This window comes from Platalea leucorodia (assembly GCF_965183815.1).
Source record: "Platalea leucorodia genome assembly, chromosome: 2".
In the NCBI taxonomy this organism is placed as follows: domain Eukaryota; kingdom Metazoa; phylum Chordata; class Aves; order Pelecaniformes; family Threskiornithidae; genus Platalea; species Platalea leucorodia.
The window spans coordinates 71,325,735-71,561,479 of NC_138824.1; the positions used below are offsets into that span (position 1 = coordinate 71,325,735).

The 235,745-nt window shown below is 41.4% G+C and overlaps 10 protein-coding genes across 36 annotated transcripts; 7 read left to right on the plus strand and 3 right to left on the minus strand.

Moving 5' to 3' along the window:
* Window positions 1–1,104: 1,104 nt before the first annotated feature.
* REV1 (REV1 DNA directed polymerase) lies at window positions 1,105–65,186 on the plus strand. Of its 11 annotated transcripts, XM_082334603.1 has the most exons (25): window positions 1,105–1,330; window positions 15,876–15,942; window positions 16,754–16,886; window positions 18,684–18,852; window positions 24,866–25,015; window positions 27,137–27,849; window positions 29,712–29,819; window positions 31,333–31,449; window positions 36,194–36,326; window positions 37,330–37,458; window positions 38,130–38,284; window positions 40,749–40,868; window positions 43,575–43,795; window positions 44,805–44,977; window positions 49,331–49,433; window positions 51,628–51,784; window positions 52,158–52,360; window positions 54,941–55,174; window positions 59,347–59,455; window positions 60,536–60,747; window positions 60,917–61,073; window positions 61,953–62,055; window positions 63,502–63,568; window positions 63,962–64,700; window positions 65,127–65,186. In XM_082334603.1, the coding sequence occupies exons 2-24, from the start codon at window positions 15,886–15,888 to the stop codon at window positions 63,974–63,976; spliced, it is 3,738 nt and encodes a 1,245-aa protein (XP_082190729.1). In that variant the 5' UTR covers window positions 1,105–1,330; window positions 15,876–15,885; the 3' UTR covers window positions 63,977–64,700; window positions 65,127–65,186. The 11 variants fall into 11 exon arrangements, with proteins under 11 accessions (XP_082190729.1, XP_082190725.1, XP_082190728.1 ...); XM_082334599.1 differs by lacking the exons at window positions 63,962–64,700; window positions 65,127–65,186 and having other exon boundaries at window positions 63,502–63,914; XM_082334602.1 differs by lacking the exons at window positions 63,962–64,700; window positions 65,127–65,186 and having other exon boundaries at window positions 36,197–36,326; window positions 63,502–63,914.
* Window positions 65,187–66,337: 1,151 nt separating this feature from the next.
* EIF5B (eukaryotic translation initiation factor 5B) lies at window positions 66,338–105,413 on the minus strand. 5 transcript variants are annotated; one of them, XM_082334556.1, is made up of 25 exons: window positions 105,096–105,413; window positions 94,260–94,378; window positions 89,275–89,400; window positions 89,082–89,184; window positions 88,067–88,718; window positions 87,353–87,573; window positions 87,023–87,173; window positions 85,637–85,732; window positions 84,360–84,446; window positions 82,829–82,918; window positions 80,716–81,011; window positions 79,964–80,071; window positions 79,711–79,821; window positions 78,759–78,826; window positions 77,472–77,613; window positions 76,378–76,509; window positions 75,538–75,720; window positions 75,282–75,443; window positions 72,618–72,749; window positions 71,182–71,313; window positions 70,994–71,070; window positions 70,708–70,872; window positions 69,600–69,738; window positions 68,839–69,000; window positions 66,338–67,934 (listed from the first exon to the last, which is right to left on the minus strand). In XM_082334556.1, the coding sequence occupies exons 1-25, from the start codon at window positions 105,105–105,107 to the stop codon at window positions 67,827–67,829; spliced, it is 3,774 nt and encodes a 1,257-aa protein (XP_082190682.1). In that variant the 5' UTR covers window positions 105,108–105,413; the 3' UTR covers window positions 66,338–67,826. The 5 variants fall into 5 exon arrangements, with proteins under 5 accessions (XP_082190682.1, XP_082190683.1, XP_082190684.1 ...); XM_082334557.1 differs by having other exon boundaries at window positions 89,100–89,184; window positions 105,096–105,411; XM_082334558.1 differs by lacking the exons at window positions 94,260–94,378; window positions 105,096–105,413 and adding an exon at window positions 103,771–103,892.
* Window positions 105,414–105,890: 477 nt separating this feature from the next.
* Window positions 105,891–115,284, plus strand: TXNDC9 (thioredoxin domain containing 9). Of its 2 annotated transcripts, none has more exons than XM_082334704.1 (5): window positions 105,891–105,977; window positions 107,720–107,936; window positions 110,225–110,343; window positions 112,290–112,544; window positions 114,813–115,284. In XM_082334704.1, the coding sequence occupies exons 2-5, from the start codon at window positions 107,748–107,750 to the stop codon at window positions 114,928–114,930; spliced, it is 681 nt and encodes a 226-aa protein (XP_082190830.1). In that variant the 5' UTR covers window positions 105,891–105,977; window positions 107,720–107,747; the 3' UTR covers window positions 114,931–115,284. The 2 variants fall into 2 exon arrangements, with proteins under 2 accessions (XP_082190830.1, XP_082190831.1); XM_082334705.1 differs by lacking the exon at window positions 105,891–105,977 and adding an exon at window positions 106,938–107,405.
* Window positions 115,285–115,427: 143 nt separating this feature from the next.
* On the plus strand, window positions 115,428–131,765 carry LOC309601610 (lysozyme g-like). 4 transcript variants are annotated; one of them, XM_082334738.1, is made up of 8 exons: window positions 115,428–116,287; window positions 116,947–120,999; window positions 123,835–124,866; window positions 126,305–126,379; window positions 127,824–127,913; window positions 128,944–129,140; window positions 129,419–129,554; window positions 130,599–131,765. In XM_082334738.1, the coding sequence occupies exons 4-8, from the start codon at window positions 126,337–126,339 to the stop codon at window positions 130,727–130,729; spliced, it is 597 nt and encodes a 198-aa protein (XP_082190864.1). In that variant the 5' UTR covers window positions 115,428–116,287; window positions 116,947–120,999; window positions 123,835–124,866; window positions 126,305–126,336; the 3' UTR covers window positions 130,730–131,765. The 4 variants fall into 4 exon arrangements, with proteins under 4 accessions (XP_082190864.1, XP_082190865.1, XP_082190866.1 ...); XM_082334739.1 differs by having other exon boundaries at window positions 123,835–127,704; XM_082334740.1 differs by having other exon boundaries at window positions 123,835–126,583.
* A 10,155-nt stretch (window positions 131,766–141,920) lies between these two features.
* On the plus strand, window positions 141,921–144,307 carry LYG2 (lysozyme g2; the record flags this gene model as incomplete). Its single annotated transcript, XM_082337793.1, has 5 exons — window positions 141,921–141,963; window positions 142,346–142,447; window positions 142,709–142,905; window positions 143,030–143,168; window positions 144,174–144,307. The coding sequence occupies 5 exons, from the start codon at window positions 141,921–141,923 to the stop codon at window positions 144,305–144,307; spliced, it is 615 nt and encodes a 204-aa protein (XP_082193919.1).
* Window positions 144,308–147,451: 3,144 nt separating this feature from the next.
* On the plus strand, window positions 147,452–155,196 carry LOC309604432 (lysozyme g-like). The gene is made up of 5 exons (XM_082337792.1): window positions 147,452–147,539; window positions 148,205–148,294; window positions 148,915–149,111; window positions 149,904–150,042; window positions 150,826–155,196. The coding sequence occupies exons 1-5, from the start codon at window positions 147,533–147,535 to the stop codon at window positions 150,957–150,959; spliced, it is 567 nt and encodes a 188-aa protein (XP_082193918.1). The 5' UTR covers window positions 147,452–147,532; the 3' UTR covers window positions 150,960–155,196.
* On the minus strand, window positions 147,472–158,719 carry MRPL30 (mitochondrial ribosomal protein L30). 2 transcript variants are annotated; one of them, XM_082337791.1, is made up of 6 exons: window positions 158,641–158,719; window positions 158,123–158,203; window positions 156,319–156,465; window positions 155,419–155,492; window positions 155,202–155,330; window positions 147,472–147,659 (listed from the first exon to the last, which is right to left on the minus strand). In XM_082337791.1, the coding sequence occupies exons 1-6, from the start codon at window positions 158,689–158,691 to the stop codon at window positions 147,575–147,577; spliced, it is 567 nt and encodes a 188-aa protein (XP_082193917.1). In that variant the 5' UTR covers window positions 158,692–158,719; the 3' UTR covers window positions 147,472–147,574. The 2 variants fall into 2 exon arrangements, 1 of the variants encoding a protein (XP_082193917.1); XR_014230885.1 differs by having other exon boundaries at window positions 147,570–147,659; window positions 155,126–155,330.
* A 164-nt stretch (window positions 158,720–158,883) lies between these two features.
* Window positions 158,884–166,498, plus strand: MITD1 (microtubule interacting and trafficking domain containing 1). 8 transcript variants are annotated; one of them, XM_082304848.1, is made up of 8 exons: window positions 158,884–159,074; window positions 159,356–159,457; window positions 159,586–159,722; window positions 159,805–159,891; window positions 160,569–160,684; window positions 161,017–161,077; window positions 164,124–164,232; window positions 166,047–166,498. In XM_082304848.1, exons 1-8 carry the CDS (start codon window positions 158,921–158,923, stop codon window positions 166,373–166,375), a joined length of 1,095 nt encoding a protein of 364 aa, XP_082160974.1. In that variant the 5' UTR covers window positions 158,884–158,920; the 3' UTR covers window positions 166,376–166,498. The 8 variants fall into 8 exon arrangements, with proteins under 8 accessions (XP_082160974.1, XP_082160976.1, XP_082160979.1 ...); XM_082304850.1 differs by having other exon boundaries at window positions 165,812–166,181; XM_082304853.1 differs by lacking the exon at window positions 161,017–161,077 and having other exon boundaries at window positions 166,047–166,239.
* A 51-nt stretch (window positions 166,499–166,549) lies between these two features.
* Window positions 166,550–168,495, minus strand: LIPT1 (lipoyltransferase 1). The gene is made up of 2 exons (XM_082304847.1): window positions 168,450–168,495; window positions 166,550–168,030 (listed from the first exon to the last, which is right to left on the minus strand). Exon 2 carries the CDS (start codon window positions 167,757–167,759, stop codon window positions 166,641–166,643), a length of 1,119 nt encoding a protein of 372 aa, XP_082160973.1. The 5' UTR covers window positions 167,760–168,030; window positions 168,450–168,495; the 3' UTR covers window positions 166,550–166,640.
* A 3,733-nt stretch (window positions 168,496–172,228) lies between these two features.
* On the plus strand, window positions 172,229–201,661 carry TSGA10 (testis specific 10; the record flags this gene model as incomplete). Its single annotated transcript, XM_082336238.1, is given in 19 exon segments — window positions 172,229–172,672; window positions 176,472–176,681; window positions 177,392–177,457; window positions 178,873–179,070; window positions 180,075–180,248; window positions 180,422–180,499; window positions 183,108–183,259; window positions 184,682–184,797; window positions 189,867–190,021; window positions 191,247–191,302; window positions 191,531–191,699; window positions 193,913–193,972; window positions 193,976–194,023; window positions 194,580–194,765; window positions 196,453–196,539; window positions 196,542–196,655; window positions 199,247–199,449; window positions 199,772–199,876; window positions 201,523–201,661. Coding segments are annotated over 19 exon segments (2,760 nt in total).
* Between the last annotated feature and the right edge of the window lie 34,084 nt (window positions 201,662–235,745).

Genomic DNA, 235,745 nt, shown 5'->3' on the forward strand with positions numbered 1-235,745 from the left:
CACTGCACTTTTTAGAAACCTGCCTAATTAAAAATGCAGAATCACACGTGAGGAGCCAGCGGGTGTTATTCCCGTACCCAGCGAGTGGAACAAGCAGGCCCTCTTCCCGTGAGAGAAACCGCTTCTGGTACGAGCCTGGCGAGGCCTGCACCTGGCTCAGCCCCACTTCGGCCACAAGGACCCAGCCAGGGCAGGGACAGGGCTGGGCCGCGATCCCCCACCCGCCATCCCGGCCCACGCCGCGGTCGGGAGGGGGACGCCGCAGCGGGGGGCGGCCACAACCGACCTCGGGCCTTCCCCGCCCGCCTCTTCCCTGAACGGCGGCCCCGGGAGCGGCAACGGCCGGCGGGAAGGGGCGGGGGGGGTCGCTGCCCCCCGCCGGAGCAGAGGCTCCCCTCCGCTGCGGCGCCGCCCAGCCCCGGGCAAGCGGGCCGTGCCAGTGCCGGGGCAGCGGACCCGCCACCCCTCCGCGCAGGCCGCCCGCCCTCCCTCACCGGCTCCTGCCCGCCGCCGCCGCCCCGCTTACGGGGAGACGCGGCCGCACTGCGGGAGGACGTGCGCACCCTCGCCTCCGCCAGCCGGCCGGCCGCTGGCTCCCGGCGGCCGCTGGAAGCGGGAGGGCCGGGCCGGGCTGGGCTGGGCACAACGACCCGCCCCCTTCGCTCCGCTGCCCTGCCCGCCCGCCCGCCCCGTCCCGGTGCGAGGGGCCCGCCCGCGCCGCCGCTGCAGCAGCCCCCGCGCTTGCGGCGCGCCCCTCGGGCCGCCAGGGGGCGCCGCCGCCCCGCGCCCTCCGCAGCCCACTCGGGCGGGGGGGGGGGGAGCCGGCGAGGCGCGCGAGCCGCTCGCGCCCGCCCCGCCCCGCCGTCACGTGCCCGGTGTGAGCGCTCCCCAGCCCTCTCGGCGGCGCCGCACGCGACTTTCCGCGGGGCGCGAGCCGCTAGGGGGCGCCCCGGGGGCGGGCGGGCGGGCCGGCCGGCTGGCTGGCCTGCCCGGCGCGCGGCGCTTGTTGACCGAGCGGCGGTTGGTGGCGCGAGACTCTCTCGTGACGCGCTCGCAGGAAGGGCGGGGGGAGGAGGGGCTGCTGCTGGGGACACCGAGAGGGGGAGGAGAAGGGGGGGGGGAGAGGGAGGAAGGACGGAAGGAAGGAAGGAAGGAAGGGGGAGAGCGGGAGAGCGCGGCCGGGGCTGAGAGCTGGGGAGGAGGAGGAAGGCGGGCAGGAGGCGGTGGTTCCGTCCGTGCCGGGGGGAGCCGCGATGTGAAGCCCCCACAGGCCCCGGCAGGGCAGGCGGCGGCGGCGCCCCGGGAATGTGCGTCTGGGACGCGGCGAAAGGTGAGCGGCGGCGCGGGGCTGCCGGAGCGGGCGCCTTCCCTCTCGCGGCGCGGCGGCCCCGGCCCCCATGGCCGCTCGGCCCTCGCCAGCGCGCCCCCCCCCCCCCGTGCGCGCCTGCGGGTGGGCGGCTCGGGGAGGAGGGGGGAAGGAAGGGGGAGCCGGAGGCAGCCGCGGGGCCCGCAGCCCCTGCCCCGCCTCAGCCCCTCCCTGGGCCCGCGGCCTGGTCCTCCCCCTCCTCCCCGCCACGGCTTTTCCCCAGCGCCGGGCTCGGCGGGGCGGGGGGTGGCGGCGGCGGCGCGCGGGGTTATGTAACCGGCGCGGGGGCCTCGCTCAGCCCCGCTTGCCCGCGCGCGGGAGGGTGTGTGCGCGCGGGGGGCGGCCACGGACCCCCGGGTGCGCGCGCGCGGTGCAAGTTGCCGAGGGCGTGCCAGGTGTGTGCGTGCCCGGGTCAGCCCCCCCGCGCCTCGCCCCCCCCCCCCCCCCCGCGGCTACGGCACCTGTGCGTGCGCGGGTCTGTCACATGGGGCCTGCGCCCAGACACAACACAGAGCCCCAGCCGTGCTGCGGGCGTTTCGCCGGCCGCGGGGTCATTGCAGGGAAATGGGTTGGAGGAGGAGAAGGAAAGCCGGGGCCCTGCTGCAGCCTTGCCCTCCCGAGCGCCCCGCGCCCCCTGGCTCTCCGCTGTAGCGGCGCGTATCTGCCTGCGGTTTCCCGTCGTGTTTGTCACAAGTTGTATTTGCTGAGCAATAGCGCTGGGTATAACCGGTGTGCGGAAAGGAGGAGGACCTGTGCTTGATAAGTAAGGCTGTGCTTACAAACACCGAGGGACAAATGTGTTCAGTGATGCTTCTTCATCCCTTCCCCATCTAATGTTGACGCGTTTTGCCGTGTAGTTACCATTGACTTGACCTGTGATACCGGCCAGCAAGCCCCTGATGGGAGATGCGCGGTAATGGCACGTTAACCTTAAGAAGGGAGAGAAAGATAATACCACGAGCACGTGATTTTTTGGTAGCAAATCTGTATGTTGTATGCTGTAATATTCCATTCTTTCTGATGCTTTTAAGATTAATGTCAAAGTCTTCAAAATGACAGGGCTGCGAATACTCTGCTTGTGGTAATGAGAGATTTTCTTCATGAAACGACGAGTTGATGTTTCTTCTGCATTTCAATTTAAAATCCAGGTCCAATCTCAAATTTGATACTGTAGTCCAAAGAAGCAAAACCAGGGGATTGTAATTTTACAATACGAATTCTTTATTCATTTAGATGCTATTGTTGCTCAGCTAGAACTGTTTAAAACAGTTGCCTAATTATCATTAGTTGCAAGAGATCATAGTTAAAATTTATTTCTGGAACAGTTCTGTCTTACTAAGGTCTATGACATTTAACACAGAAATCCAGATCTCTTAACAAATTCTTTGCTGTCTTGTCTCAAGCGTGCAGTTATTACCCATTCCCACCATATTGGTCTTTCATTCAGTCCATTTCTTCCACTGGACAAGGTACCAAATCCCTGTTAGTAAATAATCCCAAGCTGTCAGGCTGGAGGTCGTTGGTAGGACAGTATTAGTAGAGGCACAGCGCAGACACCTGCCTTGTGACTCACTGATGTTTAACTACTTGAAGATAAATTGTTTTAAAAGTAAAGCTCTAATAGGAAAAATACATTAGCATGTTTCAAGCCTTGATAGTAAACTGATTCTACATTTTTCTGTGTACAGTATACGTGTCTTCAATAAATTATTCAGTAATTGGCCTTTCAAACATAGCACCAGTCCCTCTTTCTGGATAGAATGTACGTACTCTTCCCTTAGTCACAGCCTGTTCTGATGCAATGATAGTGTGTTGTAACTGAGTGCTGATTCTGAATAGTCTTTTCTGATCCCTTGACCCAGATGTCTCTTTTAAAGAAGCGTCATAGCAAATTCTTAATCTTTCTACCATCCCTTTCAGTTACTAGAGAGATTAAAAAAAAGTAAGAATGATTCAAACACAAAACCAGGTTTTGAGTAGGTAGAATAAATTAATATGATTACATAGACCTTTTAATAAATCAGTTGTTCAGGACAAGCAGGAAAAGAATAACTTGCCTCACCCTGCCATGTGCTTTCCCCATTTAATTTGTTAGCTATTGTTTATTTCATGAAGAATGAATTTTTTTTGTATTGAACATTTTTCTGTTTTAATTAAAGGTGTATATTATTATCGCTGAGATCTCTGTCAGCTCTTAGCAGCGTGTTTGCCTGGTATAGATACAACAAGGGAGCTAAATATCCAAATGTTGAAAACCTCCCTCAAGAATACAGCGTAGATTAATTTGGTGATAGTGCCATGTGTTTACCTAAGCAGAGCAAAATGAGGAAAAACTGGAAGCAAATAGAAGTGAGACTGGCCACGGAGTTAAAAAGAAAGTTGAAAGTAAGAGAGCGAATCGAAGTGGATGCAGAAAAGCGTGAGGAATTCTCAAATGTGTAATATAGTATACTTGTGGAAGCGTCTTTTTTTAAGAGCTAAATTTGTCTAGCGCTTCTCCCCGAGAGCAGCTTTCTGCTCTGTTGTGGAAACAGAGAGCATTTTAATTGGAGACACAAATGTTTTTAGGGAGGAGGGCCTGCCATATCTGTGGTCCCCCCACTTCTGTATTTCAATGTGGAGTAACTGGTGCTCGTAAGATAGAAGTCGGAATTAGGAAACCCTTCTTCTTTCTTGCTCTTCAGTGGAAGAGAGACAAGTGTGTAGAACAGCTTTGAATTCTGGGCTGTGATGATAACTTCTGTTTCCGTGGCTTGTATTTTCAAAACTATCTGAAGGACTGCTGCTGCTGTAGTTAAGGAGTCTGTGACCGTTAAATTCATCTAGGTGGTACTTTTAGTTTGGTATCCCCGTAGAAAGGATTGTTGTATCTTCTGTATTCTTTGCTGTAAATGCCTAAGCAGACCATGGTCCATGAATTTCAGTGTTAGCTTTTGGGGAAAGTAATATTTTATTAATCTTTGGGGGGGGGGGGGGGTGGAACTCCTTTCCTATCTCAAAGCTTCAGGTCTCCCAATTGGTATTCTACCTATTTAATAGTGCTGAAGCTGGTGGTTTGAAATTTAGTTGCTTGTATAAGTAAAGCTTAGCCATATTGCGGTTAAATCTTCTGTGTTGGTTTTGCTTTCTGTTCCCAGCTATCTGTAAATACTTTAACCGAATCCCAACATAAGGAAATTATCAGCTGTAACTTCCTTATTTGGTCTGCTTGAATTCAGGAAGACCTTTCCAGCTTCTTGGTTTATGAATGTAAATAATCCTGAAAAAGAGAAAGCTAATTTCGCTTAGGCGAAGACACTGCTTGGGTACCTTGCAGAGTCGTTCTTGCACAAATGCAGGTGGATTGGTTTGAATGCCAGAACATGAAAGCGGTGCTGAAGCTGCGCAGAACAGGGTTGAGAACTGCTCTAAGGATTTTCCGTATTGACTTAGAGGTTGGCAGTATTCTGTCAAGGTGAGGTATGCGGTGTATTTTGGCAGGATCCTGGGGACTGTTGCTGACATTTTTGGTCAGGTTCTAGTTGTCACTGAATAACCAAAGTAAAATAAAGTTCAGTCCAGCATGTTCATGACTTCATCTTTTTGAGGTGACTCAGATCAGCTGTTAGTCCAGGGCGTGATGAGTCGGCATCTTGGACAAATGGTTGTACTCCACTTAGATCATTTTGGAAACCTAGGAGCTGTTGGTATTTAAAGGAAGTCATGGAATTGCTGATAATTCTTACAAATAGGAAAGCCCGTGACCCCGTGGCACGTAAGGTAAATGATTAGTGCAGTTTCCCAAGTAGAATAAATGTATTTTACCATTTTGTGCTTTTGCATGCAACTCCCAGTTGAACTAAAGTAATAGTCTGTATTGAAAGGATACTGTTCCTGGTTTCTGAATCTGCCTGTTGTTTTCAGGAAACATTAAAGCATTGGGAAACTGGGAAGAGTGGCTTTTCAGTCACTATTTCCTAGATTTCCATGCTGAAATTGCATTATTTGGTAAGCAGTTCCAAGAATCCTCTTATAATGGGGGGAGGTAATGACTTTTCTCTCTAATTTGTGGCTGATCAGGAATTTGAAGTTGTAAGTGTTGCCCCTCCATAATGATTCCTGTAATTTCTACGCTGGTTTTTAACCTGGGTTCTACAAGCATCGTGTTTGCCTGGGGTAGGCCATTTTTCCTCTGTGGCCTTTTTGTATCGATCTGTCTCTACTACGCAGCAGTGTAACGCTGTTGTTTCAATGTCAGAGGTACTTAAAATACCAACTTAAAACCACTTCAGGCCAAGAATGCAATTCAGGTTTGAGTTTTATTTAGGGATCCTAAAGAATTAGAGCATTTTTGGTTTGTTCTGAGAACTTAGAACTATGTTTTTCCTGGAAAACAGAAACACTGTGCTCTATTTTCACTTTCCTCTGAATCTAGGAGGAAACTTGGGAATGTATTGGATCCGATCAAAAGTTCACCTAGGTAATAGTAAAGAAACGAACATACTGAGATACTTTGCCTTTATATTCTGAGTTCCTGTAGTTTGTTACCTTTTTTCAAAAATAAAAAATAAAAAATTTAATGGCACTTTATTCCATTCATTTGTTCAACCCATATGGACTTCTAGTGTCCTTGGTGCCCTGTGTCAGAGAATCCACAAATAAACTAGGCAATAGGAAAAAATGTTTCCATTTGTTTTGGTCTCTACTTATTAGTTTCATCTGATTCCTCCTAGTCTTGTTGGTCTGAGTTGATGATAAAAGTAATATCCATGGACTAACAAAAGACATAGAAAACTTGAGTAGAAACTTAAAACTTCAAGGCTAAGTGCAGAAGCCATATCTTGTGAATATTTTACTTCAAAAAAGATTTTGCAGCTTTGACAGTTTCAAAGGCAAATCCAGAAAAACATTTGGGAACCTGACTACGCAATGTCAGTTGGAATTAAGTAATGTCATTCAAAGGCTGCCATGAACAGAAAAATCTACTTATTTTAATACTCAATCAGTAGTCATCAATACTTTTGCTAGTAAAGTTACTTGAGTTCTTAGGCTTTTGCTGCTGAACGTGTTTAGTGCCTGTATATGTGAGTAGAGGGATGATCCTCTTTAGTATCTGACATCAGCTATCACTTGAGATTCACAAAGTGGATGTCTTATCTCCTCTCCCCCCCACAACTGCCCTGGGCACTTCTCCAAAAAAAAAAAACAAAAACAAAAACTTGTAGAGAAGTAGTTCCTTATCATTATGTTAGGTGGAACATTGGCCCAAAGAGCAGATTTGTTTCCACACCATTCTTTATTGCCAAAGTAGTTAATCTGGGTAGTGAGCAATCAAATTGGTCAGCAACAAAGATAAGTTTGTTGTGTGTATGTACATGCACTCGCATGTGCGCACACAAACACAAACACACACACACACACACACACACACACAGGTATATCCAAACGAATACATAAAATCAATCAAAAATACGTAGTCTCTTTTGACAAGATTTCACCAGTCTGCTGGCCTGAAGTCTAGGGAATCTGGGGAAGCTGAAGATAGTGTATGTCAGAGGTTTTCACCAGCACAGTTCCTCTGAATTCGATGTTAACAAATTCAGAGCATTCACAGGTTCCTTGCTTTGGTCATGTCATGAAAATTTTCCAGTTTTTTATTTTCGAATGATTATACCTCCACTTTTCCTGCCTTGTTAAGTTTTTCTTTAGCTTTACAAGGACACTTCCTTCAGTTGTGCTTAGGAAATCTTAGGAAGTCCTGAATCATTCAGGAGTAGCCGCTCTTCTCATCATTTGGGAGGAGGGACCGTGGCTTACTTAACCTACCTACTGACTGCTTCACTTACACCTCAGCGTAGGCTTCTTGTGTGAGACGCAAGGTGTGGGACTGGATTGTCATCAGACTGAGGAGTGCACAAACTAAAAATTTCCTAAGCAAGTTCTATTGATTTATTAGGTAGAAAAATGAACATCCCACTCTTCCTTTTCGAAGAAGAGAGTAACACAGTTCTCTGTTCTCAAATACTATAGACAGCTAAAAATAGGGGCTTGAAGGAAGAATACCCAACTTATATACTCATCTCACTCATTCAGATACTCGAGTCCAAGAAAGAAAGAGAATTTCCTTTTGGTGACTTACAGTCCATTCACTATGTTGCTATTGAGAGTCCTAATTCCACAGGCTATGCTTCTTATTCTGATTTTACTTAATGGATTTTTTTGGAATCTAGGCATTTAGAAGCTGGCATAAAGATTGTGAGTGTGCTAAGTCCTCTTGGGGTTGAAGCCCCGAAAGAATGTAAGTGCAGAAGAGCAATAATGAAGCCAATTGCTGAAGTCAGCTGAAACTTGCCAGTGTATTGTGGCAATAAGAACAGTTGTATCAAAGTGGTGATATTTGAACTAAAAAGTAAATTGAGCTACATGGTTAAATATAGCCATGAAAATTTATGAAGAAGAGCCGCTCATCACTGAGGAACTCTGAAGGAGGGGCGGGAAACTTTACCAAAGAATGGAGAAATGTTGAAACTGAAGCCAGAGTTTTCTGTGAACAGAAGAAAAATTCAACCAAGTTAAACCACTACTTGTGACAAGCTCTAAATGGACTGTAGCTGCTACTGAGTATTATTCCTAGAGGGGAATAAAACATTGACAGTTGGTCTCAAATTGAATCTGGCTTGCTATTTTTCAAAGAACTAACCATCTCAAATGCCATGTATAAAAGCAAAAAGAGTATCTTCTTGAAATCAGATTGCTCAAAGCTGGTGCAGACTGTGCAGTGATGCTTTTTTCTGTACCTTGTGCTCATGGTTCCTTAAGTTGTGACAATTAAAACAATCATCTGTCACGGACTCCAAGTCAGTTGTGAAAAGGTCTGAACGCTTTTGTCCTGTACAGCTCTTGTATAAATGGTTACCTGCTGTACAACTGCTTTAGGTCATTGTGATGATTTGCCAGCAAAAGAAGTGTATATTTCTTAGTTGTTACTTGTAAAGTATTTATTCCTTGATGTTAAGTAAACTGATCTGAAATAGAGACCATTTTGAGTTGCAAAAATAGTCAGTTTGGAAACTGGATTAGTTTAGCAACGAACGAGTTCCTGTGTCTCTTTCTGGAGCAGTGATTGAACTGAAGGTCAGAATATTTCTTTGCTGTCAAGCTCAAATGAAAGTATGCATGGAACACAGTTTTAGAATAGTCATCGACACATAAGGAGTTGATTCTGAAGGACTTGGGGTTTTCCACGCTTTATGTGGGTTGTATGGTATTTCACCTTTCTAGCAAATGCTATGGATGTTCATATTGTAGAAAAATACTATTTCTAAATTTCTCATACTCATTAACAGTTTTGTGTCTAATATTTAATTTGCCCAAGATTTTAATGATTGTTCTTTCCTAATTATACTCTTAAGTTTACTCACAGGAGATGGGAGTGGTGTTGGGTGTTTTGGGGAACAGATATTTTTCAAGTATCCTTCAGCTAATTTCATTTCTATTGCTTTAAAAGATCATCGAAGATTGAACTGCAGAACAGAACTTGCTGGTTGACCCTGTAACATCAGCTACTTGTAGTTAGAAGTGATTATCATATGGGCACATGTGGCTTAAGATGGAGAGCTGTTCAATGGTAACTCTCTTTGAAAACTCTTACCCTATGGAAAAGGTGAGGTAGCCTACCCCTCTGGTTTATTGGGGGGGATCATAAGCAGGGCTAGTTAGCAAAGAGTAGCTAGCTCATTGCAACGCCGTATCCACATTTACACCACAGTTAGTTGGTTATAGCCATGACCCTAAAAATCAGTTTCTAGAAATGGCTAAGATAATCTTAAGATCCAGCTGGCAATGAAAGTAACGGTCCTGTCCATTCCTCTTTTCTGGCCTGCCTGCTTTGGCTTTGATGCTTTTGTGAGTCATTTCAGCTTGCTGAACTGGCAGCAAACCAATCCCTAAAACTATATCAATTTTCTATTGATTTAGTGAGCTGAATTGCACATAGCACCAGTATGAACCAAGGGGTAATGTGAGTTTGGAGGTAGTGTAGAGGTTGGGAAGAAGGGATAAAGCCTGTTAGGCCAGCAGAGACTGGAGAGCAGAACTATCCCTTCTGGTGGCAGTCAGCCATCAAGTTGACTCAGCTATCTTATGAAACTTCACCCTGAGAGTTTATTTCCTGCCTAGAATAAAATTCAGTTGCTTTGCAACAGACTAATTAGTTTATTTTAATATGGAACAGTAGTGTTAAAACACTGAAGTGTCTAAAATCACGGGGATTTAAAAATACAGTATCTTAAAAAAAACTTTTCAACTATCTTTTTTTATTTTTAAGTTCTTTTGCTGGATTCTGAACTTTTCAATATGTGGTAGAAAACAGTTTTAGACCCTGTAGCAGCAGCAATTTTTCAGAAGACTCCGCCAAGAATAGGACTCTTGTGCTGAGAAATGTGTAAACACGTAAGACAGTTCTTTCCTCAAAGAGCTTGCAGACTAGTGCCAAGTAGAGTGGTGAGTTTGATGTGGTAGCTGGAATGTAGATGCATGAAACTCAAACAGGCCACAAAATACCCACTTGATGGAAACAGCTTTTAAGCCCTGCTGAGCTGGGATGGATTCAATCTACCGTTCAAGCAAAAGATTCTGATACTCATTAGCAGTGGCCTGAGATACCCATACTTCCGTTAGCAGTAGAGTTACACCTTCAAGAATAAGGCTTGTGGTGTTTGAATATGTTAATTAAATCAAGTTCTTTTGCATTAGAGGACATTGACAGGATGTTCACTCTGGTCAGAAATGCAAAATAGCTGTTACAATGTGTTATACTTTCACTCGGCTTTCAGTTACCTGAAATTGGATTATCTGGATTAGAAGTTACTTGTGCCATGTATTTAGACACAAGTTTGGCAGGGTTATTTGTTGAGCCACAGTGCAGCCTCATTTTGTCTTTGGAAATAGCTCTTATGCTTTCCTGTAGTGCGGAGCTATAAAGTGTATATTCTGCCAGGTTCAACTTGGCTACTTGAAGAGGCAGCAGAAATTTCTCTGCACCATATACCTGGAAAAGGGAATGCTGCAGAGTATGGCAGAGGCAACTCGAGTTTGGGCAGGACTAGTACTGACTTGGAATTGAAAAGCCCATGAGGATCCATGGTCACTTCTTATAGTGTCATTGAGATCTGTATTCAGTGCTCCCAAGCATTTTTCCCCATAATACCTGTGGTTTTGGTCTGGGTTTATTCATTATGTGTGTTATCCCAACTGCTCGAGATAATGGAAAGCTGCTTGTCTTGGAACCACACCATCCTGAATTTAAAGTATTTTAAAGAAATAACTTTCCTACCTCGGACTGTGTGTGCTACAGATGAGACTAAAACAAATATTAACTTAGCATCAACATTTACATCTACATTCCTTGTTTTGCAATCTAAAATCTCACAGTTGCTGTGTAACTCTTCTATACACACAGACATGTTTATAGAATTCATAAAATGCAGGCTTAACATTTCATTCCATTACCTGATCTGTAGGCTTTGATTAACAGTCTTTAATAATAGGATTAAGTGGTTGTGGATTGGGAAGTATAACGCTAGGCCTATGAAGCAGTGCGCAAAGGTATGTTACATATCTTTTCCTAGTGGGCTGTGTTGAGTATTTCTGAGCCGCCAGTCATGTACAACACATCAAAACTCTTAGTTTCTCTTCTAGCTTCAGTTTTGAAAAGGATCACCCAATAGAAATTTGAATTTTAGTTGAAAAACCCTATTTTGTAGAAGGGTAAGATTTTACCATTTGTATGTGGTCTAGAAAGAGATGCAGGGCTAAATTGTGTTAATTTTGATCATAGGAGCTCTTAATGACTTTTTTTTTTCTTGAAAGGTTGTTTCTCTTGCACTGAAAACTTGGATTCTACTCCTAGAAATGCTATTTCTACCTTTACAGGCTTTTGTGCAGTTTCAGAGTTTGTTGGGATTTTTTTTTTTTTTTATTGCTGAAGATTTCTGTGTGTTCACAAGTCCAGAATATGATAATTTTGATTTTATTTAAAAAGCTTTTTTCTGGGTGAAGGGTCACTTTATAGCTTGTCCTTCAGGCTCTAGAAATACCCTGAAGACTAGTAACTATGGTGGTTCACCATCACTGTGCATTTGTGCTCTTGAATTTGTGAAAACAGAGAAAACTGTTCTGAGACAAGTTAGATACTATAATCAGAAGAAAGATCAACTCTTGTCTGAAATTGGCCTGCTTGTGATGGGTGTTTAAGTCCCCTGTCTTGATTTTCTCCCCCTACCTCCACCCCCTTTTCAAGGGTTTTTTACAAAGCATTTCTCTTACTCATCCCTTCATGATGAAGGGAAATGATACTCCTCCTATAGAGGGAGCATCGTATCATCCTTACATTTCTTATTTCATGAACCAGCGAGCATGTTTCAAATCTTGCTTAACTTTTCCTCTGATTTAATATATCCTGTGCAAATGTCTCTCGCACTCATTTGTTCCTTAGGTTTCAGCAAGGCAGCTGTAGAGGTTATCTTAATTCTCAAGGAAAAATTCAGACTGTAAGCACAAGTCTTTAGCAGTGGGGATTCTCCTTAGTCCAGAAACCTTGGTTCATCATTCAGTTCCTGGAACTCCAAAGGGAGAAATTAGTCTCCCGTGTTTTCATATCAGCATTAAGAAAATAATCCACAACTCTCAAGACTTGAGCCAGAGGCATCTAGGAATCACTGTGAAGTGAACAAGGAATCACTGAAGTACCATGTTCCTAACTTGTGTGTTTAGAATTTAAGTAGACTGCCTGAGTCAAAAATCACATCTGCCATGGAAATCGTAAATCGTTATCAGATGTTGTAAGTAGGCATTACAGCCTAGCTTCTCTAGTTCTGCAGGCTCTAGGAAGAGAACTTCTGAGCAGTTGATATGTCAGGTTTTTAAAACAGTAACCTAAAGTAGTTTTGTTTTTCTTATTTCTAGTTTTAATCAAACTAGGCACGTACCCATGATTCTGACTTTGATTGACCCCACTGGTTGTGGTGGTCTGACCTAATGGCCTTTAGACTAGAGGTCTTTCTTCCTCACATCCCAGCGTCCTGAATAAAAATTAAATGTGTTTTGAGGTTTCAGAAAAGCTTACCCTCATGAAGGCAATTCTTCAGTTTATCAGGCATTAGATATTTTAGTTTAAGCAAGAGGTTGTCTATATAGGGGTCAGAGTAACTACCTATGAAATCCTATCTTCTCAAGAACTTGGTGATTGGAAGAAAGAACATCTTTGTTAGACTGATGTTGTAGTGACTTACAGTGTGTATTTCATACAGTCCTGAAGGTTCTTTGGTTTTTTTCAGAGTAAGATTTTCTTTTTGTATGAGATTTTCTTTTTCATAGACTTATGTTGTGGTTTAATCCCAGTCAGCGGCTAAGCACCACATAGCCACTCGCTCACCCTTCCCCCACCCCCCTGGTGGGATGGGGGAGAGAATTGGGGGGAGAAAAAAGTAAAACCCATGGGTTGAGATAGACAGTTTAATAGGACAGCAGAGGAAGAGAAAATAATAATAATAATAATAAAAAATGATAAAAGAACATACAAAACAAGTGATCCACAATGCAATTGCTCACCACCCGCTGACCGATGCCCAGTCCATCCCCAAGCAGCGATCGCTGCCCCCCCAGCCAGCTCCCCCAGCTTATATACTGAGCATGATGCCCTATGGTATGGAATGTCCCTTTGGCCAGTCGGGGCCAGCTGTCCTGGCTGTGCCCCCTCCCAGCTTCTTGTGCACCTGGCAGAGCAGGGGAAGCTGAAAAAGTCCATGATTAGTGTAAGCGCTACTTAGCAACAATTAAAACACCAGTGTGTTATCAACATTATTCTCATCCTAAATCCAAAACACAGCACTATACCAGCTGCTAGGAAGACAAGTAACTCTATCCCAGCCGAAACCAAGACAACTTAGAATCATAGAACAGCCCAGATTGGAAGGGACCTCAAAAGACTATCTAGTCCAACCTTTCATGGGTAGGGAAGCCTAAATGAGATTAGCTAGCACCCTGTCCAACTGCAGCTTGAAAACCTCCAGTGATGAGAACTCTACCATGTCCCTGGGGAGGTTGTTCCAGTGATTGATTGTTCTCACTGTAAAAAATGTCTTTCTTATATCAAGATGAAACCTCTCCTGGTGCAGCTTCTACCTGTTGCCTCTTGTCCTCTCCATGTGACTCCTTGTAGCCACCCTTTAAGACTTTGTCATCCTTTATTAAGAAGGAGAAAGGGTAATCAGTAGTTAAAATTCTGGTGTCTGTTACGAACTCATACACTGATACCTATGATATGTAAAAACACTAGATGACATTTTCATGAATAAATGGTGTTTTTTTCCTTGAATTTACACTTTTCTGTTTTCTTCAAGAACTTCTTAGCCAGAAGGCATAGATTTGAATTACAGTTGACTTCAGCTGATGGACAAATACAAATTTTCCATATGAAAGAAATCATCTAGCCATTTCCAGTATGTACTGTCCTCTACAGGAAAAAAGTCAATTTTGTATTTCATGTGGTCATCTAGCTCATCTCCTCTCATTTTTCTCACTGCTCCTTAAAAGTTCTGTGGTATCTATTAGATATAATCCAAACCACTAAAAATTAATTTCAGAAAGTCCAGTGTCTTGGAAATTGGTCTCTGGGTAAGAAACGCAGGTACCTAGAGAGAAAATACAACACACTGAGGAGGGGTTGCTTTGTTCTGGTTGTTAGTGTAGAGCTCATCTCCTTGACATGTGATTAATCTTTGTAATTATATACATGTGTGTAGGTTATGTATCAAATTACAGCAACTCTAAGAACAGAACCAGGTGCATGATGATTTTCCTGTGTTTGCAGAGGTCCTGAAACATACAACTGAAGGTTGTCTTTTCAAGGTAGTTATACCTGCTGTGACTATAATTCTATGGTTGCCTGATTTGGCATATTTGCAGTATTCCATGAAAGTGATCGTATTTATGGAAACTTTCCTGCAGCTGTGTCTTGTTCTGCAATCCAGGGTGGTTTAACTGGATTTCAGGGTATGACTGCTTGGTAGCTCTAGAACAAAAGGGGTTTAAGATTTAAGCTAGAATTCAACTTTAAGCCAGGTTCAGAGGAAACAAAATTTTAATGTGATAAATGAAGCAGTCTCCAGAACAGTGCAGTAGAAGGCCTGGATAGGAAGATGACCAAAATGCATTGTTATCTCCATCCAGAGCTGCATGTGCTTTCTGGTAGGGTGGAGATTGAGTGAAGCTTCTGTGCTCTGATACTGGACGATGCTATTAATAGTCCAGAGAATAGGTATCTACTCAAAAGCAGACAAAGATAAAAAAAAAACCAGTTGATTTCCTTCTGTGTATTAACTGTAGTTTTGTGCATTTTTATGGAGGATAAAGGAATAGGAATTAAATATTTAATAAAATAAAGGTGACTGGCTTAAATCTTCTTCCTTTTGGTTTCAGAGTCCTGTCCTCATGCTCTCTGAGCTGATAGCCCTAAAAGACAAAAATAGTGTTTTTATTTAGGGAACTGGATAGAGTAGAAAGTGAGAGATGTAATAGCAGGCAGTGACCTCATGATCTTACTACATCATTAATCAATATTTTAAAATCAGTGTTACAACAGATGTAGTTAATGTGAATCACTTGGGTGCAGTGAACAGTTGGCCACAGTCCAAAATGTTTCTTTTTCTCTCCACCAGTTCTGTTCTAGCCAAATAATAGCTCATCTGGGGACACTGCTGTGTACAGCTCACAGTACAGGGATAAGTGTCTTGCATAAAGGAAAACTTACATTTGGCTGGTTGGGTTTGTTTATTTATTTATTTATTATTAAGCAACCCAAACAAACAAACAAAAACCCAAAGAAACAAATCACAAACCTAGCTATAGATCATACTAGATCATTTAAACAACTGGCTTTTCATTGACCATAAGATGGCCTGTGTTTTTGCTTTTATGTGATGTATTGCATTGGAGAAAGAAGTGTTTTGACCTTTTATGATTACCTGTAAATTCATTGGTGAAATTAATCCAGTCTCTAGTACCAGCAGGTGTTTGCCTGCATCCCACCATGTAGATAGTATCAAATAGGAAATAGAAGATTGTTCCTGACTTGGGCAATATTTTGCATGAACAGTAGCAATTGTATTTAAGAACCTTTTATTCCTCCTTTTTTATAGATCTGTGATGAACAGGCAGAATTTAATAAATCATAATGGAAACTGAACATTGTAATGAGTTTTTTGTATTCTGGGTGAAGAGAACAAAATGTGTATGTGTGATTTTTGATACATAGCAGGAGCTACAGTATGCACTACTACAAAACTGAGTAACTAGGGGTTTATGCAATTTTTCATTTCTAGGTTAGCTGTAGAACTCATATACTTCAGTGGAGCCCATTGAAAAATGTAATCTTTGCGATAATCTGTAGGTGGCCTGTAATGAATCATTGAAACGCTACTGGTGATATTGCTAAACATCTAATTGATCAAGCATTTTTCTTCCTATGCAGAAGCTTCAGCATGAGGCGGGGTGGATGGCGGAAACGGGCTGCCGATGGCGACGGCTGGGGAATATGGGTATGTTCAAAACCAAGTGGCTTTTTTTCTTTTTTTTTTTTTTTAAAGAGGTAAATGGCACTGTGGTTAAAAAGGGTTTACAATTTTATTATATATGCTAAAGATGTGCTATAAATTAAACCCTTTTGCTTCACTTGAGAACACATAATTAAGTTCAAAAGAAGTTTTTTAAATTACCAGGTTTTGAAATCTTCATTCAAAATAATCCTAAATTGCATTATTAATAAGTGCAGACCCTTGAATTGCTTTAAGTCACCATTTAAAAACTAAACTAAATAATTTTAAAACTATTTATGGTTATCTCCACCACATTCTATATAGTTGAACAAACAATAACTGAGGCATCTAATTTACATAAATATTTATGATACTACTGTCTCATGTATATTTAAGAACTGAAAATAACATGAAGCTTAATGAATATTCTCTACATTGTTTCTTTAGGCAATGAGCCTCCCATTTAACATCCAAACTTGCATCATTCTGTTATTTCTTTTTTCTTCTTTCTTTTTATTCTATAAGAATTTTTATATAGGCAGAATCATTTTCTTATAGAGTAAGATAAAAGAAGTATGAAATAAATTCTGCTATGTTGGTAACAAGATGCAGTTATCTTGTAGATAAGAATTTAGGGTGGAGGATTTGCTATTTTTAATTTGGAAAAAGAATATGTCTTTCTTATGTCAACCAAAATGAATTTGAAGGAATGCTGCTTGCCTTTCCAGTCTTATAAGTGACCAGTTTCTGTCTGTAAACTTTAGAAAATAAGACTAGCATCATGGGGCTTGTTTTGTTCTGTTTTAAAAACTAGGGTGGGTACATGTCGGCAAAGGTTAAGAAACTGGAGGATCAATTCCGGTCAGATTCAGCCATACAGCACCAGAGGGATGGAAATTCATCAAGTATCTTTAGTGGAGTCGCCATCTATGTCAATGGCTTTACAGGTGAAGCTTTTATTTTTTTTAAGGACCTGTTCTATTTTGTTCTAGTGTCTGTTTACCATCCCGAGTGGAGTAAAGAACTGTAAAATATATGAGTTTGCAGCTAAGTAAATACATAACAATTACTGTATATGTTTTGTATATTATGTTCTTCTGTATTTCATGATCAAGCTTTTCAATATAAAATCAGATTTAGGTTCTGAATATAAATACTACTTTACTAAATCATTTACGTGAATGGTCACTGATAGAAATAGGAGTGAATTTTTCCACCTTTCTGCGGTCTTATTATTTGAAATGAAACCTTTTAACTTTCTCCATACTCCTACATATATTATATTTTTAATTTTCCATACTATTAATGGTTGCATTGGCCTTGGAGTGTATGCATTAAATTTATGTTTGGGTGGATACGTTGGGGTTTTCTTGCTCAGAGTGGGATAATGCTTGAGACAGGGATCCCATTAATAGTGGAAGGAGGAACAAGAGAAGAGGTAAGACACATATATGCATTGTCTGTGATAGACTGATAGTGCATGTTAACTGGAGTAAGATTTTTAATCTACCATACTTATGTTCATATTTCTCCTGGGTTCTGTAAAGCAGCTTAATAACCTTTTTGAAACTTCCCAGAAGCCTTTTTCAGGGACCTATGCCAGGAATGTTGTGACTATTACATAACTGATGCGTACAGCTTCTATGATATGGAGCAGTGCTGGTTTGAGCACAGGGCTCAAACAGACTGAAAAAGGTTAAGGTGGACATGTTAAACTATTAATACATCTGAATCAGTTATTTAATACAGGCAGTTTCTTTAGTGAAAATCTAACATTTGCATATTCTTCAAGGTACTAGTTCCTAAATAGAGCTCTACAAGATGGTCATCCAAAAGGCTGCTGTAGGAAAGCTAACACTTGGAGAAAATGTGTCCAATTTTTAGTTAAAAGTTAGAGGTACAATCAAGTGTTAGAAATATTTTGAGTGTTGACAGTAGGCCACTGGAAGGAATTGTAACTGTATTCTTTAAAAAAATTTTCTTCCTTCCTGTATTGATAAACTTTTTTTTTTTTAGTATCTTGAGCCGGATTTACTATTCAAAACATTCTGTTTGTGCTGAGCCCGACCTTCTGGTGCCAGTGTGACACAACCGCAAAGGTTTTCCGAAAGCTAAAACTTCTTTCTTTTTTTTTTTTTCCCCCACCTCTGCTTGCAAAATAAGTACTCTTTTTAAGATGATTGAGGGGATAAGAAGAAATTTTAGTTTTTAAGGTACACTCTGTTCCCTGTAACAACTCCAGAATAACCTGCTGAGGAAAGAGTGAGTTAACTGCTTCAGTAAATCAGAAATTGTATAGTAGGAGTTCTGTGCTGTTGCTAAACCCTTTTGATATTAATTCTTTTCTATTACTTTTGGGTATAAACTACTCTCCCAAACTCTGGTGAAAAGATAAGTGAGTTAATCTAATTTTGTGTTATGTTGATGTAAAGGGTTTTTTAATGTAGTTTAGCATTAAATCTACTTGAGTGTTTCCCCCCCCTCCATCATACATGTTGTGGAAAGATCCTCTATAACAAGTAGAATATTTACATTTTTAATCAGTCTCTTAAGAAACACAGTTTTCTACATTTCTTCAGAAATGCTTGTCTCATTTGTTCTTTGAAGAACTTTTAAGGTTTTTCAGGAGAAAAACAATGGTTTGCACTCTTTCTGATCATAGCATCATATTTCTCAATTAAAGTTGTTTTTCTTACTGTATTTGCTGACACAAAACAGGAATATTTCTGGTTTTAATTTTATAGATCCCTCAGCTGATGAATTAAGAAGGCTAATGATGTTGCATGGAGGCCAATACCATGTGTATTATTCCAGATCAAAAACAACTCACATCATTGCCACAAATCTTCCAAATGCCAAAATAAAAGAATTGAAAGGAGAAAAAGTAGTTCGGCCGGAGTGGATCATGGAAAGGTAAGTTTAAGTCTACTGCGTTTAGAGATTTCTCCTTTTGGAGAAAAAAAAAAAAAAAAAAAGAAGAAAAATCTGGAAAAGCAGCATTATAGAAAACTGCATTTTGAGATTATGGCTTAGTTTAAAATAAATCTATCCTTGCAATAGCTGAATAAAAATACCACTGTTACATTGAAGATATGCCTCTTAGTGATTGTTCCTAGAACAATTCAGAAAGTCTCAGGCATATCAGGAAATTGAACGTTATCTTGTTGATGCCATTTAGTATCCAATCAGTTGACCAGCCTTCATCTCAGTATGTTTAAATAAGTACCAGGTGATTGTTTTTTAAACCTCTTGCCTTATGCATTGCATAAGTTTCATTTCATCTGTAAATAAAAAAGAATGTCAATTGAAAAGCATTTTCATAAAATTGAAATTAATCCATCTAAACATTTATTATGTTGTGACTGTAACAAAACAAAAACAAAATTAAAAAAAAAAAACCACAAGTTTTATTTGCAAAGAATTTATGTACTTTGGTTCTTCCGTGCATTGGAATGTATAGGATAAACTAAAGTTGTCCTCAGGTCCTTGAAAAAGATGATAGCCAGGCTCGGAGCAGTTAATCTGGCTTGCATCTGGCTGCTTCTGTCTGAGGAGCCCATGGGAAATAGAACAGGCAGCAATATGTTCTGGAAATAACTTTGTCAGTGTCATGCTGTTCTTAACTAGCCTCTTTCCTAGACAACCAGCAGAAACAGGCAAGGAACTGTTCCACATACATACTTGTAGAATTCTATTTGCAGTTCCTCTTTTCAGTTTGCTGATTTTCAGTCCTTTGGATTCAGCTGTTTCATACCATGTATCTTTAAGGTAAATTTTTTAAACTTGAGTCAGAAATGATATGTTCCTCAGTTTGCAAAAGACTTTGTGTTTTTATTTGAAAGATGTGGCTGTTTTCATTGATGCCATTAAAGCTCGTTATGATTTTAACCAAGTTGGAAAAATAAATTTGTATACATTCAGTAGAGACTTGCTAGAACCTAATGTATGACATCTCCTAAAATTTTCCTTATGATGTCTTCTAGTCAGGTTCTGCATCTCCTGGTTCTGGGACATTGTACTGTAGAATAAGTCAGAAGAACTGAGTATAGACAGATACATGGGGTTGGGCACGAGGAGACAGGGAACTCACTGTCTCAGTAGAACAGGGTTCATGTCAGAATCTGGAATAAAAGCTAATTTCACAACAACCTCTTATTTTTTCCCTTCCTCTAAACAGTATTGAAGAACACTCATTGGTTAAATACTCCATCTCTGTGTATGGAATACCAAATGATGTTCTCCTCAGTAGATCAGTTGGTGAAAATCAGTGCATGGGATGTAGAGGTTCCAAATTTGTTGAATTTTCATGTACACATCATGTTAGTGCAGTATGATGAGTTTGGGTTTTTTTAGTGTGGTTAAGAATCAACCCTAAAATGTTGCTGTCACAAATTGCTGGTAAAGCAGTGTTGTTAGATCTTCAGTCTTGTCATCCAGGGTTGCAAAATGAAAAGGTCGTTTGTCTGTGGAGCTTTTATTTGTTTCTTTGTGTGTACACATTATGATCTAGTCCTTAATTACATGATCACATGCCATCTTTTTTCACTATGGTACCTGCCACATTCTCTTCACAGAAAAGACTGAATTCAGGTTGCAAATTGCTAATTCAGTGTCTTGTTTTTTGCTTCGTGTCTCTGTAACCCTGTTCTGACTTACTGTATGTGACTCGAATTCTTTGCTGATAATGGCATGAATAATTAATTCCTGTCTTTTATTGGTGCTTATCACTGTAGCATCTGTCTGCTTTCCAAAGATTAATGAATTTACCACGGCACTTATTACAGTGGCTATTATTTTCATTTTTTTGTTTGAGAGCCACCAGAAAGGCATTAAGGTAAAACACCAAAAATGTCAATAATTTGGAATATGCCATGTGAACTATGTAAGATAGTTAGAGAGTTACTTATACAAGGATGGTAAGGCATACGTTGAAGTTTATTGCTGCATTAAAAGCTTTGCATATTCTGAACTGTGAACATTCTGAACTGTGGTTCAGGCTCTCATAAACTTGTTGTTAAATGCAGGTAGCTCTGGAATTTTGGTTTAATTAGTATCACATAGAGACCCTGTGGTAACAGTAGTTGCAAAATCCAGTATTGCAGAGTAATGTGTGGTTGCTTTAGAGACAAAATCATTCTTTTTGCGCTGGCCTTGTTGCATGTTTTTGCTACCTCTCCATTTCTGCAACAAACGAAGGAAGAGACTTGCAGACAGACCTCCTTTCTGAATCTTTCTTCCTTTTTTTGAAAAATACACGATGAAATTATGCAGCTTGGAAAGGTTGTTGTGCAGTGTCCAATGGAAGCCAAATGAAGATGATCTGAGAGCTTGACTTTCAAATTTGAATATTCTTTTAAGAAACATTCTTTGACATTTATAATAAAATCACTTTTCCGAGATTGAGGATAACTAACCACTAAAATGAGCTACCAGTAGAATTTGCGGATTCCTTATTTTAGTTTTCAGATTGAGTGTTTTTCTTAAAGATCTGTGTTAATCTAACACAAATGTGAAGAAAATAGTTTAAAATAATTTCCCCAGAAAAAACCAAAAAATTAGCCTGCTACAGCACACTTCATTTCCTTTTTCTGAGGATTCAGAATGCAAAATATTTGAATAAATAAAAGTTACCAGTCTTAAAACAGTACAGCTTTCAGAAGAGATGCTACGTTACTTTAATACAGTAACTTTCTCTGGAAACTAGCAAAGCATTGAAGGGGAAGGACATGGCTTTTATAGGTATACTGGAAGCAAATTGAGCAGGCCTGCTGTTGAATGGTGGGGCAACCTCATGACAAAGGATATGGAAGAAGTTGAGGTACTCCATACTGCTTTTTCTTCAGTGTTTAGTGGTAAGGTCTACCTTCATGCCTTGAAGGCCTGTGTGCCTAGTGGCAGAGTTGGGAGAAAAGAAATGCTACCAGAAGTATAGGAAGCATAAATGATGGTTCACTTACGGAAACATGACATATACAGCTCTACAGTACCAGACAGAATGCATCCAAGGGAGCTGAAGAAGCTGGCTGATATCAGCGCTACACCACTCTCTGTCACGTTTGAAAATTTGTGGCAATTGGATGAGGTTTTCCAGAAGACTGGATAAAAGTCAAATGTCGTGCCTGTCTTCAGAAAGGGAAAGAAGGATCCAGGGAACTGCACTGTGATCAGCTTCACCACAGTCACTGAAGGCTATGGAAGATACGTTCCTGGAAGCTCTATCTAGGGTAGCAAATCATGCCTGACCAGCCTGGTTGTCTTCTGTGGTGAGAAGACTGGATGATGGGAGAGCAGTAGATACCATTTGCTTTGACTACAGTAGGGCTTTTGACACAGTCCCCCGTTGCATTCTTTTAATCAAATTGGGGAGATATGGATTGGATTGTGGGCTGCTAGCTGGGTGAAGAACTGGCTCAACTGCCTGGCTCAGACAGTAGTGGTCAACAGTTCAGAGTCGAACTAGCAAATGGTTACAAGTGGCATTTCTCAAGGGTTGATACTGGGGCAGATGCAGTTTAATGTCTTTGTTAACAATGTGGACATTTGTGATGCAATGGAAAGTACCTTCAGCAAGTTTGTGGATGACAGCAAATAGAAGGGAGCAGTTGAAATACTGGAGAGCAGGGGTGTCCTTTGGAGAGTCTCAACAAAGTGGAGGAATGGGATGACAGAAACTTCATTAAATTCAACAAAGTCAAATGCAGCGTCTTGCACATGGGACAGAATTAATTCCATGCAACCAGACAGGCTAGGACACACCCTCGTGGGGAAGGACTTGAGTACAAGAAAGATACTGACAAACTGGAGTGAGTTCAGAGGAGAACCACCAACACAAAGAGGGGCCTGGAACATGCAATACGTGATGAGAGGCTGAGAAAGCTGGTTTTGTTCTGCTTGGAGGGAAGACTAGAAGGGGATCTAATTGTTGTCTTTCGTTACCTATATGGAGGTTACAGAGAGCGTGGAGCCAGATTTTTCTTCAAGATGTACAGCAAGAGGACGAAAGGCAATAGTTGTAAGTTGCAGCAAAGAAAATTTTCACTGAATATAAGGAAAAGATTTTTCACAGTGAAAGAGAGTAAGTAGTGGAACAGGTGTCTAGAGAGGTTGTGGAATCTCTGGCCTTGGAGGTATTAAAAATTTGGGTGGACTCAGCCCTGGTGAACCTGATCTAACTTTAAAGGTAGCCCTGCTTTGAGCAGTGTTCGGACTAGAGACCTCCAGAGGTCCTTTCCAGCCTAATTTTTGTGGTGATTATGAATTCTGTGATCCAGGGAGTGTGGAATGGGAAAAGATGTTGAATGATGCATCTAAAATAGGATTCCTATTGCTGCGTCTTAATACAGTTTAAAAAAAAAAATAAACCAACTGTGTATTGATCTAGTAATGCAGCTACTCCAGTAGCTAAAATCTTAGCATGAACAAGTTCTTAAATAAATGTGGGGGTTTTTATCATCTTGAAATTGCAGTAATGATTTTGAAATACTACCTGGGTGGTTATGCACCCAGGTTCACATGGTGGTATGAGAAACAGTCTAACCAGGCATTGTAAAAGCTTAGTTGCTGCATCACCACTTTCTGTACAAGGAAGCTTTGGAACTCTATTGTATTTTTAACTCTGGCAGTGTTTAATATAAATTATTTTCCTTTATGAATACTATATATTCATATATCAAACAGTATTTAATTGATGTATTTTTAGGGCTGTTTTTACTATCCCATTCCCATAGAAACCTTACCAGGTCTGTATGTATAAGCCTAACTAGTTTTAATTTATCTAATTGGGAAATGCGATCTCCCACTGTATTCTTCTCTAATTGCAGCAAGAAAGCTCCTAAGGGCTTTTGTTCCACTGTCCAGCTCCCTTGACAGTAGTACAGATTTGAGCTAGTTAAAAAGCACATCTCTAAGAGAAAGCATTCAGGTGTTGAAGAACAGAAAAACAGTATCTGTCACTGAGTTAAATTATCTTTAAAAATTTCAATCCAATTACATCTTCAAAACTGAACGCTCATATTAAGCTGCTTTGGTATGAGAGAGGTTCCTCTGCTATAAGAAGTTTCAGCATCTCTGACCCAGTGTTCAATGTGAAGAGTTGTATATGAAGAAGACATGAAGTATAGGCTGGGAAGGCTGTTATTTCTACTGCCAGCAACAGGTGTTGGGGTGAAGAGATGAAATCATGCTGTGGTGTATTTTTGAGAGGATTCCACTACAAAGTCCGTGACTTCCCTGAGGAATTTAGCAGTTATTGAAGTATAATTGCAGTTTCAGTGGAAGAAGAAGAAGAAGAGGACGATACAGTGGAACACATAGGACAGAACTGGAATGATTGTGGTAGATATTTATGGAAGGTCTATTTGGAAATTATTCTTCTGTCTAGCTTTCTTCAGTGAATTTTGTCACAAGAAGGGGTAATTACCCTTTCAGAATGGAAAAAAGTAGTTCCTCTTTGATAGTGAACCACATCCTAGCTCGCCTCCTTCAATTAGGCCCAAATTTGCTTGGAACACATGCATTTGCATTGTTCCAAGTTAGAGAGCTCAAGTCAGCATTGTTCAGTTAGAATAACCTGGACCACTCACCACGTTTTTTTGACTGGACATTTTTTATTTTGTTTTTGAAATTAAATATTTGGGGTTTGTATGTGTCAATTGGAGAAGAGAAATGGATGTAGACAACTGACCAACACAACTGCGCAAATGTCTTTTGTAGTAGCAGTCACCACAGCACAAATTACTTTTCTATTCAATCCAATTAGTAGTGGGAAAGGAGTTGTGGAAGGGACTGCAAGTACACATAGCAGAACAGCAAAAGGTAATGACCAAAGTAATAGTTTCTTGTATATGAGGTATTTTTTAGCATAGAAGGTTGGGGTTTTTTAAAATGTCTTAAGTAGTAACCTGTTCCTTTTTTTTTTTTGTTTCAGCATTAAAGCTGGACGTCTCCTCTCGCACATTCCGTATCAGCTTTATACCAAGCAGTCAAGTCTTCAAAAAGGTCTCAACTTTAATAGCATATGCAAACCTGAAGATGCCATGCCAGGTCCAAGCAATATAGCTAAAGATCTCAACAGGGTGTAAGTATTTCTGATCTTGTAATGCAGATGCCAATCATTCACCCGTAATGGGTTTGTATTTATAACCATATAACATTTTTAACATTCATTTCAGCTTTGTAAGAGGGAAGCTCCGAGGCACTGAAATTTAAAAATAAGGTATGGCTATATAAATAGTCAAGGACAGAACTACAGTTACCTTGACTCCAAGCCTTGTCTCTAGTCTTTGGACCACACTTTGCTTGATAACGTGACCTAGGAGTCCTAGGATGTAGCATATCTGTATGGAAGCAACAGGCATACATTAAAGGATTGTGACTAGTGACACTGAAAAGTAGGTCTTTATTTCAAAAACAGAAAGCTGGTATGATTTGATTACTTTTGCTAAAGGTGCCTAGGAACAAATGTAAATGCATACTAGTTGTTAAGTTCTTTCTTTAGCTTCTTTTAAAAAAAAAGTTACAGCGTACCTTATGTATGCTAACACCATGATTTAAGTCACGCTTGAGAGAGAAGATGGATTAAAAAATCCAATTACAATATAAAAAAGTCTCCTAAAAGACCTTGAGAACGGAATAGAAAAGAAAGCACCAGCAAAACTCTTAACTGGCAGAGGAACTGGAATTTGGAAAGAAACTTTCCACTCGAACAGACTGTTCTGTAGATTTTTTTAAGAGGGTTCTTCTTTTTCAGAAGCACATGTTTGTTGTTTAGAGGCAAGAATCATAAAATTATAGAATGGTTGAGGTTGGAAAAAACCTCTGGAGGTCATCTGGTCCAACACTGCTGCTCAAAGAGGGCCAAGGATACGGTACAAGATACTGTACTTTCTGATTTGTAATGGTGAACTGTGTTCTTCCACAGTCTGCTGATTTATTTAAAATCCATTTCTGCATAATGCTGAGGAGACTTGACCACATGAGTGGGATTTGTCTGTATTTAAGAAAAATAAAACCAGTGCCACAAAATGAATATTCTAAGCAGTATTTCTTGCCCATATTTTAAACAACGAGTGATACAATCACCATCACCTGTTATTATTGCATTGTTAATGTTTTTTAAATGAGAAGAATATTCAGACTTCCAAAAACATCAATTTAATCTGAAAAGCATGAGTTTAAAAGCTTGCCCTATCCACTGATACTAAATATATACCACTGGATATACCACTTTCAACCATGCAACTCCTTAAAAATATTATGTTTAATGTAATTTATGATTGTGATAATCTTAAGCAAATTGTTGTCACAGTTAATTGGCTTTCTGCTTTCACTGGTATACTGGATAGCTAATTATTTCCCACCTTTATTTTTGTGTACTTAAATTGCTAGCTTTGGGAGTTGGGAGTGATGGTTTGTTTTTTTTCAGCAGGTCAAGAGTATGCACAACTCTTGAAGGCTTTGGTTTTAATTCCACTTAGGGTTTGTTACAGAGTTAATTTTTTGAATGAAAGCTTTGCCTCTGCACTGTCAGAGTAAATGTAAAGCGCCAGTGCACTTCTGGCAGAATACTTTCTTTTATGTGCTTAAAAGATGAAAAGTAGTTTATTTGGTTTTTGTCAAAAGCTAAGAATATGCTCGATTTATAGAGCTTGAACAGATTTTTCCTTGAGAGAAGATAAAAGAAATCTAACACATTAAAATAATTATCTAAAAAAATTAAAGTCTTCTATATATGCTTTCTTTTTTTGTTTGTAATTAGATAAGGAAAATCACATCTCTTGATAAAAAGATAACTCCCTCTGGTTTGCATATTCCTGCACCATTCGTGCTGTCCATGGTAGTACAGTTCTGTTAACAAATAAATAATTATTGCAATTCAGTTGGAGACTGCTGGTCAAATTAAAGGCCTTGGAAATAGCTTTTCTAATGTGAGCATGATTTTGGTCACTCCCATGGAAACTCTTGGTAGTGCTGCATTAATAATACACCAACTCCGTGAAATCTTTTGTACAGCAATACAGTATTTTGTGACATTGAGAGGACATGGCTCAGAGTTTGAGATAATTGTCTTGAGAATGTAAAAACTACTCAAGTATATACTGATAACAATTAGGAAGATAAATACTTAGCACTTGAAATGACCTGTAAATGTGCCTTTTTTAATAAAAGATACAGTATTAAATAATCATATCTGTTTCAGAAATCATATTAAAAAGTGTGAGATGGAAAACGATGTCACACCCAATGGAATAAATAGCTGGAATGAAGAAGAGGAAGAAGAAAGTACTGATTTTGGATTTACGGAGCTGGAGCAGATCCTTCCTGGACGGAAACAAAATGGGATTCAGTCTCACAAAGACAGCACTGCCATTTTTAACGGACACACACACACTTCTACCAGTGCCTTAAAGACACAGGATTGCTTGGTGCCCTCCAGCAACAGCGTTGCAAGTAGGTTCTCTCCAGGCCCTGTGCAGGAGGAGGGGAAGACTGAAAAAGGCATGGTTGACTTTAGAGACTGCACAACGCAGCAGTTGCAGCAAAGCAACAAAAACACAGACTTTTCATGGAATCCACATAGGACTATGAGTAATTCATCCTCATCTTCATCTTTGCACAGTAATGCTAAAATAAATGGTGCTCACCACTCCACTGTTCAGGGGCCTTCAAGCACAAAAAGCACTTCTGTACCTGCTCCTAGCAAGGCAGCTTCCTTACCTGTGTCCAAACCTTCAGATTGTAGTTTTATTTCTGACTTTTATTCACGTTCAAGACTGCATCATATATCAACATGGAAGTGTGAACTGACAGAGTTTGTCAACAGCCTGCAGAGAAAAAACAGCGGTGTCTTTCCAGGAAGGGAAAAATTAAAAAAATGGAAAGCAGGCAGGTCTGCACTTAAAACTGACACAGGTAGATACTTGTTTAAGAAGGTTTACGTTGAGAAGGTGCCTTATATCTTTGTTGTACATTAAATGTCTAACTGAGACTAAGCAGGTTGGTATTCAATATTCACATTACAGTCAGCCTATCTGGAAAAGCTTGGCGACTTTGATGCACTGAAAACTAAAGGATCCAACTGCTTTTGGTTTTGTTTGTTTGGGTTTTTTTAACTTAAAACGTGACTTAATGTGATACTCTGGTCTATATTCAGTTCCTCTTTGTAGAAGTAATATTCCTGCTTCACCAAGATATGTGGATTGATCAAGGGGAAAAAATACTATATATCTAAATACACAAGTCTGTAGTTGCTGTGTGAAAATCTAGAGGGGAAAAAAAAGAAGAAAAAAACCTTGCTGCTTATAGTTCAGTGTGAAAATTTAAAAGATGAGTAACATTTGGAAGTGAACTAAAATCTAAATTTTTTTTTGTTACTAAGAGTTTTATATACCTCTGGGTCTGTTCAAATGGGTAGAAGTGTCATATGAGACTTCTGAACCTGGCTTGTGACAGAAGAGAAATGCTTTATGTCATTACATCAAGGGCCAAAATGAAAAAATATGTGTAATTCATGAGAGGCAAAGTGTTACAAGTATAAAGTATTTTGCATCTTTAGAATCTCTCATTTACAGTCTTATTCAATTAAAAGGCTAGCTCTGTGCCATCAAAGAGAATCTGACTCTGTGGTGCTGTAAAAATATTCACTTGTAATCGTATGAAAATATGCCTGACAATAAATTACCACATCCTAAAAAATTATTGTTAGATAAATAAATTAACTGATTCTGTGTTTGTGCTAGGACACCCCAGTTATAAAACTTTAGCTTACGAACTACCTTAATGTGTATTTTTTCCATCAAAATGTGGTATAAGCTAATACATTTTTATTTTCTCTTTGAATTGGCCTAGAGCATTCAAATAGTTAATGACTGTTTCAGTTGACAAGTAGCAGCTTCTTAAGCATTAACTTGATCATTTGATTTGTAAATATGCTCTTTATAAGACAGTTCTTATTTTTCAAAGAATGAGTTCAAATGGTAAATTATTAAAAACAGGAAAACATTTTTCTGATTACTCAGTAATTAACTCAGATATTAAGCAGAACAATTCACTTGATGTATTGGAAGTATTTTTTCACTGTTACACTTTATGCATTGTTCAAATTAAGATTGTTTTCTTTTGTTTTGTTAGATATAGCCTCCTCTGGTAGGTCAGTAACATAGACATGCAGAGTTGAACTTCTAGAATACTTGACACAAGTATTTCTAGTGCTTTAGGCGTATAAGTTTGTCAGTCTGGAGCTATCTTGCTCATCTTCGCTGAATGTTTGCATGAGTGTAGGTACAGCAGTGACAAAATCCAATTGCATGGGAAGTTTAAAACTAATTTGGGTGTGTTTCATGAAGAATTAATAGTAGCTCTTAGTGCAGCTAAACTTTTTTTTATCTTCTGGAACATTCTTCTGATTGATGAACAAAAAGGCGAGAAGTTCTCTGTTCCAGATTCAGTGTTAACATAGCGAAATTAAGATCCAGTTCCCACAACATGCATTAATCTCCTTGGGCTAGGGGAACTTGTTAGGTAGAAGGTGTTAATTATGAGAAAATAAATAGAAACTTTAAGCTGATGCATTGTTTAGACTGTTTGTCTACTTGTTTATGTTTACATTTCTCTGAGAATTTTGTAAATGTAAATATCTTTTTGGTGAGAAGAAACAAAAATCTTTATAATTTAAGGTGGTAAAAACTTGATAATAGTCCTTGATGACTACTGTGAGTAGTGCCAAAGTGTATAAACTAGGGTTCAAGTTTTCTATTGGTGTATCTTCATACTAGGTAATGTGTCTGTTGCGAGCTCAGCCAAGCCACAGAGCTGTATAATGCACGTGGATATGGATTGCTTCTTTGTGTCTGTGGCTATCCGAAATAGACCAGATCTCAAAGGTCAGTATTTAATTCTACATGTTACAGTTTACTCAGTTAAGCCTTTAAAAACAAAACCAAACTTGCACAGTAACAAAGTGAACTTTGTATGTTAATCTTTTTTTCTGGCATCTTTGATAGTCAGACCATGCGACTTTCATATTCCTCCTTACTTTGTCACAATCCAAAAGCAAGTGGAAGAGAGAACTGGAATTCTCCTTGCTGTCTCCTTTCAGTATCTGAAGTAAGAAGAAAGAAGTAAAATCTGGAGTAACCATTCTCTATAACATTGCACATATCTTATTTAGGCTTAAATCTACCATATTAGAAATCAGCAATAAAATTCTAGTTGTACCAAAAGTGGGTTTTGGTCACTCTCTGTTAAAAAAAAACAAAACAAAACAAAAGAATGGGATACCCTAATAATTTTCCCAATGTAAGGAGCTTTGTTTAATTAGAGAAGTGGAAAGGTCAAGTCTGAGAATTAATTGTCTCTTTGCCCAATTAATCTTTTTCAAGGGAAATTTGCTTCTTCCCTTTTCTATCTAAGCTCTTACACATGAAGTATTATAAGACCTGGAGGGTGAACAATTCTAGTTGACATTGTCCGGGTTGTGTGATCATCCTTAGGGCACGGGAAGAGTTAGTGGAGCTCCTTAGCAAGTTTTGGTGGTTTTTTTTGCAAGTGTACCATTCAGAAATGGAGATACTAGTTGTTCTGTGCAAACACTGAACTTTGGTGATGCACAAGTCTGCAGACTTGGTGCAGTGGTGACCCTCTGACACCCAGCTATCACAGACCTGGGGAAAGAAGAGTAAGCTGTATATACAATTCCTTTGCTCTCATCTGTCCAAAGGCAGGAGCAACTGCATCAAAGATACTCCTGGTATGTTTGGGTCTTTAAAACTTTATTTCCTGCAAAGTTTCAAATTCCATTACTGGAATATAAAGAACCTAGGACTCTTCTGCAAATATTTTTCTGTTCCACGGAAGTCTGCCAGAACTTTCAGTGCATAAATTAGCTTTCTGTAGAAAAATTGTGGAGGTGTTGATATTACTAAAAAGTCAAAAGTTTAGTAAAGATTTGATTTGGTACAATTAATTAAACAAGTGGAACTGAGTGGGTTGATATGTGTATACTCTTCTAGTTTGCTTAAGCTAATAAACATGATAAAGTATTTAAAATCAGTACAGTGTTTGCTGTGTCTTAAACTAATGAATCATTAGGGTGTTGGTGAAGTTTCACAGCTTCCATTTATACTTGTTATTAAAGACACACTAGTATGGCTGTATTTTCACTCTTTAAAAGCTTTTCTTCTTTACATGTGACTGCAATTAAGACAGCAAATTCATAGTCACAATGCAGTCACTTTCATAGCTGTTTCCTCCTTAATGCTGTAAGACAGTATAAGCTTGAAAGAAATTGTAAAAAAAAAAGCAGACATCTTTATGATCTTACCCTAGCTGTGCTATTATTAAAATGTAAGCTATTATAGATCTTGATTTATAAGTACATGCATTTCTTCTCCACAGGAAAACCAGTAGCTGTTACTAGTAACAGAGGTGCCGGAAAGGCACCACTGCGCCCTGGTGCAAACCCCCAGCTTGAACAGCAATATTACCAGAAGAAGCTATTGAATGGCAAAGCAGGTACAGATAAGTCTGTTTGTTTGTTTGTTTGTCTATGTTTTTAACTTTTGTTATTGAATATTTTTTCCTTAAAGTTAATAAAGTGCACAGTGGATAAATTTGGTTTCTTCATGAGGGGGTTTCAGAAAAGAAATATCTTTGCACAAGACAGTGCTCTGGGGCCTCAATGGTAACATGCCACTGTGACTTCTTGTTAGTTAGCTTTGCTCAGTATGGGTGAATTATTTTACAGTAATTTTAGGTTTTAGTCACTTTCATTGAGGTTGAGTATAAGAGATAATGCTAAGTAATTATTTAAAATAAGAAATAAATACAGATTGTCCAGGATCACTTATTTCTGAGTAAGTCTATTATAGAGAAGAAGGTACAAAATAAATTTTAAAAGGCTACTAAAATTTTTTTGCTATAAAAGTAGAAATGACAGCACATGGCCAGTGAGAAATTGATTGTTTGAAGTTGGCTTTTGCATTGCATGTGTACAGTATCTGTGTACAATGCATTAATTTGGGTGGTCCTTAGAGCACTTTAGGTTTCTGGAAAGTCTGTGCAATTTCCGTGAGTTCTGTCTCTAGTACTTTGTTTCCTCAAAACCAGGGCATCTGCCATAGTTTGAGAATTCCTTACTTACGTGCAGTAATTTAGAAATTTGTTACTTTCTGTGTCCTCAAGTAGTAGTGTACCAATGTAAAGAAAACATACTTTTATTAACAAGTTTTATTATTATTATTACTATTATTATACTGTCTGAACTGCATTTAGTATGAGAAAGTATATTGCTAAACATTGGCAACTTGTTTCTCTTTTTTTTTCTCCCAGCAGTCTGCTTAATCAGGTTGAAACTTAGCTTTTACCACAAGATTGGTAAAAAGTGCATGTACAGGGGGCAGCTGGTATTTAATTTCAATTTCAATTTGGAAGTCAAGTTTTTCCTTTGCCCCTTGTACATGCACTTTTTACCAACCTTGTGGCAGGAAGTACTATTGTTACAAAGTTTGCACCTCAGTGAGTTATTTTGATGATACGGGAGGTGGAAAAAGGCAGGTGGTTCTTCCATGGTTGTTTCTGAAATGTTAGTACTTTAGGAAAAAAAAAACCAAACACTAATAAATTCCGCCAATTTTCAAAGACGTTTGGAAACAAGGGATTACAGGAAGTGATGCCATTTTATTGGTCTTTTTGCTGTAGTTTAAGAACACTTCAAAACTGAGGTAGAATATATGTTTGTGGAGCCCACTGGCCTTTAACTTTGTAAGGGCTTTTCAGGATGCTCCAGACTTCGCTTCTGCTCTGTTGTTTGCAATGCCATGTAGAAGTGCGTTACAAAGACGGCTATGGTTTTTATAGAGTTGGATTTTCTGTAGTATAGCTTATGTATGAACTATTTATTGGTAGTTCAGTTTTACACAGTGACTTGGTAACTTTTGTTAGCATCTTACACTGGATAAGGGTGTGACTTCATACAATCAAGTGATGTTTGGAGAGTGAGGCGGTTAAATTACAGAAGTTTAGCTGATATCTAGCATGTTCTTTGTGATTCACAAATTCAGTAGTATCTCTTCTACTATAGTTATTGCTTAAGTGTATAGCAGATTTCAGCCTTGTGTAACAAACTCAGTTTCTTACTGCAGCTGCTTTTTCTGGATATCCACACATTCATTTCTTTAACTTCAGCATCCAATCTCACTGGCTTGCACACAGGGAGGCAGCTAGCTCTTTCTTTCTTGATACTTAGTCAGATTGTGCAACCTATTGTTTTGGTGAAAGGATTTTTTCCTAACACTCTTTTTATAGTCTCTATCTCATTAGCTGCAGTTCGTAATATTTTTTAGTCTCTTCATTAATTTTTATCTCCATGTACAATGTTTTTATCAACAAAAAATACACCCTGTTGTATCTACTTGCATTCTCATAAGTACATGGCTTGTCTTCCTTTTGGGGAAAAGAAATTACAGTTAGTTACGGTCTTAGATGAAAAGATGAAATTGCAGGATAGGCTTTTCTAACATCACAGTATCTTAGAAAGTGTATGTGAAACACTTCACAGTGTGTGTTTAATTGTGCCATGCCAGAGGTAAATACGGCCCAGGAGGCACATGTATCACATGGAAAAGTACTTTTTCTAAAATATCAAAAATACAGAATGCTAAATTACGCTGTTAAATATACACAATTCTGTTTGGGGACATGTTATATAAGTGAAATAAAAAGGTAGTTGGGACCAACTTTGAACATGAGCGTATTTTTACATCCATGCTTCAACATGGAACCCACTTCATTTTTTGATGCTTCATGCTTTCCAGGCTGTTCTCTGATTTTGCCTTCTCCAGGTCTTGCTTATTAGAAAAAATGTTCCAAATTAAAAAACAAACAAACAAACAAACAAATAAGCAAACAAAAACAAACCCTTATGAATCACTTTTGACCAAATACTGAATTCTGCTGCTTCAGCTACTTCTTTTTTTGCAAATTACTTCTTTAGTGATACTGGTTCCTGCCTTTGATCTGCATTGCTGGACAAATATCTAGTATCAATAGAATCTTGAATCTTTTATTGAATACTTTCTTTTTCTTGTTCGAATTCATCCAAAAATGTATAACTTTTAAATTTAAAAACTTGCTGTCATTCTCACCCTAAATCTCCAAACTGGAGATAGCCTTTCTGGGTAGTAGAAATTACTTCTCTGCATACGTGTCATCTTTAACATTCCTGTTCTAAAGATAGAAGATTAACATATGTTAATCAGGATTCATAGTTTGGGGTCTCTTTTCCATGGCCAGGATGCCCAAGATGTGAATGTTTTCTAGGCTTCCTTTCCCTCAACCCTAGTATCTCTTTTTTTCATTCTAAAGAGCAGCAGATTTTAACCATCATATTAGTCACAGATTTATTCTCAGCGATTTCTTTTTCACAGACTTGGGTCCTGGCCTCTGATTTCTCCATCCGTTGCTCCACATTCACCATGTGCCTGTCTAGTTTCCCAGCTTTTGATGAGAGGTTCTCTACCTTGCCTTCCATTGAGGACAATGTGTTCTGCATTGCCCTGAATTTCACATGAAGTGACTCCATCAGCTCATGGGGGGATCTGCTCTGCTGCGATGTGGAAAAAGTCGACGAGTCCAGTGAAGATAGACAAGATGACAGCATCATCTCAGGCCAGGGCACAGGAAGGCATGGACTAAAGAAATTGTTCTTGTCATTCTTATCTTTATTTGGGGCATAATTTTGCTCTAATTTTCAGTTCCAGACATCTTAGGTAACTTACTGAGCTCATCATACATTAAAATATTTAAGACATAAAAAGGTGCACAAATTTAGCAGAAATTCTGAGTAAAAGCAGTTTTTCACATGAGTCAGGCTCTACCCCTGCTGTCTCCACTCACTCATTACGGCACTTTCTCTGGTCTGGTAACTACTTGTATGTGCACATAACTCCATGTTTCCTTTCAGTCAAATTGTCAATGTGTAAGTTGTTAGTACCATGAAATATAATTAGGCATTGTGGCACTCTGAAGAAAACTCCCTGTTTATTATGTTACAAAGGTGTATGGTATTAAACAGACTACAGTAATGAAAAAGAACTATAACATACGTATTTGATTTCATTTTAAGTAAATAGGAGCTTTTTGTCTGTATGACACCTTGTTGTTTTGATTCTGATGGGGAGTTTGGGAGGGCACAGTCGGTTTTGCATCTAGCCATTTTTTCAGGCTGATCTATATTTAGAGTATAGGCATATATCTTTCAAGGTTTACATACTGTGAAAACCCAAAATGGAAAGGAATAGAAAGTGCTTTACTTGATTCCAGTGTTCAGTGTCCTGGAATTCTGTTCTAGTACCTAGTGTGCAGTGGGCCTGGAGGACTCTTTAAAATTTATCTAAGAGCATGCAGTAAAGTTTTATAGAAGCAGGGATGGTCTGTCTCATTTTAAGTTTAGGGTTGCAGTATTTGTAATTGTATCATTTTGATCCAAGATAAGTTTATGGTGATACGTGAAAGAAGTTGACATATCCTAATAAGAGAATTATTAGGAAGTTACAGGAGAAATTTTGTCAATTAATATCCCCACAAGAGTGTTAAAGAAAATATAAGTTTCTAGCTAGTCTTTTTCAATTTGAGCTAATTAGCATTCTGGTTATTTCACTTCTTAAAAATGACTTTATGGTATCTAGGTAATTAGAAAAATAGTTTTAAGTAAAACGTAAGTATGATAAAAAGTGAGTTTGTATTCTGAATTTAATTTCTGTGTTCTGGTGGTAGTTGTGCTTTTTGTGAAAAGGAATGTAGCAAGTGTCTTCTTGTTCAGCCAAGCAGTTGGTAAATTTTTGAGTGTCTTGTATTTCTTTACAGGATATGGTTGTAGCAGTTAGCCTCAAGTGTTTGATCATTTTTATTGTCATTAAAGCTAACTGAGATCAGTCTTATTTTACAGTATGGTGTATGTAGTCACCAACAAGCTGCTGTCTAGTAATTTGGGGGAAAACAGAAACAGAATTTTTTTGCAGCTTAATATTCTTCTCAGTAATATGTACTGACCTATCTACAGAGAGATATTACTATGTGGTGGGGTCTGTTTTTTTTTTTCTGGACCATGATATGAGTCAATATAGTATTAAGAACCTCTTCACCAACAGGTAGCAGTATAGAAATTGTAAAAAATAAAATCCGTAATTTTTATTTTATTCATTCTGTTGAACTCTTAAGAAACATAACATAAAAACAAATACAAATATTATTTTCCAAGCAGAAATTAGAGTACCTGATAAGCTGGACTCATCAGTCTGGGAGCATCCGGATTCCACACATGTGAATGGAGCTGACTTCAATCTCACTGTTTTGTCCATGGCTGAAATAGCTTCTTGTAGTTATGAAGCCAGGTAGGTAAAAGTTACCTATGAGGTTGCTTGAAAATCTCATACAAATAGGCATGAAATGTCCAAAAATAGCAGTTGTCAAGTCAATTCCTTTAAATTTATCTAGAGAGGAGTTTTTTTTTAATGTTTTCAAAAATTGTAGTTATATAGGTTGTTAGAATTTAACATAAGGTCTTCCCTATGGATGCTGCTGCTTTTTAAACACTGCTTAATAACTCTCAACCTAACCTACATGTTACTTGAAACAAAGCCTATTAAGGAAAACCTTATGCCATTCACTGTGATACTGTTGATTTCATAATGTTATCTTCACTTCTTTGTATCAAAATTGCATTCTTTTATGGAATTAAGAACACTTCGTTACTGAAGGTTTTAGTTAAAATCAGACACTAAGTGTGATTGCTAAACTTAAAACCATTTCTTGCACGGATTATGTTGAGCAATCCCCAGTAACATAGCTTATAAATGTTCAGAATATGAAACAACTTGTTATAAATATAAGCACAGTGTTGGAAATACAATTTTCTTCCCTGATGGAAATAATACTCCAGAAATTATTCCTTCATTGGAACCTTTTTCAAGCATGCCAGGATAAGCAGGCTTATATTTGTATCTCAAAAAGTTAGAGTTTGTTTATTACAGGAGCATAATCTTGTAATCTTGCACAGTGGAAAATAAGATCCAGTTACCTTAGTCACTGTAGCATATGTGTGGTTTTAATTTGAAACAGAAGACAGCAAGTAGTGCTTTCTGGAGACTTTGTCTTAAGCATGTTCCCAAAGGCAGGCTGTCTATGCTGCGTGGCTGAATACTATACAGCTAATTCAAATACTCTATTTTCAGTTATTTTGCTTATTAAATTGCTAGCAGTTGGACTAAATTCCTTTCTATTGATAATTCATTTTTGTCAGAAAAGACGAATACTTTGTTTGGAAATACCCCATATTAATTTGTGGAAAAGTTGGTACTGTGTTTATTTGTGGTTTTTTGTATTAATTAATTTTAGACAAGTCGGCATAAAGAATGGAATGTTTTTTGGCCAAGCAAAAAAGTTGTGTCCAAATCTTCAAGCAGTTTCATATGATTTTGATGCGTACAAAGAAGTTGCACGGACAGTGTACGAAATATTAGCAAGGTAACATATGCTGTTTGTTTACATGATCTTTCATGGTAAGGTTACCAAGCATATTTTATTTGCCACTGCTGAATGCCATTGTTCAATTTAGTATTTTCATCTCCATGTTACTCCTCAGCTTCAATAAAGCCATTCCTATTTGAGATCTTCCTTTTGTAGTATTTTTGTTATTTTGAGCACTGTGCTGCTTCTGAGCATTCTTTTACCTTGAAGCCAAATCCTGTAAACAGTCAATATCTGACTTCCAAAGGAGTCATTGTTAAATTTTTTATCGATTACACTATGAGAAGCAGATCCCTGCTTAGTAGTGAGATTTTTCCAAGAGATTTTTTAGCGTAACTTCAGAATGGGTTATTGGAGTAACATCTATTAGAAACTACTTTCTAGTTTAAAATGCACTTGAACAAAACTGGAAATTCGTTACCGTCAATGAAAAATAAGTATTCAACTCCTTCTCCCGCTGTTCCTTTAAATCATGATGCATGTTGAAATTAGTCCTACATTAATAGTGTTACTGTAATTTGCTGTTTTAGCATTTTTAATAAGCGATGTGTAATACAAAATAAGCAGGGAAATGCCACCACAAAAGGAAGACTTTATTTGCTACATATTTGTTTTAACAGATGGTGAGCTGTTGCTGGTGTTTCACCTCCTTTACTTTGTGTTGATAGCTATACTCATAACATCGAAGCAGTCAGTTGTGATGAAGCACTAGTAGATATCACTGAAATCATTACAGAGACCAGATTGACTCCTGATGAACTTGCAAATGCTATCCGCACCGAAATCAAAGCCCAAACTAAATGCACTGCTTCTGTTGGGATGGGTAAGTACCTTATTTCATTTCTGTTTACAAGCAGTGCCTTCTATTGTTAGGTGTATCAAAGCTATGTAAGATTGCTGAAACTCTTAAGTGTTTGTGTGATATGGAATATATTGCCATTTACATTAAATTAGTGTAAATAAAAATGCAAGAAAATTTTCACAAGAGGAAAGTTTTAAGCAAAAATTTATAAAATTGCTATCACTTCTCCTTTGTTATCTGAACAGTATTCTAAAATTCCATCTGTATTATATTCTTACATTCATTTTTATGAAATGCTACTCTGTTTTTCCAGTAAAGAGAAAAATGAGCACAGATTCTGTTCCTTATCAAAGATAGCAGTAGGAGTTTATAGGGTGGCATGATTTAGCATAATTATTATAAGGTATTGAAAGCAACGATTTGTGTGATTTGTAGTCAGTATCGTATATGAAATCACACATCTTAAAAGACTTCCTTGATTTCTTTTCACTTGGCCCCTTCCTTTCTCCTTTGTTTTTGTCCCTAATTAATACCAGAGTTGAGTATCTGTAAATAAATGCACTGAGTGTATATAAGTGTATGAAATCCACTTGTGAGACAATCTGAAATTCATTAGTGTAAGCAGAATTCTTCCTTTGTTTCTTATGATATCATAGTACAGGGACTGTAATTCCCTGGATTCCTGTTTGTGTCTTGTTCTGAATTGAAACACATTTGTAATCTCTCTTATATGCTTATTTAGTATGTTTGCTTTTTCTCTAGAAAGAGCAGGATTAGTTTTTAAAGCGTTATTTTCTAATCTGGTATCATAGTTCTCTTACTGTTGTTACATACTTACATACATACTTACTTACTTGCATACTTACTTACATAGTTCTCTTACTGATTGACAAATACCTATGAGCGATTTTTTTTTTTTTTTTTTTTTTTAATAATCAATTTGTGTGAGATATGGGAAAATTATTCTGGTATCCTTTCTAGAAATTCGTATGGTAGGTACACTACCAGGACTTTGTCTCTTCACTCGTAATTCATCATTAAGTAAATAAATAAGAGGAAACAATGGTACTATTACATGAATGTAGAGACCTTATTTCAAAAACATAGTCTGCCAGAAACATGCATCTTGTGTAAGTGATTTATATGTTGCCCAATGGGAAAGTTGTACCAATATAATAAAATGTAAATCTGAACAGATACTGTTACACTATTGAGATCTCCTCTGAACACTGTTGTCTGATTAGAGATAAATTAAAAAGGACGTGCTTATGCCAGTTGAATAAATTTAATTTTTACCCTAGATATTTTAGTGGCTAAACTAAACTGATTTAAACAATACTAGTGAAAGATTAAACACTCATTTATAAACGTCCTGTATCTTGGTTTCTCATTTGCTAAGTGAGGTATTAGTTTTTTCCTACTTTACTTCAATGTTGTGAGAATAATACATTGCAGAAGGTAAATCACTGAGATTCCATGGTATTAGAGGCTATGTTGGTATATTTGATAAATAAGAGGATCAGAAATATTCAGTACTCCATAGACAAAACATGCATCTCCAAAGTTAAATAGGAAATTGAATGAGGAGTCTGTCATTAATTGTTTCATCAATTTAACCTCTCAGGAGAAATAGTTCATGTAAAACTGTTACTGTTCTTATTGACTGAAATTTTAGAATTGACAAAAAGAAAGTGAACGTAGGTGGGAGGAGAAGAGCAATAGTAACACACAGTGCTGAGAGTGGTGAATTCCCCATACCTTTTATTAGTTTGCTTTATCTTAGAACAGGGTTTAACTTAGAACAGAGTGGCGATAATGAATCTGTTCGGGTATCAGTTCAGAGATCTTATTGGCTGGGCATGAATAAGCCTGTAAACAGGGAAGACAAAATGCTGAAATAGGTCTTGTTCCCACCACACTTTATGAGTGCATATAATCATTTAATAAAGTCACTGGATTTTTTTAGTGAACACTCAGGCCCAAATATTAGCTTAATTCCAGTATTTCACATATACTTGATAGAATTGTCACCTAAGTATTATTTACGTTGACCACAATGGATTTTTTTTTTTAAGTTCTGCAGTGTTAAAATATTACACTTCTAAATTTTTGGCCATTTGCACTTAACTGTTTATTTGTACCTCTACATGTGTGAAACATAACCAAGACAAATAAATTCAGTGTTCTTAGTGAAGTGTCCTGCGCTTATTTGTTGGTCATTTTGGGGTTTTTTTTTTGGTGAGTTTTTCTTTAGTTGGTTTTAGCTTTGCAATTGCAGCTACCACTACCGTTTCACTGCTGTAATCACAAATACTGCTAGTTGCTATTTTGGAAATAGATACTGCAAATATAAATGAATAGATTTTGTTAAATTCTTTGTAAAAGATTATACTTTCTGCATTTTTGCCTTGACTGTTGAACTGCGACATTCTACTTGAGAAGACAGAAGTTACCACAGACGTACTTTAATTTGTTGTTTTTACAGGTTCCAATATTCTGCTGGCCAGAATGGCAACTCGTAAAGCAAAACCAGATGGACAGTATCACTTAAAACCTGAGGAAGTGGATGATTTTATCAGAGGGCAACTTGTCACCAGTCTTCCAGGTACTCCTTTCTTTTACAGGATGTTTTGCCTCCTGATGTTAAAACACTTTCAGCTATAAATCTGTGTTCTGGATCAGACAAGATTAGATGCTATTCTGTGGTTATGATCTGAAAAAAGAAGATACATTGATTTCTGAAAATTTCTGAAATTCCTGAAAAGAATCTCTGTGACCTTTTTGTATCTTTGAGAAGCAAAGAATTTTACAGCTCGCACAGCATGATCTGTGGCAGAAGCTCAGAGTTTAGTATGTTTTGCAACCTTATATTCTGTAATAAAATTCTTTAGATGAGTCATTTCAAGTGAGTGCTAGCTTGCTGTATCATAATGAATGTAATAAAATAGTAACATCAGGTACTTATCACTGAGAGAGGTAGGGTTTGCTTAGAACTGAGAACTAGCCCATGACAGTATTCTTTCTAAAAAGGAGTGTATGAGGTCAGGAGTTGGAAAAAATAGCACAGATGCCTTAATAAAACAGAGAGTATATGAAGGAAAAAAGAAGAGAGAGGAAAGAGAAGTTTATTTAATCTCTGCTGCATCTAAGAAACTCTGAGAGATTTAGAAGAGCATAAGGACAGAAAGAAAATTAAGAAATAAAATTTGGCGGAGAAGAATGTTACCAAACTACAGAAATGTTTTTTGCTTGCAGCATGAGCTGTATTAGAATGGCTGATAAATAGAGAGGAAGGTGGAAAGTAGGGCTGTGGGATTATTACTGCTGTTATGCTCTGCATCCAGCTATAGGCAGTTTTTGGTTCAGGTAGCCTTAGAATACACATTAGGCATTTGCTACACAGGTAATTATTTTTTTGTGTAAGGATATTTAGTCAATGGTATACTGCAAACTGTGACAGAATGTGTTGATTCTTTTAAATAAAAACAACAAGTTTGTCAAATTCCGACTGGTTTTTGCCTAGTTGTCTGAAGAAATGATTGTGACAGATGATTTATAATTTGCAAGTATGACAGTACTAATAATTTTATGAACTGTTTGGCAGTTTCAGCCAAATCTTACTGAGAGATAAAAGTTCTAATGACATAATGTTTCCACAAGTTTTGTGAAAAATGACAGCTTGACAGAGGAGAGTGATCCAAATGAGTACCTCCTTTGAGGGACAGGCAGGCAAAATTCAACTATTGTACATTTTGGCAGTAGTTCCCAGTCATCATATGTATAGCAGAGTACATGATTTCTGTCCTTCATTCCTTGATCAGATAGGAGAGAGAAGGATATTTCAGTAAGGGAGAACTGGAGCGATTGAGTGGGATGCTTGTGGACATAAAGAAGACGAAGGAGAAAGCTGGAGGGGAGGAAAGAAGCATTTCTGCCCCACGGGTTTTAGGGAGGTTCTCCAAGGCATAGCAGGATTCACAGAGAGATGACAGGGAACTGGAGTTACTGTGCTGGGAGAGTGATAAACAGTAAGGACATACGGAATACACCTGTATGAAAACAGGCTTTATTATATTTTTTTATTGTTACAGGAAAATACTTGAAAGAGTTGTAAGCTAAAGTGTTTCCTGGCATGTAATTCTGTATTTTATTGTTATTCAATACTTCAGTAGTATAATGTGACACAGACATAGTGCAAAAAGTGCTGAGTAAGCACTCATTTATGTAGTGATCAGCTGAGCTCAGCCTGCATGTGTACACACATATTTAGTGTTAAATGTTCAAAACAGTGGTTTTCTCTGTTTAAGGAAAAAAGAAGAGAAGGGAAACAAAAAATAGGCAGCAGTAGACACTGAAATGGAAAAGAATAGCATGCATAGACAGGTGCAGGTTTACCAGAAATTCTCTTTGTGTATCCCCTTCCATGGCCAAACATAATTTACAGCACAGCACCATTTCTCTTTGGCATAACTTTTAGGAGATATTTTTCCTCCAGAAAATTATATAGTACTGTGCTTTGACTTGAGTATTTTAAAGTTTTCAGAATTCACTTGCATGTTCATAGTAAAAACTTCTTAGTATTTGTGTCAGTAATGCCACCTAGACAAAGATACAGATAATGAAAGACAGAAGCTGATTACCTGAGATTTCTAACTTTCACTGACTTTGGTAGTGTAAACTCATAGGAGTAATATTTTTCGGAAGTAACAGGCCACCTCTCCAAAACCCAGAAATATACTTAAGTTTATCACACTTACATATGTGCCGTTGCCATGGATACCTACAATTTCCAGTGCTTGGTAATTCAAAGCACAAGTGATACAGGTATGCTATCACTTCTACTTGAAATATTATTTTTCTACCTAGGAAGCAGTGGAAGTAGTAAAAATATTTGTTGGTTTTCTTTTAGATTAAATCTCTTGTATGTGATGGGAAAACATATTACATGTTGGACATTCTCCTTGGACTGAGTGTTGTGGTGTTCAGAGCTATATACTCTGTAACAGACAGTACTTTGTCAAGAAGATTTGCAAGCAGGAGTCATTCACATTTTACCCAGAAATAAAGAAACACACTGCAGTATGACATCTTACACTAAATATATAAAACAGATTAAAGAAATACAGGTGAAGACAGCAAAAGTTTCCATTTGAACCATGTTTTATCAAGTGGAATTTATTTTTTATGGTGTATATTTATTTATTAATTTGATATGACCTAGTGTAGGTTTAAAAAGACAGATTTTATTTGTTCAAAACCTGACTCGCTCTGAATTGTGTGGAGTTAACAGAACTAATTGCTTTGTTGTTAGGAGTTGGCAGGACAATGGAATCTAAGCTGGCTTCTTTGGGAATTAAAACCTGTGGAGATCTGCAGTGTGCTTCAATGTCAAAACTGCAAAAAGAATTTGGTCCTAAAACAGGACAAATGCTCTATAGATTTTGTCGTGGTTTGGATGATCGACCTGTTCGTACAGAAAAAGAAAGAAAATCTGTTTCAGCAGAAATCAACTATGGAATAAGGTTTACACAGGTAAATTTGAACTTTCTTTTCTGCAGTGACTTCTTTCAGCTGTAGAAAAATCTTCTCATATTCTGATTATTTTCACTTACACTTTGATCTGTTAGAGCACCATCTTAGCCACCAAATAGAAATGAGGAAAATGAAGAAGTAGGAGACCAAACGATAAAATGGGAGGAGAGACTGCAAAAGTATTGGACTGAAAAGAAGCTTGCACAAAATTAGCTGGCTATTCTGCATTCGTTATACAAGTCTGGTACAGAAAAAGAGAACTGCAGTAGGTTTGTCAGCACCTAGCATTCTCTTTTATTTAAATGCTGATTATTAAAAGATGCCAGTGTCTGAAACCATCACTAGCTGCTCCAGTACAACATTTTTATTAGACTTTTTACAAATATTGTAGTGGGGGGAGTGTTGTTGACAGAATTGTGCTAAAAAATAACTCAGCTCTTTGTTGAGAACTTAAGCATTTATAGAAATTACAGAATAAATCAGGTTGGGAGAGACCTCATGACGTTGTGTAGTCCAGCCTTTTGCTCAAAGCAGGGGAAGCTATGAGATCAGACCAGTTGCTCAGGACTTTATCCAGTCTGGTGTTGGAAAACTCCAAGAATGAAGACTGCACAGCTTCTCTGAGCAACATGTTCCGCTGCTTGACTTTCCTCATGGTGAAAAAGATTTTTCTTATAAGCCCTACGCTCTTCATCTTCTAGGTGTGTGCTTAAAGTTACACTTGCAATTCTGTGTTGGGGTTTCTAAGTACATTTTTTTTAAAGACTTATTTCCAAAAGGACTTAGTATGTCCTACTTATTTCAGCATTAGGATAGGAATCTACCATCTCACCTAACTTTAGCAACCTACAATGTCAACAAAACACTTCAAGTTAAATAAGACAGTTGCTTGTGAGTCAGCTTGCTCTTTTGAGTTTACATAATCTGGATTGCATTAACCCTTAATGATTTAACTTCAATATTTGAAAACTAGTAATTATCTAAACATTTTGTTGTTTTTCCCCTTCAGCCTAAGGAAGCAGAAGCTTTCCTTCTGAGCCTCTCAGAAGAAATCCAACGTAGACTTGAAGCTGCTGGTATGAAGGGTAAACGATTGACCCTTAAAATTATGGTCAGAAAGGCTGGGGCACCAGTGGAGCCTGCAAAATATGGAGGTCATGGAATCTGTGATAATATCGCCAGGTAACTACACATGGAAAAAAGTGGTCGGTAGTAGACATGAGCACACTTCTGCAGGGTGTTGAGCACCAAAACTTACAGGAAGACAGGACAGACATTTTAAAGTGCTTGGTACCTTTGTCTACGTATCAAACCCGCACCAAAATCAGAAGTAGAATATCATTATCAAAAGTCCTCTGTGTTTGGGTTGTACATATGTGGTCTTTTGGACATCAGCATGGAATGTAAATCCCCCAATGATAAAAAACACAGCATATTGGGAGGAGAAAGAAGGAAGAGACTAAGGTGCCCGAATCAGAAAGAGAGAACAATTTTAACAGTCATCTTTTGCCTTTAAGTTTCTTCAAAGAGAAAAATGGGGAAAAAAGAACACATATCAGAAGTTGAAAAGTTTTTGGGCATAGAAGAAACAATTCGTGGTTTTGAGAGGAAGCAGGAATGGGAAAGAAGGGATCTGACTCCACAAGTGCATTCTTTGTGGTTTGACATTGCTTTCTTGAGAGAATGTACTCTTGTGTGTCTGTGGATGCTACTTCATAATTAAAGTGATTTAGTGAAATATTTTCAATGAATTATTGTGACTATCCATTTCTCTTGGTAGGTACATTTTTTTTCTCTTCTTCCTTTTTGACTTTAATAATCTGTAGTTAAAGGTTGCTCTTAATTTGATAATAGTGTCATGAAATACTAGCTAATAAAGGCATTTGATCTTTCAAACAATAATACATATGTACATGTATATTGTTGGTGTACATTTCTCCAGCTTGCTCAATATTGGAGCTGATTTTCCTTTTGCAGTACTTGTAGAAGATATATTTTTATGTCTTTATGATCCTGCACTATGGTACACATGCAGCAGCATTTCTGTTTCTTTCAGTGACCAGCTGAGTTGAAATTTTCTGCTGCTGCAAACTGTTTCCTCTCCCTGAGCTGTGCGGTGTTTGGTAGAATCATAGAATGTCCTGAGTTGGAAGGGACCCACAAGGATCATCGAGTCCAACTCCTGTCCTGGCATAGGACAACCCCAAAATTCACACCATATGTCTGAGGATGTTGTCCAAATGCTTCTTGAATATTGTCAGGCTTGGTGCCATGACTGCCTCCCTGGGGAGCCTGTTCCAGTGCTCCACCACCCTCTCGGTGAATAACCTTTTCCTCATATCCAACCTACACCTCCCCTGGCATATCTTTCTGCCGTTCCCTCGGGTTCTATCATTGGTCGTCAGGGAGAAGAGATCAGTGCCTGCCCCTCCACTTCCCCTTGTGAGGAAGCTGGAGACCAATGAGGAAGCTGTGGACCGTGGGTACTTTCCTTTTTCTTGAGGGGCTTTCCACTGTTCCTTGGTAGGTTGTTGGTCACATGCCAATTGTGACAGCTGGAGTCAGTTCTCAAAGCAAATTGCCTTTGTACTTGTCAAGAAGAATGTCTGATCAGTACCGTTCTCCTTCAAGTCTAGAGCGTGTGGGGACTAGGGCGGTATTTGCAGAATTACTTGCTGCAGAAGACTGAGAGGCCACTTTGGATTCTGAAGACTGGAGCTGGCATCAGACACCTTGGACTGCCTTTGTCCGTCTTGGTACAGACAAGTTTCTTTGTGTCGAATCTGTCTTTCCTGTTGTTTCCCCAATAAGTCTGCAGAGATTTTTTTTGGTCCTAGAAGAGAAAAGACAATGAAGATCCAAAGTGGAGCTGAGAAAGTTGAATCGCAAAATCTCAAGGTCAGAGACTGTGCCCCATGTTTCAGCTGTTCAAGAAGGCAACTTGTTCATGTCTCTTGATCCTCACAGTTATGTTTTTTCATATAGTTTTAAGTTCCTCATTAGAAGTGCCTTTGTTTTCTTGTGGATCATTATCAACGTGATAAAGTCTGTTTCTACTTGGTCTCACTGCAGCACTGTTGATCTCATTGAGATGCTGCCTGTGGTGGCTGCCCATCGCCAGTGAAATGGGATAACCCAGTAACTCTGCCTCGGTAGTCAGTTGATAGGTCACTGTCAAAGGAGTAGAACCTTCAGCTTCCACAAGCAGTGCTGTTACTCTTAGCCATTATTTATTTCTGATTCTTCTTTGTTCAATTGGATGATATTGACTAAAGATTTTTTAATCTCAAATTTATTTATGTGCTTGCATACTGAAAACAGAAGAATGAAATCTAGGCATAGAGCATCATGTAGTTATATGCTGCTTCATACAAGATTGTCTCAGAACCTTTTGAATACACATTTATTCTTCAGGCAGACACTTCTGTATCAAAGCAGTTGTTCTTAGGTAAAGGGATGATCCTGGCTTTTGTGTGAGGGTGCATTTGGCATCTTCAAAGAGAGGACTTTTCTACTTTTCCCTATGTACAGCCTAGTTCCAACAGTTTTGGATTATTTACTGGAGCTAAAAGTGACTAGTTTCTCTCTTCACTTTAAGATTTTCTCTGTAGCTATAGCTCATGACCCATTTCTTGCCCCCTCACCTCACAGGTCAATGAGTTGCTATGTTTTCTCATTCTACAGGTCAGGATTCCCTAGAATGATAATCATAGTCCTACAAAGGATTCAGACTCACAGACGTGCTTAAAATCAAATTCAACTTCTGAGATGTTAATGGTATTTTTACTGCATCATTGATATCAAGTCCTGATAGTACAGCATAGACCTTTGTAAAATATTCTTCTGAAATGGTGTGTACCTTTAGACCCATCCTGCGTTTCTTCCTAATATTTTGCATAGTTGCATCTTAATGGTGATACTGATCTCCTTTTTCTTACAAAAATGTTAACATGTTGTCCTGGTTTCAGCTGGGATAGAGTTAATTTTCTTCCTAGTAACTGGTATAGTGCTGTGTTTTGGATTTAGTATGAGAATAATGTTGATAACATACTGATGTTTTGGTTGTTGCTGAGCAGTGCTTACACCAGTCAAGGACTTTTCAGCTTCCCATGCTCTGCCCGGTGCACAAGAAGCTGGGAGGGGGCACAGCCAGGACAGCTGACCCCGACTGGCAAAAGGGCTATTCCATACCATATGACATCATGCTCAGTATATAAGCTGGGGGAAGAAGAAGGAAGGGGGGGATGTTCGGCATGATGGCGTTTGTCTTCCCCAGTAACCATTATGCATGATGGAGCCCTGCTTTCCTGGGGATGGCTGAACATCTGCCTGTCAACAGGAAGCAGTGAATGAATTCCTTGCTTTGCTTTGCTTGTGCGTGCGGCTTTTGCTTTACCTATTAAACTGCCTTTATCTCAACCCACGAGTTTTCTCACTTTTACTCTTCCAGTTCTCTCCCCCATCCCACTGGGGGGGAGTGAGCGAGCGGCTGGGTGGGGCTTAGTTGCTGGCTGGGGTTAAACCATGACACATGTGAGGCTCAGGGAGGTCTTCATATCATTCACAGCAGGAAGGTTTTTCCTTTTCATATTGGCAGGACCAGACCTTTCTGGAGATCAGTTGGCTGTTCATGGTGGTTTCTGACAGATTCAAAAGTACAGTAAAATTTAAGGAGGCACTATCAAAGTGTTTAGTAAGTTGTCAGGATGGCACCCTGTCAAAACACCAAGGTGGAACTTTCTTTTGACCATAGAGCCTACTCCATCAGAGTTAAAACTGCATCAGTTACCTCAGTGAGAAGACTTTACATCACTCACATACATTTGATTAGCCACCTGAAATTCTGTCCTTATCTGTCTCAAACGTTAGGCCATTAGAGAATCCAGAACTACCAAGCAGTACTACTGCCCTGCCAAGCTCTCAGGTGGCAATTTGTGAAACTCACAACCAGGTAATTTTGTGAGAGTTGTTGCAGAAAATCGCCCACAGTGTAAGATGTGTATTTGGAATGTTGTTTAAAGTCACTTACCATTAATCCGAGTTCTTTGTTATTTGTAATCCACATGCACATGCCTATGTCTGCTTCTCCCTCAGAGTTCCTTCTGGAACTCTTGCTTTAGACATTTGACAATTGACAACTGAAATAAGACCGAGCAAACTCTTCATGAACCAGGCTTGAGTGAAGGATAGTGCATGAGTGCATTTCTATGAGTACTGTAAAGTGAAACATTTTTGTCTGGCTTCAATAGGTAACGTATATAAATATATACAATATTTGACAATTTAGTGTGTGGACTGCACACTGAGAATGTTCAATTAGTAAGTAATCTGCTTTTTTTTCTGTGGAACATGTTTAGTTCTAATTACCTTTAAAAAGAAACCACAGAACAAAAAAACAGTGTTCTGTTTCTATATGCCAAGAAATTATGATCTGTCTTTCTTTGAGGTCCTCTCTGGAATAAATACAGAGTAGTTGTTGTCTTTAGGGTTTGTGAAACAGTTTCCTTTTTAACCATACTTTTTTATTCTTTGTAGGACTGTGACTCTAGACCATGCAACAGACAGCGCAAAAGTAATTGGGAAAGAAACTCTAAACATGTTTCACACAATGAAACTGAACATATCAGATATGCGAGGGGTGAGTTAATGGGAAAACTGAAATTTATTCTATTTATCAACCTTCTTTGTTGTCTTTAATAAATTTTCAGTTCTCCAGGGTAGACGATAACCAAACTTAAGCAAAAGTGTAGCTAATACAAAACTTACATAAGTTAGGCTGTGCAATCATATTATGTTTTGTATGTTTACCTTTGAAAAACATGGTTACAAAGCCATAAATATAAAAAGAAAATTTTATTCTGGTGTGGATTAATCCACAACTTAAAACAGCCTGAGGCAACAAAGTTAGACTGTATCTTCTACAGTTCTATTAGCACATGTAAATTTTATTTTGTCTTAGAATTTTCTGTAAACTTTCACACAGTTATTAGTTAAGTAATATAAATACTGCTTGTAATGCCAATCAAAGATACAGATCAGAGGAGTTTTTGCTCTAGACTGCAAATCTTAGAACCAGAAAAGTTACCAACATATCGTTTGGCCTTTGCTTGAAGGTGAATTGCTGACTCTTTTGAATCATGGTTTATTTTAGAACACTCTCGCTCATCTCAGTGGTTTTGTCATAGCAGTGTGAACCCATGATAAGACTATTTTGGCATCAGCCATTTGTTAGAACAGAGCACAGAGGCTTTCTAAAACAAACCTGCATTTGTTGGTCATCTAGATGTTGAAGTAGGGTTTTGATTCACAATGTGGCCTTGCAAAGTCAGCTCCATGGCTTGGGTTTTTTCTTGGAGTTGAGGAAATATTTATCATCCTCTCCCTGTCTTTTTCTAGTTTCTTGTCTGTCTCCTTCGCTGTCTTTCCTGGCTTCTTACATCGTTCCATTTCACTTGATTTCTTTAGCCCTTGTTTTAGAGGATTCTTCTTTAAAGTTAGTATCCCGTGGGTGTTGCACACGTTGTTTTGCAAAGCCATGTACTACTTCTGACCACGTGGCTCTGTTCAGTTCTGGAGGGGCCATTCAGTTCTAGATTATATAATAAAGTGCAGATATATCCAAGGTCCCTCAGTAGTATTCCTTTCAACTGACTTTAGATACATCCCATGTCTATGTCTATATTGGAGCTAATGCCCTTGAGTTTTGCTTATACATGAGGTGAGTCATGCTTTAAAGTGTCCTTTTTCTCACAATATCTAGAAAAGGTCCCAAAGTGATACCCTTAGCTGTTCGTGCCCACACGTGGGCACATGAATCCACTCACTTGTCCCATAGACTTAACACCTGAACTCAAACACTTGTCCTAAAAGGCCAAAGAACCCAAGGCAAAGTTGTTGTACAGCACAGCCAGCATAGTATTCCAAAGGCTTCTTGTAAGTTCTAGAACTCAAATCTAGAAATATTTCAAAGCAGAAAGATAGAAGTGCAAAGAAAAACTTTTTACAATTATTTGTTTAATACCTCATTAATTGCAACTAAGAAACTGTTAAACAAAATCCTTGCTATGCAATTACAGAAGACGACCTGGTGGAAGTACATACACTAGCTCCTTCATGCTTTCTGAGTCCTATGTACAATTTTTTTTAAGTGTTGGGTTTTTTCCTAATAATTATGGAGGATTAGCAGTAAACTTGCACAATGTACCAGTGCATTCTTAGTTGGACACAGTTTTTGAACCCCTGTTGATTTGGTGTTTACAACTTAATGAAAAGTGAGGATGTCTTTGAAAATGAGGGACACCTCATCTGATAAAGACTACTTTCACCAAAGTACTTTCATCCATTGAGCCTTTGCAAGAACCATGTCTAGAATTGAAACAACATTATTTTTCTCATTTGTAGACTGAAGTGATCATTTTAGTATAGATTGTCCTCAGGAAAAACATTCCTTTCTTGTGCAGGTAGCCAGATTTAATACTAATCATTTCCTGATCAGTACTTTTATATTTGTTAGTGTCTAAGAAATTTCATAATAAACACATTGTTTCATGATCCTGTTGACAGCACTTTTCTATATCAGAGAAGTTAAGATGGTATTATCTTTGTAATTTCTTAGTCGTTGGATTGTGGTGGATAATCCTGGGATTTGTTTGGGATGTTTTTAGTGGCTGTTTATGTGTATTTCAGCATACTTTTATTTGTTCTCTCCCCCATGCACAACAGGCAGCCAACTTCAGAGAAGGCAGTGCTATTATGAAAGAATTACAGATTTATTTTTTTTTTATTTTTTTTTTTTACTTCATAAAATGAATGTATTAATGTTTTGGATTTAGGTTGGAATTCAGGTACAGCAGTTAGTTCCCATCAGTAAAACCACTTCAGCTTGCTCAACAGTACAATCTGGACACTTACCTGGTGGATCGCATTCAGTTATTGATCTTTTTCATGTTCAGAAAGCAAAAAAGTGCTCAGAAGAAGAACATAAGGAAGGTTAGTAAGCTTTCTACTTCACATGTGTGATAATGATCAGTTCTGAAGGGCTCCAACATAGATTACCTTTTGGAATACTTATTCAATATTATACCAGTACAAATTATTTAACATAAACTCTTTGAGAGCACATTTTGCTGCTGCAAATGAAAATGCTACAAACAAAACTTTGTATAGGATTATTCCAGTCATTTTTAAAAGTTAATAGTAACAAAGGATACTTTAAAATAGAAAGTGTTATAATTATGGTATATATTGTAAAAACTATTTAGCAAAGAAAACTGGAAATCAGCTTCACTATCTTGTATCTTGAATCTTCAGAGTATTTTTAACTATTAGATGATCATTCTGTATTTTGTTTTCATATGTATAGTATTTGTGGCTGCTATGGACCTTGAGATATCTTCTGATTCAAGAACTTGCACTTTTCTTCCATCTCGCGGTACCCATCTCACATCCGGTCTCAATTCTAATGTTAACAACACTGAGTCTACTGTCAAATGGAATGGCGTACATTCTCCTATCAGCGTAAAATCCAGGCTTAATTTGAGTATTGAGGTTCCATCTGCTTCCCAGGTAAAAATCTGAGAATATAAAACATCTGTAATATATTGTAATACCTTGGGATTGTTTGTCTTATTTGGATAGAGCAAAAAAAGTTACATTACACTTTTTTAACATAAAAAGAGCTCTAATGGAGTACGATGCACAGTAAGAAACTGTTATTGATGCAGAGCAATTTTGCTTTAATAAAAGGATTTTTACAGAGCAGTCATTTGTAGACTAACTCAAAAAATTATATTTTTTCAAGGGAAAGAAATGTAATTTTCCAGTTACTTTTTCCCTTCCCATCACTTGCCAAAGGATTGGAATGGAACAGGAATGGAAAAGATGCTGAGGACGAAATATTAAAAAACATTACCTTCCACCTTTCACAAGCAAAGCCCAGAGCCAAATTATAAAACCCACGAAATTAACTTTAGGAAAACTTCCATCAGAGAAATTAGACACATTCTACAGTTAATGCTCAGTGTTTATATGACTATGATACGCTGCAGATTTGTAAATTCCCTTTCCTTATGTTAGCTCTTAAAATTTTTTTCTGATTAGCTTAATCACTGATGAGTGGCTCAAGAAGAATTTTAAGTACTTTGTATCATTTTCATGAAGACAGAACTTCTAAATGTTTTCCATCCCTTTTTATGGCAACAATATTCTTTGTCACAGATGCCAATAAATGATAATCAGGTAGTTTTCTCCACATAATTTCTTAAAGTCATGTATTCTATACCAGTCTTGAAATTACACTATAAATCTGTCTCCAAGCTTTAGTCAGTGAGAAGGAACTGAATGGCAACTAATCTTAGACTACCTCATATACTTTTACAGTGGCTGTACTCTAACTTTCTGTCTAAAAGAATATCAAACTTGTATTTAGATTTAATTATTCATCTTCCTGTGTTTTTTCAAATTTTCTTCAAATAATATTGAAGCTAAGATGCACACTTAACATTTGTACAGAATATCACCTTTTAGATGAGAGGAGGACAATTTATTTAAGTAAAATATTTCTGTGGGGTTTGGGGGTTTCTTTGTGTATGTTTTAACAAAGGAAGAGCCTCCTTATTTCCACCCCACGTGTTATTCAAGCAGACATCTGTTAAAAGGATCTGCTACGAGCAAGGTGCACTAAATTCTGTAGGTATCTTAGGTATAAGCAAATTTACATGCTTTTCTGTAAAAATCTGTAATTTTAATTTCTGTAATTTAAATCTGTAAAAGCATTTTTCAGTGTTCTGTTAACAGCTTTACCAAATACTTACACATTTTTGGAAGCCAGTTATGCTTTTGGCAGAAAACTGTTTTTTCCCTAATGCAATACCCAAGCTAACTCAGGAGCTAAAAGCAACATGACTGAACAGTGTGAAGCTCCATATACTCAGATTCTCCTATAGGAGGAGTATGTATGATCAAGCGAAAAATGCACTAGCTGTGTGCTACAGTACCCTAAAGCTTTGGTGGCCTTATGGCACAATATGCTTATCTTTCCTTCTGCTTTATAACCATATTATAATATGGAATATAGTATGGAATTCAGTACAGAGAAGGAGTGGTGAGATTTAGTCCCATACTGCTCTTTGTGTCCTGTGTGCTAGGAAAGCAACAGCAAGATATTTTACACCCAGGATTTCCAGAAAATGTTTATGGAGGCATATGTGTAGCAAATTTGGAATGAGGGAACACAAAGAGAATGTAGAATGAATAACTGAAGAGATTAATACTACAGACAGCTTTCATCAAAACCTCTCAGTTACCATAAGCCAAGTATCTTTTCATAGGTAATTTGTAGCTCTCTGTAAATCCAGAATCTGATCATAAACTCCAAATTTTCTTCTTAAAGGTAAACAATGAAGTTTTCTAACACTGCTATGGAGTCTCACTTAGCAGAACTTACAGGCAAACATTGGCATTTATCTACGTAGTTTTACTCAAATTTTACTTGTGAGAAAAACAATGCTGTAAATCTGCTTGTCAGTTACATTCAGTCAGTTGTGCAGCTGTCATTGTATACAGCAACTTCTAGGTACTGAGGGGTCATTTCAGTTGTTTCAAGTCGATAATTGATGGTAAGTACCAATTAAGGCAAGCAAACGTTTGAATCTAAAGTTTGTTTCATTATCGAAATCTATGACAAGAGTCTTGACGGTATGGAAACATACATGATACCATTAAAGTAAATTACTAACGTGTATCCTAGAACTATATAAAGAAAGAAATTACTTGCTTACTGCTTTGTACCAGACACCAATTTAGTATTCAACTCAACATGTTGCCTATATAATTTGAACTCAGAATTTGGGTTTCCTTATCACTAGGTAGTTGTAGAGGAAACCTTATATATGATTCATGATGAGAACACTGAACATTGTGAAGAGATAAAACTGCACATTCATATTTACTGAACTACTTAGTCTTAAACAATATTTTTATGTTTTGCTGCTACAGAGTGTAATTGTCAGGTTCCTAAGTATGTTTGCGTTCACAGATTAAAATGGATTTTTTTTTCTAAAATTCAAGAACTGTAGAACTAATTTTTGAGTAAAATTAACTGTATCTGTCCCTCAGAAAAATCTAAAAGCTTTTATATATTTGCAGCTAGATAAGTCTGTGCTAGAAGCTCTGCCGCCTGATCTCCGAGAACAAGTAGAGCAAATATACACCATTCAGCAAGGAGAGAATTATGGAGATAGCAAAAAAGAGCCAATAAATGGATGTAACACTGCACTTCTGTCACAACCAGTTGGAACAGTGCTTTTACAAATACCAGAGCTGCAAGAACCAAATACCAATATGGGAATTAATGTGATAGCCTTGCCAGCTTTCTCACAGGTAGGATGTTTGCAGAGTATCAATAAACATCAACTTTCCACTTATAGGAAGAGTTAACAGCTTTTTCTTGAGACAGCATTACTATAATCTGTGACTTACCAAAATTATTTATGGTCCTTTAATATCTTAAAAAGTCTGTGCTTTTAAATGTAACTTGATCTATCACAAACATAGCATGATAGTATTTATTAAAGATTTATAGTCATCAGCGTGCCTAGGTTTTTGCTGTTGTTCAATGTAAAAGCTCCTCATTTACACTTGGCTTTGCAATCCAGTGTGTAAATAGCCTTTTTTCTGCATTGCAGCTGAGTTACACTGCACCACCAGTCTGAAGCGGTCCTAAAATCTGCTTAGCTAGTCACAGGAGACTCACTCTGTTTAAGTGGATGTTTTGATGGTGTAAAGCCAAGTTCTACTAGCTTCTGTAGATGTGATTGTTTATATCACATTCCTGGGAGAAGGGCAGGCATGGCTAAAGATCATGCATATGTACAAAATTTTTAAATGAGCTCATATTCAGCATGTCCAGGATGAGGAAAGTGCAAAGTTGTTTCTCAAAAGAGGGGCCTGAACGGGGAGCAGTAATGAGGCTTCTAGTTATATTCCACCCTTCAGTCCAAGATGGTGCTGAACAAATGCAGTGTAAAAAAAAAAAAAAAAAAAAATCAAAGATTGGGTTACCCAGAGATATAATACCTTGCATATGCATCATTTAAAATAGAGCAGTGTTTTTATTTTTCTATTTGCTGTGCCTTTGCTCCACTGCTGTTCTCAAATGAAGTGATATCGCCTAGACAGATTTATAGAGAGATATTTGTTGCTCTAATGCGTAATGCTGCTTAGCTGACAGAAAATCCAGAGAAAATTAGATAGAAATTCCTGACCTGTTTTCAGTAAATAGTAGTTAATGCATAATTGTTATTTAGAAGATATGGAGTCTGTTTTACTGCTAAAAGTTCTTCACCTTGATTCAAGTTCATTGGTTCAAAACCACTGATGTCAGTTTTTATTCATGAACTGCACAGTTAGGTTTCCCCTGTGAAGATATTGTGCAAATAGTATATGAACTCTCCATACCCCAGCTGTTTTAAATTAGGTAGTTACATTCAGTCATAGGCAAGAGTTTATCTTGGACTTGTGTGTTAAATTATGCTATGCTTTAAAGTACGCCCCTCCACACTTGTTTTACCACTCGGTACTCTTTTTCAGGGTAAATTTTAACTGCATATGGCTTTCTATAAAAATTACATTTAGTTTTATGTTTATGCTTTATCTATCTATTAATTAGGTAATTGAGAATTGACTCTTGTTTCTTTATAACAGCATCACTTCTTGAAATTGTCTTAGAAATACCTAATTTACACACCCAAATGCACTGGTTTTCCTGTCTCTTGTCTCCTAATGCATTTTGTGACTCTCTTACTTGATCCAAAAATGTTGGCTTAACAGACCAGCCTTTTTGTTTGAAGATATAGTCCAAGATGAACTGGCTCATTTCTATTTATTTGTCAGGGATACCCATACTATCTATTTTAGAATGCCTTATGCTTGTACTCCAAATTTTCTCCTGAAAACCATTCAGCTTTTTTTATTGGCAAAACGAGACCTAAGATTTACAGTTTTCATTTTCTGAGTTAGGTCCAAGTTTAATACCTAGAATAATATGGCTGAATAGCTTCCTTAGGCTTGGACAAAAAAATGCCAAAACCAGTTAATTAATACAGGAGGATTTTTTTCTGTGTTAAAATCAAATGTGAACTTCATTAGAAAATATCATCTTTGTCTATTAAATACAGTTTGACACCATTTTTTTATTGTTAAAGTCTTTGTGGGAGTGTATATTGTGTGAGTGCGAACAAACATTTAATATTAGTTTCTTTCAAATGATGCAGTGAGCTAAGTAGTAATATGTTTCAGGTATAGAAATATAGCAAGCCACTCCAGACTGAGAGTATACTTTAGCTACATCAACTCAGCAAATGTAAATGATGTCCTGCCATCTTTTTATAGCTTAATTAGGTTTGTTTTTCAAGCCTTCATTCCTTTTGTCTGAACTGTGTTTTTATGACCACGTGCCAAGTTAATTGGCTGATAGTGATTTATTCATTAGAAAACATGTGGAAAATGTCTGTTGTTGGGTAAGGTTCTCCCATAGAAAGAATCCAGATAGGTTGCGTTCATTTCCGTCAGCTGCTGAAGTAATGTTAAAATTTAGAAGAGCTGTATATCTCTGTAGCAGCTGAATCCTGTAAAAGCATAGGATGCAAGAAGTAAAGATTACAGATGCTTAGAAATGAATGACATTTGTAGTAGTGGAGTTAATTATTGGTGGCAAATTTGCACCTCGTCCTTACATTGTCTTAACATGATGTAGATTCCTTCTAAGGAAATTTATACAGCACATCAAAAATACTGATAGCTATATGCTGAGGTAATACATGAATTTATACAATCAAGGTTCTCCATAATGTGAATGTGGTACAGCTATGTGAAAGCTATGTTAGGACACTCTGGCTGTACAGTAAGTTACCCAAAACTCCAATTAATTAGTGTAGAATTCGTATGAACTTGACTGATGGCTTTTCTAACTGGATTTTTACATGTTACAGTTTCAGAGGGCAATGATAAGGGGAATAACAAAAACACGTCCAGTTCCCAGTACTGCATCATTACTGCATGAATTATTAAGTGGTGTACGCAAAAATAGTGTTAATTCACTAATTCCTCCCAAATTCCTGACTCTCAAATGCTTAACCAGAGAACACTAATCTTCTTTAAATAGTTTTATTAAATAAAATTTATATTTAAAAAATAACTTAAGCCTCTGGACTTAATTGGCTGCATTCCACTACAGTGCTTTGTTTTGCACAATGTATGCAGTAATTGCGGTCAGAGTTGTTCCCATTTCTTCCTTTAATTAGCGCATATTTTGTGTAGTGAAAAATTTGTGTTGGCACATGGAGTTCTAAAACTGGAAAAAATGCTGTGCTAAGTTGATGAGTTTTACCTGTGGGAGCACGTTCATGTTTATTATCTTTATAATTTAGACATCATATGTGTGAATACCTTCCTGACATAACATACATATTTTGGTTTAAAAAAAAAGATCAAATCTCTATTGAAAATAAGAGGTAACTTTTAATATATATGCATACTGACATATAATAAATACAGTGTCTCAGATAATGGTAGAAATTGTATTGTGCCCTTAGAATAATAATAGTAGTTTGGAATAAATTTTTTTTTGTCTGTGCACATCTCTGAATTTTACCACTGAAATGAAGGGCACTCTCCCACTGGGCAGATTTAATCCTCTAAATGATAGGTTTGCTTTTATGAAATAGATTTTGCAGATTATGAGCTGAAAAGACTGACCAATAATATTGGGAAACTGAGAATACAAGACTAGTCTGTCACTAATTTGCTACTTCAGACAGACAGTGAGGGAAGATAACCGATAATACATGAAATTTTATTTTGACCATGTGAGCGTGTATGGCAGTGGGCAACAAATGATTTCCAGTCTAGAATTCAAGCCCCTAGGACAGCTGGAAGGGACTGCGTTTTTATCAGTCGGAACAAGGGGTGGACAACTGTGGGAGAAAGAAGTGATGAAACCCTTTTATGCTAGTTCAAAATATGAGGTAGCTGGATTTGCGTTTCCTGTCCTTAAAGAAGTGAGACTATTTCCAAGGATATTTTGCTTGAGGAGTGTAGCAGCTTCCAGGAAATAGAAGTATCAAAACAAAAGGAGGAACAAAAGTCTGATTGTTGCAGTGTTTGAGTTTGGAAATTTGAAGGGAGTGTTCTCACTTTGAAGGGAGTTAGATTTAATTGTGCTGTTAATATAGCTGTACTGTATATCAGTAGGTGAATAAAGATAGTGGTGAATAAAGTAGGTGAATAAAGATGGTTAGTGTATTATAGGCCCATAAATAGTAATTTTATAAAATAATAAATGTAGAGTAATATTAAAAGGAAAATTTTATGGTTTTTACAAGCTAAAGTACATGCAGAAAATGTACAACATATTTTACAGTGTTTCAGTTATATCTCATTTATTTTTGCTTGGCATAGAATGTAAATACCTTTCTCATGTGAGTGATCTAGAGGAAAGCAAGCAGTGTTGCTTGCTGGTAAAGTAATCAAACAAATCTTCTGTTACTGTTCAGGTGGACCCTGAGGTTTTTGCTGCGCTCCCTGCTGAGTTGCAAGCAGAGCTGAAAGATGCATATGATCAAAGGCAAAAGCAATCAGAGCAGCAACCTGCTAACACTTTTGGTGAGTATATATAGTTGTACAATAGTTTTGTATAGCAGTTGTTTACTATTTGAAGAGATTTATGCAACCCTAAGTAACAAACTGGAAAATATAACTAAAGCTTCTATGAAGATGCTGTGTTAAATCAAATTTCCGTATTTATTTTTGACAGACTGTCCGTTAACAACCAGCTGTGGTCTCATTTTGCAAACAGATGCCTAGCTTTACTTAAATGGGTAATTAATTCAATTCATTGGGACTGTGGCACTAAACTTACCCGTGTCCATATGTTTGCAGAATGGAATCTAAACTTGATATGTCTTGTGATTTAAAGTATTCCATCTTCAGTACCTGAGTTAGTTCAACTATGTTCAGATAGCATTCTCCTGGTTCCTTGAAACCCGTAGCACTGGTATGGGCTTCAGGCAACTAGAGATATGATACATCTCACCATATGCCTGATAGTTAGATGGTTTTACTCTGAACTGATCACCCAGGTCTCCTTTTTATAATCAGTAGAAAGAAATAAGATGAATTCCCTGTGCACGTCCTTTGTCATAAATAGGTTGGAAATGTCATTGGGTCATTGCTAGTTAAATACTGCATTATTATAATCAAACCTTGATTTCATAGCCAGTGGACTAATGCAGATATGTTAGTATGATAGAATGAGAGCGACTTCCTTGGTAACCTATGATAAAAGCAGTTTGGGTGGCTTTTTGCTGCTGGTTTTGCTGATAACCACTGGTGGGAAGTCTTAGCGGGTATCTAGGTGGGACAGTGCTCTGACCGAGGCGAAGCAATTTGTCCAGTAGGCTTCAGATTTCACCAGCTGCTCATATTCAAGCACTGAAGTGCTTGATATTAAAAGGCTTATGAATAGTTGAGTATCCTCTGAGTACAGTAATGTCTAGTAGTGCTTTTCAAATACTTAAAACATTGCCCGTATCTGGAACGGCATGTGAGTGTTAAGTCGCTTTATCTAGGTTACGTTCTCCCAGTTGATCCGTGGATTTTTGTGGAAGATAGAGAGTCCCCCTTTCAATGGAAAAGTACTAAATTTTAAATGTATCGACCACTGACTATTCCTGTGTCTTTCAGTGTCAAAAAATCCTTTCCTACACCTGAAGCATGCAACAATGAAAAATAAGAAAAAAATCAGGAAAAAAAATCCAGTCAGTCCTGTAAAAAAGATTCGGAGTCCTTTGAAAAACAAACTCATTGGTAGCCCTGCAAAAAACACGCTGGCTACATCTGGAAGCCCACAGAAGCTAATAGATGGTTTCTTGAAACAAGAAGGAACAGCTGCTCAGGTAATTGTAACACTAACAGCTTTTGGTAAAGCTATGTGTTTCTTTAGACTTAGTCCATGGTCACAAATGCAGCTTGTTTTCTTTACATTGCTAGATGCTTATCTGTGTAGATATATGGTGTTGCCATATTTGTCTGGCTGAGCATTATCAACTTTTATGTTTGGAACAGCCGGAAGCAGTTCCATCAACTTCAGCTTCTTCAGGTCCATCAGCTCTGCAGACTGAACAGCCTGGTTCATTTAGGCCGCAAGCACCCAACCTAGCTGGAGCTGTTGAATTCAATGATGTGAAGACGTTGTTGAAAGAATGGATTACAACTATTTCAGGTACAGGATGTCATGCTAGTGATGATCTTGAATGCATCACAAGGAAAGCTATTTTTTTAGTAGGCTTTTTGTACTTTCTTCCTTCACTCTTCCTTTCACTCGTTATTTTTCACAGTAATCTTGAAGTCTTACTTTACTGCCTTGCAATCTTGGAGTAACTTGATTCTTCCTATTCGGTTGTTACTCTGTGGTTTTGCCAGCTCCTGTTTCTTGCTTAACATCATGAAGATCTACCTGCTCTCTCTTCAGCCCATTTGTTAGGCCCTGGTCTTCTGCCTTGGTGTTACTTGTGTGGGAGATTTTCCTTATTTTGCTCAACATGTGACAACCAGTAGGATGAAAGCTATTAAAAGGGAATTCCTCTTTTATGAAGATGTCATTTTAGAGGCAAAGTAACGCAGTTCTTTTCAAAATAACTGCTGGAAAGAATTCTAGAATAAAGTGCAAAAGTGTAGCACCATTGCTAAACTGTGATTTGAATTTTAACCCTACGTCAGACAATTAGCAATGCCTTAGTATCGTGGGAAATCTCACCTGTGAGATCCTTCATACCCTGGACATGCCTATTCTAAGAGTTTCAAAACAGCCATTCCATTCTAAATCCCTGTGTCTTTTCCCTTTGGTTAATGCTAGCTTGGCTGTCATTTGTTCTTACTGAAGAAAAAACAGAAGAGTTCTACGAGACAGATATTTCAGGACCTTGCAGTCCTTTAATGTACACCACTTGTGCTGTTGGGGGGAGGTATGGGAATACAGCAATTGTCAGATCAGCCCCTGAGTGCTAACACTGCAGAATTTCTTTCTATTATATTCCAGTTATTCTATGATCATATTCTAAGTATACTTAGAGAAAAGTTCTCTCTTTTTTTTTTATTACAGATCCTATGGAAGAAGACATTCTACAGGTTGTGAAGTATTGTACTGATCTAATAGAAGAAAAAGATTTGGAAAAGTTAGATCTGGTTGTCAAGTACATGAAAAGGTAGCTTATTTGCTAGTACTTGTGACGTTTAGACTGGTTTTGTTAGCACTTATGCGCTAGATGCTTCAGTGTGAGGCCACAAGCCTATTAGACATTCCATCAATGAGTGTAAATATTTTTCCCCCAAAACTGGGGGGGGGGGGGGGGGTTGGAGTTGGGCAGATAAAATAGGTAATTTGTGAAAAATTAATAGTAGCATTTAATAGTATTTGCTACGAAGTCTTTTGTTTCCAGACAAAGGATATCGTTTTTGTCATCATTGTCCCTTTTCTTCATCCTGTTTGCATTCGTTTTCCATGTCTCCTTAGATCTTTCCTTTGTTTCATCTGATTTCAGTTATCCTGCTGTATCCAGATCCTGTCTCACCTCTCCAAACTGTTAAATCCATTTTTATTACTTAGTTATTCTGCTCCTGTTACTCTTCCCATGAGTCAGGAGGCCCAAGTTCCATTTATGACTTGCTTACTAACTGATAAGACACAGCTTTCTGTGTCTTAGATCTGGAAAATATTTATTAACGGAATTAATCAACACTCAAAAAACTACAGCAATGTAAATACTTTGCTATGCTTTTGTATTATGGGATGTCTTTAGGCCTCAGAAAATGCAAAACGCACAGTGCAGTTAACTGTTCTGTAGAACGCTGTATAGTAAATTCCTTATAAAACTCTTCAGAAAGCACCATGTCCCATTCCTGGTCCCTGCACGTGAGATTTGCGCTGAAGGCAGCGTGTCTCTCCGAAGCCTGGTAACAAGCGTAGGACAAGGAATTGGGAGTTGGATGATAGGCAGTTGTCCATATGATACTGCTGTTAGGTCTTCCAAAGCTGTAAGTGTAGGAACCCTCTGCTCTCCTGTAATAGTGATCTAGAAGGGGATTTTGAGAGTACAGAGCTGCCTTGTTTTCCTTGGGCGTTGCCTTAATTTGCATTTAGTAGCAGCTGAATGATAGAGGTAACTCATAGCTCTCTGTGGGCCTCCATTATTTGCTTCTATTTTTAGCAATAAACACAATATAGTGCCCCCAAAACCTATTATTGAAATGCCTTAGTCGCCCTTGGCTAAGAAAAAAAGAGCATGTATGTCTTGGGATGAGGAAGGGAAGATCAGGATTCAGAAGCTTGCCATTTCTGATTCTTCAATATGAGGTTAGTAGAAGGTCACCGCTTTAATCGCAGGGTTACAACCACTGCAAAATGCTAACATTTACAAGTTGATGTGACACCGTTCAAATCAGAAATTTCACCACTGAACGGCAGAGGAATCTGTGGCATTAAATAAGGCTTGGTATATTTGAAGAGAGAGTGCTTTACCAAGGTCGAATCAAAATACCGTTCATCGTCAACTGTTGTGATCTTGTTTTCCAGTATGAGGACCAAAACTTACTGTAAAAAGGACTGGTTCTGTAATGGTAATTTTCTCCCTCTTCTTCCTTTTCCCCTTCAGGTTAATGCAGTCATCTGTGGAATCAGTTTGGAATATGGCATTTGACTTCATTCTTGACAATGTTCAGGTAGTTTTGCAACAAACTTACGGAAGCACATTAAAAGTTACCTGAACTTGTAGTGAAGAAAGAGCTTGATGGGAGCCTGGAGCTCTCTGCTAGCTGTGCCATAAGTGCTTGTGAGGTATTTGCAAAGTGCATGATAGTAATGCCCTGAGTTTTTATAATTTCAAATTTCTTTTTAAACAACAAAGTGTTTTGTACATTTCTTTTCAGAAAGTGCCAAATTTGTCAGTATTGCATGTAAATAATTGTGTTAAAATTCTTTTATTGTAGTATAGAATCTATTTACAAAATGTTTGTTTATAAAGTTTTATGGATTTTTACAGTGAAGTGTTTACAGTTGTTTAATAAAGAACTGTATGTATATTTTTGTACTGATTCTATTTTGTGATGCTTCAGTTTGAATACAGCTAACCCCTTCTACTAAAGCCACAGTTTTGAGTCGGTTCACAAAGCCTTACACAGCGACACTGCCTCAACGCGCGCAGGAGACGGCTGGACATTCGCCTGGCTGCTTTTTGTTTCGTCGCCACTGACTTTATTACGGACTTTAAGCCGAGGGAAGAACATTAGTTTATTTTCCATTTCATCCTTCAAAGACAGAAACCAGTGCGGCCCAGCCACTCCCAGAGCACGCACAGTGTTAGCTGAAGCGTAACTGCTCTCTGAGCCCTGTGTGTTCAGGTGTACCGTTACCTCTAGAGACGCGTGCTCGTGGAGGAGAACAAATGGCGATCTTTAAACAGCTACCCAGAAGCAGCACCGTGAAGGAGCTCGGGCGTAGCTAAGATGGAGCACTGCTGAAGCCTGTATCACCCCTCTGCATTGCTCCTGCTCAGGGCAGAGCCACGTTCCACTCTTAAAACACCATAGTTCTCCCCAGCCTGTGACCTGCGTTTCCTTTATGCAGCGTAACAAAATGGGTTGTCGTGCGTAGCAGAAGTGAGATAAGTAGCCCTGTCTGTTTGTGTCTGTGGTAGGGCGGGGTATGCTTGCATCGCTGCGGTGTGCGTTTGGGGCAAGTCTGCTTTTTCCAGATGTACACCAGCCTCCTATAGTCACATTTGGCCCAGTAGGGTGAAGCAAGGCTGTTGAGGTGCCTGGAAAGAACGAAGACCACTTGAAGAAAACCAAGGTGGTAAGAAAAATCTTTTCATGTTTGGAAGAAATGATGGGGGGGGGGGCAGGTAGGGAAGTGAAATCAGAAGTACCCCACGTGACACTGGGTGGCACTGCACAATTGAAAGCTGGAACGCACACTGGAGCCAGCCCTGGAGCAGGAGTTGCACCACCAGCTTAACTGGAAGCATCTCCACTGCCATAGGGCAGGAGCTGCTGCAGTCAGATTAGCTGCAGCTAACAGGGGAACGCTCTGCAGTCACTTCCCTGGCTGCAGCGCAGGTTACAGCATTTTTTACGGCATTTTTTAGCTTCAGGTTGTGCCCTAGGCTTCCCTTGTAAGGCACCCTGGGAGAGGTACCAACGGTGCGGCCTTCTACAGCAAGGTGGTGGATGAGGGAAGGGCAGGAGGTGTTTCCCTTGACCTTAGTCAGGTTTTTCATAGCGCCTCCTGTGAAGTCCCCATCGCCAAGCTGATGAAGCATGGGCTAGAGCCAGGGACGCGGATTGAAAATGACCTGGGCAGGCCGGCCCTGGGCATGGTGATCGGTGGCACAAGGTCCTGCTGGAGGCCAGGCCCAAGTGGTGCAACCCCGCTGTCACTACCAGGGCCAGTCCTGTTCCGCATCTTCCTGCGTGACCTGGGTGACGGGGAGAGCGCTGGTGACGCAGGATGGGCGGTGCTGCATCTAGAGACCAACAGGCTGGAGAAACGGGCTGGTGGGGGCCTCCTGAAGTTCAACAAGGAGCAGCGCAAAGCTCTGCACCCCGGGAGGAGCCACCCCCGCTGGCTGGAGAGCAGCGCTGCAGCAAGGCCCTGGGCTTGCTGGGGCCTGCAACACTCGCTCATAGCAAAGGCAGCCAGCAGAGCTGTGGCTACAGGGAGAGGGACCGCACCTGGCTCGAGCTGTCCAGGCTCGCACTAGCGTGGAGCTCGGGGCTTTCAGAGCCCCTGTAGCTGCTGCTTTTGAAGCTGCCTTTTTCTTTTTTCCCCATTTAAGAAAACTGGCATCATGCTAACTTCAGAGGAAGATGTTTGCTGAAATTCAAGCATTTTACCAATTACCAATCCAGGTACACAGCTCGGCTTGTGCGAGTGCTGCTCAAGACATACTTGAAACCAGCATCTTTTTTTATTTTAAATGAAAAAGGACTCAAAGCATTACTTAGCTGAGTAAGGCTATTTATAATTACATTTCCATTCTCCCTTAGCGATCCCTGCTTTGAGCCCTTAAATATTATGTTCAACAGTTACCTGCTTCCTTAAAGCCTTTTAGCGAAGGTATTCTATGAGTAAGTTCCACAACAGCAACCTGCAAGAGCAGCACGATCCTTTCCCAGAGCTTTCACCTGTGGGCAGCACACCCTTCCACCTTCGGGGAAACAATCAAGAATACATCAAGACCACAACGTTTGACATCTGGGTTCTTAAGTTAAGAACTTCTTTTATTAGTGTAGTTTTCATGATTGCATAGTTTGCAAAAGAAAATTATAACAATTAAATGCAGTCTCCTCGCTGCGATCATTGTATTCTAAACCACCGACACACCCAGTGATGTGAATTTGCACCACGCACCAACCATACTGAAAAGGTCCTTCTCAACTGCAAGTTTGAAGTCTAACAAACAAACAAACAAAAAAATCTGGTAATTTAAATTCCATTGCCAAAGGATACCTCCTTTAAAGTTATTAAATGGTCCTTTGTAATGGAGTCCGCACAATCCCAATTATAAAATTCAGATTTTTCTAACCAAAAAAGTAATCTAAGTGACAGAAGAAATCTGATCAAACTGCATATCACAAGTGAAATTCTTGTAAATATTTTAAATGCTAAAAATCTCAGCTACATGAAAGATGAGTATCGATTTTGTTTCAGCTTGAAGTGTGTGTTCAGCTCCTCTCACCAGGGGCTGTAAGTTACCAGGAGCGCACCTGATGAGAGGCAGGTCAAGCTGTCCTCCTAAGCAGGGAGCCACGGGGAGGGAAGGGCAGGAGAACGCTGGGATTTCAGGCTGGCTCCTGGTCATGACAAGCGGCATTAACCAGCCGCCTTCTGAACCGGGTCAGTCCCGTGGCGTCGGATGACTCAAGCGGCTCTGATGCAGCATCCAGGCACCGCTGGCTTGCGGACAATCGCGTTGCAGGCGCTTACCGCCACTCGGAGCAGCAGCTGCAGAAGAGGTGCCGCATCTAAACTCCTCCCAGCAGAGCCCCTCCGGGGACTGTGACTTGCTAAACACCTGGCCTGCAACTCCGGTAAGAGACACCAGCCACCGCGATGGCCACCGCGCCCAACGCGCGCTCCGCAAGGGGAACTGAAGCCAGAGGAAGAAACACTGTTGCTGGAATGTGCCTCCATTGCTTTGCCCAGCACAGAGGCAAGCCTCCGCCCGGCACCTCCATGTCTGTCACAGCCCATGAGGTGGAATTTTGTTTATTGAAGCAAACTGTAAAACAACTGGGCTTCTACGTCCATCTCCTTTATTTGCGGCTCTGCGTTATAATGATTACAGGTCGACTTTCATGAACTGTACAAGCAGTAAAAGGCGGCCAACTATGCTTTACATCATTGTTTCACACAAAGCAAATACAGAAATATCCAATTGCCTAATTTTCTATTTAAAAAATTTCTATAGGCACAAAGCAGAAGAATGTTGGAAAAGAAGTCAAGGGAAGAGGTATGCATAAATAAAGAAGTACTTCTTACATCAAAAATGTCCCAAGAATCACAAAGTCTGCAGAAGCTTGGTTAATCAAATACTGCAGTACTGATCTCATCAGTATAAAAGTGAAAGAGCTTTAGTTCTGTAATAAAAATTCAATTTATTTTATTTTATTTTGGAGAGAGGGAGGGAAAGAGGGCGGAAGGAAGGTGTAAGAGAAGGAAGGGCAAACTTTAAAACAGCAGCCAGTATTAGGAAGGGCAGTAGGAGAGGTGAACAGGCACATTGGAACCATGGGAACATGTAAATTGACCACTGTCAAACCAGTGTAAATTTCTTGGTTTCTCATGGAAAACATTTTATCCACATATTTTCCTCCCAAACACATATCCAACACTGTCTTCAATATATGACTTTGTTGGTAACTTTTAGAACAGGAAGAGTGCGTTTATTCCTGCCTCCCCATTGCTGTAAAAAGTTATCTAGATGATTTCAAACACTTTCTTCAGCTCTACTATAAGCTGCCAGTCAGACTTCTGCATTTCATCCCTGAACCAGTCCTTCAGAGCATCGATGGACTGACGGCTGATCTGTAACACACAAGACAAACCCATCAGAAACGCACACGTGCGTATTGGTAACAGCAGCTTTCAGCGCCGCGGAAGCAATTCAGCTGAAGAAAGGGCGCCCGTTTGCACAGCAGGAAAGCTCAGTTCAGTTTGCTGCTGCTCTGCTGCGTGACCCGTCCCATTTGTTCCCCTTCTTTTCCCCTCACATCCCTTACCTGTTCTTCGGAGACGGCGGAAGCGCAGACCCTCTCACGCCTTGCGCCGTAAGGCGCGAGCCTGGGGCCGGAGAGGATCGCCCGCTGCCCCAGCGCCACCTCCCAGCCCCTGCACCTCCACCTGGGAAGCCCCCGCGGCTGCTCGCCCCCCATTTGTGGGTACCCGCCCCCAGCGCGTGTGGCGGGGGTGCCTTGCGACGTGGTATCTAAAGCAGTTGGGGACGTGGAGCACTGCAGCTTTGCCTCTGACAGCAGAAAACTGAGCAAGGGATCAGCTCCTCATCCAAGCCCAGCGTTCCGGACTGGGAGCAACTGAATTATTGCTGTTTAGCACACTGTTTCAAAACTAGGCAAACACAATCACGCTGTAGCGCCACGGGGGACTGCTAAGCTGCTCTGAGCACCAGCTACACACAACCGTACGCAAACAGCTCATTTCGCATTTTACCCTCTCAGGTGCAGTAAGCTGCAAGGTACTGTTAACTGCAGCGCCTCATTCCTTCGGCCCTCTGAGAGGCACCTCTACGAACCTCAAAACAAGGCTACAGAGAAGCTCTGCTGAACAGTGCCACACGCGAACCATTTCAAGTGTCTGTCAGCCTCCGATGGGAGGTTTCTAGTCTGTTTTTCAGGCTTCATGCAACATTTCCGCTTCACGCAAGCTACCGCTAACGTCATAAGCCCTCTCCAAAAACGCAGATCGCTTTTACCTTACTGACGAGGATATCTGTTGCTTCAAAATGTCGTCCGTACATTTTAGGTGATTCACCAGGAATAGGTTCTATTTTAACACATACTTCTTGGCCTTTTTTTGCCACCTCCACTGGCTTGTGGTTTATTTCAATACTTGTAACTATTCCAATTTCAACAAACTGTAATACAATGAAGAAGCTGTAATGCACATCCACGAACCCTCTGTGCGCACACGCTTCTCTGAATGCCTGTTTATACGTACAGACTTGCTCGCATGAAGTACTGCACTATTGGAGCAGCACTGGCAAAGCAACGCCTGCTGCACCATAAGCACATCGTACTGAAAAGGGCAGCGACATCAAACCAAACCATCCATAGTTCCATCCGTATCCATCTGGGATATCAATTTATCATCCCTTAAAATGTCAGGAGTTGATTTCCCCCCTTATCAGCTACCAGGAGTGACAATTTTGCTCGTTACTTTATATCACAATACAGGAATTGCCGCGGGGGAGGGAGGCTGACTGACACACACCCTGCAGCCGTGCCTCCCGGCAGGGCCCCACAGCACTCAGGAGGCTGCGCCCCGCTACAGGACTCAACTCCGTTCCAGCAGAGAAGAGCAAGGCCACCAGGATGGAGACTCGACCCAAGAGCCGGAATCCCACCCCCTACCAGAGCTCTGTACGCCAGGGAAAGGCACGGAGCGTCTCCTGGGGCATCCTCCCAGGAACTACCAGCTGGATCCAACGTCCGCTGGGACGAGGCGCTTACTTACATTTTTGCTAGGTACACACATGGGAGTCCCCTGCTTCACCTGGCCGGCCTCCACAACTACACCCATCACAATTGGGTCACGAGAGTTGAAAATGAACTGAGGGAGTATTTTCATCTTGCAAGGAAATACCGCTATATGCCTGGAAGGTGACAAAGAAAAGGCATTTTGAAACAGATACGGGAACAGCGTACGCAACATTAACAGTTCTGCCCTCTCCCACGCTTCTTGGGCATCTATTCTGGGAGCGTCACTCGGGCAGAAATCAAGCCGGAGAAAGGCCTCTTCCAATCTTGCGAGCTCTAGTCAATACTTGACCTTCAAGAACTGTAGGGGACAATAATCAAGCATGGCTGGCATGGGTGTTATTTTGACTGCCTTGGGCAGTCAACTAAGACCAAGCCCAACGGAACAGTAATTTTACAGTATAATTATAGTCTCAGAAGAACACAGAAATAGAAATATTATTCCCTCAACCCATCACAGGGACTCCAAAAATTAAAAATTTCTGTTTGTAAAGTGAACAAATACGTCTGAATGCTGAGGTATAGAAACTCAAATTGGGATCAGTATGAAATGAAATACATTTTCATTCATTTTGTCTATCCTTACTTTACTGAGGATCAGCCAATGACACAGATTCCAAAAACTAATTTTGGGTCCCTATAAATTCTTAAACGGTTGCATATTCGTGTTACTGCAGTCAGAATTAAGCCCTGTACACTGGAATTCCATAAATATGAAACAACAGAATCCAAATCCCTTTAGTTTTGTTTCTTAACTCGGCAAGACTAACCCATCTGTCACAAGCTAGGAACAGAAGCCAAGTATACAAAACAAACCTTAATAACACCACCCTACATTACATGATAGTTTTAGCTAAATCTTATAACTGCTTCACAGCTCTCACCCTATTAAGCCTAATCCCAGATGTAAACAATTATCCTGGAGTAACTGTCCTATCCTCTTCCTCCTTTCCTTCCTTCCCATCAGAGCTACATGCTAAGTAAGAACGTGGGAACAAGAAGTTAAACACAATGTCATTTCTAATAAAACAATTCAGAGACACTGTTATTTGGGAAGCATCCAGAAGAGGATTGCTCTAACTTACTTGAATTCCTCTTGTTTCTGTTTTTTGTAGTCTTGTCTATATTTTGTGAAGGCATCAAATAAGTGATAAATTATTTCAGCACTAAAAATTCGAACTCCTAAACTGTCGGCCATTTCCTGTGCATCCCGTTCAATCCTCACATCGAATGCCAGAATGACTGCATATCTGTAAGTAAAAATACGTCGAACAGTTTACTAGACGGACTGTAGAACCGGAGCGAAGGAGGGGGCCTTCCTGAAACACCACTGCGCATTTATCAGCATAGTAAAGCAAAGAAGTTACTTACTGTGGGTCGTGCTCCAACATAACCGATGCCTTCATAACGTCTTTTTTATGGACAGGACCTATATTAATTCCTGAATACTGATGAAGAGGAAAGCCACACAAATCAGTCACTAATCTTTCTGAGTCGAAAGGAAACAGTTATCAACTAAAATGTAGAAACAACATCAGGCACAGCATCGAAGTACTTACTGGCACTTCTGATGTTTTAAGAAATTCAAGTAATGCTTCTAAAGAGCCTAAAGTAGAAGCCTGGACATAAACACCTTTCTCTTCTAATTTGATTGCATTCAGTGTTTGCTTCAGTTCATGTATTAGTTCATCCTTCAGAAAAAAAAAGAAGAAAAAAAAAAAGCAAGTTTTAGCTCTATTGCTATTATGCCTCGGGGTACGAAGTCTTTCTGTTCATGAGCTGCTGAAAGCATGCGACAGCCGTACTCATAGATACCAACTTAGAGGCTTGCAGTATAGGTCACGCACAGCCCTGTGACAGACTGCTGCTTGTTTCTGGCATTGGGAAAGCCTGTACTGAGCTAGCCTGGAGGATTTTGCAAGAAGGTGATCACGTAACACAAAGCAGATGCCCATCTTGGGAGCCAGTAACACTTCGCTGCAGACCGCGCCTTGCTCTCCCCAGCACTGTAAGTTTCCCCTGGCCAGGCTGCGTCCCCGCACGCCCCGCAGCGTGTGGCAACGCCACTGGTTGCCTAACGGAAGATCAACAATAGAAGCAGGCACTCCTAAAACCCTGAGCTGGAAAGGATTCGGAACGCTCTTTGGGCCCAGGTACAAAACAGAGGATACAACAGCAGCAAGGCCATTTTGCTGCTTTCAGAGAAGTTAAACATTTTTTAAGAGCCCACGCCTTTTGAACCCACTCAGTCTTTTCCTCTGCCAGATGAATGGGTGCTGCCATTTACTTTAAGCCCTCGTGTATCTATGACTAGCGCACTTTACGTACATACTCATATGTACCCAGAAACGGGGTCTGTATTTGGAGGACCTGAAAAATTAACCTCCTTTCAGAGGCAAGATAAGTAGGCAAAAGGCTAAAGTAAAACTATGGTTAAAAGTGAACTATCAACATGTGAGTTTCCTTTTTAAACTAACTTCCTCGCTTTGGAGAACAGGAGCATCTTGTCTCAATTTTGGTTTTAAGATAGCTACATTCTTTCCTCTGCCATTTTTAAAGTGTAAGTTCCCGAAGAAACTTACTACAGAAGTCTTAAATCAGCTTTGCAATTATGATAGTTTGAAGAACTCCACTAGCAGATATTTGCCTATATAATGTAATGGAAATCTATGCGTAAATTACTACAAATACCAAATCAGTAATTAACATATAGTCAACTACACTATGATACTTGTTTTCAAACCTTATTCTACCAGCAGAGACACCCCAGCAACATACCAGGGAAAAGCTAAGGGTCAAGATACTAAAAACGTAACCACACTAACGCTTCACATGGACACAAGGCTACAGCACGTTATTGTGACAGTTTTTAAAACGCAACCAAAAAAAAGCAAGTTACTTGCACGCTGAGCTCTCAACATTTGAATGAGGTTCATCACCAGAGAACTCAGTTGCCCTCAGTTTAAGCATCTTATTTCAACATCAGCCATCTCACCTTGAGCACTGGGACTTCATCCTCTTTATAAGCCACAAGCAACGGCAAACCAGCCAATGTTTTTTCCAAATCTTTCCCAAGAATCTTCACACCTTGAGCAGCAACGACCTCTTTGTGCTTTTCATACTGGTTCTGAAAAGGAGAATACACAATAGCAAAGAGTTCAGGTAGATGCTGCACAGCAACACAAAGTAGTGCTGAGCAGCTGAAGAACTTGCCACCAGCAAGCACAGCACATAGCATGACAGTGAAGTCCAGCAGCTCCCATCTGTCATCCATGATTTTTCCCTACTTCACATTCCTGGCATGCGTGTTTCAGCCTGCATGCTCCTCTCCCACCAGACACCTTCCCAACCCCTCCTGCGCCCCCCTCCAAGACTAAAAACAGAGAAGGCAGCCAAAAAGGAATACATACTAGAAAAGAGCAAGCAGTGATAGGCAGCTGCTTGCTAATAAAAAAAAAAAAAAAAAAAAACAAAAAAAACCAAAAACAACAGCAAACCACCAAACAAAAAAACCCCACCACACAAATGCAGCCCCAAAGGGAAGTGAGGGGAAGATGCTGACAGCCCAACCAACGCACTAAAGCTTAGCTGATAGAGCCCAAGGCCCTGCGCAGGAAGAGCTGTCTCGTTCTCCCACTGGAGGCCGCCCACCCAGCCTTCTCATGTACACAGCTCCATGCCCCACTTCCCAGATGCTCCTCCCTGCCCAGGGGAACCTCGAAGATCTCTCCCCACTCAGGGGCATCACAGAAGCAGTTATTTCTGTTTAAATCAACGTTAGAGGGATTTTCCAGTTTGTTTCCTCATTTCTTTTGTTTAGGAGATGTCCCGTCCTTTTCTTGAAACTGCAAGGCAGCTTCCTTCCTCAGTAAGCACTTGGCTCCTGCAAGCCTCTATTCTTTAGCCCTCCACCCCAAAATTTGGGTCTTATTTCAAGGGTGACAATTCCCCATGGACAGGCTGAATTGGAATGTACCCTCATTGCCTGCTTCAAAAAAAAACGCAGCTCCCCTAGATCCACTTCCCCAGCTAAAGGTTCCCAAATCCAGCGCTCTTCATCTCGGTGCTGGTACCCTATATCCATCTCCCACCAAAGTGCAGAAACTCATCCGAAGATCTTGTTGATGGGAACCTCTGATCTGTTACGGTGCTATTTGGTCCCACAAAAAAAAAAAAAACAACAAACAAACAAACAAAAAACAAACAAAAAAAAAACCACACAACACCACTCCTGTCTCCTAAGAGTTTCACACACCAGTTTATCTTCTGCTTTAAATAAAGGGAAGCAAATAGACAGAAATGCTTTCAATTCATTCCTCACAGTACCAGAATACATTCAACAGCTTCCAACAAAGCAAAGAACATAACCTAGGCATAAACATCAATCTTCCTTTTGCCGCTCTCTAGCCATTATCGAGTTATTACTGTAAAGCTGTGCTCCAGCGCGGGAAGCCTGACTTGGATTCCCCCAGGCAGCTGTCCTACCCCACAGGCGTAGGACTGCCATACACACAAGTGGAAACGGTGCCTCTTGTCTTCCTATTTAAAACAGGCCAAGAAGCTCTTGCTCAGATTCCACCTCGGCGTCAGCGCTGCATCCTTCAGCACCTCCGAGGCCACGATGGTCTCGCGACAGAGGATCACCACGGCAGAGAGGGAACGCCGACGTCGGCCCAGGCCCCAGCAATTATTAGTACTACTTTACAAGAGTATCTAAGTTTGCAGGAAGGAACTAGATTAAACACTATGGACTACAGCGGCCTGCAGCTACACAGTTCTCCAATGAAATGAAGCACACCAAAATTGTCACGGCCTTAGATTAGGACCCCGACACCAGTTTTCCACCACTAAACCAAACCTTTAAGGCCTGTCCCGTTACATTCACCTAGGTCATCTGTATGGTTTTCTTTGCCTTAAGCAAAATCTGTGCAGACACTTATTCCTTCCCTTTTAAACAGGAAAAATCAGAGCAGCTCTCTTCATCATCTTTGAATTGTATGTATTAATGCATGTATTAATGTATTTATAGCCTTTAGTTTCTGTGGCTCTCCTCCTCATTTCATGGAAAGCAATACAGGCAGGATCTCAAATTCAGTGTCTCTCCCCAGTCTAACACCAAGAGAGCAAAACCTCCAACAACTCTTGAAAACGACAAAAGGCTGCAGATTCTGCAGAGGTCCTGGTCATCGCCACTCACCAGCTACTCCTAGAAACTCACTTGCTCGCTTTTCTCAAATTTAGCTGTATATGATTTTTGTTAGTAAAAGTGTTTTTTTACTAATAATATATACTTTAGCTCAGAAGTCACTGCACCAGTACACTCCAATTTCCATCTAAGATGGGTATCTCCCTCTCACACGTAGCCCACGTGCTTGCATCTCTCATTAAAGCATGCACATCTTACCCCTCACTGCAAGGGAGCTCCCTGATCCTTTTCTTTGCCCCTGTTCTAACAGACACACCAACAGGTGTACATACAAGTACATTCACAAGAACGCTGGATGTGCACTATCTTCCCCTTTAAGTCATCCCTAGATACTGCCAATAAATACAACTGCACTCTACTACATTCTCATTTTTTTTAATAAAACTTGATTATTTTTTTTTTCCCTGATTCTAAATCTTCTCTAAATGTCAATACACTAACCAGTTTCCATACCTTAACTCGTAGCTCCTTCATAGGAGGAGGTAGCAGAAGACCTCTAATCTGAGTTACTATAGGACCTTCTACCCCAGGAACAATAATGGTGTCTCCTTCTTTCAGGCGTCCATTAATCAAAATAACATCTATGGTAGTGCCCATGCCTGGCAGTGCTTTAACCTGAATGAAAGGGAAAAAAAGTTACTCCTTATTTAAGCACTTCAAAGAATTGAATGAAATTCTTTAGAATTTCAAAGAACAGCTGCTGAATTACCTCCATGACTTGAGCTCTCAGCTCCTGACACTCAGCCAGTCTCTTGGTCAGCATAGTTTGCGTTAGCTCAACGAGAAGAGCTATCAGACTTCCCATGCCATCCCCTGTGTGAGCAGAGGTAGGTACAAGAGAAACAAAAGTGCGGGGATCCTTATTCTCATAAAACAAGGCAGCGTTCAAGCCCTGGAATCAGGATTAATAGTTATATAGGGAAAAACATATATACACATCAGTATTAACAGTAACATTCAACCCCAGTCAATTACGATTGCATTTTTTAAATCCTAATTTTAAGAAAAACATTGTTATTGACAGCATGCTATGGAACATGAAGCCTCAACCCACACTTGGAAGCAGTATGGGATAACTCTACAAAGCTAACTACCACATCTAGCTTCTAGACAGCATTGTATGTTGCCAACAGAAGTTCCCACAACCGATGCAATTCATGCCCTGCCAGCATTCAAGGGAACCAGAGGCAGATGGAATTCTCCCGGGCGATTCCCAAAGAGAGAAAGAATAGGGGCAGAAAACAATCTGCTATTCATGACTCCACTGGCCACGCACAGTGGTTAGCTGCTACTTTTCTCCAAACTAGCACTCTAAAGATGGAGCAGTTAAGAGAGATTAATTTAGCAACAACAAAGTTTGGTTTATGAGAGGTAAACACTGATGTCTCAGAAGAGATGCAACAGTTTTCTTGATATTCCAAGTTGTTTTGTGGAAAGAAAGAAAAAAAAAACCCACAAAACAAAAAACCCCAGACACAAACCACACCACCCACCCACCATCTTTACTATCGCTTTGGTTAACCAAAGAACCTTGACTAATCCAACCTACCTGTTTCGCAAATTCCACTATGATAGCTTTTGCACGTTCTTCAAATTCATCTTTCGTATTCTTTTTCTGCTTCTTTAAGGTGACAGCTACATCTGTATCTGGACTTTTTTTCCAGTCATATAACCTATCAATCTTAAAAATACAGTAATATGTCATCTTATGCAGCTTACTAAATGCTTATGCTTATGCCACATCTTCTGTGAGAAATACTTTACCAGCCAACATAGCTAGCCACTTATTTGCTCCAGTAAGCAAATTAAATCTTATTTCCTTTAGCTGCTATATTTGTCTCTGTTTATATATTTACCCAATGTCGGGCAGTATTTCATGATAGCAATACTACTTCAGGTTTTAAAAATTCAAGCTATAATAATCTAGGTTCATATAGGAAAAGTTTATATACATTAATTATATCAACTTTAAGGTAAAACATTCAGAAGAAAGAGAGCCATATGCAGCTTCACATACACCAAAAGAAAGAAGCTTGGGGTTTTTTTCCCTAAAAGAGACTGTACTACTTTTACAAAGAACTTACAACATTTACTGGTGAATTTGGACCCTTTCCCATGTTGGTACAGAGAAGGGATCACAGGGGGATTGTTCAGAAGACACAACTGCATACTTCAGAAATACTTCCTTAAGTAAGTTTTCAAAGCAGGATGGACTTAGTCCAAGAAACTATTACATTTGCTGTACAAATCAAAATCATGCCTTTAGAAAATGAATTATAACCTGGTCAAATGATAGAACTATAACCTGAAATGCAAGAACTCTTGGCTATTTAATCTCAGGCTCACTGTAGGCTTTAACACCTCTCCATCCAATTGTTTTTTTTAAAAAAGCAGCTGTTTTGAGCAATGAGATAACGGCCTCTTCAGTTCCAACAACCTTCAATCTTAATGCTCATTCTGCAAAGCTCCTGTAAAGCCACTGGGGTATCAAGGACATGAAAAATGCAAGAGAGGATCTAAGAACCACTGCTTCAGACTTTACACAAACAATTCAAGTTCATGGAAGAAAACAGAACACTGTCAAATGCCAAATACAGTATTAAGAGTAGAAAAACACGCTGTTAGAGTAAAAAGCTATCTTACCTTGTTGAGAGCTACTATAAAGGGGCATTTCTTTGATTTCAACAGATTTATTGATTCAATTGTCTGTGGCTCCAAACCATGCATGATGTCAACTACAAGTATAGCAATATCACAAAGTGAGCTTCCTCTATTTCTTAGATTGCTGTGGCATTAGGGGGGGGGGGAATAAAAAAAAATCAGCCATTTAGCAACAGAACTTTAATAAAAACATCAAATACAATGTCAAACTTACATTGACCAACAAAATGCTAAAGCTGATCAAGTAGTTATTTTTCCCTCAAAAATGTAACTATATCAAAAAATATTCAAATCACACTGTGTAAATTCCATTTAACAGAATATATTAGAGTATGTGTAAGCAAAAATAAGAAACTATTATTCTCCCAAGAGTTTTCCTATTATTATATATTTTTACAAGTTATGTTCTGATTTTTTCTGAGTGAGAATTTAGACCATTACAGTGAAATACAGGAGTGCAAAACCTGAACAAGACTGTTTATTACACAATACTACGTAAACACTAAGATTATCAGACATCTTTGGTGTCAAACAAAACCTGGCTAGAAGGTGAAGAGCTGTAAGTGGTATGATGCCGAGGAACTGATCAGAACATTACCAAGTGCCCCAAGACATGGCATTTCAATGCTTGCAGAGGTTTATGTTTAAGAACATCACATGAAAGTTTTAATCCTTCTGTTTGGAGATTTCACCCGAGCACTACCTCAGTGAGTACAGTTACACATATCATGTTTTAAACTTGAAAGTTGATTTAGTGCCTCGCCTGCATGCCACTGGTGTTCCTAGACAGCACGTGATCTCTGCTAAGACTCAGCTGACTTGTGCAATTGGTTACTTCCAGTCTTATGAACTCAGTTACCGTAACCAGGACACTATGAACTGGAGGCTAGGACAGAAGTTTTAATTTTTCATAGCAGAATACTTAGGTCACCTGAAATCCTCACCTTTTCTTCTCCAGCTAGCTTCCTGCTTCCGTCTTTCCTCTTATACTAACTATTAAGAAAAAAGTTACTTCCATGCTTTTTCAGATATTCATGGCTCAACTGGTATGAAGACAAAATTAATCAATATGAAAGGCCACCAATTAATCAGATATAAAAAGCACCTGCAAACTAAGCAAATCCACTTATTCCTCTACTTCAGGTTGTTTGTTTTGTTTTTAAAGTGAGAACACAATGGATTAGGCAAAGACCTAGCACTTTGTTAAAAATATGCCCAGATGCTTTAGCCATCACTTCTGGGAAGTACTATATTGTGAGAAAACATTACCTGAAAGACTCATGTCCTGGAGTGTCGATTATCAGCATGCCTGGAATTTTTATGTTCTCTCTGTCAAACTAACATTTCAAAATATTAGCCATCTTGCAAAGATTACACAAGAAGAAAAAACCCTGAACAGCTGGCAGCATTACTGACAGCCTTCACTTCAAAAATCCAGATACATATTTTAAGAAAGGCCAGCACCCTCTGTAAACCAAATCAGCCAAAGTTCATTTTGATAAAAAAATATGATGCAGCACATTCCCCTAGGTATCGAGTGGCCGTAAGTTCAGCTAAAATTTGTAAGACAAGGCAGCCTACAGAGGGAAAAATAGTTCGGGCTAGTGAGATTTATCATCCTCGTCTTGAACATTTCCTCCTCTCCACTGACTTTACATTTTTAATAAATTGAGTAAAATCTTGGAAAAAGCCATCACTACCAAGGTTTTTCAGTCAGCTGCTGCTGCAAGCAAAACAAGCAATACAGAACAGTTACTATTTCTGTAACACAATAAAATTCATCACCCAGGAATTGGCCCAATTTCAGCACACACAGTAAAAGGTAAGTTTTTAACAGAAAATATACTCAATAAGTTTCAAAAGTCTCAATTTACAATCAAAATATTGACAAATAAGCAGTCTAGGTACATATGTGTACTGTCCAGAACAAAGTAAGCAGTATTTGTGTATTTTTCTGAAGAAGTGGCAATGCATTAACTGCAACCAAATGTATCAACCAGAATAAAAAAAATGAGACAGCCTCCCCTTGTGGGGTGGGGTCAGGGGGGAGGATAGGAATTAAAAAAACCAATGAACCCCAATATTAGAGATAGGGGGAAAGTACATCTGCCCATGTCAGGAAATCTCACAAGGCCTTAACTAGTTTACATTTCATATTTAAAAAAAAAAAAAACGAACAAACAAAACAAAAAAAACCAGTTTTTGAAGTGCTATAACTTACATTTTTCACCATCTTAGTTTGCTCATTAATAGCTTCAAGGGGAACATTAGTCGCACCAATCTGCTGAGTGATACCACCAGCTTCACTGTCCTGTACATGAGTATGGCGGAGCTAAAGACAAAAAAGACCAGAAATTCTTACATGTAAGAGACTAAAGTCATCTCCGAGTACAATTTAATTATTTCTATTTTCAACCAAAAAACTACATGCATAAACAAGATGCACAGGCAGTACCTTCATATTCACATCTTACCTTATCCAAAATTTTCGTCTTGCCTGTGTCTACATGCCCCAGGACACAGATAACCGGTGCTCTGAGCTTTTCAGTGTTCATATTTTTGCTGTTTTCAGCTCGTCGCTTCTATGTAAAAGACACATAAAAATTGGTAAGTATAAACCAAAACCCACAGCTCACCTCTTGACTTGATTACATACCTACATAAAACAGAGTTTACTGTGAGACTTGAATTTTCAAGGCAATTCAAGGTCTGTCATCCCTCTTTTGGCAAATCAAAAATTTACCACTAACAGTTACGTTTTTGTTCTTTTGTTTTCAGTTACAGTCTAGTAGTCTAAGTAGTTATATCCACTAAAACGTAGCTTTGTCGATGGTGCATTCTGAGGAAGCATCTTGTGTAAGGAAATAGAGGACATTAGCAGCCACAAAAATGCTGAGAAGTTTAGAAATACATCTTTTAAAACTCTGAAATATCTATCTGTAAAGGATACGAGCCTCTTTCTCCAGGAGGGGAAGAGGTGGAGGGGAATGACACTGAAGTACACATTCTTTGTGATCAAGTTGTCTAAAATCAAATACTTGAGCTTCAGGCAAAAACAGGTCTTTTTTCCTAATTAATCCCATTTCTGGACCTGCCTAAATATTAGTCATGACACAGCCATCATTTTAACAAATATGGTTAAAAGGCCTTTCAATGAACTGAAGATTAACTTGTTTCTTACACAACACAAGAGCCCAGCTGTTCAAATAAAGCTGTATCTCAATACCTCAATTCTCCGTTTAGCTTTGTCATAAGCACGCTCTTCCTTAGTGCGGTCATCATCAGAGTCGTACTCAGAATCAGAGCTAATCTCCTTGCTGGGCTTTTTTTCCACAGATTGTTTTCCAATAGCTTGGGAGTCTGCCTCTCTCTCATCTGAAGTCTTTTCATCCTCATCTTCACTCCCTTCACTATCTTCAGATTCGTCACTCTCTTCTTCCTCTTCCTCCTCATCTTCCTCCTCCTCCTCTTCCTCATCCACTTCATTTTGTTCTTTGACTTCAATGTGGACAGGTTTGCTCTCTGTCAGAAAAACACAAAATTTAAAGTAAAAATTCTGTATTAAATTCACACTTGTGGGGGAGAGGGCAACAACAAAAAAAAAAAAGAGAGACTACTATAGAAGAGTGAGGACTGAGAGTAGGTTCCATTCAAGAAGTGCTAGTCAAGATCATTTTTCAACTTTCAATATAAAAAAGCGTTTCATGTTCAGAGCTGCTGACTTGCGTTTAGAATCTGTGCAAGCAGAGTGAGTTTGGGGTGGGGGAAGTAATTATGTTATCAGCACACTTACGCTTGACATCATTTGCAAATATTCAGATAAAGTGACGTTCTTTAAAGCTGTGAGCACTTCATAAAGGAACGAATGCACTCACACCTTTGAACAGAAAGCCAAAATACTCCAAATTCAAGACAAGATGGGTTCTGTGTATTACTGATCAGGAATGCCCACTTAAGCAGAAGTAACAATCAGAACCAATGGTCTCTTCTACATCTTTAAAAGTCTCATCTCAAGGCTTTCCTAGACTGTTCAGAGAAAATTATTTTTCAGAGGAATTCTTCAGTAAACAAACAAAAAGAACTATCAAAAAGTAATTTTCTTTCTTTGAAAGCTTCCCATTTATCATACTTGCAAAATCGTAAGAGACAATCTAATGACCACTTTAAAGCCATGCATTCTCTTCCTTACAGAGCTGCTAGGAGGCTCACTGCTCTCAGAGATTAGTTATGTTTTCTTGCTATGCTGAAAGTCCATCAGCTTAGTAAAACACTAAATCTAATTCCTAGGAAGGCTCTTCTTCTGGATCACATTGGCAGATCCTTCAAATCCAAGCAGCAAGAAGTGGGATGTGACATTCTCCCCGGGACAGTGGTGACAGACTAAAACAGACTTTCAAGGAGGTGAGCAGCCCTCACTACTCCAATTAGAACAGTCCAGCACCACAGGTATACACACCTGTGCTGAAATAAAATCCATACTGCTGTACATATACGTACATAAAGCATTACACTTGAAAGCACAGGTGCCAGAAGTATAGGGCTGACCAAGCCAAAAAATACTTGATGAACAGTCATCTTCAGAAGCAATGAAGACACATCATGGAAGCGCTAAGAACAGTAATCAACTCCTGTTCAGGAAGACTCGCAGCAATACGGCTTTCTCCACCACTGGAAGAAAGGACCTGAGAAGTTATCCCCAAGTTCTTGCGCAGCTCTAACTTCCCCATAAACATTGCTGTTGGCCACAGACAGAATATGGGCTTTGGCACATATGTGCAAGAATATGAGTGTTCTGGCAATACTTCCTTTTCTTCCTCAAAGGAGCAGATGAGAGAAGGTATCTAGAACTCACTATAATGCATGCATACTAACCTTCACACTGTCTTAGTCCCCCGCTTCTTTCAGAACTTGTCTCAAAGGTACTCTCCTAGATGTTGCCAAGTAAAAGCTGTTATAGCTTTGGAATGGTTACTAGAGAAATACAGTACCAGGTAAAAGGCCTTCCTAAACTCCCAGAGGTGGTTTAAGCACATATTAAGAGGAGAGGATTTTTACTCCCATAAAAACGAACAAAAAATTCCAACTAATTTATTTTAGGCGATAACGGCACATATGAGTATTTCCAAAGGGTCTTCTTGAGCAGTATTTGTGCAGTTTCTGAAAGCTCTGCCTTTAAGAAGAGGATCTTGTATTTATTTATCATCACACTTGCCTCACAATTTACCTAATAGGGCAGGGAGAGAATCTAAATACACTATTGTTTTCTATGGAAACAAAAAACTCAGCCCAAAGAAACCTCTTAATCAGAAGAAGCATTCGTTTGGTATTTACATGCCCACCTTTCTCTTCATCTTCATCACTAACCATAGCTTCCCAGTCATCCAAACCCGCATCTTCCGTTTCTTCTTCTTCCTCCTTTTCTTCTGAAACTAAGAAACCCAACATCAGAGGAAAAGAAACAGCCCAGCAACATACATTTTTAGATGCCCTTTGACATACTGGCAACTGCAACTTACAAGTTTGCTGCTGTCATAATTCTACCAAATTATCTCCATGTTCCCCAAACAGAAAATGCTGCACACTTAAGAAATAATCTTCCATTCTCTCCACAAAATCTTATAGTGCTAGCATCTTTTCCTAGCAAAGCGTATTTTTGGAAGACATCACTAACCTACTTGTCTAGTTCCTGACTGCATATCATGCAAGTGCCTGCATAATGCATGCCACACAAACCTCTACCATAACCATGTTCCTTGAAAGGAGCTGCCTGATTAACAGTTAGCCATGTGTAACCAAGTGACAGAGAAACAAGAAAACAAGTTGGGTTACAGTATTAATTTTAATTAGTGGGAAAATAACAAATTGTCTATAAAAAGTTCTATTTTAGGACTCGAGGTGCCTTAACATAATTGTACCATGGATTCCAGAAGCATTAAATATATTAATTCCAGCAGGAATTCAGTCAGATATTAAGAGCTGCAGTCTCTTGATATAACAGACAAATGGAAAAACGCAAACTTTTAACCCTCTCCAAAAGAGGCATTAAACAATATATATGTTGCAGCACATGGAGTGTCATGAAATTTTATCTCTTTGAAATGAAGTGCAAGTTCCCCGCTGCCAGAACATTAACTGGGAACTACTGTTCTGCCAGTGAGCCCTTCTCTTTTATGGCAATAGAATTGCTCTTTCAAGAGATAAGTCAAGCCAGAATTAGAGTACACATTCAGTTTTGTTTTCAAAAAGCTGGAAATTTTGTCAGTATTTGCCTGACTTAAGAATAAGGGTAAAAATTGGAACAGTCTCCTTGCTGAGGAAAAAGTCCAGTACAATGTGATTTTGCCAAAACAAGTACTGTGTGTAGGCAAAAATGAGGGCAACAATTACTTGCTATGCTGATACTCAGTTTCACAGGCTAACCCACGTCCACTGTATTCAGCACTTGTGAAAGCAAAACATTTGGAATTGAGAATACAATCACTGTGAATATTGCAGTATCAATACTTGAAGCAGCATATCCCCTCTGTACCCCCACCTAACCACTAACAAAACAGCCTTTTAGAAAGCGAAAGAAAAGTCAAGGGAGCTAATCATAAGGCACTGAATGTGCTTATTTGAGATAGTTGCCTAAGCCAATGGAACACTGGAGCTCACCCAGAATAAGGGACATTTACAGCCTCATTCTGAAGCCTCATGCGTTTTTATTCCATAAAATTCCATCAGTTCCTCCTTTAGGAAAAGAAAAAAAACCCAGCAACTACCTAAAGAAAGGATGAACACTCAGCACCCATCCAACAAGGTACAATACCTACCATGCAGTACTGCCACAGTCATCTTATGTGTTTTAAGTTTATTAGCTTTACTACTAACCTGGCTCTACCGGAAGAGGAGTCTCTTCTTTTACTGGTGTTTCCAGTTCTACAGCATCTTCAGCTGGGGAAGTTACCTCCACACTTTCTGAAATTGCAAGAAAGCAAATTGGATGCTACATTCTTCCAAAGCGCAAACCAACTTAGTTAGAGACATAACTTCACATTTAAGTTCCGTTTTTAAGTTGTGCTGTTACAAGTAAATGAAATCTGAATTTATTTAACACCAAACTAACTGAACTCCCACTTACTGAGCTGAAACAAAAGTTAGAGCATGTGGCTGATTCGAAAAACATTTGGCTTTCTAAGCAGTTAAACAGATTTATGTGATAGGTCAGTTATTGGCTAAGAGGACTACCATTGCTTTTGAACACTAAAAAAAAAAAACTTGTTTTCTTTAAAAGACGAGAAAAATTAAGTAATACTAATGAACTACCCATTCTTGCTCTACTGTTCCATATTAAAAAAAAAAAAATCACTGATACAATTCAGATAAGCAGTGTTCTTAATTCTTTACACACACTCCTTCTTAAGTGGTAAGTAGCCACATAACTCTCATGTCGAATGTAAAATAAAACCCAGCTACATAACAAAAACACTGATGCAAGGGGGTTTGTTTTTGTTTAAACTAAGGAACAGCCTTGAGAAGAGCCACAGCAATACCCCCACAGGAAAACCACGAAGCACAAAAGTAAAAAATTCTGACACATTCACACTATGTCTAACTAGTGCAATAAGTTCTAAGCTTTCAAAAATGCAAGCTCTCTGAACTACTCATGCCCTGAAAACTCTTTTTATATACAAGAAAACAAACAAACAAAACTGTCTCCAACTTAAAAGAAAAGTACTAAAACTAGGATCAATCCCCTTTCATCCTGGGACATCAACTTAGACTTAATTACAAGTCATTATTGCTTACACTACATTGTATTTAACCTACACATGCACACAAAGCATCCAACCTCACATTCGTAAAAGGCCTTTACCTTCTGTACATCTCCAACATTTAGAAATTCTAAAGAAAATACCCAGGTTTAGAAAAAAAAAAAAAAAAAAAACAAACCAGTCAAGTAGATTGTAAAACAAAAGGATTAAGTGAGCAGTCTTCAAAACAACTTTAGGATCCTAATACATTAACACTTGCATGTGGGGGTAGGGGTGTCAAAAGAACCTCACAGGCACCCTGAAGTGCAATTAGTTTAGAATTAGCTGATTTACTCCACAAACACTTCCGGAACTGTGACTGATCTATTAAGTATCCCTATATGCAAACCACACCTTCTTTATTTTCTGGCTGCTGCTGCTTCTTTTTCTTTCTGTCTTCATATATTGGCCTCTTCTTTGGCACAGAGTCTTTGGATGGCACTTCAACACCTGCAAAAAAAAATTGTTAGAAAGAAAATCCAGGCTATTAAGTACTAAACATAAGCTTTGATTTAAATGAGAACACGTTTTCCAGAATTGCAAGGTGGAGGAAGGAAGAGAATGGAAAGTAAGTTCAATGCATATTTTGTCTTTTTAAAAAGTCTGATTTTCAAAAGCTGCAAAACTTGAGAAAAGTATAGTTCTTCAGATACTCTGAATGCTCTCAAAAAGAAGTTAGATTACTAATGGGAAAAAAAAATCTGATCCTAAGACTCCAGGTTTGAAGCTATCACATACTTACCTAGGATTTCATGAACCTCAATACCTCAAGTTTAGCAAGCATATGCCAATTTAAAGTCTGCTATGCTAAAACTAACTCAAAATCAGTCTGCCAGTCATCCTAGTTTCAGAGAGTCTGGAGCAGTTAAGAGGCACAGCTTTTCTTAAAAGCTTAAGGTTGTTCAGTAGACAGTATTTTCCCTATTGCTCAGTGTTGGGGGTTTTTGTTGTTTTTTTGGTTTTGTTTTGGTTTGGGGGGTTTTTGGGGGGGTTTTTTGGTTGGTTTGTGTTGTTTTTTTTTTTTCCCCACACAACATAGACCTTTTTAGGTATTAAAATAATGCCAGGTTCAATTCATCAGCTTCATCTTCACCTCACCAGAAAGACAGCACTGTAATGTTGGAAGGGATTAAATTAAAAACAGAAGTTTGGTGCAAAGACAAATTAATTACTGCTGCACCTTCTGAAACACTCAATATTCCTTCAGGTACTGTGTGATTTACAGTGCAGATTTGACAAAAGTCCAGTTGTGGCAGCACACAAATAGAAGGATTCTAATACCTACAGAACAAACAAGTTACTAGGAACAAATTAGGACACGGGATTACAATACATTGGATACATTTACTTCATTGCAATGGAAATAGATTATATTTGACTGAAAAGCAGGAAAGCTCCTACATACCCTTTTCTTGAAGGAAACGCAAGAGGATAATATACTGTTCCCATGCACTAGCTAACTTGAGGCAAAACAACGCACTTGCTTAGGCAAGCACATGAATTAATCCAAGAGGATCGAGACTGCCGGTCTTACAAGACCTGCAGCACAGCCCATCTGCTTATCCTGGCCTTCGGGCCAAGCAATGGAAAGAAGCGATTTTTCCCAGAGCACCTTTACATGGAATTACTCAGTATTTGCCCTCCTAGCTCCAGATAGAAAAAACAAACACAGAGCAGTAAGGGGTATGAAATTGGGGGGTGGGGGCGGGTAGTAGTAGTATTTAAAACTTTACTGCTTACCCTGAGCTTGGAGTAGTTTAAGAGTAGCCTCCGCTCTGGCTCTGGCTTCTCGTTGAGCTTTTGTTAAAAGTTTTCCCTCCTTCTTCAAACGCTCCTTCCTCTCTTTTTCCTTCTGTTTCTTTCTTTCTTTCCTCTCTTGCTCTAATCGTTCCTAGAAAAAGGTTAAAAAACATGCAGAAATTTTAAAGCACGCTTTACACAAAAGCTGACCAAGTGCATATTCTCTTGATGAGAAACATATTAAGGACTAATCCACCAACTGCACCAGCAAGGGTACAGGTTAAGATTACCCTCTCTCGTACTCTGTCCTCAGAGTAAGATACACTGTACCTCCTCTTTGCGCTTCGCTTCTAGTTCTTCCAGTCGTCTTATGCGTTCTTCCTCCTCTCTTTTTGCCCTTTCCTCCTCCTCTTTCATTTTAGCCAAGGCTTCTTGCATAGCTTTAACCGTGGCTTTACTGGGACCCTTTTTCTTCTCTTTCTCTTTTTCTTCTTTCTCACCTTTCTTTTTTTTCTTGTCTTTTTTCTTTTTGTCCCCCTCATTGTCATCAGCTACAGAAAGAAAAAACATACATTCAAAGATCCCAGAAATTTTAAAGATACTCTAAATTCAATTAATGTTTCAAATATGATAAACAACAGCAAATGAGGAACATTTTGACTGGCTACTACAGAAGTACTTCATAATGAAAAAAAAAAAAAAAACAAACAAACTGTCTCTTAAATTACAAAGTCAGGGCCTGAAGTCTTAAAGTAACAGAATAACTGGGAAGTGAAAAACTATGTTTGCAATACAGAACTGTAAGTATATGTTGTAATGAGAACTCGCCATCTGGCTTTTGTTTTCCCATGTACCTGACCAAACTACAGGCCAGAAAAAACAGCCACATGTGAGTCAACACAAAGAGGCAGACAAGGCTACCAAACATCTAGTATTCCTGATTCTGAATAAAGCAACAAATCATCTTTGCTGCCTGCCAACTCTTTGGCCGTCTTATAAAAGCTACAGTGTTTAAATTACAGTTTTAGAAACCACGTTACAAACCCTCTGTTCCTGCAGGAGTCTCTCCTTTTTCCCCAGGGCCAGGGGTTGCCATGACTTCAGGAGAAGCCTTCTCTTCAGCTTTTTTTGGAGCTTCCTTCAGCTTTGCAGGTTCTTTACCACCTTCTAACTCTTCCTTCTCTTTCTGCTTCCTCAGTTTCGCTTTTTCTTCCTCACGTTTTTTCCTCTCACGTTCTTTTTTTTCTGCCTTCTTCTGAGCCACTGTTTTTACTTTGAATGAAGGTTCTTCATCATCATCTCCACTTTCAGCAGCAGGAGCAGACTTTAGTTTTTGGTTTTTCTTTTGTCCTTTTCTAGACTGGGAGACCTCATCTGATTCATCACCGCTCTCACCTGTAGACACTGCCCCCACACGCTCTTTGCTTTTCTTAATGTTAGTTTCATCTTCTTCTGACAGATCGTGCTTTTTATTTGACTTCTGAGTTTTCCCTTTGCCTTTCTTAAGCTGTGTCTCATGATCATCATCATCACTGCCAGAAAGCATGTCTTGTTTAGCTTTCTGAGTTTTTTTAGATTTTTTATCTTTATCTTCCACTTCCTCACTGTCATAGTCATTTTCCAGATTGGCTTTTTTACTCTTTCCTTTCCTTTTTTTATCTTGTTTTGATAAGCTTTCTTCATTGTCATTTTCAACCTGGTAATTAAACAATTAAATAATCAGCCATGAAAAATTACTTGCTATTGTGAGCTAAGTAGCAGCATTGAGAGATGTCAAGAAAAACTTCTCTTATTGAAGACAAAGTCTGAAAGCAATAACTATTCCTCAGCCCACAATTAAAATTTATTCTGATTGGCTTTGAATAATTATCAGCATGAAAACATGGCTTCTGGTAAAATCTTCCACACTTGACTTTACTATGAAAATATGATCAAGTATAATTAAAAATACATGCTAGCTGCCAAGTTTCACATAGGATCTCCAACTACAGTGCAACACTAGAACTTTTCTGGGACAGAGGTGTCTCGTATTGCAACTATTTTCTATTAAATAGCCCACCTCCCTCTCAGTGTTCACCTTTCCTGCAGAAGGTTCCCTGTCAACTTTCCCTCCTTGCGCCTCTATTGACAGTTCTTCCAGCTCCTTCAGGATATCATCTTCACTAAAATAAGAAAGAAGTTATGGTACTTAAGTAACTGATTTTTTGTATAATGGAATAAAATAAGACAGATAGGAAAAAAACCAAACTTACTCAAAATCCTGTTTCTTCTTCTCTTTTTTCTTTTTGCCTTTGGATTTCTGTGGCTCTTGCTCCTTTGCAGCTCCTGCACCTTCTATCTCAGCAGCAAGGGCATCAATATCAATATCATCTTTTGCACTGAAATGCAAAAGGAAAGCAGGATTATCAAGAGTTCAAACATTAAGTTTACATAAGTAGAAACCATCTGCATAAAACAAACAAAAGCTTCAAAAAAATCAATCACAAAACATAAGCAACAGAAGGGCAAAAACCACATTTAACAAACCATTATGCGCTAATACCTTATTCCACCCAGTAGGATGAAAAGGAAAAAGCTTCACACGTTATCTGCTTGAAGGGAGGTGGAACAGTAAAACATCTTCAGTTCTTACAACGCTGACTTTAAAATTAGTTTAGATGTGAGATTTGATAAAACTTCTTGGAAGAATGTAACTAGGCTGTTTCATTTTGATCCTCCAAAAGATGAATTGTACAGCCCTTCAAATCACAGTAAGCGTCATTGCCAGAAAAGCAGCCCCCACGATGAAGGTTCAAATATGAAGCACAAATAGAAGAAATCTTGCAATTTAGTAACCAGGAAATTCTATTAAGAAGCACTTATCTGCTCCTTTAAAGACCCTTTAGTAAACAACAAAAGCTACTGTATTTTTATTTAGCACGTAAGTGGAAGTTCTTCACAGCTTCCAACTTATAACAGTTACCTATGCTTTGCCATCAGACTGAAAAGTTTTATTCTTATCATTCAAGAGAAGTCACATGGAGGAACACAGTTCAGACCTGAGCTAGACTCTAAAGCCAATCATAAAAAATACCAATGCAGTTGGCAAGCAATCATTTCCACCACTTGCCTTAGTATTACCTCTCCCAGGCCTAAAGAAAGCCAAAAGAAGTTTCACTAAGCATCTGAAATATGCATCCTTCCTCATTAGATCTCATTATATCGAGTTTCTCTTTGAAAAGCATTTTCTTTTCTTGCTGTAAGTAACCTCTCATCTTCAATTAAGCAGAAGTGGCTTTTTTCCTGTCCTTTATCAACAGTTGTAGTTCAGATGCACTTTTTTCTTGACTCATACCATAAGAACTGAGCAAAGGCTAAGTCTAGTGTCCAGAGGTTTTTCCACCTAATCACGCTCACAATACAATTGTAAGAAGATTACTTTCCTGTTCCCTGCTTCACACACAGAACTTCAGTACTCAGACCAAAACTGGTCTATTAAAGTAGCAAATATTAGGGTGCTCCTTTTATTGCAGCTTGCGGTTTCAAAAACTTTTTAATCAATATGCTATTAATACCTCATCTAACTCCCTCTTAAATACATGGGCAGAAAACTGTTCTTTATTTCACAATTTCACTGTCTTAATTATTACCACCCACTTAGGACAACTCAGTCAGGCAAAGGCTGACCGACCAAATACCTGAATCTATACCCAGAAAATAAGGGAAATGCATTTCTTCCAAATTCAGGACCTCCGAGATATCAGCAAATTCTGAACTACCAGAGCTTCAGCCTTGCGAATTTACAAACCCAGAAGTCGAGTATTAATAAAGAAATCAAGTACTTACTGAATTTCAGAATCTTTAAAGGAATAATTAAGTCTAAGTTGTATTTCCCTTTGCAAAAGGGGAGGGCTGAGAGAATCATTTTACAAGTTTAAGTGAATGCTGACATTCACAAACCCGTTTTATCCCAAAAATCGGGCATAAGCAAGTCACCAAACACTGTCTATATGTGACAATAGCACAAGTAAGCAACAATGCACTTTTTTTTTTTAAAGGCCAAGATTGATTATTTTATTTTCAAGATCTTAAATTTTCTTCTATATAGACTGAACAAGCCAAATAAAAGCACCACAATGAAGCACTTCACTGTACAACATCTTTATTACCAGAGATACTTACTGTTAGTATCTAGAGAACAAAAAAATACGCCTTGACTATACCTAGTAGTACTTCTTATGTGCTGACATGATAAGGAATACATTTCTCAAAGAAATGTAACTCTCAAATGGTTAATGCAAGATTTCTAAACCAACCCCCACCTCCCCCAAGAGGAAAGCACAAACTTTTTTGGCCATTTCCACCTTAAGAACAGCTGACTTGATGTTTCAGCAATTTAAGAGCTGTTTTTATAAGCAGTTTAACTGGCTGTGCACCAGGGGTAGCATAGACAGCTGAAATAAAAATGTCAACAATCATCTCGACACCTACAGTTAAAGCCCGAATATCAGGCTTACTATATTACATCTAGGCCCACACATAGGCCGTCATGTTTCTTTTTGCATTAAGTGCAGCATATCAGTTTATTAAGCACACTTGCTTACCTCCTTCTACTCTAGGAGTTAGTGGAGGAGACCAAGTCAAATCCAAGCCTGAAATAGTTTGAAGAGACCAAAATACAAGCTCCACTACTACTTCATCCATGGCTGTACTGCTCCCACTACTACAGGATCTTAACAATGGGTTTGTACAGATGTTAAGGAGCCAAGCCTTTAAACAGCTTATATTTTACATGGATATTCTCAAGGCTGACTTTTCACACTGCAACTTTGCAGAAAGTTATGTCCAAACATAAAACACATGGTTTTTATGCAGAGGATGCTTATGGTACCTTATGTTTTCCAGGATACAGGCTTTAAGGGGATGGGGGTTTGTTTGTTTTTAAATCAACTCACTTAAACTGAACCTTGAAGAAGAAAACCTGGGGGGGGGGGGGGTGGGGTGGTGGAATCTCTCAAATCAAAAACTGAAAAAAACAATTCACAGACATTAAGCTTTAACACCCACCAGCAAGAACACTTTAGGAATAATAACGAAGACTGTTCAGCTGTCACAATAGTGGCATAAATATAGTATGAGAGCCTTTCCAACCTTGGCTTCCACTGCTCAACAGTCAGTGGTTTCCAAGAAATCTATACTTTCCACTACATTTCCATTTACTAAGTGACACAGCAGGCTTCAAACATTTGAGCCTGGATGAAGTAAAAAGTAAAATTAAGGCTGCATGCATTTATATATACAGCAATACATACAGTTATAATTCTTAAGAACTGTAAAGCAAGCATATTATTAGAAAGCCAGGGAATTCAAATATTGGCTTCCATTACTAAGAGTTTGTTCCCATACTGACCTTGAATTCCTTCCCTTTTAAAATTCTAATAATATTCCACTAGGATCTCATAATAAGAGAAAGTTGTAAAGAAGATTGAGAAGGTGCCCTTCCTCTTTTCCTGGGAGATTCTTATGTCGTAAGGAATTCACTGCCTTTAGATACATAACAGGAGAGTTTCTTTCATAGATTCATAGAATGGTTTGGGTTGGAATGGACCTTAAAGATCATCTGGTTCCAACACCCCCTGCCACACGCAGGGGCACCTTCCACAAGACCAGGTTCCTCAAAGCCCCATCCAACCTGCCCTTGGAAGATACACCTAGGAAACTTTTTCCTGTAAGCTTTTTTAAGCAGTCCCCAAACACATTTCAGAAACCCAAACACTCTTGCCAGGAACCTCCTCCTCCAACTCCTCCAAAAGGTCTCCACCCATCCTCTCTTGCCCCTCCACTCAGCCTTTACAAGGGTCCTAACCCCAGCTTTAAGAGTGCCTGATACAGGAACCTGAAAGCACCAGTATGCTCAAACAGTTTTCAATTCTGACCTCAAATTCCTTTCGCATGAAGACTTTACATATAGACTTCACAGCCTCACTACCTTAGGCCATTCAAGCTCATAATGCTTTGGGCTCAAAGGAGGCTTGCTGTTGATCCAGTTCACACAGCGAGATAACCCCATGTTTCCCCAGCAGAAGAGGCTCAAGGAGGTCTGGAAAGAGTGAAACAAAGCAAAGTGCTGCTGCACTGCTGAGAAGGGGTTATATCCCTGGTTTTCTTTTATCTCTGTTTCAGAAGTGAAGCCTGAGCCACTTTCCTTATTCCCACACTTTTGATTCCAGCCTCTATTTTTGCTGCCAGATACGAAAAGTTCTGATATTGCTAAATCAGCATTTCAATGCAGTAAATTACAGCAAGAGTTAGGTGCGTGTACTTCACTCACAAATGTAAACAAGCAATTTTCAAAACATTAAATGGCTGCAGACATTCCTCCACAGAGGTCTGTGCCTAATACAAGGCAAAACTATGCCGTGGGAGAAGACACAGCAGTCAGGCTAATTAAACAAGACGGCAGTAATCCATAACAAGTATGCAGAGATCACCACATTTCAGATACCAAGCAAAACTATTTTTCTTTAGAACCACATAATTGATCAAAAAAAGCATTCTACATTTCCCCTATGCAATTTCACTGCCTTTTGCCATTTAAGCAGGTTTAGAGCAATATAAGACTTCAAAATATTCCAAAGCATTTTAAAAGTTGCATATAGAAACATTCACATACTTTATACTTAAAAATATTGACCTTACTGCCCTAGAAACGACATTAAGAAACCATCTGTTGCCGAAAAGGGTTCCCGTACAAGTTGTCCACATAGACTACTGAAAACTTGCATTACATAGGGAAAGCCACTTATGAACAGATTCCTGAATATTCACTAATTAAATGCTGTGCCAGCACACCATTCTGTACCAAACCGGGATCAAATGTGCTCAGATCATCCCAAGTAAATGTTTAGAGATTTTTAAGACAGGCATGGGCAACAACGGAAATTCAACAACATCTCTCATGCAATCAAAGAATCAAATCAGGCCAGTACCAGAAAGCGACACTCCCAAAATCCAACCTAAACTACTTGTTTTACACATTAAACAAAACCAGTGACAAATAGAGCTACGATCCCAAATCCTGCCAGTACCAGAAAGCGACACTCCCAAAATCCAACCTAAACTACTTGTTTTACACATTAAACAAAACCAGTGACAAATAGAGCTACGATCCCAAATCCTGCCTATGAGAGAAAGTATGAAATGTTTTCAGTGTGGAGATTAAAGCAGAGTTAGGAAATAAAGAAGAGCTGTCACCTACCGCTGCTCAGTCAGATGTAAAAAAGACAGCCAGTAGCTCTCATACTTACAAGATCCCACCCAGTTGCAAGCTATTGAGTCAGAAAAGTGGAAAAACCTCGTGACTGATAAATGCACGGTCTGTAATAAAAAAAAAAAAAAAAAAAAACATCGCAGTGTTTCTCTTGCCAGTACAGCAAGGAAACAATATTTAAGACTAGAACCCCAGTAAAAAAGAAAAAAAACCCAAAACCCTCAGCTATTACATAGCATCTGCTGAAAAAATACTAAAATAGCACATACCTTAAGGCGTTGGGCATTGGGGGGGGGGCAGGCAGGACAGACAGACACACAGACAGTTTAAAACATGAGAAACAAGCATAGTTTTGGAGCAAGTTCTTTTTCTGATGCAACAGCCTGCAACAGCCAGAACCCAGAAATTCCCAGTGGAAGCCATCATGAGGCCAGAGATCACCCTAACACAAGCTTTGATTTACAGATGTTCAAGCTTATGTTAATACTAGTTTCCACATACTAGGGTTTGCTTTAGTCTTTTAAGGCCATGCTTTGCCATTTTACTTACAAACACCTAAATTGTAAAGTTTCATAATTTCTAACACTTGTACACAATTAGAGAGATGCATTTTTGAAGTCCGAAGTTTTACCTTTTCTTTTGTAGTCTAGGATATTACAGGGGTTAATTAGTGCACATCTCACCAGAACAGAAGCTGTCAGGCTCCAAATCAAGATTTAAACTCACAACTCTGAAATAAGATAAAAACCATCAGAACTTCCTAACAAAGTATTTCAGAACAGTTGCAAGTACATTTTAATTATCTATCACTTCTCTTTTTCATGAAAGGCTAAAAAAATGACTCCAAGTACTGGCATACTTAATATACTCACCACTAAGGATAGTGTGAAGCTTCTATACTCAGGACAGATACTGCATGGAATATAATTTCTGTAACAGACAGATCTAGGCATAGAAACTTGAAAGACTTCCTGGGCATTGCCCCAGAAAACAAGGCCACATGTGGAGAAGACAGGACTACAGCTATCGAAATAAGAGCCAATAGACTTTTAGGATTTTTCTTCGCTCAGTGAACTTCTGCAGCCAAAATGCGTAACTGCCTTTCCTTGCCAAACAAGCTCCTCCAGCTTTCCATGCAGGTTCTAGCGAAGGATAGCCTTGCAAGCCAGCTGACACCAACAGCATTTCACAGACACTCTGGTTACAGACAAGTGTTATTATATTAGCAAGACCACCAGCACACATGCATGTTTTCCTCATGCTCTTTTGTAAGATCATACACAATAATGACTTTGAGTACACTTACTATAGTACCTACAACACATATCCCCAAACACAGGGCAAAACTTCATTTTAAATAGGCACCGTGCATCTACGTGTGACAGAGATGGCAACCTGACTAGGCAGCAGTAAGATAAACAGCGAAGGAAACTATTAATCCATACATGAATTGAAAGTGCAGGATTAATTAACAGTGTGCAAAGAAGCAGAGCTACCCTCATTTATATCATTTTGACTCTATTGAGTCTTAGTTAAATGAAACTGCAGAAATAAAATGGAAGAAGTCAGCCTAAAATGAGAACAAGCCCTTAACTACTGGAAAAGCAACATCCAGCTTTGCAAACAAAGTCAACAGGATAACACTATCCCATTGAAATGAAAACTAAAGGGTACGTGCAGACTCAAAGATTACAAGTACGTTTTGACCCACAATTAAAAACAGACTAAAAAAAAAAAAAAACACATTCATGTGCATGGGGCAGAAGAGTCAGTAAGTCCACATAGCAAGAAAGTTGCATCACTACCGTGAACTCACTGTCCACATTCCTGCATAATCAGAAAACTCATTTTTGCTGAGGCAACTTTGGAGATATTTCATCATTTACATGACACCAGCTCTTCTAACCACCTTCAAAGGAACATCACTGTCATTAAGTCATTTTCTTCTGCTTAAAAAAAAAACCCTTGAACTTCAAAAAGACTGAAAAGAAGCTGAACCATCTGTTTCCATGTGTACAGTTTTGCAACAGTTTTAGACGAAGCAAAACTAATACTTTTAGACAGGTCTTTACCATTACTCCCCTAGAGCACCTTACCCATCCTCTGTATATGTGGGTTGTAAGCCCAGTACCAAGGATGCATTTCTAAATACAAGTTTATTCAAAATTAGCAAGTTACCAGTGCTGCATGGCATATTTTAGTTGTTTTTACTTGTAGGTATTAAGATACACTGGCATTCTCTCTTCCAAAAAAAGTTTTTAGAGCAACTGGTTTAAAATGCTACAGAACATAAAAACACTTTGGAAGTAATTATTTAATTGCTCAAAACCATGCACCACCAACTTGTTCTTTAAGTGGGTTATGAAATTGAAAATGCAAGCATCTGCTGGCTCAGCAAGGCTACTCAAAACATGAAAACAAAGCTGTGGCCTTTTTCTCATTCTTACCTATCAACGAATGTGAACTCCACAAACTTCTCTTTTAGAAGTAGAATTCACCTTGCTTTTCCTTAATTACATATGCCTGAGACAGTCTGAAATTCAGGAAAGAACGAACCACACTCCTTCCTCAGCCCAAGAAGTGAAGGAGTGTCCACATGAGCACCAGCTACACAGCCCACTACTGCAGCTAACAGCACTTAAAAAAAAGAAATCACAGCCCCAGAAAAAGCCCCCCCCTTCCCTTGCCTTTTCCTCAAACTATGGGGCAGGGGAGGGGAGAAGTGACTTCCTTCCCCATCCCGAGCTGGGCTTTCCCCTCTCATCAGCTCAGGCAATCCTGCAGCCACAAGCCCTTGCAGAAAACACTTTTTTGGCTGGCAGATCAAATCACACACCTGAGTTGTACTGTGGGCACATAAGCACTGGATCCAATGCAATGGAAGCAGTTACAGCATACAGCTGGGGACAGTAAGAGTAAGACCACAAGGTGTGAAACATCTGACAGATCAACTGAATTAAGTGTGAGGTGAAACTACGCCTTAGCTATTCTTCCCTAGTAAGATGAAGGAAGCCGATGAAGCTACCTAATTACATGAGACAGCAAGGAAGTAAAATTTGACTACAAGGGTAATTGCTTTTTATTCAGGCTCCCAAGACAATGATTCCATTTTTAATATTAAAGAGTCATGCCTTCTCTTTCAAGTTTGGCTGGGGAAAAAGAAGAGTGGAATAACTATAAGGTAAAAAAAAAAACTTCTGAAAAAGACATAGAAAATGTAACTTTTAACCCCAACAGATTCTAGAAAAACAGAAAGTCTCCTTTATACAACCCTAATTAAAAAAAGAAAAAAAAAAAAAAAAAGAGAGGGCAAAAAGAAAAAAGCTCACCAGTACCTAAAAATTCCCATTTAAACAAAGATATAGCAAAACTTCAAGATAAAAAGCTTCTGTTGTGGCTAATAGTTGGCAACATAGAGCTCTGGAAGAAAGCAGTTCTTCAAGGTTCAGTTTAAGTGTTTACATCCCAAGAGAACAAGATGACTAAACGCATGGGATATGAAACACTAAGTAAAGAACTAGCATTCGGTCTTCCCTGAACTAGTTCTTTGGGGGTTTGTTTGTTTAGAAAAAGTGCAAAGATGACAAAAATTACCTCGAAGTCCAGTGTTTCACAACTTCCATATCCTATATATCTCTCATTGTATAAAATCAAAATACATCACAAAAATACCATGTAGAACACTTCATGAAATACACTTTAGATTATCTATAATCCCGAAGAGCAAAGGATGCCCACCTACATTAACTATAATTAAAACCCATACTTCATCTAACAGCATGTATCTGAAGAAATATATTTCAGAGATAAGATAGCAGATTCGTGTTTAAAATCTCCACTAGACTATTGTAAAAGAAAAAAAAAAAATTGACATGTGGGAAGAGTAAGTCATCAGTGCTGCAAACACCAGAATCATGAAAACACACATCTTCTGTAAGATACCAACTGCTTTCAGACCAGAACACCCACCAGACTGCACTGCACTTTTTTAGCAAGCCAAACTTAATGACTGAATTATGCACACACATAATTTTTCTGCAAACTATTTCCTCTACCAGTCTAGGGGACTATTTTTGCGGAGCGAGTCAGAGGGAGGAGGAAAAGGAATATTATGCAAGCATTAAAAGTTACTAAACTGGAGGTTTTGTCCAGAACTGTAACCTTGACTCCTAGGCAGCTTTTAAGCAATGAACAGCACAGAACAAATGTACAGCGATGCACATGAGCCCAGAGTCAGAAAAACATGACAGTACAAATGCAATTAAAACCAGCAAAGGTATGTAGAGCTGTCAGCTTGTCTGGCTTGATATTATGAGTGTCAACAACAGCAACATTTAACTTACCATAAACCTCTCTATTCTGAGATCTTCAGAGAACTGAAAGAACAGTTTCTGCAATTCCTGCTGGCTTGCAATGTACCATTTTCATCCTTTTCATAAACAGCAGTTATACATAAGGTTTAGATGCCTTCATGAAGGTAACAGATGACAAGAATCAAGATTTCAACAAGAAGAGCTGCTTCTAACAATCTGCTTACTGTACTGTAGTGCTTTTTGGTTTATGTTGCCATTACCACAAATATTTCAAGATCCTTACAGTCTCTTTACAATGATGCTTTGCTTAAAAAAAAAATATCAAACAAAATGTATAAAAATAGTTTTCTTATAAATATGAAATGCCTGTGTTAAAAACTGTAATTTTGTGGCATACAGAAATATACATTTGCAGAGAAGAGGCCAACACATTTCTGTAATGAAGAAATTATTTTGCATTATTTTACTCCATCTTTCAGCACGAAATCCTGGCATCTTCCAGATGAGGTTTGCAAAACAAGGATTTCAAGGGTTTATCAGCTGTTCTCCTTGATGGAGCTGCAGAAAGCTTCGCTTGTGGAAATATTTTTGAGAAGCAGATAGAGACAGTTATTGTAAATTTTCTCGTGTACAGAATGTTTCCGAACTACAGGTGTTTGTAGGCTTTCTCGCCTTCACAGAACTTTCCTACACAACATTAAGAAGATTTCACTTAACACACCAACAAAAAAGAGTCAAATAGGATGACTAGTAGACAATGCCAGCAATTTAATTTGCAGAAGAGAAAGCAATATATAGCATCAGCAACAGCACTGTAAGTCTTATTTTAGCAGCAGTGTTCACTCTTGGCTGCAGAATCACCGCTGGCACCTGTAACTTCTAAAGCAATATGCATGAATGATCAGAGTGGTATGCCTACGCAACAGTTCACAAATATTAAAGGGCACAAGAATAAACACACCTAAAGACTGCCTACTGAAAGCTAAGGAAAACTACTAAGAGAAGAAGATTACTTAAAGCTGGGAGAAGACGAAAAACACATGAAAAGCTAACACCATCAGGTGAAAGATCCATATTCCAGGCAGGAAATAATTCGTAACATACAGCATATAGCACACTTACTTGGAAATCTACAGCAGCAGTTTGAGGCTTGAATTCAAAGTATGGTTCTGCAGTTTACAACAGCCTTTCTGCCCACACATTTAAAAAAAAGTCCTATACTAAATTCACAAAGACAGCAGGGGAGAACCTTGACATACCTTCTGCCACCTTACAGCTCTATCCAAGAATCAAAGCATAACTCATCACTCCCAGGAGGAGCCAGACTACATATCAGAACACCCACTCTTCCATTAGGGAAGCCAGGAAATTCAGACACCTCATATTTTTATTGAAAGGCTTGCTATTAAGTTTCATTTGAAAAGGAGCAAATCAACACTACCATAAAAATTCCAAAGAAGAAACAATTAAAGTAACTTCCACATGGCTTAGGAGTTACTTATGACCCAAGACACTCTCCACCTTTACAAAGCACCTCTCTAACACACCACACTGAGTTTTTCCTACAGAGACCATGTATCCGATCATTCTACCCAAATATGTTCTCCATGGACAGATGCACAGCAATCAAGTGGCAGGAGTCAGTAAGAGAGTTTCAAAGGAATATAACTCAGATGCTGGTATAGTAGAAACAGATTTGTAGGTATATTTGTTCAAGTAGCAATCTGCATTCGTAACAGGCTACGGTCCTGCATTCCCGTTCTTTCCCTGCTCACCATAGCTATCATCTCACTCGTGGTCTTGTCCCTGTGTACTGATACCCTGTTCCCATGACAAAATTCATCCTCACCCTCATTTACCAGCACACTTCCCGGCTATATACCAATACTCATCAGTATGACCTCTACTGTACTCAACAGAAACAAGGGAAGGAGAAACTACACAACAGAAGTCAAAGCTATGGGGGTGAGGGGAGAAAAGCAGGGTAAAGATGACTTGTACCTTCTGTAACTTGTCTCACTATGTCAGAAGACAAGCAAAAAACCTCCTTCCTGTCACATCAATTCTCAAACCAATATTCACAACACAGACATACCACCTGCATCTTCCCACGTGCTTCCTCTGCACTGCAAATTATGCCCTTGAGCTGCTGCAAAAGGGATGTAAGGGATTGTATCTACAACATAGTTGTTGGGGAAGGAAAGAGAGGAAAAGAAAGAGGAAATTAATAACACTGCAGAGCACAGAATTGAAGATGCAGGAGACAAAACCGACTGGAAGCCTTTGATTCCACGGTAGCATTCTTCTCTCCCTGTGCTGGGAACAGAAGGGGGACTGATGGGAGATGTTGAAGCCCACCTTCAAGCTGCAGATTCAAACATGTGATGTAGTCTCTCCCTCAAGGGAACCTGACATTGACAGGGGTGTCAGCTAGAACCAATAGTACCAGATGATGGGGGCAGCTCTGCAGACAGAACCTATTCCAAAACATCACTGGCCTTCCACGTCCCTCCTCACTCCCATCCCCTCAGACTCCCTGCTATAAAATATACCCAGTCTAACTGTCCTGTCCTACTTCTCAAACACGTATCTGTTTGAATTCTTCTTCCACATCATCCCTCCCATTGTCATACATCCATGTGGCCCTGTAACACAGTATTGCCACTGCTAGTAGCAGTCCATTAGCTCTGTACTGCATTTGCAAGGCCTTAGGACTAAAGCCTGCCAGGCTTACTTTGGCTGAACTTTTCTTGACCAGCCTGCAACTTTTACTTGATTTAGCTGTGATAGCAATTTCTCTAATTGACCAGGTGCCTATGCCTAATCGGTTCTACTTTCATTTACCCGGACATGTTGCAACCATAGGTTCACATAAATCGCAGTAGCAAGCAGTTATTCTGTATAGAATGAGATATTCACAACTCTACAGCAATGATGGACTGTAGAGAAGTACAGGCCTGGTACGGTAGCAGAGCCTTGACAAGTGGAGACACAGGATGCAGCAGAGAGGAGCACAGGCATGGGATAAACAGAGATGGCTTGTACTGCACTCGGCACTGAACACCCCACAACTCGCCAGCAGTTGGCTAAGAGAAATGCAGACCTGGACAAAACTGTTTCTAGGGCTAACAAACAAGAAGAAAACAGTATCTAATATATAGTGCCTTTTACGTATTTGGATGCAACACAGAGTTGCAAACCAATGAAGAGCAAAGGCATATAAGCATGTTAGCAAGCTAAGATGAAACCATGAACATGAACGATCGTATCGCTCCTCGTGAAGGACACCTGATGCTGACAACTCACTGTAACAGCTCACCACCACCAGGATGAAACCACTGACCTCAGGACTCAGAGCAGCAGTGAGATGGTAAGCGTAACTACTTTAACTGCATTATTGCTCTTTCTGTTTTTGAAACAATTAAATCTAGGCTAATAATCATTAGGCTCCTAAGATTTCAATTATTCTAACAATAACTTCTTGGCCTCTGTTTTAAGGTATGCTTCCATTTTTTAGACATAAATGAGACTGCGCACAGCACCCAACAGAGGCCCTTGCTCCGTAATTTACAGACACACAAAGAGAACAAGGTATCCAGTAGGCACCCAGACTCTCAAAGCGTCCCCAGCACACCAGCCACTGTCACTGGAAGGGCCCCGAGCAGCAGCACTTCAGTACCCGAAGGCTTCTGCATGATTCTGGCATCTACCACACCAGGTACAAAGACGAGCACTAGACCTTCTTTCCTTCAAAGCACAAAGATCCAACCCTTCCTCCTTCTTTCTCAAATCACACTTGACTCATCTCCTCGCCAGAGCTGCTCCCAAGATATACCTGTGAAATACAGCCCGTGAAATAAGCTGATAACAACCGACACTACAAAGCGGCATTCATGGTATGGCAAAAGGTGCAAGGAAAAATAGTCAGAAGAGCAAAATACCTCACTAGGAAAATACTCATTACCCAGAAAGGACCAGAGAAACTAAAACAGTTTACACCCTAACCTTGTAAAAGGTAACAGCCTTAAGTCACTAACATCAACATCTTAACGCAATGCACATCTAAGGAGTAAAAAATGCCTAGAAAGAAAGTAGTATTTTGTGAAATAGCCTTCATAGGGAGTACTTTCATAAAAGAAACACTTAATGTCTCAAAAAGGATATACCAAATGAGCATTCCAGGTAAGGAAAAAGAGCTGTACTGTTTCTAGTTCATAGACATTTTAAGACATCAGTTTTCATTTAACTCCTTGTCAGTATTAACAACTAAAAACACTCTCCAAATTGGTTGTGTCTTTGTATTTATTATTTTATAGTGGCAAGTAACAAAATGTTCTCTCCTGCTAGCATACATATACACAACATTACCCACTCAGTGTTCCTTATGGTTAATACAACCACCGTTCTAAGAATCTCTTACAAAAAAGAAAGTTCGCTGACAGTACAGACTCCAAGATGATATGCGCATAACCGTAGAAGGGATCCTCTTATCCTGCAACCACTAAAATATCTAACACCTGCATTTATTAAACGTGCACAAATCACTAAGTTATAGCAGGATCCATAGCACTGTCTCCCATTAAAAAAAAAAAAAAAAAAAAAAAAAAACACAACATTTTAGGCGCTGCACTTGAACGAAGACACTGTTTTTGGCCGACAGCCGAGATGTGCGCTCAGAACCAGCGGCACTCTGCCGCTGCCCGCTCCCGGACAGGCTCCCCGAGAACCCGGGCGAGGCTCCGGGCTGCGCCTTTCAGCGGGAGCGCACAGACGGCGGGGCAGCGCAGCCGCTCCAGCGCCAACGGCCAAGCTTCCCCCGCCGACGCCGGCCTCGGCGGCCGCCAGCCTCCTCCTCCGCGCCGCCGCCCGCGGGACACCCAGCCGTCCGTCCCCTCGGGCCTCCGCCGCCGGCCGGGCCCGCACGCACAGCCGGTGGTGCCGCTCCCCGCGGCGAGGAACACGGCCGGGCCTTCCGCCCCGCCGCCGCCCGGCCAACGACCGCCGGGCCGGGCCGGGCCAGACCAGACCGGGCCGGGCCGGGCCGGGCCTAGCCAGCCCCGCCTGCCCGCCGCCGCCTCCGACGAGGCCGCGAGCCCCGGCAGGGCCTGACTCAGCGCCGCGGCACCGGCGCTGGCCGCGGCTGTCAGCAGCCCGGGGAGAAGAGAGGGGGGCCGCCGGCGCCCTACCTGTCCTCGCTCTTGTTCTTCTGCTTCTTGCCCATGGCGGCGGCCCCGGCGCTCGTCCCCCGCCTCAGCGCTGCCCGCCCGCCCGCGCGCAGCCCCGTGCATATGGTACGCCGCCCCCACCAGCCCGCCCCGCCGCGCGCCGCGCACGCGCCCGCCCCGCCCCCGCCCTCCCGGCCTGCCCCGCGCCGGCACGCCACGAGCGGCGGCCGCGGCGCCGGTCGGGCAGCGCCTCCGCGCGATGGCGCCCCCTGCCGGCCGGAGGGGGGAGCAGGCGGCGCCGCTTGGCCCAGGCCCGGGGCGGGGCGGGCCAGCGCCCCCCCGGCCGGGGACGCGGCCGCTGTCGGGGGTCGCAGCGACCGGCTTCTCGAAATCGGCTGTGTTCCATCAGCTTGGTCCTCAGGCGGGCCTGGAAAATGACTAAGCGATGCCCCAAGGCTGTAGTTTCCCTCCGGTCCTCCTGCCTGCCCGGAGGGCTGCGCGGGGAGGCCCGGAGCCCCCGGCAGCACCGTAGCCCGCTCGGCCACGAAAACCGACCAAATCGCCGAAATAAAGGACACGCGTTTGGAAAGCTTTTATCTGGAGGCAAGCGGGACAGCTAGGTCAAAGCGGGGGGACGGAGAGGTTAAGGGTGAAGGTCGTAGGGCGCGCGGCGGCCATCGGCTCGGGCGCGGGGCGCGTTGGCCAGCGCGGCCCGGGACGCCTCGCCGTTCTTCTCTCCGCGGTCCCCCGGCCCTTCGCTCTGCTGGCCTTTCGTCCCCACAGCTCAGGCGTTGACAACAAAGGTCCGCCACCCGGCGCTGCAGCAGCTGGCCTCCGGCAGCAACGGGGGAGCGAGAGGCGGCAGGGCTGGGTTCGCTGCTCGGCGCAGAGGCAGCGATCAAACCCAGCACCGGGGACGGAGGTCCCCCTGCAGGGAGTTTGGCTGCCAGGCAGCGACGTTAAAAGTACGGCATTTCCTTCCCTCCTCGCCAGATTTCCTCAGCGTACAAAGCTTCTCCTCCCTCTCCCCTCCCAGAAGCCTTGCAGCTGAAGGGGTGCTGCGCTCTCTCGCAGGAAAGCCTGGACACCGCTGCTGCGGGGCAGGAGAAGGTGGCCTAAGTTCATAGGAACGCGGCACGGGAGTCAGGCAGCAAACACCACGTGTTATGGCAGAGGTGCGACCCCATCTCCTCCTGGCCACGTTTCTCAAGAGCAAAGCAAGATGGAGCAGAAAAAGCAGTGGTGACAGGCATGACTCTGTTTAATATGCTTTGGGAGCTGCACGTTTTCTGTTGTGGTCACCACCCCGTTACAGGAATTCCTTTTGCAGACAGAGCAAGCCTCACCGTTCCCTTCATCTTTCAGCCTCCATCTTCCTTCACTCCCTGAAGCCCTCGCCTCCTGCTTCTCTCTGCCTTCATACAGCTGCGACTCCTTATCAGCCTCTGCCACCCAGGCTCCCAGCAGGCTGCCGATAACGCCACGAGTTTATCTCCCCGCCCCACCGTCCTCATCAGCACACTTCGGGTCGGGGGAGTCAGATTTCCAGGAAACAAGGAAGCACAACACTTGTTTTGTTTTTTTTTTAAAAAACACACTTTAATATCCCTTTACTTAAATCTGTGGATCTTCCAGCGCGCTTGCAAGAAGAGCAAAGAGACGACAATGCCCCGGCTGCGCCAGCACGGCCGGCTTCCCAGCCAGGCTGCCGGAGGGCTCCCGCCGCGCCGCGCCGCGCCGCCGCCGGGCCCCGGCCCCCGCCCCCCGCCAGCCCCGCCCGCCCTCGCCCAGGCGCCTCGCGGGCCGCCCTTACCTCACGGCGTCGCCCGAGGGGCCCGGCCCCGCCGCTCCCGGCCGTTACGCCCCCGCCGCGCCCCGACTCTCTGCGGGGGTTCGGCCTCGGACGCCCAACCCCGAGAAGGAGCCCCCCAGAAGCGGGGCGGCGGCGGGCCCTCCAGCACACCGCCCTGAGGGGCGGGGCGGGGCGGTCCCGGCCGCCGCCCGCAGGTGCCGCACCCACGGCGGCGCGGCGCACGCGCGCTGGGCGCCGGCCGCCGCCGGGACGCGCCCGCCGCCCCGGCCAATGAACGCGCCGGGGGGCCCTGCGTGCGCGGCAGCGGCCCCGCCCCGGCTCTCGCGAGAGGCTGGCGGGGCGCGGCCGGCGGGGCGGGGCGGGGAGAGGCGCGGGCGGGCGGGCGCGGCGCGGCGCGGCGGTGGGCGGCGGTGGGGTGAGTGCCGGTCTGTGCCGGGGCTTCGGCTGTCTGTGGCGGGGGGCACCGTGGCCGGGGGAGGGTGAGCCTCTCCCCGGAGAGCCCGTCGGGAGCTGGGTGGATTGGGCGCGCGCGCGGGCGGGCGGCCGGCCGTTGTCTGTAACGGCCCCGCGGAGGCGCGCGGCGCCTGCGCCGTGTCCCGCCGTGTGTCGGCCCCCCTCGGCCCCGCTGCGGGCGGTGCCGGCGGGCGGTGCCGGCGCGGGCCCCCAGCGGCCCTCCCTGGCGGAGCGGGCAGGGCCGCGGCCCCGCAGCGGTGCCGAGTCCCCCGGGAGCGGGCCTTGGGCGCAGGCCCCCCGCGGCGGAGGAGACGCCTGTTGGCACCGAGGCTTCCGCGGCTCGGGGAGCCGGCAGCCCTCTGGGGACCGCAGGCCGTAGTGGAGTCTGGCTGGGGTTGATGTTCCGTTTTCCTCCCGGTTTGCTTGGAGGACAAGCCTCCCTTTGCCCCAGCTGAGCAGGGTTCCCTCCCTCTCCTTAAGACCTAATGGTCTCTGGTCTGCGCCAGCAAGGTTCTCATCTCCTCTGGAATTACAGGAAAGGGGGACAGAAAACACCAACGGAGAGACTCGGTAGTTAGCAGCTTCGGGGAGAGGGACTCAAGACAAGGTGCTGCAGGTCAGAGCAAGCGTGGCAGCAGGCTTAGCGCTGCCGGTGTTGCATTGCACTTGGAGCGCTGCCGTGATGTTGATACTTTGCCCGTCGCTTCTTAAAATGCTTTCTCGCCTCTGTGTGCAAGGTGTTTGCAAAGCCAGGGGCACTGGTAGTTTGGCTATCTTGAAATACAGCCAAGAGTACTCTGGAACCCGAATTCAACACATCAAATCCGTGGCCTGCAGGTTGAGAATCTGATGAGGGTGACTGTGCACTGTCCCTGTTTCAAAACTGTCACTCATTACAGTGATAGTTTTTTGTAGTGTAAGTTTATCGGGGAGAGCAATCAATTACATTGCCCCAGCTCTTCATGCACCCCAGTCTTAGTATTTTGTGCCTTTGAAGTGTTTGGGCAGGGAGAACTTTACAGAGAATGATTTTAGCTGTGTTTCTTCACACAGCAATTAGGTAGTGGTTGTTGGGGTTTTTTAAATCCTTTCACTGGCTGCCATAGGGTGGTGTTTGCAATAGCAGTTTTCTTGTACTAATTGAAGCAGTGTATTGGCCTAAAGCGTTTGCTGCTGAGCGCCTTGTCTTTCTTTTAGCTGAGGAGAGGAGTGTTAATTCAGTTTTAAATATGTTAATATGCATCAGGTACTTAAAGTAATTCCATTTAAACTACTGGCAGAAATTTATACACTGAGCATTGCTTAGACTTATTCTGAGACATCTTACACCTCCTCCCAGCAGCTCGGAGCTTTCCAATTGTATCTTCTAGTTTCGGAATACTTAGTAAAGGTATGTGGATCCGGCTCAGGATGAGCGTTCCTTTGAAACTGGTGAATTTTACTTCTTTATATTGACCAAGTAATTTAAGGTTCCTGTGCACTTTCAGCAGCTGTCTTTGGGATTGAGAGAATAGGACTTGACTGGTATCTGCATTGTGAAAGTATTCTCCAAAGGGGGTTGCAATATAGAAAAGAACTATCTACTGTTATCTTAAAATAGCATAGCATTTTGTTTCTTTACAGTGTGAACTGCAAGTAAGAGAGGTCAGGTTTTTGATTAAGTGGTTGTATAAATGTTAATTCCATGTATCACTATTTCCACAGCTCTGAAGAGATCACTTTCTAGTTAAAGATGGCTGCCGATACCTCTGTTGAAATACTTCAGAAAGTTCTGGAGAATGAAATACTTCAGACTACCAAGGTTGTGGAAGAACATCTGGATGCTGAAATGCAGAAGCTGGACCAAATGGATGAAGATGAATTGGAACGCCTTAAACAAAGGAGGCTTGAGGCACTAAAAAAGGCCCAACAGCAGAAACAAGTAATTCTTGTAGTAATATCAACTCTTGATGTGTACAGTGTAACAGACTTTTTGAAAATTCTAGGGCAACTGTATATGTGAACTAAGTGTTTTGGGGTTGAATGTTTTTTTGTTTTTTTTTTCTTCTTCCTCACCTTTCTCTACTTATTAATTTTAAATTATCCAGGAAAGCAAGTGTCTGTCCATATGTGCATGCTTTGTATGTTTTAGCAGGAGGAGAGAAGAACCTCTGTGATTGTTTATAATAAAGATAGGATAAAGAGTCTCGTACAAAGATTTGAGTATGTCCGTATTCACTGAACGTTGCTATCTGGAAGCATAAGCTTTGTAGGCAACCTAATCATTAGGAGCCTTTAGGCTCCTAAAGCTTCTGAATTCTAGAGATTGTTTGTTATGGCATGTAAGTGACGCGTGCTCTTAAGTTATTTTGTAGAAAAACGATACAGGGTCTTTTCCTGTTCCTAGGGTGGAATCGTTTATCCCACTCCTTCTAACCCAATGAAATGTTGTCTTTGTATGGCTGCTCATTTCTTTTTGCAGGAAAGAAATTCTGCTTCAGACCCTGATACCTCATGCTAGATTGTGGTCTTTATGCTCCCCAGAAAGTCTCTTTGAACATAGTTCTCACCAAAGTTTTGGTAGCATATGGTATGAGACCTGAATTGTAAATAGGGAAGCCATAGGTTTCTTAGCTTACTCCATCTAAGCGAACCTAAACAAAGAAGTAGACTGGGTTGGGGGGGAGGTGACTGGGTTGAAAGGAGATACTCTGGCTGTGGTGGAACCCATAAAAGCTAATGCCATGCTTTGAAATGGGAATGCAGTAAAATGTCATGGCATGGTTGGGATGCTGGAGGACAGGCAGTGTTAGTGGCTTTGATTCTCTAAAAACTGAAGTCGAGAAAGTGGCACGCTATTTGCTTGTCTTCAGAAGTTCAGTTTATATTTGATTCTAGCGTTTTCCTTTTTCAGAAGTCATAACACTTGGATGGTCTTGGATGTGAACATGTGCTAGTTCTCATGCGAAAACTTGTTTACGTCATTTGATCTTAAGTCACTGTTCTCATGCATTTTCAAACGCAAATCTGAAGTAGGATACTACTCAGTAAAAGGAGTAAGCTGCCACACTATTCTGGAATAGGATTGTGCAGAGGGGAACTAATGCATTACCCACTGTTGAAGGATAAGTCAGTTCTTGATTTGCATCATGATGACTTCTTCACATGCTCATACTTCTATGAATTGTTAATGTGTACAATGTTCAGGAAATTCTTTGTTCTATCTTCATATAGGTTGCAGGATATTTTCAGTTTGGTTGGAAACCTTCTCTCCCCACCCCCGCTAAGACAAAACTGCAAGATCAAGAACAGTGATTTATCTTCCCCCCCCAACCCCCCCCCACTGGAAACTAAAGTTTTTCGTCAAGTTCTGTCATACTGCACTACTTCTAATCATTTAGCTTAGTCTGTACTTCTTTCAATACACTACAATTAACTGTCAGTATTGTAGAAGCTGGGGTTTTTTCTTAAGTGCATTTGTTGAAAATCTAGATTAGCTTTTTCAAAACTGTATTTGCACACTTAATCAGGCAGTTTTTGAAGTGGCCTGTAAATTTTAGCTTGTGAAATTATGTTTCTCCATACATTTTGTGACTAATGGTATGCATGTGTTTTCTGAATGGTTTTCTGGAAGCCTGGCTCATATTAAGATACCTTCAGTATATATTTGATGGACGTTATCAGTTGCAAGTGAGTCAGTAGGCTTTTTTCTCACTGTTTTTTTTCCTAGAGGGAAAAGTTAGAAGAAACCCCTTTTAATACATGTAATGACTTGAATCAGTTTTAGACAAGAGTTCTTTGAGTGTACAAAAACATTTTAGAGAGAGTAGCCCAAGCTGTCGATCAGCAGTTTTCAAATGCTGAGATTTTTCTGTCATTGGTGTTCTCTTTGAACTAGTCTAGTCTTACTGAGAGGCTGCGCTGCAGAAATTTATGCAGCTCTGTACAATATTTGTGTTTCCAAATAAGTAAGGTAGCCTTACTGCTCAACCACCTATCTGCTGTTGAGAAAGAGCCGACCCAAAAGTATTGTCTAGCCTAGTGGCATTTGTGTATTTTCAAAGCAGTAGTAAAGGGGGGAAGTAATTTGTTTCTCCTTCTATTAGTGTATGAAATAGGTTTCCACTACAGGCCCCCTCTTCTATTTTTCTTAAAGACTGTAGAGCTTGCATGACAGGTGCAGGACTAACAGACTCCATACTAATTTTTTCCTTTTATGTTTTCCAAAAGGAGTGGCTTTCAAAAGGACATGGAGAATACAGAGAAATCCCAAGTGAGAGAGACTTTTTCCAAGAAGTCAAAGAAAGTAAAAACGTGGTTTGCCATTTCTATAGAGATACAACTTTCAGGTATAGTAAATAAGCTATGCCCAAGAAACCTTTTGTTTATAGATGTCTACAAAAACAGACGTGTTCTTTTGTTCTTTCAAATCCGAGAAATAAATAGGTGTTTTTAGAAGTACTCAAATTCCTTCACTTTCCAAATCTCACTCCCTTCTCAAGATATTTGATTTTTTAATTTTTTTTTTTTCCATTCCAGTTAATCTGGACATGATTTGACAATGATTAATACCCTGTTACATAGTTGATTAGAATATAAATGTATAACTTCTTTGACAATATTTGAGAGAGTGCTGTGTTTCATTATTGATTTAGTTTGAGGGAGCCAGGTCTGTAAACATAGTGACTCTACAGGAGCAGCATTTCAAAAAGATCACTTTGGTTATTCCAGACAGAGATATTCTGGACAGTTCTGGCAAATGAAAATAAAAACATAATCAAAAACATGTCTAGGCATCTTCAGAATTTAACCTTTTACTATGAAAGGATCTGTGGATACCAGTTGTAGCTGCTTTCCCTTTGTGCCTGTGCCTTTGTGGTTACATCACTTTTTTAGGGTGTGAGAGACCAAGATCTGAGAATATGTCCTGACTCAGAACAGGAACCTAAAATAAGATCTCCCGCTTCCTTGGAAGATTTTCAGAAGTTCTGGGTTGTGTTCCTCAGTGGGTCTGTCTCAATGTTTTCTGTGAAAATGCAGTTGCAAAGTAGAGTGGTTTGTTGAAGGAGGAGCCAGTTGTCCTGTTTTTGGTTGGTTGGTTGATTGTTCTGCCCACTCACACCCCCCCCCCGCCCCAAGGTGTTATGTTCTCTTTAGCTTATAGAATATAAACTGAAATGGCCTCAATGTGAGAAACTGAAAGAGGTCAAAGCTGGATTATGCAGTGAGGTAACTGCGTCCTACATTTTCTAAGTTAAACGTTTAAGTTTTAGAAACATCCGAAGTGGCTGTATTTGGCTAGCTTTTACTCAAAGAAGTTGAAAGACTTCTGCAAATAAAGTAGCTTAGAACAGGTTCATGTTGTTTGGTTCTTGTTTCTTGAACCAAAAAAGTCTGTAGACTCAGACAGGAGAAGGAACTGTAGAGAAAGTTCTTTGTCAGATGCATTGTGCTCACAACCAGCTTGAAGCTAGTGTGTCAGGTTTACCAACCGCAATATCAAGTTGCTTTCACCCTTGCCCACTCCAGCTTTTTGATCTGTTCGGCTCTCCTCTTGAGTTAAAGGACAGTCACATCACCGAGTTCGTGCAGCTAAGCCAAACCACTTAAAGAAGACAATCCAGAAAGTTGAGATTGCAAGCGACAAGTCCACAAATGTCTGCCATCTGATGAGTATTTTGAGCAGTTCATGTTACTGTCCCTTAGCTGAGAAACAATAATTGTTTGCTCACTCCTATTCCATCGCAACAGAAAAGTGAAATGTTTTTGCCTATAGCACTACTGAAGCAGTCTGTGCAAATCACTTCCCCCTCCCCCCAGTACAGTGAGTTACTGCATCTCAGCTGTGGAGATAGTGACTGAAAAAAACCAAAACGCTGTAACGTGTTGAGAGTACTTTTCTGAAGACGTGACGTTTGTTATAGAGCAGTTTTTCCAGCTGATAGGCAGTGAAGCTAGAGCAGGCAGGATAGAAGTGAGAGGGAAATTTCACCAGTAAATGCAGGTCTCAAGAAATGAGAGGCTTTCAGGTGCATGTGGGAGTAATGAGGAAGAAATAAGAGAAACGGATGGTGTAATTGTGCAGTAAAGGTGCTCCAGGCTGTTATTCTATTAGTCATTAATTCCGGCTACATTTGAAACACATTTTATCTTGAAACTGAATTCTTAATTACAAAGGTTGCATCTGAGGAATTAACATGATAGAACTAGCTCTTTACTGTTCCTCTTAAACTTTCTCTAAAATACGTGTTCTTCAGCTTCTAACACTTTATATATTTTGGGTTTTTTTCCACAGGTGCCAAATATTGGATAAACATTTGACTGTATTGGCAAAAAAGCATGTTGAGACAAAATTCTTGAAATTAAATGCTGAAAAATCTCCTTTCTTGTGTGAAAGACTGCGCATCAAAGTAATTCCCACTCTAGCACTAGTAAAAGATGGAAAAACACAAGACTACGTCGTGGGCTTTACTGATCTCGGTAACACTGATGACTTCACTACAGAGACCTTAGAATGGAGATTAGGCTGTGCAGACATAATTAATTACAGGTAATTAGTTGTTTTGTGATTGTTTTATTTTCAGATACAGTGCAAGGACAATACGCCTGCAGACAGGAGAATCTGTAAAAGTTTGTAACTTTGACTGATCTGTTGTATGCTCAGACACACAACAGTTTAGTCCAGTTAATCTGTGTACTTTGGCAAGGGAAAGAAGAGAGTATCTCTTTGGCAAAGTATTGAGACATTATAATGAGTGTTACGTTGTCCTTTTTGTACAGTAATAAAAATAAAAAGAGTTCTTGCCGTGAGGTGTGTTGAGTAGCTACACTGTTTTGATACCGCCTCTGAGTCATGCATCTAATGTAATCCTTTCTAGATCAGCTGTAGATGCTTAGATGCCGCAGTTGCAATGCAGTAAAGATTGAGCATTTTTAATTCACTTCAGAGAAAACTCAGCAAGGCATCCTTAAACTGCATCTTAGTCCATACATACATGAATATGGTTTTTTTTTCCCAATGAACAGTACAGAAAGTGAAAATAAGTTGCAGAAATGCAAATAAATTATTTGTGTAGCAGTACAATATAATCATAAATCCCACGTTTAAGACTACAGGATAGAAGGCAGTAGAAGATAACTGTCCCCACAATAGCCTAACTTCACAGGAGAATCATTTACCAGAACTTTATGCTTTGCTTTCCAGTGTGGCTAAAACATCATCTTTATCTTTTTAGGTCAATTTTGCTCCTTTGTTTCGAATGTCTTTGGCTTTTTTTTTTTTAATTATTATTTTAAACTTCATTATCTGAATTTATTTCAATGTCTAATTTCCAAATTTTGGCAAGAAGTATTGTTGTATCTTAAAGGCAAAGAAAGTACTGTTCAGTTTAGCTTAGTAGCTGCTGAACTTCAAATGAAGTGACTGAAATGGAAATTTGTAGTTCAAAACAAGTATTAATACCCATTTCCCGGTTCAGTAACAAGCAAATATGCAGAGGAGTGAAAGGCAGCTTGGTTATGTATTCTAGACAGCAACAGCCTTTTATGGGAGAAATCTTTCAGTGGAGTTGTACCAAGCTGCACTGAATTTGCTAAACGTTAGTACATGGGCTTACAGCATAATTTTACTTCCTGCTTGACTCCAGTAGTACTGGGTGTTCCGATCTTAGCTCCTTGTGGAGTGGGGGAGTTGTTTCATTCTTTGTTCATTTTGCCAGATCCTGAGTTTGGTACCCTGGCTTTGCAAAGTGAGCCACGGTATCTGCGCAGCCCAGGAGATCTATTCCAGGAGGCATCCATTTATGCACAAGTGTTGCATTTCCACACTGCTTTGAATGTAATGTCCCGCTCTCTGGAGTTCCTGAAAAGGAGATAGTCCTTCCCAGAGCCTCGAAACATTTCTTTTCCTTGAACCTGTGGGATAGCAGATGGTGAAAGGATATACTGTGTTTAAGGGAAAAATGTTCGGGTCACATTGTTTGACCAAAATCAGGATTCAAGAGGTGTATTGACTTATTACTGACATGTAATTAACTAGCAATCAGTGAACTGTACATTTAGGATCAATATCAGCAAAATGTTATTTACAAAATGTTAATACCTACAAATTTCTAAACACCCTTCTATAGCTAATTCCAGAAGGTTCTAATTGCTCGCTCACTCACTGACACTTAGATGCAAACCCCTCCCAGGTCGCATGGGTGCTCCAGCTTTGTGTGAGCACCTGCTGTTCCCAACGACCCAGGGACCCACAGGCTGGTGAGAAAGCCCCCACAGGGTCGTACGTGCACACTGAGGCGCGAGTCCCTCCATACTCCCCTGATTGGAGTGCAGCGTTGGGTGAGGAAGCTGCTCTGTCTTGGCTAGGCAGAGATAGTACAAGGTGACTTCTGGCAGTATAAAACCCAGTTTTGACTCATCTGTTTCTACTCCAAAGTCCCTGTTACAAAATCTTAGCTTGTTTTGTACTTCTGGCTCCTCATTTATTTGAAGAGTGTTTCTAATTCCCTGGTTACGGCTTAATCTGACAGATGGTTGTCTTCAGCGTGATCAGTTTGCAGCAAAACCCCTTTCAGACAGTTTTTGTCTAGAGCTCTGCTCACAGGTGCTGTTTACACTCACACTCCTGTCTTAACTACAGTTATCCAGGCCATTTTGTCCAGGATGTGCTATGCTAGCAACACTGTACTGATACTTAGGGTGGCTTCAGGGAGTAGCCGTTGTGTTCTCTTTTCTTGGAGAAACAGGTAATTAGAGATGCTACTTACTGTCAGCATGAATACGGCTTTAATCAACATGTTTTACTCTTTTCCTCTAGTGGAAACTTGATGGACCCACCTTTTCAAAGTCAAAAGAAATTTGGAACAAGCTTTACGAAGTTGGATAAGAAGACCATCAGAGGAAAGAAATATGATTCAGATTCTGATGATGACTAGAAGAACAGCTAAATGTATTTGTAAATCATCTTTTGTTTATGCTTGGTACATTTCTAAGAATGTTTTTTATAAAGCTTACTGCTTTTCGTTACATCTGCACATAATGCTCATTTTTCTATACAGTTTTATACAACTGAGTCATAGCAGAAAAAAGCTTAAATATTTTTTTTTTTCCTCTTTTGGAAGTCATTTGTAATTCAAAAATCTGAGTCCTTCTAACTAAATAGCGTGACAAATTATGAACTTTGTCTTAAGTATAAGTTTATGAAGTGTTTTGAAGTAACTGTTAGAAACCACTGTACCAAGTCAGACCAAAGGTCCCTCTGGCCCAGCATCCAGTCTCAGTGGCAGAAAGCAGATGCACAAGGAAGAGTAAAAACAGGGTGAGCAGATAGCAATGCTTCCCCAGAATATACTTGAAGCAATCTGTGGCTTGGGGAACTCTGTATCTGAGAGCATTTGCTGGTTAAAATCATGGAAGAAAAACCTCTTTAAATCCTCACAGTGTCCTAGCATCCACATCACATGGAAAGGAGTCCACAGGTTAACTGTGTTATGTGAAGAACTACTTTGTATTGTTTTCCTTGAATCTGACAGTTCCAGATTTTTTTCTAATTTTCTTTGTTAAAGGAGATGATAGACACTTCAAAAAGATTTTTCCCTATCCGTTCCTCTTCCAGTTGTCTTTTTAAATTTATTATTTACGTTATCAGTGAAGCACCACAAAATGATTAGTAAAGGAATTGTGCGTTTTAACAAATGATTGCTTATCTTATGGTGCCATATCATGACGTTGAATAACTTAACTACATTGCACTATAAGTTGTAAAAAACAGTCATAACTTCTGTGAATTCTGAAATAGATGGTCAAGAGAAATGCCCTTTTACCATCTGTGTACACTGCATGTTAAAGCTGATACAGCGGGTAATAGCACATAGCAACACGCATATTGAAAACAGCCTTGTTCGCAGGTTTGTATAATTCTGTGGTTTTGAATGTGTGGATTTTATAGCAGGTGCTTTGTACAAGAGAGTAGAATAGAGAAAAGTATTTGGGAGAAACCTTGATCCGTTAAGTTTAGATATAGCGCCGCATACTGTGTACTGTTCTTCAGTGATGGACAGAATTTTCAAGGGAGATCTTCCTTGGAACACAATGTAGAATTTCTGGCTGGGTGAAGAGTTGATGAGTTTTCTTTTCGTTTTCAAAAAAAATAGTTTGCTGTGTGCTGAAGGACCCTTTTGAGGTGGTACTTTGAATCCAGTTGGCCCAAAAAGCAGTTAAGTGGGTCTAGTCAGTCTTGCTACCTTGTAATGGAGAACACTTGTGATTGGGCCAGCCCAGCAATATATCTCTGTAAGTAAGTTTAAAAAAGTATACTTTATTTCTGTTCATGTACATTGAAATAAAATTATTTTAATTCTAATGTTGACTTTTGCATCCTTTCAAATAAGGTGGTCTAGGTGCTGTGGGTTATTTTTTCTTTTAATAAGGTCCATCAGAAAGTTGCATGTGCTCATTCTAGATTTCTAGCAAACTACATACGGTTCTGTCTAACATTACAACATCACTTTGAGAAGGCAATCAGCTTAAGATGTACACAGCTGCCCATTAATCTACTAGAAGCATAAAGTAGACTTGCTTCAAGTTGATCTCCTTTTTAATGCAGAAACTCTCTAAATGCACTAGAAAGTGCTTCCTTTTTTTTTTTTTTTAATCCACTTGCATGAAATTTAATTTAGGAAACCAATGTTCCAACAGTATTTTTAAGAGTGCCTTAGCAGGACTCATGTCTGAGTCCTAATTACGTTGAATAAGCTGTGGAGACATGTTTTTATATTTAACGTAGTTGCATGCTGTGTGGAAACACATGTGGGCTTGTCAGGATTCCATCATGGTGCGTTGTTAGAGGTTATTCAGGTCCATCTGTGAACAGCCCCATTACAAACTCAATGCAAATCCTAGTCAGAGGCTGTGGTTTCATGTCACTTAAAGCTGCTGATTTTTTTTTCTAGGTTAATCTTCAGTTGGACCTCTTCCTTCATTTGGCTTGTAATGTGACCACGCGCACTCCAGTGCTGATGCAAGGAATTTGCAGGAATGCGTGGTTTGGATAAAAGGGGAAGTGGAGACTGTTTGTGCTAATAAGTTTAAATTTATTTTGAAGTAGCAGCTTGATAGATCTGTCTGCTTCAGGTCTTCACTTTCATGTCTGCTTTCTGCATTTTCTGTCTTGAATGAAGATTAAAGCTGTCATTGAATGGTCCTCTTGGTAAGATCTCCGTTCTTGATCTGCATATTACTTTGAGATGAACAATCCAAATCCAAGAATTTTATTTTGGCTGAAACTTAAAAACTCTTTAAGAACTGGAAAATTCTTCTAGTTTGAGTAGTGAGGAACAAATTCTTCTACGGTAGAGCTCAGTGATTTTGCAGTGCAGATTAAATAATGAAGCGTCTGTGATAATAAGACCTGGGTCTGCAAGCTAGAAGTGTAAACAGTGCAGAGAACACCAACTGGAACAGATGTCAGCTGTACAGACTTGAAAAGCACAAAGCTTGACTTTGTCAGCAGCGATCTAGTGCCAATATGGCTGATAGATGAGAAAATAATGACGATACGCAATCGCTGGAAAGGGCGCAGGTTGCACGTGGTTAATTGCTTACAGCAGATAGATCGTGTATGTAAGGACATGACTAAATAGGGTTCCCGAGCCTAGACTAGTCACAAAACGGTACCTGGTCTGGCATGTGTTAGCCATGAAAGGGTATTATACAATAGAGATGAGAAATGTTCACGTATAGCTTTTGAAGTTATGGGGCTTGTGCATGAACTCACCATGTAACTTCAGTAATGATTAGCGCTTAAGTCCGTGCTTGATACTTGCGTGAAGTAATGATTAAAGAAATGCATGGAGACAATAATAACCAGACAAGATACATGTTGTTAGCTCTTAATGCTAGATTATTTGGACGTGACTGGGTACGTTTTGATCGCTGATTGATCCCGCGTTATGCTTGTGATGGTCTACTCAAGAAATCTACCTAGAAGTTAGGTGCCGAGTTGAGCTTTGGGACTTGGGAAGTCTGAAGAAGTCTGGTCCCTGAAAGAGAGGGGATGAGAAACAAACTCTGGAGAGGGCAACGACCGAGCAGCTGCTCTCAGACCCCGTTAGCAGGTTGGATTGCCTGCAAGTGTGATAGGGGTCATTGAGGGAGGCAGACTCGAAAGATGAATTGATGCCTTCCAGTCCTTGCTTCCAAGTAATCCACGTTGTGCTGTTTCCCATCTAGAAATCCTAAAAGGAATACTTTTCTACAGAAATTCATATAGAAAATTTGGGCTTTGAACAGTACAGTTTCTAAAACAAGCCCTTTGTCTTCCACAGAAGAGTAGAGCCAGTGTCCTCAACCCAGCGTGAGGGATGCTGTCATTTTGTCTCTCGCATACACACACAGACAAACAAGCAAGCACAAGCTCAGCAGAAATAATACGGCTTTTGTACTCATTGCATATTCAATAGCTGTGTATTCCACTTTTTTAAAGGAAAATTCTGTCGGTAGTGGGTTGATCTGTCTGTCTCTTTAGAACAGCTGTACACGACAGCTCAAGAGCGAGGGTTACGCTCCAGAGTTTAAGGATGACCTCTCTAGGAATCAGAAGGGGAGGGTTCTTGATGTTCCAGTAGGCTATTTGAGAACTGTTCTGAGGAGGATGTTGCCCCTGAGCCCCCTTTGAAGGATGAATAGATAGATAGGTTCCACCACATTTGAGCAAATTACTGCTCTGAAGGTCTACTCTGATCTTTTGTTCTTGGATCATGCTTTGGAGCCTTCAGTGTTAAGCCTGTCTAATGTGATTGTGGTGATCCAAGACATTCCAGCCTCCCAGACGCTCCTTGTTATGCGTCCCCCTGGAGAGCACCCTTCTGTATTGTACGCTGCAAAAGGGAACATAGCCCCATATCTTCGTCATCAATTTAAGCTAACACATCAAACTGGCTAAAGTGGTATGTAAGAGGCCAGAGCCTCACTCAAAAAAATCTGGTCCAAATTTGGTGGATTAACTTTAAGTTCATGCACACTGAGAGATATTCGATGCTTGTTGATGGAAAGGAAGTAGTTAAGAAAACTTGCTTTTAGAGATCCCCTGAGGTGCATGTTCTAAGGCTACATTTTTTTGAATTAGCTATTACAGCCATGGCTTGAGCTGCCTAAAATAAACCACCACGGATCCAGGAGCCCTGTAGCCGTGTCAGCTCAGTGTTGAATCTGTGTTAATATATGTTGCCTTTTTGAACACAACCTGTTCAGACATCATCTGCCTGGTGGTATGATTTCAACATGTGACTCAAAAAAGGTTTAAAATTTATCATCTGCTTCATAAACCATGCAATCTCCAGTAACCATTGGCTTTTCCCAAGATGACATTGTATGAAAATCAGGGGGTTGTAATACACAAAACCACATTAATTCCTTTCCTGATCATCTTCCTCCTTGCTAATTATTTCTTTTGTTAGTGTGCTGCCCTAGAAAAAAGTCTGAAATTGTTTCCTGTTCGGTTTCTAAAATGTTGACAGTCCTCAATGCTTTGTATCATGAATTCCAGGCACACAGAAATGCTCTTAATAGTTATCATGATTAATGGGTAAAGTTAATTATTAATGGGTGTTGACATCCCTGTGAGTCATGAATGTCCTATCCTCGTTTTGTATGTGGGGAATGAGACTGGCTCTACTGAAGGACCTAGGAACATCAAGAATTAGGTGCTCCAGTATCTAATTTCAGTCTCTTCCTGGAATCCAGATTTCGGGATGAGGTGTGTCTGTTTCGTCTGCAGCGAGTGGTGCCCCAGGGCAGGATCCAAGGCATCCAGAAGGCTGATGGGCGCTGCCAAAGTGAGCGACTACGAAATGTTTTACCCAAGTGCGGCACTCCTCTCCACTCTCGCTCCTGAAGCTTTGTACAGTGCAGCATCGGGCTTGTGGGACTGCAAAGAGGGAGCAAGAGAAAATGTGATTTTGTAGCTTATGGCTTTGAGAGGAGATGGGGTTCTCCTCCCTGTTCGCAGTGCTTTGTGTATTTTCCACACTTACTACAAAATATTAGGTTGATTTTTTTTTTTTACCCCTCTCCCTGTTCAATGTGAAACACCAAGGCAGTCTCAGGAACGTGAAGCTGATGCAACTGTGTCCCTGCAGGGGCTATGGGGCCATTTTCTTGTCTTCCCACCAGCTTCCCCCGCGGCTCTGGTGCGCTCTGCTGTGCAGTAACACAGCCGCGACAGGCTTCAGCCTGTGAACGAACACACGTGCATCCAGTCTTGGTGAGGGGCGTAAATGCTTCACACAAAAGGGAGGTTAGTGTAGGTTTCTGCCTTCATGAGGTTATCTTCTAAGACTGGTCTTGCTTCTGCCATGGCTCGTTTAAACAAAGTGGGCATCGCAGCCACTTTTTGTGAGTAAACTCGTGTGTGTGTGCTGTAAACTCCCACTCACCCAGAGATTTTGACGTTGGGATGCAGAGTCCAGAACCAGACTTCAGGACATAAGGACCAAGCTCTTCCGGCTGGGCCACTTTAGACTCAAACAGGAGTGGAAGTACATCTCAGCCAAGTACTTGGAACACAGTTTTGGAGCATGACAGTGTTTTGATTCATGCTTTATGAGCATAAACCCTCTCCTGGCTCGAACTTCAAATGACCTGCTTTAGGTGATTGATCTGTCTTTAAGCTGGGATGTGAACTGAGGTCTCATAAGACCCAGTCCAGTGACCTCTTTGCTAGAACACCTTTCCTACAGAAAAACTCAAAGTCTTGTTTTAGAGAACAGAAGGAAAATACTTTTTTACTCCCGCAAAACCACTTCTGGTCTTAGTTATTTTACAGGAAGACTAGAGAGATGCTTTGTGCAGAGTGGGATGTCATTTCAGTGCCCACCTGCATTCTTCATAAAGGCAAGATAAAGGAAGAGATCGAGGGCTTCAGCACCTGTTCGCTTCTGAACACAGTGAAGACTGAGAGCCTCACGTCTTACAAGTATGAGGACCTTTGCTATCATTACTTACAGGTATACTAGATGTAGAAAAGAAAATCTATGGAAATGTAATTATTAAACTGGCTGTATCCCTTTAAAAGTTGGGAAAGACAGCTCTGGAGGGTTTGTTTGAGGTGATGCTACAGATGCATCTTTAACTAGCCAGTTAGTGGTAGGCATCCAACATGCGTCAGCTGTTGTCAGCAGCTTCCCCATAAAGCAGTTATAAAGTCTGTGAACACCTGGTGTTACCTATAATTACATTCCAGACAAAAGAAATAACCTGAGAAATGATCTGCCTGCCGATGTTATGAAACCAGAGTAGTTGAATCTCACAACAGAGACAGTAATTAGTATGGGTATTGTTCCAGGTAATTTTAGATAGTTTTCTCACCATCCAGTGAAACGTGATGCTATAACCTGCAGCCTCGAGGAGAACAGCGTGTGCAATACATAATGCTTTTCACAATGATGCTCCATTTTGATCGCATCTCCATTAAGTAGAATGAAAAAAACCCTCCCCCTGGCAGATCACTTGGCATGAGGGAAAAAACCTATAAAGTGGAAATCTGTGAGTAGGAAAGAGCTGGTGTTATTGAACCTTGGTGTGCTTTAGGTCTCAGGTGTGCTCCTTTCGAGCTTATGTAAAACAAGTGGAAAATGCTATTCTGTCAGGTAGCATTTTTTTGTCTACTCTGTACCCCCTTTAGCTCAGCGTAACTAACAATGTCAGCGAAAGACCATGGGGAAACCGTGTCTGTGGTCACTGACTGCAGCTTATTGCCAGGATGCCCCTATGAATACCAGGAAGCTTTCCTGCTTCTGAAGTTTAAGAAGATGCAGATACCATTTGATAAAAGTGAACTCCTCCTCTTTCCTTGACTTTCTGTCCTCTCCCTCCCAATCACATGCTGTGCTGACCAAAATCCAGGACAAGGGGAATATGTACTGGCATCCTTTATGTTTAAAAATTGCACAACAGCAAAAGGAGTTAAAATTACAGGGTTTCTTTGTTGTTTTTTTTTTCTAATTATAACATTTGTGTCCTTTTTCTTTAATATTAATTTAATAATAACATCACATTTCCATGGCTTTCATCTGTTTTCCCTAGTACCAAGCATGAGGGCTAGCAACTTGCTGTCCTTCTAAATGAGTCTCACAATACCATATGAATCCAAAAACCTCTGCTTCTAAACAAAATACCAAGAAAAATAAAGAAAAATATAAAAAGAGGTAAGGTAGCATTACGAGAGAAGGTAACATTTTTCGGGGACATCAGTCCAGCGCATGCCTGGATATCTCTTTATGAAGTCCAGCCATTTACAAAGAGCTGCTTTAGTCCTATACACAAAGATGCCTCCTGACTCATCCCCCCTTCAGCCTGTCAAAAATAGCATCATATCACAGCTGTGGACATCCCTTCTGTCGGGTTATGGGCTGGCAGAGGTAGATCTTATCTGACTCTTGACATAATTTTCCAAATTAAATCTAGCATAAAAATGAAAAATTGTGCCGTACTAGTGACAGATGCAGCCCACTCCCACGTAGTGATTCACCTGAATTTGATGCTCTGGGTTTACAGCCCCACAAAGACCTTTGAGCAGAAGATAGTGTTTTCTAACATCTTGCGGGTCCCTTTATGTGGCAGCGCCTTGGACAAGTGCACTGGCTTCGAGCCCTGCCCCATTCAACATATGTGAGCACGACCTTGTTTCCATAGAGGCTGCCTGCTTTCGGCATTCACGCTAAAAGGCAGTCAGCAAATTTTGTAAGGATGAAGTGGTTTTTAGCAAGAAAAAGTCCCATTCGTAATGCTGCTGAAAAAATATCCTCTTATTTGGTTTTATACTGGAAATCGTGTGAATACAAGGAATCTGCCCCAGGGACCTAAGAGCGTACAGCAGCACAGATAAAAACAATTGTACTTAAAACATAACATCCACCATTCAATGAGTAAATAAAGAGTAACGCAATGCAAAGCAGTCGTTAAGAATTCATGTGACAGTAATGTGAAGTGTAGAAAATCTGTGATTACGTGGGTAATAAATGAGAGAGAAAATACATAACAAAAACAGTATTTAAATTCAAAACTTCATCTTAAGGACCATCAGCAAGTGGCCAATGCATTGGGAAAGAAATCTTACCTAAGGCCAGAGGTTACTTTTCAAAAAAAAAAGGTCCCAAGTCGTCAGCATGAACACAGGTTCAGTGACAGAGGAACACTAGTTTATCATCACTAACATGATACTGTTTTTGTAAAAGGTAACTGGATGTTAATACTAAATTATTTTCATCTGTTTGAGAGAACACATCTCTTTCTAATACAGATTATCTTGTTTTATAGAAGGCAGGTGAACATATCTACTGGGTTTGTTGCCATCAAGCTGTGCACTCTGACCTTTTCCCAGGTCACTTCTTCGGGCTTTCCTCCCCTCCAGCATTTCTTCAGTCAGTGTTTCCTTTTGAAAGGATTAAAGCCACACTGTACATGTGATGTCTCTATTTTCTACCTGTTATTTCCAAAGATACCACATAGATTCTTACCTTACATTATGTCAAACATTATCTTTTACTATTTAAAATGTTAAACCCTGGTAAAAGAATTAAGTGATAGTCTAGTCTGAGATACCACAATAAGATATCAGGTTTGTACATGAACAATGAATGCCTAGCCGCCTTGTGATCTTTGGGAAGATGTCTATTATTTCCATGTTTCAGCCAAATAAATGAGTTTTATACTTAAGACTCACCTTAACTCAAATCCCAATCTTCCCATAACAACAGGGCTAGGTTCTCCAGTGAAGCTTCCCTCCTTCATACTAACGCAGGATCTAAGCCCATGATAATTTGTGTTTATTGATTTTTAAGGTGACAAGGCCCACTTGATCATCTCCTGTGCTTTACAGACTCATAACCATCACTTGGTTTTGAACCCAGTAATTGGTACCTGGCCAAAACAGTGTTTCCTACCCACCACATCTGAAGCCCAAAAGACAGCAATGGGAATAGATGGATTTGTGATGTATTAAATAATGAAGAGAAAGTTACTGGAAGAAAATCTTGCTTTCCTAGCCTCCACACATGCTGGGCAGAGTCTTGGGAAGAGAAAAACGTGGGGAAGGGGACAGGATTGAAGAGCACTGGACTTCCAGACTGTCTTTCCATCTCCAAGCGACTCAGATGTTTTACATACATGAAAAGTGTCTCAGCCACAAGGTGCAAGTCTTTCAGAGACCCTCTGTGTGCCCCCACTGGCTTCAGCTGCTGAGAGACCAGTTTGCTTCCTCCTCATTTCAGCTGCAGCATCCTGCATCCCCAAATCTGAAAGTCAAACCCTGCCTCTGCTCTCAAAATATTCAAGTCACCCTCCTGAATTAGACTTGCTACAAGCAATAAAGCAGTGAGATGCTTTTCTTTAATTGCCCTTTTTGGAATTCACATGACAGTACTCAATTAAAAGCTTGCCAATCTGAAATCATGGAGGAAACGAGACATAAACCCTTCCAGAAATGTGTCCAGACTGATCTGAGATGTAAAGCAAGGAGATCACTAGACAGGGATCTGATTTTTGCCTGGCCTCTGCCACTGATTCACTGCAATGCTTTCTGCAAGTCGTTTATTGTGCATCAATGTGCTTATTGATGGAGGAAAAACAGTATTTATTTCCTTTCACAGAGTTGTCCTGAGTCTTACTAACCATCGCTTGTGCAAATCTTTGGATGAAAGGAATCATAAGAGGTCTAAGCTCTTAATATATATTACTTATTGTACTTTAAAACAAATGTCATCACACTAGGTAGGAATTAACATTCCAAAGCCTGTAGGGTGGGTACCCTTTCATACGCATATATATAAAAGTCACCAAGTGATCTGCCTCAGAGGAAGACTGATTGAAGACAGGTGAGTCTGAATTCACTCATAGAATATTTATTTAGAGCCAGAAGCCTTGATTTTGCTTTGATTTAGCATTTTGTCAATATTGTGATTGTTATGCTCTTTCTACTTAAGGCTTGTGGTGCTTTTTGTAATGGGAGGGAAAAAAAAAGGCTGATAACTTGAAACTTTATAATATGGCAATTTTTTGCATGTGGAAACAGCTACAGCCTGTAGCTTTTGATGGGGCCCCGTACGGATTTGCCGTTGAATGAATAGGTATTGGGTCAAGCTATATTGATCCAGGCTTGCAAATACTCACTCTGAGAGCTCAAACTAAGCTACTGCGTGTACCCAGCTCCAGGCGGGGGAGTTTCTGGCCTGAATAAGCTCACTCAGGACAAGGGAGTCTTTCTGATGACACCGGTGGACTGTTTGTGTGTGTGCATCCATGCAGTTTGGTTTGCAGTAAAAATACAAGCTAGAGAAAAGGTCACGCATTATTAAAATCAATAAGGCATTTTCAAGAGTTAATAGCATTGTGTGGTGATTGCCTACAAGGCTCATGGTGTGTTTTGTATTTGAAACCCTCTTGGAGAAAAAGAAACATTTGTAAGCCGTAAAAAATGCCCAGTTTAACTGCATTCACCAGCAAGGCAATGTTTTTTCCAGTTGATAGCTACTATCTGATGACATTTTGGGATTTTATTAATAAGCACAACAGATGCATTTATTACTAAAGTGGTTATCTGCCATTATTACATACAGGAATTAGTGCAGAAGTGTTATTTCACCAGCAAAATCTTTGCCTTGCATGCTTTTAGCAGACAGGGTCATATTGCCTGATTTTTGAAAACTCCTTTTTCCAAAGCCAAGCAAAAATTCCATTGCCTTTTGAACAGAGAGACAAAGGATGTATGCACTCCGTAGCACATTAGACTTCAAACACTTATATAATTAAAGCGAAGGTACTGTACCTTCTCATCATAAAGACATGCTACGGGTGTTCAGGAAGGGCCATGTGAGCTAGCGATATGAAGTGTCAGGGGCTGAAAAATCCCTGCTGGCCCAGGCTGCCAAGGGGGACCTCCCTGCTCCCGACCCGCCCCGGCTCAGCATTTCTGTCTCGATGTGATGGGGTAGTGGCACACGAGATGGAGGAGACATTCAGCCACAGGAGAAGCCTGTATCCCCCGAACAAGGAGGAAATAAGGAGAAGATGGGGCTCCCATCACTTGCTTCTCCTCCCACCGCCACTCCCTGATGCTGGCGGCTGCATCCCGTGCTGGGGGCGAGGGGGGAAGCGTGCTGCAGAGATGGTACCTCTGCTCCCCAACCCGTCTTCAGCTAATGCCATCCCCATCTGGGGCCTTGGGGTGGAAGCTTTTGACGTGCAAACTTTGCTACAGGGCTGTTAAAAATCAGCCCTGATTTCTTCATGTTTTGAAAACTGCTCTGTTTCCAGGTCTCCTGGGGCAGCTGAGGAGAGCCATCACCATGATCCCGGCACTGCTGTTGCTGGGCCTTTCGGCCCTTGTTGGTGAGCCAGGGTTTGGGTTTGGTTTGCTGTGGAAAGCACCCCGGGAGCGGTTTGCAGAGAGACTGTGGAGAGGAGGCACAGTGCAGTCAGGCCTGAGGTTCCCCTTCTGCGGGGCGTTGTAAAACCCTGTGTGGCTGAAGGTCCTTGGCTGCCATTTGAGGCTACTTGCCACCCACCTGCGTCCTTTAAACCAGCACGCCTGAAGTACGGGACTGACGCCAAAAGGGAGTCACAGACAGACCTCCTCTTGATTTTCCCAGCTAACTTTTTCTGATCTCTCTGCCTACTCAGAGATGGTCTCACAAATGTCGCAGGCTGTTTGATGGAGGCTATTCATTCCTCAGTTACTGAGGAAGCAGGGCAATTTGCCCAGGCTGAGGCAAGCACTGTCCTGAATTAATTCCTCACCAAGTTATGGAGGGATGCAGGAGATGTTCCCAGCCAGGGTGCTCGGGTACCACCAGCCATCATCTGAGGGGCTGTGGACATTGGAGGGCACTGAATGGGAAAAACCCTCTGAAATAAATGCAGATGATGTTGTTCCCCTCTTCCAAACCAACCTTTAGACCTAACAGGGTGTCGTGGTTTAACCCCAGCTGGCAACTAAGCACCACCCACCCGCTTGCTCGCTCCCCTCTCTGGTGGGATGGGGGAGAGAATCGGAAGGGTAAAAATGAGAAACTTGTGGGTTGAGATGAAGACAGTTTAATAGGTAAAGCAAAAGTCACACATGCAAGCAAAGCAAAAACAAGGAATTCATTCGCTCCTTCCCATCGGCAGGCAGGTGTTGAGCCATCTCCAGGAAAGCAGGGCTCCATCATGCGTAACGGTTACTTGGGAAGACAAAACGACATCACTCCAAATGTCCGCCACTTCTTTCTTCTTCCTCCAGCTTTATGTGCTGAGCATGATGTCATATGGTGTGGGATATCCCATTGGTCAGTTGGGGTCAGCTGTCCCAGCTGTGTCCCCTCCCAGCTTCTTCTGCACCCCCAGCCTCCTTGCTGGTGGGGCAGTGTGAGAAGCAGAAAAGGCCTTGACTCTGTGTAAGCACTGCTCAGCGATAACGAAAACATCCTTGTATTATCAACACTGTTTTCAGCACAAATCAAAAACATAGCCCCATATGAGCTGCTATGAAGAAAATTAACTCTATCCCAGCCAAAACCAGGACACGGGGCAGACACTTATTCACGCAAATTGTCATCAGTTTCCCTTGCTTCAACCTATCAAATTAGAAAAGAACAAATTTCTGTTTTCTGGCTTTCTTTGATAACTTTACTGATGGAAAGCAGTGGCAACGACGCAAGAGTGGCCAACACAAGGTGATGCAGGTTATGGGTCTGGATGAATCCCTTATGCTTGACTTGTACTCACTGGCAGCACGCTGTACGATACTGCTCTGAGATCTTAAGTGTTCAAACACCTCCGTTTAATTTTTCAGCTCCATCCATGAGTTACAGTTGCTATGGTGATGTAAGTGCTCTTCAAGCCCCCATGATCTCCTGTACAGCCGTAAGAGCCCCGGACTGTGGTAGGTATCATTCAATGCTTGATTTGCCAACCTGTTTGTACCTGACAGAGAGATGCTTCACCTTCCATTATCGCCAAATTAAATGTGGTGCAGCTATTCAATTAGCCAAAAGGGAGAAAGCAACACCTCCTCCCCTAAAATGGCACGTGCTGCGACGCCTCCAGACCTGGTGGGAAGTGGAAGGACAAACCTCAGGTCCCACTCTAAGCAAAGGGAAATTGTGCAACCCCTTTTCAGTCAAAATGGCTTTTTCATCAGCCAGGAGTTTAGTATTAGCATCCTCACAAAACCCCAGGGCCTCTCAGCTTGAAGGGGAAGATGCACAGAGCCTGGTCATTAGTGCTGACATGTTGGCTGATCTGGCCAGCAGTGACCTGCCAGAGACACATTTTGCAGGTCCCAGGTTTGTAGCCATCCTATCTCTGGGTGACCCGTTTTTGGTAACTCCTTCCCATTTCCCTCTTTCTTGCCTTGTGTTATTGCCCATTTCACTGCACAGCTGACTGTGTCAGATTCGTACTGCTGAGACCTCCAGGGACTGTAAGGGGCTTTGCCACGTACCTCAGATGTAGGCGCCTTGGATACCTGACTGCAGGTGTCCAAGTGTGGATCTGAATCCACTTGTTTCCAAACTGTTCCAAAATTACTTCAAAAAAACACCCCCACCTTTCTATACACAGACTGACAACATAGGTGTTGCTGCCATTTGGCTGGTCAGTAGTAATACACCTCTCACTTTTTTCAAATGCAATTTGAAATTTCACTTTTCTGACTCCAGAGCCACATTGCCAGTGGTGCGGCAGCAGAAGAGGACCACGAACACACAGTCCCAACTCCTGAGAAGCTGCCCTGTTCCCCTCATCATCCTTGGGTACTGGCACGGCAGCTCCCCAGCCACGGCCAGAGCCAATAGGGCTGTGTTTGTTCCTCAAGCGCCACTGCCCAACTTGGTGTAGCTGCATTTTCTTCAAGGAGAAAGCCAGGGTTTTGGACGGGATGGTGTGTAAGTCTGCCTTTTCCTACACTGCAGGACTGGCCATGGTACGGAGGACTGCTGAGGAAGACGTCATACGCCTGAGGAAATACGAGATGCCAATTAAGAGAGTAGCCAGAAACCTGTGCTTGGACCCGGCGCTCATCGCTGGCATCATCTCACAGGAGAGCCGCGCTGGCCTGCTCCTGAACAACGGCTGGGACCAGGATCGGCAGAAGTATGGTTTGATGCAGGTACATCAGGGCGATAAGTATGAGTAATGAACAGTAATGGAGTTTATATCCCAGAACAGTAATAGAGTTTATATCCCAAGGCTTTACCTTAGCAAATGACTGTTCTGCGTTCGAGACAGCACTTAAATGCGTTCTCTCTACATCAAAGGTTGTGCTTAAGTGTTATCCCGAATGAGGTCACTTCCATGAGTCACAGCCCGGGAGTACAAAGAAGAGGGGGAAGCTACAGTGGTGGCTGTGTTCAGAGGGAAACCCATTTTCTTGCTTGATTTTTCTAGATTGCCAGGCAGCAACAGCCTTTCGGAATGTGGGATAGTGAAGAACACATAAATCAGTGCTCAACTATCCTGGTTCTTGCAATTAATGAAGTACGGGCAAGACATCCTACCTGGACCCAGGACCAGCAGCTGAGAGGTACGCAATGGACTATATACTAGAAAGGGGCACGCTGAGTGATGGGAGTGCTGTGCATTTGTTGGTGTCACTTTTAAGGGAAAAAGAGCATCAGTCTGGCAGATTTTATAGCACCTCTTTAAAAAAACAAAAAACAAAAAAAAAAAAGAGTTTTCTAGTTTAAAGGAGGCAGTCCCAAAAGAGCAGACCGGCAAGAGGTCTGAATATAGATGCAGCCTCCCAGCTCAAAGCACGGTCCAGAGGGCCTCCATGTTTCTGCCTGCAGAAGGGAGACCGTGGTGGGGCGCCAAGCCCCTTGGCAGCTTTGCTGCGGTAGGAAGCAGTGGGAAACCAGCCCAGCCTGGGAGCTGCTGCAGTGGCATGGAAGCACCCCGTGCAGGGCTGGGCAAAGGTGTCGGGCACAGCCTTGGCTGGCTGCCCCTTGACTTCAGTGACAAACACTCACAGAGGGCCACTACATTGAGCAGCTGGGCTACCGCTGGTGAATGGCCAGATCCAGGAACTCCTTAAATTCCCTGGAAAAGGCATTGTGCTCAGTGAACACAAACAGATCTCAAGTTATCCTCTTATCTGTTCATCCTACAAGTGAAATGGCTGTCAGGTGGACAAACCAAACAAAAGCCACTGGGGAAAACAGAAATTGAGGCACCGCAACACAACAGGCTTATCATGGCAGGCTGTTAAGCTGATTGTGTCAAGGAAGCTTGGGATCCAGGTTTGCTTGCAGTCTGTGTTATCTGCATGCTGGTTTGTTCTCCCTATGTAATTTCTTGTTCTCCTATCCTTGCCTTTTTAGATTACACCCTTTTCTGGGGCTAGCATGCCATTACCACCTGCATTTGGAGAGAGTCATGGGTTCCTTCACTATAGAAATAAGGATTTTGCAAAATCAGTCACTTTTTGACAATAATGCACAATTAGCAATTTCCCAAACAGTTGTGCAGGTTTGGTGAGATGCATGGTCCTTTTAGCTAGGGATTTTTAATATTAAATCTCTATTTCTTACTTATAAGCCCGTAACAACTCCTCCTTAACTCTTTCCAGGGGGAATCTGCACCTACCGTGCAAAAATGCGCAACATCCAGGTCTACGAGGAAGACCCGTGTGAGAGAGACAACAACTATGCCAACGGTGTGATTAGGCGAGCCCAGTACTTTAAGAGACATGGGTTCTAGCTCATAAACCTGCCCCGCCATGGAGTCTCTCCTCTACATAGACTAGCCCAGTAGTGATCGTAGTACCCAGAGCTGTTCCTCAGGGTTCCTGGCAGGACCGATGCTGGTGGCACTGGCACCAGCAGCTTGCTCACTCCAGCAAACCCCAGCTCCCCACTTACAAACGGACAAGCTCAGTGCTGCCTTCCAGGGGACCTGTACGGATGAGAAACCACAAGCTCGGGGCCTTTGAAAGGCAGATGGAGACAGACCAGCAATGTTTAAGAGTCGGGTGAGGAAGGTGCCTCTTCCCATTCGAAGCTGAACCCAAGGCTGTTCGTGCATCCCCCAGGTGCAGGCACACAAGCAGCTCTCCCTGGGCATCAGCTGTACTCTTCCCATCTCCTCCATCCATCTCCTTCCCTCTCCCCAGCCAATAAGGGGGAGAAGCCCCCTGAGTTGAAATCTTCCTTCCCCTTGATTGTGCTAGCTACTGGTCAATGAAGAGACTTCTCAACGAGCCTCTGGTCTCTGCATGTTTCTGCACTAGCTGTGCATTCCCATGGCCAGTCTTGTGGGGGACAACGCTAAACACACTTCTGTTAGTCTCCCAAGCCATGGAGCTCATGGCCATGGTGGGGCTGGAGACCTCTTCAGGGTGAAAGGCAGCCTCACACAATGGGAAAGCCTCTAAATGGGAAGTTCAAGCGGCATAGCAGGCATGCAAAGCACCTTTCCATTAGAGACCAGCCCTCCAAGCAGGAGCCGGCCCCACATGTACCCTCCCCAGGAACCATATCCCAACAATAGTGTTGGTAAAAAAAACCCACAACCTTTCCTGCTTTAGCTTTGGCACCTTCATGCTGGGTTTCCTCCAAGTTTAAAAGTGTTTGAGCATCTGTCCCTCTGCCAGGAATCCCAGCTCCTAATTAGGAGAGAATTAGCTCTGGGTTTATAAGCTGTGTTTGAAAGTGTTCTTCAATGTGGATGGGTCTGGGTGCAAATTTAGGTTTACTGAGAATAATACTGAGAATAAGAGAGAAAATAAAGATAAATGTTGAATCCCAATTTTTTATTTTTTTTATTTTTTTTTTATTTCATGGGGCCCGATGGGCAGCAACCTGTAACTTGAGTAGATAACCCAATTTGGTACTCTTGGAATGGGTCTAAAACTCAATTTGAGAACAGGGAGAGAAAAATGATGCTGCAGACTGGGGTGGGTGAGAAAAGCTGGGCTGGGCAGCAGGGCACGAGGCAGCCCGAGCCCGGCTGCTGCCACCAAACCTGTGAACAGGGGAATAAGGATGTTCACTTTTAGCCTTGTGAATAACCATTTTGGAGGCATCAGGGAACCTTTCTGCCAGCTGTCGCCATTGCCGATGCAGAAGCGACATGCCTGGCAGTACCTGCCCGGCAGCACGGGGCTATGCTGCGTAAGTGCCTTGGCTGTCGGGCAGGGTCGATGCAGGCAGTGTGAGAGCTGGTTTGGAGATAGCTTTTGCAAGCAGAGCAATTTTAATGCTGTACTCCTTGTCTAGCCAGTCACTCATCTGCTTACTGACACGGCAAGGACTGTGTGTGATTAAAGTATTTGCAAGCAAACAACTGATTTTATCATCTCTGGAGACCAGAGGGAGCTCTAGGACATCTCTAACATTACTGATTTTTTTTTAAGACTGCAGAAAACAGTTCAGTGTTGAGCTACCGGGGGTATTAAACTCTATATTATTTAGTCTTTAGTGAATTCTGCACTATATTAAGATAATTTTAGTAAAATCATTACTTTGTAATACAAACTTGTAAAACATGTCATGTGGTTTGATCCCCCCACTTGAAATAGCTTATGTAAAACTCATAGGTTGAAGTCTTTGCTGTATTATGTTATATAAACCTTTCTGTTATACAAACCTTTTATGTAAAACCTATGAATGCATTTTTGGTAGATCAGTATAAACTTCAAATGGGGCAGGGAATCTCATTGCTGCCTATGTGTATAAAGTTGTTTTTTGAGTTTGGAGGGTGAACAAGAATGGAGCTTTCTTTGGTTCCCTTCATGTCACCCTTAATTGCTGCCAGCAGGCTCCCTGTCACCAGTACTGGTGTTGCCATCCCTGGGGATCTGGTAGCTCCTCAGGAGTCCAATTTCTGCATGCATTACCTGTGAAGCTGCTGCTTCACATTATGGTAGCACCACCCAAGTGCCAGCAGACCTGCCTTCTGGCTTGTGCAGCATTGCCACGAAGGATTATTTATTTTTTAAGTAGATTTAAAAGTCCTGATTATGGGAATTTCATATTTTGTTGCTAATATTATTTTAGGGTATCAGCGCTTTGTAGCAAGTAAGGAAAACCTCTGTGGAAAAGGAGTTGAAATATAATTGCTTGATAAATTGGCGGTAAGGAGTAAATAATTAAGGAAAGTTTAACACTGGCATACTGCCTTAAGATTTGAGCAAAAGCTTTCCTAACAAACAGTGAGATGAGATTGCTTTTTCCCTCTGATCTTTTCCTGGTCACCCATGTCGATGGTACTCGAAGATACTCAATAGGCTGATGTACACAGGGCTGCTGTGGTCGCACTCTTGGTCACCCTTTTGACCCACGGCCTATTAAAAAAAAAAGGCAGCTGGCGAATGATCTAATACCATGTAACATACCAGAAAAAGCAGAAGCACGGGTAAGGAAAGAGAAAAGAAGAATTGGAGGGGAAAGAAAGGTCCAGGGAATCACAGACCAGGACATCTGGCTGCAACACTGAGGAAGATGCTGGAGCAAAGGATTGAATGATTGCTTTGTGAGCAGCAAGAAACAGTCAGGAGGGCTCTGGTAGTCTGGCTTGGCAGGGAAAAACCACCTCAGAGCAACCAAAGTCCTTATCTTAGTGGGTAAGTGGCCAAGAGAGGAGCCGTGGTTGTGCCGTATCATGAGCTTGATAAGGCTTTCGGCAGCAATATGAAGTGCCCTCAGATGTGAAAGGCCTTAAGATAAGTACAAAAAGCACTGGTTATCAGCAGCTTGTGGTCAGACTGGTGAGGCATTTCAAGTGGAGCCGCACAAGTCTGTCCTACACCAGTTTCTCTCAAATTTGTGGCTGGAAAATGAATGGTGGACAAGAGCTCTCAAACCAAGGGTGATGGCCATGCTGAAAGGGAACACAAGCACTTCTAACGGTTAAAAGTTATGAGAACCTGTTAGGAATCAAAGTATTGAAATAAAGTAAACACAGGTGCAAAACACTCGAGGAGCTCAAGCAGCAGCATAAGCAGGGGAGGAGCTGGCAGGCGACCATCCTGCGGAAAGGGCTTGGGGAGTCCAGTGGGAACCAAAGGAGTAGATGCCAGGGGAGGCAGGGAAGGAACAGAAAAAAGAGGGAAAACCCCTTTTGGGGATTTATCTTTATCATAGTACTGTGTACGAAGTGCTTGGGGTAATTCTCCTCTCGGCTGTTCAGTTGTCAGCATCAGTGAGGCTCAGTTACAGTGTTTGGGTACATCGCACCGACAAAAATGTGCTCAGGAGGATCGCAACTCAAACAGAAGGTACAGCCTATAGGAAACAAGGAATTAGACTTGCTTTTTTCTCCCGAAAAGAGAAAGAGGGCACAGTTATGATTCTCTAATATACAAAAGAAATGAAGGGCCATGACCCATGTCCTTCCTTTCCCCTTGAGGGTAAGGCAAGTAGCACTGAGTTTGGCAGCAGGTTTGTGTTGGATACTTCAAAAAACTTCTAGGGTAGTGAGGCAATGCAACATTCACTGGGCGTTTTAAAGAACAAACAAGACCAACAGGTAAAAGTAGCTGTATGTCATACTGTTGTAGAGCAGGGAAATGCAGTAGGTGGTGTTTAAGAACCTTTCCAGGCCAACATTGCTGCATCAGAATCCACAGTCAGCAAATTGAAAAGACAACAAATTACAGACAGGGAAGCAAAATCTTCTCTGTTAGGGTCCTATGCTTTGGTTTTACAACCGTTGCCAGTACTGGGAAGTATATTTAAATGTGCTTCTTATAATAAACAGCAAATGTGAGGTGGTAAGTTTTCTCTTTCATCCCCTTTTTAATCTGCAGGAGGTATGGGCTGATCCCTCCATGGCTCAGGAAGGGATCTGTGTAAGAGTCCGGGGCTGCAATGACTGGCTTTCATAGACATCAGGCAGAGAGACCAATTAAACAACCTGTTTCAGTGGTAACTGAAGCAGTAGGAAACCACTGCCAAAAGCAAGTCCCTGTGGGCCAGAGCCATAAGCCACATGAGCAAACAGATTGCTCTGATGACTGACTCTGAATGCTGGGGTTGGATCGGCTTGAGCCACATGTCCATGTCACTCCCTCCGAGAGAGGCAGAAAACAAAGGGAAATGCCACCACAGCAATGCAGTGCTGTATAACTGAGTTTGTTCTGCTTCGTTACTCATTGCAAAAGTGCGCTGGGATTTCCCAGCCAGCAACCTCTTCCCAGGACGGTGCTTCTCTGGTGGTTGCCTTGGGCATACTCAGGGCCACACCCCAAAATACTAGGCTCATTTTATGGGGTTTTCTTCCTGATGAAAACAACCTCATGTTTTATCCAGGCCAGAAAAGGCAACACTGGCCCCCTTTTAAACTGGAGATGTCAGATGAACGTGAGAAACACCGTGTGGGTCATACCGGTGGTCGGTCACCCCCAAAGCCTGCCTCCAGCAGCAGCAGGAGGAGATGCTGCCTGGGGAGGACACATGAGCTTGGCTGCTTTCAGGAGTCCATTTTCCTTGTACAGGCCCAGCATCCTCAGCAGTTTAACAGGGGTGGCAGTAGGCACATCCACCCTTTGTATGGCACTGTTGTCCATGAATCCATCCAGTGGCTTTAGGAATGTGGTGGTGCTGTCGGCCTCCACAGCCTCCTGGGCAGCAAGGCCATGGCCATAGGTTCCTTGATAATGCTGGTCCAAATCTTTATAAAAGCCGTTTTGAAGACCCAGCTATACTTCACCCACTGGCCTTAATCCATGTACTCACTGACACTGTCCCAGAAGACCATCAGGGACCAAGGCAGGATTGCCCCTCTCCCAGCTGACCAGGTTCCTCCGTCACCTCAGTGATCTTATCTTTCACGTGCACTCTACTATGTTGCCCAGCACGGGCACCAGCCCGTGGTCCCAAGGACCCCTCTGACGCCAGTGCTGCAGTCGGGGGTGACGCCGGCCACCCCCCGGCACCAGGGCACACCGTGCTGACGCCGCCCAGCAGCAGAGCCCTCGCCTAGGCTGCCTGCTCTGCCGCGGCACAGCGCGGTGCCCCCAGCCGTCCCAGCCACGGCGCACTCGCTGACAGGGAGGCTTTCTGTTTGCTCCAGTACTTACTAACTCTTTACACCAAATTAATCCAGCTCCTATTAACTGTCCCAGGGTGGGAAGCTCCCCACGGCCACCACAGTAAAGACTGGCATGAAGGCTACAAAGAGCTACTAAGGTCTTGTCCTCCCTGAGTGCCCCTTCCGCATCCTTTTCACCAAGCAGCCCTGACCTTCCCCTAGCTGCTTCTGAAGTATTTGAAGACCTGTTGCTGACAGTTTGAGCATCCCTTGCAAGGCGCTCTCCAAAACCTTTTTTAGTCCTTTTCCTTGTTTACATGTGACCTCCTGTGTTTTATGTCAATTTACCACCAGTTCCCACATGGACAAGTTTTCCATTTCCTGCGTAGCAGCCTTTTCCCTGTGGCAGTCACCTTAACTTTTCCTTTGAGGGGAAAGCATTTTCTTTTCTTTTCTTTTTGAGTTGTGGCAGTTCTTTTACTGTTCTTTTACTGTGGGCTTCTAACGCGGTATTTTTGAACAGCCTCCAGGATGCTTGCAGGTTTGGGGCTGCTCCTTTTTGGTGGAGACTGTTGTTTCTAATGCTTGCCTCAGTTTATTTAATTGCCTTCCTTGAAACTGAATAGTCCCATACTGGGTGCACATGGCCTGCTTTTTCCCATTTCTGTGCTAAAAGTGATCATGCCATGGGATTGCAATCTTAGAGCAGTTTCCCACTAACACTCCTCAAATGAAGCCCTTGTACCAATCCCTAGTACTTGTTTTTTGGGGGTTCCCGGACCAGCAATTCCTGGAAGTAGTGATTTCTTGCCACCAAAACTTCTGCTTCTGGATCTCATCCTGATGAGGTGCTGATCCAGCCTATACACAGGCTCCCACTCATACCACCATCCCATATTTGCTGCTTCTCTGGTCTCACTGACCACTATCACTGCCCTCATAAAGGGTCAATAGTACTGTCCTACTATGGCATTTTAATCGATAGCCACTGGGATTTCCACCCAAAGTGTTTTAGGGTGCTTCTCTTTTCCTGTAATATTTTTATGCTGTTACACTTTTATCCTTCACATGCGGCATCACTCCTCTACCTCTACATCCTGTTCTGTCATTCCTATAAGGCTGGCAGTGCTGTATCCCATTGGTTTTCTAGCCTCCACCAAGTCTCTGAGATGCCTACTGTCTCAGGCAGGCACCAGGCATTCTGCTTCTCCTGGCTTATTTTTGAAGCTGCTAGCAACAGTGCAGCAGAAACAGTGAGAGGCTGCTCCTCTTGGCCATGCAGTTTCGCCAGTTCCTCACATGCTGCAACCATCTACAAGCCCCTCCATTTCTCCACACGGCCACAGTGCAGCCTCGGGACAAGGGACCTGCCCCCAGTGTGGGAGCTCTGGGCACCCACAGCATCCCGCCTCCCTGCCACAGGCTGGGTAACCTCCCACAGTCTAAATGCTTTGGGAAGCTTATATCAGCCTAGTTTCTCCCCTGAAGGCATAATTAGGACCAGTCATTTCTTACCCTACCCTCATTAATCTAATTAGCAATAGAGAAGAAATGCTCAAGAGCATGAAAAAACCCACGCAGCGAGGATGCAGCTGACGTGAGACTCTCTAGTGCCTTCACCCCACAAGCTGCCCTGCTGCAGCCCTCGGCCTTCCAGAAACATTTCCAACAACGGGAAAGGTTTCTTGTTGCAAGGCAGGCGAGGAGAAAATTGGTCCCATTTCTGTCCTTTAAATCAGGTTTTATTTTATTAATTCCCTGCCTATTCAGCCACACCTCAGTTGATTCAGGTCAAGGAACTGACAAAGTTCAGGAGGGTTTTGTCCTGCCAGACATAGGAGAGAAGAGTAAAGTGCAGCTGGTACCGCATCTGATCCAGTGCCCTGCAGTCTGGCTTCTGGGTAAACCAGAATCGTCTCTCCCATGTGACTGCTGCGATCGATGAAGAGCTGCCTACTGATAGTTCGCGAACACTATTTATTGACTGGATCATCGTGGCCCTGTCCATATGCACTATAGGTTGGTGTCGTGCACTTACCACATACCTGAGCTATTTCAGTAGCAGGACTGTTGGGTTGCTCTGTATGGAGGCTGAAGAGCTGACTGGGCTGTTGTGCCCACAGGCTGATGGCCAACAGTTCAGAGCCTTGCTGGCAGCCATCTAGTGGCCATCTAGTGCTACTAGTGGCATCCCTTGGGGACCGATCCTGCAGCCAGTACTGTTTAGTGTCCTCAGCACCAACAAGGGCTAGGGACAGAGCACTCCCAGCAAGTTCACAGGTGCTTGGTGGGACAGGACTGCTGGTCAAAGGAATGTGGACAGGTTGGACAGGAATCTCATGAAATTCAACTACAGGCATTGCCAAGTACCACACCTGGGACAGGAAAGTCCCAGGCACCAGTACATGCTGGGGACCAGCCAGTTTGAAAGCAGCTCTGCAGAGAAAGCCCTGGGGGTCCTGGTGGACAACAAGCTGACTACAAGCGGGTAATGCACCCTTGCAGCAAAGGCAGCCAGCAGCCTCCCAGGCTGCGTTAGGAAAAGCATCGCCAGCAGGCCCAGGGACATGATACTTCCCATCTGCTTAGCACTTGTGCTGAGCTTTGGGCTCCCCGGTATAAAACAGACCCTAACATGCTGTAGGCCAGTGCAGGCCACCAAGCTGGAGCACAAGTTATACACACAGAGGCTGAGGGACCCAGGTCTGCTCAGCCTGGAGAAGACAAGGCTTTTGGGGCACATTTTCAGCTACCTCCATGGAGCTTCTAGAGAAGATGGAGTCATACTTTTCTTGGAGGTGCGCAGAAAGAGCGTCAGAGGCAACAGTCACATGTTGCAACAAGGGAAATTTGGACTTGATAAAAGAAAAGGAGTTTTTCACAAAAAATGGTGGGTGGTTAAGCACCGTACCAGGTTGCACAGAGAGGCTGGGAAATCTCCATCCTCGGAGGTGTTCATAACAAGAGAGGGCAAGGACCTGAGAAACCTGATCTAGCTTCAAAGTTGCCACTGCTTTGAGCAAGAGGTTGGACTAGAGACCTCCCAAGATCCTCTCCAACCTCGGTCAGTCTGTGCTTCTGTGGCTCTGTGAAGATGCAGCCAGAGGGGAGAATGGAAAATGTAGATGTAACCTTCTTGGCACACATGGTGAGAGACGATGAAGGAACCACTCACATGGATGCTGCACAGCTTACTGCACAGAGGAGCTCCCCATGTTGGCTCTGGGAGCACCAGCATGGTTTAGGTGTCAGTTGTTCAAGGGATGGGCAAGGGAGAGTCAGCAAAACAGTGATGCCAGGCGTAATGGGCCTGGACTGAAACAGCTCACCTAGCATATTCAGTTGCACTTTGGCATCTGTAGCCCTTCTCCCTGCAAAGCTGGGCTTTGCTTTTAGAGTTAAAGAAGCAACAATTTTAGAAGGTTGTTTTGGGTCACCTCATTCCTCTGACTGCAGACTACTGGGAAGAATAAACTGCAGGGACAGGGGAGAGCAGAGTGGCTGAGAAAGCCAGCACTGTGGTCCCACCACAGGAGCACGAGTCCCATGGGAGAGGTGAAATCATGGAGCCTGAGGGGGTCCTCAGAGAAGACAGAGAGAGGGCACAGAGACAGGTTCAGCTAATCCGATGACCACGGCAACTGGTTAATAACTGACTCGGTGTTATTTGCCTTGCTCCAACTAAAAGGGGACGTAAATCCCCACTCCACTATTCATTATCAGCTTCTTCCGTGAGATTTCCAAGAGATAATGATGTTAAAATATCAGTCTCCTTGAGCAAATATGCCAGGTTCATGAGGCACTCCTCTACCCAGGTATTAAATAATGAAGGTAAACCTGGGGGAGCAGGGTGCCACTCCTGTCATCACGTGTCGGAGGTGGGACGAGACCTCGTGCATCCATACCATTGAAGGAAATGGGGGCTTGTAAAGAAAGCCATAAGCAGAATGAGTCAGTCTCACCACTAATAAAGCTGTGCCCAACAAGTCCTCCTGCACTTTGCTTTCTGCTCCCTACGCACCCTTTGGAGACTGACCACAGCCTCCAAAGACACCAACCAGACTCCCGCACCCACAGCGGGCAGCACTTTTCTCCCCGTGGTATTTTTGGCACATGAAGTGGTGGGGAAAGGGTTGTGAGTGTGCAGAAATGTGACTGGGGAGCAGAGGGAGGGAGAGGTCTCTTGAGGGCAGGCAAGGAGCTTGATGGACAGAAGCAAGGGGCTCCAAAACCTTTTGACTTGGGCAACTCCAGGCAAAAAAACCCTGGCTAACATGACGCTGGTATCCTTAGCATTGGTGTCTGTCCCTAGCTGACAAACGCAGTTTTGGTGATTGGAAAGGCCTGGCTCAATTACAGTCCCTCTACTCATAAGCAGGCATATGCCAGAAAAGTCTCCCCCTCACAGCAGGGAGAAATGTTGAGGCAAAGGGTTGTCTGAAGCATTTCAGAGATGCGTTGGGCTCATTAAAAGCTATTATGAAAAAAAAAAAAAAAAAGCTGAACTGACAAGGTGTCATTATTTTTTTCTGCTGCCAAGCAATGTCAGCAGAGCATGCTGTCACGGGAGCACCCCCCAAGCAGGGGGAGATGGGCCACGAGCATGGACATGGCCAGTCTCTCAGGAGAGCGCTAGCCCAGGTGGCAGGGCTGCAAGACCCTCCATGCCACGTACCTGAAGGTCAGACCCAGCCCTTTTTTCTTGAGCAGTAGGGACACAGCCCAGGATGCCAGGATGGGACTGGGGCAGACACCTGCAGAATACCTGGATGCTGGGTCTTTAGCTCATCCCTCACCATGGCTCCCTCCAGGAACAGAGTGTGAAATATAAGGTGTAGGTAAAGAGATGCCCACAGAAAAATAGGGTGATTTTTCTCCCTTTGAAAATCTGGGAAATGCCACTCCCGAGAACATACCTGCCATCACGCCAATGTCTATAGTGCAACAAGTTCTGAGAAAAAAAATGAGAAAAAATGCTGTTAAGTCAAGTCTCACAAAACCACAGCCCAATACATTTCATCACAGTGTCAGATTACCACCGAACGGAAGGTGGCTTTCCCTACATATTAAAACTCCTCAAACCTCAGCCCTGTGCCAGAAGCTGAGCTGCAGACAAGTAGGTAAGATACCACCCCTCAGGGCGGGAGGTCTTCTCATTCCCTTCAGCAATACCATCTCCTCGGTTGCTCAGGGGCTGCAGTTTACTGCGGCGTGAGATTTCTGCTTGAATAAGGATACCGAGATTTGTCCTGTAGTTCTGGATTTAGGTCACCTAAATTTAGGTGGCTCTCATCCATACATGAGCCTATCTCCCTAGGCTCCCCTCACAGCCAGTGAGGGGAAATGGGTGCCTCCAGAGTACAACTCACCCTAAAGTAGATAGCCACAATGATTTAGACAGCTTGCATCTTGAAAGTGCCAATTTCTGAGTATAAAGAAAGTCTCAGGAGATTCAGGCAAAGCTGTCCAGGTGTGGCAGAGGCGGCTTGTATACAGAATATGGGCAGGGAGTAAGGGCATTCATGGTGGGAGCGCAGCAGCACAGGTCACTGAACATTACTAATTTTATTTTTTCTGAATTAAATATTGGGGTTTGAGATTTGGAAGAAGTTACCAAGATGTCGTAGAAGACGTGGGTTTGAAACACCAGCAGAAGTGAGAGGTCACAAGTCTCTTGTGTCCGGCTGCAGCCTGGTTTGCGCCGGAGCAGGAGAGCTGCCTTTTGGGTCTCTTATAAAAAGAGATGCAACTCCATTTGTGTATCGCTTTGCGTACGCAACCAAGACAAATACCCTGTCAGCTCAGAAAGAGTTTCTTTCTGTTTATTCAGCAAGCAGTGAGATATATTCGTGTCTTCATGCGTGCCAATGCTGACTGATTGGTTTTCAGGCTGTTTTGCGTGCTCAGGAAGAGCCACCCCATGTACCCGATGCTCGTGCTGCTGGGCCTTGCTGCCCTCCTGGGTAAGTCTGGCGTCCCTCGCTGCCTTGCCCCAGGCGGCCAGGGACACACACCCCACAGCCGGGAAGCAGGAGACATGGATGCACCTCCTCACCCCTCTCCCCAAAATCTCAGTTGTCACTAGACTCTATCAGAGGAGAGTGTGCTCGGGTCCCCTTGTGAGCCTTGGGGAAGGACGGGTGGCCTCTGAGGGATGGGTGGGCTCAGGGCTCAGGGCGCAGGGCAGGACCTTGCCTCCTCTCCATCACAAGGAGCAACAGAGGCAGCCCCATGCAGCTCCCGCACCCCACAGCCCGTCCTCTCCAGGGTGCAGCCTCCCCTTGAGTTTTACTTGCAGTCACAAAAGGTTTTTACTGCTTGAGCCTTTCCGTGTCGCCTCTGCAGGTGCCTCCCAGGGCCGCACGGATTGCTACGGCAGTGTGAACAGAATTGAAACTTCTGGGGCTTCATGCAAAACTGCAAAGCCAGAGGGTTTATCCTACTGCGGTGAGTACCCCTCTTCTGCCAGACGGCTCCATTTCTCCATGGCACAATAATCCCAAATCCTTCACATTTCCAAAGGGCTGAACACACACTAGCTGCTGAGCCTGCATAATATCCCTGTAGGTGATCATCTATCATCTCCTCCCAGAGGTGAGGCAAATAAAATTTTGATGCAATTCTGTTTGTATTAGGAGAGAGGTGAGAGACAATTCTGAGTTTTAAAAGTTATTAAGCAAATATCTTTACTTTTGATTTTAATTACAGGAGTTAGAGCTTCAGAAAAGATCGCTGAACGAGACCTAAGAGCTATGGATCAATATAAAACACTCATTAAGAAAGTTGGCAAAAAACTGTGCGTCGAACCGGCCCTGATCGCTGGCATCATCTCCCGGGAATCTCATGCTGGCAAAATACTGAAGAATGGCTGGGGTGACAATGGAAATGGATTTGGTTTAATGCAGGTATTTGCTGATAACTCCACTAAAACCTGATAAACAAATAGCATCTAAATAAAAGTAAGTCTCCTAAACATATCATCCATTACAGCAGGGAAATTACTTCTTTTTGTTGTTCCAATATTTATAGGTTGACAAAAACTCACATAAACCTGTGGGACAATGGAACAGCGAAGTTCATCTTACCCAGGGCACAAGCATCCTTATCACGATGATCAAGACAATACAGAGGAAGTTCCCACGCTGGACAAAAGATCAACAGCTGAAAGGTAAGGTACAGGCCACAGGTTGTGTCCAGGAGAGAGGAAAAACTTTAGGATGAGAACATACTCAATTAATTCCCACGTTCCTCAATAACCATGTTTCTAACAGGCTGTCGCTTAGCTTTTCGCTCCTTTTTTTATTTCACCGTGAAAAGACAAGCTTTGTCAATTCTGTGTATTTTCTGCCTTTCCTTAGTATGGCAGCCTCACCGAGTTTCCAGCACCGTGCAGTAAATATTTATACACATGAAATCTACTCTATATAAGAGCTGAGCTTTCCTTATCTGACCATGAGGAGTCTCCTACAGCCATTCAGGTTAACAAATAGCTCTGTGGTTTACTTGAATGGGGCCAGCAGTTCACTCCGTATCTCTGTTGACAAAGGAGACGAAGTGTTTGCTCTCAGGGAATTGCAAAATTGTGCCACTCAACGTGGAAAAGCTGCCTGCTTCAAAGCAGGCTGCACCCTGCAACCCCCTTGGGCTGCTGGGGTGCCAAGGTGGGCTCATTTTGCAGCCGCCTCAGATACCTCTGCTTTTCAACACAGCATATGGAGTAGCATATATGCAGCTGCAAGACAAAGATAATGCGATGTATGAGTGTGTTTTAACTCTCTTTTAAGAGCAGTAATTTTCAAGGATGAGTGAGAAGTTACAAGGATGTTGGATATGATATGATATGATATTGTATTGTATTTTATTATATTAACAAGCCCAGTGTAAATGCAGGGCTTGTGCTGGGCCACGTAAATGGTGCAGGTTCATCAAGCTGCAAATATCTGTGAACACAAAACCTTAAGTATCTTTCTGCTGTTTTGGTGGATTCAGGAATAACTATAAGCTGTTTGCAGAGCCCCACTTAAGTCAGAGAAGCTCTGATAACATTGCCTACTCCCCTTCCAAAGTCCCCATAAGTGAAAGCTTTTAAAACCAGTAAAAGCAGAACATATTAGGCTGGAATTTTCCCTATTTTTTTTAAGCCTGTATGACTTCCTTTGGTGCTTCATTTCAGGTGGGATTTCTGCCTACAACGCTGGTTCTGGGAACGTCCGAAGCTACGACAGAATGGATATTGGCACCACCCACAATGACTACTCCAATGACGTGGTTGCACGAGCCCGGTATTACAAGAAACATGGATACTAGATACGGGAATCTCTCCTGAGTAACTTCCTTACCATCACCTGCATGACACCCCTGAGGGAGCCAAGACACAGAGCAGCTGTACCCTGCAAACCCATACAGATGCACATGTACAGGAATGATTAACATGAATAAGAATGTGCAGAACAAAGCCCTCAATTTCTAAAACAATATTCAGTAAGACACCAGTTATGTAGTTTCTTCACAAGCAATATGGTTTGGATTTTACAAAGGGAGTATTACCAAAATCTTAATACTTTTTTCCGCTATCTACATATTTCTCTGAGTTATGAGGACTGTCTTGTTTGCTATTGATGATTTGCTGCCTTCCAGATCTTAAAACACATTTCTGCCAAAATCTGTCATTCTCTTAAGAAATCAAAAGGCAAAATACTTCCTTGGGTATTAGCTTAATGATTTATTTTTTCAAAGCTGCTTGATATTTACATTATGCTGTGGAGTAGGGGTTTTTTTTCGGAATGCTAATTTTTCATATAAATGCATAGAATAGAGATGGATGTTTTCAGTCATACAGAATTAAGCAAACAGAAATCAAATAAAAGTGTTATTAGCAAACAAAGCAGGACTCCAATGTACTCATATTGCCATGTGTGTTAGCAAAGTTTGGATAAGTACGATGTTAATTTTAGGCAGATAGAGACACTGAGAAGGGCACAGGATGAAATACATACTTGCGCGTCATAAAATTCTTTTCCCCCTCTGCTGCTTGTAGAAGAGTGACACTCGGGAAAACAGCAGTCTTTGAGCTAAGCATAATTTGGTGCTCCTATTCCTTCTAGACCTGGAATTGAACTATTTTGGAGGTGGGAGGCTGGAAAGACAAAGAAAGGAGAGGGGTAAATGCCTGCAGGACTGAGTGACACTCATTCTCCAGGGCTAAAAGAAGAGTTAGGTTTGGTCTGGCAGTGCAAGCCGTGCCTTTCCCAGCAGCATCCACTTGCATGCTGAGGGAACTTCCTTTATTCTTCTACGATAAGCACACCTTCTGCAACTGGGAATAACTGTATGTCAAAATAATTAGAAAAAAACACTGGCTGCAAGCATCTTAAATGGATAGGAAAATGCAATCCAAAGCCATTAACAGTGCAGAGTTATGATACACATCCTCCCAGGAGCAATTAGAGACCATGCTGCAAACATCCAGCATGGATTTAAACAACGTAAATAGTGCCCGGCCAACCTGTTTGCCTCCTGCGATGGGATGACTGGCTTTATGGAAGAGGGGAGAGGAGAGGATATGGTATACCTTGACCTAGCAAGGTCTTTGCCCCAGCCTGCCGTAGTATCCATATAGCCAGACCGGTGCGACACGAACTGGATGGGCAGGTAGAAAATTGGCTGGAAAGTTGCCAGGCTCAAAGCGTGGTGGTCAGCGTCACAGGGTCCATCTGGTGGCCAGTTGCTAGTGGCATCCCCTGGGGACGGATCCTGCAGCCAGTACTGCTTTGTGTCTTCAGCAGCAATTCAGACTGGGGACAGAGAGCAGTCCCAGCAAGTTCACAGCTGATACCAAATGTGGGGTCCTGAAGAGGCTGGAGACATGGGCTGACGGCAACCCCATGACAATTAAACAAAGGCAAAGCCCTGCACACCTGGGACAGAACAACCCCACGTGCTGGTACGGGCTGGGGCCAACTGTCTAGGAAGCAAGCTGTGCAAAAAGGGACCTGGGGTCCTGGTAGACACCATGGGCCCTCACAGAGATGTAGCTAAGAGCACCTTGAGCCGCATTAGCAAAATCCTAGCCAGCAGGGAGGGGAGCAATCATTTGCCTCTCTTTCATGCTTGTGAGACCACACCTGGAGCACCGTATCCAGTTTGGGGCTCCCTGATAGAACAGGGACACTGGCATGCTGGGGTGAGTCCAGCAGAGGCCACCCAGCTGGCCAGGGGGACCAACTCGAGAACCTCAAAACTGCAGCAACAACCATGATCAAAGGTGAAGAAAATGCGGCCTGAAAAGACTGCAGAACTGGGATGGCTTAGACAAGAACAAACATGCTAAGGACAGGTATACGTGGCTACAGCTACATAATAGACAGCCAGGAAAGGGAAAGTAAACAGGTTTGCCACACCCATGAGGACAGACTAGAGCAGGTACACAGACATAAATGCAAAAATACATGTAATTTCCCATTTTCGGCTTTCATTTTTAATCAGCAATGAATACAAAGCATTTAAGTATTGCTCTTTAGTATCTTGTAACAAGAATGGCCTTTGCTGTACTTAGGTGAGGTCATGAACAAGACTTCCAAGATACTTGAGAATTTATCTAAACTCTCAGCTCAGCTTTGCAAGACCCAAGGCTTTAAAAAATGAACTTACTACAAAAGACACTGAAATTTGTGCAATTTGTGTAAGCTTCATGTCTCAGTCCTGTTTGCACTCTCCAGCACGGGGCTTTACATCTGTGGATGGGACAAGTAGAACTTCTGCAAAAACTGCTGGGGACTTTTGAAACCAAACCAATAAATAAAACCAGCAGGCTTTTGAAATGCATGGTGCAACTTGTTTCCTGTAACAGCCACAGCCACTGCCTTCCTTCTTTCAGTACTCTGTTGGATCTGCACTATCTGCATTTCACCCTCACAAAATTTACCATGGGGGAGACACATGCCTGGATGGATTAGCAGTGACGGGGAGGTCTGCCATCCAGAGGCTTTTTTCCTTACTGGTGAACAGCTACAGCAGCTTTGATCCATGCCGCCTGCTAATTTGGGTTTGTGCCTTCACCTTTGTTGTCACTGTACAAGAGGGGATAACAACAGGGACCTGGCATATTCTGCGCACATCCAAATTCTCTGTGGTTGCAGCTCTGTGTCCTGTTACTGTTGCTGGGTCTTTGCCTGTAAAAACTTTATTACATCCAAAAGTGCGGGTTCCCGTTTTCCCATTGTCAGCACATTATTGCTTTCAACAACTGAAGGGGGGCAGTTATTTTCAGATGAGGCTCCTCCTAGTTCCAAACTGTTAGCAACGGGGTTTTATTTCATTTTTAGTCGTAATTGTGTTCGTGCTGTAGAGCAAAAATCCTGTTGTGTTTGGGTGGATGCACAAGAAGTTGTTAGACGTTCCTGTTTCCCGTAACACCAGCGGCGTGTGGGAAGTGCACTGAGTCAGCTGCTCCAAAACACCGCCAGCAGATAAAAAGCCCATTTGTCTCTAGGAAGTGCGGCGAGAAGGTGGGGAAGACGTCCTGCAGCAAACATGTCAGGTCTGTGATGTTTGTCCAATATTCTTGTAAATAATTCACTGTACCAAAATCTGTTTTCCATTAACTGCTGGGATCGGGTTAGCGTTGCTCCTCTCAGCTGTTGTTTGTGTGTTTTCCCTTCTGCAACGGCATGTTTAGGCACAGATAAATGCAGATAAATTGCAAGTCAAACAAACTGCAAGTCAGATAAATTGTAATGGATTTAATTGAAGGATGTTTCTCTTTGATTTTTCCTGTTGACAGTATCTATGGAAAAGCAAGCTGGAGCAAGTAAGTAGTGTAGGATTTCTTTTGACTCTCATAGATTTTTTTTTATTTTGGAATAGAAAACCCGCCTTTTGAAGGTGCCTTTCTCCATTGGCTATGCGGGCAGCCCAAGTCACGAGCTTAGACTAGACAGCTAAGTTTTAGGCAAGCTAAAATTTGAGGAGGTGAATTGTGCACAAGCTAGTTCACCTCACAAGCTACACTGTGGCTTTATGCTAGCATGACCGAGAGGTAATCCTTTCCAGAGCATACGATACCATGACCGCATCTGCTAGCGCAAATGCCTGCACTAGTATCGAAATGATGCCATGGGTTTCAGTCGTGGATCTGAAAACATTTTAACAGCATGTGCTGCACACTGTGCTGGCCTGACGTTTGGTTGTAAATACTGCTTTTAGGCTGTTTGGAGCGTTATGGGAATATACTGAACGTTGACACAACTGGAGCTTCGGAGGCAACCGCGAAACCGGAAGGTCTGAGCTATGCAGGTAGGCACTGATTCGGTTGCTCATCTCCCCTTACCTCCACGCACAAGCTCGTGCCTATTACAGATCCCGGTCTCTGGCTGTCAGTCATTGCCATGCGAGCAGACTTTTCCACAACCAACAAAGATCCTACTTGGGCACATAAGTTTATGTTGGGAATGGAGTTGCCTTTGAGATGTTCTGAGGAATATTCAAGACTATCACTGAGAAAATGCAAGGTCTGCCGAGTGCATCCAACCCCTGCCATCAAGCCTGCTTTTCTCTGTCCCTTAAGAGGATTTCCCTCATGACCTAAGTTTCTGAACATTTCCCCATTGTAGTCCTAAATTAAAAGGAACGAAATCTGGGACTAATCCACCCAAAGGCTTAGATTTAAAACAAGAAGACCCACCTTTTAGTCTGCATGCTAGAGAACTGCCCTCTGTATTTGAAAAAGACTTCTTTTACATCATCTCTGTATTGATTTCTAGGGCACTTACCCCTCAGCAAAATTGGTCAATTCTATCATTGCTTCTCTCTAGATTCAGAAGGATTCAAAATGTCAGCTCAGTCATAATGACTGTTAGAACAACTTGTTTCTGATTTTAAAAATGAAAGCGAAAGTCATGCATGTTGTGTTGTAGGAGTTCCTGCCTCAGAAAAGATTGCAGAGAAAGATTTGAAGAACATGGAGAAATACAAAGTCAAGATTGCAAAAGCTGGCAACAGCAAGTGTGTTGATCCAGCTGTGATTGCTGGTATTATCTCTCGAGAGTCGCATGCTGGGGCAGTGCTGAATGACGGCTGGGGTGACCACGGAAATGCATTTGGTTTAATGCAGGTATGGTCAACCCTCTTAAAAACACAAACCTCATCTTTCTTTTGAAGCAGAAAGTCAGAAGTGTGGCAGGGGCCCCATTGAAAGGCAACCCCCTAAACCTTTTCAGACAACTCTTTGGCCAGAATAAAGCCGACAGTGACCCAGCTGACAGCTCCCAGCACCGGGGAAGGACCCTGCTGAGTGTCAGGGCACGAGCAGACTGCTTTTGCACCGTGAAACCGCTGCTTGCTCCCCAGTGCTCTCTTGGGAATGTAGGGATTAATTGTTCCTGTTTCATACTTGAGATAATATATCTTGTTTCAAAAAGCAATTTTTTAACTAAACACAGAGGCCTGTAGGCTGCAGCTACATACAGTCAGGTTAATTACCCTTTATGCACCACAGGGGCCTGGCTAGCGGGGGATCTTGCTTCCCTAGAGGAAAGAGGGGTTTTCCCACCCTTGAGGCAGCTTGGGAGGAGAGGAGCAGTCACCTTGCAGCTGGAAAAGCTTGAACAGCAGTAAGCCCGCTTTCTGCACCCCGTCACCTCTATAGCAGCAGCTGTGTTGGGTTTTTAAGGCTCTGACAAGGAGGTGGGGCAGACATTCCTCTTCAGTGCCCAAATAGCCTGCTATTCGCATCTGCTGGCTTCGCCTGCGCCTTGAGCTAAGTTTGCTTCCTCTCTATACAATTACAACAGAGGTAAATCACGAGATTAAAGATCAAAATTAACACAAGCAGCCTGTAAGCAATGAAGAGCTCTGGATAAATAGCGGGGTTTCTGGTGTGCTGATATTGGTGTCTCACTTTCAGGTTGACAAACGGTACCATAAGATCGTTGGGTCATGGGACAGTGAAGAGCACTTAGCACAAGGCACAGAGATTTTATGCGGGATGATAAAGGAAATCCAAAAGAAATTCCCAACGTGGACAAAGGAACAGCAGCTCAAAGGTAGAGTTTTGTCAGCTTTAAAACACTTTACATACATAAAAGTCAAGCACAATTAACGCTGTAAAACCGAGCACTTCAGAGAACTAAATCGATCCCAGTCCCCCTGTTCATTTTATTGAGGTGTGGAACAATATTCCTTGACACTCACTAAAAGGAATAGAGGAATAAGATGTGGTTAGCTTTCTAGCAGGCTTTTGGAAAACTTGGCAAATATCATGACATTTTTCAGTTGCAAGGAGTAAGGGTGAGTTTTTCCCCGCCTCTCTCCATTTCATTTGTTTTGTATTTCTATACCCACCTACAAAAACCTACTATCTTGGCAACTCCAAAGAAGGAACACATTAATTTTGGAAATGTATGGTCCTCTCTGAAGGAAACATGGTTATATTCTTGAGCACTGATTACGGTTGAAGCCGTCATGGTTGGATCCCTTTATTCCAACTACAATACAAATATGGCTGAGGTTATTAACGCAGGTAGACATGAAGGAATACGCACAAAAGGAAACAGTCATACAACTGAAGATGTTACGTTAGCAAAATACAGCAAGGGGACAATGACCACCAAGTCTGGATGTAAAGGAGGAAATTATGATTTCTTCACAAAGTTAAAACACAAAAGGAACACCTCAGTGGCAAAAATAGCTAGAAATGTTAATTACAATACTGGTGAAAAGAGAGCTGCAGACTAAAGCAACACATTTAAGTTGTGATTTTTGTTTGTTTGCTTATTTACTGATGAAGTATCATCTCTGTTTATGTCTTCCTTTCACTCTCATTTCAGGTGGGATTTCAGCCTATAATGCGGGACCTAAAAACGTCCAGAGCTATGACAGAATGGATATCGGCACAACACACAATGACTACGCCAATGATGTGGTTGCAAGAGCCAAGTTTTATAAGAGGAATGGATACTGAGATATCTGAGTAATGGTTAGATTTGAGTCACTGACTGCATACTTTGCTTCTAATTAAGAAAATCCTGGATTTCTCCCCCAGAAAGAGTAAGAATGGGGCAAGGTAATGAAGCCAGAAAGAAATGCAAGCTTTCAATGGTTTTTTTTTTCAGCTAAGGCTAAAAAAATCACTTTAAAAGATAACACCGCTAATAATCCAAACTGCAACCTATCTGTTGCAATTTATTTTTTATCTCACTTCACAAGAATATTCAAACTGAGTTTTCATCTGTGCTTTCAGTCTCTCAAGAAGCAGATTAATGCTTCAAGAAAGTTATAACACTGCTTAACAAGATTTTATCTGCTTTAATCTGTCAATACATGTGTCTAACAGCAGTACAAAATTGGTTGTTAACAATCTGCAATTTTGGAATTGAATATTTGATGTTTAACCTACCAGAAGAGTGTATCTCAGTGTATCATATCCTTTCAGAATAACTGCTCTTAACTTTGGTGGTGTGACCCTGAAGTGGCTGTTTCTTGTGACAGGAGGGAAAATACTAAGCTATCCTTAACTTTTTTTTTTTTCCCCTCGATACTACTTCATTTTAGCCTTTACAGTTGCAAACAATCTGTAAAACTCAAGCTGCTGTAATGAATACTTTTACTGAAGCTATATATTAGCTTCAATGCGGGGTCTGGACTAAGAATATGCACATTCCATCATGTTTTTGAAATGGCATGTAGTTTATAAAATCTCATGCAAGTTCATGCACAATAAACAGATCCTTTTAATCAATCACATAGTAAAGCTTTTGGGGAGCCTTAGCTTCAGAGTTGTTGAGTCCATTCAGCCATTTCAAGACACAGGGAAGAAAAGTAAATGGTTTAGAGTGGTTAGAAGAAAAAACCCTCAAGCGTATCACTAGGAGCTAAAGGAGAAACGACAAAGAGCACAAGGGGGTTGGTTGTTTGGTTGTTTTAAATATTGTGCATTTTTATAGATAGTATTTTGTAGTTGTGATTAAAAATATCTTGATGCTATTATTAGAATTGTATTGCTCTACTCACACTACAGTATTAATTACCAAGTCTGTAACAGTAAGTGAACCTGCAACAGAGCAATAGCACAGAAATACAAATTTATTCTTAAAACAGGACATTTCTACATTGCTACCACATATTGCACCAAAGATTTGTTTGAATATACTTTAAATGCCACAGAAGGTAGACATGGCAAACGGTTCCTAACCAAGAAGCAAGCTCAACATCAGCCAGCTGTATGCCCAAGGGCTGCCCAAAGGCAGCTAAGGGTACCCTGGGCTGTATGAACAGAACAGCTTGACCAAGGGAAGGGATTACACCCCTCTACTAAGCACTTGTTAGACCACATCTAGAGCAGCATCCAGTTTTGGACCCCCTGGCAGAAGAAAGAACAATTAAGTAGAGCGAGGTCAGCAGAGAGCCACCAAGGTGGTTGGGGCTGGAGCACTTGCCCCATGCGAAGGGACAGCTTCAGGTGGACCGAAGAGCAGCCCCACAGTACCTGCCTGTGAGGGATAACTGAGCGGATGGAGCCAGGCTGGCTCCTCACAGCAGTGCAAGGTGGGAACAGAAGTGCCAATAGGCACAAGCTGAAAGAAGAGAGGTTCAGACTGGATACAAGACTGTATTCTGCATACCTGAGGACAGCCAGGCAGCAGAGCAGGCTGCCCAGAGAGGCTGAGCTGTCCCTCTCCTCAGAGGTTTTCAAGACCCAACTGGAGAAAATCCTGAGTAACCTGGTCTCACCTCAGCACTGGCCCTGCGTTGAGCAGGAGGTTGGACTAGAGACCCACAAGGTACCTTCCAAACAGAATTTTGCCGTCGTCTTAAGTCAGCCTGCTTGTTCCCTGCACGAAAAGGCAGTATGTCTTACCGGTGCTTCCATGAAGATTTACACGAAGCATTTACAATGCTCCGTTAATGAAAGGATGTGGACACACACACTGTTTGTGCACCCTGTTGGTTCAGGTTTTCGACCCGAGAGCCAATCTTTAGGGAACATATGCTTATACAGAGAAGGTTCGGGATAGCAGATTGACCGTATGACAGTTGTGACCTTGAAGAAAATACCATTTCAGAAACACCCAAACCTACACATATATTACAAATTTTAAGAAAATACAATTTCCTTTTTCATTAAAACTGCCAGCTTGTCAATTAAAGACAGCTGTAAACATCTCTTGTAGCTAAATCTTATCCAGAAATAACAGGTACTACCTAAAGCCCTTTCCCTTTCCTGTACTTGGGAAGCAGTTACTAGCTCTGCTCTAACTTCGGTAGTTTGTCACACACTTTTTAAGTTGTGCACAGTACCAAGCAAGCTCATTCATTAACACATTCTTTCTGGTTTACATTGCAGTACTTTTGAAGGTTGTAGCATCCATATAGGGTAATGAATAGAAGATCCATATTCATACACACACTGTGTATGACAGCACTGGCAGCACTCCCTCTGTTGGAGATTCACCAGGCTGCAGTGCCATGGACACAAATCCTGAACGTGCTTGGCAAGGCTGAGCAATCCTGGGTTTGGTGCTCTTGGCCACCATGCCTGCTACAAGACTTTTATTTGCTGTCCCTCAGCAACAAGATCCATTTACCTAATTTCCTGGGCCCTAGCACTTGTGCCATCTCTTTTAAGCATGCCCTGTACCTTGGATGCACTACACACGTCCTTCAAAAGAGCTGAAATTTCAGCTTTACTAAGAACCTCCCTGTAGGAACACGGTCAACACCATGCAGAGACTCCAGTTATAAGACACTGCAGTGCAAGATGCTATGCAGACACTGGAAGGAATGAGGGAGGGAAGAAAAGCAATATTCATTTATCTGCTTCACTCTTTCCTTGCTATTCTATATATTTCAGACTGACACCAGTATTTTCTGCGTCCTTCCAACTACAGCCTGTATCTTGTTGAGAAATTGAGGTTTTTCAGCTCAATCTTGCGTTTCTGCCTTTGGCCTGTTTGTAGGAGCCATTATAGTCTTCAATGCCCCTATGATAGCCTATCCTTCTTTTTCTTTCTCCTGCACACAGTATCTCCAGCTTTTGTGTCCCTCTACTGATATGTCTATTCTTTTGAACTCCTACTGGTGTTCACTCTTCTCTGCAAGCATGCAGAAAGGATAAACATTCATTTTCAGTGACTGCGTCCCTCTGATCTTCTCAGAACATACAGCCATTAAGATTAACTCCTCTACAGCGTCTCTAGTGTGGGAGAGGCTCATAGTGTGTTAAACTATGGAATTTATGCTCCCTGGAATGAAAACGACTTTATCATTTGATACAGCAACAGCTTCTTAACTTTGGTCACAATTCTTAAAACTGTAAATAAAAATATGCACACAGTACTATTCAAGATCCTTCAGTAAGAGGTGGTATTTTATAAGCTTGCAGTTCATAATTACTAACTTGTATCAGAGGTTTGCTTCAGGGTCTCCAGATTTCTAAAGTGTGCAATTTTAGAACAGGAAAAGCACCAACTTTCACATAGACTGCAGCTCTTAGGCTATTATTATTAAAATTTAGGATCAAGAAATACATATGAAGTGAGATAGCATGTTTCCTGAAGGACATGTTATACAGCCTACCAAGATGTGAATCACTCCTTCTGTTACTCCCAAACGGGGAGCTGGGGTACTTTTTAAGCTACAGAGGAGGCCAGATGACAGACTGTTTGCTAAGGAACAAGCGTGAGATCTGAATGACCAAGGTAAGTCACCCAAATGCCTGCCTCAATCAAATGACACTCTCGGTGGGTATCCAGTCGATTCTCGTGTAACTGGTAAACAGAGAGCTTTTCAATTCCAGTTCCTTCCTTTGTGCAGTAAAGGTGAAGTCACGCACCATCATTGTAAACCTGTACTATTAGCTGGGAAATGTCCTCACCATCATCAGTTAGATCCATTCTACTTACTTCTCTTGCTTATCTGACTTTATTTATAACGTTCTCTAATAGCTAGCCATAAACTGCAGTAATCTAGCCGCAAAGTTAAAACACATGGAAAGAAAGCCTATCATTCATTTAATATTTCAGGCAAACATTACCAGTATTGTATTTTATATTGTACACATGTAATCCTTCTTTAAGCATCAGTGTCATCCCTGTCACTCATACCAGACAGGGTAAGAATTAAACTTACATTTCATACACGAACTCTTAAGTCAGGAGTTAAATTATTTATTTTATAAAATCTAAATCCAATCAGCACAGCTTACGACTTAATTTCTTTCTGCTCCACAGGTTTCAGATGCCGTTTAATGACAAGCTCTCCCTTGCTTGTAAGAAAGGTGTCCGACATTTCCTCTTCTGTTGGCAATCCGTGAGGTAGTTTCAGTGGCTGTATTCTACAGGCAAAAGAGTTTGCTTAGTGAAGTCCTATGACTAGAATAGAGTTACATTAAGTGTTCCAAATTAAACAAATTGTTAACAAACCTTATCAGATGTTTAATAACTTTCAGCCTGGAATTCACAGAAGGGATATTTTTGTGCAGTCTTGGCTGATGTGCCTATATAAAGGATAGAACAGGTTTTACAAACGCATTGCCAAAACCCCAATCTCTGTTCACTGAACTTTTCACACTACCAGTAAAAATATAAACCACATTTGCAAATATAAGATTTAGAGAAATGTCATGCATCAAGAACATACAGAAAAATATGAAATCAAAACTTGATCAAATTCAATTCCAGTAAAATAACAAATTCAGCTTTATTGCCATTATATTATCAATATACTCAAATTTCTTCCAACTGTTAAAAATATTATAAATGTAAATACAGGAGTTTAGGGGTAAGACTACTTGCTTCAGTTAGATCTTAAATTAATCAAGCACACATTTTTTTCTCTGTAATATCACACTGACAAAGATTTTTGCACAATGTGCAGTTGACCTAAAAAATTTGGATAAACATCTTTGACACAAACTCTTAAGAGTCTTGGATTTGGAAGCCTTTTCATTAATAAATGAGTCTTATTTGCCTAACTGAAATATCTGAATAATATGACCCACAGAGAAAACCGAATTCAAAGTATTCACAAATCTATTTTTATTATTTTAGCAGAAATCTCAAGGTAAAGTTTTCCTCAGGCATGCAGAGCAATACCATACAGTGATATTCTGAATTCCCACTAAAAGGGCATTTGCCATTAAGGTTCCTCTCAGCTCTTAAACACATCATCAATTTCTCAATTACATTTACAGCAGCTGTAAAGCAATCCAAGTTTTGTAACTGCAAAACTGAGGTCCTTAAAAAAAACCCCACTGCCCTAATTCTACCCTATATTGTGTACATCAGAAATGTAGAAACAAGTATAAAGAACAACAATCATACTTTATCCAGTCCAAGGTCACGTATTATCTTCTTTTCCCAATATGGGCGACCAACTACACTTTTTATTCTAGTAACAACGTGGATTTTGTGGGGCTGCTCAGGATCACCTCCATACTTTTCATGATCTCCAGGCCGCGGCTGAAATACCTAGAATAAGAAGTTCACAAGAACAGAGGGGTTTTCCCTAAATATCTGAATTATTATTATTATAGTTAACAAAATAACTCTCTAAAACATACTTCAAATTTGGTAAAAATTCTTACATGCTTAACTACCTTTCTTTTCAGAAGGTCAAAGCACCAGCAAGTGACCTCAAATTTAGCTTTTATAACATTAAGTCAAATATATTTTTATAATGGTTTGCTGATGAATACATTAACTCTTGAGTTTGGCCATACAACTGCATAGAAATACATGGACAACATTCTATACCAGCACAGCACTTAATTCACATGCATCTCATTGAAGAAACTCTGCTTAGCCTCTGAATGGTTTAAGGCTTTAAGAATGACTTTAAGGAAAAGAGTCAACTGACACTAGACAGTATCTTGCAGAAAGATAAGCTAAAAATGTAAATATAAAAATATACAATAAATGTCAAACTTCTCATCTCTTTGGTTTTAGTTATTTATTGAATAGAACAGTCTATCTCAGTTGGAAGGGACCAACAATGATCACCTAGTCCAACTGCCTGACCAGTTCAGGGCTGACCAAAAGTTAAAGCATGTTGTTAAGGGCATTGTCCAAATGCCTCCTAAACACTGACAGGCTTGGGGCATTGACCACCTCTCTAGGAAGCCTGTTCCAGCGTTTGACCACCCCCTTGGTAAAGAAATGCTTCCTCATGTCCAGTCTGAACCTCCCCTGGCGCAGCTTTGAGCCATTCCCAAGCATCCTATCACTGGATCCCGGGGGAAGAGCTCAGCACCTCCCTCTGCACATTCCCTCCTCAGGAAGCTGTAGAGAGCCATGAGGTCGCCCTTCAGCCTCCTTTTCTCCAAAGTGGATGAGCCCCAAGTCCTTAGCCGCTCCTCACAGGACATGCCTTCCAGCCCTTCCACCAGCTTTGTTGCCCTCCTCTGGATGCATTTAAGTGCCTTCACATCCTTCTTAAATTGCGGGGCCCAGAACTGCACACAGCACTCAAGGTGAGGCCGCACCAGCGCTGAATAGAGCGGGATAATCGCCTCTCTTGATGGGCTGTTATGCTGGGCTTGATGCACCCCAGGGTGCGGTTTGCTCTCCTGGCTGCCGGGGCATGCTGCTGACTCCTATTGAGCCTGCTGTCGACCAGCACCCCCAGACCCCTTTCTGCAGGGCTGCTCTCCAGCCGCTGCTCTCCCAGTTTATACTTGTGCCTGGCATTACCCCGTCCAGGTGCAGAATCCAGCATTTGGACTTGTTAAATTTCATCGCATTAATCATAGCCCAATGCTCCAATCTATCTAGATCCCTCTGCAAAGCCTCTTGTCCCTTGAGAGAGTCGACAGCACCTCCCAGTTTGGTATCGTCAGCAAACTTGCTAATGGTGCATTCAACTCCTGCATCCAGATCACTGATAAAGATACTGAACAGAACTGGCTCTGGGACTGAGCCCTGAGGAACACTGCTGGTGACCCGTCGCCAGCCAGCTGTAGCCCCATTCACTACGACCCTTTGGGCTCTGCCCTTCAGCCAGTTCTTCACCCAGTACACTGTGAACCTGCTCATCTCACAGTCTCTAGAAGTCTGCCATACCGCAGAAAGCACAGAATTAAGACGGCTAATATCTATTTTTCAGTTTCTCATCTACTATAGCACATACCGAGTCTGGAATTCTTGACCTGGTAAAGAGACAACGAACCCACGCCACGGATGCCATCCCCTCCATCCTCTTCCCCAGCATCTGCGAAGAGAGTGGGATGTAACTTGTTTGGACTTTCCTTATAGCTTTTAGCACTTGCAAACAGACTACACAACCACTCAAACGCAGACCGGGTGAGCACATATCCCGTGTTTATGACACCCCCCGGCGGCTGAAGCACAGCCTGCGCTGACACCGGGCGCCCACAGGCTCCCCGGCCTTTCCCACGGCCGCGCTCTCCTCTCAGAGGCGGGGTTGCTCCCCCGAGAGCGGCGAAGCTCGCAGCAGCCTACAGCTTGGCCCCTCACGCCACCCGCAACCGCCCCCCTCTCTCCTTCCCCCTCTCAGCGGCGCCTGCGGGGGGCCGACAGGCCCATTCCCCGCCGCCCCTCCTCGCTTCACGGCGGAAGCCCCCCGCCGCCGCAGGCGGAGAGCGTACAGCCAGCGCGCCCCAGCCAAACCCCAGCCCGGGCCACCACCTTCCAAGCGGCTGCGTGCCCCAGGCCGGCCCGGCCCGCCGCGGCCGCCATCTCGGTGCGCAACCCTTCCGGCCGGGCACCGGCGCCACGGCACTTCAGTTCCGCGCCGGCGGAAGGACAACGGTGAGACACAGCCGCTTTCCCTAACCCCGCCTCGGTTTCTATTCCCCGGCGGCGGGTGCGGACCGCGCATGCGCAGTGCCCCCCCCCCGGCCCGCCGCGCTGCCGGAGGCGTGGCCGCCCCCTGCCGGTCGCCGTCCCCGTCCCCGCCGCGGCGCCGATGTCGCGGGCGGGGGGCGATGGCACCGCCGCGCTGGAGCGGGCCGGGGCGGAGACGGTGAAGCGGGCGGTGGAGCTGGACGTGGCGTCTCGGTTCCAGGAGTCGCTGGTGTGCTACCAGGAGGGCATCGACCTCCTGCTGCAGGTGGTGAAAGGTACCGGGCGGGGCGGCGGCCGGGCGAGGGGCGGTTGGGCAGCCGTTTGCTCCAGCCGTTGGGGCGGTTCGTTGTTCGGTACGCCCCGGCTCTGTGGGAGGCCGCCAGCCGCGGGTGGTTTTGAGGAGACAGGAGCCGTGCTTGCCGCCGAGGGCCGGCCCCGGTCCCCCGTCGCCTCACGGGGAGGGAGAGGAAAGGCGGCGGGCTCTCCCCGGGAGCCCGGGGGCCGGGCGGGGCTCAGCTCCCCGGGAGGCACTGGCCTGTGTGCTTTCGATTCACAGCCACGAAGGATGAGGCGAAAAAGCAGCGTTACCGGCAGAAAATATCCGAGTACATGACCAGAGCCGAAGACATTAAAAAACACATTGAAAAAGAGAAAGAAGGTATGGAGCTGCCATGTACCCGTTCGCATTTAAATACCCGTTGTTATGTGAACATTTTATGGGCGAGGTGGTTGACACAGGAATTATGTCATGATCTTCACTGAAGAAGAGACTTCTTTTCTTTTCAGACGGCAAATACCATAAGCAAATCAGGATAGAGGAAAATGCAACAGGTTTCAGCTACGAAAAGCTTTTCCAAGAGTACCTTACTGAGATTGTTTCTGAAGTTTGGGTGGAGGACCCCTACGTTAGGCATGTTCATCAGGCAAGTAGATATTCAGTGTAACTGATACGTATGTAACTACTAAAAGAATTCCAAGTTACTAAATTAAATAAAACTTTTACAGTTGTATAACTTCCTACGATTCTGCGAGATGCTAGTTAAGGGGCCGTGCAAAGTGAAAACAATCCACCTCCTCACTTCCTGTGATGAAGTAAGTGTCTAGGTTTGGGGTTCTGTTTCCCCGTACTTGGGTGATACCACATGCAAGTATATATATATATATATATAAAAATACTTATTTTTAAATATAGATTTGTTCTTACTTACCAGTACCTGTTAGACTGAGGCTCTGATGCCTTCAGCAGAAAACAGATTAAGAGGAAAATAAAAATGTGATAGCTGAACGTAAGTAATTTTATAAGTTCAGAGTTTTCTGATAACTCTAACAAATTCTTGGTAGGCAGGATCTTAAATGGAAAAGATATTTTTGTGACAATTTTGTTGTGGAAAATGTCATCAAAACCAATACATCTATTGAGACTTTTTTTCCTCTTCCAACAGCTGTATATAGTTGTCATTTTAGAGGCTTTGATGAGCTAAAATCTCTCAAACTGTCACTGCATTTATTTTGGTTCAAGTAGTAATTCATATCTAGTTTCAAAGGGCTGAGAATGAGCTCCTCCTCCACATCCCTTAGCAAGCGTACCTGTAATCTGTCTGCTTTTTATCCTGTCTTTGAAACTGCCAATCTGCCTTCATCCAAGTTACTTTCTTTTGGTTTAAGGTATTACTAAAAAAGTTTTGTTGCTGAGTTTGGGAAGAGGTGACCAGAAGTAGAATATATGGTTAAAAAAAAAAAAAACACCACGGTACTTTTACTTTTAACAGGGTAGTGGGAGGAGTCAGCAGATAACTGGCTTGGAAGAAATACAACAGTCATTGAAGAATTATGGAGTAACATTGGATATTGCGTTTTCATCTTCAATACACGATCGAGAAATTAGGTGGGTGATATAAAAAAATCAGCGAATGCCAGTTATTTGAAGTCAAACTACTTAACCCTAACTTTTGAGACAATTTCTAATTACAGCTGTGATTAACAAAGTGGAAGGCAGTGTCCCTAACTGGATAAAATCAGCCCTCCATAGTTTCATGTGTTCTAACTGTGAACGCAATAGTAGATATCTCTTTATACAGAACAGTGTCTTCCATGATTCATACAGGTATCGGCGACACTAGGAAATAACTGTGATTGAGACAAGGAGCGTTACGTGGATATAACTCTCTTTTAATTCAACATACTCGTAGTTTTCAAATTTGCGATTTTTTAAAACAGATTCAACAATGGATGGATGATTAAGATTGGAAGGGGTCTTGATTATTTTAAGAAACCACAGGTAAGAATGCTTTGACCTCTTTCATTAAATTATACTGCAGAAGAGCTCATTCTATGTCCACCGTACCAATTCTGTTAATTTCCGCAGGGTCGTTTCAGCATCGGATACTGTGACTTTGACTTGCGACCTTGTCATGAAACAACAGTGGATGTATTTCATACTAAACATACAAAGAAAATGTGATCAGATATGACTGCTTTTTATGAGTGTTTTTATAAGCATAAAAATGCAAGACTGGAAGATGCCTCAGAAGCAACTCTTCTAAGTACTTCGTCCAGCACAGCTTTTGTAATCTATAGGTTTAAGAATATTTGAGACTTTTCAGTCTGAGAAAACACAACTGTACAATTCGTCCACTGTACTTCTCCCATAATCTTAGTTAATACAGTCCATGTCTAAATTTGATCTTGATTTCATAACAGACCCTCGGTACTGTCTCTGAAAGGCCTCTTTACTGCCATTTCCATTTTTACTATTAATTTTGTCTTGAGAAAATTTTGGGTTTTATATCTTTAATTGACCACATCACAAACATTTGAAGCTGGGTTGCCACGTCCTCTTTTATAAGCAGCCTTATCTATTTCCTTTAATTCCTGTATTCCAATCATGACTACTGTTCTGCTGTGTTTTGGTCAGTCCTGTAACACCTGATTTCACAGACTTTGGTAGCAACCCCAAATCTAACATTCCATTTTCCAAGCTCCTTGCATACAAACATTGTAGCGTTCAATATACAGACATGTTAGGGTTGTCTTATGTGTTTCTGCATGATGGATTTGGGGCTGGAAAGGGTGCAAACAGCTGTATTCTTTTCCCAGTCACTCCTGTATGTTCTTTTATTCTGTGATGTATGGTCATATACCTCATTTCCATCCTTTGCATTAGGTGTGAAAAGGTGGTTTGATCCTCTCCCTGACTTCCAAGTTTATTGTCCTTCCAGCTAGTCATGCTAAAAAAAAACAAACTGATTTTTAAATTCTTCCAGAAATTGGATACCCTGAAAGTTTCTTGTTAATAATGATTCTAAGGAATATGCTAATTGTAAAAAAATCTTTTCTTGTCTTCCCTTCATCCTCTGGAAAATGGAAGGTATCACCTGAGCTGCTGCTTTTTTTTTTTTTTTTTTTTTTACAAGAGTTCTTGATCATTGTCAGCAAGAATCTGGCAAAGTCGTATATTCTGATGTGAAGAACAGGCAGTGGCCTCTTTTACAGGTCCCATCGAAATCTTTTCAGCCTCAGGACTGATAGGTGCCTTATGTCTTCTGCATCCTTCCATATTCTAGTAGAATGTTCACTGCTAGAACTTTTTCTCTCTCCTATGTTTTTTTTTTTCGTGGTGGCTGGTGTATTCCATTATCCTTTTTTTATTATTTGCTTTATTCTTCTTTCACCTACTGTCATCTAATGCCGTTATTCTTTTAGACTTGCCTCTAACACAACAAATCTATTCCACAGCTATCAAGAAGAAACAGAGCTGGTCTTTGCTTTGTTCTCTGGGTCACAGTTTGCCAGTGGTCTGCCTTCTTTACCCTTTTGCGTAATAATGTCTCTGCTTTTCAGTGTTACATCAGCGAAAAGAATAACATATGTGCCACAGAAGGTGTACGCTACCAGTCGGTCCCACCAAACATTCCATAGGATCTCCCTGTCTTGCTGCTGTGATACCAGGTTTCTGGTCACTGTCATCAGCTTTATTCAGTTGTGTATAATATACGCCTATTCTTAATAGGAATAAAGGTTATTTTTTATTATTTGTAGTTTTAGTCATCTGTTTGAATTCTCTGCACTACATAGGGGGATTCAAGGAAGCTGGGTAGTGCCTTATAGATCAGCCATGTTTGGGAGAAGGTTCTCTCTAAATACAGTAAGCTTCCCAAATGTGAAGCTTTCTATCTTTTAACCTAGCCTGGCAATTTCAAACACACAGGGGCAAAATAAAAAGCCACCTTAAGTATTTTAGATCAACTTTAAATCTTAATTGGAAATCAAAATAAAAATTGTTATGCTTGCTGCATCTTGTAATACAATATGCCTCTCTGCTCTAGTGGTAAGCCCCTATGATGTGGTCCTCTACAAATACCACAAGAGGCAAGCGTCGTCTTCCCTCTCTTGGCTGTTCACTGCTAGAGCTTTTTCTCTGTTTTCGAACTAGATTATAATTCACTAGCTAAGACTGCAGATTTCCTTGCAGATCTTGTGGATGTGCAATATCTGTACATACGTACAACTAAGCCTTTAGGGACGTCCCAGTTGGCGCTGCGCTGCAGTTTTTACCTATAAGCCCTTTATCCCTGCACAGTTCCTTTCACTGTCAGTAGGGACACCAGGTATGAAGAGGAATGGGCATCAATGGATGGGAAAAAAGACCGATCAGAGCAATCTAAGAATACAGTTCCACAATCATTTTACTGACTCCAGGCCGCGTTCTTCTGTGCCGCCACTGGCACTGAGGGAGTCAGGTGGTCACCTGGGTTGTGCAGCCAGGACTGTAGATGAGCTTAAGCCACCCTCCCAGCTGGAGTCAGCCGAGTCTCGTTCAGCCCTGCGGCGCGACTGCCAGGCCCAGCCGAGGGCTGGGTTCACCCCCGCTGCCTGCTCTCCTTAGCCAAGGGTAGGGCCCTTCCGCCATGTCGCTTCCTCCTACTGCCATTTTTTAAAGACCACAGTGTGCAAGTAACAGTAGCACCTCATTGGCCTTTGCAGGCCTCGCTTGTTAGGAAATATTTGCAGCTAATGGTCTCGTCTGCACGATGTAATTAGCAAAAGAGTGAAGTATTCATCAAAGGATATACTGCCTAGGGCTTCCTAATCTGCCTGTTTAGATCATCCTTATCTGAAGAATTTCAGTCACTGCTGTTACTTACCATGTCCTGCTTATTTGACAGTCTGGTGAAGAACGAATCGTGTAACCGAGAAGTATATAAACTCTGTAATTGCCTCGCTTCAGCAGAGATCCTGTCAGCAGAGGCTCTCTCTGCTGCTCTGTGTTCTCTCCTATAGCAATAAACTGCTGCTGTTTTGACCTGATCAAAATTGCATTCCAGCTATTCCGTGACAGAATTTGGTGCTGCGACTTGGATTCGCATGTCCTGCTTCGCCTGGGAGGACTGCAGACTGCTCCCTGCCGAAACCCCCTTAGTGCCGCTCAGAAAGGTAAGGGACCTTTTGAAATCCCTACTGGAGCTTCAGCCGAGGGCTGCCTGTATGGACAACAAGGACACTGGAAGTCAGAATGTCCTTACAGACCTAATCCTAAGTCTTTTAAGTCCAGCAGGATTCAGTCACCCTAACTTTCCACCCAAATTTTCCTTCATGCCACAGCCTCAGAAATGCGATGAGGACAGCCCCAAGGACATAAACATCGTTGCTCCTTTGCTTTCTTTAGGCCAGACTGGTCCTTATTTATCTTGCCCTATTAACAGCAGGATTGTTTCTTGCCTAGTTGATACTGGCGTTTCTCAATCCACTTCATGTGCCTCGGATTTTCCTGCAATTCCCGTATCTTCATAAGTAGTGAACGCTGTTGGTATTTCCGGACAACCCATATGTCATCCGGTAACAAGCCCTTTGTCTGTAACTATCATCTGCCTCATTTCTGGATACCATGCTTTCCTTTCAAGTCCTACCACCCCAGTTAAACTTCTGGGAAGACTCTTAGGTAAATTGGGTTGTGCTCTATACTGCGCCCTGAATGGAATTTACTTCGATGTGCTCACACCTTGACAGGGTGAGCCAGCAGTGTGCTCAGGTGGCCAAGGCAGTCAATGGCACCCTGGCTTGTATCAGGACTAGTGTGGCCAGCAGGAGCAGGGAGGTGATAGTGCCCCTGTACTCAGCACTGGTGAGGCCGCACCTCGAGTGCTGTGTTCAGTTTTGGGCCCCTCACTACAAGAAGGACATGGAGGTGCTGGAGCGTGTCCAGAGCAGGGCAACGAAGCTGGTGAAGGGTCTAGAGCACAAGTCTTATGAGGAGCAGCTGAGGGAACTGGGGTTGTTTAGTCTGGAGAAGAGGAGGCTGAGGGGAGACCTTATTGCTCCCTACAACTACCTGAATGGAGGTTGTAGCGAGGTGGGGGTTGGTCTCTTCTCCCTAGTAACGAGTGATAGGACGAGAGGAAACGGCCTCAAGCTGCGCCAGGGGAGGTTTAGGTTGGATATTAGGAAAAACTTCTTCACCGAAAGGGTGGTCAGGCACTGGACCAGGCTGCCCAGGGAAGTGGTTGAGTCTCCATCCCTGGAGGTATTTAAAAGAAGGGTAGACGTGGTGCTTAGGGACATGGTTTAGTGGTGGACTTGACAGTGTTAGGTTAACGGTTGGACTCGATGATCTTAAGGGTCTTTTCCAACCCTGACGATTCTATGATTCTATGAAATTTATGGATTTTTTGCTTGATGAAGCTCCCACTTCAAATTTAACTAACTCTACTATTCAAGGGCAGTTTGGTGAAGAAAGAGTTGTATAACATAAACTCTGTAACTTCCTCATTTGGGCAGAGTTCACATCAGTGGAGTCTGTCACTGCTGCGCTGCGTTCTCTCCTACAGCTACCGCAATAAACAGCTTCTGTTCTGACCTGATCAAAATTGCATTCTGCTTATTCGGCAACAACAGTGAAATGCATCCTGAGCCTTTCTTTCATCATGTTACTTTATACTGAGCCATTATTTTTATTTAACATGAAGACCGTCATTTTCCGTTCACTATTGCCTTTCATCAGCAAATTTTCTCCTAGGTGGTAACCTAAGGAACCTGTTTGTCCTAGATCTGTATTTGCAAGCCTATTTCCTAATGTAGAAGAAGTATTCCCACTTTTAGCTCAGATACCAGTACCTATGGCTGCAGCGACTCCCAGCGCTGTGCCAGGCGGTGCAGGTACAAAGGAGGCACCTATGGCCTCCCTCCCAGTCAGCCTCTCCTGCCCCGTCACATAAACCCCCACGCCCCTTCTGCCCATGCATGGACAAAAGCCCAAATCCAGGGTGGAGCTGCTGGACGGAGTCACGACGCAGCGGTGAGCTCAGCTCACGGCCACGCTTGTACAGCGGAGGCAGAGGGTCACCAGCACTTTGCAAGAAAGGACTTCCAACCAGAAAGCAGGGGGACGCCCCCCTCCACACAGCTCGGGCGGAGACACGGCCTTGGAGCTACTGCCTGCAAGGAGCGGGACACAGGCTGGGGCATCCAGGGCAGCAGCAGCAGCGCAGCGGCAGCTTTCCCTCTACCTCATCCCATCTCTGTCAGCCATTTTCCGCTACAGAGCCAGTTTGGGATGCCACCACCATTTTCCCTGGTTTAAGCAGCAATGATGTCTGTCAGCATGGAGTGACACAGGGCTGCAGTCCGTTCCAGTGGCTTATGTCCTACAGTTTGGGAACCTCGGGTGCAGGCAGTGTGAGATCCAATTGCCAGTAGTTAATATTAAGCAAAAGCACAGGATTAAACAGCTTCAATGACTAATAAACAAGAAAAATTAATCTTGTAGAAATCAATGTTTTAATTTTGCTTTCAATAAGTTAACTTAAAAAGCAGCAGAAATGTAGCTTACATTTTCAAAATTCGAGTCACATTAACATTATCATATTCTCACACAGCAGATTCCACCTGCTGTGCACCTCGTCATCTTGTGGACACACCCTTAGTAATGCTGTTGCCAGTGTAGTGGTTTCCTTTGGGCAAAACTTACTGCCAGTGAGGCTCTTCACCAGTTCACTGCACAGTGCCGGTGGCAGCCACTGCTCCGGCAGGTGTACGTTACAGGCTTCAATCCTTCCGTGCTTGACATCCATATCGACTTTAACATCAAGAACAGAATCTTTATAGGCCATGTTAAAACAAGTGCTAACGCTGAACTTTGGTGTCTTTCCATACACCCACTCCCAGGTTTGCAGTTCCTTAGTTTTATTGCTAATTCCAGGAAGCACAGTCTCATCAGCTGGATTTATCAAGGTGATACGATGATCTATATGGTGTTGCGTAGCATACTCTGCAGCAATGGCATCCAGGAGCACCTCACAAGTTAAACTAGGATCCTCCTCAAAGAGATTTTTCACGGAGGCAGGCACACTAGGAGTGGCATTGCTTTTTAGCCCTTTATAAGGACTCTTTAGCACAGAAGATAAAACAAGCTTATCTGCGTTACAGAGTAAGGTACAGTGGTGATAAGCAGTTGTCCTCCCCAGCTTTGCCGCAGTACCTGAGATTTTGTATTGCCTGTCTAGCAAGATGTCGTATCTGTCGGTGACACATACATCTAACTTGGGGCGCAAGGCTTTCAGTGCCTTCACAACTAGTTTCAGGTTTTCCATTCGTTCATATTTTTTTCTGGTTGTAAAGAAAGTCAGATTGATATTGCCTAAGTCATGGTAAACTGTCCCTCCTCCACTTCTTCTCCTGGCTAGTTTTATATTTTTTTGCCTCAATAGCCTGAGGTTGCACTCCTGCCAGGGATTCTGATGTCTCCCTATTACCACAGCAGGGGAATTTCTCCAAAGGAAAAGGACCTGTCGGTTCTCTAAATTCATGTGGTCATGGATCCAGTCCTCCACAGCTAGATTTTGGTAAACATCATTAGAAACAGACTGGATAATGAGGCCTCCACTTGTGCTTCTGAAGCCAGCTTTTGGGGTCCTGAGGATACAGGACAGCTGACGGCAGTTCTTTAGTGATGACTGGAGTACCATGTTTTTAATCACTGGACAGTAGACAGAAGGAATGCTTGATCTGGTAAAGCTGAATGCAGCAAGTGCACAACCTGCTCCTGTGACAGCAACGAAATGCTAGCAGCAGCCATGACGCAGTCATGCTCTTCCCAAAGCAGCAACGCTCCTGAACTGACATGAGTTACAAGGCATGTTTGTCCTCTTGAAGACAGTGATGCCGTTCAAACCCCGATGCGTGCTGAACACAAAAGCCGGGGTTGTCCGAGTAGCTTCTCCTCGCAGTCCTTGGTGCCTAAAAGACCAAAGGAAAAAATGGAATTACACCGTGTGTTTTCCCCTCACTCAATACAGTCTTGCTAATACAATTTTACTTCGTGTATTTTGCTAAACTTAATTTTAGCGGTCCAGTTTTATTAGGTTTTTTTTTTCATTGATCTGAGAAGAAAAAACAGGCGCAACAAGTTCACGAGCTGGTCGGGTCAGTGACGAGCCAGCCGTGCGCAGGGCTTGCTGCCGCGGAGCCTGCACCGCCCGACCGAAAGGCGAGCCGCGCCCCGCCGAGACACCGGAGCCGGCACCATCCGCCATTCGGTTCCTGGCGCAGGCGCTCCCTCAGCCGCGGCGGCCCCCGAGCGGCGGCCGGCCCCGTCCCCGCCGCCCGCCCCCGCCAACGGCCGACCCCGCGCGCGCGGGGCGCCAGTCGCTACTCACGGCGGGGAGGGGCGAGGCGGCGCTCGCGCGGGGCCGTTACAGCCGCGGGCGGCCCCTCAGCGCCCTGCGGAGCGCCTTCCGCTTCCCGGGGTCAGGGGTGCCGGGGGCGGGACGCGGGACGCGGCCCTGCCGCCCGGCTGGAACCGGGGAGGGAAATCCGGCCCAGCCCCGCTGAGGGCTGAGGGCTGCGAGCGCCTTTTGCGGCTCGGGTGGGAGCTGAGGGGAGCAGTGCGGGCGGGTACCGCTTCTGACAGCGCAGCCGGGCCGTGGTGCGGCTGGGGGAAGGTGGGAAGAAGCAAGAGCGATCAGCTGCTGTGCAGCGTGCGGCTGAGTAAGTTCAGACTCTTCAGCCTGGTAAAACCACCCAAACCTCCTGTGGTAAGGGATTGTAACATGGTAAGTGGTATTAAAGACAGTAGGTCGGTGTTGATCTTTACCGCCTCTCCCAACACGGTAACTGTGAAGCATCGGATCGTGCCAGCAAGAAGCTGATAAATGGAAAAAAACGGGTGATTTTTCGTGTAAGACCCAGCTGTGCAATTCCTCGCCACAGGATGTTCTGGATGCTGGAAGATTTCAAGAGTTAAAAGGGAGAGATGGAACAAGTTAACACAAGTGCACAGAGCCTCATCAAATACGCAGAAGCTATCCATGGCATTCATGAAGATACAGAAACTAAATGTTGATAGCATAGTTCATTAACAAGCTGGAAATGGACAAAGACTAGATAATTAAAGATGTATTGCGTGTGGCACACTGTCTTCAGATTTGCATTGATTTAAGCCATTCTTAAAGCCTACCAGACCTTAGCTGTAACTCTTCTTTGAGAGCTGTTGTCTGTATTTAAGTTTACACTGTGGGACAATGCTCAGCACTACTAGTTGAAGTTTTTATACACAGTAGTATCTATATGGGCAAATATGTGCTGCATACCTCTTGCTGGTGTACACGTATTCATAAAGGATACATTGCATGCTTTTATTTCTCATTCCCCCTCAATATTGGAGTTCCAAGACATGAAGGAATTACTGAGAAAAAGGGTGGGACAGTGGGTTGTGATAATTCCCATGGACTGTTGCTCTTGAAGAGGAACAGTTGCAGGTTATTTTTCTTCTTTCCAGTTCTAGGAATAGGTGGCTTAGGAAGAAACACCAAGTCAATATCCCTATTCAGGTGAAACAGTGAAAGTATTTGAGGAAGCAATTTGGCTTTGGGTATGGGGTGTTCATATGTTTGCTTTACCAATAAAGAAAACTGTCTATAGAATCATAGAATCGTTAAGGTTGGAAAAGACCCTTAAGATCATCGAGTCCAACCGTTAACCTAACACTGCCAAGTCCATCACTATATCATGTCCTCGAGCACCACATCTATCCGTCCTTTAGATACCTCCAGGGATGGAGACTCAACCACTTCCCTGGGCAGCCTGGTCCAGTGCCTGACCACCCTTTCGGTGAAGAAGTTTTTCCTAATATCCAACCTAAACTTGCCCTGGCGCAGCTTGAGGCCATTTCCTCTCGTCATATCCCTTGTTACTTGGGAGAAGAGACTGACCCCCACCTGGCTACAGCCTCCTTTCAGGTAGTTGTAGAGAGCAATAAGGTCTCCCCTCAGCCTCCTTTTCTCCAGACTAAACAACCCCAGCTCCCTCAGCCGCTCCCCATAAGACTTGTGCTCCAGACCCTTCACCAGCTTTGTTGCCCTCCTCTGGACACGCTCCAGCACCTCCATGTCCTTCTTGTAGTGAGGGGCCCAAAACTGAACACAGGACTCGAGGTGCAGCCTCACCAGTGCCGAGTACAGGGGGGCGATCGCTTCCCCTGTTTATGATGGGGCCTGAATTGCCTTTACCCTGCGACTGAAGAAACAGCACTAGGACAGCTATATTCCCTGAAAGGTGAAGGAGAAACAACGGTGGATAAAGGGCGCAAGGCTTCCGAGATTAAAGATGTGAGCTTGGGCTTGTTTCCTGCTGAAGAACTGGATCCTTAAGAGCATGGCATTTCCTTACCAAACTCTTAAAAGAAATGTGTGGGTGTAGTAGGGTGAGAAAAAATTAATGAACCATCACCACGTGTGTGCTGGTGGTGATTAGTGGGAGAAACAGACTCTACAAGGAGCCTGACGTGATGTGTGCCCCAGCACTTGGCAGGCTGTATTATTACATTAAAAAAAAAAAAAAAAAAAAAAACAAAACAGAAAAAAGTTGGTAATTATTTTAAGCAGTTTGAAATGGGCATAACTTGTTGCTAAACTAGACTGGTGATGACTTTTCACTGGGGTGAACTATTCTGTAATGCATAGGGTAAAAAGCATGTGGAATTTGTCCGTACAAATGTGTTGATTTAGTGTTCCAAATACTGGAAGATCAGCTTCTGAGGCAGTTGGCAGAGTGCAAAAGTGAACCTGGGCACTGTAACACTGGTCAGAGGAAGTGGAATGCATCTTGTGGGTCTTTCGATGTTAATAAAAAACAAACAAAATGCTGGACCACTTGTTTCTGTTTTGGCACTTAACTCTTGGAAATTTGTAACGCGTCGTTCCTTCGTTTTTGCCACCGGGTGTCACTAAAAACATACTGTGAGCTGTTAACAGTCGTGTTTTTCAAGTTGAAAACTGTAGCCCTAACCAAGGTAACTCTGTTCCTTTAATTAGAACCACAATTTACTAAAAATGTGAAGTGTGCAGAATACGAGGTTGGACAGACGGCAGTGGGTCTGTTTCTGATGTGCTGAGGGATGAAACAGACATGCAGCAATAAATACCTTCCCTGAAAAGTGGCTATTGTTGAGGACGAAGTCAGCAAGATAATTAGAAATACTCTGGCAATAAGCAAAAAGTATGAATTTATAAACAGGCTGATGTTACATTATAAGCCAGCAGAAGATCCTGAGAGAGACACATAAAATCTCAGAATATAGAGTTATCCCATGGGAGGATCCAGCAAAAACTACCTTAGTGACACTTATTCCAGTAATTCTCTCAGGAATGCAACTCTGACCCGTAAGCATTGCTTGTGCTGCCTTCCCCTGTCTTTCTCTGGGGCTTTCAAATTAATCAGGGGTGAGGCCTATGCTGCATGTGTGCAGGCAGGCCCAGAGAGGTTTGACTTAAAGGTAGTTAAAGGTGTTTAAAACCAAAGAATTCCACTCAAACCAACAATGGGAGGTATTACTGCATATGTCAGAGTATGCTAACCTGTGATATTCACCCACCTCCCTGTCTCCAGCCCCAAATAACTATGAAGAATTGAACTATTACTTGAGCAAGTCATCTTTTTACCTGTCCAGGTCTGGAGAGAACATTCTGTCACTTGAGGTTAGGCTTGGCTTAGCTCCCCCCAGACAAAGAAGCCATTCAGAAAAATATAGCAGCAGCCAGTCACTCAATATTCATTCATATTTAAAACCAAAACCAAATATGAGCACTTTTTCTTGACTTTAGTAATGTTTATTGAGGAACTATGCTATAAGTCACAAACCTGATATCCAAAAGTTTAATTTTGAGATATGAGTTACTCAAAAACCTCTGAAGATGAAACCAAGTAGAGAGAGAAATAATTAAAATTTCTGTGAAGACAGTGCTCATAAATATTTATATCAGAATTAATGAAAAAAGAGTTTTGCTGCTAATTTTGTACAAGATTTTACAGTGCATATGTTCTTACATTTTTTGGCCTCTGATTCAGATTTTTAATGATATTTTAGGTTTATTTCTAACCTCTCATTTGGTTTTGCCTCTAGCATTTCAGTCACACACCTGTAAGGACAACAGGTACTATGATGATCTTTGAAAGCAAAATTAAAGAGAACAAAATTAAAGAGAGCAAAAGTACAGAGACTGCACGCTCGCTACACCGAGCTCCTGAGGTCAGCTGTTGGGCTGGTGCCCTGCCACAGGTTGGTACCTCCACCACGGCTCCCTGGCTTCTGTCCCGCGGGGCTCCCAGCCCGAAGAAACGGGACGGCCTCGGGGAGGAAGGGCAATACTGTGAGAATGCAATGGTTATGATGATAGCTTTCCTTCCGGGCGAGAGCTGGAGTCGGGGTTTCTACGGCTCTTCACAGCCATCCAGACCAGGCAAGGCTTTCACTCGGCTGCCTGGAAGGAGACGAACCACCTCCCGCCTTAGCTGTGCCCCCGAGGCGGGGAGGCGAGGGGACGCCTGCTGGCGCAGAGCCCCGCGGGCTGTCCGCAGGGCTGAGGAGCCAGCCCTCAGAGAGGTGCGCCCGCGCCCCGGGCGGGCGAACGACAGTGGACGGCCGCCCCGCCCCGTCCCGTCCCGTCCCGTCCCGTCCCGTCCCGCCACGGCCTCCCGCCTCCCCGGCCCCGCCTGGCAGCCTGAGGGGCGGTTGGGAGGGCGCGGCCGTTGCCAGGCGCCCAGGGAAGCCGTTGGGGCGTGGCGCCCCCCCCCGCCCCGCGGAGAGCTCCCGGCGGGAGAGGCGGCCGGTGGCACCGCCGATCCCGCAGCTGGCCCCGGCAGCCGCCATGAGCGCCCGGCGCTCCCCAGGGCGGCGGGAGGGGAGAGCGGAGAGTCGCGCCAAGGTAGAGCCCGGCGGGACTCGCCTCGGCGCCCCGCCCGGGCGGGGTGTGCGTCGGGCGGCTGGGGGCGAGGGGTGCGGAGGGCGGCGGCGCAAGGGGGTGCGGGCGTTGCAGGTACCGTTGCTGTGGAGAACAAGGAGGAAAGGAGCATCCTAAATGTTTAATCACTGAAATACTCGGAACTCAAAACCAGTTTTGGGGACTTAATCAGTTCAAAAAGTTTACTAATTCTGAATTCTTTTGGTCGTGCTGCAAGGCCCGTTGCAAGTGTCTTTAGTGCTGCGTGAAGCTTAGAGTGGTCTTAGTGCGAGGTTTCATCCCAGTTGCAAGGGGGTTGCATTATCGCTGTTCAGAGGATGGTGGTGAAATGTGTCGACAGCAGTAATGAAATCTTACCACCTTATGGCAAGCATAAATAATAGCTATTTTAGGAAATATAAACGTGATCATGTCTTTCAAAAAGTTCTCTTTCACAAATTGAGTCAAAGTAGTATTGTGAGTGAGCAAATACTATGTATTCTATCTGTAAATTTGAGCCCTCAATGCTCAGCGAGGAACTGAGGGTACCGATAGCTTGCAAATTACTCTCAGTTCTCTTCTCTTTCTGGAAAGCCCAGGGCAATGCATATAACTGGAGAAAGCTCTGAGTGCCTCTTTCAGAGAGAAGAGACTGTTAGGATGGGATTCACCTCATCAGTTATGATGTGTCAACGGTGATGATGACTGTAATAGAGACGTCTAGGCTGTCTTTATTGTCAGAGATACTCCTAGGGCATGATTAATTTTAGGGTGAATGCCTAAAATCCATCATGGGAATCACATTCTAGAAATACTTCTTTGCAGATACCCAAAATTAAGTCAGCTTACTCCTAAACAGACTGTCACTTATATTGGTGCTTAAAACCACTTTGAGGCTGATGGTCAGACTGATACTTGGTGGCAGAGATTTGATTCAGATGAAGTTGAATGTGGTAGGGAAATAACTCGGTGAACCAGCTGCCCTAAATTTCCTTGAAACTCGTGAACCTGAGCATGGAGAGAAACCGTTGTGGTCATGCTGGTGGCGATAACTTCCTGCTGGCGAGTAACTGAATGTTCACGTTCTGATGTTAGACCTGTGGGCCGCTTCCCGTGTTACAACAGGAGCAGGCTGTCAGGCATTGAATAGCACTGTGAGGCACTGGTGTGCTTGCCACTCGCCCCCTCTCACCGTGGCTCATTCATCTTTTGCTGGGGGACCCATTCCAGTGACCCTACTTTATCACAGTTATTCTGAGAAAGCTGTCAGAGAGCAGTCCATCTTTTTCTTCGTTCTTATATTTCGAAGTGTTTGTGGATTTGTAAGGAAACATAAGCGGCGGTACTGTGAGTTGATGATAACCAGCTCCATATCCCTATGTTCAGCTGAACTGAACAGAATTTGAACACTTACAAATGTTTCTGGCCTTGCTCTATATTTGAGAGGATGAGATAGAGATAATTCATAAGTTATGTCCATGTCTCTTAATGTCCTGTATTTCCTCTATTTTGATATAGCTGAAATACAAAAAGATGCTTTTCTGCCTCCTTTTGTGCCTAGGAAGTTAAATGGTAGCATTCTCCCCAGTTTATATTACTGGAACAAGCTGTCATGAGCTAGGGCAGAATGCAACGACATGACAGGAGCAAAGGTGGTTTGTACTTTATGATTTTTTTACGGCTATGAGTATTTTTTGATAGTGTGGTATTGGTTTTTGAGTCTGTAAAGCCTTAAGCGATTGGTAATTTTGCCTGCTTACAGACCACTTTCATCGCATAGCATTGTGAGCACAATTGTAATTAGTTAAGGTGCTCAAATTATAATTCCTGCCTGTATAAAGCAGAGTAAATTGCTAAAATGGTGTTTTCCATGAAGAACCCTTAATTTAGTAGTCTAAATATGATATCTCTAAGTGCTTGCCAGAACTTGGTTATCCAAGAGACGATGGGGGTGGAAATCATAGACTCATCGAATCATTTAGGTTGGAAAAGACCCTTACGATACGGTACAGGCTGGCTGTATGGAGCAACAAACCCACTTTTGGTCTAGTCAGTTGCTTGAGACTTGAGGGTGTAGACACGACTCAGACTTCAATTTTGTCATTTTAAGTGTTGTTTGTACGTTCAGATGTAGAGTAGGATTTAGCCTCCCTGCCCTTCAATAGCACTCCTCTTCCCACCATGTACAGCAGGCATCGTTGTGAACTTCCTCCAGTAATAGCAGAGCTGTATTCTCTCCAAATTTTATAACTTAATAAAAGTGCAGGAATCCCAAAACACAGAGGTACAGATGCTGTCTGCTGCTCTTTGTCGATTCTTTCTGTAGTGTTTTTTTTTGTTTGTTTGTTTGTTTGGTTTTTTTAAAAAAACTACTTTTCCACTCAACCGATCCATAATTATCACATTTTCAGGTTTATAACTGTGCTTTGTTATTAATTCAGTAGCATTAGCTGGATCTGGCTTGATGAAAACATAAAAATAAAATTGCAATGAAAATAAATTCATAATTTTTTCACTGACTCTCCCAATATATTTGTACACCCATTGAACAGAAGAAGTGGCAAAATGAACTACTACAGAATGTCACAGGACAGAGCCCACTCAGAAAGCTTTTAGTCACAAAGCACCTTTCAGGTCTTCCTAAATAATTCAAAATGTATTTTTGTGCACTGCTTGTAGTACCTGAAGGAAACTCTTTGACTATTAGAATCAGGTGAACCTTGCAGAATTCAGTATTCAGCAACAGTGATTTCTCATGCATTACAGGATCAGCCTGTGCAAACAATGGAGTTTCTGCATCACACTGTATCCATATCTTGATTAGGTTGGAATTGTAGAAATCCGAGGACTCAGAAAATTGAAAAGCTGTATGAGGCTGTAATGCTCCTATAGACTGAGATGTTATGATAAGTTGGTAGTGCCAAAATAGTTAGCAACTTCTGGTTTCTTACAAAAAGGCCATATAATATTTTTTTAAAAGACAATATTATTTCAGGAAAATTATTAATCTTATATTGATTAATTGATGAATTAGTATTAATACTTGATCTGTTACATTTCTGCTGGCCTTTGTGAAGTATGTGTGAAGGACAATGGGCCCAACTCAAAGAGGATGATTGAAGGGCATTCCTAAGATCTAACAGAACCACAGTGAGTCAGGGTGTTGGAAACCTGAGACCAGGCCTGGAGAGACATTTCCTCTTACAGTACTATCGGAGAATAACTGTAGTGGCAGCCCAGTTTGAGACAGTTTTTAGCATAAATATTCAGGATCAGATTCTCCATTGCCCAGAACCCTTCAAAATTAATCTGTCAAAATGGTGCTGGTAGTGTGTATATTCTTCATTTGCGAATAACATATATTGACTTTTTTTTTAAGTGTAAATTACTTCTTATTATGAAATACTTTCTGCAAATCCTTGAAGATGAAGTAAAATAATTTCTTACTCCTTGTCCTCATAGATTGAAGATCTGAGGAAGATAAACCATGAGCTAAGGCAACATGTCATACAACTGCTTGATAAGAAGCAAGTGGTGGAAAGTCAAGTGGATAGCTTCACTTGTAAAAATGATCATCTGTGTAAAGATCTGGCTGTAATTGGCAAACTATCTGAACAGCTGGAAAAAGAATTGCTATTGAATACTGCTGATAAGGAGCTTGAGGAAGCAAAGGTATCTACTCATTAGAATTAATATTGTGCAGTGATATTTTAATGTTTGCTAATATTATGGGGTTGGGTTTTTTTGACCTTTTGGGCTGAATTTCTAGCTTTCATCTCTGCTTTGAAGTATATTTGCTGGGATGAAGGAGGAGCAGGTTCTGGCCAGTGTGGTATTTTTCAAGTGTAGAACGGTTGAAGGATTAAAATCATGCTTGCAGTTGGAAAGAATGTAATTTCAGTGAAAACTGCTTTTGATTTCACAGGATAATGGAAAATTGCATTCTACGCACATGCAATTATGTGATTTAGTAGTAGTGGTCAGATGAGAGAAAGCATATTCTTTGTTTGCAATTGGTGTAACCACATACTTATTTCTTTAGCCCACAGGTATAGTCAAACTGTCCCTGTTTTCAAAAGTTTCTCGGTAAGACAGATCTGGGAAAAGGTATCTCATGCTTCCTTTTTCATTCACTCACCTGAGAGTAACTCAACTGTTACTGCTTTTCCCTAATCCTGGACTGCATCTGAAGATAAAACATTTAACTGATTCCCTTCTAGATTAAGTTTATTATTACTAAATAGTATGTTTTTAGCCTAGTCGAACTAGAAAAGATGTACAAAATGCTCCTTTGGACTAGAACAGCTGAGCTAAAATGCTGGATTTGCACTAATGATTATAGAAAATTAATGCATCTCTTGCTCTCAATTTTTTTATGGTAGATTCAAATTCGACACCAGCAGAACAAGATAAAGAAGCTGGAACACACAGTGAAAACACAAAAATCTGTGAGTTAAACATGTATCCTTAACATATATGTAGCTATGAAATCAGGCCATTTCCACATGAAATTAATACTTGTACAAGTGAATTTCACTTGCTTTGTTTTCACTGGTAACAGGCAAGTCATAGAATGGATAAACATATCTGTTTTCATTTGTAGTTCTCTGTCTCTAGATGGATGGGAATCTGTTTCTGTTTCGCAACTAGCCTGTAATGATTTTGCTTTTGAGAATCTTAGTAACTTTTTTTACAAAATTGCATATAACTGTTTTGAATACCTTGTAAATCACTTGCAAAACAGAAAGAAGTAACATTTTTTCCTTCAAAATTTTTATCTTATTATTTTGTCTTCCTTAAGGTGTAACGATACTGTTGGAATATTTTGAAATGTGTACAATGTTGTAATTGTAGAAATATTTGCCAGTGGTAAATCTAACTTAAATTAGCATTTGAATTTATTAAGTGGACTCATTCACTTGCTTCCAGTATAAATGGATAGGGAACTTTTTGATGTGTTCAAGATAATAATTTCTTACTGTAATTTAAAGATTTGTGTCAAATTTCAGGGGGGTGGGAGGCGTTGGGTTTTTTTCTTTCCTGTGTAAAATATTTGAGCTTATGCCACAATCCTGCAAAGAACCCTCTCTGGAAAAAAACCACTCTGACCATATAGACCTTACTACTCAATTACCGTGGAAAGATTTTGATACTTTAGCCTGAAAGTTTGGGATTTGAGAGGTAGATTCACTGAGAGATTTAGGTGATTAATTTGTAACTTTTCAGGGATTTAAAGACCTACTTCTGCATGCATCTTAACAAAAATAATAAATTTGCAGAATTTAGTATTCCCTAGGTGCTTAAACTTTCATGAGTCCAGGTACTTCCAACAGGTAGATCATAATGGAAGGGGATTTGAACGTTGCAATTTTGAACTCCGGAATTGCAGTTCATCGTCAAAATTAGTTTTAGGCCCCTACATGACTTCCTGTATTTCAACTATACTTATTTGCACATTGCTTTATTTCCATTTCAAAAATTCACCTTTCATGGATCTTAAGCAAACATAGTGGCCTAATTTCTTTCAAATTGAAAAATTCATTAGATATTCCGATACAGACCTACTTAATTATCCTCCTTAGTTTTGAACAGATATATTCCAAGTTAATTAACATTTAGCTTTTATGTCCTTTTCTGTCCTGTCAGATCCATTTTAGAAGGACATTCAGATATATTCTGCAGTATAACAAAAAAGAGGAAGTACAGACATTCAGAAATTAAAGTATTAAATGGATATATATTTTAATTAGATATCTGCTTCATCTTCTTTTTGAAGAGTATGTTTATCCATTTTACATTGAAGTAGCATTCATTACAGAAGTTCTGTTTCAGTGAACAAATTCTCTCATTTTTGCACATGCAGGTTATTTCACAAACAGAAGCTGAAATAAAGCAAGGGAAGTCACCTTCAAGGCTTGATACTTTAAAGACATTGGAAGAGGACAGAGACTACTATAAATGTGAGACTGGGAATTTGCTGAAGGTATTTAGAAACGCATTTTCAAGTCCTAAGCAAACCTCTACTTGTGGCAGCATGTCAAAAAAATTTTCATCCATCCAGGTGAGCTTGGGAAAACACTTTGGAAGAGGAGGAATGCATTTTTTTTTAATGTTGGTTTATCTTATGCTAAACTACCAAAGCCATAATTACCAGGAAGAAAAACTATGGGATTATAAACAGAAGGATGCATAAGATAGGAATGGGCCAATAATGTGAACTTAACTGCCACTTTACACTGCGCGCATGTATATCACTTTAAATGGTTACCAGCAACTGCTTACATTTTAAATAATTATTAACATGATGGCAGTACCATCTGTGATAGACATTTGCTGCTCAAAATAATGTATTTTACTGTATTTAGTGTGTTTTAGAAAATGGTATGTATATCTGGTCTCTAATACTAAGAAATACATATGTACGGTCTTGACTGTCTAGAGGTTACTAGGTTGAAGGCTTATTAAATCTTTTATAGAAATTTCCAAACCAGATATAATAAGAAGGCATACCAAGTTTTGTTTCTCTACTGTAACCTTATATCACCGTATTCTTTCAGGGACTGAGTTCTGATCCGGAAGTTTTGAAAATATTGAGAGAACGTGAAGAACTTAAGTCAACACTGAAAAAATATGAGCGCCGTGTGGCAGAAATTCAGGGTAACTTCAAAGTTTTAACAGCTGAGAGAGACAAAATTGTCAGTCTTTACGAACGGGTAATTTTATTTATATTTGTATGATTAATTAAAATAACTTAAGGTGATGTGCAAGAAAAAAATCCCATTTTTGTTTTTGTGTAAAAAAAAATAAAATGCAAAGCATTTGTTTAAAAAACAGAAAAAAAATCATGGACATTCTGGGATTTGAAGCTACCAGTTAAATACAAGTTTGTAAGCGCTGTCCTGAGTTAAGAATGCTTTTGTGAATCAAAGAATATATGCACAAATCGTTACTTCATCTTTGATACTGCACAGTTTCTGGGATGCTCTGCATTACCAGCCATACGCCACAGTAATATATTACATTATCTATTCCATCTTTTTGTTATGCTGCTGTTTTTAAAAACAGGCACAGGAAGAGATTTCCCAGCTTCGTCAGGAAGTTATCAAATGCCCCAGGACTCCTAAAAGTACTGTGACAGCTCAAGCTATGTTAAGACGCGTGGAGATAGAAAGGGATACGGCACTATCAGATTTCCGAAGGATGACTACAGAACGAGATAGCCTCAGGGAGCAGTTGAAGGTTTGATTCTGCCCCCCACCCTGCCCAAGGTTATTTTAACATGAAAGCTTCTTAGTATTGTAATTAAAGTTGCTAAAGATTTCTATTCTAATCCTGAGAGTTAATCACATTACATGTCTGTGGTGAGTTCAGACTTTTTCTATGTGTGATTTTGTTGTTGTTATTTGACACAGATTTCCCAAGAGACTGCGTTTAATGAAAAGGCTCATTTGGAACAGAGACTTGAAGAGCTAGAAACTACTATTCAAAATGTAAGGGAAAATAATTATTTATGGAGTTGTAAATGTAATACAGGTGATGTTCATGGTTAATCCTGCAGGACCAATCTGGCTGCTTTCTCTCAGGAAACAACAGGCTGAGATCCCTAGATGTTATTTACCAAGACTGTAGCAAGGCTTTTGACACTGTTACCCACAGTGTTCTTGTTTCCAGGTTTGGATGTTACGGTCTGGATGGGTGGGCAGCTAGATGGGGGTAAATTTGATTGGATGGTCAGTCTTATCAGGTAGCAGTTAGTGGGTCGTACTTGGCCTGGAGAGTGTTAACGTGGAGCACCACAGGTGTTTGTTCTGAGGCCTGTCCTGTTTAACGTCTTTATCAGTGCCCTGAAGGAGGTAACAGAATGTGTGCTCATAAAGTTTGCAGATGACACCAAATTAGGAAAAACTCTTGATGTACTCAAGTGCAGGGCTGTCATCCACAGGGACCAAGACAGGTAGGAAGAATGGACAACAGGGAACTTATGAAATCCAACAAGGATGAATGCCAAGTTCTGAATTTGGGAAGGAGAGACACTGGCACCAATACAGGTTGGGGACCAATGGGTTTGAGAGCAGCTCTGCTGAAAATTCAGGCCCTGGAGGCCCTGGTGTACAGCAAGCTGTACATGAGCCACCAGTATGCCATGGTGGCAAAGAAGACCAAGAGTGTACTAGGCTGCATGAACAGGACACAGCCAGTAGCTCAAGGGAAGTGGTTGTCTACCTTTACTGAGCACTTATTAGACCACATCTGGAATACACCACATCCAGTTTTGCCACCACGGTACAAGAAACACATTGCCAAACTGGAGGGAGTTTAATGGAGGGCTCCCACAATACTTGGGGCTGGAACACTTTCCCTATGAGAGGAGGCTAGTGGAACTGGGCTTGTTCTACCTAGAGTAGAGGTGGCTTACAGGAGACCTAAGTCTTACTTGCCAGTACTCCTCAAGAAGTCAGAAACAGGCTTTTCACAGCAGTGCCTGGTGGAAGGATGAGCAACAATGGGCATCAGTTGAAATGAGAAGGGTTCAGGCTGAATACAAGGAAATACTTCTTTCCCATGAGGACAGTCAAGCAGTCCCCAGCCTTGGAGATTTTGAAGACCGGACTGGACAAAGTCCTGAGCAACCTGACCTCAGAGCTGGCCCTGCTTTGAGTAGGAGTGTAGACTAGAGACCTCCTGGAGTGCATTCCAATGTGAATTGTCTTATGCTTGTATATCATTAAGACCTGATACTCCAAAACCAAACGTAATTGTACCTTTCCGGCAAGTCCTGTTTAATATGGTTTAAGTTACTTGTGTGTGCAATTGTTTGCTAACATATGGCGCTAAAATAGAAAATGAAAACACTAATAAAATTAATATAAAACTTAATATATTTACAGTCTTGGTAGAACCTGATTTTTAAATAGATTAACATTGATTTCTGTATTGTATCTTTCTTCTAGATCTTGTGGTTATAAGTTCTGGTTCATTTTCTTTTTCCCATTCAGCCTTTTAATTCTTACCAAGTTTATAAGTATAGTTCCAAGGATTATAATATTAAACTGAGTGCATCTGTGATGAAGAGTACACAGTAGGCTTAAATAGCTCTGAGTACTCCGAGTAGTAAATTAGCTTTAATCACATGCTTGACAAATGATGTGTAGTGAGTATTGGGAATAGTCCTGTTTTATCTCTTATTTATATCATCTTATTATGTCATCTTTATATCTCTTATTATATCACCTTATTTCTTCAGTTCAATTGGTACCCTTTGAGGGTGATACATCAATATGAAATTTATGGCACTAGTATTGAAAAAGTTACTGCATACCAGGGGGTTACTGACTTCCTCTTCAGCGGTCTGACCTTTGATTATGGTAACACCAAAATTAGTACTGAAAGAATCAGTAAATGAGGAGAGGGATGAGATGAGAATTTTTTACCTTAAAAAGAGCTGTTTCAAATAATTTAGAAAGGGCGTGTAAGCATTATAACAATGAAATGCAGCTTTCTTTAAACTGGAGATTTCAAACTAGCTTTGCTGGAGTCTGTGCAAGAGTTTCTGGAGCCATTCTTTGTTCTAGGTCCAGACCTAAAGGTCTCATAGTGGTAACTTGGTCATAGAGTGCTTTATGCAAATGTTTTACAGTGATTTCTCTATCCAGTTATCAGCACAGCTATATAACTTAGTAGAGGCCTAAATCCATCATTGGCTGTATCCCAAACTGTGATTTCTCCCTTCATACACTAATAATAATGCTTTCTGTTATGTTATTTTGCACTGAAAACTTTTCACGTTGATCAATGCCAAACATTTTTGCCCTTGGGCATAATTACCAACCTAAAATTTACTTTAATAAATGAAAATATTCCCAGAGATCTGAAAGACAGGAAATTGATTGTCCTTCAAAGGAAGTGAAAATCGCATTTCAGCTCTTTGCCAACTACCTTCAGTAGACTTGGAGTCAGGCCCTGAGTAAATGAGATATTTGGACATTTCTCCTTCAGTAAAAGATTTGTGCTAAAAACAGAGTAGAATTTGAATTAATAGGAGAAATTCTATGTATAAATCAGCTTTTTTCGGCTTTTAATATTTAATTATATTTATAGTTAGATAGTGAACGGTTAGAACAGATGTCCAAAGTGGCACTGATGAAAGACGCCATTGATTCTCTGGAAACCGAGATGAAAAGATTGGCAAGAAAAGCACTGGACTCTGAAACTGAGCTGAGCCGACAGGAAGCTGAATATATTTCACTTAGGTAAGTAAAAGTATAAAATTGCATTAGTTTGATGAGTAGCGTCAGCCTATGTTCATTGGTTTTCATAACTATTATATAGCTCGAAGGGAAAGGAATTTATGATAGTTGTTCTTATAAGCCATCCTTCTTTTTGGAATGAAATTTTTTTCCTTGTTGCTTATTTATACGTAAATGTTCTTGGCTTGTTGATATTATGATATGCTGAAAACCACTTTCAGTGAAAAAGTAAAATTCACTCTGACTTAGAGTTAGGAGCTTCCTATTAGAAGCTGCAGGGATTGATGTTTTTTGGTATACTGCATATGAATTAATTTTTTTTTTTTCATTTTTGTTGTTTTTATAGAGGCAAGCAAACACGTATAAAGAGTGTCACGTGTAGTTAGTTTCAAACATCCCTTTCTTAGTCTTGGAGCTTTTTCATGAGAGGAAATAAAACTGAAGCCTTGCGTAGCGTTTATGGCCTGCTGTTCACCTGGAGTTCTTAACCATGTTCAGAAGCATGTAGTGGCACTAGACTCAATTGAAGACTTTAGGGAAGAAAGCATAGGTCAGTGAGTGCAAGATAAAAAAGGATAATTTACTGGCTGGAGGGAAAGATCAAGCACATGTGAAGTTTGTGCAAAGAGATAAGAAGGACTAGCTCACAGACTGAACTAGACTACAGAGTGAACAGACTGCAAGACTGCGACTTTTTCCTCTTGTTTTTCCTTAAATATAATTCAGTTAGGCAAACACTCTCCTAAACCTGTGTGTCCTTACAAGTGACTGGTGTAGTTGATACATGGGTGTTGCAGGTTTTTTTGATGGATCTTGATTGGTGGGAATGCTGGGTGCTAGTGTGCAATATTATGCTGGCCCACAATGCCTTTCTAAGGATACTGTGAGTTCTAAAATAACATCAACTCCTTTGCAAATCCAGTCCTGAGCTTTTGCTTTATAATAAGTTGTCAGATTTCTGAATACTGTAAAAATTGAGGTGTTGAAGATTAGTTGCTGCTACTAAAGTATCTTTTTCTTTCCTCCCCCAACCCAGGCTGATAGTTCTCTCCAGTTTCTTCAGCAGTTTGAGAATCATTAATATTACTACTTGATTTGAACGTATGGCTTGAGTATAACTTGAAATAGGTCAAGCATTCAAATGTATGTCCCAAGTGATTATTTTTATTTTAATAATTTCTGAGAAGTTTTTACGTCCACATGTTGTAAAGAATGCTTCTCACTTTTCTGGGATTCTTTACAGGAATATTCAGACTTCAATATCCAGTGATTAAGGTTAACATTAATAAAATATCCCAAATAGGCTAACATATACAGAAGAATCTTGCTTTTTCTTAACTTTTGCAATTTTAGTGACATTTCAAAAAGGAAAAAATTAATATATAAACTTCTGAATTCTCCTGTTTAATGCTTCTGCTTTTCCAGTTTATTGAATGAAAAGACAGAACAGAGTCTTTCAGAGACTCAGCGAAGCCTTGTTAAGAAAAAATACGAAATGCATCTTACCCAAGAGAAAATTATGCTTTTGGATGAAAAAATTGGTGAGTTACAGAGACAGTTTTTGTAATAAAATTCAATAGGTTAATTGTAATATTACAGCATTTTTCTTTTTCTTTTTTTTTCTTATGGGTTGAAAGAAAAAGTGTTGAATGCAAATAAATACACTTTTGACAGTTTTGACATTTCAAGTGCAAAACATCTGTTTTCTTTAATTATTGGAGGGTTTTGGCATTTCAAAGTTATGTAATAGAGCTCTTGCAAGTAAGTTTCAGTGACAGCACATGCTGTCAGCTGAACAATGTGTGTTGGTACCAATGTGCAGTGCCTGAGTGTATCAGTTTTATTTATGAGCCACTAAGGTGGTGGCAACACCTCTCAGCATCATAAGATGATGTTGATGGAATCAGGAAAACATCCTTTATAGTATATATCCTATATTGTATGTTGCATGTTTTTCATATTATGGGAGTAGAGGAGGTGGATACAGGAATTATTATTCCTGTAGTGGCAAGGAATATGTTCTCACTTCCAAAATTACAACTGTGTTGTGTTAGAAGTCTTTTATTATTTTCTATAGATGCAGTTGACATAATCTATTCTCAAATGCAGTGCTGAATTTGTGAAGGGAAAATAAAGCTAACCTATAGATAATGGCACCCAGTGTTAGAGCTGCCTTATGCTATTAAAATATCTTGTTTTCTGTTACTTACAAATTTCAAACTCTGGTTATTTGGATTTAAACATTTCATACAAGATGAACATTTCATTCAAATGAATAAGCATGTCATTCGGAGTGGACATAATTTTTTTTTTATGCTTTAGCTAAGGTGTCTAAGCCACTCCTGAGAAGGCTAGAGAAAAAGATGTTTTATCCACATTAAAATCCACGTATTTTGTTTTAAAAGTCCTATACCCCTGGTACAGTAAAGTAAGGGACTTAATGTTTAATAGGCATGTCAGTCTGTGTGTTGTTGCACGCTTTGAATTGTTCCCAGGAAATGTGTCCAAATGAAGCGTACTTTAAACTTCAAAAAAAAAAGAAATTAGTTCATTAAAGCTGAATAGAGACTTTTCAGAATTTGGCATCTGAGGTCTCATATCATCTGACTGAGGCATGTTCTAATCTAGATTCGTTAGTATTTTTCATTATTGTGAGGCAAGTCCAGGCAAAGAATCTTGAAATTAATGGAGACTGCCTATATTGTGCTATTATCCTGTCATCATAGGGATAACAGTGGACGATGCTGAAGGAGAGGAACTACAGTGTAGGTGTGGGGAGAGAATGTACTGAGAGAAGACAGTTGAGAGGTTTTAACTGCAGGATCAATAAAGAGAGGATACTGAGATTACAATTTGGATGAGGCAGCATAATCCTAGTGAAATAGGTAGGAGAAGTAAAGTTAATAAAGAGCCAGAAGACAAGTGAAGAATAGGGATGTTGGCTGGACAAGAATTTGCAATGAGGAGGATTGGTTGTCAGAGGAGACCGTAAGTAGGAAACGGCGAGATTGGGAGTCAGTGAAGGGAGAAAGAGAGTGTGGATGTGGCACCCGGGAAAGCTGGGGCAATGCAAGAAATCAGAGACTGAAAAATAATAAAGTGAGGGGAGGGAGTGAAGAATAATCAGAGACATCCAGGGAGGAGAGCTAGTATGAAGTGGTTAAAGAGACTGGAAAGATCCTTAAAACTGGATGACTAGTTCAGAGATTGAGGGTAGGATGTGGAGCTATTGGACATGCACCGTGACTAGAACCTGTGAGCAGCTATACACACAGAATATTTAGGACTTGGACAATAAAGCTGAAAGCAGGAGAAAGATTGGAAGTAAAGTGAGATTGAGATGGAAAATGTGGATTTAGGAATTTAGGTTTGGTAGGGAAGGAATCTAGGATGAGAAACATTAAGACTTGGGGCAGACCAAAGTGAAGAGAAAGGATGAGCAGCTAATGGTATCTTCTGGGAGAGGCAGAATTGGAGAAGATGGAAAGAAATTGTGTATGCCCACTAGAGAACCTTTTCCCTTTGGGAGTCTGGAACGGAATTTGGGATTTCTAAGTCCTGTGTTACCTTCTCTTGTCAGCAAAATAATATAAACTTGGCAAAGTGTCTCTTTCCAGTGCTTGTCCACAGAGAGAACAGCAGTATAGTCCCCCGATGGTTTGTCTTCTATGTCATGTGCCGCCTGATGGGAATCCAAATTGTGCTTTTTGGTTTTCACACAAGTTAAGTAACTTATTTCAGAGACAAACACTAAGAAGTTGGGAATGCCAGTCTTAAGGCTGTCTGTACTACTTAATAAATAAAAAAAAACAACCCTGGAGTTTAACTTACGGTATTGTTTTTAATTACACTATTATGTGGTGTTTTTCTGTAGGAGTCTTTGCACCAACTTTTGCAGAGTTTTGTAGGGAGTAAATCAGTGTTGTCTAGTGAAGCAAGCTTGTCTGTCTGATCTCCTTAGCCGAAAATACAGTGAATAAAGCAGGTAATTGCAGAAAGAGAAAGCACACACTATTTAAACTGTTAAATATTGTTATGCAGTATTTTATACTATTGCTGTCTGTACATTAGAATTTTAGGATGATGCACAACTAAACTTTTCAGAATTGCTCACTAACTATACATATGACCTATTTTCAAAGTGCCTGATTTGAGACTTCGGTTATTAATTTTCAGAAATGTTGAGCGCTCACAACTACGGCAGCAATTCATGGCTGTTTTTTTTGAACATGTAATACTTTCTATCCTGAAAATTTAGGTCACAGTTTGGGCATCCAAAATAATCAGATAGCATTTTCAATTGATCTTTGTGCCTTCATTCCTCCTCTGTAAAATGGTGATAACACACCCTTGCTTAGAATGACAGAATGGTTGCGGTTGGAAGGCGCTTCTGAAGGTCATCTTGTCCAACCTCCCTTCTCAAGCAGGGCCACCTAAAGCCAGTTGCCCAGGACCACGTCTAGATGCTTTTGAATACCTCCAAGGAAGGAGACTCCATAACCTCCCTGGGCAACCTGTTCCAGTGCTTGGTCACCCTCACAGTAAAAAAAGTGTTTCCTGATGTTCAGAGGGAACCTCCTGTGTTACAGGTTGTGCCCATTGCCTCTGGTCCTGTCACTGCGCACCACTGAAGAGAGCCTGGCTCTGTCCTCTTTGCACCCTCCTTTCAGGTACTTACATACATTTATAGGATCCCCCACTGAGTCTTCTCTTCTCCAGGCTAAACAGTCCCAGCTCTCTCAGCTTTCCCCTATAGGAGAGATGCTCCAGTCCCTCAGTCATCTTCTTGGCCCTTCATTGGACTCTCTCCAGCATGTCCATGTCTCTCTTGTACTGGGGAGCCCAGAACTGGACCCAGCACTCCAGATCTGTCTCATCAGAGCTGAGTAGAGGGAAGGATCACCTCCCTTGACCAGCTGGCAATACTTTCCCTAATGCAGCCCAGGATACCATTAGCCTTCTTTGCAGCAAGGGCATGTTGGTGGCTCACGTTCAACGTGCTGTCCACCAGCACCCCCAGCTTTCCTGCCAAGCTGCTTTCCAGCTGGGTGGCCCCCAGTGTGTACTGGTGCCTGGGGTTGTTCGTCCCCAGGTGCAGGACTTTGCACTACCCTTTGTTGAACTTCATGACGTTCCTGTCAGCCCATTTCTCCAGCCTGTCAAGGTCCCTTGGGATGGCAGTGCAACCCTCTGGTGTATCAGCCAGTCCTCCCAGTTTTGTGTCATCTGCAAAATTCCTGACGGTACATTCTGCCCCATCATCCAGATCATCAATGTAGATGTAAACCAGGAGTGGACACAGTATTAACCCCTGGGGCACACCACTAGTTACCAGCCTCCAACTAGACTTTGTGCCACTGATCACCACCCTCTGGGCCTGGCCATTCAGTTTCCAATACACCTCACTGTCTGCTCATCCAGCCCATATGTCAACAGCTCATCTATGAGTATCTTATGGGAGTATCAAAGGCGTTATTGAACTCAAGGTAGACAACATCCACGCCTCTCCCCTCATCTACCGGGCCAGTCATTTCATCATAGAAGTTTGTCAAGTTGGTCAAGCATGACTTTCCCTAGGTGAAGCCATGCTGACTACTACTGATGATGTTCTTGTCTTTAATGTGCCTGGAAATGGTTTCCAGGATTAGCTGCTCCATCAGAATTTTCTTTAGAGCCAGGTTTGAACGCTGTCTTAGCAGGTTCCAGAGCCATGCATCCAAAAATATGAGGTGAAAATTTGAGCGCCTTTCATCTTGTGTTTTGAAATAGGGAAGATTCTGTGGAAAAAATAGAATGTGAATATATGCTATGATGTCCCTGAAAGACTACAGGTCATTTTACTTTGGATGTTTTATCTTGTGGAAGTGGTTAATAAGTATCACTCCATAAGCCCAACTACAGTGATATTTAAAGAGTAATTTGCAGCCTGCATGGTTTTTATGAGATGTAAGGTTCACTGTAAGAAGGGTTTCTGTGGTTCTCCTCTGCGAATGCAATGTATGTAGATCATATCAGGATTGATTCTCTGACCATTTAAAGGTAAATGTAGTGTGTAACACCTTACTAGCTGAATGAAGATAGGGAGAGACATATTTTAGAATTTGATTTTGTAATGAGTAGATTGTTTTTTTATTATCTTTGCAATTTTTAAGTGGTGTTGAATTTTATAATTGCATTACTCTTACTTTTACATAGAGTTCATTTAAATAAAAGAAATTGTTCCAGAAAAAAATGGCTAATATCAGGATATCAATCTCTTTTACTTCATCAGTCATTACACACTGTAGTCTACATATTGCTTCTGTCTATTGCAATTCTGTTTAAGCCTTTATTGTTATAATACCCGAGAAAGTTGTTACTAATGATCTAAACATTTGCTGTTTAGAGACAAATTTGTTTTGAGCCAAGTAATTTAAGGCCTTGGTCTAAGGAAGAATGCCATTCTATAAATATCAGTCAGATTATTTATGTTTCGAAAAGGTGCATGCTTCAGTGTTTTCTTGAAGGGGAGCTTTTGCCATGTTCTTTTATGCTTTAGAAGTGTATCAAAAGAATTTTTATTTCAAATGGGTTGAATTAATAAAAATGAGACCTTTCTGATTGTGTCCAGATAACTTTTCAAGACAAAGTCTTGTACAACAAGAAGAGATCTGTGCTTTGAAAGAAACAATTGAACAACTTGATAAAGAGAAGGCATCTTTGCAAGACTGTGTGGAAGAAGGAAGGGAGAAGATTGCTACTTTTGAGGAAAACCTGGCAATTAAAGTATGTTCTAACATGTAAATAGTCACATGGTCACAAAAGGTAAATAGGGAAAGGATCTGTTGGGTCATCACACCTATCTTATATTGGTATCTGTAACAGTGCTCAATGCTGACCTAGTTCTGCTCCAGTTTCGAGGCAACAATAAAACTCATGTTGACTTCAACAGCAGTGGGTTTGAGCAGCGTTGAGCATATCATGTTTGATGTTTTGTATGGTTTATATTTATCAAGAGAGGAGACTTTAAGTACTTTCCTGAAGTGAAGAAGAGTAAATTAGCCAATAAAATATTTTGTTTATCATAAAGTTGAGCCTAAATTCTTCCTTGGGGTCCACTGATGTTAAAGATGCAGGGTGCCAAATAATATTGCCTTTGTTGTCATCAAAGAAGCATCAGAATTGTATTCTTTTCACCTTAAGGTATATTGCACAGTGTGGTTTCAAACTATATAATGAAGCTGCTTTGTTCTTAGTTCTGAAACATTATTTTTCACTTCAGCTTAAGTCACCTGAATATTGATTTAGAATAAACTAAATAAGGTATTTTTTTACTGTTGTGATTGTTAACTCAAGAATTTACACTTATTTTTAACAAAATCTTAAAGAAAAGATATTGCAGGACAGGCTAAAATCATCTTGCCATACGCACTGACTTTGCATTTTCAAAACTGTAAATTGTAAAACAGTGTCCATTCTAGAGAAGAAATGGCTGTCTCTCACCTCTCTTGTGTCTCCAGTGGAAGACATTTCCTTAGCCTATCTATGCTTCTTTTAATATCTGTATCCAAATACTAAGGGAGTAAAGTAATATACTTTGTAATGGAATTCTTGTTTTATCCATTACAAACTACCAGACTCTGGTAGTTTATTCATTGTAGAAAAGCTGTGATAACTTATCCAATAGGCAGAAGACATCATTTAGTTTTGGTAGTGTGAGCCAAACACTATCTTTAGAACCACAATGGACTAAAAAATGTAATTAAAATTATTATATTCTGCAGAAGATAATAATATTTGTTCCTTTATTTGCCAAATTAGATTATCAGAATTTTCAGCTCTAAACAGTACATGATGAAACTTGGAAAACCACAATCCATTTTGCATTAAATAGTAGAATTAATCAGCTAGCTGAATAAAAAGAAAATATAAATAATCTTATTTAATTTTTTTTCCATTTATACTGAGGAGTGGTGAGAGGTTTGTTTTAATTTTTGTATTTCTTTTTAAGGAGAAAATAATTTCAGATTTCAAGATTCTGATTTCTGAGTTGGAGCATTCCACAAAGTAAGGATGAAATTTCAAGATCATTATCTAATTTTGATAAATTTATAATATTAACTCAAAAATCAAATCATCGGATGTGCTAATGTATAAATATTTTTTTACTCTATTCAATATTAAAATGTTATAGCTTTGTGTCATGACTTGTAAACTTAACCACTGGAAAAGCTATCATTTGTATTAGGTTGGGCAGTACTGTCATACCTGAAGTATTTATTATTTGCTGCATAGAAAATCTGCTGAAGCACTGTGTATCTGTGAGAAAGATATCACCAGTTTGCATCAACAGCTACAAGAAACCAACAAAGAACTTGCAGAGATTAACAAGAACAGAGAATCATTAGCTCAGGAGAATGACAGGTTACAACAGCATCTTTCTAATATTAAGCAAGAAAATCAGGTATATTTGTACCCTTGACTAAAAAGGAAAATTGTGTATTTTTCAAGTAGTGCATAGAATTGGTGGGACCTTATCTGAAGTAAATCTGCAAACTAGTTTTTAAGCTAATTTTTCAAAGTCTGATTTTTCCCTTATTGCTCAGCTCACTTGTATAGAGAGGACCAGCTATTCTTATGTAATGGTTTGGATGTTGATCTTGAGGAACAGCTAATTAATGTTTTTTTCTGATCTTCATGTAAAACACTGTGGCAGTTATAACTATTGCTTGTATGGAAAAGTACTATAAAGGCGGCAGCGAATATTTCTTATACTGTGCTGTGGCTGGCCTAGAGTAATTAAAAGCTTATGAATTTGACTTGCTAATAATTTAACACAGTACACACTTTAATAAGGTTCAAAGCTTTATTAATAGTATTGTATTTATGTTCCTCTAAAGTGGCTTTTGGATAGAAGATGCTGGAAATATTTGGTTGTAATACAACATTACATTATCTACTGTGGTATTTATCTTTGTGCAGTTACTAATGAAAGTAGTTAAAATACTTAAACTAAAGTGTCATCTCATGCATGTACAATGCTCATGCATCAATGTGTTTTCCAAGCAGCTAGCAATTAAACTTAATTAAGCTTAATACCTGTAGTGGTTCATCACTGTGTAATGTTCTGGTTTTTCTTCTTTTTGTTCAACCTCTTGCCTTCATTTAGGTTTTCTGGTACTTGCTCTTTCTTCTCTGCACTTATTCTACTGCTTAGGATATCTTTGTCTTTGAAAGTACTTTCTGCTCACCTGGCTTTCTCTTCCTCTAGAAGTGCTACCTAGTTTTGAAGGAGCAGGTTAAATTCATGTGATTTTAGCTATGTAAAAGTTTTTTAAGTTATTAAGGCTCCCTTTGAAGTGAAGTCCTCCAGGAGGAGATTCATCCCACCCCAGTTAAAGTGATTCATTGTACCTGTCTCTCTCCCTTGATTATAGAGGAAGTGTAGCTAACTAGTTTAGATCAGGTGCCCAATTCTGTGCTGCAAAAATTAGGTGAGACAACTCCCATGCTAAATAACTCTTCTCTCAAACACATTAATCTTTTTTCTTTAGCGCCCTCCTTGAGTATGCTAGAAAAGTTGAGGTCCTAGTAGCTTTAACCACCAAAGGTAGGTAGTGAGTGTCACTAGAAACATGGCCTGCTGAAAGAGATTACTCTAGGGAATCACTATTCTTTACCTTCTCTCAGAATCACAGTTGATACTGATGAGGTCAGTGCGTACAAAACAAAGCCTCCCATTGCTTCTAGATGCTCTCGAAAGCTTCATGGTTTTCTTTGTAATGCCTGGATGCTTGCAGTGAGAAACAAAAAGTCTTAGACTCACAGGTTCAACTACTTTTTAATGGGCTTGCCTCTATAATATGTAATGGTTCCTCTAGGTTCTTCCATTAATATAGGCGGTATTTAAAGTAGCATTCCCTTTTCTTGAGTTGGGCTTACCGGAAAAGTTCACAGAACCTTTCTCAGCAATTCACAGCATTTTCACAATAGGAACAGGAGTTTCTCCATAGCCTACCTTTTTTTTTTTTTTTCTCCTTTTTAATCCCCTCTGCCCCGCCCCCCCCAGTTCTTGCAGCTGAGTGTTCTCATTGTAATTTTGGAAGGAAGGAAGGAGTTTCTGAACAGGGCAGTTCAAGACAGCCTTTCTGCAGGTTTTTTCCTTCACTCCATTCTCTTTCTCAAGCAATAGTTCCCAGAACTGTGTGCATTCTCCTAATACTTGTGGCTTTATTTCTCCTGATTTGGAGACAACCACTTAATTAGTTAATTCTATTTTTAGCTGTCTTCTGCTTTTCAAATGTGGGCTTTTAAGAGACTGTAACATGTGAAAAAGAGGGAACTGACTCTGAGCCCTGCTCCTTAAATGGGGCAGGCTATTTTGTTACGACCACCTAGCTGTTAAATAAATCATCTGTCTTTTTCTTCTTAACTGCTACATTCTTTTATTGACATTTTTCTTCTTTTTAAGAAGATTTAACATTATTTGTAAGTCAAAGAAGGTAAATATTTTGGACATATGCAAAATTTTATTGATAGAAATAGACATGGTTTAGATTTTATATAGCCTTTAAATAACCATTTAAAGCCATAGGCACTAGATACACACAAATTCTATTTTTTTTTAAAGGTACAAACAGTATAGTTTAATCTTATGAAACAAATCTTTCTTCATAGGTACTATATAAAAAACTAGCGCAGTATCAGAATGAGCTTGATGATATGAAGTTGAAAGCCTAGGATTCAAACACAGATGTTGTGAGGCTGAAGGGTGTGCTGAAGTCTAAGGTGAGTATATGGATTAAACTTGTTAATAAAAGCTGTTGTTTTAACTAAAAATGAAATTTTAACCATATTTCCATGGAAGAATTTGCTTCCTAGCTGAAACTTATTTGCGTTCTACTAACATGTTTTTAATAGTTTGAACACATTTTCTCAGCTATTTTGCAGTGCACAAGTAAGGAAGTATATTTCACTGTGTTTATATATATATATGTGTGTGTGTTTATTAAACTTAAGAATTCAGACAGTGAATAATACAGAGACTTGGGACTCTTTTGTCTTTATTACCATATAGTTAAAAAAATATTTCTGCAATATATTGCTATACCTCATATTTGTAATGTTAATTTAGCCAGTTTTAACAGATGTCTTTTAAGAATTAAAATGCAGCCATCTTGAAGAAAACAGTGGTTCCTGAGAAGTCTCTCAATGTTTTAGCTAAATGGCAAAGTTGTCAATGGAAAGAGAACATCCAATACCATGTCATACCTGTAGATGTATAGATATCCCTATTTTGTGACGCTTACTGTAAATTATTAAATAAACAAGCTTTATGTGTTAGGAGAGAGAGAACTGGGAACTTTTGGAGAATTACCACAGAGCCCGTGAACAAGGAGAACGCTGGGAAGCAAAATGCCATCAAACAGAAGCAGATTGTAGCTCTGTTAGACAGGCACTGATTAGTGCAGAGTCTGAGAACCGCAGGTTGAAAGAGAAAATGGAGTCCCTTGAAACAGAGGTGGAGCAAGTAAGTTGAAATTGTTCTTTCCATAGATCACCCTTGAAATGGGCTGGTAGTATTTTAAGCCTGCAGTTGTTTAAAGTTATGCTTAATGCCACTTCTCTAGAGATACTTGGTACAATGAACTGTATGGAGTTTGAGTTTATTTAGTAACATGACTAGAATTCCACTAGTCACACTTGGAAAAAAAATCTTAACAAACAATAGTATATTTCAAGGAAAAAAAGTGCTCTCATGTTTGGAATGACAAGGCATAATGTCACACACAACTCCACAGCATACCTGAAATATAACTACAGCTTTGTCACCTGTTACATTCCTGTCCCTGCTTTTCTTGCTTCCAGCTTCTCAGCCTTCTTTCTGCTGCTTTAGGTGTCCCAAAGATCCTCTTCCCACTTGAAAATGTGAAGAACTTAAATGGACTTGCACAGCATGGCTTTGAAAATACATTACGAACATATAAACTGTCTCTGGTTTTGGGTTGTTACTGTTTTTGTTGCAGATCATCTCTGCTTCCTGACTATTCCGTAGGCTACTGAGGACTACCCATGCATGTTAGATACTCAGGAAGAACTAAGCTGCTGCTGTTCAGGAAATGGATGAGAACATAACGGTAGCAAAACAGCACAGGAAGATTGTGTGGCAGATCTTGACATTTTTTGAATATAATAAAACTGGTACATGGTCCTAGTTTGTCCAGCCAGCCTCAAACAGGTAGAGATTTCATCCTTCTGATTCCTCCCACATGCCTGCTATTAAGTATCGCAATAAACAGGCCTCTTCATGAAAACTGTGTCAACATATTGAGACAGAATTCCAGATGGATATCATGTTCAGGTTCATAGCAATTACATGTAAGGCAAATATCTAAAACACAGAAGTTTTTATTCAAAAATCTTAACATGCTTAGCAGTGCCCTGTGTTCCTTGTGCTTTTTTTAGGCAAGACAGAGCTTCAATTAATGTGACCGTCTCCTCCTACAATCATCTCTTTTGGTCTCATTCCTAAGAAATCCTTCAAGGAAGCCACAGTGCTTTATCTCTCCCTTTGCTTTTGTCAACAACCTCCCTGACTCATTCTGCCACCTACTGAAAACTAAGTAGTTAAAAGTGACCAGAAATACAAGTCAGGTGTCACAGGGCAAAGTACAGGCAGTTTTCAAAAAGGAAAAACCTAGGCTATGTTAATTTAAAATGTACAAAATTGTGAATGCCTTTAGTCAGAACTGCTGCTGGCTTGTGGACTTCTCTTTAGTGTGACTTCTGTCACCTCTTAGTCATGCCTGAGTTTAGGGGTGACAGCAGTATAAATACGATTGACAGTATCTCAGCATTCACTGATCATGTACATGCAAGAATACATTTTAGTGCTAAAATAAGAGGGTCTAATCTGAAAATGGAATGGGCTCATGGCAGAATTTTGAACCTTACTAGCTCTGCAGGAGTAGAATTCTAGGAATAGAGTTTAAAATGTCAGTAGCTGATTTTGCTGTCAGAAGCAAGAACTCTTCTCTTCTAGTTTTTATATACAGGAGTTATTTAAAGAAATAACTTTAAAGTTTATCCCACAATAAATGACTGCTGCCTCTTAAAATTCACCACAATTACATAGAGATATTTTTGTAGGATTTCGGAAGCAGTTTTAAATTTTCTTGGCAGTAGAGTTTTGATTATCTGATATTGCTTTACTGTAGCATTTAACAACGGAAGCAGCATGCAAGTCTCAGGTTTCTGCCTTAAGCAAGTCTCTTGTGAAAATAGAAGAGCTTAAAAACATATATTGCGGGAGAGTATACTTGCAAATCTCACATCTACACAAGAACTTCGCATTAAACTAGATGCAGTCAAAGAACGATTAAATCAGCAGTTAACTTACACAGCAGAGAAAGTAGAAAGGGTATGTGAAATCTACTAGAAAAATATGTTGGTGTTAACATTATACTTAAGGGATATAAATCGACTTTGGGATCTAGAATGATCAAAGAAATCCCTATTGATGATTAGTGTTTCAATTTTTTGAATGTTTAATTTGGCCTTCCTCAGGGGCTTGCTCCTCAGAGGGTGGATGCTGTATATTATTTGAAAAGCTCACTGCTTTGCAAGGTTTTACTATGAATACTTAAAAGTGAGGACTTAAAATTACTCGTTGTTTTCTTGAAAGATGTCTGGATTTTACATCTAGTCACTAAGTAAGCAGAATAGCTGGAGTACTTTTTAGCAAAGAAACTTGACATGGACTTTAAAATGCTTGACTGTTTTAGGAAGCATCAATATCTCTTTAATAATCTCTCTTCAATTTCCCTTGAAAATCAATTTCTGTTGACCTTGATTTTTACAAAAAGTACAAAATTAATGTTTGATAGGCAAATTTTTAAATACTCAGCTTGGATAAACTCTGAAAAATGGTTCATACATACTCATTACTCAGATATTTTCAGTATGATTCTATCACTGTCCTGTCCGTTCTCTGCTCCAGCTGAGATAATTTCTTGTTCTTTACAGGCTTCCAGCATTCTCTTTTGACCTTTATGCTTTCTCCATACACCATGGGTAAAGCTGCTGTTTGACAGTTGGTTATTTGTTCCAGCCAAATGTGTGTGATGTCTTTTATATGGTTGTGGAATCCTCCATGATGCTTTCAATAGGGAAGATTTCCAGCACATGATGTTTGTCTGAAGCTTTTGTGAGATCTGATATTACTAAACCTTCCTGGATCGTTCTGTGAGATTGTCAGTGAAGGGGCTTGCTGGCACTGTGGAGAGCAGCAATAGTTTCAGGGGAGACAAATGCAGAAATGCAGTTAGAGAGTTGGAGAAAAGTCTGAAGTCAGGAAACTTTCACTAATTTTTTCATACCTGTCAACCAGTAGTCTTTCATGAGCCGTGTATAACCTTCAGATAGGGTTCTTATTTTACATAGTATTCCAATGCAGAAATCTGCATTACTAGATTGCAGCATATGTCTATTCAGAAGTGGAAATCAAAGCTGATGCTGAGTAATATTGTTCTTTCAGTGTTTCTATTACCGTTTATTTTCCTATAATTTATGCTGTCTACAGTTTTCAGTATTCTTTTGTTCTGAAACACAAAAGTAGAATATCAAAACTGTTTATAGGCAAAGGAACTGATTTTTGATTGACAGTAGAAAATTGGATCTTTCAGACTAAAGATACTTTTAGTTTAGTTTGGTAAAACCAAATCATTTGAGTTTTGCTTTGGAAAGTGAAAAATGCTTTTTTCTGCTTTTTCTTCTTTTTTCTTTCCCTTTCTTTCCCTTTCTTTCCCTTTCTTTCCCTTTCTTTCCCTTTCTTTCCCTTTCTTTCCCTTTCTTTCCCTTTCTTTCCCTTTCTTTCCCTTTCTTTCCCTTTCTTTCCCTTTCTTTCCCTTTCTTTCCCTTTCTTTCCCTTTCTTTCCCTTTCTTTCCCTTTCTTTCCCTTTCTTTCCCTTTCTTTCCCTTTCTTTCCCTTTCTTTCCCTTTCTTTCCCTTGTCTTTTTTATCTTTTTTTTTTTTTTTTTTTTTTCCCCTGTTGGCCTATGACCTGAGTTATCTCAGTATCTTCCTGGTTTGAACACACAAATGGTTATCCTCTGAAAATTCTGAAGAATGTGCTGGAGAGGTGGGGTGTTTGCTAAGATGTCTCGGTTCGTAGATTTACTATGACCTTTGGGTGAGAATTATTGTGCTTAATGTAAACTAGGCTTGAGTAAAATACAGATAAAAACGCTCGCAGTACCCCAAATGGACTCAGTTAGACATACTAAAATGCATACATGAAAAGATGAAGGAAAAATAGCATCTAGTTTACTTACACCAAGATTAAAACAGACAGTTTTCTGTGTCTCTGTAGCTGACTCAATACAGATTTTCCTGACTCGCCATCTCTGGGATTTTTTTTTTTTTTCCTTTTTGTGTAGTTATGTCTCAGGTACGTCCATTGTTCCCTTTTCAGTGGAACATACCAGGGTCTATGGGTATTCTTCTTTTTTAGGTTCCCTCAAGATATATAGATGCTTAATCTTGTTTTGGATTTTATTCATTTTCCCTTTCCCCCCAAATTTATTCTTGATGCTCCTTTAAGTAAAATAAGTGTAATCTCACTCTGCTGGAGATGCAGATACTGGTTTGTTATACCAGGTGTCATTTCCTGCATGTAAATGGTTAATCAGTAGTTTCTTGCCTCAACAAAATGTAGAACTTCCCTCTTCTTTAATGATTCTGTTGACAGTCTGTATCCATTGATCCATGTATTTCACAGCATTTTGTCATTTCTATCAAGCACATTTATATTCTGACATATACATTGGGTGAATTTATAAATCTGACACAGGATTTTGACTGAGGGCAAATATAACACTAATCATCCATCTTGGAGCGAGAACAAATTTTGGTCATTGATTCCAGACTTCCTTTTTTCTTTTTCTCTTTTTTTTTTTTTAAAAAAAAATGGTTATCATAATAGATACGTAAAACTTTAAATTATTTGTTTAGCTGCACAGCAAGTGTGAGTCATCCCATTCTGAAATAGAGCTGCTGAGAAAACAACTGGGAAATGAAAGAGCATCAATGAAAAACCTGGAATCTTTGCTTGTGTCCAGTCGTGAGAAAGAATTTCAGTCACAGATAGCAAAGCAAGAAAAAGACTCTGAAATTCAGCTTCTTAAGGAACAGCTTTCTTTAGCAGAAAATAAACTGTGAGTAAATGACCAGGAGACTATCGCAGGTTTTTTCATTCTTCCCAAGTGTATATACACACAGATGGTTTTATATCTAGCTGCATTTTCAAATGGCCAATGTACCTTGGTTACTTTAACGGTAGAAGATACCAAAACCCTGCTTCTGATTCCTCAGCTATACCCTAATAGACTTTTCTGTGTAGTGTTATATTTTACTCCAAAAACCGTTCTTAATCTCAATTGCATGGTATAGCTGCCCTTTTAATTTTGGATAATTATATTTGGTAACATACTTGGAAGATTATAGTTGCTATCTAATTAAAGTGTATGGACTTTACAGTGCTGTGCAGAGTCAAGATTTTACTCAGCTCAGAAACAGAGCAGCTCAGCTAGAGTCGGAACTGGATATCACCAAAAGACAGCTGGGGACTGAGCGCTTTGAAAGGCAAGTATATGTTTTTGTATTGTGCCTCCTGCATCTAATTGGGGTGAAACACAATATAGTACTAAGACTTAGACTTAGACTAATCAGTAGGAAAAACAGCAAAGTTTGGTTTTGCTCTGCTGTACATCTCCTGTGTGTTCGGAGGCTATCATGTCACTGAATTCAGTCTGTGTAGCCGTTATACGTGCTGTCTAAATTAGTTGTCTAGGTTCCCTTTATAGCCAGTGGAACGAGACAGTGAGATAAACTGCCCTCTAGAATTGCCCGTTTTAGGATGGGATGGGTCACTTTCAGGAAGATGCTCGTCTGTCTTCACTTAGTGATGCTTGATCTATAGTGAGAGTCTAGGTGAGTAGTTGGCTAGACAAGTGATTTATAGACTACTAGTTGTGCGCTATGAATGGCTACCTTTTGGCTACACCTGTACTAGTGAACTAAACCAGGTCAGAGCATTGACTTGAGAGGTCTACACAACTGTATACTTGTCCATACAGTTTAATTGTTAGTACACACGCTGGAATGATTTTAGCCCATACCAACCCGCCTTCTCCCAGGTACTGCTTGGGGCACAGAAGGTACTAGGGATGGTTCCCAAATGGCAGTGTGGCCAAAGTAAATTTTTTTTTGGGGGGGGGAGGCGAGGCGGGGGGAAAGGAGTTTAACGATATGTACAAGCTGTTTCATATGGTTTGGCCACAGTACCAGAGAGCAGTCCCTGGCCTGCTTCATGAGTTATTTTATCTACGTAGTCTTGGTGTCTTAAATAGTTTTCTTATCTGTGAAACAACAGTACTTGTCTATTTCATGGATGTATTGAGGATAAAATATTACAGGGTTGGGCATTATTTTCGGTATGTAAAACAGATGGCTAAAAGAAGCAGAGTGATGTGATTACAGCACAGGTTTGAGAATCAGGTGTCTTGTTTAATTGTAGTAAATATTACTTTGTTGATGCTCTGTTCTCTCATAAGTAAGGATGAGGGTTTTGGAGGGGGCATCTCTATACCTGAGGTTAGGTCTTTTAAAGATAGATTTCTTAAATGTCTCAGTGTATGTTTCAGTTGCAAATTTGATTCTCCTTTACCCTGAAGTCATGGCAAAAACTGCAAAAACTTTGGGTTAGATGTGCAAGTCAGTTTAAAAGGTGGCATCATTTGTGCTTCTTCAGCTGCACAGAATATCCACCAGCTCCGGGGCACTTTAGGTAGACTCTAGTCCACTGGCCTTGCCAACTCAAACAGTACAAGAATACCGCAAGCAGCACTGTTCTTACATTGCTGATTTTAGTGATTGTCCTTATGTTGCAGACTTGTGAATAACCTTAAAATTAGGCTCTTCCTGCCTGGCAATTTTTACAATTTTTAGAGTTTAACCTGCAGCAACCATGGCTAGCTTCTGTCTTTCGGGGAAAATAGAGACAAGGGATATGTAGAACTAAATCTGAGTAAAGGAGTAATACAGAGAGAGTCACTAATCTCTCTTTCAGAGAAGTATATGATGAATGCCACATCTCCTTTTAAAATAAAACAAAATTAAAAAGCCAACAATCTTAAATAGGAAAAAAAAAAAAGATGGTAATGACTATGAGATCATTTTGATGATTTTTGAAAAGCGTTTAGTCTGACTCTAAAATAATGTTTATTTAGGGAACGTGCTGTACAGGAGCTTCGACGCCAGAATCATACAATCTCGTATCAGTTAAGCTCTATGTTAAGAACATCATCACCTGAACATTCCCATCATCGATCTCCTCATTGGTCTCTGGACTGGTCCCTGGAAGAGTAAGTGGTTTAACAACATTTAAGTTCCAAATGCTGCGGGGGGGATAAAAATAAAAGGATGAACTCTAATGTTTCTTGTTGAAATATTGGCCGAATTCCATGGAATTACATTGCTCCAAGAAAAGTTACAAGAAGATTCAGGACCACAATCTTTTGATGATACTTCTTTTGTTTTGTTTTATTGAGTTGTATCAAAACTATATGGTTAATAGCAACTACTTGCACCGGGATCCTACAGTCATAAATTCTTAAAACAGTAATAGAAATAATGCTACAGAAAGTCTCTACTTGATTTGCCACCGTATTGTGCAGGTGTAGATGTAAATATTTTCATCTTTCCTACATAAAAGCTCACAACTATCCAGCCTTTCTTCTTGTCGTAGTTTTCAGAATAGTTTTTACTCTGTATATGCGCATTTTTTACAAGAAACATAAATGCATTCTAAAAGTCTTCAAATACTTGTAACCCTGAGGAAGAGCAAGCCCAGCTTTCCTTTCAACAGTCAGTGAAATGGAGCCTCCACAATATACAGCTACTCCCCGTCAGTTTCGGTCTCAGCTTAGTTCCATATTTGGTAGCTGCATGCTTGCTGTGTCACACTTTTTTGGTAGACTGATGGCAGCATGCATTAAAAAAAAATTGCCAGTTGAGAGGGGGGAAATTCTCAATTAATGACTTGGAATAGTTTCTGCTTTTGAGATGGTTATGTACTTCCAAGCTGAATTTTGTTAATACTTTGATAACTGAGATTATTACCTTTGGCACTTGATTAATCTTTGTTACCAAAGGCTCCTCTAAGTACATAGGTCCTAAGAATACGAGATAAGTTTCCTCAGGTCAGTGAGCTGGTGCTGGTGCCCTTAGCAGGAAAACACAGCTGTGCAAGACAGTGATTTTGTAGCTATTGCCAGTCCTTGATAGCAAGTGCAGGGAGTCTTCATTCCTCCGATAGAACTGCGTCCACTCCTCCTTCGCCTGACTACGGCGTAGCTCTTAAATTTGTTGAAAAATGCATTGTATCATTTGGAATGGTTTAATTTATTTTTAATTACCATAACACTCTTCTATTTTTGATACCGTATAAAGAAAAGGGGGATCAATCCATGTAGTCACCACACTGATACTAACAATTATGGTGCTTTTTCTATTTGTATCACCCCCTTTTCAGGGTGATAGCATTCCTTTCTAATTAGTAAACTTCTGGCTAAATACCAAATCAAGACTAATCTTCTACAAACTAGATTATGAATTTAACTCCTTTCTTGTTTGCTTTTTGGGTTTTGTGGGGTTTGTTTGTTTGTTTGTTTTTTCTCCTGGCTGGCCTGATGTGGTATGATTTTCTTTTGCACATTCCTGAGTTTACGTATGTCTAAAAATGAAACATGTGAGCCAAGTATAAATACTTTGTTTCCTTAAAATCTTCAGCTGGATTAAGCTAAATCTTTCTCAATTAAATCAATGTAGCTTTTGAGTGCAAATTAACTCAATTTTTTTCTGCTTAATTACTTTCCATTTTTGAGTGCTCAAGATACTAATACAATTCATCACTTTTTTCCTCATCCAGCTCTTTGTTATACTTTCTTGGCTAAGTGGGAAGAACTAGGGTTGCTCCAGACTTACTTACTTTGTTATTTATACTAAATGGTTTTCATTAAATAATAAAATATACGAAATTTTGTTTTCATTAAAAAAACCTATGCAATAAAAACTGAAACTTCGGCAGTCTGTGCTGTGTTTTAAATGCTTAACTGGAAAGAATCTGTCAGGTTTGTGTAGTGTGGTGATACAGCGATGAATAAAATAGCCTGTTTGATAAGGTTGTCCTGAGATAGAGCAAAGATCTGCATCTGGATCTGTCTGCTTTGTTTAAGTGATTTACATTTGATTTACCGATGTCTGGGTGAGTGCTCTAATGTCCAGAATGCTAAAGTTCTTGATAAATTTTATGTCAAGAACTTTGAGTCTGTATCAAGAAAAAGATGGAATAGTAGAAATGTCTGAAATATTTATGGATGATGAAATAATTTCCCTCACCGCTAACTCTAGAAAGATTCAGAAAAATTCATTGAGATCATAATGAAAGAAAAACCAATGTAAAGTATGGCTTGACAGAGAGTAAAAACAAAAATATTAATGCAAATATTTGGGTGTAATCATGAGCAGAATCACAGAATTAAGACTTTTAAAATAGATATGTGGGGAATTGATGAAACACAATCTAGGTGTACGTTCCTGTTGGATTTAAAGCAGAACGGTACTAGAAATAATCCTTCGGGAGGTGAATTTTCATTTTTCAATTGCCTGAAGATAACTTACAAGGGATTGAAAAAGATACTGTAGAAACAACTATTCATTGGTAGAGAGGCTTCTTCCACAGCTAATGTCCGACTCTGCAGTACATGAAGTATAACGAGATAGCAGTGCTGGAATCACCATTAATACCCTTCCTCCTGTACAGTGTTTCGGTGCTATTTTAGCAGACAGACTGTGATGGGAGATGAGGCAGACAGTCACCTTTTTATTTAATTGAGAACGTGATATCAGAAGTCAATTGGACAGTAACTTTTTCTTATTCTTCCATCTTCCTCTCTGCCTTTATTGCACCAGACTCCTTGTTTCAGTAAAGTGAAAAGGATGTGCCTTGTGGTTTGTCTTGCAGAGCTAGTGGGAAAGACATTTTCTGTCTGATTTTCTTAAGTGATATGAGTCCAAAGCTTGCCTTTCACTTCAGAGAGCATTATAGCCCTTTTGTACAATAAAATCTAATCCTTCAAATGATCTGGATTGACTTGAAGAGACTGGGAAGCCTGCTCAAAGTGCTTTCAGAGTCAAAACCTTAAAATTTTGCACATGGAAACATCAGAATGTATTGCTGTATTCACTGAACGTGAAACAAATTAGATTTCTTTTTCTTTCTAGGAATTCTTGTTTCAAGGCCTTACAATATTATATTCACGATGGCTTGTGAAGACTCTGCACACCATCTAGAAAGAGTTCAAGTTTAATGATCATTTAATTATAATTTTTCCCTGCTGAATGCTAAATTTCATTAAATCTATTTCACAAATGCTTACACAGGTTTTCATCACTCTTAATGTTGTTCAGTGGGAAGAAATCAGTCCAGATAGCTTCCTCTCCCACCCGTCTCCCAGCTCTTGTGTTATTAGGAGATGGCCCACAGGAAAAAAACCCACAAGTTCCATTGACTTTACTGACAGTGTGCTTTTATTTTAAAAGTGTGCATTATTTTAAAAGGTTATCGATATAACTGAAAAAAGGGAAAGAAAATAACAATGTGAAACTTTATTGGGGGGAAGTGTCTATATTCAGGTGTTATGATTTGGATGTATTTTTGCTGAACTATGTCAGTATTATGCTTGAGAGAATGCTGTGCCATTCCAAGACAGGAAGAGCTTGGGGTTTTTTTCCCCCCTTCAAACCTGACTGACTTATTAATTTGGATAAATAAGATAGTAATGCCAGCAGATACCAGTGTTTCAATACCCATCTATGAACGTATGTATTTTTCTTTATGTTTTCATACACACTGGAGGTGTGTTCCAACTTCTAAGAATTTCATTAAAACTGCATGAAGTTTCTACTTAGAGTTCTTTAATATGAGTGAGTACTGTTTGGTGATAGTTATTGACACTTAAACTTGCTCAGAATTTCTGCACTTTGTCATAACATTTGTCTATGATGTTCTATATTCTCACACTTTAAATGCAAGAGAAAATGTAAAATTCTCTCCTATAAATCGTCTGGGAAATCTGTACTTCCGTATTTGGAAATAGAGAAGTAATTCCTGTTTAATTCATTTAAATTATCCAGTTTTTTAATAGATTCATCCTTCTTGCTGTCTTCATAAAAGAATTTTAAAAAAGGTCTCCAGTTTATTTTTGAAAGCAAAGGCATGTTGGTCACGGTAATGGTTTAAATGTACATCTTGCATATATGTTCCTTCATATGAATTTGGTTTGTGATAACGTGACTACTAGACATTAACATTCATATTTGAGTAATGATTAAAGGGAGCATAACCCATATGGATGCTCCTGCCTTTTAAAACCTGTTGATATGAGCTGTAGATATGATTCTAAGTTACTTTTTAGGAACAGGTAGCTTTAAAAAGCCTGTAAAAGTATTTTTTTGATGAATAATGTAAAAAAAAAATAAAAAAAATATATATATACCTGTAGCATAAATTCTGGGATTATCTTCCATAAGAGCAGCAATATTTTTCAGTGCAGGTGACTTGATTTTAATTTGTAGGTCCTGATTCTTCATTCTTTATTTGGGGGACAGCCACAGAAGTCATTTCAGCAATCACCAGTGTTAATGGGAATACTTGCAAGTAATAAAGACTTGCAAGTAATAATGATATTAACCATTTCCACATTGTGCAGTTATTAAAAGGCATATTGTATACTTTTCCCAGATGAGAGAAGATGATCATCTCATCATCCCAGGAGATGAAAGTGGTTTGTTGTTTTGCAATCATATTGCCATATTGATTTTTTTAGAAGATGATCACAAAAAAAGTTTGAGAAATGTGATTTTAGTCTATAAAACTAATACCCTATCATTTAGAAGACGAGAAGGAGAGATTAGATAAACATAAAGCAGATGAAACTGAGTTTTGGGGAGTGGATATACTGTGCAGAGGACCATGTCCTAAGATGTAATTCCTTAGTTGCAATAATGATAGCTTTTCCATATAAGATCATAAAGAAGTCAGTAATGAGGTGCTCCCCTACAAAGTAAAAGCATAAGATTCTTAAGCAATTTGGACTTTAAAATTATTCTCTTAAGTAGAGAGGAGTAAGGGAATATGAGGTTATAAATATCAAGATGTAATAAACTCTCTTTTTGTAGAGTACTCTGATAAATTAATAGCGTTTTTTATTAGGGTTAGCCTTTGTTTAGAAAACGCTATGGAAATGAGAACCTTGTTCTTCTGCAGGCAAATTGCAAAGGGATCATCAGGTCATGGATGCGGCCAAAGGAACTTTTGTCAGTGGTGATGGGATATAGACTCCAAGTGACTTCCGACAGCAATTAATTGCTATGCAATTATTGATGGTTAAAAAGAAAAAAAAAATCATTCAAGTGAGTATATTCAGAGAGCAATATCACTGTAGTGGCAACCGCCCTACATCTGACCTAACACAAAGTCAAAAACTGGAAGAAAGAAAAAATGAAAGAATTAATTGAATTTGCTGAAGTTTGCAAATAGTACCTTTTAGTTTGACAAAAAAGCTGCTTGTTGGCAATGTCTGCAGAAATAGCTCAAGAGGACTTGAACAGTGTTTGTTGGCTGGGAATTGTATGTATTGCTCCAATAGTATATTCTAAAAACCTTCAGACCATTGCTGAGTATGAAACTTTGCTTCATCCTTAAGTAAAGATAGATAATGAGCTCAAACAAAGTATGTATAGTTCTTCACTTTTAGGTTGCAAACTCTCTAATCTGTAATACACCTTAATTTTTTCAAAACCCAGGAAGTACTATTGAATATGCCCAAACTGAAATGTGTTATACATTTTGTGATAGTATCTATTTCCTCATAATGTGGGTTACTCATGGTAGGGTGATTTTCTTGTTGTTGCTTTATTACAGTATTTTGGTTGGAAAGAAAAATACACCAAAAATCTATTTATCATTTGTTTGCATTTGTGTCACTTATTTGCAACTGTGAACAATGCTATACTTGATTTTTATACTTTTTTTTAATTGCCTTTCACCACAATATTTTTACATAGGCAAACCTGAAAATACAATTTGTGGTTTTGTATGAAATAAGAGCATGTTAAACTTGTTCTCAGCTACTCTGTGATGATCTAAAATTTTCTGTTTTGCATAACAAAGAATCCTATAGTGGTTTTAAAAGTATTCATGCTCTTCTGCAGCAATATTTTCCTAATTTCTAGCCATTGGTTATGGAGTTGTTTCCAGCTGATTTTGCTTACCCATGGCAACGGAAACTGTCACCATTAATCAGCAGAAGGTATTTTACTTGAGCATAACTGGTTTACAGGGTTTGTATTCAAAGAATTCAGTGCCTCTGGTATCATCCCTCCTTAGTCTCTGTTTCTTCATCCTAGAAGAAACAGGAGCTACTACGTATACAGAACAGTATCTATCTCCATTACCAGTATAGTCCCACCAAGAAGGAAGAATGCATCCTGTGTTGCTGGGTAGAAGTATTTCACTGCTTTTTGTAAAATCTATGCAAGCAACATTTCAGCAGCATTTGGAACCATGTATCTGTGTGATTTACCCTGCTGTTTCCATTCAAAGAAAACCAGATTTTTTTTTTCCTTTCAGTCACTAATAAAGCTTGAACTTTAGCAACATGTAAGCAGAGTTATGATTCTGCTGTCAGTGTTAAAGCAAGTGGGTTTAGTCTTTGACCAGGAGGAATGCTCATGGTGTGGGGTACTCTTTGGTAGTACTAGAGCTGAATTTTTTATTTTACACCCCCTCCCCACTTTCTTCTGAGAACAACTAATCCAGTTGGTATCAGTAGAGGCTGTAGAATATGAAATTGGCACATGGCTTTCAAGATCAGATACGCTTTAGCAGCTCTGTTTACTCTCTTGCTTTTGTATATTTATTTAATCTGACTTTGATATGAGCAGATCTTAAATGATACAATAGAATGCATATAAAGTTAGTATATATGGGATATTTAACTATTTGCATTAGCTCCTCTTTCCACGTCTTAGTGATTTCAGTATGAATAGCCTTGCAAAAAGGAATACAAGTTGTTTTCCTGATACAGACTGGAGTGTCTGTAAAGAAGTGTCATCTTTCACTAAAAGAAGCAAGAGGTTTTTTTAATGTATCTTGCACTCTTAATGGTCTTTCCTCTGATCCACTGAAACTTCATATTACTTTCCAGCAGAGGGAGTATGTGAAATGAAGATGAATGAATCATACAGAGCTTTGCGGTATTACCATGCACAGTTACCTGAACACGTGGAAAGGTATTTCACAGTTGGATTTATGTTTTGGACACTTTCCACACAGAAGAAAAATAGTTTCATAAGATGGATAAAATTTCCATGTGACTTGACTTGGATTGACTATGTCAAAACATATATCCTCACTTCATGACATTGATCAGATTTTTTTATTAATAAACTTTGAAGAAACAGAGTTGGCTTATAATTAATCATTAAGACATGACCTGAAATGATGTTTCCATCCAATGAATTTTTTTGACCTGGCTCCCTAATATATTGTAATTCGATTTTTCTCTAGGCTGTCCCACATTTGACTTTTGTTAAAATCCGTGAAGCAGTTTAATCATTTATTTCAGCAGATGCAAAAGTCCAAGCTTCGTTTTAAGTTTCCTAGCTTATGCTTCTCATCTACATTGTATTTTCAGTGGTTTTATTTCCTGAGGTGGGAGAAGAACAAAGATTTTTTTTTTTATCTTGAATGCAGCCTACACCCAAGCAATTATATAGAGTACACAAAGCAGAAAACTTCTTTGTTATCAGAGCTGCACTGCAACCTAGCAGGTGAACAATGTGCTTCTCGGATTTGCTTTACACAAGGCTATGTCTTCCCTGCACATGGTAATATTTTATAAAATTACTGTTGCCAGAATAGCATACGCATTGTAAAAACAATGCTACTTAAGAGAAATAAAACCTATAATTGAATTTCTTTTTTGACCCACAGTGGCTGCTCTAGAAGTACTGTTGAAATGCTTTCTCATTTTAAGACTGAGTGAGTGTGCACCGGTTTTCCATTTTCATTTCTGCTCCCCTTACCACTGCCGTAATAAACAAACAAGCCCCACAGCATTTTTCGTTCTAACATTTCTACCTTGGACTGCAAGACAATGTAGTGTGGTATTTCTTCTTTTTTCAGGCAACACCTGTGTTTTCTGCTGTCCTCAGACCCACTGACTTTACACCAGAGAGGTTGTCCATAGAGACATAGATGCTGTGTGCTGAAACTAGAGCTCACGAGTCTGAGAGAAATTCATTGAAATAGATAGATGCCAAGGTGGGAAACTGCTCCATTGATGTTATTTTTGTCGAGCCTTCCAGCCAGTTCCTCCAGCCTTCCTTTCTCGCCTCTTGCATGGACACCAAGCTTGACATACACCCTTTGAGTATCCAAATGTACTGCTATTTGCAGCTGCAAGCAACTTCAGCTAGCGCCTTTCACTCCGATACCACTGGGAGGATCTTGACTGATTTTTAATTTGGGTCTGATCTGCTTTCAGCAGATGTACCTACTGACTGTGGCTACGTGCTGCAGTTACCCCGCCGCCTCCAGCAGTCGCTTGAGGAAAAACCTGGAGAGGGCCAGTCGCTACCTTAAAGCACGAAGGGTGGGCGAAGGGGAGAAGCGCCAAGGCAAAGCTCTAGTGGTGGGACGGCTCTTTGACAGGCACTGGCCCGCTCCCTGCTCCTCAGCCCCGTGTTCCTCGGGGAGCCGGCGGGGTCACTGTCACAGAACCAGGCCACCGTTTAGGCTGGACAAGACCTTTAAGCTCCCAGCGGGGGCCCGGGCTGCCCCCGCGGCCGCGCCCTTTCCCTCAGCGCCGCACCCCGCCCGCCGCCTCCCCGGGCAGCGCCGCCGGCGCGCCTCGCCTTTGGCCCCGCGGCTGCGGGCGGGCCCTGCGCCGCAGGTGGCTGCCGGGCCGGGCGGGGAGGAGGGAGGCAGGGCTGCGGGCAGGTGGCGGCAGGTCAGCGGCTCTGGCGCGGCGCGCTCGGATGGGCCGGTGCCGCCTGACTCACTCCCCGCCGCCTCCCGGGCGCTGCCGGCCGCGGGCACCGCTCTCCTGCCGCCTGCGGGCTGCCGGTGCCCCGGGCTGCGCCGCGGCCGGCGGCGGAGGGCTGCCGCCGCGCTTCTCCCGCGGGCCCCAGGTGAGTGAAGGCAGCGCGGAGCCCCTGGCGGAGCCCCGCCGCCGGCGGCTGTCAGTCCGTCCCCGCCGAGCCCCGGGCGAGCAGGTCGCCGCGGAGCGGCGGGAGGCCTCGGCGGCTCTGCCGCTCCCCGCCCCGGACACCTGCCAGGGAACCCGCCAGCCCGCCCGCGGGGCTGCCCGCCGGGAGCCCCCTGCCCCTCAGCCCGCCCGCCCCGGGGTTTCGCCGCCCGCCTCAGCCTGCCGGGGGCGGCGCAGGGGGCGAGGGCGGCCCCGCACGCCGGCTGCCTCCTGCCCGGCGGCGGGGCGCCCTCGGGGCCGTGGTGGCCGCGGGCGGCGGGGCGGTGCGGTGGCGGGGGGGAGGCCGGCCCTCCCCGAGGGCGCGGGAAGAAGGGCTCTGCGTCCCGCTGTGCCCTCCCGAGCCCGTTTTTCAGAGAGCGTAGCGAAGGGAGGCGCTTAATCTGAACCAAACCGGGCGTTGAACTGGGGCTGGAGGCAGGTCGCGGGCGGGCACGGGCGCTGGTTTGCAGGTACGCAGAGGGCTCCTTCGCCATCGGCGGGCGAGGTTTGCCACGGGCCTGGCTGAGGCTGGGGTGCGCCGGCCTGCGCGGCCACCGGCCCGGCACCGCTGGGGCAGGCCGAGGCGGCTGGCCGGCGGGTGTCCCGCCCCGAAAGGCGGCGGCTTTCCCTCTCCCCTGCCTCGGGCGTCTCCCAAAATGCCGACCGATCCGTCTGTGGCCTGGGATTGTCCTTAAACGTTGTGGCTTCTTCCCCGCTTTGAGGTGTTCTGGGACGCGAGACCTGAAATTTCACCTCAAGTATCTCGTTATTGTATTAGCTTCTATTGACAAACTTTACTGTCAATAGTATATTGAGTGTATTGAATTTTAATTGCCGCTGGTAGATCTTAGGTCACTATATGGGAATCTCTTCAATTAAAAAAGCTTTCAGAGTGCAATGAAATTTATTTTAGTTGTGAAGACATCATCCTGCCAGTTTTGCCATACAATTAACTGAAAAAAACTGTATATTTAATACCAATATAAATACTACTTATTTGCATATTTTCACAGTAGTTAAAAGCCTACTTTTTTTCTGTAGCTAGTTTAATTGTGTTTAATTTGCATAAAATCATGCATGGCTTAGGTTTTATATGCATGTAAATACCAAAGCAATATAAATATCAGCGAGAAGTGTGCAGTGGACTATACGTTACATCCTTTGTCTGAAAGTAAATTGTTATTCCAGGTTGCCACACACAAGATCTTCCAGAAGTTCTTCCTCTTCTCCTGTTTTTCCATTGTAAATCTAACATAACGTAATTAGCTCCCATAAATCTTTCTTCAGCTGGACGTCATGTTCTCTACTCAGTGCTGTATATTCTCCTGTATTTGTCATCGTTAAGAAGTTCATTTGCTTTATCACTCACATATCATTAGCCTCCAAAAATAGTAACCATGCATCAAAGCCTGTTTGATACTGATACAAGGCTGTATATCGTTTTTGCATCAGAGTAATTTCTCATTCCGTGTATCGCCGTGCCAATAAACACTCAGGCACCAGTCCTTTTCCATGCAACATGATATGGATTGTTTTTATGTAAATTTTAAGTAGAAGCGAGCTCTCATCAGCAGTTTCTACAGGACAAAGATTAGATTACAGAAGGAAAAAACATAACATTATTACTCGCACTTGCCTTGTAGCTCTTTAATCATTGAAAGAAGGCAGTTTCACAGGAGGAGTTGGCTTATCATTAAAGGAAAGGGAGCAGGTGCATTTAGCTTGATCCAGTGATGAAGTAGGAACTTTCTGTGGTTGTAGTGATGGGTAATTAATTTGGCTATGTACAGATGTCAGAGTTTGTAGACAGTAGAAGGTCTTGTTTCGTTGCTTTCACAGTGACCTTGTGAACTTTATTTCTACTGTGTTTTTAATTAAAAATGTTTTCTTTAGCATGAAGTATGCTTGCAGATATATATAGTCTGATTCTTCTCTTGTGAAAAAAAATGTAACCTGTGCAGTAGCGGCTGCGGTAGTGTTGCTTCTAAGGTAGGGCACGGGAATATGAGTACCTTCTGCCTGCCACTGAGCTCTCCAGAGAGAAGGGCTCTGCTCACGTGCGGCCTGTAGCAGTACTGACATCCTCTGCTATCCCTTCGTGCAGGACATTTACAGCTGTAAGTTACGTGGCTGGCAGATTCGGTATTTATAGTCATGATGGAAGAGTACCAAAGAGGAGGAAAGAAAGAGCTCCGTAATAGCAGGGACTGGCACTGAACTGTTACCGAGGAACTGAAAATATGGTTAAATTATGGAAATGTCGCAGGCAAATATTTATCACAGTAGCAAAGCTACATTTCAGATTCAGCTGTACTAAAGTGAGATCATCAATGTCTAATTGCACTGAGACAAGTTCTCCCTGTGTTTGTGCGAAGATGTAATAAACAGCCACCGCCTTGTAGAGCATCTGGCCATTCTACTCTTGGTTTCAGATGCGCGTTGCCAGCACAACCAGTCTCTGACTGGGGCGCTGGTTGTGGATCGGGACCCTGCAGAGCACTCGCTGTGCAGAAAGAAAAGGTGTCTCCTAAGTTTGTTTTTACTGGTGTCGCAGATCTCTTGTCCAGTGCCCTGCACAGCTGGAGTGCATCAGTTCTCGCGCCCTCTGAGGTCTTGCTTCTTAACAGCGATCACTGGCTTTGGCTCATTAAATGTAGTATATATCCAGCAATGGACACTTCATTTATCTTTATGTTTTCAGATGCCCAGAAGTGCCTTTCTGAGACTGTAGGTGCTGATCAACTGAATGTGTCTGGTTTGTATCAGTCTGAAATACTAAAGGACATCCATTTGAACATGGAAATCTTTGTTGGAAGGCACGAGAACGAAGGCTGTACATGCCAGGATTGTAACACACTCATATAGAAAAAGCTACTTCATTTCCCAGCTTTGCGTACTCTGCAAGAGAGTTAACAATCACAGGAGAGATGGAAATTCAATCAGAAACCACTAAAATGTGATGTGTCCAAGGTATTAACCATACAGTCCTCTCTTACTAGGAGATTTATGGTTCTGTATTATTAAAGAGAAAAGAGAGGCTATGCAAAAAGGTCAAGGAAGGAGACCATTTAGGTAACCATTTTGTTTAGTGAAATATCCATTCGTGGGCAAAATTGTCCCTTAAGGAAGATGGCTTTATCTGTACTGAAGCATTTCTGTGGATTGCTACTCACCCTGAAGTCAGCAGAACTCCCTCAAAATTACGTTTCTCCATCCTTCAGCTTTGGGTTTGATAAGGTCGGGTCCTCTCAGTTTATGTTTTTGAATCAGCAAATACTGGCACAAGTCCCTCCCCAGTGCCTTCTCAGTGTAGTACTGCAACCTCTCTCACTCCATCACCCCACGTGAAGAGGGCTAAGCTAAGATACGCTCATTAAATGTGTGTGATCTCATATAGTCGTTAATGGAAAGATCTTTCGAATTCAGTATCAAATTAGGCTAACATTTTGCAGGTAGATGTGGGTGAAACAAAGTGCAATGTAAGAGGCAAGGGGGTCTTTGGCTGCTCTGAAATACATTTAAAATGGAAGGTTTTAAAATTAAATATAAAAGTGAACAATTCAATCAGTACAGTAATTCTGGAGCACTTTAATTTTTGGTGTCTATAAAGTGTCAATATTGCGCGTTGTAGAATTCCGAGTGTAAAATGCCTACCTCTGTTTGATGAGTTACAACAGGGTGAAACTAAAAATCTTGGCTGTTCGAAAACAACCAGTTGGGTCTGTCAGCACCTGCAAAAATACAGACAGCAGTCTAGGAATATAGCATAAATGCATTAGTAGATGTTTCTGCAAAGCAAGTCAACAGTATTGTTTTTAATGAAGCTGAGATTTAAATAATCATTGTCTTGGTTTCAAGGGTAACATTTATTGTGTTCATACCTCTTTCAAGTCCCGCTACTCCTGGTGCCCGTATTCTGTATAGCCTCAGCTGGAGCCAACAAAATTCCTCTTGGCAGTAGTAGCTTGTCCAGTAGTTGTAGGAATTTAACTAACAGAAAACTGCCTTACAGCCCTTTAAACAGCAGATGGTGCATCTACCTTTGTAGAGCATGTTTGAAATGTACCTTGGGAGCAAGTTTCACTGTATGCATTGGTGATGCCATGAATTCTGACAATTTCTAAAATAATTCAAGAGGAAAATTGAAGCAATGACTTAGAGAAATATGCATCAAAACAGGTGTAAGAGAGACGGTAGGATTGTTTGTCACCATTGACTCTTTTAAGAGTCTAGTGAAGTGTAATTACAAGAGTATTTACTTAGGGCAAACAGTTTTTTAGGCTGTCTGTTGATGCTCAAAGAGAATGAGATAAAACAGGACATTGATTTCTTTGGTATTTCTTCCAGTACATTTTGTTTCCCAGAATTCTCAGGCCCACAGTTCTCCGTGCTCTCGGCTGCTTCAGAGCAGACTTCGTCAGTCAGCCCTGGGAGTGTGGGAAACCCACGTGTGTACAAGGTGGTACGTACTTTTGGTGGTGTCCTCTACCAGCTGGTTTTCTGATGAAGTCTGTTGCTAAGCTAAGACAGAAGTAGTTTTAAAAAGAAACCTCCAAGGAAGACATCTTGACTGTACTGAAGTACAGCTTTTTCTTTTATGGCTACACTTATGGTTTTAGGTATGATGTGCAAGTCTGAATTTACAAGGGAGACGCATTCTTGAGAGTACACAGAGTTATAAAAAGTGCTTCAGCTTGCACTGCTAAGCTAACGTCTCCATAAACAGTTTATTTTATTCTACGGATAAAAATACACAATAGCTCTGCTTTTTTAAACAGCAAAAGAGTTTGGGGTTTTTTTTTGAAAGTCAATTTATTTTGAATAACGTTGTTTAATATTGCCTCCCTGAAAAGCTAAAAACTCAGTGTGCTTTGGTTTTTTTATCTGTAGCACATGAAGGTACTGCGCAGGGGAGGCAAGTTGCAGTTTTACCCCTTTGTATGAAAAAATGATAAGTGAGATGGGAAGATTACCCAGTTTCTCTTTCTTCATGTCATTCTTCTTTTATCACATCAGCTTTGGCAACTCTGCTATTTAAAGAAAAATAGAATAACAAAGGAACAGCTTCATCTTCTAACTCATTGTCTAATACAATGCTATCAACTGCCTGTATTTTAGAATTAGGGTTTTATTTGATTCTATACTTGATTTCTTTCCTTCTTAGTGGAAAATATTCTAGAACTGAAGAAAGAAGCGATAAATACAATATGTATAACATGGAGCTTAAAGAAGGACTCAGATATGTAGATAAAAGGGCACTGTGTGCCATCAAAATTACTAACTCCTGAAATCTTACAGTTGTGACATTCTTTCCTTAATGCTGGAATCAGCACCGCTAAGCTTTTTGCAAGGTGTTAGGGGTTTGGGCAGAAGCGGGGGCTGCACTGCATCAGCTGACCATGGAAACAGGCAAGAGAGACGTAGGTACTGGGGCAAGTTGGAGGTTAGGGAGGTACAGACATGCTGTCTGTCCTTCTAACCACTTCCACTCCTAGAAGAAGAATGAACTGCTAATTTCTGTAGCTATGGGCCTTCTGAGTTGGCATAGTGTTTAATGCATCACTGCTGAGTTGACAGTTTCATAGGTGGGAACGCTGTGCAAAACATCCATATGGCTTAGGTCTCCGCTTGTAAGACTACGAAGTGGAGAGGTTCCGAATTTACATCACTTTGTGTGCTGCTCTGCAGCAAAAAGGCATACAAGTCTGGTCTCATCAAGATCTGTTTTTTACTTAATGATATGTTAGCTTAAAAAAAACTATTGTACAGAAAAACATTGGGAGAGGAAGAAAATGAAGGTCACTGCTTAGTGGTACTTAGTGTACAGAAGCAGAGCACGAATGAAGTATGTATAGGAGAGATGTATATATACAGTATGTATAGGAGTAGCTGGTGAGAGTTCTCCATTTGGCCTCACAGAAACTTCAGATTTGGTTTCCATCCCTGTCTTCCGCACTGTAGGCTGGTCGTGTAGCGTGCTCAGGCGTGCTCTCCGTCATCTGGAAGTAACCGCTCGTGCTGGTTTGGTAAGCATTCACCTCAGAGTCGTCTGTTCTTCTCAGACCTGCTGACAGCAAAGTCTTCATCAGAGAATGTCAGAGCAGGCAAAGCTGGGAACATCTTTGGGGCTGGAAATCACAGAGGAAAGATGACAAAAGATTGTCCCCCCAAACCTTTTATTTCACGTTTCTCTTGGGGGGATATGTTGCGGGTTTTGTCAAAGGGTACACAATGTAATTTTTATAAATTTAAATGAAAATCAAAACTGTGCAGGGATAGTGTGGTGTTCAGAAAGACTATAGGTGGCAGCATCATAATAAAATAGTTTACTTGATGTCTTTAGCTAAAGAGAGATCAGTCCTTAGTTCCTTCAACAGCGTGTCGCGAACAAATGTGCAAAAGAGTGTGAATCAAAAAAAAAGCAGATCAGAAACTTGTTGGAGTTCATCACTGTTTGAGCAAACAGTTAAAACAGGTCAATCAGTCTCTTAGATCTCTGTGTCCTCAGTTTTGTAAGCATGAATGAACATGCAGACGTGCAGAGATCCTCCTCGCTATCTTGCTTGGTCCATTCAGGCCAGCAGTGGTAGCTGGATTTTGCTACATTGGCACATAATCCAAGCATGAAAAAGAAAATGCTAGCCTCATCAGCAGTATTCTCCCAGGATTTTGAAAGGGAGCTTTTGAAGAAAGACAAGTTAGTTTGAGTGAAGTGTTCTGAATTTTCCTAGGTGGCTAGTGTCTTTGGGATACTGAAGGTAAATGGACTCTAAAGACTGACTTTTTTCACAAAGGAGTGCTCAACATTTTATGAAAAGGGAGCCTTCCCTGGCTTCCAAACACGAATGCATCCATGTTATTTTTGAAAAAAAAAGATGCCCCTTGTTACAGTAAGGAGGATAACATTTTTTACTTCTGTCCCTCCTACTTACCATTAAGGTTTATGGGAACAGTTAATGTGCCATATTATCTTGTGTCAGTGTGTGCCATCATTTTCTCCTAGTGTGCTAATTGCTTTAGAGCAGAAATGAGAACATTTTTTTCCACAGCCCAGGGAGAGCTGTCAGACCCATTTGGCAGGGCACAGATTCACTTTCTTTCTTGTCCAGATGCATCCCCCCAAAATCACTCAGCCCCGAATTATCAAAGTGAAGTCATAGACTGTCTCTGGTCCATGGGTTTCTTGTTCCTCAACAGCCTGCTTTATAAGAAGATACTGTCCAGTTTACTGCTCTCAAATATTCACTTCGAATATGTACTTATCTCAAAGGTTATTTGATTCAAAATAATGAGAGCTATGATAGATAATATGTATGGTGTGGGTTTTTTTTTATCTTATGGCCTAGCTCTTTTTCACATTTGTCGTGGTTTAACCCCAGTTGGCAACTAAGCATCACACAGCTGCTTGCTCACCTTCCCCCCTGCTGGTGGGATGGGGGAGAGAATCAGAATAAAAAGTAAAACCCATGGGCTGAGATAAAGGCAGTTTAATAGGACAGCAGAGGGAAAAAAAAAACACAAAAAAACCACGAATATACAAAACAAGTGATGCAATTGCTCACCACCTGCTGACCAATGCCCAGCCCGTCCCCGAGCAGCGATTGCTGCCCCCCGGCCAACTCCCCCAGTTATATACTGAGCATGCCGCCATATGGTATGGAACAGCCCTTTGGCCAGTCGGGGTCAGCTGTCCTGGCTGTGCCCCCTCCCAGCTTCTTGTGCAGCTGGCAGAGCAGGCGAAGCTGAAAAGTCCTTGACTAGTAGAAGAAGGGGAAGATGGAGGAAGGTGTCTCCCCCATAGGCTGGCTCTCCAAGGAGAAAAAGTAAAAAGTGTTTCTCATTATTCTCATTATTCTCATACTAATTCAAAACCACAGCACTATACCGGCTAGGAAGAAAATTAACTCTAACCCAACCAAAACCAGAACAACAAAGAATCATAGAATCATAGAATGGTTTGGGTTGGAAGGGACCTTAAAGATCATCTGGTTCCAACCCCCTGCCATGGGCAGGGACACCTTCCACAAGACCAGGTTGCTCAAAGCCCCATCCAGCCTGGCCTTGAACACTTCCAGGGATGGGGCACCCACAGCTTCTCTGGGCAACCTGTTCCCGTGCCTCACCACCCTCATGGTGAAGAATTTCTTCCTTATATCCAATCTAAATCTACCCTCTTTCAGTTTAAAGCCATTACCCCTTGTCCTGTCACTATGTGCCCTTGTAAAAAGTCCCTCTCCAGCTTTCTTGTAGGCCCCCTTCAGGTACTGGAAGGCTGCTATAAGGTCTCCCCAGAGCCTTCTCTTCTCCAGGCTGAACAACCCCAACTCTCTCAGCCTGTCCTCATAGGAGAGGTGCTCCAGCCCTCTGATCATCTTCCTGGCCCTCCTCTGTACTCGCTCCAACAGCTCCATGTCCTTCTTATGTTGGGGGCCCCAGAGCTGAACACAGCGCTCCAGGTGGGGCCTCAAAAGAGTGGACTAGAGGGGGACAATCACCTCCCTCAACCTGCTGGTCATGCTTTTGATGCAGCCCAGGGTACGGTTGGCTTTCTGGGCTGCAAGCACACATTGCTGGGTCATGTTGAGCTTCTCATCAACCAACACCCCCAAGTCCTTCTCCTCAGGGCTGCTCTCAATCCATTCTCCGCCCAGCCTGTATTTGTGCTTGGGATTGCCCTGATCCATGTGCAGGACCAGCACATCTTTCTGTGAGATGAAAGTAGGAAGAAAGTATGCTGCAGACTGTAAAGCCAGCTTATCCCATTGCTGCTGAATAGACTGAGTGCTGTGATTCTTTACTAGTTTAGTTTTTTAAAGTGAGGTGATAACTGTATATTGGTGTTTTAAGTTGATTGCGCAGATTACAGAGTTCTGGGTAACATGCGTCAGTGAAAGGATGGCGGGGAAAAAAGTAAAGTGTCACTGTGAAAATTATTTGTTCTTTCTAATGACTTCAGGTTCCCTTTTTTAATTACTTCCACAAAAAACCCTTTGACAGAATGCCAAACCAGTGTGGATTAAGCTACTTAACTATTTCTGCCTGTCTTGTGTCTCATGCTGCCAGGCAATGTTGAAATTTACCTCAGCAGCTTCCATGGGACTGCCATTTGTTTGCTCAGAGATAGACTTGAATCAAGATCCCAAAGCTGAAATATGCAGGTGATATTTTTTATTTACCCAGGAAAAGGAGGAAGACACTTGCTTCTAGTATCATTTCCGTATTTCTTTCTTTCATAAGCCGGGAAAATGGATTAGAGACGTTGTACTTGGGTGCCAAGGGATAACAGAAGCATCTCTCTTAACGCAGAGGCTTTTAACATCTTCAGGGATATAATTCCAGTCAACTGCAATAAGATTGAGGCACCTAACTTGAAAATCCCACTGTACATCTTATCAGCTAATGATTCCTATTCATTGCAAGAGGTGATGGCTCCCATCTCTATCTTTAAGCATTTAATGGCTCTGAAAACTTGACTCTCTAGAACTATATATCTAACCAGTGGATGCTTGGAGTGAATACTTCTGAATGTCTGAGCACCGGGTGTGCCATGTCTGTATCATAGCTCTGTCTGGGTAGTAGCTGTGTGTTATTTTCACCCTCTTTTCTTGTTCACGTGCCTTGGTTTCAAGGAAAGGCAATTTGGTTCTGCAAGCCGAGAGGCAGCTGTCACACACCTTGGACATGCCCCAGATCCGAACAGTTTGGGGTAGCTGGACAAAGAAGATGCATCTGTACTACTGAACAGCACAGGGAACCTTCCTCAGTCAGGCTGTCCCTGAGCACCTGTCCTCTCGGGTTGTTAGAACAGCCCTGGACACGGTCCTGGTTAGATGGGCTGGTGATGGTTTTCAACAAGCAGGGTGGATGTAGTCACCCTCTTCTGAGGACTGCATGGGTTTAGCAGTCTGATTTCAAGCTCTTGGTTCCAGTGCCATAGAACAGCCCTGAGAGCATTTCATTTACAAGAATTTTACAAGGCATACCACAGAGGCTGCTAGAGAAGGGCTAGGCTGTATCAGCCCTCCCAAGCAAAGTGGTTTTGTCCTTACCCTGAGAGATGTCAGTAGGTGAGGGTTTAGTTATATTGGGGGGGAGGGGAAATTGCCTCTTCTGTTTTGATGATTTTTTTTAAAGCACAGTTCTATTTTCTATGCCAGCCTGTGGTGCATTTTTGTAGCACAGTATGAATGATTTGTGTTTGATCCCACAGTTCGAGAGAGCGTTTCCAGTCTGTAGGGCAGGAGAGGTCATTTATATGTTGCTGTGAAAGGCTGTGGGAGCAAATGCCGAGCTTCTGACAGTCACAGCTGACACTTCTCTTAACACTTCTGAGCTAGAGGTAAGGTCAGCGGGCAGCAGGGTGCTGATAAGGGTAGGAGTTCCCTGGAACAAATGAGTATTCATCCAGTTAACATTTATTAATGTCTTATTTTTTCCCATAAGATTATAGCCCTTAACCCAAAGATGATCTAGCACAATGCTGTTCCAACAGCTGCTGTAAGCAGAAGACATTCAGGGTATAATCGGGCTTTGTACGCTGATGACCGATCACACGAATCTGATGAATTCTTATGACAGGATTTGTGGCTTTGAGGTTCATTGTAGAAGCCAGATTGTGCCTTATTTGCTGTTAAGGCTTAATAGAATTGCCCATTGATTTCTCTGCAGCCAGGTCCCCCAAGGGATTTATTCATTCAGGGATTAAAATTGTTCCACGGTTGTCTGATTTGTTTAAAGCTCATGTGTTGCTCTTAATTGGAGACAGTGACCTCAAAAATAGCCAAAACCTTCCATTACCCTTATGTGGAAGAAAAAGGTGTACAAAAAAATTCATATTCTCGCTAATGAAGGCTTTTATACCTCTACTTTTGTACTTCCCTACTTCTGCTTGCTTGAGTCAAAAATGAGTTGAAATATCTGCCTGATGAATTTGTTTGGCGTGGAAGGAAGCCAAGAATTATTTTAACAAATGTTTTAGCTTGACACTGAGTATGGAGGCTGTTTGCCAAGCTGGAAAAGTGAATAACTAGGCGGTTTTTGTGAGGTCTTTATATAGGGTGTGGGTCATCTTAAATGTCAGTTCCAATCTGTGTAACATATTTGTAGAGGAGCATACACTGTGAATGAATTGACATGTTCTCCTCGTGAGTTTCATGTTTCTCTGAAACAACTGATTAGTTTTGAGAAACCGTGGCACCTACTGCAATCAGCTGAGAAGCCTAAGGGGCTTCAGGAAATCTGCTCCTCTTTCTGCTGTGTGGCCTCATGGCTGTAGAACAGGCTCACTAGCTTCTTTCGAGGGGTTTGCCGTTATTAATTCTTGCCACAGCTGTGAAAGAAATCAACAAAACGCACCTGAAAGTGGATCTGCTGCTGCTGCTTCCACTTTTGCGCAGGCATTTGAGAACACAGAGTAGCATGTACGAATAAAACCCTACTTGGGCAAGACAGAACAAGGAACAGCTGCAAGGTCAGAATTGGGGTTGTTACCCTGGATTCACTTGATTTCAGGCTGTCAGAACTTAGGTCAAAACCAGGCATTTTTTAATAAGTTTTAGCTAATGTTAATCTGGTGATGAAGCCAGATCCAATCCTGATAATTAAAAAAAACCAACCCAAACCTTGTTTCCATGGATGAAGTAGAATTCAGCTAAGAGGAGGGAGGCTTCTCTGAGCATCACTCCCGACTTTGTTCCGCCACCGGTGAGGTGGTGCTCTGTCATTAGGCCTTTTCAGGGAAGTTTTCCCAACAACTGTTCTCACTCTCTCTCAGACTTTCTGCTGCCTTTCCTGTATTGTTTTTCCTACAGAGTTTCTCCTTCCTTTCTTTCTTTCTTTCCCACAGAAACATCTCTGCCATACAAATATCTGCACTTGTGATAGCAATCTTAAGGGACATCTCCTTTGGCCCACAACATCAGTTGCTCCATTGGACTTGCCATGCATCTGTAGATGATGGTTCTGTTGCTCTCGTTATCTTATTGGATAAAGAAGCTCTGTTGCATTTTACACTTGCTCTGAATTATAGCCATTGCTTCAGTAATGCTTAACTCAATCACAGCAATAACTTGGATTACTAATTTTCCTGTTGTTTTTTAGCCTGAAATTTAACAATGGAAGATGATAGGAGAAAAAGAGAGACATTTTTTCCTAGAAGCAAGTTGAAATCATGGATGTGTAATAACTTAATACTGCATATCTGATATTCCAGGATCCCTAAGTGGGCTTCAACCCTTGAACAGGCAAAGTTCAAAGTTTTCATGGGCCTGAAGGTCGGTCCATTTCAGAGATATCTGAACCAAGTAAACGGCCTGGATCCTCTCTGACGTTTGCAGTGAGTCTGCAGTATATGGAAGGATAATGACCTGCTGTTTTGACAAAATTATGCTCTTTCAGCTGGTTACCATCTCTTGTGTAACTCAGCACTGTTAGCACAAGCACGTGAGGGTTTATATCTGGACTCTGGTGGAGTGCTTTAAGGAAATGCTATCTGCTGTAAAGAGGTTGTTTCCATAACTTTTCTCATGGTGAGGGGATTTTTTAGTAAAAGCTGGTCCTGTGAATCTGATGCTAAATGACTCTGTGAGCAGAGAGCGCTGTAAATTGTCATGTGTACACAAAAGATTTTTGGTCAGTTTTCTTGAAACTTTGCAGAAATTTTCTCTGCAACTCTTGCAGTGAGCCTGATGTAGCAAGTTTCTTAGTCAAAGCAAAATAAATAAATGGGTTTACTGGCAATTAGACTGTAACCTTTAAGTCTAATTCTGTGATTTTTATTCACGTTGCTTCAACTATCTGGTTTAATAACCAGCTCAGCTGCTTTGCTCTGCATTCATTATTCTGAATGAAAGCCACAAGCTGTAGCTCAGCCACAACAACAATTTGTGTTACAGAAGAGGATGATGTGTGCAAATAGGTACATCTCAGTATGAACCTTCCTGTTGGACTCCTGGGGACTCTGGATCTGTGTGTGAGGGTAGTGGGAGCCTCCAACAGGGGCTTCCTGCCTCCATCTCCACAAAATGAACTTGCAAATTCTTTTTCCAACCACATCTGCTCCTACAGCACTAAATTTTGTCAGCGGTATCTCCACAATATAAAGCCTCATTTCCTATTCGCTTTTCTTTTCTGACTAGTTGTTATTTTAACAGCCTCTATTTCTGAAGCATAAGGCAAAATAAAACTGACCAACATACAGTTTTCATTGTAATGTTTATAAATGATTACACGGTTTTATTTTCCCCATCCACTCTTCAGGATGGAATTAGCCTGGAATTTACAATAACACTCAGCTCCATCCTAACTCTGTTTACTGTGTTATCAAATTTGGACTAAAGCGGAGAGCTCTTATTAGCCCAGGAGCTTGCTGTGGTGTCATTACAATATTATGTTCCGCAACAGGTCTGTACGTTGTGTAGTGATCTGGAGACAATATCTGCTTTAATAGGTTAGGGTAAGGAAACAAAAGCTGTTTGCTAGTGTAGGTGAGAGAGAGCTGCTGTGACAGGAACATGCAAGCGGTCTACTTACATGAGAAGGTTCTTAATAAAAATGAGCTTCAAATTTTAACTAGCCTTCCTGACGTTTCTTATTAAACTCTCAGCCACTTTGCTTAGGAAATGCAGGTTGTCAAATACCAGGGGAAACCACTTCAGGTTTTAAATGTTTTAATTAATTGTGTTGGATGTGTAATGTCTGATAGCGTGCCGTGTGTTAAACCAGAACGCCCTGACGGGTTTTGTGCAGGCTGCTTGAAAAGAGCGTTATTTACTTTGCTGAGTCAAAGCGCAAACTCAAGCGTGTCAGAACCAAGGTTCGTTGTGCAGCCGTCACCTGCCCCTTGCGTGCGGCGTGGACTTCACTCACAAGCTAAGTCACCCTTTTGCCCTCCCGCTCAAAGGACCTAAAAGTTACACTACCTGCCAAAGTTGCAAGCAGCTGAATATAATGAAGGAAATTAATACAAATATCGCTGTTACCTCATCTCTAATAAAATATCTCTGGCTTACAGTGAAAGCCTGAAGGGAAGTTAATCAAGAAATAAAGACATTGTGTACTGCATAAATCAATGCTGATTTCATGTAGCTCTAAAAGTGAAGATGTAAATTGTTTACACACAACTGTCAATTCCAAGACATTCAAAATCAACTAAAACAGAGAGAAAATTACTTTTTCCTGGGCTTATATGTCATTGGAGAAATGAAAGGTACTTAAGCCCTATTTTCTTAAAGACACTGTGAATTTAAGAATTTGTTCCAGATTAGGAAAGTCATTTACTCTGCTGTATGATTATCAAATCATACAATATTTAGTAACAAGACCATGCCCAACTTATTTTAGAACAGACTATTAAAAAAATACCTCGTAGATAGTACAGCATGGAAACAAAAGATACATTTAAAAAGAAGAAGGGCTTTTCTGCTCCTGTTTTGATGTTCAGATGGCTTTTTGAGTATGTTAAGGCTTTACTGTCTCTGTTTTCTTTCTCTCCCTTTTTCTTTTTGATGTCACTGTTTCTTGCCTCTAAGTGAAGCCCAGGGAGAACCCGCACCAGGAATGAGCCGGAGAAATGGACCACGTGCAGAGGGCTGTCAGACTCACAAACGGAATAAACTGAAATTTGTGGCAGGAGAATAAGAAAAGGAGATTATTAAAGGTAACTAAGTAACTGTATTTGTAATAATTTTTCATCCTGCTACTTCAGAGGTTACGTACAGCAATAGGGCAGACAGTGCCTACTTCTTTTGTTCTGTTTGGCTTCCCGCCTGGCAGCTCGGCACGCAGGTACCCAGCAGAGAGTCCACATGGGTTCAGCTCAGCGTCGGCCGCAGCGCCGCCTCTTGCCCCAGTGATAACTGGAAAGAAATGGAGAGAGTTGGTAGTTCTGTGAGGGTTGATTGGGGTACACAGAGGAGCGGGAGCTCTAGGGGTTGCCCTTTGGATCATTAGAGTAATGCAGTAGGCATGCATGGTATCACTGTGCCTTGTATGGAGATCCCAGTCATTTAATTGCTTATGCAATAGCTCATGCTTTCATTAGATGTTGTCCTTCAACAGTAATAGAACTTTTATGAGCAGTTATAAGACACTAAAGGTTGTCAAGACACTAAAGATTGTCAGACCTTGCCTAGAGTGGATGCAATTGCATCATCATAAATGTATTCAGAACATACTGATATACGCAAAGAGAAACGAGCTATCCTGGTACTTCGTACCGAAGTGCTGTATACTGATAGCTACATAGCAGGCCATTGTTGCTTTAGCTTGTATGCCCCAACTGACCAGTGTATGTCTTGGGTACTATACTGCATTGTGTATATTATAATGGGTTGGCTGTAATGTGACTGGGTATGTTTGCATCAGCTTCAGCCTAGGTGGAACAACAGCTGTGAACATGCAGAGGTGTGGACCACAGTGCAAGCTAGACAAGCCCTCTGAGGACTGAAGGTGCTGATGAACCCATATTGTTCTTTTTCCTTACTGCTGTTGTTATCCGGGGGTGAACACGCCCCCAGCCTAAATAATCTCACTATATAATGTGAAAGCTGTTTAGCCCTATTGCAAAGGGGAAAAGAATAAAGCTCCTTTGTTCCCCATCTCACCGCTCCTTTCCCCAGGAGATCCTCTCCTGGTTACCATGGATATGCAGACTGGTGGTACAGTCTTCCTGTCCTTTATTCAGTACACCTACTAACATCTGTACCAGCACAGCTTTCAAATATAGACCTGGCTTGCGCTGTATGTGGCTAGATCTGGTGCCGTTTTACACATTTCTGTGACACATTGTTTTTGGCTGGCTGTTCTACCTTCTCGAGCAGATGTAACATTTCATAACTTGTCACTGAATTTTTATCCTTCCATTCATGATGGTGACAACCAGAAATCCGATTGTTGTTTCTTTATGAACCGCTTACATGAAGTACATAAAGCAGCTTGGGAATTTCGAGAAATCTGTTTCTCAGCACCACTCCCTTGAACGCTGGGTGGTATATGAAGCATCAGATTACGCGAAGACCTGGAACAGGCGGGTCAGTGCAGTACAGTTCAGTAGCGAAGGAATTTGCATTGCAAAAGAATTTATACATCTTGTTCTTCAGTTGCACTCAAGTCTAATTGTGCTTGATTTGGCACTCACGGGGTAATTAGGGAATCTTTCTTTTGGCCTCAATGGGTATTGGATCAGAGCTGCTGAGACCAAGGGCACTGAACAGCTGGGATAGGATTATTACTTTCATAACTGAGGCTGGAAGCTCTGGAAAACTAGGACCAGCTCTGTAGTGTCAGCATTTATCTAAACATTAAGAGGTCTAGATACTGCAGACCTCGCACTGTTCCCACTTACTTCACCATGTGATGCAAACCTGAGAGCAGGCAGGCTATTTGGATGTCAGCTGAGCCACCAAAACCACAGGAGAAACAGAAAAAGGCAAGTGTATATGCAAATTTAATCATATGGAGAAGCATTGAACTAGGAGTTCTCAAGCTTTTGTTCACGTAGACTATTTGGATAAACTGTTGGTCTTTTGTGGCATTCACATATGAAATGAAATTAATATTTTTCCATGAAAGGAATGGTTGTTTTTCTCTCTTTAAAATACCTTTAAGAGAGAGCAACAATAATAATGAGAGGATTAGAAAATGTGTTTGTTGAGAGTGTTGCTGTGGCTATGATTTGTCCAGGGCCGTGCGAGATCTTCTCAAGTATGAATAGCACCAAGCTTTTTACTGCTCTTATTATTTAATTGTATTCTCGTAGCATTCAAAGGACTCAGCCAGCACAAGGAGCTATTGTGCCTGGAACTGTGCAAACACTCAAGAGATGGAATCATCTCTAAAAAATTCTGAGTTTAAAGTAACAAGATGGGTAAAACATGCACATTCAGGCAACTCAGTAATACCTTGCTGTTAGGCATTTAGGTGGGGTCATAGCAAGACTTCTTGGCACCTTTCCCTTCCTCTTCCCTCTGTGCTGCCTCTATCCTCTTCCTCGCACCCTTCCCAACCAGCTGCTGTTGCAGTTTTGCAGGCCCCTGTCCTGGCCTTTCCTCCTCCCCGGCGTGCTGCCCAGGCTGGGTACCCTGCAGGGCACGGGCATGGTACCCGTATTCACGTCAGTTATTTCAGAGTCCCCGTACATTGTCACTGAAAAGAGCAAGACCGTTGCCAAAGACTTGGGAAAACAATTCGGAGGATCTAAGTCAATTTTTTTTCCACACAGCATTTGTTTCTTTTGGAAGTGCACGTGCAATTCTCTGCCATTAGCTGGTGCACAACATGATATCTTCTCTTTCTACGAGGCTGCACAACGCCAGCTGCTGGGCCTGCAAATCCTGCTTCCAGGCAATAGCCATGACACAGAACACTTTCCATCATTGAGACAGCATGGTTCAGTTCCTCTCGGTACTTGTCTTACGCTCTGGCTTTGTGCTTTGTTCCCTCTTACAACTTTGCTCCTACAGTAATGGCTCTCAAAGGCAGAAGAGGGAGAAAATTCCTCTTGGTGGAGCAAGGCCTTACCCAGACCTGCCGGTCTGCCTGCCATATTATTTTGGATGCCAAGTTGACAGCAAGAATGAATCAGTGCCATGAGACTGAAAAGCAAGTGTATCATTTAGCTGTTTGGACCAGCAGATGGCAAATGTAGAGGAAAAAAATCAATCTAAGAGCGAATCCAGGGAATAGACATTAAATAAAGCCATCTGGCAAACGTATGAGGGGAAAGAAGAAGATGAGACCAAGTTCTGCTTTAAACATCTGCTCACAACCAAGAGGAAATTGCTGGGAACTCATGCCATGGGAGAGCAGACTTTGACCCTGTAAGAAGTTCTCTGGAGTGTCAAAACCTCTGGCAGTGTTGTGAATTTATAAGAAAGACCCTAAACTGCCAAGCAGCGGGAGCCTAAGCAGCAGCAGCAGCATTTCTGCCTGTTTGAGATCCCGGTGATACTCCACGTGGAATAGTGAATACAGGACTGCTTGATCCCCCACGATGGGACTGAGAAGACCACATCTAGGAACCTGGTTTGTAGAAACGGACTAAAAAGAAGAGCAGGGAGTAAGCAAAGAGGGTGATCTAATATATCCCAAATTCTGAAAGGCATTGATAAATCTGTTTTTATGCCAGTGCCGTAGCAGTTTCTTACTTTGCCCTACTACTTTTATTCCCAGAGAAGAGAGATGTACGTGGTTTTGCACTCAGGCTTTTAAGTAAAGTTTCCAAAGAGAAGCACAATTCATTGAAAAGGGAAATGGTATCTTACATAAGTGCCCAGCCTCTCTTTTGGAAACTTGCTCTCAGGGAATGTGATTTCAGAGCCCAGAAGTCTAGCAGATGTTATTACTATTTCTGTTTTACAGGTCAGTGCTTTGGTTTTTTATACTCTGAGAAATGCACACAGCTGCTAGCCCATCTTTTACATTATAAGAGCAAGTAGATTCTGTATCTTATTCTTAACTCATACATGTGCTTTTTTTTTTTTTTTTTCCCTGGTAAAATGAGGGGACTGTGGCACATCTTGAAAACTCGGGTTCTCTAGGAACCAACAGTTTTGTTGGCAGACTGTGTCGTCTTCTTATTCCTATAAAGAGCAATGGTGGATCATTTTACAATGAATTTTGGTCTTGATGTCCAGGCCCGTGGCATCAAACAGAACAAATAATCCCACCACTCAGACTTAACTGCAATAAAAGGAAAAAATTGAGTATCGTAACGTCATTTTTTAATGCCTCTGTTGATAATAAGGTTCACGTCGATGATGATGTGGTAGCTATGTTTTGTGTGTTAAGGTTTCAGACACTTACGTGGAAAATGGTTGCCAACTCTCACTGAACAAATTTTTCAAGTATCTCCTTCCTTTCCATCTCATCTGTGGTGATACTGATTAGTTATTGTATCAGAGAAAGTTGTCTTTAGTTTCCCTCAGCATCTAATAGCCAGACTAACAAAAAGGCAGTATTTCTGTCCCTCTGCTCAGATGAATAATTCATTGCCCTGCACTTTTTGTGTAAAGTAAATTTGAACTGTTTCTTTTGTAAAGATTATTTACAAGAGAGTCGCGGGCACACAGAAGTTCATTTGCCGCCTTCAGGCACGTCGTTATCTTTTTACTGAGAGGGAAATGACAGCTTATTTCTGTTAAATTTTCGTTAAAGAATCTGCTATATCTAGCGTTAGAGGGATGGTATCCTTTAATTGGGGAAGTCGGAGTTTGGCAGGTTTTCAGTGCTGTTCTGCCGCCGTTCTCCCCAGCTCAGGCAAACAATGGGCCGGAGGGATGCTGGCAGTGTTGCCTGGTTACAATTCATCAGCATGAATCAATGCTTCGCGCAGCTCCTTCTGCGGCTGAACAACCGGGAGGCTTCTCGGTACTGTATTACTGATGTATGCGGAGATGTGACCGGATTACGTACTACCTCAATTACTGTAAAACTATACCTTTGCAGAGAGATTTGGACAGCAGCGTTTGGCTTTCAGCAGTTGAATTTGGGGAATTTCGAACGGTCTGTTTTACATGGCGTTACAAATACGTAGCTGAGTAAAGCGAATTTTTAACAATGTATTTTGTTGCAAGGTGTGTTTGATGAGTGTGGTACTTCAGCATCCTTTTGTATTCATCAGGAAGATTAAATCCTTCATTAAGTGTCTTCCCCTGGAATAGACATGTGCCTTGCTGAAACCTGCCCGCAGGCAAAGTGAAGCATGTAAGAGGAACTGCTGCCTTCCTCTTAGTCAGTGCACTTGGCCAGATCTTAAGCTGGTATAAAATGAAGCTGGTGGAGTTATGCCAGTTTAGACAATAGGAAGATGTGACAGGTTATTTTTACCGCTCTGGAATGGCTTTTCTGTACCCCACCCAGATCCATTTTACTACTCGCCCATTCTTGCTGTTCAAGATATGACCAGAGGAAATGTTAAGAGGGAGGAAAGGTGCCTGGTTTGGGCTCTCCCTTCAGTCGGCATTTCCAGCAGCATTGTTCCAGTCTACATCCTTTTTCTCACTCTTATATAAAACTGCTTTATTGTTTTGCAGTTCTCACTGTTTTATTGCCTGTTATCACTCTGCTCCATGTACTGTTCACACCCCCTTTTCCACACAGGAGAAGTTTAAAACTTCCCATGAGTCTTCACAGCATTTTGATTTTGCTTGAAAACACCTAAAAAAAATCAACGGCCGTACAATAATTGGCAGCTTTGCCAAGAGTATCAGTGACAAATCACTGACAGCGAGTTCTTTGCTCATCTGTGGCCAGGAGATCACTGGGTTCTGGCACTGACCTGAAGCACTGTCTTCATCACCAAGTATCTCCTGTGGCTCTCCACCCACATGACAGTCCCGGTAAATATCCTTCAGGCTGTCTACAGAAAAATCCAGAAGTATTTTTCTCCTCCTCCTCCTCCTCTTTCACATCTGAAATTCTTGTCCCTGAAAGGCTTTACCTTTCCCTCTCTCTTTCAGGCTCAGCAATTCTCCATTTCTTCTCAGATCTTCCATATTCCCGTCTTGAAATTTCTCTTTGCCTCTATTAAGGGCGTCATTATTGAAAGCTTGTATTTGCTATACCTTTCGTTTTGCCAGGCTTTCTCTGTTTTCTCTGTTTCCTGCTATTTAGTGTCAGCTTGCTGTGTTACTGAGTATTCAGGCCATTTGGAAGAATTTGTAGGAAAAAATACACTGAAGTGACATCCGCTCCATTTGGTTTGCAAAAGAAGAATCTATAGTAAAAAAAAATTAATCTAGCGCTATCTAAAATACAGATATTTCTATGAGTAGGTTCTCTGCATCATTCTGCCTTCTGGTGATGGTATCTTTAGGATGGCCTTTCATAAAGAAAATTGTTTCAGAATACCTGCACTACTTAAAATACAGTTGCACTGCACAGAGCTATGATTTCTGACTTGCACTTGGTATTCTGTTACGTGATCAGCTTTTCTTTAGCAGCAGGTGAGTATATATTTAACATCTTAAATTTTCAGTTTGTCTCCTCCAAATGTCGCTTGGTTATCTATAAAGATTTTTTTATTGTGACTCTCTTTAAAACTTGGATTAATTCAGCTTTGCTGCTCCCTGGGTCATGGCATCTGTAACTTTTTTTATTAAATTTAAGTGCTTTTGGGATAGGACTTAACACTGAGCTCTTCCTATTTCTGCAAAAAGATGAGAGAAGGGAAATGAACAAAAGAACTATAATTTTCCTATCAACGTGATGAGCTTTGGCTGTTGTTCAGAAAGGTACTTGAAGCACCATAATACTCATCAGCTTTTGGGCAGTTATAATTGCTACAGAGATGGACTGATTCCCTGGGTAAATACAGACGTTTATGGGGGAGGGAGAGATTTCAAGCGTAACTGAGAGCCTGTTGCCTGACCCTGAGCCTGTGTTGAACACAGCTTTATTGGGCCGCTGAACCTGGCTGGATGTAGTAACGAAAGGAGAGCCTTTTTGGGGATACACTATCAGCAGTAAAAGTTCGGTGTGCCATTGCACAGCTGAGATGGTCTGGCATTTCTGCAAAGACACTTGTGTGCATTTCCCTTCCATTAAGACATTGCTTTGTTTTCAACAGATAACAAGCTACCATAAGTTGTGGAGTAATTCCCGTTTAAAGTCATAGCTGGACTTCTCTAGACATGACAGGCCAGCCTTCCTGTGCCCGAGACCCCTCTTTAAAAGAGCTGCTGCCCGCGTGGTGGCTGGGCGGTAGGTATACCCGCTGCAAGTCTCTCGTGCAGAGAGTGTGCCCTACAAAGATGATATTGCAGCTACTGTCCTGGCTGGGCCACGTGTCCTCACAGATATTCCTGTCTGGGACGGGCAGCAACCACCCAAGCAAGGAGGGAGCCCCCGATGTGTGAGAACGTGCCCAGATGCAATGGGGGAGCGTCCGGCTGGAACGAAAGGACTTGTTTCTGCACCGACAGCCCTCGTCCCTCCCAGCCTCGCCAGCCCCTCCAGCCTGCGGGAGCCACGCGGCGCATGGTGTGCGCAGCATCGCTTCTTGACGTTGTTGCCAAGAGGACGGACGTTCCTCGGAGTCGGTAGAAAGCAAACAGGCTTTGTTTCAGATAATCTGGTCTGTGTGAGGCATTTATGTTATGCTGCATCCAAGGAGTCATTATTCCCTTTCACTATACAGGATAACTAGGGTCAGTTATACCCCATGCAAGGGACCCAGAGGTGCTTTAGCTCTTCAGGTCTAATTCAGCTCTTAGTTTTCATCTTTTAGAAAATGCGTACTGAGGAGGTTGAAGCTAAATAGAGTAATTAATACAATGGTATGGCAGTAACTTGACATATTTAAAAGATCAGAAAATGCAGAGTTCTTGTGTCATCATTAACTTTCCTGATTTGCTTCTCTTCAGTTTTTTTACATTATGAATTTGGCTTTAGAATACGCTTCGTAGCGTAGGCCTCTGGGATAATCTTAATGTCTTGATTTTGTATGTTTGATATTCTGCCATTGCATTTTTTGGTGCTGTGGCTGTGTGCGTGGTGGAGGGTTTCTTCCGCTTTATCTAAAGACCAAATTTGAAATACAAAGATCTTATTTCAAGGTTAAAACTTTTCTAGTTTCATTGGCATGAAGAACAGAGAATTCACCCTCCGTTTTTGCACGTGTGCTTCCCATTTTTGCAACAGGTGCCTTTTTGGTGTAAAAATAGCTCGGCTGCTGTCCCTTTGTCCTGGGTGGTGCTACGCGGCGGCCTTTGCAAAGCCAGGAGTAACTTTTCGACGCCGCCTTTCCAGGAAGCACCCAGCTAGGCTTCCTGAGCAACACCAGCCTCCGCTAAGAATTCAGGTCAGGATCTCCCTGCTTGTCTCCTAGCAACTGGGGGATACTGGTGCTTTCTCCTCTGACCGACTCCTTCGGCGTTAGATACAGGGATCACTTGGTGAAGGGATCGGGGCAGTGCTAATAACTCACACTTCGGGAAGGCAGAGCGTAGCCTGGTGCTGGGTAGCTGATGAGACGTAGGGTGTGCTCTCCAAGTCGAACCGAATCGAGACTTTACAGAATCCTCCGTGCAAACTTGGAAGTGCCTCTGCTGTTTTTGCTACCACTTAAATGTCTGGCGAGGTGACAGGTCCGTTTTGAAACACCAGTAGCCTTTTGTGTCACGTTGAATCTGGCAAACAGGAACATACACAGGTAAGCAGCTGAAGAAAGTTTATGTCTGAGGTGCTCTAAAGGTTGTTTTCCTACAGGTGTAATGTGTTTCTTGGTTACACAGATGCACAACATTCAGTTGTGGGAGTATTGACCTGCCTTTGTACTTACTAAAGTTTCATCGGATGGCAAGTAAAAAAGTTAAGTGGAAAGATGAACTGTCTTCCCTAGTTTCTTGTGATGTCTCTTTATAAAGTGCTGAAAACAACCTTTAAACTTCTCTAGTTAATTTATTGTAGAATTGGCTGATGAAAAATCCTTAAGTGATCAAGAGTTATCAGTTGCCATGCTCTCGCTGCAACTGGCTCCTGGTAGCACATTTACAAAATGGAAAGCAGAAAGTTTAACTATGTATTCTTTGCAGAGGCTGGCAATCATTGCCTCTCGTTGGTAACACAATGGGATTTGTTACTGCTTTTTGTTTTCCTTTGATAGATTACAAGTAGAAACCCTTTGACAAATGTAAAAATTAAAGCGATGTGCCATTCTAAAAAAAAAATTTAGGAAAAAAAAATTGTCTTCCTCGTGCTGTAGCCTCTCTTCTCTACTCACAGATAGCAGAGATGGTAGGATTTAAACCAGAGTATATTTGTATCTAGTGCTGGTACAGGGCTGGCATGATAGTTTTCTGGAGGACCACTCCTCACAGAAAATACAGTTTTCATATTTTGAAAAATGTGGAAATGAATGTCTCCAAGTGTGTACAAGCTATTTAACTTGCCTTTTTCGGGAGTCTGTAAACAGTACGTTCCAGCTCTTCAGCAATCTGATTTGGCACAGCTCTAATTAACTTCAGTAGAGGCCTGCCGAGTGACATCAGGCAAAGATCTGGCTGCACATATCTAGGACAGGTACACTGCAAGCATGCTCGTAGGTTTTTTGCACAGGAGGCTGTAGTAGTGGATTCTGAATAGGGACATAAAAGACTGGATTCTTTTTAAGCCGTGTATTTTAATTATCTCTAATATGAAGCTGTTTAATTTGAGTGCTTACTCTAAGGCATTCAGGAGCTGATTTCTTTAGAGAGACTGAGTAAGTGCAGTTTCAATTGATATTTTCCACACTTAGTATTCAGAAAAACAATTCCCAGAGTCTCTCATTGCATACCTGATACAGCAGCTGCTTCTCAAAATGTGCATGTCTAATTTGGTATCCCAAGCTTTTTGTCTCTATCATACGTACGGGAGAGCTCATACATCCATTCCTAGGACCCACAGTGTATACATTCACTTAAGAAGAGAGAAAAAATCCATACCAGGGCAGGGTCTTCGTGCAGTTCAGGATGTTCTTTACTACAAAAGGCCCTCCCACGTGTGTAACTTCACACTGCTGTGTGTCTAGGCGATGTAGGACAGAGAACGAGAATTATCTGTTTGAGGAGGTGCTTCACATTTCATTTAATTGTTCTGGTCTCAAGGTCAACAACTTTCAGGGGACAGTTAACAGCAGAAACCTCTTTAGTCACTTTGATCTTGCTGTTGTAGTCAAGCAGCATCCTCAGAGGGTAGCGTGGGAGAGAGATTAAGTTGTCCACCACTCCCTGATCTTTCTTCTGTTCACAAAGCCTTATAGCGTACTCTTAGTAATGGTCTTCTGCCAGAGCTGGGAGCTCTGCTAGACATCTCATTCCCTGCCCATTGCCATGACTCACAAATATTTTTAAAATGTCTGAAAAAAATGGGAAAAGGAAAAGGAGGCCCCTAAGCAAAGAGGGTCAGATTTTCCTTAAGCTTGAGCTAGTACATTTGCCAGCTACATGTAAAAGGCTGAATATTTTCCCATCACACCTATACCAGAGACACTCTGCAGATACACAGATGGCTGGGCCCTTGCGAGTCCAGCCAAGGGAGCGTACGCCGGTGCTTCGGGGTTTGAAGAGAAGCTGGAATGTGTCTGTAGTCTGGTATTGGCAGCCAGCATCAGTGATCTGGGTGGCTGGTTGTAGGACAGAGCCAAGTCTGGGGAGGTTATT

Coding starts and splice junctions, on each gene's coding strand:
- REV1 (XM_082334599.1), top strand. CDS start 15,886: ATGAGGCGGGGTGGATGGCGGAAACGGGCTGCCGATGGCGACGGCTGG. Junction 16,887..18,683: donor CTATGTCAATGGCTTTACAG/GTGAAGCTTTTA, acceptor TTAATTTTATAG/ATCCCTCAGCTGATGAATTA. Junction 29,820..31,332: donor AAATAGACCAGATCTCAAAG/GTCAGTATTTAA, acceptor TCTTCTCCACAG/GAAAACCAGTAGCTGTTACT.
- EIF5B (XM_082334556.1), bottom strand. Junction 88,719..89,081: donor AGGTGAACACTGAGAGGGAG/GTGGGCTATTTA, acceptor TTTAATTACCAG/GTTGAAAATGACAATGAAGA. Junction 87,174..87,352: donor AAGCGAAGCGCAAAGAGGAG/GTACAGTGTATC, acceptor ACCTTTTTCTAG/GAACGATTAGAGCAAGAGAG.
- TXNDC9 (XM_082334704.1), top strand. CDS start 107,748: ATGGCTGCCGATACCTCTGTTGAAATACTTCAGAAAGTTCTGGAGAAT. Junction 110,344..112,289: donor TATAGAGATACAACTTTCAG/GTATAGTAAATA, acceptor TTTTTTCCACAG/GTGCCAAATATTGGATAAAC. Junction 112,545..114,812: donor GCAGACATAATTAATTACAG/GTAATTAGTTGT, acceptor CTTTTCCTCTAG/TGGAAACTTGATGGACCCAC.
- LOC309601610 (XM_082334738.1), top strand. CDS start 126,337: ATGATCCCGGCACTGCTGTTGCTGGGCCTTTCGGCCCTTGTTG. Junction 129,141..129,418: donor AGAAGTATGGTTTGATGCAG/GTACATCAGGGC, acceptor TGATTTTTCTAG/ATTGCCAGGCAGCAACAGCC. Junction 129,555..130,598: donor CCAGGACCAGCAGCTGAGAG/GTACGCAATGGA, acceptor AACTCTTTCCAG/GGGGAATCTGCACCTACCGT.
- LOC309604432 (XM_082337792.1), top strand. Junction 148,295..148,914: donor GGAAGGTCTGAGCTATGCAG/GTAGGCACTGAT, acceptor GTTGTGTTGTAG/GAGTTCCTGCCTCAGAAAAG. Junction 150,043..150,825: donor AAAGGAACAGCAGCTCAAAG/GTAGAGTTTTGT, acceptor CTCTCATTTCAG/GTGGGATTTCAGCCTATAAT.
- MRPL30 (XM_082337791.1), bottom strand. CDS start 158,691: ATGGCGGCCGCGGCGGGCCGGGCCGGCCTGGGGCACGCAGCCGCTTGG. Junction 155,331..155,418: donor GTTATTAAACATCTGATAAG/GTTTGTTAACAA, acceptor TTTTGCCTGTAG/AATACAGCCACTGAAACTAC. Junction 147,660..155,201: donor GAGCAGAAAGAAATTAAGTC/GTAAGCTGTGCT, acceptor ATGCCGTTGCAG/AAGGGAAAACACACAAACAA.
- MITD1 (XM_082304848.1), top strand. CDS start 158,921: ATGTCGCGGGCGGGGGGCGATGGCACCGCCGCGCTGGAGCGGGCCGGG. Junction 159,723..159,804: donor ACGTTAGGCATGTTCATCAG/GCAAGTAGATAT, acceptor AAACTTTTACAG/TTGTATAACTTCCTACGATT. Junction 161,078..164,123: donor ATTATTTTAAGAAACCACAG/GTAAGAATGCTT, acceptor ATTGCATTCCAG/CTATTCCGTGACAGAATTTG.
- LIPT1 (XM_082304847.1), bottom strand. CDS start 167,759: ATGGTACTCCAGTCATCACTAAAGAACTGCCGTCAGCTGTCCTGTATC.